The sequence below is a fragment of the Bubalus bubalis genome, chromosome 3, assembly GCF_019923935.1.
Source record: "Bubalus bubalis isolate 160015118507 breed Murrah chromosome 3, NDDB_SH_1, whole genome shotgun sequence".
NCBI classification, from domain to species: domain Eukaryota; kingdom Metazoa; phylum Chordata; class Mammalia; order Artiodactyla; family Bovidae; genus Bubalus; species Bubalus bubalis.
Genome location: NC_059159.1, coordinates 160,721,799 through 160,993,299, shown reverse-complemented (window position 1 = coordinate 160,993,299; position 271,501 = coordinate 160,721,799). Strand labels below are relative to the sequence as shown.

At 45.4% G+C, this 271,501-nt stretch overlaps 1 protein-coding gene, 3 long non-coding RNA genes and 2 pseudogenes across 19 annotated transcripts; 4 read left to right on the top strand and 2 right to left on the bottom strand.

Annotated features, from left to right (window-relative positions):
* Positions 1 to 7,448: 7,448 nt before the first annotated feature.
* LOC102410732 lies at positions 7,449 to 10,066 on the top strand (annotated as a pseudogene).
* A 44,800-nt stretch (positions 10,067 to 54,866) lies between these two features.
* LOC112583972 lies at positions 54,867 to 62,181 on the bottom strand. The gene is made up of 3 exons (XR_006550151.2): positions 62,041 to 62,181; positions 60,380 to 60,490; positions 54,867 to 56,061 (listed from the first exon to the last, which is right to left on the bottom strand). It is a non-coding gene; the product is annotated as an uncharacterized LOC112583972 (long non-coding RNA).
* A 23,948-nt stretch (positions 62,182 to 86,129) lies between these two features.
* Positions 86,130 to 104,271, bottom strand: LOC123332948. Of its 4 annotated transcripts, none has more exons than XR_006550146.2 (5): positions 103,931 to 104,271; positions 101,058 to 101,146; positions 90,995 to 91,152; positions 87,656 to 87,786; positions 86,130 to 86,303 (listed from the first exon to the last, which is right to left on the bottom strand). It is a non-coding gene; the product is annotated as an uncharacterized LOC123332948 (long non-coding RNA). The 4 variants fall into 4 exon arrangements; XR_006550147.2 differs by lacking the exon at positions 103,931 to 104,271 and adding an exon at positions 102,310 to 102,501; XR_006550148.2 differs by lacking the exon at positions 101,058 to 101,146 and having other exon boundaries at positions 103,931 to 104,251.
* Positions 101,443 to 102,756, top strand: LOC123332949. The gene is made up of 3 exons (XR_006550150.2): positions 101,443 to 101,606; positions 102,285 to 102,403; positions 102,496 to 102,756. It is a non-coding gene; the product is annotated as an uncharacterized LOC123332949 (long non-coding RNA).
* Positions 104,272 to 135,965: 31,694 nt separating the features above from the next.
* Positions 135,966 to 254,827, top strand: PTPN3 (protein tyrosine phosphatase non-receptor type 3). 13 transcript variants are annotated; one of them, XM_025282202.3, is made up of 29 exons: positions 135,969 to 136,126; positions 144,155 to 144,341; positions 174,672 to 174,777; positions 175,396 to 175,550; positions 181,158 to 181,265; positions 181,342 to 181,384; positions 184,048 to 184,126; positions 188,875 to 188,919; positions 192,347 to 192,399; positions 196,979 to 197,099; positions 198,242 to 198,329; positions 203,509 to 203,597; positions 204,725 to 204,788; positions 206,197 to 206,369; positions 209,922 to 210,056; positions 212,404 to 212,580; positions 218,603 to 218,698; positions 221,595 to 221,730; positions 221,952 to 222,026; positions 223,344 to 223,400; positions 224,418 to 224,574; positions 226,996 to 227,156; positions 239,656 to 239,746; positions 240,020 to 240,081; positions 242,025 to 242,171; positions 249,459 to 249,587; positions 250,526 to 250,671; positions 251,129 to 251,264; positions 253,410 to 254,827. In XM_025282202.3, the coding sequence occupies exons 1-29, from the start codon at positions 136,032 to 136,034 to the stop codon at positions 253,485 to 253,487; spliced, it is 3,189 nt and encodes a 1,062-aa protein (XP_025137987.3). In that variant the 5' UTR covers positions 135,969 to 136,031; the 3' UTR covers positions 253,488 to 254,827. The 13 variants fall into 13 exon arrangements, with proteins under 13 accessions (XP_044796347.2, XP_025137987.3, XP_025137986.3 ...); XM_025282201.3 differs by having other exon boundaries at positions 135,970 to 136,126; positions 221,595 to 221,781; XM_025282203.3 differs by lacking the exon at positions 218,603 to 218,698 and having other exon boundaries at positions 135,972 to 136,126; positions 221,595 to 221,781.
* On the top strand, positions 190,232 to 190,327 carry LOC112584012 (annotated as a pseudogene).
* Positions 254,828 to 271,501: the final 16,674 nt, after the last annotated feature.

Genomic DNA, 271,501 nt, shown 5'->3' with positions numbered 1-271,501 from the left:
CTGTCGTCCCCTTCTCCTCCTGCCCTCAATCTTTCCCAACATCAGGGTCTTTTCAAATGAGTCAGCTCTTTGCATCAGGTGGCCAAAGTACTGGAGTTTCAGCTTCAACATCAGTCCCTCCAATGAACACCCAGGACTGATCTCCTTTAGGATGGACTGGTTGGATCTCCTTGCAGTCCAAGGGACTCTCAAGAGTCTTCTCCAATACCACAGTTCAAAGGCATCAATTCTTTGGCACTCAGCTTTCTTTATAGTCCAACTCTCACATCCATACATGACTACTGGAAAAACCATAGCCTTGACTAGACGGACCTTTGTTGGCAAAATAATGTCTCTGGTAGATGCTTGCTCCTTGGAAGGAAAGTTATGACCAACCTAGATAGCATATTAAAAAGCTGAGATATTACTTTGCCAACAAAGGTCCGTCTAGTCAAGGCTATGGTTTTTCCACTAGTCATGTATGGATGTGAGAGTTGAACTATAAAGAAAGCTGAGCACTGAAGAATTGATGCTTTTGAACTACAGTGTCAGAGAAGACTCTTGAGAGTCCCTTGGACTGCAAGGAGATCCAACCAGTCCATCCTAAAGGAGATCAGTCCTGAATATTCATTAGAAGGGCTGATGTTGAAGCTTAAACACCAATACTTTGGCCACCTGATGCGAAGAGCTAACTTATTTGAAAAGACCCTGATGCTGGGAAAGATTGAAGGTGGGAGGAGAAGGGGAAGCTTAAAGACAAAGGATGAGATGGCTGGATGGCATCACCGACTCAATGTACATGAGTATGAGTAAACTCTGGGAGTTGGTGATGGACAGGGAGGCCTGGAGTGCTGCAGTCTATGGGGTTGCAAAGAATCAGACATGACTGAGCAACTGAACTGAACTCTTCTTAAAATTGTGGTAACACATGCATAAAATTTACCACATTAACCATTCTCAAGCATACAATTCTGTGGCCATTAGGTACATTCACACAGTTGTGCAACCATCCATCTCCAGAACTGTTTTATCCTCCCCAACTGAAACTCTGTACTCATCAAACATGAACTTCCCCATCTCCTCCCCCAGTACTCAGCAGCCAGCATCCTATTTTCTGTCTCTATGAATTTGACTCCTCTAGGTACCCCATAAAAGTGGAATCACATAATATTTGTCCTTTTGTGCTTTTGGTGATTTCTTAAATTATAAATTGAATTTTACTGATTTTCAATTATAATAGCTAAAATAACCAGCTGTTGACTGAGATCTACTAGCAGATGGAATCAATATGCAACGTTTTTGGTGTTGTTGTTTTTTTTTTTGGCCCTCTACTCACCTTTAAAATTTTATTTAGTGGATGAATGAATGGTTTCCCGACCTCTGACTCAAAACCTGGGCAAGCCCCAGGACTTTGCTGGTCACTCTTAAGGAATAAGCAGTTGGTTACTTTCAGTAACAAACAAAAATCTTAATTTCAAAATCAGGACACATTTGATGTCTTATCAGACACCCTGCTGTCTTCCTACTAATCTGGGGGGTACTTTGTGTGTATGGTGATCCCCACTTGGCCTCTTGGTCATAGTGAAACCCCATGTAGCGTACATATAATGAGAAAAGAAGAAAGTAGATGGTCTCTCAACTCAAATCATTAGCAAATCTAATCTAAAAAACACTGACAAAGACGTTTGATGGGAGACCAATTGGAGTCCATCTTACCTCCATATCTAGGTTCTTCCTTTAACTTTAAAATACCCAAGACTTGAGATCTGAGAGCTGGAATTTCCTTGCACTTATTACATACTACAATATTCTTTAAGTTTTATACCAAAAAAATGGTATGGTTCACTGTTATAGTGTTCTACTTGTAGTGTTCTATAATTACTTGATGTCATATTCTACTATAAAGGTATAAAAAATTAAGTTAATAATTTCCCACACTAATCTCATCTCCAATTCCCCAAAGGGAGTAAACATACCCAATATTAACAGGGTAGAGTCTGTCTTAACCTTTTTCTCTCATAAAAATATTACATCACAGTATTCAATAAAAATCATTAAAATTTTGCATCATAAAATATCACATATATATGCATATTAGATGGACATCATATTCATATCTTGTATCTTGCTCTTTTTTCCTTGGTAAATCATAGACTTCCCACTCTAGTCTTTGTAATTCCGAACTTCAGTTTGTTTTCCCCAAGAGAGAAAAGCGGTGGCTACTCACAGTGTGATTTAGAGGCATAAACATAGAGGAGACATTGTCTGGTTGTCCCAAGCTGGCTTTATTTGTCTAGCTGTGAAAGGCTGCTGACTTTCATTCATAAAGCCTAGGTGACTATGTTCCTGAATCACAGAAGAGAAAGGAAATGAATGAATGCTCCTTCGATGGAGCAGATGAATGAACGAATTAAGTAGCCAGTTGGTTTAATTACAGCTTTTAGTTTTCCCTCACCGAATACGCACTGCAACCATTCCACCTCTGGTCGAAAACAAGTAGCTGCTACTGTGTGATTATATATCTGAAATCAATGAAGGGAAAAACAAATAGTAAATTCACTCCCTGGATTTTTCCTCTTATGGTTTACATGTGGTCTACCTATTTCTCTAAAGTCTCACCATTTTTAAACAGTGGTTTTTAGACCATCAGCATCTAAAATGTGAGGAATGCTAAGTGCAAGTGCAGACTCCTGGGCTGTGTTTTGTCCTCCTTGGAGTAAAATATATGAAAATAGAATTCATATTAAAAAATTTTCCACAGGTGATTCTGACATACACTAAGTTGTTTGAAAATGACCCCTAGGCCTCACCACAGGTTCAGAGATTTGCTGATCTCATCTTCTGAAAGACTGTAGTCATATTCTCTAGACTTCAGAATCCTGGCATTCTCCCATCTCCTCCCCTTTTCTGTCAATCACCCTCAAGCAGGTAAAAGGAAGCTTGTATCCTCTTAGGTCTGACTCAAGGCAAAGTAGGCTCTGGATAGCACCTGGGTCTGCAGAAGAACATGAAAAAAGGAGCTGCTGATTTGGGCCTAAGAACTGTCCTTGACTCTCTGGGTTCAGACCTAGGAAATAGTAGTTCTGAGTCTTCTAGGACCCAAACAAGCATTAGAGATAAAACACTTTCTACAAAGTGAAGAGGAACTAAAAAGTCTCTTGATGAAAGTGAAAGAGGAGAGTGAAAAAGCTGGCTTAAAGCTCAACATTCAGAAAACTAAGATCATGGCATCTGGTCCCATCACTTCATGGCAAATAGATGGGGAAATAGTGGAAACAGTGTCAGACTTTATTTTTGGGGGCTCCAAAATCACTGCAGATGGTGACTGCAGCCATAAAATTAAAAGACGCTTACTCCTTGGAAGAAAAGCTATGACCAATCTATATAGCATATTAAAAAGCAGAGATATTACTTTGCCAACAAAGGTCCAACAAAGGCTATAGTTTTTCCAGTGGTCACGTATGGATGTGAGAGTTGGACTATAAAGAAAGCTAAGCGCTGAAGAATTGATGCTTTTGAACTGTGGTATTGGAGAAGACTCTTGAGCATCCCTTGGACTGCAGGGAGATCCAACCAGTCCATCCTAAAGAAGATCAGTCCTGGGTGTTCATTGGAAGGACTGATGTTGAAGCTGAAACTCCAATACTTTGGCCACCTGATGGGAAGAACTGATATTTGAAAAGACCCTGATGCTGGGAGGGATTTGGGGCAGGAGGAGAAGGGGATGACGGAGGATGAGACGGCTGGATGACATCACCGACTTGATGCACATGAGTTTGAGTGAACTCCAGGAGTTGGTGATGGACAGGGAGGCCTGGCGTGCTGCAATTCATGGGGTCGCAAAGAGTCGGACATGACTGAGCGACTGAACTGAACTGACTGACTTCTAGGAGAGGCTAAAGCAGCATGCAAACACATTTGTGGATGCAAAGAGAAGGAAATGGCAACCAACTCCAGTATTCTTGCCTGGGAAATTCCGTGGACAGAGAAGCCTGGTGGGCTAACAGTCCATGGGGTCACAAAGAGTCAGACACGACTGAGCAACTGAGCACATACTTTCTACCTCTACGAGAGGCTAAAGCAGCAGGCAAACACATTTGTGGATGCTAAGAAGAAAGCCAGGAAGGAGAAGAAGAGCAATGATTAATAAAGGCAGTGACTTTGCTGTCACTCTCAATCGCAACTGCCAATGACTGTTCTTGAATGAGTAAAGGTCAATGTGTGAATGAATGATTAGATAAATGTTTCATACTTTCTGGTGAATGAAAACAACAGCAGCAACAACAAACACTTTCCTAATCCCTAGGATTGTTGTCCACGGCGGGGGGCAGGGGTGGGGGGCACACATGGGTGCTTTATATTAGTCCTAGAACGTCATCTGTAAATTTTAGTAAGGAACACTGGGTTTCCCTGGTGGCTCAGTGGTAAAGAATCTGCCTGCCAATGCAGAAAACATAGGTTCAATCCCTCGTCGGGAAGATCCCCTGGAGAAGGAAATGACAACCCACTCCAGTCTTCTTGCCTGGGACATCCCATGGATAATGGAACCTGATGGGTTTCATGAGGTCATGAGGTCATGGGGTCTCAAAAGAGTCAGAAAGGACTTAGTGACTAAACAACCGCAAAGAGCCCTGGTAGAAACTAACTCAGTAGGTTTTAAAACTCTGGAGGTCAAGCGTGGAATTCTGTAGAAATGCTCTGTCATGAAGACACTGCTAGGAAACAACTCTGGAGCTGTATGGTGTTTGATTCAGGATCTCACAAATATAAAAGAGAAACAGTAAACTGAGAAAAGCCAAAAGTCAGAAAGCTGCCCCGAGCAAACACATTACTGCCCTCCCTGTTAAGTTCTAGGCTATTCACCCCAACCTCAAGGACTCTGAGCTCTTCCCAGCTTCTAACTTGACCAGACATTTTTTTGGTTATAATAAAAGGAGGAAGAAAATAGATTATTTGAAGAAGATGGAAAATAACATGAGAAAAATGAGAAAATCAGCTGGACTAAAGACATACTTGCCACCAAAGCATCATCCTTTCTTCAAGGATATAATCTGCCTGCTGAGCCTATCCACAAATATTTTTGAAACTCAGAAACATATAGCACACTCTTTATAAAAGGATATTACTGTTACTTCTTCAACCAAGGACCTAAGTACCTTGGGTTAGATAAGATAGCACCTAATGTTCTCCATCTCCTAGTATTCACACGCTGTGTAATCCCCTCCCCTTGAGAGTGGGAAGGCCAACAGAATACAGCATAAGTGATGGGATTCACCCGCATGATTACATTAAAAATCTCTGTCTTGCTAGATTTTCCATATTGCTTTCTCCACTTGCATACTTTGATGAAAAAAGTGGCCACGCTGGAGAGGTCCACAGAACAAAGAACTAGAGCAATCTCCAGCTAAGAGCTGGGAAGGATCTGTAACCTTTAGTCAAAAAGTCCTCTGAGAACTGAGTAACCTGAAGGAGCTTAGAAATGGATCTTTCACCACTGAGCTCTCAAATGAGACCACAGCCTCAGCTAGCAAGTTTATTTCAGTCTTGTAAGAAACCCTGAAACAAAGGAATCAGCTAAGCTATGCCCAGCTTTTGACTACAGAAACTGTGAGTATTAATAAATGTGCATCATTTTAAGCCATTCAATTTGGGGTAACTTGTTATACAGCAATAGATAACCAATGCAATACTGATCTAAGCTGAGACATCAAGGAAAGAATGTCTGTTTTTCACAGTTTTAAACAATTAATCTTGCTGACCGTGCTAGAGTCTGTAAAATAAGACACACTCTTCCAAGCTGCCTATATCCAGCACATATGTGGCAACCTCTTTAGCCACAGGGAGGCGGTGGGGAGTGGGGTGGGGGTGGAAGGGCTTTGAGAGGTGCCAAATGGGAAAGTCATTTAGTCCATGAAGAGATACTTACTGATTTGTTAAAACAGAAATTGGTATTGGCTTGTGTTCTAAAGAGCTTTTAAATCTCAGAGGATAATAAATCGAGTGCTACCTCCATATTTTCAGTCAGAGGCTTTAGTTATAAGTAATTCCACATGCTGTAACTATCAGCAGTATGCAAGGAGGCTGCCATAGGAAATGAACCTTCATGTGCCTGAAGCCAGGGTTTATATTATCTTTATGATGAGATTCACATCAACACACACACACACACACAAACTGTTTTTGTGAGAGGATGGATTAATTGAACTTACTTTTCAATTGCATCAGCTTCTTTTTTAATGTAATGACGAATGGATTCAATTAGACAGAAACCATATTTGTGGCTGACATATCAAGGGTGTTACTTCTTCCCACAGATTTCATTATGCACATCGACTACAGGCATTGTCTTTCTCTGCTGTCTCTCCAGGTTACACTTGTAGGCAGCTCTTTGACCAGAAGACAGTAGATTCTTCTTAATGAGACCCTGGCAAAAAGGAAAGGAGAAATCCTCTGAGACACTGGTCAAGAGACAACAAGGTACTTTCTCCTCTTTTTACTCCTCAGCTTCTTGGCATTGCCCTGGCTGCATGCCTCCTCTATCTTCTCATGCACATGCTGCCAGCAGAACACCCACGGCAAATAAAGAGCCAAGCTCTTGGGCCAGGCCATCTGCAGGGGCTGCGATGGAGCTGGACACAGCTGACCAATGGAGTTAAGACTTGAGTCACCCAGTGCTTCTCTTTGTTAAATTCGCACCATCTTTACCTCTGTCACCAATCTCAAGTTAGAGGGTCCCCACGATCACTCTATGGTTTGACAATTTGCTGGAAGGACTCACAAAACTCACTGAAAGTTGCTATACTCACAGTTATGGTTTAAGACAGAACAGGGACAGAGATTAAAAGCAGCTAAGGGAAAAGAGACATGCTGAAGTGTCCAGGAGAGTCCAAAGCATGGGACCTCTAGTTGTCTTCTCCCAGTGGAGTTATGGACACACTTGATTTCTCACAGCTGCAATGTGTGACGATATGCATGAGCCAGTGCCAACCAGACAAGCTCACCTGAGCCTTGGTGTCTACAGATTTTATTGGGGCTCAGTCACATAGCCATGGCTGACTAGTCATGCGGTCAACCTTAGTCTCCAGAGGTCAAATTCATACCACATGACCCAAGGACCTTTCCTATAAATCACACTGCTAGCATAGGCTATCTGGCTTGGCCAAAGGTCCCAGGTTAAACAAATCAAGGCAAGATATTCCTAGGTCTTAGAGGTTACCTCCCAGGAGCCAAGGGCAAAGGCCAAACCTCTCTGGGTGAAAGATTAATCCTTTATTGTCCATCCAGACCTTCTTGTTCCACTTGACAGAATTTCTCTGCAACATCCCTCCAAACTTACACCTCTCCTAATCTATTCCATCCTCAAGAACAACACCAACCATCATCCAAGTGATCAAGCCACTTGCACCCTAATTCAAGCCACCATCAGTTCTCATGTTGGGGGTTTCTGGCAAGTGCAGCTGAGTAGATAGATGAAGGTAGCGCAGACCGGGGGTTTGGGGGGCCCTGAGTGTGTTGCAGAGTGCTAGTACTGGCCCAGGATGCTGTACCCTGGCCCTCCTTCCCCCAGAAGGACCCCAAACCTCCAGCCAGGGCTTACTCGGTTAGCCAAGGAAGCCTAGCTTCAGAGCCTGGACAAGAAGATCTGCTCCCTGCCCAGTCCCGAGTCCCAGACGCACAACTCAGAAAGCAAAACTCAGAAACTGCTGGGCCCCCATAACAGAAGGGGAAGAAAGCACATTAGAAATCCCAGGAGCGGGTCCCTGTGGAGAAGCCTCAGGGCAGGAAGTCAGTGGCAGTGAAAGAGGAGGCGGAGGCCTTCAGCTCCACTGCGGGCCCTGCGGATGGCCTGGCCTCAGCGCCCGACTCTTCATTTGCTGTGGACGTCCTGTGACAGCGCCTGCATGAGAAGACAGGGGAGGCACGCAGCCAGGGCAACGCCAGGAAGCTGTTTCCCACCTCTATGGAGAAAAGATGCTGGAGGAAGCTGAGGCAGCAGGAGTGGGACCGGAAGTAGAGGATGCGGAGGGAGCTGGGGATGAAGGAGAAAGCCGCCAAGGTCTCCAAGGGGCCCCCTGAGCTGCCGGGCCAGCCGGGCTGCTCTTCACTGAGGTAGAGATGAGTCAATAAGAGGAGCAGGCCTGCAAGGCGCAGCGCAGGAAGGAGAAGAGGCAGAAGGTGAAGGGGCTGATGGGCTGGAGCAGCTGCTGGACGGGGACGCGGCCCAGGCCCAGGAGCTTCAGGCCAAGATGCAGGGACGAACCTGCTGTACAAGGCCAAGGGCGTGAAGATCCTCGACGGGCAACACCTGCAGCCGGAGGTCCTGAAGTGCCAGGAGAAGCGGCGGGCGCAGCGCGGGTGCACGTGTGAGAAGTGCAGGGCCCAGGTGGTGGGGAAGATGCTGCTGCAGGACCGATGGCGGCAGAACCTGCGCAAGAAGAAGGCGGTCAAGGCCGAGGGGCGCCTGGAGAAGGGCCGCATCCTGCACCCTGGTTCTGGAGACCGGCCTGGCCTGAGGGCCCGGATGGTCGACCCCAGGCAGGCCCTGGCTCTGGGTGGAGAGCAGACGCTGTCCCACTCCGCTCAGCGACTTGTCCAGGGCTCAGGCCGCGTGGGCACAAGAGCCTTCATATCTGGGGAAAGGTTGATCCACATCTAGACCCCAGCCTCCTCTCATGAGGCCGGAACGCTCCCTGAAAGTTGCAGGGCTGGGGACGAGGGAGCGGTAAGGAGGCGGTCGGCGCCAGGTAAGGAGGGACGGGCTTCACTGACCCCCTCTTTATCTCCCGAGTTCACAGGAGCAGAAGGGAATGGCCTTTGGGACTGCTGTGTCAGCCCCAAACTCATTTGAAAAGGACAAAAACCAGCGCCTGAAGCCAGACCAAAGGTGGAATTGATGGTCTCGGTAACTGGAAGAAGGCAGGGCCATCCTCAGGTTGCCTAGAATTGAATTATTCTACGTTTATTTGCAAGATGAGTAAAGATTAGAATTTAAGATAAGAATGCACATTTAAAATCCTAAAATAACCACAGAAGATATAAACAGTCTTACTAAACTAGAAGGAAGAAATATGGAGTGGAATGGACAGTGTCAATCTAGAAGGAGGTGGGAGAGAAAAACCTCCAGATGAATGGAGGATACACAGAGGCCGAGTTAAGTCCCAGCTCACAGCCAGCTGGGTGAATTTTATGGTATGTAAATTATTTTTTTAAACTGTTAATAAAATTCTTTTGGCTAATTTCTAGTTAAGAAACAGATGGTAACCAAAAGGAAGCTGGTGTTGGCTGTATTAGAAGATGAAGTCAATTTTAAGATAAAAGGCACTGCTAAAGAGAAGGAATATCACCACGTGATGAAAAGGGGTTCAAATAACCTGGAAGGTGGAAAACCTGTGCACCAGGAACATATCTCCAAGTCTGTCTAGCAGAAACTGACACAAGGAGAAATCAAGTCACAGATCAAAGTGGGAGATTTTTAACATCTCTGTTAGGAATTGATACATAAGCAGATAAAAATCGGATGGCTATGAAAGGTTTGGATGAAAGCAGTTATAAGCTTGATCTGATGGACACACAGAACGGTATTTGAAAACAGTATGTACTTCAAGCACACATGGAACAGTGGGGGAAACTCTCAAAGTTTGTAAAACAAGTCATATTTCAAAGTGTCAATGTCATAGAAAGTATATTACCTGGTCATAGCACAATTTAAAAACTTAAGCGGTAATTGCTAAAGTTTCCTGTTCAGAAGTTTAGAAACACGCTTCTAAATTACCTATGGGTCAAAGAATAATACCTAATGGATGTCAGAGTATTTGGGATCAAAAGATAATGAAGATGCTATGCATTAAAATGTGTTGGACACAGCAAAGACACTGCAAAAAAGCACTATATAGCCTTTAAAAAAAAAAACAAAAACTTCTCACCTGGACTATTGCCACCTCATATCACCCTGTCTCCAGCTTTGCCACCTCACAGGTCAGTATCCACATAGTAAAGAATTCAAGTCTTTCCTCCTCTATTTAAACCCAACCTTCCCATCCCCCAAAGGCATCCCTTCACATTTAGAATAAAAACTAATGCTCCTTTTCCTGGCTTGCCTCCTCTCGTTCATCTTATATTTCTCTATGCACATTTTGTCTGCCCACTCTGGTGTTTTTTTTCTCTTCCTCCAAGCTCATGCTACCCTAGGGCCTTTGCACTGCCTATTTTCTCTACTTTGAACCTCTGCCTTTAACCTTCTGCCAAGATTATCTTTCTTATTCAGATCTCAGCTTAAATGTCACTTTGTGGTGTCATCTTCCCTGGCTATTTGAGTCTCCCAGACACCCTCAAACTCACAACCTCTTCACCAAGACATCCAGCACACTTAGCAACAGCTATTATTTTTCTGGTTTCTTTGTTTATCCCTACCTCCCACCCATAAAATATAATCTCCATGCAAGCAGGGACCAGGCTGCCTTTTTCATACCTGTTTTACCTGCTCTTAGAAGAGTCTAACACATAGTAGGTACTCAATAAATATTTGCTTGATAAATGAATATATTCACTTTTCTTGAAAGTCAACTTTTAACCATTGGTTTATTCATTCATCTATTGAATCCAAGTATTTACTGAGCATCCTTTATACAAATGGGCAGACATAGGTGCATTTAGGCAAAGCCCACCCTCAAGAGCTTAAAAGAGCTCTAAGTAGAATCAGAAGGATAGAATAATCAGTAGAATGAAATAGACAGTGCTCATCTGTGTACCTTCCACAGCACTGAGCCCAGTCTTGGGAGCTCATTAAAGAGTGGAAGGACAAAAGAGGACTCTGCTAACCTGATACTGGAAAATCAGAGGGAGGAAAGAGTCCTGAAATGAAAGGATCCAAGAGGACTTCACACGGTATTTGTGATGATGGAAGCAGGAGGAAAAGCCCACTAAGTAATGGGATCGATACAACAAATTAGACATGGAGGTAGGAGAGGGTACCGCTGGCCAAGAGTTAAGTAGTTCTACTTGGGAGAAGCACAGGGCAGATAAGGGCTTCCCAGGTGGCTCAGTGGGTTAAGAATCCACCTGTAATGCAGGAGACACAGGTTCAATCCCTGGGTGGGGAAGATCCCCTGGAGGAGGGCATGGCAACCCACTCCAGTATTCTTGCCTGCAGAATCCCTGGACAGAGGAGCCTGGAGGACTATAGTCCATGGGGTCACAAAGAGTTGGACATGACTGGAGTGACTGAGCATGCATGCAAGCACACACACACAGGGCATATAAAGAGGAATTCTAGGAAAGAAAATGGGGAAAGCTGACTGGGATCAGAATTTATTGAAGTCCCTATAATCACAACTCTAGACAATGTGAAGCCACTGCAAGTTTTTGAAAAAGGGCTGATCGTGACTGATACTGTGCCTTTAAAGACTGAACTCAGGCAAGATTGGCTTCACAAGTGCACAAACTCTGCTGTCACCATGGACCCCCATCACAGAGGGGCCCTGTGCTTGTTGAGTCATTTTGAATAAGGGGCCCTGCATTTTTCTTTCTTTCTTTCTTTTTTTTTTTTTTTTTTTTTTGGTGTGGACCATTTTTTAAGACTTTTATCGGATTTGGTACAATATTACTTCTGTATTATGCTTCGGTTTTTTTGGCTGCAAGGTATGTGAGATCTTAGCTCCCTGACCAGGCATCAAACCCACACCCCATGTGTTAGAAGGTGAGGTCTTCACCACTGGACCTCCAGGGAAGTCTGTGGGGACCTGAATTTTCATCTTGCACTGCTGCTGCTGCGTCACTTCAGTTGTGCAACCCATAGACAGTAGCCCACCAGGCTCCCCCGTCCCTGGATTCTCCAGGCAAGAACACTGGAGTGGGTTGCCCTTTCCTTCTCCAATGCATGAAAGTGAAAAGTGAAAGTGAAGTTGCTCAGTCGTGTCCGACTCTTAGCAACCCCATGGACTGCCACCTACCAGGCTCCTCTGCCCATGGGATTTTCCAGGCAAGAGTACTGGAGTGAGGTGCCATTGCCTTCTCCACATCTTGCACTGGAACCTTCAAATTATGTGGCTGGTCCTGCGCTCAGGAGATGGTGATCATAAATGATTAAAATGAGGGAGAGTCAGGAGGCAAGGAGAACAGACAATAAACTATAATAATAGTCTGAGGAAAAGCTAATAAGAACATGAAGTGGTGAAGCCTTCCTAATCTTAGCAGATACTCTAAGTTTTTAGGGGTAATAAAAAAAAACCTGGGTCATATACCCAAGGATAGTCTTTGAATCCCTCAGCTCCAAGCTACACAGAATGATTCTTAATTAAATACTTGAGTCAGGAGGAAGCTGAAAATTTACAGGAAGGCTTTGGGAGTTTTTAAGCAGGGATATTACATAAGATTTATTTAGCAAATATCTATTGAACACCTGGTATGTACTAGGCTTAGTGGTACCATTATTAATAGAAACGTATTGCGTGCCAGAGATTAATGTTACCTAGTGAGAGCTCACTGCCCACAGTGCAGGGAAGCCAGTACTCTGGCACTGGCTTTTGAGAAAAGAAAGAACTTTATTGCAAGGTTGACCCTCAAGCCCACAGGAGTCAGGGCTCAAATCTGCCTCCCAGATCCAGGGTTCAGGGTGAAATTGAAGGGTGAAATGGAAGCTGATGTGTTAGTCTTGAATCAGTTGATAGATGATAAGTTACTTTTGCAGCTAGAAGCTGGATTTGCTTTATTGAAGGACCTCTCACTTCATAACGAGCTCTAGTGGCAACATTTCTACTCCTTGAGTTTGGTAGACTGAGATCCTTGGTTCCAGGCTCATCCTGGACCCACAGGTTTCCAAGTTGCACATGCGCAGTGATGTTGCTGTAAAATAACCAGGTTTCATTCATCAACAGCCTGTTTTTTAAAAGCAATATAAGTTGAAACTGGTCCATGTCTTACGTGTTGTTTCATTAGCAGTCCCTGCCATAAACACTGCCTTCAGTTCAGCTCAGTTCAGTTCAGTCGCTCAGCCGTGTCTGACTCTTTGCGACCCCATGGACCACAGCACGTCAGGCCTCCCTGTCCATCACCAACTCCCAGAGTCCACCCAAACTCATGTCCATCGAGTCAGTGATGCCATCCAACCATCTCATCCTCTGTCATCCCCTTCTCCTCCTGCCCTCAATCCTTCCCAGCATCAGGGTCTTTTCAAATGAGTCAACTCTTCGCATCAGGTGGCCAAAGTATTGGAGTTTCAGCTTCAGCATCGGTCCTTCCAATGAACACTCAGGACTGATCACCTTTAGGATGGACTGGTTGGATCTCCTTGCAGTCCAAGGGACTCTCAAGAATCTTCTCCAACACCACAGTTCAAAAGCATCAATTCTTTGGTGCTCAGCTTTCTTTATAGTCCAACTCTCACATCCATACATGACTACTGGAAAAACCATACCCTTGACTAGACAAACTTTGTTGGCCAAGTATTGTCTCTGCTTTTTAATATGCTATCTAGGTTGGTCATAACTTTCCTTCCAAGGAGTAAGCGTCTTTTAATTTCATGGCTGCAGTCACCATCTGCAGTGATTTTGGAGCCCCCTAAAAATAAAGTCAGCCACTGTTTCCACAGTTTCCCCATTTATTTTCCATGAAGTAATGGGACCAGATGCCATGATCTTTTTTTCTGACTGTTGAGCTTTAAGCCAGTTTTTTCACTCTCCTCTTTCACTTTTATCAAGAGGCTCTTTAGTTCTTCACTTTCTGCCATAAGAGTGGTATTATCTGCATATCTGAGGTTATTGATATTTCTCCCAGCAATCTTGATTCCAGCTTGTGCCTCTTCCAGCCCAGCATTTCTCATGATGTACTCTGCATATAAGTTAAATAAGCAGGGTGACAATATACAGCCTTGACATACTCCTTTTCCTATTTGGAACCAGTCTGTTGTTCCATGTCCAGTTCTAACTGTTGCTTCCTGACCTGCATACAGATTTCTCAAGAGGCAGGTCAGGTGGTCTGGTATTCCCATCTGTTTCAGAATTGTCCACAGTTTATTGTGATCCACACAGTCAAAGGCTTTGGCATAGTCGATAAAGCATAAAGAGACATTTTTCTGGAACTCTCTTGCTTTTTTGATGATCCAGCGAATGCTGGCAATTTGATCTCTGGTTCCTCTGCCTTTTCCAAAACCAGCTTGAACATCTGGAAGTTCAGGGTTCACGTATTGCTGAAGCCTGGCTTGGAGGATTTTGAGCATTACTTTACTAGTGTGTGAGATGAGTGCAATTGTATGGTAGTTTGAGCATTCTTTGGCATTGCCTTTCTTTGGGATTGGAATGAAAACTGACCTTTTCCAGTCCTGTGGACTGGTATACAAAAATGGTCACTACATAATTTGATCACTGTATAAAGTGGTAAGCTGAAAGAAAATGCAATGATTTTGGGGAGGGAGGATTGGGAGAGCATTTCTCTGTTCTTAGGAAGGCTTTGAGGACATTTCAGAAAGAACTTGGTGTGTTAGGTTCTCTCTTGGCTACCAAAGTGAACTTAAACCTCATGTCAAGCAATGTGGTGTTTCAAAAGGCAGCACTAGCTTCTGGGATTTTAAAATTAGATCCAAAAATTTCTAAGAACAAAGTAATCTTTATATTATGAATCAGTTGCTTTTTTTTTTTTTTTTTCATTTTCTATAGGCACAAACAACAGAAAATGACCAGCTGGAACCAGGCTGGAAATGCAGAGGAAGACTTCGGATCATCACAATCTATTAAGACTATTAGTTAGGACTAAAGTCATGCTAGAGGTTAGAACCCTTGCCCAGGTGATGGGGCTGTGGACTTTCTCTGCATTACAAAGACCAACTGTGATTTTTCTAAGACCAAATGCCTCACCAATACATTCTAACTGGCTTTTCCTTTGGTTTATTCTGCTTACCCCAAGTCAGCATTCAAGGTGGTTGGTTTATATAACCTGGAAAAAGTCTAACAGAAACCATTAAGTTGTTATCAAGAGAGAATTGGCCAAGAAACCCTTGAACCTGTTTCATCCTCTCAGGGATGGGCTTATTTTTCTTACCATGAAAATGGGAGACTGGGGAGAAGGCAGAGAACAATGCAAACACAAACATGCCTGCTCTCTGAGATTTTTCCTTTCCTCAGAAAGCCAAGTGAACACACAGGGTATTCCATTCTGCTCACCTGCTTTGCTCCTTCCCCTTATGGGAAGAAAGTTTAAAAAACAAAACAAAACATAACCGTGCATCAAAATTAAGACTTTCAGGGTAATGGGTATTAGCAAGAGAGAAGTGGATCTGTCTGGTAGGTGCATCATGCTGAGGAATACAAAGATCCACCGTTCATCTCCCCGAGATGCAGTGACCTCAGACCAAATGGGTATAGAGCATCCTGGGCTTGGCCAACCATGGTAGCAGCTGGTTGGAACAAGGACCCTGGAGGTGGAGTGGAAGGCTGGGTAGAAGGCAGAGGAGCAGAGAAGGAAGAAGTGGAGGAAACTTGGATGGGCTCTCTGGGCTCCAACCTGACAAGTGATGTACATATATTACACCTTTGGTTAACCCCCTGGGATGATAGGAACTGGTTCTGCAGGAGAACTGGGCCTCACTGGCACAGAGATGGTCTTACATACCCCTTTGGCTCTGCAGGGAATCATGACCCCCAGTGGAGTCTTTGAGGGACCTAGAAGTCATACATTCCATAGTGCTCTGTGAAATCTGAGATAAATGGAAACTGTCTTGCTGAACCTAAAGAGAGTATACATGGTTAATTCTCCTCTCCTCTCTAGGGAGCCCCAAGGAAGGAAGATCATTAGGAACTGCCATGAAAAATGGGAATGATGTCAAATGAGTTCAATCAGACTGCCCAGAAAAATCTTATCATCCATTCACAATCTACAGTATTAGAGTTCTGTGTGCTCTTTTCTAATGATCAGTCTTCTACCTGTCAACTTAGAAAGGCCAGCAAAATGCAGAGGCAATCCTTCTTGTTCTGATCGATGGTATTCCCACAAGAGTCTAAAGATAAAATGAGCCATGAGTCCAGACTTGTAGGTACATGAAAGTAACTATTGGGAAGTTGTGCCCTGTGCTACCTTGGCCAAGGGCTACCTTTTCTCCAGGCTCTTGTGTATTAATTGTGAAAGGTTCATGACATTTCAGTAGAACTGATATAATCATTGGCAGAGAAAGATGCCTGTCCTCAGAATGGGTGTATTTTATTTTTAATCTAAGTGATATGAGTTAGAATTATTAGTCTATCCAAAAGAGACAAGACAATAACATGGATTATCTTTATCTACAAAGCTTTTTCCCACATTTCAAAATAGTTTCATATATAATATCTCCTTGATATTCACCAATAATCCTATGGATGTGCCCCTCCCAGGGAGCTATTACTTAAACATTTAAGATAAAGGAATTGGACCCAGAGGCATACGGGACCCATCCATAAGTACAAGGCAGTATGTGGCAGATTTAGTCTCTAGATTCCAAACCCCTACTAAAAGTTTACCTGGTTTCTGCCTAAAATATAAATTTCCAGACAAGACTAATGTGTAGTACAGGGACCTAACTCACTGCACCAAATATTTCAAGTTCCCCACTGGTGGGTTTGCATTTCTCTGCTCCTTGCAATGAGGTGTGGCTAAGTGATTTGCTTTGGCAGGCTGAAGTTTTCAGCCCAGGGCAAGAGTAGAGACACTCTTTTCCTCTGCCATTTAGGTGGTGGCTGTTCCACCAGCCTGAGTCCCAGAATAAAGCCAATGAGGAACAGAGCCCCCAGCTGACCCACAGTGGACCCGGGCAGGGGACATATCTTTGTTTTATTGAGATGCATTGTTATCACAGTACACCCTGACATACCCTACCTGACACATTCCATGCACAGGCTCACATTCACTGAATGACCTGATTAAAATGATCAAAGAACCATAAAAGTAGGGGCCAGATGCATCTCTCTGGAAGCTAAGGAAGCGTGCTGTCCATAAACCATCATTCTGGAGGAATTTCAACAAGATTAAAAAAAAAAAAAAAAGTTTGGGACTTTCCTGATGGTCCAGTGGTTAAGAATCTGCCTTGCAATGCAGGGGCCACAGGTTCAGTCCCTGGTGGGGAAAATAAGATCCCCCATGCCATGGGGCAACTAAGCCCTCCCTCACACCACAACTGCTGAGCCTGTGTGTGCCAACTAGAGAGCCCATGTGCTGTAACAAAAGATCCAACACGAAGCAACAGAGACCCCACATGACGTAACGAAGACCCAACAGGCCAAATAAATAAATTTTGGGGGCTTCCCTGGTGGCTCAGATGGTAAAGAATCAGCCTACGATGTGGGAGACCTGGGTTCAATCCTTGGGTCGGGAAGATCCCCTGGAGGAGAAACTGGCAACCCACTCCAGTATTTTTGCCTGGAGAATCCCCATGGAGAGAGGAGCCTGGTGGGCTACAGTCCATAGGGTCACAAAGAGTCAGACACGACAGAGCATCTAACACACAAAAACATAAAATAAGTCTGAGGAAGGGTAATGAATACACCTTTTTTAAAATAAATTAATAACCTAGAAGTGTTTACTTTTTCATGCTAAATAAGGATATGGTAAGGAGTCTCCCCCCACCAAAACAATAGTAATAATAATAACATTCAGCTTTTGGTTCTGGAGAAGAAAGTACCTTAATAGTTGCTGGTAGGACATGCTGTAATAAGCCCTAGCTTTGTTCCAGAATGCACCATTCTGCTCTCCCTAAGATAATACACAATATATGCACACATGAAGAGCTAACTAGAGCCATCTCCCCAGGTGGAGGCAGAGACATGTGGTGACTCAAAAATGATGTACCAAGGGATTTCCCTGGTGGTCCAGTGGCTAAGACTCTGAGCTCTCAATGCAGGGGGCTGGGGTTTGATCCCTGGCCAGGGAACTAGACCCCACATGCCACAACTAAGAGCCTGCACAGGTAAATAAATAAACATTTTTTAAAAAAACTACTATATGCTGCATCTGATGAAGCACCAAATGACTGGCACATGGACCTACCTGTTTTCCAACCAGCATTCATGTGACCTCCGTACAGAAGATGCTATCTCCTCAAGCAAAACTTGGAAGCATGAAAGCAGAAACGTGTTTGGCATATCTCTGTCTGCTTTTAAACCACAGAGAATAAAAATAGCAGTGACACTATGTGAAATGTTATTCACATTCTGGGTAAAAATGACATCAGAGTGAAAGGGAATACACTCAGGCTGAGAAGGCATGCCTACCACGAGTGGAGAGGGAACAAGTGGGGGTAGTATCGGGTCATGGAAAGGGCAAATAAGGATTTGAAATCAGAAAACCAGGAAGCCATTCATACCTTTCTCATTTAGCAGCTAAGTTACCTTGGCCAAGATTCTTGTTAAAGCTCAGGCTCTTGATCAATGAAGATAATAGTTCCTACCATTGAGCTCTGCTATGAAGGTAAAACAAGGTCATATGTGGGCAGAAGCACTTTGTAAATTATGAAGTTCTGGTACAAGGGGTAATTGTTTATATCTGGGTGCGACTGAGTGTTATAAAATCCCTTTTTAAACAGAAGCTGCCTCCTCTGTCTCCCTAAGTCTCCTAGTTCAGTTCCTGATAGTCAGTTGACATATTAATATGTTAAATATTTGAGTGACAGGAAAGAAGGAAGGATGGAAGGAGGGAGGGGAGAGGGAGATAAGGAAAAATGGAGGGGAGAGGAAGATGGGAAAGGAAGGGAGGAGGGAGAGCAGGAAGATAAGAAGGATAAGGAAAGTAGAAAAAAAGAAAGAATCCTCATTTTGCCCATTGGGATCATGCAGAATTAGTTTAATTCTTCTCCCAAATAAATATTTATTTACTTAAAAATATGTTTCCTACTTTATTCCAAAAAGAATATAAGGGATCTTACAAGGAGAGCTAAAAATACAACAAAAGAGCACAAATTATAAATGCTGCAGAAAAAAAAAAAAAGACTATAAGGAAAGGGGTGGGAATGAGCTTAGTGGAAGGGGTCGTCAACCTGGCTATAGTGAACCAGCTACTGGCTGGAAGCTTTGCAGCCTCCAACACAGGAAAAGAAACATGATCTTACATCTAGTTCCCAACATCCACGAGGCAAAAAGCATTCAAGAAAAATACGGATCAAAGAAAAAAAATTCTCTTAAAGGAGAGGGAAGTACTGATCTTCTTAGTTGTTGCTGTTGATTAGTTGCTAAGTGGTGGCCAAATCTTTTGTGACCCCATGGACTGTAGCCCACCAGGCTCCTCTTTCCATGGGGTTTCCCAGGCAAGAATACTGGAGTGGGTTGCCATGCTCTTCTCCAGGGGATCTCCCTGACCCAGGGATCGAACCTGCATCTTCTGCAGCTCCTGCATTGCAGGTGGATTCTTTACCACTGAGCCAGTAGGGAAGCCGATCTTAGTAGTAAAGACAATCAGCATTTTCTCAAGAGGACAACATGGAAGGAAAGCATGACATCCTTAGCCTTGCTCTTCAACTGACAGAACAAGAAGCTTCTTAGGGATGGGTCCATGCAGACCCCTATAAATGCTGAAGTCCTCAAACCAAGAGCACCTAAGCAAAGCTAACTTTGCATGCAGTCAAAACAGTGCAGCCCACCCTCCAGGGTCTCTGTAGTCTGTTTTTTGTTTTTTTTTTTTAATTATCTTCTTTAAAATTATTTTATTATTCTTATTCTATTTACTTTTTGACCATGTTGCTCAGCATGTGGGATCTTAGTTCCTCAACCAGGACTGAACCCATACCCTGTGCATGGGAAGTGCAGAGTCAACCACTGGACCACAAGGGAAGTCCCCTCTGTGATCTAGTTTGACTCAAGGATATATAACCCATTAATCAGAAGAGGAGTAAACAGCATGTCCTTCGAGAAATGATCCCCAATATCATTCAAGTCCCTACAAATGCTTGGCTCTGACAATGGGTATGAAAAAAAAAACAGTGTTTAAATGATCATAAGCACAATCCTGAGGCTTCCCAGGTGGCGCTAGTGGTAAAGAATCCGCCTGCCAATGCAGGACACACAGGTTAGATCCCTGGGTTGGTAAGATCCCCTGGAAAAGGAAATGGCAACCCACTCCAGTATTCTTGCCTGGGAAATCCCATGGCATGGACAGAGGAGCCTGGAGGGCTACAGTCCATGGGGCCGCCAAGAGTCAGACATGACTGAGCAATTGAGTAGACACACACACACAAACACACACACACACAGACAATCCTATGTTACCAAGAACTTGTGCAACTTGGAGAGAAAAGATGGAATTGTAAAGACAAATCTCAACTTGCTTGTCAGAGATAAAATCAAAACCAAAGAATTGTTTCCTGTCACGTGAGTGGGAGCATTTGACCAGAGTCCCTCTGAGGCTGACAGAGTCAAGGTCACCCATTATGCCTTTATTTCTGCCACAGAATTTTAGCCTTAAGATGAAGACAAAGATTGAAAAGCCTGAAGTTAGAAGTATGCCAAGATGAATGCCCTGAAATGCAAATTATTCACAAGCATGTGATATACTATTTTCCCTGAGAAGCCACTGCATAGGTTCCTTACCTTTCTAGAAGAGAAGTCACACAGAACCCCTCTGCCCCCAGAGCTGACCAATGCACCCACTTTTTTCCCGACATAGTCGGTTCACCACATTGATGGCTGGCCCTTCCCTGTGCATGGTTCCCCAACGTATATCAAGGCAAGCTCGGTGAGCCAATGAAAGGAATTTTCATGATTTCCTGGTGGAAAGCAAAGCTGAAGCGTGTAAACGATCAGGTGGGCTGTGATTAAATGGGAATCATGGTGCGTGCATGCATGCTAAGTCACTTCAGTTGTGTCTGACTCTTTGTGACTCCATGGACTGTAGCCCGCCAGGTTCCTCTGTCCGTGGGATTCTCCAGGCAAGAATACTGGAGTGGGTGGCCATTCCCTTCTCTAGGGGATCTTACCCACCTAGGGATTGAACTTGCATCTCTTGCATCTCCTGCACTGGCAGGCGGGTTCTTTACCACTAGTGCCCCCTGGAAAGTCTAGGAATTATGGTAGAGATAGCCAAAATAAAAGAAGTCTCAAAACTCCCTGCTAGAGAGAGAAACTAGCAAGAGAACATCACCTCTCAGGGAAGACATCCTGGGGGAAAAAGAATGATAATAAAATCAACTACTCGGACTTCCCTGCTGATCAAGTGGCTAGACTCCAAGCTCCCAATGCAGGGGGCCCAGGTCCAATTGCCAGTCAGGGTACTAGATCCCACATGCTGCAAAACTAGATCCCACATGCTTGCAAAGAGTTTGCAAGGCTCAGTTTTAAAAAAAGAAAAAGAAAGAACCTGCTAATCATTGATTGATTTTCTGCGGTAGACACTGAGCAAACCCTTCCTTGTGTATGACCTCAATGAAAGCCAAAATTAACTCTAGGAAGTAGATGATGCAGTGGGGGGTGAGAGATGTTAAAGAACCCTTTCAGCAGGTGGGCGAGGGGATGTGAGAAGGCAGATGGACTGACAGTGCTGTGACTTTCCTCTGGGGACCACAGCATCTCTTAGCAGAGAACTATTGATACAGAAGTCACCAACAGAGGACTTGTCAGGAGATCTCCTCAGAGAGTTGACAACATTCATTTCTCCAAATAACCTGGATGTCAATTCTGGAGTGCTTTGAATACCATTTATTTTCTAGGCTATGAAAGTGAAAAGTGAAAGTAAAGCCATTCAGTCGTGTCCGACTCTTTGCAACCCCATGGACTGTAGCCTGCCAGGCTCCTCTGTCCATGGGATTTTCCAGGCAAGAATATTGGAGTGGGCTGCCAGTCCCTTCTCCAGGGGATCTTCCCAACCCAGGGATCAAACCCAGGTCTTCTGCATTGTAGGCAGATGCTTTTACCGTCTGAGCCACCAGGGAAGTGCTATTCTCAATAAGGATGATATCATCTTTAAGGGCACAAAAATTGGTTCTTGGGCTCTGAATGGATTGAATAGCATCTCCCCAAATCTATGTCCCCCTAGAACCTCAGAATATGTCCGTATCAGAAATAGGATATTTGAAGATATAATTAAGGTAAGGCATGAGAGGAGGTCATTCTGGATGAGGGCAAACTCTAATCCAAAGAGAGTGTTCTTGCAGAAAGCAGAAGAGATCAGAGACAGAGAGAAGAAAGCCCTGCAAAGCCTGCTGCAGAGACTGGAGTCATGCAGCCACAAGCCAAGGGATCCATAAAAGAATAAACCTGTGTTGTCACCAAATTTATGGTATTGGGTGGGCCAAGAAGTTCATTCAGATTTTTCCATACTGTCTTACAGAAAAACCCAAATGAACTCTTTGGCCAACCCAATACTTTGTTATGGCAGCAACAGGAAGTTAATATAGGTAAAAAAATTTTTACTCCTTTTATGTATAACACACACACATAGATAGGTATGCAGATAAAGATGTAAGTGTATAAACATACTTTAATGTTTACATAAACAAAATTATGCTTATGGTATTAAATATTCACGGGAGGAGAGGAGGAAAAATGTCTGAAAAAACTCCTTCTTGGGTTATAATGAATAAAAGGCTAAGAAACAGTGCTCTAGGCTGTGAAGATTTAGGCAAACAGGGAGAATGTTTCAGTCAGAGGCTACCTTTTACTTCTATTAAAATTGTTCTTCAAACTTATGGCTGCTGAGGAGAAGGATGCGGGAAAGGGATGATTAGGGAGTTTGGGATGGACATGTACCCACTGCTATATTTAAAACAGATAACCAACAAGGACCTACTGTATCTGTACCTACCAGAGCACATGGAACTCTGCTCAGTATTATGTGGCAGCCTGGATGGGAGGGGACTTTGGAAGATATATTTATACGTGTGGCTGGGTCCCCTTGCTGTTTACCTGAAATGATCACAATGTTTGTTAATCGGCTATACCCCAGTACAAAATAAAATGTTTAAAAATAAATTAAAAAATTTTAAATTGTTCTTGTTCTTGGCATGAAAACTAAATAGTCCCAATAGTTTCTTTCTTCCTTTCTGGCCCAGATGCAATTATTACAACTTCCAGAAATTTTTTTTCTGCTATTTGTAATAGGAATTGTCCCCAAATGAGGCAGAACAATCACCAGTAATTTTCAGTTCTGTGTCTCCTGCAACACAGACTCGTTGACACAGGAGTTATAAGGCAGTGTTGATATTTCTGTATTCACTCTAGAATTTCCATCTTTGTCTCACAACTTTGATGTCTACAGGAAGATTAAAGATAGCTAGTAATTTCTCCATTACATTTGCTTTTTTCCTGATGTTTCTAGTATAGCTGAAAGGAAACTGCAAACAGTTGCTCATTATACTGACCTTCAATGAAAGCCATAGAATTAGATCGTAGTCCAATAAAGACTATTCAGTGAACTGCCTGTTCCATCCTGATATGAGACTCAGAGAGAGAGAGAGAATCTGGAGAGGGTTGGTGTAGCTCCAACTTTGCCTGGAGTATGGACAGAAACCAGTTGGCAGTCAATGCAAAATGGAGGTCTCCAGGGATTTCCCCAAAGCTAAGTAATCCTGAATAGTTAATGCATTTGTAGTCTCCAAATTCTTCAGACTGAATCACAGTGAACGTGATGATGTTGGCCTGGTAGATTTTTCTAGCACGCATGATCTGCTTGCTTCTATTGCAGTAGAGATCTTAATTATCATGACTCCTCTGGAATATTTCATTTTAAACAGAAATGCCTCTGGGAGTGTGTAGTTAGAGCTTGCTGTTCTTGTTGTTTAGTTGCAAAGTCAAGTCTGACTCTTTTGTGACCCCATGGACTGTGACCCACCAGGCTCCTCTGTCCCGGGAATTTCCCAGGTGAGAATACTGGAATGTGTTGTCGTTTCCTTCTCCAGGTCTTCTTCCCAGAACAGGGATTGAACCCACATCTCCTGCACTGGCAGGCGGATTCTTTATCACTGAGACACCAGGGAAGCCGTAGTTAGAGCTACAAGATGTTAAATATGCCTTTCCCTCTCCTGGCTGCTGAGTACCATAGGACAAGACCAGCTGTGTAGGATGAGCTTAGACATAAGAGGCAGGCTGTGCAGTCCTCCACTCCCCACACTGGGACAGGCTTGAGGATTTGTCACAAAGATTGGGAGGTGAAGAGTTTTTTAAGAAAAAGACTTGGTGTGGCATTTCTCCTCCCTTCCCACTGGTAAAGGGGAAGGAAGTAGGAAGTTGAAGCCACAGAAATAAGGGTTTCAAGTCTTAGAGTTTGATAGATAGTCTCTGGTGATTGGAAGACAGAGTCTGGAGCTGACCTATACCTGAAATTGTCAAAATATGAGAGTCTGGCTGGCTGGAGAGGCCCTTGGTGTACAGTTAAGAGGGATGTGTTCCAACTGACTGGCACTTGACGAGGGTGGAGGGGGCAAAGATTCATTTATGCATCCCAAGTGTTAGATAGGGATCCCTCAGAAGGGAGGAAGGCTCAAATCCACTAGAGGGGCAAGGTGATCCCACCAGAAGGGGTGTGGAGGGAGCCACTGAGAGTCAGAGATTGTCCTGGAAAGTGCATAGTAAGGAAGCAACATAGGAGGGCCTCAGGAAAGCTACCTCTGGGAAATCTAAGAGAAAGCCCTTTGGAGATGCAGACATAAAGAACACACTTGTGGACACAGTGGGGGAATGAGAGGGTGGGACGAATTGAGAGAGTAGAATTGAGAGAGTATGCATTACCATATGTAAAATAGACAGCCAGTGGGAATTTGCTGTATGAGCTGGGAACTCAAATCCTATGCTCTGTGACAACTTCGAGGGGGTGGGATGGGGTGGGAGGCGGGAGGAAGGTTCAAGAGGGACTGGACATATGAGAAGCCCTACAGAGAAGGAATTGGCCTTTACCCACTGGCCTCGCCCAGAGAACACCCATGACCATTACAACAACATTGTAATCTACATTTTAAGACAAGCCAAGCATCTTCTGCCTCTTTCTCTCCCTCTGTTTCTAGCCCTAACCCTGGAGAAGCCAAAGCTGCAGAGTCAAGGAAAATGAGTAGAAGAGGGAGGAACAGTAAAGAATCCAACCATGTCCCCTTTCCCCCTGCTAGTATCTACCTGACAAGGGCCCGCACTGTGGAGAGGAGAGACTTTAAATTGGACAGAAGATTACAATTTGCTATTCAACTGCACTGGACTTACTAATGCTTGGAAAATTAGATAATGTATTAACCTGAGAACTATTGGAAAAGCTATGGGAACTGCCCAGATGTTCATCAAGGGGCAGGGAAAGACAAGTTGACAGAGAAGTTTAGAGTAAAAGTAAAGTCCTGCTTAACTTCCCTGATAGCTCAGTTGGTAAAGAATCTGCCTGCAGTGCAGGAGACCTGGTACAATTTCTGGGTCGGGAAGATCTGCTGGAGAAGGGAGAGGCAACCCACTCCAGTATTCTTGGGCTTCCTTTGTGGCTCAGCTGGTAAAGAATCCACCTGCAATGTGGGAGACCTGGGTTTGACCCCTGGGTTGGGAAGATCCCCTGGAGAATGGAAAGGCTACCCACTCCAGTATTCTGGCCTGGAGAATTCCATGGACTGTATAGTCCATGGGGTTGCAAAGAGTCAGACACAACTGAGCAACTTTCACTTTCAAAGTCCTACTTACTCAATAAGCTGGTCTCCTAATGTCTTTTGGAAGAGAACTGTATCTCAAAGGTTTATAGGGTTCAGTTCAGTACAATTCAGTCCCTCAGTCCTGTCTGACTCTTTGCGACCCCATGAATTGCAGCACGCCAGGCCTCCCTGTCCATCACCAACTCCTGGAGTTCACTCAGACTCACGTCCATCGAGTCAGTGATGCCATCCAGCCATCTCATCCTCTGTCATCCCCTTCTCCTCCTGCCCCCAATCCCTCCCAGCATCAGAGTCTTTTCCAATGAGTCAACTCTTCGCATGAGGTGGCCAAAGTACTGGAGTTTCAGCTTCAGCATCATTCCCTCCAAAGAAATCCCAGGGCTAACCTAGCCCATAAAATATACCATCAAATACTAAATGAATTAGCTTCATTTTGTTATATAGACTATAATATTATCCAGCTGCCTTAATAGTTTTAGAACAGTGGAATTTTAGTAAATAGATATATTATTTATATTTGACTTCCTGGTGGCTCAGACTGTAAAGAATCTGCCTGCAATGCAGGAGGCTGGGGTTCGATCCCTGGGTTGGCAAGATCCCCTGAAGAAGGGAATGGCTGTCCACTCCAGTATTCTTTCCTGGAGAATCTCATGAACAGAGGAGCCTGGTGAGCTACAGTCCATATGGTCGCAAAGAGTGACTGAACTGAACTGAAGCAAGTACAGTGTGCAAATACATTCAACACACCCACAACTACTGATGCCTTATTTCCTAATCTCAGGAGTCACTAAGGCCTTGAGTGATTTACATCTATGTGCTGGCTCCTGGAGATATCCAAGGGGGCTACCGTTTCCTCCTCCTCTGACCTGGGAGGCTCCTGCCCACCTTCTGGGGCTCTGATCTGTTCTTTCCCAGGAACATCCTGGTCTCAAGACCAGGTGAGTGCCAGAAACCCTATGAAGGCACAGGGCACAATAGACAGGGCTCAGGGCACAATGTTCCCCCAAAGCTGAAACTTTTTGCTTTGGGGGAACATTTCATTTTGCTGCACACTCTTTAGCTATTTTGTTTTCAACTGGCCAAAGAGCATTTTATCGTGATTCCATCCTCAAGTAGCTCTTTGTAATTCATATTCCAACACATGCCTTGGAATCTAAGTTCTCTATGTTGCAAATGGACTTATACTACTTTGGTCATCCAGGACTCTTAGGCTCTTGTCTTGGCCAGACTCAGAAGTAGCTCACGTCCACAACCTTGCTACCAAGTTGTTATGAAATCAGGTCTCAGATCAAATTCTGCCACATGTACAGATATCAACTAAACAAGCTTTAATAGTGAGTAAGCACAAACCAGGTTATATAAGCTCTTTTGGTTTTTAGATGCTCTGAGTCTATCTTACATGGAACATTAACCAGAGGCAGATGCCTCAACGTCCCAGAGGCAGGATTCTGCCACCCTAATTGTCCACAGACAGCAACCGGAATCATTCCACTCTGCAACCTGACATAGAACTACTTAAGGACCAAACCTCAGGGGCCATCCCCAAGAGAACAGGCTCTAAAACTGGCAAAGGTGGCAACTCTCTCTATAGTCTAGACAATTCACATACTGGGAGACCCTTTAATCTCCACTAAGAAGTGCCTGTTTCTAACATTTGTTACGTAGATTAACAAGACATACATTTCATCCGTGAAAACTCATTTCTGACATTCATTATGCTAATTAATTAAGGCTCTGGTGGTGATTGAGATACAGACAGCTTAAATGCTGTAGCAGCTGCCTTTAGGGTCTGGCCTTTCTGATTAAGTACTAGCTGATCACCCCTGGGGTGTAAATTGTTGATTAAGGCAACTGACAGCCCCTCGAGAGCTGCTTAGAGTAACACATACACACACACGCTTATTATACACACACACACATTCGCACATATATACACTCATATCTATGCTGAAGTAATTTAAAGCAAGTTATAGACATAATGCTGCTGCTGCTAAGTCACTTCAGTCGTGTCTGACTCTGTGCGACCCCACAGACGGCAGCCCACCAGGCTCCCCCATCCCTGGGATTCTCCAGGCAAGAACACTGGAGTGGGTTGCCATTTCCTTCTCCAACGCATGAAAGTGAAGAGTGAAAGTGAAGTCGCTCAGTCGTGTCCGACTCTAAGCAACCCCATGGACTGCAGCCTACCAGGCTCCTCCGATAACAACCTACAAATAGGAAAAAATATCAGCCCCAAAGTATCTCTTCTGGCATTGCTTTAATTGCCATTCATGACATTACGTAGAAAGCTGATTTAAATAATATAGAAATAATGAAATGTATTGCTTTTATTCTTACAAAAGTCCACTTTCCATTTTCTAATTTGGGAAGCGTGATACCTCAACCACAGCCACAGGCAAAACCAACCACAACCCTACACAGAACTTAAGTTAAAGGAAAATAATCATTTTTCTACATACACACAATAGATACACACTTTATTTTACAAAACTGGATAATCCTGAATGTTATACCATGAACATTTTCATTTGTCATTAAATATTTTTTCAAACACTCAAATTCAGATGGCTACATATTATTATGTCACACCACAAATTGATAAACTAATCCCCTACAATTTGTGATTATTTTAGGTTGTTGCTGATGTTTTAGTAACATAAAACACTTCGTACCTATCACTTAGCGGGACAGTTTATACCCTTACGTTGGGAAATTTAAGCCGAGCTTAATAAAACACTACTACAAAGTCAAGGGGAGGATTTAGGAAAAGCAACCAATGAAGGGCAAACTACCTGGTACCTTGAAATGCCAGGGAGCTGGTACCTGATGGAGAATTAGCACACGCCAGGAACTCAGGAGAACACAGGAAGAGGACTTCCAGACGGGAGATGCAGCCGGTAGAGGAAACAGCCCAGCCACAGTGACCTGGCAGGGAGGCAGCTGCTGGAATGAACCATCCCCTCACTCCAAGTCCTCTGTGCTCCCGCTGCTACAACACAACCAGAAGCCAGAGGGCAAGGAAGCCCATGGATGTAGTTAGACCACTGACATGGAGCAGAGTAAAGGATGGAAGTGAACCCAGAGCCACAAGTGTGCCATGACCATGAGAAATATTGATCATTTTCACACCAAAGTCCACAAAAGACGCATATGTGGAAAGAAAGGTAAGTATAGGATAAATAGTGTTAGCATTAAGAAACAGTATTGGTAAGCACAGAAAGGGAGAGGAAGTGAGTTCTCTCCAGGACAGGCTTCAAGGACCCAGCTGCCTGATCTTCTGATGAATCAAGCTACCATTGAATCATAATGTAGGACTGAGCAGGTTGAATCCCTGCGGGTCCAGCAGGGAGGAGGTGTTTATGTTTGGCAGGGATTCTCATTTGTCTGGGTGGGTCGATGAGGTGAAAGTCTGCTACAAGAATCTTCTCATAAAAACAGTTCCCATAGTTCTAACCCTTACTACCTGTTTAGAGCCTTGAACACTTTATCTCATTTAATACTCTTAGTAAGACCAGAATTGCTTTATGAAGAAATAGTGGAAATGTGGTGAATGAAGAGTGAACCATCCCAGGGAAAGTCTGTCAAGAATTAAAGGAAGAAGGAAAGATTTTGGGGAAGCAGCAGTACTAAGAGTACTGCCTGGGTTATACTATCATTTAAAATAATAACAAGCATCAGTCATTTTTAGAGATTGCTAGGATATCAATTCACTATTCTGAAAATTGACAAAAGGCAAGAATTGAGAATTTATCTTGATTTTCCTCTATGAACTATAGTTCAGGATAACCAAATGGTTGATGAGTAAGTGGTTCTGTATAGAAGAATTCCAGATAACATGTGTAGAAGTAATAATAAAATTTAAAAGACCACTTTGCAACCCGTAATTAAAGAGTGTATCTACACAACAATCATTGATGGATGTTAAATAATTGAGTTGATGGGAAATTTTTAAAATTTTGTTTTACTTTTAATTGGAGGATAATTTCAATATTATGATGGTTTCTGCCATACATCAACATGAATCAGCCATGGGTATACATATGTCCCCTCCCTCTTAAACCTCCCTGCCACCTCCCTCCCCATCCCATCCCTCTAGGTTGTCACAGAGCACCAGCTTTGGGTTCCCTGTGTCACACAGCAAATTGATGGGAAATTTTTTAATGAATGGATCAGACGGACAACTCTTAAGCCTGTTGATCATTTTAGCATCACACAAAAACTGGGGGAAATGGAGCATTTATGCATCAATGTGAAGCATAGGCAAAACTGAACCTGAATCTAACTGAGCGCCTAGACCTAGCTACAGGCCTAGAGAAATTACAGAATCTAGAAGGATAGACAAACAAGCTCAACTACACAAGAAGCAACTAGCCAAATCCAGAATGGAGGACAGTCTGCAGGAGAAACGACCATATGTCTTCCACAAGTGAATGGTTTGACAAAGTGGGAAGAGGGGATTCAAAGAGATTTAAGAAAGCAACTGCTACTAATTTTTTCAATTTACACACTTCTGTATCTGTTACCTTCCCTATGAAAATTCTCTTTCCAAGGTAACCTAGCCCACCCTGAAGCAGGACTCCACAGTTCATCTCAGCCTGCAACAACTACCTTCCGCAAGGCAGAGTGAGCAATATAAACTTTACCCAAGATTGTATTGACGTGTTGGAGAGAGGCTTTCACAACCCACTGATCCCCATCCTACACATGCTGCCTCCCCAAAATCTTTCCACTTGGCTGCCCTCTGTTCGGTCTCGAATCCCAGAATGCCCAGGATTATTATTCCAAGAAAGACTTGCTTTCAGCAAACAAAAGAATGTTTAAGCACAACTAATCAACAGGAAAGTTATAAATTATGAGTAATTTTTCCTATCACACAAGCTAATGCCACCCATTCCATAGACTGCTACACAAACAATGTATTTTTCCATTTTTCTCACTTTCCTAGACAAACACTTGAATTTCTTCCAGTTTAGGTGTATCTGTCTTCATGTGTGGAACCAGAACCAGATGTAAAATCATAGTCTGAGCTGAAAAAACATCGAAAGGGGTCCTAATCTCTGTCTTTCTAATATTACTGCTGTAGGACTTCCCTGGTGGTTCAGTGGTTAAGAATTTGCCAACCAATGCAGGGGATGTGGGTTTGATCCCTTGTCGGGGAAGATGCCACATGCCTTGGAGCAACCAAGCCCTCATACCACGACTACTGAGCCCACTTGCCCTAGATCCTCTGCTGCTGCTGCTGCTGCTGCTAAGTCACTTCAGTCGTGTCCGACTCTATGCAACCCCAGAGACGGCAGCCCATCAGGCTCCCCCGTCCCTGGGATTCTCCAGGCAAGAACACTGGAGTGGCTCCTAGAGCCCCTGCTCTGCAACAAAAACGAAGCCACAGTGAGAAGCCTGCACACCGCAGCTAGAGAGTGGCCCCCACTCACTGCAACCAGAGAAAAGCCTGCGCAGCAACAAAGACCCAACACAGCCAAAAGTTAATTAATTAACCAGTTTACTGATGCAGCCTAGGATCCCAAAATTCTGTATAGGCATCACTTTTCACCAGCTGTTTTTGTTGAGATTCCTGGCAACAGGAATTCTTTTCATGCATGTTTCTGCTAAACCATGTCTTTCCCTGATCTTACACCTGGGACTCTGCTTTCAGACTCAAGGGTTGAAATCTACAAGTTTTCCCTATTAAATATAATTTTAACAGACTAGTCTATCAAGTTACCTTTTCTCCATCAATCAACATTCTTAATGAGTGCTACTGATGTCTTTATTTTCTAAATGTTCCCAAGTAGGATAGTTGACTGTCCTTCAGTTTTTCCAAGGATCACATCACACTCTTATTCTATAATTTCCTATAACCTACCACTTTTCTCTCCTAAAATCAGAGACTGTGCAAGGATTACAGGCAATACATTACTTAAATGTGTCACTTATAAGGAGGGATGACATACACAGCAGATACTGTAGATTTGAGCATTGAATATTATAAAAATTGTTCTAGCAGAAGGCTGTAAAATGTCCTATTCTTTAAAAATGATATTATGATAATTTTCCAACAGGTGGAAGCAAAATATCTTGAGGAAGAGGTGTCTTGCTAAATCACACAAAGGCTCCCTATAGGCCAGCTATGGCTCTGCTGAAAACTGTGGTAACGTGCACTATAGACTGAATTTTCATGTCCCTCCAAAAAATTCTATGTTGAAACCTAACCTCCAACGTGAGCATATTTGGAGTCAAGGCCTTCGGGAGGTGATCAGGTCATGAGAGTAGACCCTCACGAATGGGATTCTTACCCTTAAAAAGAGACCCCCACAGTTCTTTGTCCCCTTCTGCCATGTGAGAACACAATAAAGACAGCCTTCTATGAGCTAGGAATAGGGTATTCTCTAGACACTGAATCTGCCGGCACCTTGACCTTGGATTCCCAGCCTCTAGAATGTGACAAATAATTTTTTTGCTGTTTATTAACTAACCAGTCTTTGGTATTTTGTTATAGAATCCCCAGTGGACTAAGACAATCTGCCTGACAACACTAATTTTCTACAATTTCTCATAAATTATTGACAACAGTTTCATATAGTCCTAACTCCTTAAATCTCTGGAATAGAGTTCATCTGGGCCTGGTTCTCCCTATTTCCTTACCAATACATGGTTGCGATTCCCTTTCACACACTCTTTGTCCTACCTTGCCGGTTTGAAAACCATGTCCTTGAGAGACAGGATGGAAGGACAGATTGGAATCAATTCTGCCTCCTTTGTCAATAGCCTCTGAGCCAAGCTTGTGACCCTATCATTCTCCTCCTTTATCTCCTCCTCCCCAGCTTCCTGTCCCCACTCTTCTCCCAAGTGTGGTCCAATATTGTCTGCCCGTTGCCCGGGGCTTTCTCTCTGATCCCATGTCACTGATTACTGCTATGGATGTAGCTTCTGTTTTCACACCTGCCTCGATGCTGCTTGTTCTCATCAACTTAATGTGATTCTCAAGGTCTCCCTTTTGTGAAACAAAGATCTCCTTACAGGGTCCACTTTCCTTTCCCTATAACCCCAAAGTATAAATCCTTTCTGAGTCAGTTTCCTGTTGTGAAAGACCCACTGTTCATTTTATCAGGACTGCACCCCAGTTGGCCTGTGACTTGCCCCTGGAAGCCCCTTCCTCATGAGGCTATAAAAGCTTCCGCTGAGACAAAGCCATGGCTACACCTGTACACAGCATGCTCTGACAAACCCGTGATTCCTCTCTTTTCACTCTAAAATTCTCATTGATTTTTCTCCACAGAGACAATAAAGCCTTTCTACCATAAGGTCAACAATGCCTTTCCTTTTATTTTTTAAGGTCACCTTCCACTTGTCACTTCCTTGAATAAATGTTTTCCTTCAAGCATTCTCTTTCTAGTTTTGCTTTTCACATTTCCCGAGTGTCCCTCTCTGTCAGGAAAGCCATTGTTTATTATTAACTTCGTTTGGAGCTGCTGGTCACTGCGACAGCACCTCCTCGAGTCAGCAGAGTTGTCAAATTATTGGGGATGGAAGGCCCCAATTGTAAGATTTTTGTCCTAGCAAACTGACACCCGTTCATTCATCCATGTGTGCATTTGCTCTAGAGTTATGGATTGAGGACCTACTATATGGCCAGCACTGAGATGGATAAACTCACAATCTCCATCATTAGAAACCTGAAATCATATTTCAAATGTAACTGGAGCCCTGCAAGACTGCATTTTGTGCATACAGTTGTAATAAAACAAACCATAGTTTGATAATCAAAAGTAATTTGAAACAATTCAAATTGCTATCCAGGGCAGGGAGAAGACCACATTCCTAGTCTCTGGCCAAACATCTTTTTTTTTTTAAGTTAGAGTATAATTACTTTACAATGTTTTTTAGTTTCTGCTCTACGACAACACGAATCAGCTATGTGTGGTGCGTGCTCAGTCGTGTCCGACTCTTTGAGACCCCGTGGACTGCAGCCCGCCAGGCTCCTCTGTCCATGGGAATTCTCTCTGAATCAGCTATAAGTATACATATATCCCCTCCCTCTTGAGCATCCCCTCCTCTTCCCCATTTCCCACCCACCTAGGTCACCACAGAGCCCCAAGCTGAGCTCCCTGTGTTATACAGCAGCTTTGCATGAGCCATCCATTCTACACCCAGCAGTGTACACACATCATTGCCACTCTCTCAGTTTATCCCCCCGCCACCCCACCAGCCAAACATCTTAACATTTCCTTTGCACAATTCTCTCCTGGGTACTTTGATCACTATAACAAACTCACTTGTCATGGAATGGCCTCCCCACCTCAGCTACATGCATGTATAAATCCAGGATAAAATATACAACCCCCTCCCCATAAGGAGCTTTATTACATACCTAGAGGAGTTGGAAAGCAAGAAAGAAAATCTAAAGACATGATGAAGGAGAGATATGCACAGCTCAACTCAGAGTCAAAAACTAAAGCCAAGCGGTTCATAGAAGGATGAGAGCTGTACTTGGCTTTGAGTGGTCAGGAGGCTTAGGGACAAATAGCAAAGCCTGATGTTCTTCCAAAAAGAGAAGACAACTGGAGCCCCACATGACATGTGGCAGCTGTGAAAGGCTGCTGAGGGCATCGGAGGGAGGCTGGAAACACCACACACTGACTCGGCAAAAGGGAAGGAGATGTCTGCACCGTGATACTGGTCTGTTTTGAATCCCATTCATCTTCTTCTGCCCCTTCGTCTGGACCCACAGACATACCTAAAGCATCAAAGGGCACCCCCAAGGGCTCCAGTCACATCCAGCTTCCTTTTCTGGGAAACCCCCACCCTCCACCCACCAGGGCCAGACTCCGGGCCATGAATATTGTCGCTGGTGTTTAAAAGGAAAAATGAAAGAGAGGGCGGTTTCTGTCTCCTAATGGGACCTTGACCACTACGCATTAGCAACGACGTTACAAACAATGGTTCACTTAATGATTTTTCAACCTTACGATGATACCAAGCAATTCACTTTCAATAGAAACTTGACTTGGGAAGCTTGGATTTTAAACTTCTCCTGGGCTAGTGTTACGTGGTACATCCTCTCTCTTGACACTAGGTGGCAGCAGTGAGCCTCAGTTCCCCAACCACCACTGATCACAAGGGTAAACACGTGATACACTTACAACCATTCAATATTCATACAACCATTCTGTTTTTCACTTTCAGTGCACTATCAAGAAATTGTGTGAGATATTCAGCACTTTATTATAAAATAGGCTTTGTGTTAGGTGATTTTGCCCAACTGTGGGCAAGTGCAAGTGTTCTGAGCATGTTTAAGGTAGGCTGGGCTCAGCTATGATGTTCTGTAGGTTAGGGGTTTTAAATGCATTTTTGACTTATGATACGTTCAACTTACGATGGGTTTGTTGGGATGTAACCCCATTGTAAGTCGAGGAAGATCCGCATGAGCCTTGAGCACCCCCTTTGAGTGAGCTCCTGTGGATGGTTTGAGGATGTGGCAAGGTGAATGAAAACCAAGTCTTACATTCCAGGCAGGCTGGATTTCTTCACAGACTGAAATCTACAGGTCTGGATGACCTCCACATTCTTGGGTAACCTTCACTTGTAACTGAGACATAAGGATTCGCTAAGTCAAGGATCAGAAATTATTTTTAACACAGGAGAAATCTCATTAAGAGTAGCTCTCCAACTTCCCCCAGAACACATGAGTTCCTGTCGGGTGGCTTCTTGAATTGTGATTTTAGCTTTCCAGTCTAACCTACTGCTTCTACTTGATTCACTTAGATAGGCTTGTCTATTCTGGAAGCTTCTTCTTATTTAACAGGAGAAATGCCATGGAAGTTTCTTCTCTGAGAATACCATTGACTAGACAAATTTTGCCTTGTGAGTTTCTGGATAAACATTTACAAGCAGACACAAAGCAACTGGCACCATTAAGTCTGCAGTGTCATAAGGGCTCAAGGAATTGTGGTTGCTGCCAGGGAAAGCAAACACCTTGTATATTATCTCTTTTGTAATGAGAAGAGCAGCTGTGTGACGGAGACAGGTCCACAACAGAGTCGGGGCTCTCTGTCATTTCAGCTCACCTTATCCCCGCGGTCACAAGACTCCACAGCCAACTCCTCCGGGTGTCCCCGGGTGTGTCTTGTGTGAGTTCTTTCATTGAGTCCTTTATTTACTTCTAACCTCCTGCCCATGGACTTCTCTCCTGCCTTCAGAGGAGCCTCCTGGCACCTTGCAACTTTATAAAGTGGTTCCTCACTCCTGCTGCAGCTGTGAATACCTGTAGCGATGTCCACAGGCTCCTCTGCCCATGGAATTTTCCAGGCAAGAACACTGGAGTGGGTTGCCATGTCCACCTCCAGGGGATCATCCCAACCCAGGAATTGAACACCTGTCTCCTATGTCTCCTGCATTGCAGGCGGATGCTTTACCCATTGAGTCACCTGGGAAGCCCTTATTTCAGTATATGTTACAGGAAAAGCCAAGATTTCATCCAAGTCCCAACCACCCCTGCCTGCCAGGAGAGCGTGCAGGAGCACGGGAAAGACAACCCTGCTTGGAAACCTTCGTAATTACCGTGGGAACCTACTGGATACCAAGAGGCTGGGAAGATGGCTTCATTAAGTGTGACCAATGACAGTTCTGATTGGGAAATTGAGGACCCAATAACCGGGTGCCATTCAGGCAACAGTCTGCTCCTTTTGTTCAGACACAGGGAGGGTATCTGCCTTTTACTAAAACAAACAGGAGAGCTGTAATTACACAATGTCAAACTGCAGCTGGGCATGCTATTTTGGATTTTATGTTTTCCCGGAGAAGTTTTGCAACCAAAAAGATGGCATGCCTCCCCTCTTGAATGGTGGCTGTATTTAAGGTACTTGAAGCCCTGTAACACTCTGCAGTCCCAACTCCACTTCTTGTGGTAAAGAGAGGGTTAGCCAGCCAAAATCCAATGGTTGACACTGCACGCAGCTGTAGAAGACTGGCATGTTCGTTTCCTAGGGCTGCCATAACAAATACCACTAGCTGAGTGGCTGACACTACAGAAATGTATTGTCTCAGAGTTCTGGAGGCTAGAAGTCCAAGATCTAGATGTTGGCTGGGTTGGTTCCTCTGAAGGCTATGAGAGATAACCTTTTCTGTTCCTCTCACCCAGGTCCTGGTGGTTTGCTGGAATGTCTGACCTTCCTTGGCCAATGGATGCATCAACCTAATCTCTGCCTTCTTCACATGCTGTCCCCGCTCTGTGTGTGCCCATCTCTGGGTTTAAATTTTCCCTTTGTATAAGGACACAGTCGTATCAGATTACAGCTCGCCCTAGCAACCACATGGACTTCCCTGTAGCTCAAATGGTAAAGAATCTGCCTGCAATGCAGGAGACCTGGGTTCCATCCCTGGGTCAGGAAGATCCCCTGGAGAAGGAAATGGCAACCCACTCCAGTACTCTTGCCTGGAGACTCCCATGGACAGAGGAGCCTGTCAGGCTACAGTCCATGGGGTCACAAAGAGTCAGACATGACTAAGTGACTAACACACACACTAGTGACCTCATCCCAACTTGACCATCTGCAAAGACACTATTTCCAAATAAGGTCACATTCACGGGGACTGGGTATTAGGACAGTATCTTTGGAGGGAGGGGATGCTATGTCAACCTATAACATCTTGGTTCCAATGAAATCTTACGTGGATGCTCCCTGTGGAAATAAAAGACAAAAGTAGACCAAAGTCAAGCATCTGTGATTGACATGAGGGTACAGAGTCTCCACCAGTCCTCTCAGTCCCCATTCTACGGGCTCTAAAAGGTCCCCACAGGATTTGTGCGTGCATGGAAACAGTATGGGTGCCTTGTGGTTCCCACAATAAAGATGCAACTATTTTCATATACAAAATAAGGTCCCCACAGACTACAGCTTAACTTTCTCTGGTTTTAGGGCAACTTGATTGAGAGAAAAGGAATCTGGATTTATTTTTCCTTTTTTTTAAAATGCACATGTGTCAAAGATTTATTTAACTCATTAATAAGAGAACCAGTAAGGTGTTACAACCAGATCAAAGGAGCATTCAAAGAGTATACCTATCAAGGCAAGCCGGAATGCTGAAAGGAATTTATAAATTAATGCAAAAACTAGTCAGTATCCACCATGCTATAGTCAACTGCATCCCGCTGGACAAAATTCATTTGCACTTCTATGGGCAAGAATAATTTGCATTACTATCAGTTTCCCACTGATGACAGAATCACAAAACAGTTCAAAGGCAATGAAAGGGGCAGATAACCAAAGAGGGTACGCTAGAAAAGGCACCCAGTAGTCTTTTGGGCCCTTTTCAAAATCTTTCACAATTTTTCCTCGTAGACTATATGCCTCCCAGGTGTTAGGACCACCTGCTCACATGTCACCTGTCATCTAAGGCATTTACATCCCAGGGATGGGGGAGGGGGACGAGGGTCTGCTGGGTGGGGAGGAGGTGCTCCCCTTCAGTCCTCAGAACTATTCCCTTCTCTCCACCTCACTCACTGCCACCCCCCACCACCCCTACTCCAGGCCTGACAGCAGGGAAACAGGAATTCAGTGTTTACAAGGCTTCCTTAGCTCTTCCTGGGAGTCCAAGCTTTTTGGAATCCAGCAGCAAGCTTTCTCCTCCCATCCTTTTTCCCTGTTACCAGGTCCCTCCCCTCCTCTGCCCCTGGCCCCATCAAATTTTCTGTCCACACACTTCAGGGGTCAACCCAGCCCTGGCCAGGCACCCCACTCGGGCCACTCCCTGCACTGGAAGTCCCCTAGTCTCAAGATCAGCCTGATCTGTCCTCTGTCATGACTTCCAGCCACTTTGAGCCTTCAAGCTAAAAGTCTGAAACCAGAGACCTACGTTTTTCTAATTCACTTAGTGACGATGTGACCTCAATGACATCTTTTCCCTAAACTTCAATTTCCATCACCTTAAACCTCAGTGCTATTGTGCCTATACACAAGTACAGCAATTGCTGTGGTCTTCCATCCACTTCCCCTCTGGGACCCAGGACTGGGACACTCATTCCCCCAGCTCATGACACAGCCCCTCCCTGGAAACTGCCCTCTGCTGAAGGGACCTGCTTCATCTGGGCTTACAGCCCCTCTCTGGGAGCAGCCAACATATGATGACTGGTCCAGGTCGGAGTACAAACTCTCAGTCCTCTTGCCTCCTCTTGGAACATCTCTGAAGGGCCACCTCCGTCTCACCACTCCTCTGGAGATCAACTGGGGCCTCTGCTGCAACAAAATCACAGTTCAAGTCCACCTGCCCAGTCCTGCCTCTGTCACGCCCTTACCCATGCACTCCCAAGGGCACCACCCAATAAATTTCTTGCAACAAAACCTTAGGATCTCAGAGTCTGTTCCCCTGGGAACACAGTCCTACAGCAATGAAGTGATGCTGAGCATCTAGTAGGAGCCCAAATATGCCACCAGCAAGTTATATATTGTTGTTGTCAGTCGCCCAATCGTGTCCAACTCTTTACAACCCCATGGACTGCAGCATGCCAGGCCTTCTTGTCCTTCACCATCTCCTGGAGTTGGCCCAAGTTCATATTTACTGCATTGGTGAAGTTATATGAATGACGTCAAATTTAAAAAGTTATAGGACCTTCATCAAGTCACTTTCTAACTGGCGTCAGTTAGAAAACCAAGAAATCCATGAACGGGAATATCAGCCCAAATAGTTGCTCTGTTTGAGCACCTACGTTCCAACAGTTAGTTCCTAAATTCATAGTAGTAGTGCGATGGATGAGTGCTTGGGAGACAGACAGAAGCCTGCCACTGCCTGGGCTTCTCCAATATGCACTTCTGTACTGATGCAGTTATGAGGGAAAGGGTCAGCCAGCTTGGGTAAGTCAGCTAAGAAATGGAGGGTAGGACTTCCCTGGTGGTCCAGTGGTAAAGGATCCACCTGCCAATGCAGGGAAAACAGGTTGCATTCGTCTTGGAAGATTCCACATGCCTCAGGGCAAATAAGACCGTGCTCCACAATATTGAGCTGCAGAGTCCATGCTCTGCAAAAAGAGACACCACCACATTGAGAAGCCAGGTCACCACAGCTAGAGAGTAGCCCCCACTCGCCACAACTAGAGAAAGCCCTTGAACAGTAAGGACAACCCCGTGCAGCTAAAAATATAAATAAATTAATTAATTAAATTTTTAAAAAGACATGGAGTGGTGGGCGAGAGTGGCTTGTTTTCTGCCTGCTTCAGTGGACGTTCCGTGTGATGGGGGAGAGAGGAGGGAGACCACCCTGCACAAGGTAAACTGGCCTGAGATTGTTTTTCCTCCACCTCCTGCCAGCCTCCTGAAACTGATATCCCTGGGAAAGCTGACATCGAACAGAGTTACATTCTCCCAAAGGTTGGAGTCATCGTTGTGGCCAGGCCCTCTGCAGCCCAGATAAGGGCTGGGATCTTGTCAGTCAGTCACCCAGCAGCAGCCGCGCTGGGGACAGAGGCTCAGTCCCTTTGGGGGTCACTAATCCTTGCTCGGCAGTACTTAGGAGCAGAAGCATTATGGTGGAGCCCTCAGTACCTGGACTAGGGAAGAGGATGGTCCTGAAAGTCACATTTTTCTTTCCTGTTTGAGATCAAGAGGGATCTTAGGAACCATACAGCCCAAAACACTGATAGAACTGTATCCCACAACAGACACACACACACACACTTGCCACTGCTGAGATTCTCACTACTTCATTCCCAAGGAAATAGACACACATAATTCAAGCGTGCATGGATCAGCTCATTAGGTGTGAGACTGTGGACCAAGAAAATGTGCCAAGGCTCAGTTCTTTTACCTGTAAAATGGGGGTGACTATCAGCGTGAGGACCACAGCTACTATAAGTAAACTCCAAAAATCTCATTGGCTTAACACAAGTTTATTTTTGCTCCCTTGAAGTCCAAAATGGGTGCTACTGAGCAGTGGCCGTCCTCTGAGATGTGATTCAAAAGCCAGATTCCGTCCAGTTTATAATCCCAGCATCACTGTACTTGTCTTCACAAGATACAGGAAAAGAAAAGAACACGGAGAGTCAGAGATGTGGGGGGAGAGTGCAGGCAGGCCTGGAAGTAACACACAATACTTTTCTAGCAAGGCTTTGACAAAAACTTAGTCCTATCGCCAGGCTTAACTGCCAAGGAGTTTGGGAAATAGAGTTTAGCTGTGTGTCCACACAATCAATCCCTGACACAGGAGGATAACCTCAGAGCATTGTTGTAGAATTAAATGAGTAGCACTCAGGCACACAGTGCATGTTCAACAGACAACAATTGAGGCAGATGTTAACAACACAAAGGCATCTCAAGAGGTCCCTGAGAAGCGGCTGGAAATGCTGCTTCGGACATGGGTCCTGGGAGGTTGACTTTGCCATGCTTGGGCCCAAATGGACAATCGTGGACAATCATGATGCGCTCACAGGGATGAACTCAAGCTCAGGCTTCTGCTGACTCCCCTTGTGGGAGGAAAGGGGATGGGCTTTAGTTCTGAGTTAGGAGGAGGCACGAAATTGTGGGGACTTCCATTTATATCTGCCATGCTGTGATCAGCTTCCCTGGTGGTTCAGATGGTTAAGAATCTGCCTGCAGTGCTGGAGACCTGGGTTCGATCCCTGGGTTGGGAAGATTCCCTGGAGGAGGGCCTGGCAACCCACTCCAGTATTCTTGCCTGGAGAATCCCCATGGACAGAGGAGCCTGGCAGGCTACAGTCCACGGGGTCACAAAGCGTCAGACACAACTGAGCAATGAAGCACACAGCACATGCTGTGATCAGTTTCTCCCTAAAATACCAGAAGTCTAACACAAACACACATGAGCAACATCAACAAGTCTTGGCTACATTTGTCATTTTGACTTGTGAATATAGGGGGAAAAGAGGGAAATGAGAGCAGAAAAGTAGGGGAAAAGGAAGATGAAGTATACCGTAATTGGGAGAGAAAGGTAAGTACAAATTCTTTGGGGCTGTAAGTTATATGTGTTGTGAACTGTTGCCCCATCCCTAAATAACTTTAGTTCTAGTAATCTAGATTTACGATAAACACCTTACAGCAAATAGTTTTTTTAGAGTTGAAAATGCAGGAAAAAAGAATAAAATGATTTTGTAACAAAATGAATTTGTCTTTCAGAAATACTGGATGTTGGCTTGTTTTATTATACAATATCAAACAATCCTGCTTGTTCCATAACTCCAAAAGATACACGCACCCTGATGTTCACTGCAGTACTATTTACAATAGCCAAGACATGGAAGCAGCCTAGATGTCCATTGACAGAGGAATGAATAAAGAAGATATGTTACATATACAAAGGAATATTACTCAGTCATAAAAAGGAATGAAATAATGCCATTTGCAGGAACATGGATGGACCTAGAGATTATCATACAAGTGAAGTAAGTCAGAAAGAGAAAGACAAATATCATTTATATGTAAAATATTAAAAAATGATACAAATGAACTTATTTGCAAAATAGAAACAGATTCACAGACATAGAAAACAAACTTATGGTTACCAAAAGGGATTGGTGGGCAGGGTGGGGGAGGGATAAATTAGGAGTTTGAGATTAACATATATACATTACTATATATAAAAAATAGATAATCAACAAAAACCTGTAGTATAGCATAGTAAAGTCTACTCAATATTCTATAATAACCTACATGGGAAAAGAATCTGAAAAAGAATAGATATGTATATGCATAACTGAATCACTTTTCTGTATACCTTAAATTAACACAACATTGAAAATCAACTATACCCCAATAGAGAATGAAAAAATAAGTTTAATCTTGTTTGTTGATATGACTATCAGTCTCATCAGCAAACATTTTAAGAGTTGAGAAGCTGTCAAGCTCATGGTGGCAGAAATAAGTTTTCCAAAATTCTAATTTTTGCTTGAAAACTTGTACTTTTATCCTGGGAAACAAATACTGTCAGTTGTTTTCCTTGAAGTGACAGGCTTGTTTTGTTCATTTTCGAGAAAATATCTGCCGAATATCCTAACCTGAAAAAACACAGTTTGCCTGTCAGTCATCCTTGCAGATAAAAATGGTGTTCCATGAGAAACAAGCAATTAATTGAGCTCTCAACTCAAACACACAAGTGCTTTTATTCAAGACAACCATCATATCAAATGCGGCAAAGGTATTTCATATATACTTCAGCACTTAGAATGTTTTTAAAAATGAACAGAGAGGCCAAGATTTAATAAAATCAATAATTTTTACCACTTCCTCGGGTCATTCTTAAGTGAAACCGGCAGGTTTATTTTTTCACTTCAAGTGAGTGGCAGCCCAGGGTATGATGATGACTCCTTGATTCCTACAAAGGACCTGTAGTTCTACACACCACTGGTTTTTCACCACTAGTCCAAACGCCAACACCATGAAACAGGCAAATAACAACTTCACACAACTATGAAAATGCTTTTGACTTCAAATAACTCCTGAAGGTGTCATGGGGACTTTTATGGATCCCTGGACCATCTCTGAACAGCTGTTATGGATCAAGCTGAAGTCCTCTTCATGATCCACTAATACCAATTTCTTTAGCACACCCATCATCTCCCAGCCACTGAAGTAATCACAACTGGTGGCTCAGTTCAGTCGCTCAGTCGTGTCTGACTCTTTGCGACCCCATGAACTGCAGCACGCCAGGCCTCCATGTCCATCACCAACTCCCAGAGTTCACCCAAACCCAAGTCCATTGAGTCAGTGATGCCATCCAACCATCTCATCCTCTGTCGTCCCCTTCTCCTGCCCTCAATCTTTCCATCATCAGGGTCTTTTCAAAGGACTCAGCTCTTCGCATCAGGTGGCCAAAGTATTGGAGTTTTAGCTTCAGCATCAGTCCTTCCAAAGAATATTCAGAACTGATTTCCTCTAGGATGGACTGGTTGGATCTCCTTGCAGTCCAAGGGACTCTCAAGAGTCTTCTCCAACACCACAGTTCAAAAGCATCAATTCTTCGGCACTCAGCTTTCTTTATAGTCCAACTCTCACATCTATACATGACCACTGGAAAAACTATAGCCTTGACTAGATGGACCTTTATTGACAAAGTAATGTCTCTGCTTTTCAATATGCTGTCTAGGTTGGTCATAACTTTCCTTCCAAGGAGTAAGCATCTTTTAATTTCATGGCTGCAATCACCATCTGCAGTGATTTCGGAGCCCAGAAAAATAAAGTCTGACACTGTTTCCACTGTTTCCCCATCTATCTGCCATGAAGTGATGGGATTGGATGCCATGATCTTCATTTTCTGAATGTTGAGCTTTAAACCAACTTTTTCACTCTCCCCTTTCACTTTCATCAAGAGGCTTTTTAGTTCTTCTTCACTTTCTGCCATAAGGGTGGTGTCATCTGCATATCTGAGGTTTTGATATTTCTCCCGGCAATCTTGATTCCAGCGTGTGCTTCCTCCAGCCCAGCATTTCTCATGATGTACTCTGCATATAAATTAAATAAGCAGGGTGACAGTATATAGCCTTGACATACTCCTTTTCCTATTTGGAACCAGTCTGTTTTTCCCTGTCCAGTTCTAACTGTTGCTTCCTGACCTGCATACAGGTTTCTCAAGAGGCAGGTCCGATGGTCTGGTATTCCCATCTGTTTCAGAATTTTCCACAGTTTATTGTGATCCACACAGTCAAAGGCTTTGGCATAGTCAATATAATGTCCTTAATATATAATTTTCTATAGATCTATGTCCATTGAAAATCTATTTTTTATTATTTTGTTGTTATTGTTCAATTGCTCACTCACATCCAAATCTTTGCAACCCCATCGACTGCAGCACACCAGGCTTCCCTGTCCTCCACCATCCTGGAGGTTGCTCAGACTCATGTTCATCGAGTTGGTGATGCCATCCAACCATCTCATCCTCTGTCACCCACGTCTCCTCCTGTCGTCAGTCTTTTCCCAGCATCGAGGTCCTTTCCAGTGAGTCAGCTCTTCGCATCAAGTGGCCAAAGTATTGGAGCTTCAGCTTTAGCATCAGTACTTTCAATGAATATTCAGGGTTGATTTTTTTAGGACTGAGTGGTTTGATCTCCTTGCAGTCCAGGGAACTCTAAAGAGTCTTTCCAACACCACAGTTTGAAAGCATCAATTCTTCAGTGCTCAGCCTTCTTTATGGTCCAACTCTCACATCTGTACATGGCTACTGGAAAAACCATAGCTTTGACTAGACAGACCTTTGTCAACAAAGTAATGCCTCTGCTTTTTATTATTTTTATATGTAGATAAGTATCACACCATGCATGTCATTTTGCAATGTTTTATTTTCACACAATCGTGTATTTTTGAGCTTCACCCAAGCTGATTCAAACGGGTCTCGTTCATTCTTTGAATTACCTAGTATTCCATGAAATGTCTTACCTCATTTGTTTATCCATTCCTCTCTTCAAAGATGTTTTTTCTTTTTCTTTTGAAAATGTTAGTCTTACTTTTGTTTACATTTTTAAGCAGTGCCTTTGGAATTATATCATGAAATGTTCCATGCATAAAAAGGACTCTAAAGAGCATGCATGTGCTATAAAGAATAACATATGAATGGAGCCCCAGCATAAAGGTTCACTCACACCCCTGAAAGAGCCTCAGAGTTGGCGGGAACTGGTGTGGACAGGCCAGGGTGAGCAGGTCTGGTTTCTCACTCATGAGGTTGGCAGGGCTTCAGGTATCCCATGAAGGCATGAAAAGACATCATTCTTGAAAGTTAAAGCGAAACTTGCTATTTTATTCACAGACAAGGCCCCTGTTTTCTGGGATTGAAAGATACACAAAGTTTCCTTGTTTCCGCTAAAGCAGGCTCAGGTAGGAAAGACCGGTCATTTTCCACTGTTACCTCTCAGCACAAGAAAGCACAGTGATTTTTTTCTTTTAATGCTTTTCACCGTTCTGAGGTCCCCGGTTGTACCGTGATGAACAAGTGACTGCCTCCTTCAGCAGTTCTGAGAACCTTCTGCATTTTTATTTTAAAAAGTAGTGACTGTGCAGTAGCAGGGTTTGAATTGCTTTTTCAGACAGTTAAAAAAAAAAGAGGAGAATATAGTTGATTTACAATGTTGTATTAGCTTCAGGTGTACAGCAAAGTGATTTAGTTATACACATACATATATATATATATATATATATATATATATATATATTCCCTTTCAGATTCTTTTCCCATATAGATTATTACAGGTATTGAGTAGAGTTCCTGGTGCTGTACAGTAGGTCCTTGTTGGTTATCTATTTTATATATACTGTGTATGTGTTGGGCTTCCCAGGTGGCTCAGTGGTAAAGAATGCCTGCAATGCAGGAGACGCGGGTTTGATCACCGGGTGGGGAAGATCCCCTGGAGGAGGAAATGGCAACCCACTCCAGAATTCCTATCTGGAGAATCCCATGAACAGAGGAGTCGCAAAGAGTTGGACAGGACTGAGCACACACACATATGTTAAGCCTACCCTTCTAATATATCCATTCCTCTATCAAATAAAAAGATAAATTAAATAAGCTACAAAAAATAAAGATTCAAAAGAAAATTTAAAAGAGAAGTTTTGAGGTGGAGTTGAGTTTCAGAGGAATGAATGTGGACTTTGGGGTGGATCAGAGATGAGGGTAACTGGTGATTCTAGGATGGTGTAGCTGTGTGTGTGTGTGTGTGTGTGTGACATAATGTGACACTGATTAGGTCAGGTGGATCCTCGGAACTTCAGTTTCTGCATTTGTCAAGGGATGCCTTCCTCATCCCCTCCCTGGGATTATCACACCAGACACTGTGGCAAGACTGCACTGTGTGATAATTAGCACACAATAAACAACAACTGCAGATGCTCACTTGTCAGCCATGAGAATTACACCAGAACTTTCTAAGGGATTCTTTCAATTATCACAGTTATGGATTTGACTCAAATCTATGAGTCTGAGAAATGTTATAAATACAACTTAACTCTTCTTTCCTCCTGAGCTGCCATTCAAACTAAACTTTGTGCAATCAACTTCTACCCCACCACTCCTTGGAAACTTTCTTCCAAAAGAAAATGTGTTGTTCATGGGGAACCCAATGGCACGTCTGTGCCCTTATTTTATCCAACTGCTCCAGACCACTGATGCCAAGGATAGCTCACTGCTTCCTAAGACGCTGCCCTCCTTGTCTGCTCTGACTCTTTACTTCTCCCAGCTTTCCCAAACTCCAGGACAACAGCAGCCCTCATGGATGCCTACCTGGCAGCATCCCTCAGGGCTTGGTCTTTAGCACTAAACTCATCTCACTTTTCACTTCTTTCCCTGAGTGATCTCATCTGCTCACACATACAGGAAAGACCCATATTTCTATCTCCAGATCCAGCCTCCCCCTGAACTTCAGATTCTGCTTTCTGATGCTAATGATTCCCTCCACATTGCAATCCCCCAAACATATTTAAAGTTGATGTGTTCAAAATTCACCATCCCATATGCCTTGTTCCCAAATCTGTGCTTCCTTCTGCTGGCCCCACCCTGGTGAATTCCCTGTCATCACTTGCTCGGTCCTCTTACATCAATGAAACATTAACACAAGCCTAGAAGCACCTTAGTCACCCGTGTATAAATGCTGCCTCCTTTAAAAAAAAAAAAAAATACACCTCTGTTCTGGAACTCTCCAGTCTGTCCTCAGCTGCCTGTCCAGGTCCCTCCTAAGTGACCTCTGTCTCTAGCTTAGTGTCCTTGAAATTTAGGCTCCAACATGCATTAAGTATGATCTTTCTAAAACCCCCCTCACACACACATAGAGCTGACATTCTGAGTGCCAACTTGACAGGACCATACAACTTATCAGTCAAATGGAGACACTTCTGATTGTGAAAAGGTGTGCTATGAACAGTTACACTAAAAACAGTAGAAAGCAAGGAACTAAAGAGCCTTTTGATGAGGGTGAAAGAGAAGAGTGAACAAAGCTGGCTTAAAATTCAACATTCAAAAAACTAAGATCATGGCATCTGGTCCCATCACTTCATGGCAAGTAGATGGAGCAAAAGTGGAAACAGTGACAGACTTTATTTTTTGGGACTCCAAAATCACTGCATCTGGTGACTGCAGCCACGAAATTAAAAGATGCTTACTCCTTGGAAGAAAACCTATGAGAAACCTAGACAGCATATTAAAAAGCAGAGACATCACTTTGCTGACAAAGATCTGTATAGTCAAAGCTATGGTATTTCAGTAGTCATGTACAGATGTGAGAGTTGGACCATAAAGATAGTTAAGCACTGAAGAATTGATACTTTCAAACTGTGATGCTGGAGAAGACTCTTGGGAGACCCTTGGACAGCAAGGAGATCAAACCAGTCAATCCTAAAGGAAATCAACACTGAATATTCATTGGAAGGACTGATGCTGAAGCTGAAGCCTCAATACTTTGGCCACCTAATGAGAAGAGCCAACTCATTTGAAAAGACCCTGATGCTGGGAAAGATTGAGGGCAGGAGGAGAAGGGGGCAACAGGGTGAAATGGTTGGATGGTATTACCAACTCAATGGACATGAGTTTGAGCAAGCTCCAGGAGATAATGAAAGACAGGAAATCCTGGTATGCTGCAGTCCATGGGGTTACAAAGAGTCAGACACTATTTAGTGACTGAAGGACAACAACTATTTCAGACACTGTGCTAAGTGATTTATACACCAATATACTTTTCAGGTAGTTTCCATTATTATTTTTACTTTTATCATCACTTATAGATGAGGACAGGCTTCCCTGGTAGCTCAGACAGTAAAGCATCTGCCTGCAATACAGGAGACCTGGGTTCCATCCCTGGGTCAGGAAGATCCCCTGGAGAAGGAAATGGCAACCCACTCCAGTACTCTTGCCTGGAAAATTCCATGGATGGAGGAGCCTGGTAGGCTACAGTCCATGGGGTCGCAGAGTCAGACACGACTGAGCAACTTCACTGGTTCACTGGATAGATGAGGACATGGGGCTTGTAGAGGTTAAATGGCCCGCCCATGAGCACACAGCTAGAATCCCACAGCGTGTGTTAAGTGGGATTCGAACTCGGTGTCATCTGACCCTGGAGTTCATACTCTTAAGTCATCATCCTTTCATTTTTAAAAATGTGTTAGGCCTGCCTTTTATTTCACAGCAAATCTTTCACCATCTGACTTAACCCTCGCTTCCTCTCTGACTTCCCCTCCATGGGAAGCCTTCCCTGCCCTGCTGCTGGCTGCTTCTTGCCTTAGCGCCCTTGCTCTGCGCTTCTCCCAGATATCTCCATCTGCTTCCTTATACTTTATCAAATAGTTCACATGTGATCTGTCCAGGTGAGCTGCACCTCTGCTGGGTTCACTCAGCATCCTGTGTGTGGCTAAGTCAGAACCCCACGACTAGAGTTCACTCAACTGTCTTCTTCAAATTATTGTAGTTGAATGTTTTGTTTATTTTCCTTTAAATGGTCCTGCTTCCTGATGGACTTGTTTAAAGCTGTAATTTTCCCCTCTAAATACTACTTGGTGCCTCATGAATTTTATATGATGATTCCTTTAACCCAGGGATGTGGGGGACTGTTTCTGTTTTTGATTTGTTTTTGTTGTTTGCTGTTTTCCAGAAAAAGGAAAGTTTTTAAACTCTTTTATTGTTATTGATTTCTAACTTTATGGCATTATCATTACAAAACATAGCCTGTCTAAGATTGACTCTTGGGAATAAACTGACATTTTCCTGTGGCCTACAACATAGCCAATTTTAATAAACACACAATGTATGATCAAGACATACATATTATCAAAAAGGCAAGATATAACAAATGTTAGGATACAGAGAAAAGGGAACCCTCATACACTGTTGGTGGGAATGTAAATTGGTGCAGTTGCTATGGAGAACAGTGAAAAGGTGCCTCAAAAAATTAAAACAACTACTATATTATCCAGCTACTTCACTTCTAGGTATTTATCTAAAGAATATGAAAACAGTAATTCAGAAAGATACATGAGCCCTTATGTTCATTGCGGCTTTATTTACAATAGTCAAAGTATGAAAACAATGTAAGTGCCCATCGATGTATAAAGAAGTGTGCCACACACACACAGACACACACACACACACACACAGAAACACACAGACACACACACACAGTGGAATACTACTCAGCCATAAAATAAAGATGAAATCTTGCCATTTGCAACAACATGGATGGATTTTATGGGTATTACACTAAGTGAAATAAGTCAGCCGGCAGAAGACAAATGCCATATGATTTCACTCATCTGTGGAATATAAAAAAGTTTTTAAATAAATCAACAAACAAAAACAAACACAGATCCAAAAAAAAAAACAAAAACAAACACAGATCCAGAACAAAGAGTAGCGGTTGCCAGAGGAAGTAAAATGGTGCCGGGGGAATATGTAAATGGGGTCAACTGTACAGTGCTGTGTATTACACTCTTGGTGGCGATTACACTCCTGGGTATACAGAAGGCAAAATCTAATATACACATGGAAAGAATGTACACATTCTATTTGTTGGCTGTAAGGGATATGTATCTATGTTTTCAGGCTTACGATGTAATTGTTTTGTATTTGTGCTGATTTTAAATCTGATCTGTCAGTGGATGTCCCAAGAAAGCTACACTAAATTTTCTAATCCTTGCCAGGGTGAAGGATGAGAGGGAGGGATAGTTAGGGAGTTTGTGGTGGATACGTGCACACTGCTGTATTTAAAATGAAAAGCCAACAAGGACCTCGTGTGTAGCAGAGGGAACTCTGCTCAGTGTTAGGTGGGAGCCTGGGTGGCAGGGAGAGGAGGCACATGTATGTGTGTGTGTGTGGCTGTATGTATATGTATGTCCTTTCACTGGTCACCTGAAACCTAAAACAGTGTTGCTTGGCTACACCCCAATACAAAATAAAAAGTCTAAAATAATTTTTTCCAACCTTTTTTAAAAAATTGTATTCCCAGCACTTAGTATAGATACTGGAGGCAACACAGTTTGTCACTAAATAATGAAGATGCCTCACGGCTTTGATGCCTAGGATTTACTTTGTTAGAAACAAACCCCTTAGAGCCCAGATGACTTACCTTTAGCTGTGACCCAACATGCCCTTGGCCACTCCAATGCCTGCCCTCTAGAGGAGGGGGGTTACAGAGCGGCCAGAGATCTTGAAAAAGTTCCCACAAAAGAGGGGTGCTGGTGCTTTAACTGCATTAACTTTGGCCACTCTTTCATTTGTGAAAGTATTTCCTCTTGCCTTAGCTATTTGGTTTTAACTTCGTGCCAGGACCACCAGCGAAGCCAGGCAGGTTTTATTATCCCAGAACTACAGTTGAGAGCCTGAAGGACTCGCTCATAATACGGGGTCACAGAGTTAATGACAGAAAACGATAGCTAATGATGAACACACCCAGTTCAATGTTCTTTTCATAGCAATAGGCAGAAACCCACTTTGATCACTTAAAAAAAATTAAAGCGCATCTCATTTTGAAACATTTGAGAATTGGATTATCTCCCCTTCAATTAACTCATGATCAGAAGAGTATGGTAAATCAACAAGGATTGACAAGTATATGTTGGTGGAAAGTATATGGAAAAAAATGAATGTGAAGTGGTGCAGCTACTGTGGAAAACAGTCTGAAAGTCCCTCAAAAAGCAAAACATAGATTTAACATATAATCCATCAGTTCCACTCCCAAGAAGAATAAAAACATATGTTTGCCAAAAAAACGTACACCTAAATGTTTGCAGCCGCATTTTTCAAAATTGATAAAAAGTAGAAACAACCCAAATGTTTATCCACTGGTAAATGAATAAATAAAATTTGGTGTATCCATACTGTGGAATATTGTTCAGACATAAAAAGGAAGGAAGGACTGATGTATGTTACAGCATGGATGAACTTTGAAAGCATTATACTCTGTGAAAAAGCCACAAAAAGGCCACATGTTGCATGATTTCTTTTATATGAAATGTGTGAAATAGACAAATTCATATGGACAAAGGAAAATTAGTGGTTTTCAGGGGCTGTGGGAGGGGAAAACGAAGAAAGATTGTTAAAGGGTATGCATTTCTCTTTGGGGGTGACAAAAATATTCTGCAATTAATAGTGACAATAATTTACCATCTTGCATTTATTATACTATAAACCAGTGAACTGTGTTCTTTAGAAGGATGAATTTTATGGCATATGAGTCATATTTTAATTTCTAAGAAGAATATGGCAAATTATGAATCATAAATCACTGTTCTAAACCCCGAAAGAAAAATCCCTCCTCCAAAAAAAAAGAAAAGAAAGAAAAATTGCTAAGATGCAGTATAGCACAGAAGGGTGAATTTTGGGAAAAGAGCACGTTCAAATTCTACCCTTCCAATTAGGACTTCCAGAACTTGGGTATTTTATTTAATTTCTGTAAGCATCAATTTTCTTACCTGTAAAAATGGGGGCGGTCCTACCTATTTTGTGGGATGGTTGTGAGAATTAAATGAAATCATTTCTGGGAGACAGCTAGTACAATACTACACATTTAATAGGTATCAATAAACGACAGATACTCTGTTACTTTTATTATTACTAGTATCATATTATTTTCACATCTTTCAGATCTTCCCTAAGAATTCTGTAGTGCTATTCTTATTTGACGCTTCTGATAACAGATATGTAGTGTTTCCAGTTTCCATGGGCATAATCTTGGCTAATTCCTCGAAAGACATGGCTTAAAGGAAAGCCCATTTTTAGTATACTGAGATATCCACTGTGCCTGTTCCATGAAATAAGTAATAATTAGCAAAACAGCTGTTGAAAAGCATGTCACTGAATTCATTCACTACGTTGTTAAAATAGAAATAGCCATAGAAATGTTTGCCCATTGCGCCCCCTTGTGAGAGTTCAGGAGAACTACCTTTACTCTAGAGGAGGTCCCTTTGAGGTTAGCCATTCGGAGTTGAAGGGAATGGCAATCAACTCCAATATTCTTGCTTGGAGAATCCCATGGACAGGGGAGCGTGGCAGGCCTCAGTCCATGGGGTTGTTAACAGTCGGACACAACTGAGAGTCTTTCACTTCACACACTGCTCAGAGTGGTCCTCAGATTAGCAGCTGGGACATCATGAAAAAGCTTGTCAGAAATGTAGATCTCAGATTCCACTTCCAGATAAGAATCTGCATTTTAACCCTCTCCCTGAGTGATTTGTACGCACATTGAATTTGAGAAATACCTGCATAAAGCATATAGTAAACACTGATTTTCTTTATTCAGTAAACATTCATTGTCTTATTATTGAACGTCATGGACTATACCAGGAACTGAAATATTAAGATATATATAATTCTTTCCATAAGGAAATTTGGGATTAAAGTCTTGAAATAATTGTGCACCTTAAAAAGGTGGTTATTATATGGTATGTGAATGCAACCTCCAAAAAGAGTAGAGTAAAGCAAGAATCATAGAAAGCTGCTCTAAAATCCAACAAAAAAAATCCCAGGGAAGCAGCACGGGACACAAAAGTGTGGACTTCGGAGCAAATGGACCGTGTTCAAATTCTGTTCTTTCAACGAACAAACACTATATATAGCACAGCCATGTACAGAGTCCAGTGGTACAGAGCAGAGGGTGAACTCTGGAAGAATGGAAGGAAGCTTCAAGGAGGAAATGGTATTTGAAATGGATCTTAATACCTATGAATCTACTGAGTGGAGACTGTTGGGCAGGGTATTCCTTTCTGAAGGAGCGCCAAGACCAAAAGCACACACGTTCAAAGGCATGTGGTAGATTAGAAGGATGTCAGGTCCTTTGGTATGTCTTAAGTGATCAGCATATTAGCAAAAAGGCAGTTACCTCGGGGAGATGGGTTATAAGAAATTCTCACTTTCTAAGGTATACATTTCTACACATTTAAAAAATTTAAAAATGAGACAAAAACAAAAAAAAATCTAAGGTTAATTGTCTAAACTGCCACCAAAATAAACAAAAATAAGGACAGAAATAAATGAAATAGAATATAGTCAAACAAAAAGATTTACACCAAAAGCTCATTCCCTGAAAAATAGCAACAAATTTGACAAGCCCTTAGCCAGACTGATCAAAAGAAAAAAAAACAAAAAACAAAAAAAAAAACCACAATTACCAATAGCAGAAATGAAGAAGGGGGCATCCCTACTAAGTTTAAAGTCATTAAAGGGACAGTAAGACTACAAAAGCAGAGACATTACTTTGCCAACAAAGGTCCGTCTAGTCAAGGCTATGGTTTTTCCTGTGGTCATGTATGGATGTGAGAGTTGGACTGTTCAGAAAGCTGAGCGCTGAAAAATTGATGCTTTTGAACTGTGGTGTTGGAGAAGACTCTTGAGAGTCCCTTGGACTGCAAGGAGATCCAACCAGTCCATTCTGAAGGAGATCAGCCCTGGGATTTCTTTGGAAGGAATGATGCTAAAACTGAAACTCCAGTACTTTGGCCACCTCATGCAAAGAGTTGACTCATTGGAAAAGGCTCTGACACTGGGATGGATTGGGGTCAGGAGGAGAAGGGGACGACAGAGGATGAGATGGCTGGATGGCGTCACTGACTCGATGGATGTGAGTCTGAGTGAACTCTGGGAGTTGGTAATGGACAGGGAGGCCTGGCGTACTGAGATTCATGGGGTCGCAAAGGGTCGGACACGACTGAGCGACTGAGCGACTGAACTGAACTGAACCGAAGACTACAAAAAGATTTTTCCCAATAAAATTAGCAACTTAGATGAAACAGTTGCAAGTCTCTTGAAAGATACAAATGAGCAAAAGTGATTTAAGAAGAAATCAGAAATCTGAGCAACCCAATCTCTGTTAAAGAAAATTAATTTGTAATTTAAAAACTTCTGACAAAGAAACCTTCAGACCCAGATATCTTTACTGATAAATTCTACCAAGCACTTAAGGAAGAAATAACACCAATTCTACACAAACTCTTCTGGAGAATAGAGGAAGCGAGAACATTCCCCAATTCATTTTATGAGACCAATATTACTATGATACCTAAACCAGGCAAAAACACTCCAAAGAAATAAAAAACTGAGACCAACAGCCTTCATAGTATGAATGTGAAAATCTGTAACAGAATTTTAACAAACCAAATCAGGCAATGTAAAAAAAAAAAAAAAAAAACAGTTAATATCTCTTAGACCAAGTGTTTGAATATTTAACATTTTAAATTCAATATTTTGCTGTACTAATGGGTCAAGGAAGAAACCCATATGATTTGCTCAATAGATGCAAAAAGAGTATTGGACAAAACTCAACACCAATTTCTTATAAAGTTAAGCTCATATGTACCACAGATTCAGCAGCTCCACTTCTGGTTGCTATCCAAGAGAAATTAAAACACATGTTTTTGCAAAGACCAGTATGTAGATATTATGGCAACTTTATTCATAGTAATAAAAAGTAGAAACCATGCAACTGTCCATTAATAGGAAAATAGATAAATTGAAGTATATCCATATAATTGAAAACTACTCAGCAACAATAAAAATGACCTGTAACAGCATGGATGGACTTGGACAGTATTATGCTAAGTGAAACATCAGAGAAAGACAAATAGTGTATCACTTATATGTGGAATCCAAAAGGTATAACAAACCAGTGAACATAACAAAAAAGAAACAGCCTCACAGATACAGAGAATAGTGGCTACCAGTGGGAAGGGGTAAGGGGGAGGGGCAAGACATAGGTAGGAGATTAAGAGGTATAAAATACTGTGTATAAAAGAAATACGCTACAAGGACATATTGTGCAACACAGGGAACATAGCCAATATTTTATAATAATTATAAACGGAGTATAACCTTTAAAATTAGGAATCACTATTGTACACTTGTAACTTACATGATATTATACATCAGCTATACCTCAAAAAGAATTGACCTGTGATACATGCAATTGCATGGATGTATCTCAACACTCTTATGCTGAGTGCAAGAGGCATGACATAAAAGATTTCATTTATATGAAACTATAAGAAAGACAGACCTATCAACAGGAAGCAGATCAGTCAGGGATGGAAGACTGAGAAAGGGAACAGGAACATTTTAGGATGATGTAAATGTTTTTTCTATTGATCGTGACACAGACTATACAGGTATATAAATATGTCACCAAATGTATAGATACAGAGATGTGCTTTAATAGGTAAATTAAACCTAAATAAAATTGATTTTTTAAAGCAAATGCACATCTATGGGGGTTTTACTGGGAAGAAGAAACTGTCCTGGAGGATCTTACAGTTGCTGGGCATGAGTTTGAGCTGGAACGTCCTGGCGTCGTGCGTGAGGTCAGAGAATCCTGCCTGCTGGGGCTCTGGTGGCAGTTTGAATCCCAACAGTCACACTGGCGCCGTTGGTGCAGCCAGGGCTGCTGCTGTTGCTGGTTCAAAATGTGAAAGTCTCAAAGGGTTGGGGGCTTTGATTTGCACTTTTGTACTTGAGTCATTCACAGTGGTTCCCAGAGAAGCAAGATCTGCCTGGTGACATGGAAAAAGGGATCAAATCCCCAGCCACTTTTCCAGGAAAGCTCCCCTCCACCGCCCCTGGTGCCGATGCTATGCCTGCAGGGAAGAGAGATGAAAGGGGAAGCATCCAGAGGTAAGGAGAACATAGCTTTGAGAGCTGAGAGTCCAGTCTGGTGGCCCAAGGCTAGCTAGACAGGACCACGCGTTTCCTAGGGAGGAAGAAAGAGTGAGAGCCCGGAGTTTGTGTCTAGGAGAAAGAGCAGAAAGGCGTGAGAAAGGATAGCATCTTTAATGTCCTTCCCAGGGGACCCAAATGCCCTGAAGAAGACAGACTCTATGTGTCTCAACCCCTACCCTCTCAGAGTTTCCCTCCCAGAGCTGCCTGTGCTCTCTGCCAGCCCCGGGCACACACACCTCTTGCCTGGATCACTCTGCTCAGACACAGAACTGCTGTTTCACCTAACTGGGTTCTTTCCTATACTTTCCCATTTCCAACGTTTGATGGCCACCTGTAGTCACTAGGGTTAGAACCAGTTTTTCCCCCTACCCCCCATTTTACTGAGAAGAAAAATGGAGCCCTGGGAGGTGACATCTAAGTGATGAAATGGAAAGCTTTAGATCTAGTCCGATTCAAGTTCAAGTTTCACTCTCCCACTTACTAGCTCTGTCCAAGTGGACACATCTCTTAAGGTCTTTGAGCCTTCTTTGCCTTAACTGTAAAAGAGGTACAATGACCCCTACACTCTGGGGTTGTCCCAAGGATTACACAAGACTGTGCAGACAGCACCTGCAGGGCATCTACCACATAGTCACCAAAAATGGTCTTTAGGATCATACAGGGCTGTATCTTGCTGGAAAGGTGGCTGCTCTGGACATCTCTCTGCCTTCTGTGGCCTTTGCTTCTGAATAAATGGACTTCAGCATTCATTCTGGTCTCTTAGGGCCCATTAGCATCTTTTCTCTTTCCTCCTGAGATCCAAGTAGAGGACTCTAGCACTCGATGGTAGTCTTCTGACCCAACCAGTAATGATACCTTTCTCGCCTAGGTAGGCAGGATCTGCCCCCTTTTAGAAGAAGCAAAGGGCAGGATCTACAGCAGGGCAGTGGATGACCACAATTATGGCCACCTAAACCCATTCACATGGAGAAGGCAATGGCACGCCACTCCAGTACTCTTGCCTGGAAAATCCCATGGACGGAGGAGTCCATGGGGTCACTAAGAGTCGGACACGACTGAGCGACTTCACTTTCACTTTTCACTTTCATGCATTGGAGAAGGAAATGGCAACCCACTCTAGTGTTCTTGCCTGGAGAATCCCAGGGACGGGGGAGCCTGGTGGGCTGCCATCTATGGGGTCGCACAGAGTCGGACACGACTGAAGCGACTTAGCAGCAGCAGCAGCAAACCCATTCACATAAATCACAGGGCAGTGACTGCCACCATATCCCAATGCTGAGCTTTCTTCCCACCCCAGCACAGCAAGCAGGACAAACTGGGGACCAGGATTTATTTTCACAGGTCTCACCATGCCTGGAAGAGAAACTGCAGGCAGGTACACTTGCAAGAAGCTTTCAAACTCCAGATTCAAGATGTCCCTGATCGAGGGCCCGTGTGTTTCACCCCTGGCAATCCCTTCCAACGCCTCCCCAACTCATTCCTCCAGGGGGCGCTCATGAGCCACAGCTACTCAACCCTGGTGATTATTTACCTCATTGGTGTAAGCATTTCCTCATCGCGAGGCTTCTCTGATAGCTCAGTTGGTAAAGAATACGTCCGCAATGCAGGATACCTAGGTTCGGTCTCTGGGTTGGGAAGAGCCCCTGGCGAAGGGAAAGGCTACCCACTCCAATACTCTGGCCTCGAGAAATCCATGGGCTATACAGTCTATGGAGTTGCAAAGGGTCGGACACGATGAGCGACTTTCCCTTTGCATCATCATGATGCCATTGGTGTCGAGGAAGCACTGCAAAACTCAGGCCACCAGAGAGACACTCAGATCATCTGTCATAGTCAAGATCCCCAAGGTCACCTTTCACTAGGGTCCTTGGCTCACTTTTCACTTCTGCAATCACAACAAAACCAAAACCTCACAACTTTCTACCCAAGTACTTATTACTAAAGCCTAAATAATAACTATAATCTGATATGTTACAGCTCTTCACATAATGTCAATAATGGCTAACACTTCTGAGCACTTCCATTGTCCCAGGAACCGTGCTAAGTGCTTGAAATGCATGATTTCATTGATCCCCTCAACGCTGTACGAGATAGTAACGACTATCATTCCCATTGCATAGATAAGGAATGTGAGGCTCTTAGACTTTTAGTCTAATAGCAGACAGATTGAACCCAAGTCTGCTGTTCTAATTATTATTCCCACCACTACCTTGCATCATTGATTATAAATCAGAGGGGAACATTTTCTCATAGCCCCTATGCTGTGGGCACAATATTTTGACATTTAAAACACACACTGTCCTTTAATGGGGCTTCCCTGGTGGTTCAGTGGTAAAAATCCACCTGCCAATGCAGAAGACGAGAGTTCAATCCCTGGAGAAGGAAATGGCAAACCACTCCAGTATTCTTGTCTGGGAAATCCCATAGACAGAGGAGCCTGCCAGGCTACATACAGTCCATGGGATTTTAGCAACTAAACTAGGTGACTAAAACAATACAACTTAGCGACACAACTTAGCAACTAAAACCAACACAACAACTGTCCTTTAATACACAGACAATGTGATCCTACCCTTCAGGCCAAGAGGGTCTCAAGAAGCAGCTTAATCTGGTAGTAAGTTGCTGCCAAAGAGAAGAGGAGACTAGTCATTCAGTTAGAACGTTTTGCCATTTTCCATCCATCTTTGGTGTCCTGCTGTGTGGCAGCGGTGATATTGGGTGCCAGGCGCTGTGATGGGTTGGGTTTTGGTCGGATGGCATCACCTGGACCCAGTGCCCTATGGGGTCCTGCCAAGGATCTAGCAAGGCAGACAGGGGCTCTCAGAGCCTCTAGCCTCCGCTCTCTGACTGTGCTCTGATGCCCCGGTCCCCCACTCCTTGCTCCCATGTAAACCTTGGGGACCTCTGGGGGTGCTGGTATGAGCATGTGGGGAAAAAAGTCTTCCAATTCTTTCCTGAGAAGAGGCCCATTGTGCAGGCTTCCAGCACCCTTCCATGAGGCTGGATTTGGCGGGAGCAGGAAGTACATAGTGGAGGAGCAGGATTTTATGAAAGCAAGACAAATGATGTGCTCCCTTATTCAGAACCAAATATCCTGCTGATTGGTGTAGGATTAAGATATAAGTGCTGAGAAAGTCCGAGGAAACAGAGCCCGGTGGGAGGAGCCAGAACAGTAGAAAATGTTTCGAGAACAGAGAGCCTTAAGCCAAGGGGCAGGATTTGGATAAGAAGGACATTCCTGGCAGAGAGCAGAGCAAAGACTGTACTGAAGGACCAGAGGGGAGAGGCTGGAGATATGAGATGTCGCTGAGGACCCCACGGGAGCCTGAGCAGGAGAGCAGAGTGGGCGTTGGAGGGGGCGGGCAGTCAGAAGGATGGTCAGGAACAGGGCTGCACCAGAAGCGAAGTGGCTTCCCAGGAAGACCAAACTCACAAGGTGTGCTGGACAGAGAGGCAGTGGAGAGGCTTGGGAGCGGGAGTCCAGGAAGGAGGTCCAAATCTGTCACTTATTTCCAACATGTGGGGTTTTCCCCTACATCAGGCAACTCTCTAGCAGCAGCTGGGTGTCGCTCACATCTGACACTATTGACCCAGAGACGGCATCACATCCCGCAGGTTAAGGGTTCAGTCCCACAAGACCAAACCTCCCCCCCAAACTTCCCCACTTGTGGACACTTAGCCCAAGTCACCTGTGCTCCTGATTGACCGGCTATAGATGAGAACTTCTCATAACCCCGCCTTGGGTTTGATCCATTTGCCAGAGTGGCTCACAGAATTCAGAGGAACACTTTACTTACTCGACACCTGGTTTATTAATAAAAGGCGATACCTCAAGAATAAGCAGGTGGAAGAGATGCCTAGCGCAAGGAGGGGGAAGGGCTCAGAGCTCCATGCCCTCTGAGTGCACCACCAGGAGAATCTCCAACCCAGAAGCCTTCTGAACCCCATCCTTTGGGGGGTTTCTGGAGGCTTCCTTACACAGGCATGGTTGATTCCATCATTAGCCATTGGCAAGGGAGGCTGGAGAGGGGGGTGAGGTGACTGAAAGTTCTAGCCCTCTAATCACTCAGGTTTGTCCACCAGTTCCCCACCCACAGAAGCTTTGCAAAAGTCACCTCATTAACATAACAAAAGACACCTTTATTGTTCTCATCAGGTAGGAGATTCCAAGGGTTTGGGGAGCTCTGTGGTCCTGACAGCTGGGATGAGGAAGAAGTCTAAGTATGTAATACTTACTATAGATCTCAACATTACAGGAGGCAAGTGACATCATCTTGTCGCACAGTCACCAGGTCCTAAACAGGATCCGACACAACTTCCTCTCCTTGGGAACACACTACAGGTCACCTGCAGGCCAGAGGGTGGAGTTAACTTGTGGAATTTAAGAAAATACTTAGCTATGAAATGCTATCCTCACCCTGAGACTTGCTTTGATAAGCCAGGCTGGAGGTTTGCTTCTAGGTTCACAGCAAGAGATGGAACCTGAGACTTGACCTTGCCATCCTCCCAGGCTTTAGGCTTCTGTGTACCTACCCTCTTCCTAGACTAGTACCATCACTGATGCCTTAGGGTGTCTTCGGGTGCATGTGTGCTAAGTCACATTAGTCGTGTCTGACTCTTTGTGACTCTATGGACTGTAGCCAGCCAGGTTCCTCTATCCATGAGATTCTCCAGGCAAGAATTCTGGAGTGTGTAGCCATTTCCTTCTTCAGGGGGTCTTCCTGACCCAGGGGTAGAACCCGCATCTCTAACATCTCCTGCATCGGGAGGCCAGGTTCTTTACCGCTAGCATAACCTAGGAAGCCCAAGGGTGCCTTCAGACCAAAGACAAATCGCCAGGACTGACTTTTCCTTCCAGTCCCATGGATGACACCATAAGCTTGGGAGGAAGCGACCTTCCCCCAGCCTCTGGTGTTATCTCTCCTTTCTCTCAACAAGATTCTCTGGACATAGATGCCAACCCCACTCCACTTCTGCTGCCCCTGGGGCCTCCTTAGAATCTGTCCAAGTCTTGAGCAGCTCAGGACTTGGCCCTGGAGACAACTCTCAGAAACAAAGCCCACCCAGAGGGGAGCATCCTGTTTGTCACCTCCCGGGAAAGCCCCTTGGGACACAGTTCACCACCCAGGAATCCTCAGGCATCAGAGATACAGAAGCCCATTAACTGAGCTCTTTCCAACCCCGTTTCTCAGAAAGCTGCACCTCCCTTCCAGCCTGCAGCACCAAGGACTTCCTACATTACCTGTAACTTCCCAGCAGCTCCACCTTGACTGACAGGTATGGATTCTCAGCACTGCGACAATTATTTGTAATGTGTTTGTTTAGTCTTTCCCTATGTGAATTGGCAACACCCCCAGCAAGGCTGAGAGCCCCAGCTTAGATCTTAGATAAAAGGAAGCAGAAGTACAGAGAGGTTAAGTTGATCCTCCAAGTTCACAGGGCTAGAAGGGACTCAAGAGCCCAAACTCCAGACTCTCATGCTCTGGTGCCGGACTGTCCAATAGGATAACCACTAGCCCCTATGGGAGCTACTTATGTTAAATAAATGAAAATCAAGTAAAATTAAAAATCCACAAAAAATACAGATGTAGAAAACAAACTTAGGGTTACCAGGGGGTAAGGGTGGGGTGGCATAAATTGGAAAATTGGAACTGACATATGCAAACTACTATATATAAAATAGGTAACTAATAAGGATGTTGCATGGCACAGAGAACTCTACTCAATACTCTGGAAGAACCTATATGGGAAAAGAATCTGAACCATATATAAGCTTGTATGTATAACTGATTCACTTTACTGTATACCTGAAACTAACACCGCATTATAAATCAACTAAACTCCAATAAAAATCCACTTTCTTGGTCGTAGAATTGTCACGCACTCCAAGTGCTCACCAGCCACGTGCCTGGTGGTTACATCAGAGAGTGTTAAGTTCTTCCATCCTCATGGCAAGTTCTGCCAGACAACCTGATGCTTCTCACGTATACATTTGGGCAAGAAGTCAGGCTTCTGTGGTGGCTTTGGCAGGTAAAGAATCTGCCTGTAATGCAGAAAACACAAGAGGCATGGGTTCGATCTCTGGGTCAGGAAGAAGGAAATGGCAACCCACTCCAGGATCCTTGCCTGGAAAATCCATGGACAGAGGAGCCTAGCGGGCTGCAGTCCATGTGGTGGCAAAGAGTCAGACAGGACTGAGTGAGTGAGCACATGCACACACAGAGGGCAAAGTCATACCAGCCCACCACCCTCACTACCCCACCCCTCCACTAAAATAGCCCCCAATGCCTCCTCAGGGCAGCACGACCCTGACTTGTCTTTCTCTTCTTGCTGCCAGCTTGGCCCAGTCTCCAGGAGGATGGCAGGAACCCTCAGTACCCAGACACAAGGAAAGAAGGTGATTTGAGGGCTGAGCCTGCGTGACCGGCCCTCCCGCACGCACAGTGGCAGTCCCACAGGAGAAGGGCCATGAGTGAGTCCCCCGCCATGGCCAGACCAAGGGGCAGACGCCCTCAGCCTCACTCTGGACGCAGCTGACCTTTCTCGGGAATCGGCATGTCCTCCCAGCCCCCAAGTTGCATTATGGCTGTCTCCAGCCTCTACTAGCTTCTGGAGGTTTTAAAGCCAAAGAAATCCCTTTTTTTTTTTTTTTTTCATAAAGCCCTGGATTTCTCTTGGCTTCTCTACACTCAGAGCTTGCATCTGGAGAAGAAAACCAGCATCCACATGGTTTCTTTTTAGAAAGAAACTTGACTGAAGGAACGTGCCCAGCAGGCTGCCCACTGGCCCCAAGCGGCACCTGGGCTGGATCTCCTCTACTGTTCGAACCCCTCTCCCCAGGGACACCCTGGTCCTTCTCCTCATCAATCTCCTACTCGCAGCATCCAGCATGGAGACGGGGGTCCAGCTTCCCCGGTCTCTGCCTCAGCAATTTCAGGTCCATTTCGCATCCTGTTCATTTCTGGTCCAAACACAGACTCCTAATACCAAATGCTCTTTCTAGCTATTGGGCCAGCTTAATTTGCTCTTTTGGGCACCTATCTCCACCCTCTGACTCCAGGGGAGTGAGGAGAGGAGAGAGGCTCTGCATCCTGATGGCATGCCAGTTGATAAAGTGGAAGTCAGGATGCCCAAGTTTTTCCTAAACCAGCGTGGAGCATGTATCCTGGGCCCCGGGGCTGCAGGGACCAGCTGGTGGAGGCAACCCCATCACCGTCTTCTCCCTTTCCAGTGGTAGCATCTCTAGAAGAGAAACTGTGTCTTTTTCTCGAGGCTTGCACCTCCTTATCAGACTCAGGCAGGAGGTTTTTCAAGGGACACATCCTCCTGAGGAAGAATCTCCCTGTGTGTATGACTGTAGCCCCTTTCTCACCAAGGAGGAGACTGGCACTTGCTTTGGCATTTGGACTTGCAAGTAGTAGGCATTAAGGACCCTCTTCCTGTTGGACAGCACACAGAAAGCAAGCAAATCTTGTAGGAAGAACAGCAGGATGAGGACAGGTTATCGTGCCGAAAGCTTGACTGGAAGAAAAAGTATTTGCAAAACGTTTGTTGAAGAGCCACCATTAGTCCATATTCATAGCTATGTTATTACTAGGAAAATAGCTCATAGAGACTGAGAAGACAATTTTCAAAGAAAACTTTGGAAAAATGGGCAGAACTTATGAAAAGGCAATTCTCACGCAGAGACACAGATGCACATGCAAGGGGACTGAAATGTCTTAAATGGAATATGTTCCATTTCAATTTCACTAGCCTTAGATGCCTTGCTCCTCTTAATCTAAGGGCTTTCTAAAGAGATCATTTAAATGTAGGCATTTAAATTAAAAAAAAAAAAAAAACAGAAGACTGTGAGAAGACAGTTTTCACCCATTAGACTGGCAAAAATGAAAAAGAATGATCATTCCCAGTGTGGGCAGGTTGCTCTGTCAAAACCTGTGAAGAGTCTGGAATGTTTTTCCACATGCCTGGTTTTTGTATTTCATATACATGGGTATTGCTGAAGTATGGGCCCTTGGGTCTGGGAAAAAAGTTCTTTATTGATGCAACCAATTCCATAGAGTAAAATGCACTGTCAGTCCCTGACGCCTAGACCCACGGGTAATGCTAGGAGGGCTGGTAAAAATTCTCTTATGAGTGGCAGACTTCATTCCATACACAAAGGATGGGAACAAAAAAGATTTCTTCCATTTGTATACAGGGGCAAGGCAGCCATCTCTCTCCTCTCCGGATTGGAAAGAAAAATCTTATGCCCCTTGGAGAAGGAATGGGAAGAATCCTGGATTCTCACGCTAACCTTCTGGAATATAAAAACATCTCTCCAAAGGCCAACTAAGCCCAGTAGCTGTCTCAGGCTTTTACAACCGAGAAATGGTTCCAAGGTTCCAGTTCTCATCCCTTCTGAAATTTAAACACTAGAGAGATAGTGGTCCAGTATTCCTGACATTTAGGAAGCTGAACCTAGGAATCTAATCCAGGTCATAATCATTTGTCCCACTTGGGGAGAGAAGAGAAATTTTGTTATCTTTTTGGATTAGAGGAATTAACAAATGGCTGCAGACCTGACGTGCTGCAGTCCATGGGGTCTCAGAGTCAGACACGACTGAGCAAAGATCTGACTCAGTGGAAAAGACCCTGATGCTGGGGAAGATTGAGGGCAGGAGGAGAAGGGGACGACAGAGGATAAGATGGTTGGATGGCATCACCGACTCGATGGACATGGGTCTGGGTGAACTCTAGGAGCTGGTGATGGACAGGGAGGCCTGGCATGCTGCGATTCATGGGATCACAGAGTCGGACACGACTGAGCGACTGATTTGAATTGAACTGAGTGACTGAACTGAACTGAACTGCAGACCTAATTCTCAGAGTGTATGGAAAATAAAATGTGCCAATGGAAAGTGAAGGCAAACATTCTCAGTCTTCACACCAGGTAAATTTCTCTGTCTCAGGAAAAATTCTAGGGCATTTTACAGGAGCACTGAGAAATACATAGAAGGTTTCTTTTCCCCCTGTAAGACTGCAGAGAGAAAAGGACATTCATTTGGCCTTTGCTGATAGACACATGTATTACTATAGCTCTTTGGGGATGAAATCTAGCCAATCTGTTCTGACCCTACATCTTAATACTCCAGGAATCCCACTTTATAAAATGTAACAGAAATGAAATGCAACCTCAAAAGAATATACATGTAAGAATGCAAATTGCAGGATTGCTAGAAATGGCAACACGCGGAAAACAATCAAAATGCCTGCCCAGAAGAAATGTATGAAAGCTGAAACAGTTGTACCATGAAGTATGTTGTGGGAATTTTTTCATGTTTATTCTATATCTTCACTTACATGAAGATGCCTACATGAAGTGTAAGTAGCTTAAGTAAATATTTACATAGGTGGGAAAGGCAGAACAGAAGAGATGTATAATACACCCATTTCGTAAAACAATGAAAAAGCTTCCATGTACATGTCATATAGGTACATAATTATATGGAGAAAAGATAGGGTAGGACGGACTTTTAATATTAGCTGCTTTGGGGAGAGCAAAGGTGGGAAAGAAAGGGGAAGGGAAGGCTTAAATGCAGCAAAAAAGAAAAATATGCCTAGCTCAATATCAGTAGAAAATTTAGGATATAAAATTCTCTCTGTGATATTACTCTAGGTTTATACAAATTTGAATCTACTCCTGGACAAGGACTAGACTGGGATGTTGACAAATGAAAATATTCTATCTGGGGGATTCAGGATTTATTTATTCACTCAACAAATAGATTGAATGTCTAATCTGTATGAGGCACTGTTCTCATCCTTGGAAGGATGGCACTAGATGGAATCCTTGAACTCACGGAGTTAACTCTCCCATCGGGGAGACAGCCACTTCAGTCAAGAATAAATGTGGTAATAAGTGCTATGACGAAAAATTAAACAGGAGAAGGAGCAGGGTGATGGGGTTGCCGTTCTAAACAGGGTGACCAGGAACGGCCTCTCTCTCTCTCTCACCTGAGCAGGGACCTAAAGAAAGTAGGAAAGCAGTCACGTGCGTTTTCCTCCCCAGGTCAAGCCTCCGCAGGCTCTTAGCTTTACCCTACATGGTCTATTTCTGAACCCTCTCTCCAGGGCCCTCCAGTAAAGCCCCAAACCAAACGCAGCCCTCTTCCACAAGGTTTGACTAGCAATAAGTGGAGGCGATGAGTGCGTACTTAGCTTTCTCCCCTGGGGACGTACGCCATGTTGTACGTAGAATAAAATTCTTCTGGAGGCAGTATGATGTCAGTGAAAAGTACATAATCTGGAGGCAAGTGTTCTAGATTCAATGCTTCCAGGGGGCATTGCATGACCTTGAGCAAGTTATTTTCTTTTTCTCTCTGGGATCTTGAGCAAGTTATTAGCTGCATGGCCTTAAGCAAGTTATTTATTCCTGGGACCTTCTCAATAAAATGAGGGTTGGGGGGTTAATAATCCTATCTACTCCCATAGAAACCATTAATTTTAAAGACTTACTGGATGCCTGATACATAAACAGAGCTAAAAAGACCTAACTCTTATTGTTACTACTGTTACTACTGCTACTGCGAATATTTTAAGGGTTGACTCTTGCAATGTGGACTCACACTGAACTCGTAGAGTTGTGAGGGCCTGATTGAAACTTACAAATGGTCAGCCCTTTTTTCTTAGAACTTACTTCCTATTGTTAAGGGAGGAAGGGAGAAAGAGAAGACAGGGATGGGGTGCTGCTGCTCTGAACCAGGCAGCCCCAGCAGGCCTCTCTGAGGAGGCAATAATCAAGCTGAACAAAGTAGGCAGGCAAGATATTTTCATTGTCAAGGAAAGGAGTGTGCATGAAGGAATATGTACCCAACTCAAAGATGCTCTGAACTCTAAACAACTGAACCAAACCAATACAACCTGAAACATTTTTTACACCTGGAATGCTTGTCATATCATGAAGAAAAAAGTAATTTGTATTAGTGTTCTTTTTTAATCTTTTATCAAAAATATCAAGTAGAAATCATTTTCGTATGTTGTTGAAATACGTAGCCTCATCATGCATCGGTTCATGATTCACAAATGGTTCGTATTTGTTTAATATGTCAGGTTTTTTAAACAGGACGTCTCTGAAATTTTGGCATAACCCTATCACAGGGAAAAAAAAAAAAAGGATTCCCAGTTTATTATTTGGGTCACTCATTATTTTAAAACAAGTAAAGTTATGAAAAAATATTTTTGAGATTTTTTTTTAGAGGAATAACATGATTTGAAGAATTCCAAAAAGCTTCTTCCCCTCCCCCTTTTTGCCCTGAAATCCCTAAAGTAAATACTTACCAGGAATTTGGAAACATCACTTTCTAATGGGAGGGGGAGGCCCACAAAAACATATGGGAAAAATTAATACATAAAACATTAGGTAATGTTAATTACCTACAAAAAGCAGGATAAGGGTCTAGAGCAGTGGTCCCCAACCTTTTTTTTTTTTTGGCACCAGGGACCAGTTTCATAGAAGACAATTTTTTCTTGGACGGGTGTAGGGGGAGGGGGGTGGTTTCAGGATGATTGAAGCACATTTAGTGTGCACTTTATTTATATTATTATTATTACATTGAGATATATAATGAAATAATTATACAGGTCACCACAATGCAGGGTCAGTGGGAGCCCTGAGCTTGTTTTCCTGAGCTCAAGCAGTAATGCGAAGCAATGGGGAGCAGCTATAAATGTAAGTGAAGTTTTGCTCACTCACCTCCTGGTGAATTGCACAGCAAGTAATAGGTTGGGAACCCCTGATCTAGAGGGAGATGAGGGCTGCTGTTTTAAATAGGGTGGTCAGTGATGAGGAAAACACAGATAAAGACAAAGCATGAGAAATCTGAGGAAGGCTTCCAGCAATCACAAAGGAGAGAATGGTGAGCCCAGAACCCTTGGGGGATGGGGGACAGTCCTTGTGAGTTTCAACTCATTGTTTGGGAAGTTTCACAAAAGGAGATGAGGAAAGTTCTTCCCAGGCACCTGGAACTCCTGTGTGGAGGGAGGGAAACGAAACCAGCCAGAACTGACAAGGAGCTGGGTGTGGCCCTAGTGCAGGAGCGTGGCAGATAGGAAGGGGAGGGGAGGTAGAACTGGGGCAGCTGAGGAATGCCTTGCATACCAGGCTTGGGAGTTTAGCTTACAGGAAACCAAGATGAGATCCTGGATCTGATCTGGTTAATTTCATGGAAGATTCCTCTGGCAACCTGACTGATGGAGTGAAGTCTTCCTCTCCAAAATCCCCACTAGGATTGTAGCCTGGACCACAGCAGCGCATGCTCTTAACTTTCCTGCCTTTGCCTTCACACTTTACAATCAGTTCTTCCTTCCTGGCACCCCTTGATGGAAATCCTGGTTGCCCATCTCAGGATCCATTTCCTGTTCTGTTACATAGTGATGGAGCCCTTGGCTTTAGAAGAGCACAGAGCTACTTGGAATAAAAGCCTTATTTCCCAGCCTTGCTCACAGCTAGAGCAAAGTTCCAACAATGAAATGTAAATGGAAATGTTGTGGGAGCTTTCTGGAAATCTTAAGAGACCCCTGGAACATACATTCACACTCTTGCTTCCTCTTTCCCCTCCCACTTTGTTAGAATGGCGGTGGAATGATAGGAACCTGGGACCAATAAGATGGGAGAGAAACAAGAGCAAACTGGGTCCCCAATAACTGCATGCAGCTGCCATTCCAGCCTTGACCCCTGACCTCTGCACTTGGTTTAAATGATTGTCTTTCTGGGACTTCCGTGGTGATCCAGTGGCTAAGACTCCATATCCCCAATACGGGGGTTGGTGGGGGGGGCGCCTGGATTCAATTCCTGCTCAGGGAATTAGATCCCACATGCTGCAACTAAGACCCAGCATAGCCAAATAAATTTTTTTTAATAAATTTTTTTTTAATGACTGTCTTTTATATTTAGGTCATTTTGAGCTTTCTGTTCTTGAAGCCAAAGTCCTGGGCAAGAAAAGGACACTGCTTTCTGGGGTTTTGTTTTTATTTTGTAAATATCTTCCTGTGTTGCTGCCTTTGGGGAGGAGCAGTTCATTCCTGTGGACTGAAAGTTTAGAGGAGGACAGAGCCCTCCCACCAGGCAGGGGTGCCAGGTGCGCCTGGCAATGCGTCCCAACCATAACCTCCCACATTCCCAGTGCAACTGGTTGTTTCTCTTTTACTGTATTTTATTGATTGCAAAACAGCTGCCTTATTTGCCCTTGGGAGAATTGCTTAGGCAGGATGGCTTGAGAATCACAGTTATTTTTTTTTGCATTCATTATTTCTGGAGTACCCATCATATGCCTGGCACTGGGATACTCATGTTCAGAACAAGGACCCCAAGGAGTCTGCTGTGTCCTGTGCAGATCAGATCAGTTGAGGAACAGTGCACTCCTCAAGATTTCACTGGGGGTAGAGGGAGGGTCACAGTGTGAATGGGATATTGACAAGCTCGAGCATACCCGGGGGAACCAAGGATGGTCAATATCTGGGCCACACTCAAATCATGAAGTTCAAAATCTTAAGGCATCAACGTAAGGGGAATTCAGGGTGTGGCAGATGTCCTATTTAGGTTTAACCAGAATCCTTTGCCGCCATATTCTGGTAACCATTTCCCTTGCTTCATAGAGGACCTGCTTTTCCCCTATTCTTTGTGTTTCTAGGAAGGGGTTTCACCTGCACTACTCTGACCTCTAGCCATGGGGACAGACATGTGACCTGAACCAGACCAATCAAAGCCAAACCCTAGGGTTTTTATCTTTTCCCCCTTGGAAAGAAGTTAAAGTGTGTGTTTGCAGAGATGGTGGTACTCAGATCCTCAGCCACCTGGAAGAAGTTGAAATGGTGGAGCAAAACACAAATAGAAGACAAGCTGAGAAATGGCGAGATGGAGTGCCTGGGTCTAGTCAACCATAGGGATAGCTCTATCCTTGCCATCCTGCAGTTGGTTTATAGGAGGCAATAACTGTTTTGTTTTTTTTACCTGGTTTGAGCTGGGTTTTCTGTCACAACAGAATCTTAAATAATGCAAGCCATGATCTCATATGTTGAAGTCTACCCTGTGAAAGAGGGATTAGCTATCTTGGATCAAAAAGCCAAAACTGGACCCAAGTGCAAAAGTTTCATGGAGGCAGGATTGTGTTCAGTATAAAGGGTTTTTTCCTACCTGGAATGTTATTACTATAAGAATAAAATGATTGGCAAGTTGACTGGTCTGAAGGGAGGGGACTGAAAGAGGTGACTTTGTATTTCCTCTACAGCTCAATGACTATGCTATTCTAAGGAGGAAAGAAGTTAGTCCTATAGTCTGTATTATACAGAAAATATTTAATTACTTTGCCACTGGAGAAAATAGAGAAGACCGGGATTTGAAGGGGCAACTTGCAGTTCACTACTCCATGCATGTATGCATCCATCCATCCAACCATCCAGCTGTCCATCCACCCTTCTAACTTTCCATTCAGTAAACATCCATTCAAACATCCACAATCTTTTACTCTGTGTTGGACTTGTGCTAAGTGCTGTATCTACAAACACAGGAGGACTTGGAACCTCATTTGTAACCCGAAGGAATATGGAGGTCTTCAGAGGCAGGCAGATAGATAATCTAAGCAACACCACAAACAGAGGTGTTGGAACAAAAGGGTATGACTCATTCCATGACACTATGAAGAAGGTGGTAGGGAGAGTGAGGATGGTGGGGAGGTCTAACAGGAGTCCAGAGTAGAGGTGATACCTGAGCTAGACAGGAAGGAGGTATTGGCCAGGCAAAAGGCAGATGTGCTAGAGGTGGGAAAATAGGTCAAAGAGCACCAAGGCATGGACCATCACTGCCCTTTAGAGCAAGGCAAGTGGTAGAGATTGCTAAAACACAGGGTGAGACTGAGGTCAGGGGTTCAAGAGAACCCCATGTAACTGGATGAGGGACCAGGGTCCACCGCAGGATTGTAATAGGAAAGAAATCTGACCTGAATTAAAGCTTTTTGTTAAATTATGCTAACAGTACAATAATATTGGTTTTTCATCGGCTATATCTCATGTTTTAATGTCATGCTGAATTTCAAAGAGTTCAAAGCTCTGAAGTCAAAGGATTTCATCTAAAGTCCAGGCTCTGTCACTCCCTGGCTATGAAATCTCAAGCAGTTCATTTAACTTCTCAGAGACTCGGTTTCCTTATCTGTAAAATGGGGATGATAATCCACTGTACAAGGTTGTTATGAGGATTTAATGAAATAAACTGTCTGCAAGCACCTTATGAATCTCACATAACCACACCAATGCACAGATTTGTTGTTGCTGCTTTATAAAGAACGTTTTTGTCATGGTATTATTATCAAATAAAATTTATGGCAATTTTTAATGTGTAGGAAGTATAATATGGAGCTTGAAGATAATGGGGGTTATTTTGAGGTGAGAAGATGGACTAGAGGGAGAAGGCTGGGTCTTGCAATTCAAGTAGACCCAGGTGACAGGAGATCATTGGTTTACTGGAAAGGATAAGGCAAAGAAGGCTAAACCAGAAGATCAGTAGAAGCAAGCAGGCAGAGGCAGGAAGTAAACACCACAGGCCAAAGTCCAAACGAAGTACAAGGTCCAGGGGCCCATCAAGGAAGCAGAAAGAGGTGATAAGCAGAGATCCAGGTGGAAAACACTTGGATCCGAGCCACTGGAGAAGGTGGTACAAGAAGACTTTGATAACAGGTGATCAAGAGGCCTTTCTATAAAAACTCAGTTTTGTTCATTCGACAAACATATATTTCGTCCCAGTTACATTTCAGGGGTTCAGAATACAAAGTTAAATAAGGTAAGGAGCTTACAACCCAGTGAGGGAGACAGACATACGTAAGGTATATAATACATCTGACAAGAGAAACAACAGAGGAAAACATGGAGTATTCCTGGAACAACAGGAGGAGCAGCTAATGCAGGCCGAGGTACATCAAGGACAATTCTGGAGGAGGTGATAACTGAGTGGAGCCATAAAGAATGAACTGGAATTAACCAGGGGAACCGCTCCCCCATTTGGAGGGGGAGGGCATCCTGGCAGCACCAACAGCATAGCCACAGAAGAGAAACACAAAGCAGGAAATCTAAGCAGTTTAAGTCGCTGCCACAAATGAAGGCCGAAAGTCAGGGAGGGGTGACAAGGTGATGAGAGGACATGTGGCAATAGTTGGTAAGAAAGCTCCCTGGGCCAGCCTAGGAAGGCTGGGGTTTCTTCCTGAAGGCCATGGAGGCCATGGAAACCTTAAGCCAGTGAGTGATAGAAGAGAGAGAGCATTACTGAGAACTGACACGCTTTGAATGAGGGACAAAGCAAGGGCACAGAGGGAGGTGGTGGACCAGAAAGACACAGAGAAACAAGGGAGCAAGATGCATTAGGAAAGGCTCTCCAGAGAAACACACTAAATATATATGTGTGTGTGTGTATACATATATAGTGTTAATATTATTCTCTCAGTCATGTCCAACTCTTTGCAACCCCATGGACTGTAGCACACCAGGCTCCTCTGTCTGTGGAATGCTCCAGGCAAGAATACTCTAGTGGGTTGCCGTTCCCTTCTCCAGGGAATATCCCCGACCTGGATTGAACTCAGATCTCCTGAATTGCAGATTCTTTACTGTCTGAGCCACTAGGGAAGATTCTGTGTGTGTGTGTGTGTAGTGTGTGTATATATATAGTGTATATAAATATATATGCAGTAAATAAAATATATTAAGTAAATATATATTTAAATATATACCGACTCAATGGACATGAGTTTGAATGAACTCCGGGAGTTGGTGATGGACAGGGAGGCCTGGCGTGCTGCGATTCATAGGGTGGCAAAGAGTTGGACACGACTGAGCGACTGAACCGAACTGAGCTGAACTGAAGTATATATAGTTAAAAGCACACATACATACATATATTAGGACAGTTACATAAGGAACCGGTTCATACAATTGTGGAGACTAAGAAGCCCCAAGATCTGTAGCTGACAAGTTCAGGACCCAGGAGAGCCAATGGTATGGTTCTAATCTAAGTCTGAAGGCCCAGGAACCAGGAAAACCGGTGGTGTGAGTTTCAGATTGAGTATGAGTCCAAAGGCAGGAGAAAACAGATGTCCCAGTTCAAAAAGTCAGGCAGAGAGAGCAGATTCCCCTTACTCCACATTTTTATTCCATTCAGGCCTTCAACAGATTAGATAATGCCCACCACTTTAGGAATGGCTATCTGTTTTATTAGTCTACTAATTCAAATGTTAATCTCATCCAAAAACATCTTCATAGACATACCCAGGATAACATTTAACCAAATAGGTTGGCACCCAGTGGTTCAGTCACGTGTGCTGTGCGCCCAGTTGTGCCCAGCTCTTTGCAGCCCTATGGACTGTGGCCCACCAGGCTCCTCTGTCCATGGAATTTTCCAGGTAAGAATACTGGAATGGGGTGCCATTTCCTACTCAAGGAGATCTCCCCGACCCAGGGATCAAACCTGCTCCTTTTGTGTCTCCTGCATTGGCAGGAGGATTCTTTACCACTAGCTCCACCTGGCATGTTGACACCTAAAATTAATCATCACAGAGACCTTACCAGAATCAAGGGCTCACAATAAAGTAGCTCCAGGCACCTGCTGGGCTTTGGTGCTGCACCCTTGAGCTGATACTTGCAGTGAGACCAAATGGGAAGAGGACCAGAGCCTGGAGGAGTGAGAGGGAGGTCAGAATGAGCAACGGTACTATTAGAAATTATGATTAAGATATAAATCTGTACTTACTGGCAGAGACAAATGTCCACTTAATATTGAAAAAGTGTTAAAACGCAGTATTTCACATGTGTGAAATGGTTTCATTTAAAAATGTATTGTGTGTATGAGCAAATGTACACACATCTAGAGGAAAGTCTCGAAATAGAAATACAAGTATGTTAATTGCAGATTTTTTCTGGGTGTTGTAATTCTAGGTGACTTTTACTTTCTTCCTTACACCTTTCTAAATTGTCTCTTTTTATTTTCATAATAGGCATGGATTACCTTTGTAATCAGAAAAAAAATCAATAAAACTAATTTAATCTTAAAGAAATAATGTTAAAACCAAATGAGGATCCAAGTCACCCGATGCTTCCACCCTTGAATGGTTCCTCATTGATCCAGTTCCATGGAGTCTTCTGTGACATGCGTTGCACTGGGGGAATATTGGTTACTGACCACTATTCTAACCAAATAACCTCCCCACCTCAAACTGTCCCCTCCAGCAACACTGAGAAGCAGCATATCCCTAGACATATACGGCTGTTTGTGAGTCTTTAGCTCCCTTTCTTTTCCTGCTAATTCTCCCCTCTTCATGACAAATGATTACTCTCCACAAAACTCAGTCCAGGCAGCTCTCCTCCCAGAAGCCATTTCTTGCTCTTGCCAGGCTGTGTTTAGTGCCGCTACTTCAGCTTTCCACTTATCCCAATATCACAGCACCTCCATACTGAATTGCGGTTGCCTGTGGGATACGTGTGTGCGTGTCTTTCTCCACTACTGGATGATGTGTCTCTTCCCTTTGACTCTTTCCAGGATTCTGGTCCAGAGCCAGACGCGAAAACTTCTGGTTGACTAAATGGATATGTTTTAGTGATGTGTAAGAACTAGGATCCAGACTGTATTTTATCATGGTGAGTAACAGTGGGCCAGTGAAAACCTAGAAAGGAAAGATGTTAATACTCTAACTCAGATAGTAGCCTCCTCCCCTCTCCTTCTTCTCCTGCTTTGTCCCTGTTTTTCTTTCCTCTTCCCTCTAAGATCCCTATACCCACCTTCTTCCATTTCTTTCTGGAGAAGTGTTTCTCAAATTTTGGTGCACAAAAGAATTGCCTGGGGAGCCTGCTACATGCACATTCCCAGGCCCTGCCCATAGTTCTAATTTCTTAGGTCAGGGGCCCAAGAATCTGTGTGTTAACAGGAACAGTGGACCAGATGATTATGATACCAACTTGAAAAACACTATCCTAGAAAATGTAGGATTCTTCTTTTTTCCTTCTCTACTAACATTAGCTGAGGGAGCTATGAATGTGTTACCTACAACATTCTCCATTTCCCAGTCATGTTTCCTGATCCTACAAGCTCAAATCATGTCATCCATTCAGACCTCACACGCATCCTAGGACAGAGAGTAGCTTTCTGTGTGGCTGACATATGTACTGTGACCAAGTAACATCCCTCTAAGCCTTCAATGCACCTGACTCACAAGCGTGATGACTGTGTCTTGTTATTTGTACAACAACAATAATTATCACCATCACCATAGTCCCAATAACTGCCATTTATTAAGTTCCTACTAAGTGTCAGGCCTCGTGCAAAATACCTTACTAGCTTTATCTCATTTAATAGTCACAGCAACTCCATAAAGCAAATATTGTTCACTATCTCTACTATACTGATAAGGAAGCTGAGATTAGGGAGGTTATGCCCAAGGTCACAAACTTGTAAGTAATGGAGTCATTTGAACGCAAACTGATGGAACTGCTAATCCCGTGGTCTTCCCACTATGGGATTTATTTTGACTTAGTTGGACTGTGAAGAAGGCTGAGCGCCGAAGAATTGATGCTTTTGAATTGTGGTGTTGGAGAAGACTCCTGAGAGTCCCTTGGACTGCAAGGAGTTCCAACCAGTTCATTCTGAAGGAGATCAGCCCTGGGATTTCTTTGGAAGGCATGATGCTAAAGCTGAAACTCCAGTACCTTGGCCACCTCATGCGAAGAGTTGACTCATTGGAAAAGACTCTGATGCTGGGAAGGATTGGGGGCAGGGGGAGAAGGGGACGACAGAGGATGAGATGGCTGGATGGCATCACAGACTCGATGGACGTGAGTCTGAGTGAACTCCAGGAGTTGGTGATGGACAGGGAGGCCTGGCGTGCTGCGATTCATGGGGTCACAAAGAGTCAGACATGACTGAGCAACTGATCTGATCTGATTCTCCTACCTGACCTATTCTCCTAACAAAGATTTCCTCGGATAATAACAACAACAACAGTAATAGTATACCACATAACTCTTTACACCAAAATTAATTCCAGAAGGAGCACAGATTTAAAAGTAAAAAGATGAAACTTTAAAAGGATTATAAGAACATCTGGTGTCAGACAAAAATAGATAAAGCCCACAAAAGCCTTGTAGTTGTTGTTTAGTCGCTCAGTCATACCTGACTCTTCATGACCCTGTGGACTGCAGCATGCCAGGATTCTCTGCCCTTCACTATCTCCTAGAGTTTGCTCAAACTCATGTCCACTGAGTTGATGATGCCATCCAACCATCCTCTGTTGTCCCCTTCTCCTCCTGACCTCAATCTTTCTCAGCATCAGGGTTTTTCCAATGAGTCAGCTCTTCACATCAGATGCCAAAATATTGAGCTTCAGCTTCAGCATTAATCCTTTCAATGAACATTCAGGATTGAGATTGACTGGTTTGATCTCCTTACTGCCCAAAGGACTCTCAAGATTCTTCTCCGGCACCACAGTTTAAAAGCGTGGAATCTAATCTCTATTTACAACTAAAAACTCTGTACTAGATTTAAAAAAGAAGCTATCTGAGGACTCTGAAATGTAAACTGAAGAGACAGAGAAGGGAAGTGAAAAACTGCATCAGCAACCTGTGCAGTGGTGAGCTCCCCAGGTTTGACCTGAAGACAAGCCCCAGTCATGGAACTGTGTGCGGCAGTGCACGAAGCTGAAACTCCGATAGGAACTCTGAGTCTCTGACCAGGATAATTTGGGAAAGAGGCCTCTGCAGTCCCCAAAGTATGTGAGGAGTCCTTGTTTTCTTCTTTTTTTCTCTTGCTTCTTTGCCCTGAGGATGGGTCCCAGTCATGGAGGGGTGCTATCGCCTATAAGGATGCAGACAGATAAAACCCTAAGTAAAACACCATCTTTGTAAGCAGAGGATCAGGAAAGACTCCTCTATGATCTGGATCACAAAGAAGAATGCTGGAGAGGAAAGACCCAGAAAAAGGAATTTTCTAATTCTGTGTATAAACCTACACAAGGCTTAGGCTTAACTCTGAGGTATGAATGCACTAGATAGATACAAAGCATCATGGGGAAGTCTTTGAGAACTGAATTATAATTTAAACCACCACTCAAGTCTCAAATTAACCCCAGAGTAGCACGAACATGGGACAGACCCCAAATGCCATAGCAACAGTTTGAAAACTAACATTGGAAAAGTCATCCGCAGAAGTGGGTACAGATCTTGCAATATGAACACAATGAGATCTGCTGCTGCTGCTGCTGCTAAGTCACTTCAGTCGTGTCCAACTCTGTGCGACCCCATAGACGGCAGCCCACTAGGCTCCCCCGTCCTGGGATTCTCCAGGCAAGAACACTGGAGTGGATTGCCATTTCCTCCAATGCAGGAAAGTGAAAAGAGAAAGTGAAGTCCCTCACTTGTGTCTGACTCTTAGCGACCTCATGGACTGCAGCCTACCAGGTTCCCCCATCCATGAGATTTAGCAGGCAAGAGTACTGGAGTGGATTGCCATTGCCTTCTCCCAATAAGTCTACTGAAATATAAATATCAACATTTGCCAGAGGATTTTAACAGCATACAGAGTCTCATGACATAATGTTTAGAATAAACCCCAAATTACCCAGCAAACACAAAAGAAGAAAATTTCAAGGGAAAAGACAAAAGATGCCAACTCCTAGATGACACAGATGTTGGAATGATCAGGCAAAGGTATTAAAAGCACTTTTCATAATGATGGTCCATAAGATGGAGGAGAATAGTCTTGAAATACATGAAAAGATAAACATTTTCAGTAGAAAAATAGAAACTATTTTAAAAAGGAAATTTTAAAACTGAAAAGTATATCAGATCAGATCAGATCAGTAGCTTAGTCGTGTTCAACCATTTTCGACCCCATGAATCGCAGCACGCCAGGCCTCCCTGTCCATCACCAGCTCCCGGAGATCACTTAGACTCACGTCCATTGAGTCAGTAATGCCATCCAGCCATCTGAACCTCTGTCGTCCCCTTCTTCTCTTGCCCCCAATCCCTCCCAGCATCACAGTCTTTTCCAAGGAGTCAACTCTTCGTATGAGGTGGCCAAAGTACTGGAGTTTCAGCTTTAGCTTCATGCCTTCCAAAGAAATCCCAGGGCTGATCTCCTTCAGAATGGACTGGTTGGATCTCCTTGCAGTCCAAGGGACTCTCAGGAGTCTTCTCTAACACCACAGTTCAAAAGCATCAATTCTTCGGCACTCAGCCTTCTACACAGTCCAACTCTCACATCCATACATGACCACTGGAAAAACCATAGCCTTGACTAGACGAACCTTTGTTGGCAAAGTAATGTCTCTGCTTTTGAACATGCTATCTAGGTTGGTCATAACTTTCCTTCCAAGGAGTAAGCGTCTTTTAATTTCATGGCTGCAGTCACCATCTGTAGTGATTTTGGAGCCCCAAAAAATAAAGTCTGACACTGTTTCCACTGTTTACCCATCTATTTCCCATGAAGTGGTGGGACAAGATGCCATGATCTTCGTTTTCTGAATGTTGAGCTTTAAGCCAACTTTTTCACTCTCCTCTTGCACTTTCATCAAGAGGCTTTTGAGTTCCTCTTCACTTTCTGCCATAAGGGTGGTGTCATCTGCATATCTGAGGTTACTGATATTTCTCCTGGCAATCTTGATTCCAGCTTGTGTTTCTTCCAGTCCAACGTTTCTCATGATGTACTCTGCATATAAGTTAAAAAAGCAGGGTGACAATATACAGCCTTGACGAACTCCTTTTCCTATTTGGAACCATTCTGTTGTTCCATGTCCAGTTCTAACTGTTGCTTCCTGACCTGCACACACATTTCTCAAGAGGCAGATCAGGTGGTCTGGTATTCCCATCTCTTTCAGAATTTTCCACAGTTTATTGTGATCCACACAGTCAAAGGCTTGGGCATAGTCAATAAAGCAGAAATAGATGTTTTTCTGGAACTCTCTTGCTTTTTCCATGATCCATCGGATGTTGGCAATTTGATCTCTGGTTCCTCTGCCTTTTCTAAAACCAGCTTGAACATCAGGAAGTTCACAGTTCACATATTGCTGAAGCCTGGCTTGGAGAATTTTGAGCATTACTTTACTGGCGTGTGAGATGAGTGCAATTGTGCGGTAGTTTGAGCATTCTTTGGCATTGCCTTTCTTTGGGATTGGAATGAAAACTGACCTTTTCCAGTCCTGTGGCCACTGCTGAGTTTTCCAAATTTGCTGGCATATTGAGTGCAGCACTTTCACAGCATCATCTTTCAGGATTTGCAATAGCTCAACTGGAATTCCATCACCTCCACTAGCTTTGTTCATAGTGATGCTTTCTAAGGCCCACTTGACTTCACATTCCAGGATGTCTGGCTCTAGGTCAGTGATCACACCATCGTGATTATCTGGGTTGTGAAGATCTTTTTTGTACAGTTCTGTGTATTCTTGCCATCTCTTCTTAATATCTTCTGCTTCTGTTAGGTCCATACCATTTCTGTCCTTTATTGAGCCCATCTTTGCATGAAATGTTCCTTTGGTATCTCTGATTTTCTTGAAGAGATCCCTAGTCTTTCCCATTCTGTTGTTTTCCTCTATTTCTTTGCATTGATCGCTGAAGAAAGCTTTCTTATCTCTTCTTGCTATTCTTTGGAATTCTGCCTTCAGATGTTTATATCTTTCTTTTTCTCCTTTGTTTTTCGCTTCTCTTCTTTTCACAGCTATTTGTAAGGCCTCCCCAGACAGCCATTTTGCTTTTTTGCATTTCTTTTCCATGGGAATGGTCTTGATCCCAGTCTCCTGTACGATGTCACGAAGCTCATTCCATAGTTCACCAGGCACTCTATCTATCAGATCTAGGCCCTTAAATCTATTTCTCACTTCCACTGTATAATCATAAGGGATTTGATTTAGGTCATACCTGAATGGTCTAGTGGTTTTCCCTACTTTCTTCAATTTCAGTCTGGTTTTGCCAATAAGGAGTTCATGGTCTGAGCCACAGTCAGCTCCTGGTCTTGTTTTTGCTGACTGTACAGAGCTTCTCCATCTTTGACTGCAGAGAATATAATCAATCTGATTTTGGTGTTGGCCATCTGGTGATGTCCATGTATAGAGTCTTCTCTTGTGTTGTTGGAAGAGGGTGTTTGTTATGCCAGTGCATTTTCTTGTCTGAAATAAAAGATTAACTAGATGAACTCAATAGCAGCATGGAGATGATAGAGATAAGAGTCAGTGAACTTGAAAACAGATGAATAGGAATTATCCAGTCTGAATAATAGAGGGACTAGAGACTGAAAAACAATAAGCATAGCCATAGAGATCTGTGGGACAATATCATGATGTTTAGGCATTCATGTCATTGGACTCCCAGAAGAGTAGATATTAGTACACTAAAACATTTGAAGAAACAATGGCCAAAATTTCCCAAATCTGGTGAAAAACATCAGTTTACAGATCTAAGAAATTCAGTAAATGGCAACCAAGATAAAGTCAAAGAAAACCATGCCCAGACACATCATAATAAAACTACTAAATACCAAGAAAAATATTTAAAAGCTTTGAAAGAGACTAAAGAAAAACAGCACCGTGTTTTTAGAGGAAAGATAATTCAAATGATTACTGATTTCTCATCATAAACTATGGAGTCTAGGAGACAGTTAAACATCTTTAAAGTGCTGAAAGCAGATGAGTGGCAACCCAGAAGTCTATATCCAGTGAAAATATTTTGCAGGAATGAAGGTAAAATAAAGGCAATTTCAAATAAAGGAAATCGAAGAGAATCTGCAATGCCAAAGAATGCTCAAACTACCGCACAATTGCACTCATCTCACATGCTAGTAAAGTAATGCTCAAAATTCTCCAAGCCAGGCTTCAGCAATACGTGAACCGTGAACTTCCTGATGTTCAAGCTGGTTTTAGAAAAGGCAGAGGAACCAGAGATCAAATTGCCAATATCCGATGGATCATGGAAAAAGCAAGAGAGTTCCAGAAAAACATCTATTTCTGCTTTATTGACTATGCCAAAGCCTTTGGCTGTGTGGATCACAATAAACTGTGGAAAATTCTGAAAGAGATGGGAATACCAGACCACCTGATCTGCCTCTTGAGAAATGTGTGTGCAGGTCAGGAAGCAACAGTTAGAACTGGACATGGATCAACAGACTGGTTCCAAATAGGAAAAGGAGTTCGTCAAGGCTGTATATTGTCACCCTGCTTTTTTAACTTATATGCAGAGTACATCATGAGAAACGTTGGACTGGAAGAAACACAAGCTGGAATCAAGATTGCCGGGAGAAATATCAGTAACCTCAGATATGCAGATGACACCACCCTTATGGCAGAAAGTGAAGAGGAACTCAAAAGCCTCTTGATGAAGGTGAAAGTGGAGAGTGAAAAAGTTGGCTTAAAGCTCAACATTCAGAAAACGAAGATCATGGCATCTTGTCCCATCACTTCATGGGAAACAGATGGGTAAACAGTGGAAACAGTGTCAGACTTTATTTTTTGGGGCTCCAAAATCACTACAGATGGTGACTGCAGCCATGAAATGGTGACTGCAGCCATGAAATTAAAAGACGCTTACTCCTTGGAAGGAAAGTTATGACCAACCTAGATAGCATATTCAAAAGCAGAGACATTACTTTGCCAACAAAGGTCCATCTAGTCAAGGCTATGGTTTTTCCTGTGGTCATGTATGGATGTGAGAGTTGGACTGTGAAGAAGGCTGAGCGCCGAAGAATTGAGGCTTTTGAACTGTGGTGTTGGAGAAGACTCTTGAGAGTCCCTTGGACTGCAAGGAGATCCAACCAGTCCATTCTGAAGGAGATCAGCCCTGGGATTTCTTTGGAAGGAATGATGCTAAAGCTGAAACTCCAGTACTTTGGCCACCTCATGTGAAGAGTTGACTCCTTGGAAAAGACTGTGATGCTGGGAGGGATTGGGGACAGGAGGAGAAGGGGGCGACAGAGGATGAGATGGTTGGATGGCATCACTGACTCGATGGATGTGAGTCTGAGTGAACTCCGGGAGCTGGTGATGGACAGGGAGGCCTGGCGTGCTGCGATTCATGAGGTTGCAGCAAGTCGGACATGACTGAGCGACTGAACTGAACTGAACTGAATGGAAATTTTTTAGTGCAAAGGAAACTGATATCAGGAGGAAATTTGGAAATTTAAGAATGAAAGAAAAACAAACAAAAATGGTAAAAATCTGGGTAAATGGATACTAATTTTCATCTCTTAAACTCCTTAAAATATTTAAAACTATTTAAAGCAGTAACTATAGAGTTGTATAGGGTTTTCAATGTATGTAGATTGCAGATACAATATACAGGATACTTAAAACATAAAGGGATCCAGGCAAAGGAAACTATAGGATTGCAGGGTTTCTGCAATTCATCTGAAGTAGTGAAATAGTAACACTAAGTGGACTATAAAAGATTAAGGATGTTTGCTATAATCCCTATCTATTTACTTAAATGCAAACAGATACAGCCAAAAATCAACTGATATGTTAAAATGGAATACTGAGTAAAATGAAGTCAGTCAATTGTGTCTGACTCTTTGGGACCCCATGAACTGTAGCCTACCAGGCCTCTCTGTCCATGGGATTTTCCAGGCAAGAGTACTGGAGTGGGTTGCCATGTTAAGTATAATTAAATAATCTGAAAGGATGCAGAAAGCAGGGATAAAGGAACAAAAAAATACTAGAAGGAACAACGAAAATCAATATTAAATGGTAGGCCTATATCAATAATTAAATTAAATATAAATGGTCTGAATACACCAATTAAAAAACAGAGGTTGTCAGACTGGATTTTTTTTAAAGACCTGACAATGTACTGCCTACACAAAATCCACTTTAAATATACAGACCAAGATAGTTTAAAAGTATAAGAGTGAGAAACGATATACCATGAAAACACCAATCAAAAGAAAGTTAATGAGGCTATATTAATATCAGACAGAACAGACATTACAAGGTGTGAAAAGGAATGTTACATAACACTGAAACAGTCACTTGACCACTTCCCAAAGAAGATATCATAATCTTAAAAGTGTGTGCACTTAAAACAGATCTTTAAATACATGAAGCAAAAAACTGTTAGGACAGAAGGGAGAAATATTAATAGATAAACCCACAGTCACACTTGGAGAGTTCAACATTTCCCACTCAGTAAGTGATGAAATGAGTACATAGAATACTTGTACAAATATAATAAACCTGAACAACACTCTCAGCCAACTTAATATAACTGACATTTATGGATCATGCTACCCCACAACAGCAGAATATACCTTCCTTTTCAGGTCCCATGAAACATTCACAAGATGGATGATATTCTGGGCCATACAATAAACCTTAACAAATTTTTAAATTTTGAATCATACATATTGTGAGTGGTACTCTGCTATTTTACCACGATACTAGTATTTGTATAGAAAAAATATGGCAATTTTTCTTATGACTTTCATGGCTGTGGGGTCTTACATGGGCTGTTTACTTTGTGCTACGTATTTACATTTTTTGCAAGGCCCATGTACTATACAATACAGTAATCAGGAAATAGTACCAGGTTTTTCTGTTCTCACTGCTTAACATGCTTTTCTTCTGCAGTAACCCAGATCCCTCAGGTTTCCCTGTGGCTGATACTTACAACATGAACTTTGGAACCCATGTGACTCCAGTCCTGGCAATTCACAAGGCCTTTTGTCAATTCACAAGCTCCCTCTATCACCACCTCTCCTGGCTCTTGCCTTACTTCCTGCAGTGTGGCCATTAGAATCTCCACATCTAGGAGCCAACAAATCATAGTTCTTGTGTTAGACCTGGCATCTTTTTTCCATTAACTGACTTCTCCATTACTACTTTTGAGGGGTAGAGAGAGACTCTTTGCTATTTGAATTTTCCTCTAATTTGAATTATAGAGAAACTGGGAATTTACTGCACTTGTGAGTAGGAAGAACACTTGATGTCAAAGATCCATATTTAAACCACACCTCTGTCACTTACAGCTATGAGACCTTGAGCAGCTTATTTTATTCTTCAGGCCTCAGTTTCTCCATCTGTAAAATTGTTTGACAGGGTTAAAAAAAATAGACTTGCAAATAATATTATACTTAGAACTGGACATAGAACAACAGACTGGTTCCAAATCAGGAAAGGAGTATGTCAAGGCTGTATATTATCACCCTGCTTATTTAATTTATATGCAGAGTACATCATGAGAAACGCTGGGCTGGATGAAGCACAAGCTGGAATCAAGATTGTCAGGAGAAATATCAATAAGTTCAGATATGCAGATGACACCACCCTTATGGCAGAAAGCGAAGAAGAACTAAAGAGCCTCTTGATGAAAGTCAAAGAGGAGAGTAAAAAAGTTGGCTTAAAGCTCAACATTCAGAAACTAAGATCATGGCATCTGGTCCCATCACTTCATCATGGGTAATAGATGGGGAAACAGTGGCTGACTTTATTTTTCTGGGCTCCAAAATCACTGCAGATAGTGATTGCAGCCATGAAATTAAAAGACACTTACTCCTTGGAAGGAAAGTTATGACCAACCTAGACAGCATATTCAAAAGCAGAGACATTACTTTGCCAACAAAGGTCCGTCTAGTCAAAGCTATGGTTTGTCCAGTAGTCATGTATAGATGTGAGAGTTGGACTATAAAGAAAGCTGAGCACCGAAGAATTGATGCCTTTGAACTGTGGTGTTGAAGAAGACTCTTGAGAGTCCCTTGGACTGCAAGAAGATCCAACCAGTCCATCCGAAAGGAAATCAGTCCTGAATATGCATTGGAAGGACTGATGCTGAAGCTGAAACTCCAATACTTTGGCCACCTGATGCGAAGAACTGACTTGTTTGCAAAGACCCTGATGCTGGAAAAGATTGAAGGCAGGAGGAGAAGGGGATGATAGAGGATGAGATGGTTGGATGGCATCACTGACTCAGTGGACATGAGTTTGAGTGAACTCCAGGATTTGGTGATGGACAGGGAAGCCTGGTGTGCTGCAGTCCATGGGGTCGCAAAGAGTCAGACACGACTGAGTGACTGAACTTTACCTTCTCCATCAACTAAGGAAAATTCTGTCTTTGCTTCTTTGGGCTCTGCCTCTTCCTTCAACCCACCACCTCTACCCTCAGCATATTAAGGATGGTTCTGTCTTCTCCAGATTTTTTTCCAGATCTATATTATGTAGATAAAGTAATATTTAGATTTGTACTTTAAAGGGCAGGTCGTTACTGGACTGGAAGAAAGAGGGGGGGGAGGGGAAAGGATAAAGAGAAAAAGAGGAAGCTAAAATAGAAAATGGTTGAAAAAGTCCCCCCTGCCCAAAAGACTATGTCAGCTCAGTTTGAGAGATTTGGGTGGAAGTTTGGACTAGGAAAGAGCAAAGTTGACTGTGAGACAGATGAATGAATGTTAGATGATGGATGGAGGGATGGATGGATAGATAGGACAAACAGGAAGGCAAGAGGAAGAAAAGAAAAGATGAAAGAGAAGGAGGGAATTTGCTTCATGTAATGAATAGACTCTCTTTCAGGGCTTTTTTGAGAAATAGAAGTAAAAGTTCAAATTATTTCATGATGCCAGATTAATATTTCTCAGTTCGTTTCTCATCTAGAAGATGCTATTACTTAGGAACCTTGGCTTTATATAGGCTGCATGGAAATAACCCTATAAGCTCTCACTGAGGTACAGAAAGTCCCATGGGATCATAAATACAAAATTATAATTTGTTTATTAAGTTTCCTTTTGCTTTCCACCTGCATCTTAATTCAGATCAGATACCCAAAGTGGTGAGCCCCAAATAGTTTGGATAAGAGGGAAACTGTAGAATTGTAGTCTTTGTTTGAGTCTTCAGGGAAAGGGTACAGTTCAGTCACTCAGTCGTGTCCAACTCTTTGTGATCCCATAGACTGCAGCATGGCAGGCTTCCCTGTCCATCACCAATTCCCGGAGCTTGCTCAAAGTCACGTCCATCGAGTCGGTGATGCCATCCAACCATCTCATCCTCTGTCGTCCCCTTCTTCTCCTGCCCTCAATCTTTCCCAGCATCAGGGTCTTTTCCTATGAGTCAATTCTTCACATCAGGTGGCCAAAGTATTGGGGAAAGGGTACAAGTGGCACCTTATACATTCTTCCATTCAGCCAGCACCACTAAAAAAAAAAAAAAAAGAAATGAAGTCGTTTAGTCGTGTCCGACTCTTTGCAACCCTGTGGATGGTAGCCTACCAGGCTCCTCCATCAATGGGATTTTCTAGGCAACAGTACTGGAGTGGATTGCCATTTCCTTCTCCAGGGAATCTTCACAGCCCAGGGATCGAACCCAGGTTCCCCGCATTGCAGGCAGACACTTTACCGCCTGAGCCACCAAGGAAGCCCCAGCACCACCCTACTGGTTTAAGTAGTACACACAGCCCTCAGCCTGCATCTTACTTTAGAGTCAACCCCCATGTCCCTGCCTTTCTCACTAGGCTGGGAACATCCTGAGCAAGGGATAGAGCCTGTTCATCATCTCTATATTCCCTGACAGAGAATCTGAAATATAATAGACAAAATTATTAAACTCAGGACAATATTATGAAACATTAGCAGATTACCCAACACACACACTCGGGCTTCCCAGGTGGCACTGGTAAAGAACCCACCTGCCAATGCAGTAGATATAAGAGAGGCGGGTTCGATCCCTGAGTCAGGAAGATCCCCTGGAGGAGAACATGGCAACCCACTCTGGTATTCCTGCCTGGAGAATCCCATGGACAGAGGAGCCTGGGGGGCTACAGTCCACAGGGTGGCAAAGAGAGGGACATGAATGAAGCGACTCAGCACACCCCCTCACACACATACACACACACATACACAGACAGACAAGATATTCCACCTTTACTGCTTCAAGAAAGAAAGAACAAACATAGTTATTAATAACTCATAGCTTTTGACCTTCAAACCTGAGCTCCTGGCAGAAATAATAGATTTGGATAAGTACTTGCTGGGTTAATTCTTCTTCCTCACCCCATCTCATCCCCCCGACCCAGAGGAGGTAAAATTTGCCTGCTCTAGAGGACAGTGTTGGAGAAGAGAGCAGACACTTAGATGAGGAGGAATGTCGCTGCTTATGTCCCTTACCCACCCTCTCTCCTTCCCTCGAGTGACAGGACACGCGTGTGGTCAGGGAAGTGGGACACACCCCAGGTTGCTTTGGTAGATGCAGGGCATAGAGGAGACTTGTGCCCCATACCAGGCGACACCTGAGGAGGTGAGGAATGGAGTAGGGAGGGAGAGAGAAGCTTCAGATAAAAATGACGTATGACAAAGCTAGACCAAGAGACCTGAGACAGTCCTATGAAACTCCCCCAAATCTTCAGGGTAGCTCAGGAGATCAGCCACGTGTCTTTCATACTTACAAGGAGGACACAGACGCTAGATGCAGGAAAGCAAGCCAGCAGTTCTACAGATACCTCAAAAGCTGGATTTTTAAAAAATCACGTAGCAATAATGCTAGCACTTACCAAATATTGGAAGGCCAGATGGACCACACACTCCAACAGCAGTCAGAATGAGAAGAGCCCAGAAGGCCATATGCTTCTACCATTTCCATCTCTCACACACACACCTTCTAATGGCCTGAATTTATATACAGCTACAGAAAGAAAAAAAAAAAAAAAGGTGGGGAGGAGGAGGAGATCACTGATCTGGCAGAAAAAAACTAAAATTGACAAGTTTCTGCCAGCAGGGGGAATGAGGACCCAAGAGAGAATTTAATAGAAGTTACATAAAAATAAATCTATCATTTTGTAGGTCTGAATTTTGAGGCCCCAAATTCATACTCACTACAACTGTTTGTTGATTGAATGAATAACTGAATTGTGTTGAGGGGTGGGAGGGCAGAAATTCCACTGTAGTAAGTTCTAGGTAGAGCAGTCTTGCCTACTTTAACTCCAAAGTGAAAGTCGCTCAGTTCAGTTCAGTTCAGTTGCTCAGTCGTTTCCGACACTTTGTGACCCCATGAATCGCAGCACGCCAGGCCTCCCTGTCCATCACCAACTCCCGGAGTTCACTGAGACTCACGTCCATCGAGTCAGTGATGCCATCCAGCCATCTCATCCTCTGTCGTCCCCTTCTCCTCCTGCCCCCAATCCCTCCCAGCATCAGAGTCTTTTCCAAGGAGTCAACTCTTCACATGAGGTGGCCAAAGTACTGGAGGTTCAGCTTTAGCATCAGTCCTTCCAAAGAACACCCAGGACTGATCTCCTTCAGAATGGACTGGATGGATCTCCTTGCAGTCCAAGGGACTCTCAAGACTCTTCTCCAACACCACAGTTCAAAAGCATCAATTCTTCAGCACTCAGCTTTCTTCACAGTCCAACTCTCACATCCATACACAACTACTGGAAAAACCATAGCCTTGACTAGATGGACCTTTGTTGGCAAAGTAATGTCTCTGCTTTTGAATATGTTATCTAGGTTGGTCATAACTTTTCTTCCAAGGAGTAAGCGTCTTTTAATTTCATGGCTGCAATCACCATCTGCAGTGATTTTGGAGCCCCAAAAAATAAAGTCTGACACTGTTTCTACTATTTCCCCATCTATTTCCCATGAAGTGATGGGACCAGATGCTATGATCTTCGTTTTCTGAATGTTGAGCTTTAAGCCAACTTTTTCACTCTCCTCTTTCACTTTCATCAAGAGGCTTTTTAGTTCTTCTTCACTTTCAGCCATAGGGTGGTGTCATCTGCATATCTGAGGTTATTGATATTTCTCCCGGCAATCTTGATTCAAGCTTGTGCTTCTTCCAGGCCAGCGTTTCTCATGATGTACTCTGCATATAAGTTAAATAAGCAGGGTGACAATATAAAGCCTTGACGTACTCCTTTTCCTATTTGGAACCAGTCTGTTGTTCCATGTCCAGTTCTAACTGTTGCTTCCTAACCTGCATATAGGTTTCTCAAGAGGTAGGTCAGGTGGTCTGGTATTCCCATCTCTTTCAGAATTTTCCACAGTTTATTGTGATCCACACAGTCAAAGGCTTGGGCATAGTCAATAAAGCAGAAATAGATGTTTTTCTGGAACTCTCTTGCTTTTTCTATGATCCAGCAGATGTTGGCCATTTGATCTCTGGTTCCTCTGCCTTTTCTAAAACCAGCTTGAACATCTGGAAGTTCACAGTTCACATATTGCTGAAGCCTGGCTTGGAGAATTTTGAGCATTACTTTACTAGCGTGTGAGAGGAGTGCAATTGTGCGGTAGTTTGAGCATTCTTTGGCATTGCCTTTCTTTGGGATTGGAATGAAAACTGACCTTTTCCAGTCCTGTGGCCACTGCTGAGTTTTCCAAATTTGCTGGCATATTGAGTGCAGCACTTTCACAGCATCATCTTTCAGGATTTGCAATAGCTCAACTGGAATTCCATCACCTCCACTAGCTTTGTTCGTAGTGATGCTTCGTAAGGCCCAGTTGACTTCACATTCCAGGATGTCATGTCCAACTCTTTGCCACCCCAAGGACTATACAATCCATGGAATTCGCCAGGCCAGAATACTAGAGTGGGTAGCCTTTCCCTTCTCCAGGGGATCTTCCCAACCCAGGGATCGAACCCAGGTCTCCCACAGTGCAGGTGGATTCTTTACCAGCTGAGCCACAAGGGAAGCCCACTTTAGACCAAGGAAGAGGGTAATTACTAAAAAGAGTAAGTGCTTTCTAGTCCTTACTTGGTGCTTATTATCAGCAATTCCTTGAGTAAGTTGCAAGACTATTTGGGACTCAGTTTTCTTATCTGTAAAATGGGCATAATAATACCTGCCTGCCCTCTTGGCAATGTTATCAAGATGACAAATAAGATAGCAAGTGTGAGATAACTTTACATGGGTTGTGCTAAGGGCATGTGGATCACCCCTGCCTTGTGACCCAAGAAGCAAGAGAAAAGTAAATGAACTCAAGGAACAGAGTTCTGTGGCAGCCCTGTTCCCCACCAGAATGTTTTTCCAAAACTGGCAAGGAACAGAGAGTAAGCTTTCCTTGGAATGGCATCCATGCTAATTGGAGACCATCAAGGGTTGCACTCTCAGTAGTCAGCAGAGCACACTTCATCAGGAAGAAACTCACAGGGCACGAAACAGATTTAATTTCATTGGGAAACAGTCTTGTCTGCCTCACAACAACAAATTAAGCTCTGGGTGACTATTCCCGTAAAACACGTTCTGTGCTTAGTAAGGCTATTATGGGGTGCAGAGACCTGGTGAAGAATCAATTAAACCTCTGACACATCCAATGGTGCTTAGAGACCTGTTACACAGGTTTCCCCAGAGGAAAATAATCAAGCTGCATTATACTTTGGAAGCTGATCGAGGCAAGATTGTGGAGACAAGTTTTGGGGTTTGCAAGACAGACTTTAGCTTTTCTACATCATTTTTGAAGTGCCAGTTAAAGGATTACGGCAGCCAGTCCTCCGTTTAGTCCCACAGCACCATGGTGGAGCAAGAGGGATTAACAGCATGTGGGCACCCTCCAGAAAACTGTAAGTTCTCTTTTTTAAAAGCATTTAAAGAAATGGTAACAAGATTGCAGTGTTTACCTTCCTGCCCATTTTGGAGTGAAAGCAACTGCTAAGCAAGTAGAATCAGAGGGATATTGAAACTGAATTTCTTCCTATTTTTATAATAGGACTCCATCAGCAAAAAAGCAGTCATTGTCTAGAAAATCTGTTTTAAAAGAAGTTGTAGAATTTCCAGAAGAGCTTTGGAAAAAAAAAAAAAAAAAGAAATGAACAACAGGGTTAATAGTGGAAGGTGAATAATGTTTGTGGTTACACTGCTTGAACTGTTTCTATGACAGCAAGTAGAGATACTTACAATAAGAATGATGTGGTTTGGGGGCTAATTCAGACACCCGGCTAAATCAACTTCAGTCTCAGTTCCTGAATGACTTCTGTGCCTGAGTTTGAATACACCAGAAGAGATTTTGAGGTTCAGGCAGTACGTTTTCGGAAGTGTTCCCTCCAAATGAGCTTCTGCGGAAATAAAAAATTGAACGAGAGCAAGGCAAGCCAAGCATTACCAACGATCCCTGTGGAGCGACAGGTTACGACTTGTCGGTGCCATAGGCGGGCCAGGAAGTGGTTTGGGGGGGGGGGGAGGGTCTCAGCTAACCTTCCCCATGTTGAAGTCTAGTTCAAAAGCAAAGAACTAGAGAGAAAAGATAACGTGAGGGTGGAGTGTAAATGTCCTGTTTTCACGACATTTTGCCAGGAGAGAGGGAGAAAGAGTGAAAGAAAGGAAACCCAGAAAGTAAGGACGAGACCAGGCCTGCCCAGGGACCCGCTCAGCTGTGGCACCAGGCAGGACATTTGCAGAGGAAATGCTCTCATGTTGCAGGAATCCGTTCAGTTAGGAGAGTACAAATGTTTGACAATTCCGTTCATGAAGTCAACCTGCAGCACCTTTTTTTTTTTTTAAATACAAGGAGGTGAGAAGGGAAGTATGAGGAAGGATACCCTTTTTAACCAGGGGATTACTCGATGCAATATTTCATCAAAATCTTTTATTCTTTTCTTGTTGAAGTTGCTATCTCATTCCTTAAGCTCCCCTCTATTGCTTGGGAAAAAATACTTCTTTTGTAGAAGAATATTCACTTGTGTGCATTAAGGCTTCCTTGGTCTTTCTAGAACAGAGGTCTCTCAGAGCTACTGAATGCACTGGGACCTTGTGTCTTGGGGTCCTCTCAGTCTCGGGGCTGCAGGGATCAGGGCTGCCCTGCCTCCTGGTCTGTGCCTTGCTCCGCACTCTGCCATCCCCTGACAAAGGTAGAGTGGGCTTCCAAGCAGTGATTTCCTATGAAAAAAAAACTAGTTCCCATTGCTTAAAACAAACCAAAAAATGGAATATCACTCAAATATCCCACCTTTTCATTTGACAAAGAGGAGAACTGAACATTCCAGAAAATTAAAATGAGTTAGTTAAAGGCAAACGCTAGTGGTAAAGAACCTATCTGCCAATGCAGGAGATGTGGGCTTGATCCCTGGGTCAAGAAGATCCCATGGAGAAGAAAATGGCAACCTGCTCCAGTATTCTTGCCTGGGAAATCCCATGGACAGAGAAGCCTGAAGAGCTACAGTCCACAGGGTTGCAGAGTCGGACACGATTAAATCGACTTATAGGAGGAGGAAACCAGCCATGGAAGCCAGGTCCTTGTGGATAACTAGTTCTGCCACACTAGTCTTCTTTTTCCTTTGTCCAAGGCCATGGTTTTTCCAGTAGTCATGTATGGCTGTGAGAGTTGGACTATAAAGAAAGCTGAGCGCCGAAGAATTGATGCTTTTGAACTGTGGTATTGGAGAAGACTCTTGAGCATCCCTTGGACTTCAGGGAGATCCAAGCAGTCCATCCTAAAGGAAATCAGTCCAGAGTATTCATTGGAAGGACTGATGTTGAAGCTGAAACTCCAATCCTTTGGCCACCTGATGCAAAGAGCTGACTCATTTGAAAAGACCCTGCTGCTCGGAAAGATTGAGGGCAGGAGGAGAAGGGGACGACAGAGGATGAGATGGTTGGATGGCATCACTGACTCAATGGACATGGGTTTGGGTAGACTCCGGGAGTTGGTGATGAACAGGGAGGCCTGGCGTGCTGCGGTTCATGGGGTCGCAAAGAGTCGGACATGACTGAGCAACTGAACTGAACTAAACTGAAAGGAATCGGCAGGGTCTTCTTTACCTCACCTACCCCCTATCTCCATTTAGCCCATCACTCATATTCTTTACCATCTAAGCCGCCAGGGAAGCCCCCCCCACCTTTTTAAACATTTTTTTCACCTTACCTACCCCCAATCTCCACTCAGCCCATCACTCATATTCACAGCTTACTACACACACCACATATTCCTCAAGGATAAAAACTGCATATAATCCCTCTACAGTCAATCCAATTTCTACACACATTCATTGAGCACCTACTCTGTGCAGCCCTGTATGGGACTCCCTGGATGGGGTCCGACTGCCAATCCAGGGGTCAGTGGGTTTGATCCCTGGTCCGGGAAGATTCCACATTGCTCAGGGCAACTAAGCCCGTGCGCCACAACTACTGAGCCCGGACTCCGGAGCCCATGAGCCATGGCTACTAAGCCTGCATGTTGAAGCTACTGGAGCCTGTGCTCCGCTAACAGGAGAAGCCACCACGATGAGAAGCCCTCGCACCACCACGAAGAGTAGCCCCTACTCGCCACAGCCGGGGAAAGCCCATGCGCAGCAGAGAAGACCCAGCACAGCCAAAAATAAAAATAAATAAACAAAATTTTTAAAAGGAGAGAGAAAAGGGAAGAAAATAATTTGAAAATTCTTCAAAACATTAAACAGAAATATAATATGACCCAGCAGTTCCACTCCTGGGTATGTACCCAAAAGAACTGAAAACAGGTTTTTATTCATTTATTCATGCAGATATATGTACACACATGCAGCAGTCACAACAGCCCAAAAGTGGAAACCATCCAAATGTCCGTCATCAGATGGATGCATAAATAAATTGTGCCATATCCATACAATAGAATATTATTCAGACACAGAAAGGCATGAATCTTCTTCTTTTGTTGTTATTTTTATTTATTTATATACTTATGGGCTTCCCTGATAGCTCAGTTGGTAAAGAATCCACCTGTAATGCAGGAGACCCTGGTTCCATTCCTGGGTCGGGAAGATCCCCTGGAGAAGGGAAAGGCTACCCACTCCAGTATTCTGGCCTGGAGAATTCCATGGACTGTATAGTCCATGGGGTCCCAAAGACTGAGCGACTTTCACAGCCACACTGGGTCTTTGCTGTCGCATTCAGGCTTTCTCTAGTTGCAGCGAGTCAGGGCTACTCTTTTTGGGGGTGTGTGGGCTTCTCATTGCGGTGGCTTCTCTTGTTGTGGAACGCAGGCTCAGTAGTCGTGGCACACAGGCTTAGTTGCTCCATGGCAGGTGGAATCTTCCTGGACCAGAGATTGAACCCATGCTCCCTGCGTTGGCAGGTGGATTCTTATCCACTGTACCAGCAGAAAAGCCTGGCATGAATTTCTAACACAGTACTGTGACCACACAAATGAACCTCAAAAATATTGTATTATATAAAAGAAACTAAGCTCAAAGGTCACATATTACATAATTCCGTACAATATTCTAGACAATGATTCTAGACATATGAAATAGCCAAAACAGATAAACCCAGGGACACAAAAAGTAGGCTGGTGGTTGCCAGGGGCTGCACGGAGGGGCCACAGGGAGAGACTGCTTAAGGCGTAAATGGTTTCATTTGGGGGTGATGAAAATATTCTGAAACTACATCATAGTGATGGGTGCATTTTTACACGTACTGAATGCCATGATTTGTTTAGTCTGAAACGGTGAGTTTTTTTGTTATATATGTAAGTGGAGAGTTCTAAAAAGGCTGTGAAAGATCCAGGGATCAAGCTTACAGGCTCAACAGAGGGTTGGCTCACACAGGCCTGGGATATCTTTGGACCATATCCTGGAAGAAGTGGGATAGCTAGTGAGGATTTTTAGGCAGGAGGAGGACTTGCTCAGATCTGTGTTTAAAATGGATGTTCTCAGTGGTAGGCTGATAACACTAGGGAGGGTCCGGACCCATGGAAACTAGAGTCTGCCCAGTGAGAGAGTGTCAAGAATGTGCCAGGATATAAAATACTTGCCTGATCATGTTTCTGTTAAGTACATGTAATCATCTTCCACTAAATCTGAGCTCAGAAATAGCCACTGGGGCGAACAATATTACCCACGATTCTTTTAAGATGCACTTTGGAAACAGTCCAAGCCTATATTTTTGCACAGCCTACCAGCTTCGGCACCCAACAGCCTTTTCAAAGTAAAATTAACCTGCTTCCTCTTTCTCTGATGATTACTCATAAAGACTTGTCTTTGAACAAATACTTCACCAAGGAAGAAAATCTGATGTTGATGACAGCAAATTGCACTCCAAAAATAGTTTACAAAAGGAACTATGATCCAAAATTAATACATGTATTTCCTTAGTCTCAGTGTTGGCCACTTTAGCACGTCAAGGAATACTTCATGCTGTAACTTTTTTTAAAGTTGCTAATGACATTATTTTGTACAGAGAATAAAAATTTGAATGGAATCAGAAAAAAAAATCTGATCTGCTCCATACTCACCTAAGCACCAAATTCAATGTAACTTAACAGAACTGTACAGAATCTATCAAATCAAACTTTGCTAAAATAGGGAATTCAAAAGATCTCTATCTTGTAGTCAGTGTGCCTGCCAGCCAGCTTCCCCTTGTCTTTCATTCTGAAGGAAACCCTAGTACTGAGAGGTTTCCCAGACGAGGGACTCAGCAATAAAACCATCCAGGCACCCGGCTTTCGTGTCCATTGAAACTTCTTCCAAAACTCCCTTTCGGTGCAGGATCAGTTTCATTTGGAAAGTAAACAAATGACAGCAGCCGTGAAGAGGAGAGAGGAAAGTTGGGCATCGTTGGCATCATATGTTGAAAGAAATACATTCCAAGAGCAAGAATGCTTTCCATATGAATCCTCAGACTCATTACTTCACACTTATGTGCCAAGTCAAGGATGTGGCTTTCAGGCTGGCTTCAAAGGGAATGTTTTTTCACCTTCCAAATCATTCAGTCAACAAATGCCTACAGAGATCCTACCATGGGCCAGGCTTGGGACCAAGTGTTAGGATCCAGAGATGAGGATGTGCTAACTTGATCCTGGAGGTGCTCATGGGCTAGAGGTCAAGGAGAGGAGTTATACTGGGTGACAACCAAGTCTAACACAGCATCATTATTAATTAGGACTCCCGGCTTCCAAGAGCCAGAGATGTCATTCTCTACCATTATCTGTCACTCTCACAACTACACCTCAAGCAGGTATAATTATCCCCATTTTAAAGATAAAATACAGGACTTGCCTGGTGATCCAGTGGTTAAGAATCTGCCTGCCAATGCAGGGGACACAGGTTCAATCCCTGGCCCAGGATGATCCCACATGCTACAAAGCCCATGTGCCACAGCTGCTGAGCCCATGTGCTGCAGCTTCTGAAGCCTGCATACCTAGAGCCCATGCTCTGCAACGAGAAGCCACGGCAATGAGAAGCTCTGTACCGCAATGAAGAGTCGCCCGCACTCACCACACTAGAGAGGGTCCACGTGCTACAGCGCAGACCCAGAGCAGCCAAAAACAGGAGCAAAGAACTTTAAAACAACAAAAAAGATAAAATAAAAACTGAAGCTCAAAGAGGCAAAACTTGCCCCCAACCACCCAGCTAGCAGTGGTAAACACAGGATTTGGGTGAGGTCCTTTTGATTCCAAAAACCCTGCCTAGTCTAGTCTTCCCAGGTCCTTTTCACTGTGATAGGGTTAAGATCAAGGTCATTCAGAACTTACTGCAGCTTGTCTTAGCCTTTCATCAAAAAGTGGTTGTATCTACATTGTGGATTGATAGCAAAATTGCCAGGTTTTAAACATTAATGCTAATGACAAGGGCAGGGTTGGGGAAAGTTAGATATTTATGTCTAACTAGAAGACAATAGAAACTGCTATGAGAGGCTAGATGAAGATGGCATAGAGAGAAGAAAACACTGGGCTTCAGGACACTGGATTTGGCACTGATTTTCTTGGCTAAAACAGCAAAAGCAAAGCAATGAAAGAAAAAAACAGACAAATTGGACTGCATCAAAATGAAAAACTTTTTGTGCATTAAAGGACACTAGCAATAGAGTGAAAATGCAACCAAAAGAATGGGAAAAAATATTTGCAAATTGCATATCCTATAAGGCATTAATATATAAAGTATATAAAAAAATTTGAAACTCAGGAACAAAAAAAAAAAACAACCAACCTGATTTAAAAATAGACAAAATACTAGAATAGATATTTCTCCAGGGAAGATATACAAATGGCCAATAAGCACATGAAAAGATGTTCAACATCACTGATCATTAGGGAAATGAAAATGAAAACTGCAATGGGATACCACTTCACATCCATTAGGATGGCTATCACTAAAAAAAGAAGAAAAGAAGAAGTGTTGGCGAGGATGTGGAGATATCAGAACTCTTGTGCACCGTTGGTAGGAATGTGAAATGGAGCAGATGTAGGGAAAACAGAATGGCAGTTCCTCCAAAAATTAAAGTTAGAATTACCATATGAGCCAGCAATTCTACTTCTGGGTACCTGCTTCAACGAAGGGAAAGCAGGGATACGAAAAGAAATCTGCACACCCATGTTCATAGCAAGATTATTACAACAGCCCAAAGTGGAAGCAACCCAAGTGTTCCTTGATGAGTGAATGGATAAACAGAACATGGTGAATGTACACAATAGAATATTATTCAGCCTTAAAAAGGAAGGAAATTCTAACACATGCTACAACGTGGTTGAAACTTGACATTATTCTAAGTGAAATAAGCCAGTCACAAAGGGACAAATACTATATAATTCCATTGATATGAAGTACTTAGTCAAATTTATAGAGACAGAAAATAGACAGTGGTTGCCAGGGGCTGGCAAGGGAGGAATGGGGAATTAATGTTTAACAGGCACAGAGTTTCAGTTTGGGAAGATGAAAAAGTTCTGGAGATCGATAGTGGTGATCTTGCACAACAATATGAATGAATTTAATACCACTGAACTGCATATCTAAAAATGGTTAAGAGGGACTTCCTTGGTGGTTCAGTGGTTAAGAGTCTGCTTCCACTGCAGGGGGAGCAGGTTCCATCCCTAGTGAGGGAACTAAGATCCCACATGCAACAGCCAAAAAAAAAAAATAGTTAAGCTAATAAATTTTATGTTATGTATATTTATGCCTTCCCTGGTGGCTCAGAGGTTAAAGCATCTGCCTGCAATGCGGGAGACCTGGGTTCAATCCCTGGGTTGGGAAGATCCCCTGGAGAAGGAAATGGCAACCCACTCCAGTATTCTTGCCTGGAAAATCCCATGGACAGAGAAGCCTGGTGGGCTACAGTCCATGGGCTAGCAAAGAGTCAGACATGACTGAGCAACTTCACTTTTCAAGGATATTTAACCACAATTGAAAAAAAAAAATGATGGCATACAGAGCATTTGCATTAACCTCAATACCACCCAAGATTCCTTTTAATGACAGAAAAAAATTTGCTTTTTAAAATTCCATTCTATGGGGAGTTGTTTAAGGATAAGAGTTTCTTTGCAAGCCGAAAGTTATTGAGATAGATAATGACGAGCATTGCACAACAACATGAATGCACTTAACACTACCAAACTACACACTTAGAAACAGTTAAGGTGGTAAATTTTAGGTTATTTGCACTGTGGTGGCATGTTTAGCCACTTAGTCATGCCCGACTCTGCGATCCCATGGACTATAGCCCACCAGGCTCCTGTGTCCATGGGATTTCCCAGGCAAGAATACTGGAGTGGATTTCCATTTCCTTCTCCAAGTGAGAGTCGCTCAGTTGTGTCTGACTCTTTGTGACCCCATGGACTATACAGTCCATGGCATTCTCCAGGCCAGAATACTGGAGTGGGTAGCCTTTCCCTTCTCCAGGGGATCTTCCCAACCCAGGAGTCAAACCCAGGTCTCCTGCACTGCAGACAGCCTGCTTGCAGGCAGATTCTTCACCGACTGAGCCACTACCACGATTAAAAATAAAGATCCATTAGAACACTAGAAAGCAAGAATAGCTGCTACCAATGATACCAACCCACCAGAAAATGTGGGGAATTTCTGAATGATAGAAAGCAGTTGAAATTGGACTGAGAGAAGAAACCTCAGCTTGAAATACTTGCAAGAATGCTTGCTGTGAATGGGGGTCAAGGAAAAGAGTGGTAGTCCAGGAAATTAACTGGGGTACTCTGCAAGACCACTTGAAGAGCAAGTTGAAGTATAGATTGAACCACACCCCAGAGTTTCTGATTCAGTTCATCTGGGACAGGGCCCGAAAAATTGCATTTCTGATAAGTTCCCAGGGGGTGTTGATGCTGCTGGTTTAAAGACCGTAACTGAGAACCACTTTGAGAAGTAGCTAGACCTGATAGCAGTGCCCGCGCCTTCACCTATAACAAGACACAGACGGCAGCATCTCTCCCAGGTGGAAACACTGAGTGTGATCCCGAGGCCCCAGCTGCCTAGAAAATATAAGGGGTAGAGGCGAAGGAACCCCCATACTGGAGGATTGCTGCTAAGTCTCTTCAGTCCTGTCCAACTCTGTGCGACCCCATAGACGGCAGCCCACCAGGATCCCCCATCCCTGGGATTCTCCAGGCAAGAACACTGGAGTTGGGTTGCTATTTCTACTGGAGGACTAGCACTCAGTATATTCCACCACCACCACCCACCCCCATATTGATGAGAGGGAGGGACTTGCGCCGTATTTACAATCACTGTAAGCTTACGACATTCCTAAAGTCGAAGGAGACTTGAGGCAATTCTTCTTGGCAGCCAAGAATTGCCAAATCTTTAAGGAACGTCAGACTAAAGAAGAACATTGGTACGTCAAGAAAGAGAAATTATTCACAAGTGAAATTAACCAAACAATATGGTGTTAATTTCTGTGAATAAATAGCGATATATTTCTTCCTTTTGAATATTCATACCTTTTTAAACAGTGGCTTAATGAAGTATAATTTACATCTAATAAAATTCACCAAATTTAAGTCTACAGTTCAATGCATTTTGGCAAATGCATACAGTTATCTAACCACCATGACAACCAAGAGACTGAATATTTCCATCACTCAAAGATTTTTCTTGGTGCCCATTTTCAAAAAGTACTGGTTGGGGGGAAGTCATATTGCTAGCTTTTTCCTGGGCACAGAGGGGAAAATCTGAGTTAATTAGCATGGGGTCACAGAAGATGGGGCAGCTAGATTCTCTGGAAAGAGAAATAGGAGGTGAAGCTTCTCTATGAAACTGTTTTTCAATCTTGCTGCTGCTGCTGCTAAGTTGCTTCAGTCATGTCCGACTCTGTGCGACCCCAGAGAAGGCAGCCCACCAGGCTCCCCCATCCCTGGGATTCTCCAGGCAAGAACACTGGAGTGGGTTGCCATTTCCTTCTCCGTTTTTCAATCTTAGTTGCACACAAAATCAATGGGAGAATGTTCTTAAAATACCACTGCCTGGACTCAACCCCCAGAGTTTCTGATTTGCATCATCTCTGGTGGAGCCTGGCGTCACTGGTGGCTCAGACGGCAAAAAATCTGCCTCCTGCAATGCAAGAGACCTGGGTTCAATCACTGGCTTGGGAAAATCCGCTGGAGAAGGGAATGGCAACCCATTCCAGTATTCCTACCTGGAGAATCCCATGGACAGAGAAGCCTGGCAGGCTACAGTCCATGGGGGTCACAAAGAGTTGGACACGAGTGAGTCACACATTCTCTCTCTCTCACTCACTCACTCACTCACACACACACACCAGCCCAGGCACTGGGTATCTTTTAAAAGTCCCTCCAGGTAATTCTTATGATCAATCAAGTCTGAGAGATGGTGGGTTAAAGGCAGTCATTTCTGAAGATGGAGAGTAGCTTTTTAAAAATCATAAAATCTATATAACAACTATCACTAAAACAAATGACTTAAAAGGAAAATTTATACCCAATCCTGTCACCCTTGCACGGCAACCATTCTTGACACTCTGTCTGCACAGAGCCATATTTTGGCACCACTCGAGGCACTGTGGTGATGCTGCAATTTTCCTTTTATTTTTTAAGCTCCCATTTATCATAAACATCTTGCTTATGTCCCTACCTAAAGAGGCAGTTTAGGGTAGCATTTCTGAGTGTGGGCTTTGAAGTCAAACCCGGGTTAAAACCTCAGATTTTTCACCTACAAACTGAATCTCCAGCAAACACCAACACATGCTTGAACTTCAGAGGCTCCAGCTGTATGATAGGAATAATAGTACCTACCTCTTGGGTACCTACCTCATGATTTTATTCTGAAGGCTGATGTTTGTAAAGATAGAGCAGCAAAACCCTGGGCAGGCACACTTCTGGCTTTCAGGTAATGGGAGCTGTTAATATCATCGAAACAAGTAGGATAATCCACTGAAAAGAATGCCATTCTAGGCCACTAAATGTAAACACACCTAGCGGTTCGGAGGAGGAGGAAGAGGCCCCGTTCAGTCACCCAGCAAGGACTCAGACAGGCTGGTGGAGAGGCTTACAGAAAGCAGCTGTGTATGTGCACATGTGAGTGCACCTGGGTGTGTCTACAGGCTGGTACAGGGTGGAGTTAACACAGTCAGGGAAAATTCTGAGGGAGGAAGAAGAATTCAAGACAGCCCCTGGATGGCCTGTTTCAATAGCAACACCGTGAGAGCAACAAGAGCCACAAAGAATGGAATGGACAGGCCAACTGAGCTAGTTCTCTTGTTTTCTCTCCATGAGGCTCAAAAACCAGGCTAATTCCAAGGAGAACTAAGGAAACATCCCTGGGGGTCTCAGACGATCACAGGAGTTCAGGCCTGGAAGGTGGGGGAAAAGCATTCCTGTGTCAGGTGGAGTGAGAGGATCAGGCCATTTTATTTGACCCTTAAAAATAATGTGCGTTAGTCACTCAGTCGTGTCCGACTCTTTGTGACCCTATGGACTGTAGCCGCCAGGCTCCTCTGTCCATAGAATTCTCTAGGCAAGAATACTGGAGTGGGTGGCCTTTCCCTTCTCCAGGGGATCTTCCTGACCCAGGGATTGAACCCAGGTCTCCTGCATTGCAGGCAGATTTTTTACTGCCTGAGCCCCCAGGGAAGCCCCTAAAAATAATAGTAATATGAATTTATAGAGAGGTGCTATTCTGGACCCTTTAATTAAATCATTCTCTCCTTACAGCAATCCTATGAATTAGGCATTGTTATTATCCTTGTTTTACAGATGCGGAAACTGAGACATAGGGCAGTTAAATAAACTTGCCCAAGATCACGCAGTAAAGGGTAGGGTCAGAATCAGAAACCCAGAGACCATGCTCTTCACTACCACTGTACCCCAAGCCGATGAAGTGAGACACAGCAGCTGTTTTATAATTAAATATAAATGGTCATGATACCATATCATAATTTACTCCATCATTCCCTTTTTATTCAGTATTTTTCTGCTGTCCACTGTAGCAAACAACTTCATACATAGCTTTTCACTTCTGTTGAATTATCTCCTTAGGCTTATTTCCCATGAATGGCGTTACCTGGGCCAGGGCGGTCAACAACGCCATAGTGGTTGCCACATATTGTTGCTGTGTGTACCCAACAGGCGCGCCAGTTGACACCGTCACTAGCAGGGTAGGAGTATACCACTTTCACCACCACCTCAAGCAGCGGGGGGAGAATTATCGTTTTGTAAATGTTTATTTATACAATTTTTTTTTTTTTAGATTTTATTGCTGTTAAAGTTGGAAATTTGCAGCATTAGGCTTGCTGGTCAGCTGGGCTCCTGGGATTTTCCTTTATTGCAAGGCTCCTTCCTTCACCTCACCTGAAGTTGAACCATTACCCCCACCCCCCCCACCCCCTCCCCACTGCAGGCCAGGTACTGGACTCCCAAACTATCCCATACGTCTGGCCTTTTGTCTACAGCACGCATAGAACGCCACCAACATTTTGGCTGGGTTTTCTCTCCCACTGTACCAGCTGGCTTTCCTGTATGAACTGGAATGGCCTTTAAGACAGGCTAGCTGTCCCCCTGGTTATAGAGATCAGTGTTTCTCAGACTTAATTGTATCCACAAAGCACATGAAGATGTTGTTAAAATGATTCTGATTCAGTAGGTCTAAGGCAGGGAGTGAGCCAACCAACTCCCAGGTGATGCTAATCTTGCAGGTGCTAAGAACCTAAATTAAATTATTTAAATTCCTTAGACTAGACAACAAATAAAGCCCAGGCAGTCCCATCAGAACCTTCTAATTCCAGCTCTGTCTCTGACAGCCTCTGGGGCCTTGGTCTAGTCAAGCTCTCTGAGCCTCAGTTTCCCCAACAGTACGATGAAAGGGTGAAACTAAACATTCTCTGAGTCCCTTCTGTGGTTTTTGTTTCCATCTTGGACCTCTTTAGCCCATTCATATTATTTTCCCATAGTGTTTATTTAACAATTTTTGAACTCGGAGAATGAACATAAGCACCTTTTTAAAGGAATAAAAATAATGAACAATTTAGACACAGTTCCTGCATTCGTGAGAGCTCAAGTCTAGTAGGAAAGACAAGCAAATTAGAGTGAGAAAACAGCTCATGTGTTTGGATAGAAAAAAGCTCAGGGTGCTAGGGGAGCAAGTAGAAATTGGATTTCACCCAGACCAACCAACAGGAATCAGAGGAGACTCCCTAAAGAAAACCATTCTTAAGGTGACCTCTGAAGGATGAGAGGTGGGATCCACATGCAGTTGGGCAAGGGAAGTGGACTCTGGTCCACGCAGTGGGGAAGGCCTGGCCAAGGCCTAGGGCAAGAAAGAACATGGGGCTCTCCTGAAGCTGAAGAGGTTCGTGTAGACAGAGGGTGGAGGAGAAGGGGCGAGGGAGGAGTGGGGGAGATGGCAGGGTCCAGAGGATCGAGGTTAGGGTTAAGGAGTCCACGGATGTGGACATTTTCTAGGTGATCCCAAGCCCTTAGGATACCTGAAGGAAGGGATGAAACTGACCTGGATTTTAGCAAGATCACTTTGCCGGCGTGGGGTGATTGGACTAAAGGGGATATGACCAAATGTGAGGAAAGCAGTAAAAAGGCTTGCAAGAGATAAAAAAAGGCTGGACTAGAGCACAGCAGTTGGAAATGGTAGAACTGGATGCATCTAGACAGAGGCAGGAGGCAGTACTTACAAGTCTTGGTTGAATGTGGGGAGGGAGGGGTTGGAAAAGTGCAGACATCTTACTGGCTTACAATAACAAACATTTATTTCTTGCACATGGGCCTGTGGGTCAGCTGGGCTCAACCTCAGTTGGGCTCAGCTCCAGGCTCTAGGTCAAGCTCAGGTTTGTCTCAGGTGTCTACTATTCAGGCACCCAGGGCCTCCTCATGACAGATGGCAGGAGCCCCAGGGGAAGCAGGAACACAGGTGGCTCCCAGCACAGTGCCGTAAGAGCCTCTGTTAGGAACGGCCATGAAGTCATTCGTTTGTTCAAAGCAAGACCCATGGACAAGCCCAAAGTCAATGAAGTGCACAAGTATACTCTGCTTCAACATGGAAAGGAAGGCAGAAGGAGGATTTGCTGAACAATAATACAGGCTACCATGAGGATTAAACCCAACCCCCAAATAGACGACGGAACCATTCACCGAAATAAGGAACACGTAAGGAGGACCATCTGAGCTATATGGCTTCCCTGGTAGCTCACATGGTTTTCCTTATGTGTTCCTTATTTCCATGAATGGCTCCACTGTCGTGGGGGCTTCCCTGGTGGCTCAGATGGTAAAGAATCTACCTGCAATGCAAGAGACCTCGGTTCAATCCCTGGGTCAGGAAGGTCTCCTGGAGGAGGAAATGGCAACCCACTCCAGTATTCTTAGACTTCCCCGCTGGCTCAGATGGTAAAGAATCTGCCTTCAACGTGGGAGACCTGAGTTCGATCCTTGGATTGGGAAGATCCCCTGGAGTACGGCATGGCAACCCACTCCAGTAGTCTCACCTGGAGAAGCCCCATGAACAGAGGAGCCTGGTGGGCTACAGTCCACGAGGTCTCAGAGTCAGACAGAACTGGGTGACTTTCACTTTCAAGGAGGACTATGGTTTTGGATAGAAGTGCAGAGAGAAATGGACTCCATCCACGTAGCGCAGAGTTCCTGGTGAGATGTTCTAGCAGAGATGTCAGAGAAGCAGTTGGGTAAGTTGCCCACAGCTCAGGAGAGGGAGATGGGCTGGAGATATGTATTTGTGAGTCATCAGCACAGGGTTGGCCAGGACAGGGATGAGATCATCCAGGGAGAATTTGCAGAGTTAAAAACAGGGCAGGCCTAGCACAGAACCCTTGGGAACATCAAGGAATGTTCTTGGAAGAGAGGCCAGCAAAGGAGAGGGAGCTGTAGCCAACATAGAGCAAAAAATTGGATTCCTGGAAGCCAAGGGACAGAAGTGTTTCAAGAAAGAGGGAGTGGGCCAGAGTGTCCAACACCGATAAAGTCCAGTGAGTCTGACCACAGGGCATTGGTTTCCCTAAAACAAGGTGCTCTGAAGCTAGATGTTCAGACAACATATGGATAGAGCTCTTTGAAAGAAATTCAGCGGCCTGCCTCTACATTTGGAACAAGGCACAAGCAGACACACCCACTCCTCCCTGAAATTATTTACAAAAGTTTTTTATCAAAGTGCAACATACATACTGAAAGATGCACAAACTTTGAGTGTGTGTAAGCGTACAGCTCAAAGCATTTTCCCAAGACAAGCACACCCTGTAGCCAGCACCCCAGCAGCACCTCAAAAGCCCTCCATTGGTCCCCTTCACGAAACCCCTTCCACACTTTTTCACAAGATTTTCACAAGATGCCAGTGCACTGAGAGATCAGCAGGGAACGTTGCTGAACCCAAGGCTCACTGATTCCTATCTCAGAACTTCCTGTGCTCCCTGTTGCTCCCACCCCAACCTCTTCCCAGAGGGTTCCCTCTCTCTCTTTCTCCCTGATTCATTCCTTCTCTCTGTTCATTATCCATGCAGTAAACTTAATTAGAGGGCCTGTGTGTTATATACTCTCCCAGGGGGCAGACAGAGAGACTATAAAGGTGAGTAACCGCAGGTCTCGTGCTTTAAAAGACAAACGTGTCGATAGGCAATGCGAAAACATCACGATGTGATGCTGTGGAAACAGAGCTGGTACCGTGTGTGGGTGTAGAGTGAACGTGCACCTGCTTGGGAAAAAGTGTATCAGAAATGGTTGAACTTGTGTGGGAAGGATGAACAGGACTTCTAAGCCTTAGATGGAGTGGAGCAGGACCAGCTTTTGCTTTATGCTGTGGACTTCTCCTGTGGCTGCCCTTCACAGCTCACCACTGGGTCAAGCACAGACTGATTTTTCTTCCAGTTGAACAACCCACACCACTGACAGTGCTGTAACTGGTATTGTTACTGGTATTGTGACTGTACCAGCTGTTACTGGTATTGTAAGTGGTATTGTTGTTCAGTCGCTCACTCGTGTCCAACTCTTTGTGACCCCATGGACTGCAGCATGCCAGGCTTCCCTGTCCTTCACCGTCTCCCAGAGTTTGCTCAAATTCATGTCCATTGAGTCGGTGATGCTATCTAACCATCTCATCCTCTGTCGTCCCCTTCCCCTCTTGCCCTCAGTCTTTCCCAGCATTAGAGCCTTTTGCAGTGAGTCAGTTCTTTGCATCAGGTAGTCAAAGTATTAGAGCTTCAGCTTCAGCATCAGTTCTTTCAATGAATATTCAGGGTTGATTTCCTTTAGGATTGACTGGTTTGATCTCCTTTCTGTCCAAGGGACTCTCGAGAGTCATCTCCAGAACCAAGTTAGAAAGCATCAGTTCTTCAGCACTCAGTCTTCTTTATGGTCCAACTCTCACATCACCTGTACTACTACTACATACAAAGATTTGATCATATAGACTTTGGTCAGCCAAGTGATGCCTCTGCTTTTTAATATGCTGGACAGTAGAGGGCGCTAAAAGACTGTGCTTGATACAAACTGCCATGGCCTGCAATCCAAGAGGAAACAGTAGCATGAACAGTGTGAAAAGGCCCTGGAAGATCTGGAAATAGACGAAGACCAGAGAGGGGAAGTGATGTGCCCAGGATCACACGGCTGTTCGGTAGCAGAACAAGCCCATTCCACCCGGCCCATGAAATTTACTCTGTGATCCAAAACTCAGAATTAGTATAATTTAAGGATGCTTCTTTCAGGATTTGAAAGAGCTCAACTGGAATTCCATCACCTCCACTAGCTTTGTTCGTAGTGATGCTTTCTAAGGCCCACTTGACTTCACATTCCAGGATGTCTGGCTCTAGGTCAGTGATCACACTATCGTGATTATCTGGGTCGTGAAGATCTTTTTTGTACAGTTCTTCTGTGTATTCTTGCCATCTCTTCTTGATATCTTCTGTTTCTGTTAGGTCCATACCATTTCTGTCCTTTATCGAGCCCATCTTTGCATGAAATGTTCCCTTGGTATCTCTAATTTTCTTGAAGAGATCTCTGGTCTTTCCCATTCTGTTCTTTTCCTCTATTTCTTTGCATTGATCGCTGAAGAAGGCCTTCTTATCTCTTCTTGCTATTCTTTGGAACTCTGCATTCAGATGCTTATATCTTTCCTTTTCTCCTTTGCTTTTAGCTTCTCTTCTTTTCATAGCTATTTGTAAGGCCTCCCCAGACAGCCATTTTGCTTTTTTGCATTTCTTTTCCATGGGGATGGTCTTGATCCCTGTCTCCTGTACAATGTCACAAAGCTCAGTCCATAGTTCATCAGGCACTCTATCTATCAGATCTAGGCCCAGAAATCTATTTCTCACTTCCACTGTATAATCATAAGGGATTTGATTTAGGTCATACCTGAATGGTCTAGTGGTTTTCCCTACTTTCTTCAATTTCAGTCTGAATTTGGCAATAAGGAGTTCATGATCTGAGCCACAGTCAGCTCCTGGTCTTGTTTTTGTTGACTGTATAGAGCTTCTCCATCTTTGGCTGCAAAGAATATAATCAATCTGATTTTGGTGTTGGCCATCTGGTGATGTCCATGTATAGAGTCTTCTCTTGTGTTGTTGGAAGAGGGTATTTGTTATGACCAATGCATTTTCCTGGCAAAACTCTATTAGTCTTTGCCCTGCTTCATTCCGTATTCCAAGGCCAAATTTGCCTGTTACTCCAGGTGTTTCTTGACTTCCTACTTTTGCATTCCAGTCCCCTATAATGAAAAGGACATCTCTTTTGGGTGTTAGTTCTAAAAGGTCTTGTAGGTCTTCATAGAACCGTTCAACTTTAGCTTCTTCAGTGTTACTGGTTGGGGCATAGACTTGGATTACTGTGATATTGAATGGTTTGCCAGGACTGGAAAAGGTCAGTTTTCATTCCAATCCCAAAGAAAGGCAATGCCAAAGAATGCTCAAACTACCACACAATTGCACTCATCTCATATGCTAGTAAAGTAATGCTCAAAATTCTCCAAGCCAGGCTTCAGCAATACGTGAACCGTGAACTTCCTGATGTTCAAGCTGGTTTTAGAAAAGGCAGAGGAACCAGAGATCAAATTGCCAACATCTGCTGGACCATGGAAAAAGCAAGAGAGTTCCAGAAAAACATCTATTTCTGCTTTAGTGACTATGCCCAAGCCTTTGACTGTGTGGATCACAATAAACTGTGGACAATTCTGAAAGACATGGGAATACCAGACCACCTGATCTGCCTCTTGAGAAATCTGTATGCAGGTCAGGAAGCAACAGTTAGAACTGGACATGGAACAACAGACTGGTTTCAAATAGGAAAAGGAGTACGTCAAGGCTGTATATTGTCACCCTGCTTATTTAACTTATATGCAGAGTACATCATGAGAAACGCTGGCCTGGAAGAAACACAAGCTGGAATCAAGATTGCCAGGAGAAATATCAATAACCTCAGATATGCAGATGACACCACCCTTATGGCAGAAAGTGAAGAGGAACTCAAAAGCCTCTTGATGAAAGTGAAAGTGGAGAGTGAAAAAGTTGGCTTAAAGCTCGACATTCAGAAAACGAAGATCATGGCATCCGGTCCCATCACTTCATGGGAAATAGATGGTGAAACAGTGGAAACAGTGTCAGACTTTATTTTTTTGGGCTCCAAAATCACTGCAGATGCTGACTGCAGCCATGAAATTAAAAGACGCTTACTCCTTGGAAGGAAAGTTATGACCAACCTAGATAGCATATTCAAAAGGAGAGACATTACTTTGCCAACAAAGGTCCATCTAGTCAAGGCTATGGTTTTTCCTGTGGTCATGTATGGATGTGAGAGTTGGACTGTGAAGAAGGCTGAGCGCCAAAGAATTGATGCTTTTGAACTGTGGTGTTGGAGAAGACTCTTGAGAGTCCCTTGGACTGCAAGGAGATCCAACCAGTCCATTCTGAAGGAGATCAGCCCTGGGTGTTCTTTGGAAAGAATGATGCTAAAGCTGAAACTCCAGTACTTTGGCCACCTCATGTGAAGAGTTGACTCATTGGAAAAGACTCTGATGCTGGGAGGGATTGGGGGCAAGAGGAGAAGGGGATGACAGAGGATGAGATGGCTGGATGGCATCACCGACTCGATGGACGTGAGTGTGAGTGAACTCCGGGAGTTGATGATGGACAGGGAGGCCTGGCATGCTGCAATTCATGGGGTCGCAAAGAGTCGGACAGGACTGAGCGACTGAACTGAACTGAACTGAAGGATGCTTCTAGAAGCATTATCAGGGCTCCCCAGGTGGCTCAATGGTAAAGAATCCGCCTGCCAATCCAGGAGACGCAAGAGATGCAGATTCGATCCCTGGGTTGGAAAGATCCCCTGGAGAAGGAAATGGCTATCCACTCCAGTATTCTTGCTTGGATAATCCCATGCACAGAGGAGCCTGGTGGGCTACAGTCCATGGGGCCACAAATGGTTGGACTGAGTGACTGAGCACTAGAAACATTATCCTTTTTCTTTTTTGCCATGATATAGAGGCATATTTCAGCTTACAAACCTATTACAAATGTATCTAGATGTTTTCTCTTTCTTCCTAAAGCTGAAGCTAGTGTCATGTTCCCTGGGAAATTACGATGGTTCAGAGCATACACAGGCTCTGGACTAAGTCTGGGTTTGACTGTAAGATCTGCCGCCTTCTTAGTATGACTCTGGATGCATTTCTTAACCACTTCCAGTCTCTGGATCCTAATCCACCAAAGCAGGCCATGATCACACACATACCGTATGAAGGTGTTGTCAGGGTTAAGTGAGTTGATGCAAACGAAGTTCCTGGCAAGGAATGATTGCTCCATCAATGCAAGGTCTTATTCTCAATCTCCTGACTGGGCAGCACTCGCCAACCACTCCTGCCATGTCCATGTGTGTGAGGAGCCCGGCCGTGTATTCTCAAGCCCTTGGAATCAACAGGCTTGTTTGGTTTTGAGTCCCTGTCCTGCCCAGTTTATAGGCTGTGTGATCATGAGCAAGTCCCTCCTCTGCCTTGAGCTGGTTTCCTCATTCCTTAAAGGGCTGATAATATCACTATTAATATTACTCCTCCTGGTGCAGCAAGGATTCCTTTTAGGTCAATTCAGAAAGCATTTTCTGATACCCTACTATGCCCTAGGCCCAGTCTGTGTGTGGAAGGGGAGCTCCTAGAAAGAAAGACAAATCAGTCTAAGTCATGTACTTGAGGATCTGGTAGTCAAGTGGGCTAGATAGGCTGGTGATCCTACAAATTACCAAAGACTATGATGAATACAAGAGAAGGAGAACTAGTTAGAGGGTTCCAGGAAGTCTTCCTGGAGGAGGTGAAATCTCAGTTGGCTTTTGAAGAATGAATAGGAGTTTGCCAGACTCATTTTCCTTTAAAGTCAATGGAGATAGTTTGTGGAATCAGGGAGGTCTGTTGTATATGTGTGCACATGTGTGTACATGTGTGTGTGTGTGTCAGTCACTCATTCGTGTCCAACTCTCTGTGACCCCATGGACTGTAGTCTACCAGGCTCCTCTGGAGTCCATAGAATTCTCCACACAAGAATACTGGAGTGGGTAGCCATTCTCTTCTCCAGGGGATCTTCCCGACCCAGGGATCGAACCCAGATCTCTTGCATTGCAGGCAGATTCTTTACTGTCTGAACCACCAGGGAAGCTCCTGAAGTACATACCAGCTAGAGGTTTTCTTTTGTCCTAACCTCATGGACCCCAGGCCCAATACTCTATCTCATCTCCCTCTTTTTTCCCAGATACCCCTCCGAAGGAGGCAGGTGAGCCTTGGTAGGCTGGTGAATGAAACCTGCTTTAAGGGGAAATAGGGCTTCCCCTAGGGGCTCAGAGGGTAAAGACTCTGCCTGTAGTATGGGAAACCCAGGTTCAGTCCCTGGGTTGGGAAGATCCCCTGGAGAAGGGAATGGCAATCCACTCCAGTATTCAGGCCTGGAGAATCCCATGGAGAGAGGAACCTGGCAGGCTACAGTCCATGGGGTTGCAAAGAGTCAGACATGATTGAGCAAGTAACACTAAGAGGAAACAAGTCCAGGCATATCTCCATGGTGCTCCACTGGTTAATGCTCCATGCTTCCAATGCAAGGGGTCATGAGTTTGATCCCTGGTTGGGGAACTAAGAACCACTTGCTGCATGGCAAGACCAAAATAAATAAATAATAGAGTCCAGCATAATATGATTTAAAAAATAAAAAAGGAAAGGAGCCCAAATCATGGCAGTTGGGAAGGGAGACTTCCCCACCCTCCCCCTCTCCCCAGCCCACACAGATCACCTGGAGGTGGAGGCATCCTGCCTGGCACCTGCCCTAGGGCAGCAGTCCACATCTCAAGACTGAGGCATTCCTCTGCCTTCCAGCGGAGTGGGCACAAAGACCCCACCTCCATTCCTCCTGCAGGCAGTGATCCCAGACATTGCCATTCACATCTTCACGACTCTGTCTCTGCCGGAATCACTCTTCCTCATCCTTTCCCTGCCCTCCCCAAGTCCTCATGTCACTGCCTCCGGAAGCTTCTGTCGCCTACCACTCCTGGCACAGTGGTCCCCCTGCACCTCTAGTGCTACCCCAAGTTGCATCATCATCACCCTTCATTCTGAGGCTCTGCCTCCCCTTAAGCAGGGAGCTCTCTGCAGGCAGGTACCGTGTCTGAGTGAGCTCTGTGTCCTCAGTCGCTGGCACAGAGCCCGATTCAGAAGACCTCGCTTGGTAAATGTTTGCTGAATTGAGCTGAACTGAGCTGAACTGGGCCCAGAATTCCCGCCTCTTTCCAGTCAATGTTTTTGTTTTCCTATCTTGGCAGGAAGCACAGGCACACTCAAAGAGGTGACTGAAGAGTATGCAATGAACAGATTATTTAGAGGTCCGTGTTAGGTGAAAAGAAATCAACATGGTGCAGCACCCAGAGACTGGGTGGTGGGGAAGTAACACCCGCTAGGCCAGAAGGGGTAAAGAAAGGGAGCTAGAGTAAAATTTGGCAGGAGCTGCAGCCAGCAGAGAGGGGCTGCCCAGCAGGAACTGAGGATGCAGCCACCGCCAAACCACAGCCTGGAGTGGAGGGGGAGTCAGGGCCCACCATGCTCCTCCCACCCACCTCCTGCTCTTGCTCCCCATTGGTTGAACCCAAATGGTAGTCAGACACCAAAGAAGCCCAGGTGGTACAGGCCCCAGATGGCAGCTTCCCTGGGCATAGAACAGAGCGAATGAAAGCAGAGAGCAGACCTGGATGGGGAAGTAGGGAAGACCCAGCACAAGTGGTTTTTCCCAAAATATCATCCACATTGCAACGACTTCAGGAGCTTGTTTCAAAAGCAGGTTCCTAGGCTCCAGACCCTGATGGTGGGCTTTTGTGGTGGCTCAGAGGGTAAAGAATCCACCTGCAAAAAAAAAAAAAAAAAAAGAATCCACCTGCAATGCGGGAGACCTGGATTCGATCCCTGGGTCGGGAAGATCCCCTGGGGGAGGCCATGGCAACCCACTCCAGTATTCTTGGCTGGAGAATCCCCAAGGACAGAGGAGCCTGGTGGGCTACAGTCCATGGTGTCACAAAGAGTCGGCACAGGCTCCAGCCCAGACCTTCTAAATCAAAATAGCTGTCTATAGGGCCTGAGAATCTGCATTCTCAGGAAGTTCCCCCAAGTGATTCTAGAAATCACCTGAGGACCACTGGAAAGTATGGGATTGTGGGAAATCTGAACTTGGTTAATTCAGAATTTTAACCCACAGATTTATCCCGGGGTGGGGCCTAATGATGTTGGTTCTCCATCTGTGACTTCCAAGGGTCAGGGGAACCTCATTCATCCATTCGTTTACCCAGCACTCCTGACATGTGCTAACCTCTGGGGCCTGGGGAGGCTTCTCCCCAGGTAGTACCTGGGGAGTACTACCTCTCAGGTAGGTAAGGTGTTCCCTACCTGAACATCCTAAGGAAAGTGAAGTTGCTCAGTCATGTCCGACTCTTTGTGACCCCATGGACTGTAGCTTATCAGGCTCCTCCATCCATGGGATTTTCCAGGCAAGAGTGCTGGAGTGAATTGCCATTTCCTTCTCCAGGGGATCTTCCCGACCCAGGAATCGAACCCAGGTCTCTCACATTGCGGGCAGACGCTTTACGGTCTGAGCCTAGGATAATGTCTTACATGCCACCTGGGGATCCTTCTGGGGCTTCAGAAACCTGCCTACCATGTGGGGAGACTCCTCAGTGCTTCTGCCAACACCAGCTTAAGGACCAGGCCAAATAGCAAGCAAACTCATAATTTCCACCACCTTCACACACAAGAAACCCAAACACATCTCTCTCCCAAGTTCGGGTGTATAACTGCCTGTGAAACATACACTTGGAGGTCCCACAGTCCCCCTGATCCACATAGCCGGTCCATCTTCTATCCCCAGCCCCCCACCCCAAGGCTCGCAGCAGAAATCTGGGAGTCACCTGTAACACCTCTCTCCCTGGACCCCTGCCCCCAGACACAAGCCTCCTAACCCTACGGCCCCTCCCCTTGTCTAGGTTTCTGCCTACCCTTCAGGGCACCTACATCTCCCTGCTTTATCACTGCAATGACCTAACAAGCTCCCTTGTCCCTTCCCAAGGCATTGTTGCCCGAGGGATCTTTTAAATATGCAAAATCCAAACATGTCACACCTCTGCTCAACATCTTCACTGCTCCCCTGTGCCCTGAGGACCTAGTCCAGACTCCTTAGGTAGAATACAAGGCTCTTGCATCTGGCCAGGCCTGACTTTCTATCTCATTCCCACCACTTCACACCCCCTCCTTACCCCACACACCCTCGCACTCTCATCATAGATTTTAAGCTCGTTCACTTTCATATCTTCTCCCCAGAATCTCCCCGCTTCTATACCTGTTAATTTCCCCCTTGCCTATCAAAGTCATCTCAAATGTTGTCTTATCCTTGAAGTCTTCTCTAACCCACGAGACTGTACTTCCTCAGAATCTTGCTCTCCTTTCTGAAAGATTTTTATCTCACCCCTGGGAATAGTCCATTTGTTTCTCCTATGAGTCTGTGATCTTTGTAAGGACAAGGATCAGTCATGCTTAATTTGCCTTTATTTCCCAGAGCTGACAGAATGCCTTCCAGCCCCCACCAGTGGGTGGATGGCAAGGTAGAGACTGAGAAACTGAATGGATCATAGTCTCTTGCACAGACAAGATTTTCCAAGAGAAGATCTAGGGAGGACTGCTTCATTAAATCCGCTAATTTTGACAGGCGCTTCACCTGATTCTACAACTAGTGGAATGTACCATGCACTACACCAGGCTCTGTGCAGCAACAGAGCCATCAAGAACAATCTCTCCTCTCAGGACCTCATGATAGTAGAGGAGACATTGTCTTAGGCATTTTCAGACTGCAAGGAAAGGACATACTCAGGCTTCTTAGATACTGATGAAAGGGCTAGATTAAGGGCTAGATGAACCCATCTAGCAGTAGCCCAGTCCCTCAGAGACAAGAATGTCAAGTAGATCTCATGGAGGTTAGAATTAAAGTTCCTTGGGTCAGCCAGCTTTCATCCCAGTAATGCTGTATAATAAACCATCTCCTCAAAACTCAGTGTCTTAAAACAACAGTTTATTTGCAATTTGGTTATAGTGTGTGTGTGTGTGTGTGCTAAGTCACTTCAGTCGTGTCCACCAGTCACAATGGGATTCTATCCAAGGGATTCTATCAGTGGGATTCTCTAGGCGAGAATACTGGAGTGGGTTGCCATGCCCTCCTCTAGGGGATCTGCCTGACCCAGCGATCAAATCCGGATCTCTTACTCTCCTGCATTGGCAGGCAGGTTCGTTACCACTAGCGCCACCTGGAAAGACCTTGGTTGTAGTACTTCACATTTTTCTTATTTTTCTGGGACCAGCAGTCTACTTGGGGCAGTCTTTTTACAGCAGGAGCAGAAGTTCAAGAGGGACCAGCTTGACCACATAAGCCTGCTGAAAGCCTCTGATTGCATCACATCTGCTAACGTCCCATTGGTCAAAGCAAGCCACACGGCTCAGCCCAAAGTTCAGTAGGGACAAGTCCAGCTACTTCTAGTGGAAGGAACTTCCTGGTCATGTGGCAAAAAGCTTGGATGTAGGGAAAAGGGAAGAATCGGGGGCCAAGGCAATCTATACAACTTATCAAACTCCTCATTTTTCAAGATAGAGGTCATCTTAAAAACAGATATTAATGACTTATTGACTATGCCAAGGCCTTTGACTGTGTGGATCACAATAAACTATGGAAAATTCTTCAAGAGATGGGAATACCAGACCACCTGATCTGCCTCTTGAGAAACCTATATGCAGGTCAGGAGGCAACAGTTAGAACTGGACATGGAACAACAGACTGGTTCCAAAGAGGAAAAGGAGAACGTCAAGGCTGTATACTGTCACCCTGCTTATTTAACTTATATGCAGAGTACATCATGAGAAACGCTGGCCTGGAAGAAGCACAAGCTGGAATCAAGATTGCTGGGAGAAATATCAATAACCTACAATATCAATGACACTACCCTTATGGCAGAAAGTGAAGAAGAACTAAAAAGCCTCTTGATGAAAGTGAAAGAGGAGAGTGAAAAAGTTGGCTTAAAGCTCGACATTCAGAAAACGAAGATCATGGTATCCGGTCCCATCACTTCATGGGAAATAGATGGGGAAACAATGGAAACAGTGTCAGACTTTATTTTGGGGGGCTCCAAAATCACTGCACATGGTGACTGCAGCCATGAAATTAAAAGACGTTTACTCCTGGAAGGAAAGTTATGACCAACCTAGATAGCATATTCAAAAGCAGAGACATTACTTTGCCAACAAAGGTCCATCTAGTCAAGGCTATGGTTTTTTCTTTGGTCATGTATGGATGTGAGAGTTGGACTGTGAAGGAAGCTGAGCGCCGAAGAATTGATGCTTTTGAACTGTGGTGTGGGGGAAGACTCTTGAGAGTCCCTTGGACTGGAAGGAGATACAACCAGTCCATTCTGAAGGAGATCAGCCCTGGGTGTTCTTTGGAAGGGCTGATGCTAAAGCTGAAACTCCAGTACTTTGGCCACCTCATGTGAAGAGTTGACTCATTGGAAAAGACTCTGATGATGGGAGGGATTGGGGGCAGGAGGAAAAGGGGATGACAGAGGATGAGATGGCTGGATGGCATCACCGACTCGATGGATGTGAGTCTGAGTGAACTCCGGGTGTTGGTGATGGACAGGGAGGCCTGGCGTGCTGCGATTCATGGGGTCACAAAGAGTCGGACATGACTGAGCAACTGAACTGAACTGAATGACTTTGTTGTCTTTTCAAATGTAAGCTCCATAAAATTAGGGACTTCACTCTCTCCCCAGAACCTAGAACAGACATGGCAAGTGGTTGGTGCTAATCTATATTTGTTGAATGAACAATGCCTCTTGCTGCCCCTACTCACACTGTCCCTTCCCAAGAGATGGCGTCTGATTAGACAGGTTTGTTACCATCCATGATGGTGCAGGTGCCAAATAAGGAGTTTGGACTTCATTCAGTGAATAGGCCACAGGAAACCACTGGAAGCCTACCAGCAGAGGAATGACTTGTTCAAACTTGCACTTTAGCAAAATTAGCCTGTTACCAGATTTCAAGAAAAAAAACTGAGAGAAAATTGGAGACCAATTAGATGGCTATTTAAAGGAGCTCTGGTGAGAGATAAGGAGGTCCTGGGGTGGAAGGTGGAGTCTGGAAAGGAAGTGAGAACTATTGTGGGGGTAGAATGGAGAGAGAGCATGTCATTTTCTGAGCTGACAAGACAGGGAGGTGTTGAGGCTGGGAGGTCAGGCAATGGGCAGGCAGTTAATAGATAAGAAGCAGATTTGTGGGATGGAGTTGATCTACTACTTTGGGAATTGTTGAGTTTGAAGTGCTTTAAATGGCAACCCACTCCAGTATTCTTGCCTGGAGAACCCCATGGACAGAGGAGCCTGGCAGGCTACAGTCCATAGAGTCACAAAAAGTTGGATACGAACGACTGAAGTGACTTAGCACAGCACATGGGGATATCCAGCTGGAGGTATTGAGTGGACACCAAAAATTCAGAACTGGTCTTCAGCAGAGATTTCCCATAAATACCTTAATCTATTCATGGGGCTTCCTTGGTGGCTCAGACAGTAAAGAATCTGCCTGTAATGCAGGAGATCTGGGTTCGATCCCTGGGTCAGGAAGATCCCCCTAGAGAAGGGAATGGCAATCCACTCCAGATTCTTGCCTGGAGAATCCCATGGACAGAGGAGCCTGGCAGGCTACAGTCCATGGGGTCAAGAAGAGTCGGAAATGACTGAGTGACTAATACTTTCACTTTCATATCGAGTATTATATGATACCCACAAACCCAGACTCTTCCAAACCTGCTGGATACCTTCACCAGTTAAAGATCAGGCCAAGCAGCTTGTGGTGAGTTGGCTGGTTTTCACAAGCCTCCACATGGAGGAAAAAAGGACAAAGGACAGAAGGAGATGAGAGTCAGGGAGAGACACGTGGCCAGTACAGGGCACAAACGCCTTTCTTTCTCTCGAGCTTTAAACCCCACCAAAGACAGCCCCTGACTTTCACACAATCAACAGATAGTTTTATTAATCCTGTCTCTGTGCCAGGGACTGTGCTCAGGGGATTCCCAGAGACAAGAGGATGAATATGGAAAAGTCACTTCCCTCGGGGTGGGGTAAAGGCAGAGACTTCCGGGCTTAGGTAAATCCTACCAAGTAATTCAGGAGTTTGGATAAATATACAGTGGGCATTAAAAACAGGGGCTGGTGGATTCTGTCTATCTAGAGGGTGGAAGATAGTAACAGATGCCAAAGGTTCAGCAAAGGTCCAGATGGATGGGGATCGATAATGATAAAGAACATTCCAAATAAGGAGCATAACTTGAGTTTGGGCTAGTGATGGAAGTGAACAGCAGACTGCATTCGTATTTTGGAAGGGCTGACACTTGAGGTCAGGAGGAAAGGAAGGGGCGGGGAAAGGAGAGTGCAAGGAGATGCTGCCTGGCTTTGACCCCTAGGTGAAGGAATTAGAAATGCAGCCAGGGTTTCCAGGCCCTAAAACATTTTACACAGGGGTTCCAAACTTCTGGCTTTCCTTTTTCCCTGGAACAAACTGCATGCGTGCTAAGTCGCTTCATTCATCTCTGACTCTTTCCGACCCCTGGCTCACCAGGCTCCTCTGTCCTTTGGATTCTCCAGGCAAGATACTAAAGTGGATTGCCACGCCCTCCTCCAGGGAATCTTCCTGACCCAGGGATTGAACCCAAGTCTCTTACATCTCATGCACTAGCAGGTGGGTTCCTTTCTACTAGCGCCATCTGGGAAGCCCTGCAGAATCATAATAAATTCTGATTGATTGATTATCTAAAAACAGGTAAAATATTTGAATCCCCTACAAGACATATTTACGGTCAAAAGCTTACTAATCACATACATGGTGTTTTCAAAAATGACATCAAGCTTCTTACCTCATCCATCCCTCTTGGTATTTAAGACGCAGGTGTTCCCAACATCTGATTGACATATGAGACCACTAGATTTAGCAGGAGTCCCAAATAAATACTTCTCACAGTGTTCATGAACAACTTTCTTCAAAAAGCCTTACAGACAAGCATGAGAATGTCTAACTAAGCAAGTGGGTCTTCTTTGCTCTGGGGAATGAGAAGTGTGTTCAGGCTGCCAAGTGACTTTCCCAGAACTGTGCTGGTTGTGCCAATTGTTTTCACTTCCTCTTCAGACTGCGGACCAAGTTGCATCGGATTCACCCACAAGTTTTCACTCCCCAGGTGATTCTGATTTAGAGTCAGCTAGAAGAGTGATCATTTGGCCTCTTTCAGTTGCAAGAATAACTTGAGGGCTTGATGGTCAAATGTGCTTCATAGGCCTCCAGCCTTGGCATCACTACTCAGGTACTTAATAACCATGCACTTTCCTGGATCCCAGATCCACCAAGTCAGAATCTCCAGAGGTGGGGCCCTGCAATTTATATTTTGAACATGCTCCCTAGATCTGCATGTTCATTTACTTGTGGCTATCGCTTACTATGGACTTCCCTGGTGGCCCAGTGGTAAAGCATCCACCTGCAACGTAGGAGATGAAGGTTTGATCCCTGGGTCAGGAAGATCCCCTGGGAAAGCAAATGGCAACACATTCCAGTATTTCTTGCCTGGGCAATCCTGTGGACAGAGAAGCCTGGCCGGCTACAGAGTATGGGATCGCAAAAGAGTCACACATGACTTAGCGACTGAACACAACACAACAAATCCCTTGCTTTGTGATGACGGCATTCCAGGATGGAGGTGTCACTGTTGGCAAGACCCACCTCAGCCCTCGCTTAAAGATACATTTTGACTCAGCTCTTTGAATGCTGGGGTTTGACAACGCCTGCCTTATAATGCACGGTTGCTGTATGACTACAGGGGCAGATAGGGAAGGTGGAAATCTCAGAGTATCCCAGAACAGACACCCAGCTGGGCCCAGGTGAGCCAGGGAGGGAAGCAGTTTGGGAAAGAAAGGACTCAAGGTGGGGGCCCCAGCAGCAGGAGGTCCCTCTCTGGCTGCCTCAGATAGCTCTCGCTGATAACAAATCACCCTCAAGATTTAGTGGCTGAAAATTACGATGTTTTTGTTTGTTTGTTTGCTTTGCTTTTTTTAACTTTCTCATGATTCAGTGTGTTGAGGGGTGGTTCTTCTACTGGTCTTCTCTGGGCTCAACTGAGACAAACCTGGCCTAACTGGATCTCTCTCAAATGAGCCCTTTATCCTGGGTTTCTTAATGGAATGGTCCAGGGTTCCATGAGGACCAACCCTAGTACCAAGTGCCTATTGAACATCTACTTGTGACCTGCTCCTGATGTCCCATTGGCCAAATCAAGTTACTATGGCTCAGCCTCAGTGTGAGAGGGGACTATAGGCACCCGGAAGTCACTGCTTTGGAGGTGATTAGTGTAACATTTGACCACAGCTCCCCTGGCTGTCTTTTGATCTGGGATCTCTTTGTGCGCCTTCTCATTTCTTTCCTCATGTTCTGCAGTTTAAACGTCTACATGAAGGAATTCAACTGATCTTTCTAAGCACTTCCGTGGCTCATGGGCTTCCCAACATATGGGAATTCAGGAAGCCAGCAGGGATGGGGTAAAGGAGATGAGAAGGAAATGATGGGTATCTCGGGTTTCACAGTTAAACCTCCCAAAGAGGACTCATGAAACTCCTGTGGTCAGCGCTGTAGTTGCCCTGATAAAAAAAATATCCTCCTATACAATCACCTGGGAGCAAAGTCAAAGCTTTGTGTTTCCTATTGGTTACCTAGATTTAAAAAAATATATATTTCCGTCATATTTCAATGTGCTATATGTATGTTACAGAAGCTTTGAAAAAGATGAAGAAGAAAATTAAAGTCACCATTGCTCTAGACTGAATGTATCCTCCCCACCCTAAAATGTGTATATTGAAACCTAATCCCCCAGTGTGAAGGTATTTGGAGGTGAGCACTGGGGAAGTGATTAGGTCATGAGGGTAAAGCCTCATGAGTGGAATTAATGCCCTTAATAAAAGAGACCCAGAGAGCTCCCTCACCCCATCCTCCATGTGAGGCTGTCTATAACCTGATAACACATCCTTACCTGACATCCAGTCTGCCAGCACCTTGACCTTAGACTTCCCAGCCTCCAGAACTACAAGAAATAAATGTTTGTTGTTTATAGACACCTGTTGCTATTTAGTCACTCAGTTGTGTCCAACTCTTTGTGACCCCATGGACTGCAGCCCAACAAGCTCCTCTGTCCTTGGGATTTCCCAGGCAAGAAGACGGGAATGGGTTGCCACCTCTTTCTTAAGGGGGATCTTCCCAACCCAGGGACTGAACCCGTGTCTCTGGAGTCCCCTCCACTGGCAGGTGGGTTCCTTACCCCTGTGCCACCTGGGAAGCGGGTATGAACAACTGAACCCGTTGTTGTTTAGTTGCCAAGTCGTGTCTGACACTTTTGTGACCCAGTGACTGTAATCATGCCAGGATTCTCTGCCCATGGGATTCTCCAGGCAAGAATACTGGAGTGGGTTGCCATTTCCTTCTCCAGGGGATCTTCCCGACCCAGGAATCAAACTCACATCTCCTGCATTGCAGGGGGATTCCTTACCACTGAGCCACCTGGGAAGCCCTTATAGCCACCTAGTCTATTTCTATTAAAAATTTTAAATCTATTTCTAGATAGTTTCTTTACTTTTTGGTGAACTTTCAGACTTTTAATATGCATAAATGTTTTTATTTATGATGTTATGGTATGAATAAACCTTATGCCTTCACCTAAACTGTATCACTCCCATTTTCTCATGTAAAATAATTTTGAGTTATATAATAATCAATAGGCCACAACTGTTATATATTCATTCAGTCCCTTATTTCATGTTTTTAGCAACAGTGCTAAAACAACTTATTTCTATTCATCAGTCTTTATCTGCATTTTGGATTTTTTTCTCTGAATAGATTAGGTCCATATTTTTTTTCCTTATAAAGGAACAGCTTTCAAGATTACTTCAGTGTTGCTTAATAAGTAGCTAAAGAGATGTTTTTCCTCCTGAATGGGAAGGATACTCTCCTTTGCTCCATACACCAAGGCTGGCTTTGCAGAATGGGTCCATTTCCTCCCTCTGGACGGTCCTTGTCTATCCCCATTTCCGTGTAGGCACTGGACAGCCAGGCTGGGTTGGGTTTTCAGTGACTCCGCCAAAGCTGGAGACAGAGCAGGACATGTTCCCACGGTCACCTCTTTATCCAAAGCGTGGAAAACTGATTTCATAACTGGCACAGGCTGTGTTTGGGTCAGGAACCCAATATTAAGTACAAAGACTGACCTCAACCCAGGGAACTCGAGAAGAAGCTAGATAACACTGTTGGGAAATTGTTCCCTCCTGTGAGCTGGCATTTGAAATATGTACTAGCATTAGGCACATTTTTTTATGCCACTGGACGAAATGTAATGGAAAATAATACACTGGCCTTAGGAAGTCAAGGGACCAGGGCTGACTTGAGTATATCGATAAGGCACTCCAATCTCCACTGGTTTTCTTTCACATCACACTCTTGGTAGGTTCCTGCTTCTCTCTAGGTTCCCGGAATAAGGAGAAACGATGTGAGTTCACAGCTAAGGTGGTAGATTTGCTCAATTATATATAATGTGTTCAGTGTGAATCTAGAGGAATCTCAGTGCAGAAAGGGGTCCCCTTGAGTCTGCCTATGTAGTTAGAGAAAGCCGGTTATCCAGACTGAACAAGACGGAGAGATGAAAGCTGCCCTCAACGCATCCATCCTACACTGGGAGGATGAAATATCATCACGAGTGCTGGCAAAATTGGCCAGCTTCCCATACTGGAGACTGCTTATGATTCTAGATCACAATGAAATTGAAACCAGGAGACACTAAGTGGGGTTTGCTGCTGCTGCTGCTAAGTCGCTTCAGTTGTGTCCGACTCTGTGTGACCCCATAGACGGCAGCCCACCAGGCTCCCCCGTCCCTGGGATTCTCCGGGCAAGAACACTGCAGTGGGTTGCCATTTCCTTTTCCAATGCATGAAAGTGAAAAGTGAAAGTGAAGTCGCTCAATCGTGTCTGACTGTTAGTGACCTCATGAACTGCAGCCTACCAGGCTCCTCCGTCCATGGGATTTTCCAGGCAATAGTACTGGAGTGGGGTGCCATTGCCTTCTCCGTAACTGCTTAGCAACCCAGGTAGACAACAAACGGGTGGGGCTTGACCTGCAGAGCTTCCGCTAGCCTGACCACGTGACTCGAAGGCATGAAGAGGCAGGACGACGTCTTCACTCTGTGGATTGCTCCACACAGACACTGACAGTCATAGTGATATCTAATTGGAGCTTAGTTATATACCTTACCTGGGACACCCCTGATCACATCGCTCCCTATCTACATCTATCTGTGTCTCTCTTTTATCTCTCTGTTAGTCAATTAATTATCAAATTCATAAACAAAATCCTAGGAAGGAATTCTGGAAAGACTTTAGATACAATATAACTTGTCTTGCTCACTGCAGAAAGGCAAGTGATTTTTCAGAAGGGACTCATAGTCCTTTGCATCTTGCTCAGAAATTAGAGTCACAGACACATCAGGAATGCCTCTGGCCCCATTCAGGGGATTTTCCAAGAGCCTTCCAAAGGGACATGCACATTTATAACTAAACCCAAGTCAAAATGAGCTGACTCCTGGGGTACAGGAGTTAGAGAGCTCATAACCAGTTGGGCTCATCCAGGAAGAGGTAGCTGGTGAGACGGACCATAGAGGATGAGTAGGATTTCAGAACAGGTAGAGGTGAGGGAATGAGTCATTTCAGGAGGTTGAAATGGGTGGCCTTCATTATTCAAGGGGAAACAAGAAAAAGGTTTGCACCTGGGCTTGAGCTAGCATGATCCAGGCTAGACAAGGTGGTGACATCAAAGACCAAACTGAGAGAAGCCCACAGAGGTAATAAAATGGAGAGAGAATGATGTTTTCTCATCCAGAAGCCGGAGAACTTCACCCTGGAACGGACATTTAGGATCAGAAAGAGCAGTATCTGTGTCGGCTCTGGTGGCTGCCACAGGAAGTCAATCCCCAAGTGCTATTCAGGCACCTTGGCAGGAAATCATATGACTCTCATCAACCCATACCTCGTATGTGAAGATGATATGCCTAAGGAGCTCTGAACCGAACACAGATCTCCTTAACTTCACCTGCGAGTCATGTTTACAGAGGCATCGCTGGACAGTCTATTTGGACTGTGATGCAGTGAGTGTGCGTACCATGGAAAAAATGAGAAAGACACCCCAGCAGGACGCCAGGGCGCAGTTGAGGAAATCCTGTGATGTGTCATCCAGGCAATGCTAGAAGGTCACCAGAGCACAGGGCAGGCTGAACAGCATCCTCCATTCTTGAAATGTCACCAGGGGGTGGGAGCACAGTTCCCTCCCAGGCCTAGATCAGGTTTCCAGCGTCTCAGGGATGAAATGGTCAGCCCAGTTAGGACAGGTTTCAGATGACTGTCTTCCCCTGAATGCAGTTCTCAGTCAAGGCCTGGGTCGTTGAAGTGCCCCATCTTCTTTCTCTAGCCATTTTGTTAACTGGTTATGTCAGGAAAGCATCACTCTTGATCTTAAAAAAGTTAATGAAATGACTCTGTCCTTCACGTTTCTCATCCAAAGCTCTTCTTTTCTGTTGCACGCCCCCAGCCACATGCATACCCAACAGGAAGGAGAGTTCTTGACCCATGGCTGTTTCTTTTGAGCAAGCTATATACTGTCATGCCCTGGTCATGGTTACAGCCTTGATTGTCAAGCAACCCAGGCTCTGTGCTTCATTAACAAAATTTAAAGGGAGTCAAATGTGTAAACCAAGTTTTTAAAAAGTATTGTGCACATATCACTATTTTTGTCCAGAAAGAACTGGTTTATTTTGAAATAGGTTATATGTCCCACAGCAGATAATTCAGAAGATACACAAATGTTTATACAAAAGAGTAAACACCCCTCCCCACCCTGCCCCACTTGTCCAATTCTCTTCAGGAGGTACTGACCTTCCTTGTTTCAGTTTTATGTGTACTCTGCATACTTCAATGTGTTTATTTTAAGGTCTATTGCTCCTAGCAAACAAGACCACCACCATGATTACCACCATTACCACCTCCTTTGGGATTGTTCCTGAGTCTTTCCCCTGCTGCTGCTAAGTTGCTTCAGTCGTGTCCAACTCTGTGCAAGCCCAGAGACGGCAGCCTACCATGCTCCCCCATCCCTGGGATTCTCCAGGCAAGAACACTGGAGTGGGTTGCCATTTCCTTCTCCAGTGCATGAAAGTGAAAAGTGAAAGTGAAGTCGCCCAGTCGTGTCTGACTCTTCGCGACTCCATGGACTGCAGCCCACCAGGCTCCTCCGTCCATGGGATTTTCCAGGCAAGAGTACTGGAGTGGGTTGCCATTGCCTTCTCCAGAGTCTTTCCCCTAGAATCTTCTGTTAAGGAAATCCTAAGTGTTTCCTTTATCATTGCTGTTTTTTTTAAGCCATGACCTCTTTGTGGACTCTTCTGCAGTGCCTCGTGTTTTTCTCTCTCTCCTTCTGTTCTTGGGCATATGAATCTTCAAGGTGTGGTTGGGAGACTTGACAAACCCATTCTCCCTGGGTTTTGTTAGATGACACCACTCCTTTCAAGGAAGGCCATTGCTTGAAAACCATCAGCCACAGTTCAGAATGCCAGCTCTCATTCTCTGCATTTCTCTTCACTTCAGAGTCAGATCTCAAAGTCCCTAGACTAACATTTCCATTTTACAAGTAGCAGCAAATCTATGTGGTGGCTCATGGGGCCATTATGGTCCTTTTGGTCTTCTGGCATATCTATAGCCCGTGCACCAGAAGAGTGTTTTTAAAACCCAGGTCTGTGTATCCCTGAGGGTTCACTTATACGTTCTTGAAGGTCTGAAAGCCCTCTGGGATAACTGGTAAATATTATCTTTCCATTTATACTAATGGAATGCTGATACTATTAAAAATGGATGCATGATCTGGGTCCTATGGCTGATTCCCTTACAATGGAGGGCTGTTACCTGAATTCAGTTTCCATATTCAAAGGGCCAGTTTAAAGGGACAGCATTTAACATTTGACGTGTGTTGGCAAGCACATCTGACTTCCATCTGGCTCAGGCTGAAAGGCTGAGAGCTTCCTGGGGATGACAAGGGGAGGGCCATCAGGTTCCGGCCCCTGGTACCTCTCTGACTTCATCTCCTGCAGCTTTCCCCTTGGCCCCACCGGCCTCCTTACTCTAGATATGTTCCCTTTAGGGCCTTTCTGCTGACTATTCCCTCTGCCCAGGTTTTTCCCCTAGATATCTGCATGAATAATCCCCTCATCTCCTTCAGGTCTTTGCTTAAGTGGATTAAATTTCTCAGTCTTGTTTCAAAGCACAACCTGCCACTCGCTTCCCCTCCATCCATCTCCCTATCACCCTTACCCCTGGTCTCTCCCCACACAGTAATACTTACTTACAGCGTGTGTTGTTCACTCTCTGGCTTGCCCCGTTAGCCTGCATGCCACAAGAACAGAAATTGTTGTCTGTTTTGTTCACTAATGTCTCCCAAGCACTTAGAGCAGTGCCCAACACACAGTAGGTATTGAATAAATATTTGATGAAGGAATGAATAAATCAACAGCTTCCTTATCTCTGCTCTTGTACTCATGCTCAAGTTGTTCATCAGCTTTTCAGACCAAACTCCTCTCTTGGCAGTGATGATTTGCAAATGGAAAGGTTTTTTGCAACAGCTGAAATTTTACACTTAAAAATTTTTGTTTCTCCCAGCTCTGGTCACTTGAAAGCCCCAAAGCATATCCTAACACTAAACGTGTACTAATTCTTTTCCCCTTTTCATTTCCCTGGTAGTTCAGTTGGTAAAGAATCTACCTGCAATGCAGGAGACCCCCAGTTTCATCCCTGGGTCGGGAAGATCGGCTGGAGAAGGGATATAGGCTACCCGCTCCAGTATTATTGGGGTTCCCTTGTGGTTCAGCTAATAAAGAATCTGCCTGCAATGCAGGAGACCTGGGTCAATCCCTGGGTTAGGGAGGTCCCCTAGAGAAGGGAAAGGCTACCCACTCCAGTGTTCTGGCCTGGAGACTTCCGTGGACTGTATAGTCCATGGGGTTGCAAAGAGTCAGATGCGACTAAGTGACTTTCACCTCCCTTCACTTTCTCCCCCTTTTTATTAGGCTTCTTTTTTATTATTATTAATACAAGTTGTTCTAAATTTGTTACTTTTTTTTTTTAGGCTGAGTATTCTCAATAGCTTTCTTCCCTCACACATTTATTTCAACCCCTTTAACTTGCAACTTTAAAAATGATTGTGTGTGCGTGTGTGTGTGTGTGTGTGTGTGTGTGTGTTAGTCGCTGAGTTGTGTCTGACTCTTTGGGACCCCACAGACTGTAGCCCACTAGGCTCCTTTGTCTATAGAATTCTCCAGGCAAGAATACAGGAGTGCGTTGCCATTCTTTTCTCCAGGGGATCTTCCCAACCCAACCAAAGATCAAACCCATGCCTCCCACATTGCAGGCAAGTTTTTTAATGTCTGATCTACTAGGGAAGCCCCTTAAAAATGATTAGGTACGATTAATATTGTTTTAAAATAGAATATGTGTATTTTTTGTATGATCAATTGCAGTTAAATATAGTTTTTTTGTTTTAAAATATAAACATAAACATTTGTGTTTCTCAAAGTGAGATCCACATGGTTCAAGAATTCCAAAAACACAAGCTGAGGGGGTTCAGTTCAGTTCAGTTGCTAAGTCGTGTCTGACTCTTTGTGACCCCATGAATCGCAGCATGCCAGGCCTCCCTGTCCATCACCAACTCCTGGAGTTCACTCAGACTCACGTCCATCGAGTCAGTGATGCCATCAAGCCATCTCATCCTCTGTCGTCCCCTTCTCCTCCTGCCCCCAATCCCTCCCAGCATCAGAGTCTTTTCCAAGGAGTCAACTCTTCACATGAGGTGGCCAAAGTACTGGAGTTTCAGCTTTAGCATCATTCCTTCCAAAGAAATCCCAGGGCTGATCTCCTTCAGAATGGACTGGTTGGATCTCCTTGCAGTCCAAGGGACTCTCAAGAGTCTTCTCCAACACCACAGTTCAAAAGCCTCAATTCTTCGGCGCTCAGCCTTCTTCACAGTCCAACTCTCACATCCATACATGACCACTGGAAAAACCATAGCCTTGACTAGATGGACCTTTGTTGGCAAAGTAATGTCTCTGCTTTTCAATATGCTATCTAGGTTAGTCATAACTTTTCCTTCTAAGGAGTAAATGTCTTTTAATTTCATGGCTGCAGTCACCATCTGCAGTGATTCTGGAGCCCCCAAAAATAAAGTCTGACACTGTTTCCATTGTTTCCCCATCTATTTCCCATGAAGTGATGGGACCGGATGCCATGATCTTCGTTTCTGAATGTTGAGCTTTAAGCCAACTTTTTCACTCTCCACTTTCACTTTCATCAAGAGGCTTTTGAGTTCCTCTTCACTTTCAGCCATAAGGGTGGTGTCATCTGCATATCTGAGGTTATTGATATTTCTCCCGGCAATCTGGATTCCAGCTTGTGTTTCTTCCAGTCCAGCACTTCTCATGATGTACTCTGCATATAAGTTAAATAAGCAGGGTGACAATATACAGCCTTGACGTACTCCTTTTCCTATTTGAAACCAGTCTGTTGTTCCATGTCCAGTTCTAACTGTTGCTTCCTGACCTGCACACACATTTCTCAAGAGGCAGATCAGGTGGTCTGGTATTCCCATCTCTTTCAGAATTTTCCACAGTTTATTGTGATCCACACAGTCAAAGGCTTGGGCATAGTCACTAAAGCAGAAATAGATGCTTTTCTGGAACTCTCTTGCTTTTTCCATGATCCAGCAGATGTTGGCAATTTGATCTCTGGTTCCTCTGCCTTTTCTAAAACCAGCTTGAACATCAGGAAGTTCACTGTTCACATATTGCTGAAGCCTGGCTTGGAGAATTTTGAGCATTACTTTACTAGCGTATGAGATGAGTGCAATTGTGCGGTAGTTTGAGCATTCTTTGGCATTGCCTTTCTTTGGGATTGGAATGAAAACTGACCTTTTCCAGTCCTGTGGCCACTGCTGAGTTTTCCAAATTTGCTGGCATATTGAGTGCAGCACTTTCACAGCATCATCTTTCAGGATTTGCAATAGCTCAACTGGAATTCCATCACCTCCACTAGCTTTGTTCGTAGTGATGCTTTCTAAGGCCCACTTGACTTCACATTCCAGGATGTCTGGCTCTAGGTCAGTGATCACACCATCGTGATTATCTGGGTCGTAAAGATCTTTTTTGTACAGTTCTTCTGTGTATTCTTGCCATCTCTTCTTGATATCTTCTGCTTCTGTTAGGTCCATACCATTTCTGTCCTTTATCAAGCCCATCTTTGCATGAAATGTTCCCTTGGTATCTCTAATTTTCTTGAAGAGATCTCTGGTCTTTCCCATTCTGTTGTTTTCCTCTATTTCTTTGCATTAATCACTGAGGAAGGCTTTCTTATCTCTTCTTGCTATTCTTTGGAACTCTGCATTCAGATGCTTATATCTTTCCTTTTCTCCTTTGCTTTTCGCTTCTCTTCTTTTCACAGCTATTTGTAAGGCCTCCCCAGACAGCCATTTTGCTTTTTTGCATTTCTTTTCCATGGGGATGGTCTTGATCCCTGTCTCCTGTACGATGTCACAAACCTCATTCCATAGTTCATCAGGCACTCTATCTATCAGATCTAGGCCCAGAAATCTATTCTCACTTCTACTGTATAATCATAAGGGATTTGATTTAGGTCATACCTGAATGGTCTAGTGGTTTTCCCTACTTTCTTCAATTTCAGTCTGAATTTGGCAATAAGGAGATCATGATCTGAGCCACAGTCAGCTCCTGGTCTTGTTTTTGCTGACTGTATAGAGCTTCTCCATCTTTGGCTGCAAAGAATATAATCAATCTGATTTCGGTGTTGGCCATCTGGTGATGTCCATGTATAGAGTCTTCTCTTGTGTTGTTGGAAGACGGTATTTGTTATGACCAGTGCATTTTCTTGGCAAAACTCTATTAGTCTTTGCCCTGCTTCATTCCGTATTCCAAGGCCAAATTTGCCTGTTACTCCAGGTGTTTCTTGACTTCCTACTTTTGCATTCCAGTCCCCTATAATGAAGAGGACATCTTTTTTGGGTGTTAGTTCTAAAAGGTCTTGTAGGTCTTCATAGAACCGTTCAACTTCAGCTTCTTCAGTGTTACTGGTTGGGGCATAGACTTGGATTACTGTGATATCGAATGGTTTGCCTTGGAAACGAACAGAGATCATTCTGTCATTTTTGAGATTGCATCCAAGTACTGCATTTTGGACTCTCTTGTTGACCATGATGGCTACTCCATTTCTTCTGAGGGATTCCTGCCCGCAGTGGTAGATATAATGGTCATCTGAGTTAAATTCACCCATTCCAGTCCATTTCAGTTCGCTGATTCCTAGAATGTCGACATTCACTCTTGCCATCTCTTGTTTGACCACTTCCAATTTGCCCTGATTCATGGACCTGACATTCCAGGTTCCTATGCAATATTGCTCTTTACAGCATCGGACCTTGCTTCTATCACCAGTCACATCCACAGCTGGGTATTGTTTTTGCTTTGGCTCCATCCGTTCATTCTTTCTGGAGTTATTTCTCCACTGATCTCCAGTAGCATATTAGGCACCTACTGACCTGGGGAGTTCCTCTTTCAGTATCCTATCATTTTGCCTTTTCATACTGTTCATGGGGTTCTCAAGGCAAGAAGAGTTGAGGGGGTGATGGCTCCCAAGTCAGACTAACACATCTCTACAGGCTCCTGACTTGACCATTGACCACTTCCTCTCCCTCCCTCCTGGGCCAAAGGCAGTCATCCTGTCACCATCTGCCACCACTGGACAAGCACAGACAGGCCTCCCTGAAAGGAACTGCTCACATTTCCACACAGTTGCATTTTCCCTCTCTTCGCCTCATTTTCTTTGGCTTGCCAGCTTCCAAGTTTGTTTCATTTTTCTTGATAATACCTGAAACACACTTACCGTAAAGCAAGATTTAGGGAACTCTAAACACATTAAAAGGAATTAGAGGCCCAAGACTTGAAATTTCCCCAATTTGTAAAAGATACCTTCTGTATCTTGTTTCTCTGCTTATAAGTCCAATACTCAGACACAGCCACAATTAATCTTTTGGTGCATTTGTCTGTATTAAGTCAAAATACAGAAGTTACCGCTGTTCAACCATTGTTGACCTACAAGATGGTGATTTTATATGGGATACCCTAGTCATTCATTCACACAGTTGAAGCCACACTATGCATATAACTTTACATCCTATCCTTTCCACATGTCATTACAACAGCACCACTTCCCCCTGTATTTGTGAGCTTACATTAACAGCACAAATAATTGATGAGCGTTAGCATCACAGCTGGGAGTCCTCCCTTGTAAATCACTGAAAATGGTCCACATGGTGCCCAGGCTTCCTGAATCTTGATATGAATGACAATCCTCAGTGTCTCTTCCCAGAAACCCTTTCTGTAAATACCCCCAGCCAATTGCCTGTGTGGAGTCCTTGGCATCAGATTTTCGGCCCAAATGGCAGCTTCTGGGAATGCTGCTAATAACTGTGTCCACTTGCTCATCTAGTTCCTCTTAACTTGTATGAATTTGGTCCTTACCTTGCGTTTGTGGTACATCTTCCTCTCCAGTGAAATGACTCTCTTTGGCTTTTTGTGTTTACTGTTGTTAGTCTAGTGATTTCTGGGCCAGGTACAGTCTACCAGCATGATTTAAAGAGAGAGCTGTCTTTTTTTTTTTTTTTAAGCTCATCGGCAGTAGGAAGGCTGTTTTTAGGGCCCTGGCTTTCTCTCTGCAAACATCAGCAGACTATCAGGTCTGTACTTTTTCAACACAGAAGAGTCCTGAGGAGTCCATGGACCATGTGGTTTCTTTATGCTGTGATTCTGCCTCCAAAATGGTTGCCTAGGGACAATAATTTATGTGGGCCCTTATTATGTGAGACTTGGTATAGCCCTATTCTTCACTGGGCCATATGTGCTCTAGATCTGGCTGGGTTCAACCACACAGACTAAGAAGACTATGTGTCCACCCCAAAGCCCTATTCGCATAAGGTTTGGGAATTTATAATATAAGATCAACTGCTATCACTCACACTAACATCATGTCACTCCAGGTGCAACAGCTTAAAGGATGGACTTTCACATTTTGGGCCCAAGAATAAAACAGTAAAGGGAGACCAGAACATTTAAAGGTAATCTACAGCCCATAACACATCAAAGGGGTATAGAAAATAGAGCAAGAAGGCACAAACGAAACATGCCATCTTATGGGCAATACCCACCACACAGAAAGGCAGGATTATAAAACCTTAAACCCTAGTTTTGAGGTCAGTCCAACTTGCATTCAAATTCTGACCCTGGGGACTTGATTGGTGGTCCAGTGGCTAAGACTCCACATTCCCAGTGCAGGGGGTCTGGGTTCGATCCCTGGTCAGGGAACTAGAGCCCGCATGCCACAACTAAGAGTTTACGTGGCTCAAGGAAGATAGAAGACCCAACACGGCCAAAACCACCAGATCCCAACCCTGTCTCTTCCTGGTTCTGAAAGTCTCCTGGATTGTTTCCTTTTCTGTAAAACTGACATAAAACACCCACCGTGCAGTGTCTGTACAGAGTTAAGACAGAACCCATGTAAACTGTTGGCCACATGTGAGCACGAAACAGGAGTTATTACTGTTGTGATTACTAGACACAAAACTTCAAGAATTTTTTGTTATTTTTAATGTTTATCATTGCAAACACAACATTGCTACAGTAACAAACTTAAAAAGAAGAACCAACCCCCCATCAACCCAAATCGAACTACCTACATTTTCCCATATTTTCATTATACAGGATATTTGTATATTCAGATTTTCTTCACTTAAGAAAGTGAAGAAAATTATTGTATTGTAAGTTTCTTCCTGTCATAACATGGTCTAGTTTAGTGTAAAATAGTTATTTCAACAAATATACCAAAATCTAATTAATCACTCCTCTATTTGTGAATATTTACTTGTTTGGGGAATATTCTTTCCTTTGTTTTTGCTATGGTTAATTTAAACGGACGATTTTAAAAATATTTATGTCTTTTTCCTTAGATGTACATATATTTTTTAGCTCGAGTTTGACAAAATTGTATAAGCTAACAGCTGCTGACTGTGGACAAAGAAAAGTAGCTTCAGACTGGTTTCTAGTGGAAGGCAAACTGGGAAAACCCCAAGAATTCTCATGTTTGTTAACCTCAGTTTCCTCATCTCCACACTTGACAAACTGGTATAAAGCTGACCAAAAATTGAGGTAGGCAGTCCAGAGACAGATCTTTAACGTGGACTAAACACACTCATGGGAAATAGATGGGGAAACAGTGGAAACGGTGTCAGACTTCATTTTTTTGGGCTCCAAAATCACTGCAGATGGTGACTGCAGCCATGAAATTAAAAGACGCTTACTCCTTGGAAGGAAAGTTATGACCAACCTAGATAGCATATTGAAAAGCAGAGACATTACTGTGACAACAAAGGTCCGTTTAGTCAAGGCTATGATTTTTCCAGTGGTCATGTTGGATGTGAGAGTTGGACTGTGAAGAAAGCTGAGCGCCGAAAAATTGATACTTTTGAACTGTGGTGTTGGAGAAGACTCCTGAGAGTCCCTTGGACTGCAAGGAGATCCAACCAGTCCATTCTAAAGGAAATCAGTCCTGGGTGTTCTTTGGAAGGAATGATGCTAAAGCTGAAACTCCAGTACTTTGGCCACCTCATACGAAGAGTTGACTCATTGGAAAAGACTCTGATGATGGGAGGGATTGAGGGCAGGAGGAGAAGGGGACGACAGAGGATGAGATGGCTGGATGGCATCACCCACTCGAAGGACATGAGTTTGAGTGAACTCTGGGAATTGGTGATGGACAGGGAGGCCTGGTGTGCTGCGATTCATGGGGTCGCAAAGAGTTGGACATGACTGAGCAACTGAACTGAACTGAACTAAACTGACCACGCTTTTGTTCTTGATTTCATTCATTCCCTACACATGGTTCAAATCGGAGCGATAGGTATTCATATTATTTAAGGCACAGAGAGGGTAAGGTGCTTACCCCAGGTCACACAGCAGCTGGGAAAGGACAGAATATTTTTTTCAGTTTCCCAAATTCCCAGCTCTCCCACTGAGTTTTGAAAAAACAAACAAAAGAATGCCCTCAGACCCCACCCTAATTGGGGATGGAAACTGAGTGGGCTGAAGGTCTGGCTGAACTCAGCAGGAGGCCTCGCCCACCACGCCAGGAGGCTCCTCCTCCCAGTCGCTTGGGCCCTGCCCGGCTCCGAGCATGCCCAGTGAGCTCCGGGCCGTCCCAATGGTGCCACAGCTCCAGGTTTTGCTGGAGACCCGGGCGCGGGGCGGGGCAAGGGAGGGGCGCGGGGCGGGTCCTGTTTTGGGACTCCCTACCTCTGCTGAAATTCCCCGGACGCGATGCTCCGGGGGCGCCCTCTGCAGGGGCGCTACAGGGTACTTGCGACTCGGGGATAAGGACCGAAGTGAAGCACCCAGGTTCTGCCAGCTGCCACGAAAGGCCCTAGGCCGGCAGGGCCCCTGGACCTTGGGCATTGGTAGGGACAGGATGATTCCAGCCTTCTCTCCCTTCGTTCACATATTCATTCAACAAATCGTTTTTGAGCATCTCCTGTGTGCCACGTGCTGTTGTAGGGGCTGGGACAATGTAGTGAAGACAGGCAGGACTACAGTCCCAGAGCTGAAATTCCAGAAGTGAATACACAATAGTGTTAGTCGTTCAGTCGTGTCCGACTCTTAGTGACCCCATAGACTGTAGCCCGCCAGGCTCCTCTGTCCATGGGATTCTCCAGGCGAGAATACTGGAGTGGGTTGCCATTTCCTTTTCCAGGGAAATACACAATAAGAAGTAAGCAAATCAGGGGAAAAGACAGTGACCGACCTCATCTGCTACTTTCCCCAGCTTGCTATTTCCTAAGCAGTCCTGTGTCTTAATGTCTGCACTGGCTGATCCCTCTGTCAGGAATGCTCTTCCCAATTTATCTGCGTGGCTGAAAGGTCTTACCACCTCATTGAAATTGCACTCCCTCCACCCCTTCTCTTAACCCTGTTTTTTTCCCCTCGTAAAAAGTTATTACCTGGACTTCCCTGGTGGTTCAGACAGTAAAGCGTCTGCCGACAATGCGGGAGACCCGGGTTCAATCCTTGGGACAGGAAGATCTCCTGGAGAAGGAAATGGCAATCCACTCCGGTATTCTTGCTTGGAATGGAAATCCCATGAACAGAGGAGCCTGGTAGGCTACAGTCCATGGGGTCGCCAAGAGTCGGACACGACTGAGCGACTTCACTTTCACATGAGTTCGTTTATGTGCATGTTTATTGCCTGCCGAACTCCCGCAGGGAACAGGAATTTTGTCTGTTCATCACATGTAAAGAATTAAAGTAAGTGATCAAAAATTATCTGTTGAATGAACTAATGGATAATAATAAATGTGAAGAAAATAGACTGACGACACGGAAAGTTCTATGATCAGGGGACTAATTTAATAAAGTGATCAGGGAAGGCCTTTTGGAGAAGGAGGACGTAAGTACAATGAGAAGGTTCCAGTCAAGGGTAAAGGTGGGCAAAGACGTCCCACATAGAGGCGAAAAGGCATATGCAAATGTCCTGAGGCTGGACAAGTTCTGAGTGTTTGATGGACAAAAAGGTGCTCCTGGAGGTGAAGGAATGCAGGAGCCAAGTCAGGTAAAGGGCCCATAAGTCTTGGGAACAAAGTTTAAGCTGGGAAGTTTTCAGTGGACTGGGATGGGCATTGCATGGGAGTCAGCAGGACCCTAGCTGGGCAAGATTTCTCATTTCAAATATTTGTTTAGCGCTGACTGCTTGACATTCCTAGGCATAAAATCACTGAGGGCTGGGCACACAGTAGGTGCCCAATAAATGGTTATGGCACGAACGCCTGCGTGCATGCGCTAGGGGACGCCGGGCTGCACGGACCTCGGCGGGAGAGCGCGGGTAGCCCTGGGAGGAGAGTCCGAGAGCACCGGCCCCGGGTAGGGGCGGGGGCGTCCCGCAGGGCGTTCCGGGCGCCCGCCCCCAGCCCGGCGCACGGGCCCGTCGCGGCCAGCCGGGCCGGCGGGAGCCGCCTGCGGGCGGCACTGGGCATGCTCAGACGGCGGCCAGGTCGCGCCGCGAGCGAGCTTCCGCGCCGCCCGTACGCGCGACCTACCTGGGCGCCCCGCGCCCCCGGATGCTGCAGGTACAGATCGGCGCGACCCCAGCGGGCTCGGGGCGGGGCGCGGAGCCGCCGGGGGCCGGGGTCGCGCTGGGCGCTGCCCCGCCCCCACCGTCCCCGGGCGCGCGGCGAACGCGCGGGCGGACTGGCGGACGCGGCGGCCCCGGCGTCCCGGCGTCTCTTCGGGCCGGGGAGGGGGCGCCCTGGCCGCGCTCACCTGGTGGGGCGCGGGCGGAAGAGAGCAGGCCGGACCGGGTGGGGCTGGGTCCCTGGCGGGACGCGGCGGCGGCCGCGGCGAGGCGTGGGCGTGCGCTCCGACCCGGGCATGGGCGGACGCGACCGGTAGAGCCGGAGCGGCTGGTGATCCGAGAGGCCCCAGCGCCGCCGCGACCCCCCGCCCCCGACGCCGAGGGGGCGCACAGCCCGCGCGGGGAGCCAGCCAAGCGCGGCGGCCAGACCTTCTCGGCTCCCAGGGCGAATCCGCCTCTCGGCTTTCAAAGATGGCATTTCCTGGGCCTGGCACGAACTCCAGCCCCAATAAATCCTCCCCGTTCCGCGGGTGATATGGAATGATTTATCAGGTACCTGCGGTGAGACAGCTGCAGTGGGGGACTGTATGTGAGAGCGCCCAGTGCCCCGGAAGTTCCCATTTTCAACAACCTGAACTTACTGAGAAGTTGCGGTTGCCTTAAAAAATTCATGGGAAGTTGAGACGACTTGACACCTGGGTTTTCCGAGGTGGTGGAGGTGGTGGAAAGAGCTTGTGACTGGGAAACTGGAGACCTCGGTTCAGGTTAGGCCCCCACCTTAAGCCAGCTGATGACCTTGGGCGAGTTGTCTAACCTCGCTGATCGTCAGTTTCCTCCCCTGCAAACAGCCGGTAATAATGCCCACCTCACTGGGTTGTTGGGTGGATTAAGTGGGATAAATAATGTGGAGGTGTTTGGCACGGTGCCCAGCACAAAGCAAGCGAGCAGTTGGCGTGATGTGAATTTAATTCGTTTAGAGACCCTCGTGGCTCCCATTTCACCAGGAAATTAGAATTACGAAGGCATCTTCAGGGCCTAGTGGCAGAGTGACAGACCCTGCCTTGTGCCCGGGAGAACGTCTCCTGAAATCTTTGGAAAAACAGTTTAGCTGAATTGTAATCGGAGAGCATCTTCTTTAAAAGCAGTTTTATACGTTTAGAAACTCCAAGAGTTGGCAGTTCAGCTTTACTTACAAAAGAGCTGTCTGGCAATCCATCTTGCAAGTGTTTAGGCAGCTCATGCTTGAAAGTAAAGCTTGGTTAGGAAGATTTCTGATCTAAAAAGCTCCCAAACTCAACTTTCAGTGATTATTTAGATTAGGGGTTTTTCACTCTGGCACTGTTAACATTTGGGGTTCAATAATTCTTTGTTGTGGCGCTTTTTCTCTGCATTGTGGAATGTTCAGCAGCGTCTTTCATCTCTGCCCAGTAGATCCCAGCAGCAGTCCCTCTCCCTCAGTTGTCTTCCCAACCTCCTTCCCTCTGGACGAGGGGCACATTTTCCCTTTCTTCCCTTTTAGAACCACTGATTTAGATCCACCCTGCTTTTTGTCATTAGCCTATCTTGTTTGAGAATTTCATCTTCTGTTTTCTGTAATAACCAACTTTTTATAGCCTTGTAGAACTGCACCAGAGTGCATCCACATGCATCAGCTCATTTAATTTTTACAGCTCCCACCGGTAAGGCTGGTATTATTCCCATTTTACAGATGAGGAAATTGAGGCTTTGAGCAGCCAATTACACAGTATGTGGTGTAGCCGGAATACAACTTGTGTCATCTGGTTCCACAGGCAAGTCTTTTTTCTTCTGCATCAGGCTGCCCTTTATTGTATTCTCAAATAGATGGCTTTCCTGATTAAATCAAGATGGAAAGTAGATTGTAAGCTGGAAACCTTTCTGGCTAGTTGAAAATTAACAACAGTAAGCTATTATCTGTCAGAGAGTAGGTCATTCTAGTTAAATGTTCTAGTTCATAGTGAGCTCCCGTAAATTCTATGTACAGTTAATGGAATACCAATTTGCAGAGAATTACAGTAGAATACAACGTGCCTAATACTCTGTATTGATCCTGCCTTGTCTCTGGTGATTTGCTGGCTCCTAAAAACAACTCCTCTATGCAAATTAGACATTAGCTGGAATGTAAAACGTCAGGTTCCTGAAGGCATCTCACAGTGGCTGGAGGGTCCTAGACATTCCATTCAGCATTTATTGAGCTGCTTCTGCATGGCAGGTACAGTGCTGGGTGGGGATGCAGAGTGGGCCAGACTCCAGTAAACCCAGGGTGCCTGGGGAACTCCTCAAGGAGAGGGCAGGTCCTGGCCAGGCCAGACACATGGGAGGCCAAGGTCAGGGACAGCTTGGGGCAGAGGAAAGAACCTAAGTTAGCATAGAGGCAAATTCAGGATCCCACACTGCTTCACCGTCCTTTCTCTGAGCCCTCCTTTCCACATTTTTTCATAGAGAAGGTATTCTCATAGCTTTTTAACATTCCCATTCAAGTGTCAAGAACCTACTCAGAGACAGTCTTATCCCTGAAAGAAGTTGGGGTTCCAGGCTGGTCATTGGTCTCAGAGGATTGGGACCAACTCCTTGATTGTTGAGTGTGAACTACAAAGTCCCACGTGCGGTATTTAATTTCAGTGTAGTCCCTCTCCCCTCTTACAGATGAGGTAACTCAGCAAAGGTGGTGTGGGACCAGGAGCTAGAGGGATGAATTGGGACTGTCTGACTCTCAGGTCCAGGCACATGAGGGATTCCGTTTTCTAGGATGGATATAACATACCAGAGGGGCTTAGGGAATGGTAGGAAACAGGAAGACATGGCCCCTTGCCTCCCCCACAATCCTCAGGGTTTGTGGCCCATTGGTGGAGGGCGATCCTGCGATTTGTGGTCCTTCCCTCTCTCAGAGAAGTGCCTATTAACCCTAATTCCCACGCTCACTTTCCTTCCACCAGACAATGGGCCTGGAAAGCGGGGCCACCCTCTTCATTTCTCAGCAGGGGCTGGAATGCTGAGGGCAATCCCCTGGCGTTGACAGGCTGGGTGGGCGGGGCAGCGTGGCTAGCGTAGCTTTCCAAGCCTGAGCTCTTCTTACCGACTCTTGAGACAAGACCAGGTCAGTGTGCCCACTCTGCCCAAGTCTGGGTCCTGGCCACTGCAGACCCTGCTCTCACAGGTGTGTCCTTTCATCTGCCTGAGGGAGAATTAAAAGGGAGTGCTAGGTAGGTCCCTGTCTGAAATCTGATCAGATCGTGCATTCCAAGACCCAGAGATCCTGCATCTCTGTAGCTTCTCCTGATGCATACACGTGTAAGGGACTTCCACCTTCAGAGGAAGCCCAGCTGTGAGCACAGACATGACAGCAAATTCAGACCTTTATTGAGCCACTTCTGTGTGTCACAGAGATGGAAGGTGAACCTGTCGTGGAAGGATTCATGGGGGAGTTAGGAAGGCAGTGACATCACGACATTTCTGTGTGTGTATGTGCGTACGCGCATGTGGGCATGTGTATCTTGTCTCTCATCTGTCTGATTACTGCTTTAAAAGAGGATAAAGCTAGATGCAAGAGATCACAGTGGAGACAGCCGTTTGTTCTGACGGGCATCAGGGACCACTCATTGGGAGTAGCTGGCATTCAAATTCAGCCTTGGAAGTTGAAAAAGATGGTATTCAGTGGGCAGACAGAACAGCAGATGGGACAACTTAGAGGCATGAAGAAACCTCTTGTATTTCAGGAGTGATGACTCTTCCCAGATCCAGCCTTCTGATCTTGGCTAATGCAGGACCCACCTTCTGTAGTTAGCGTAACCCCCCAAACCCCCGTCTCTGTATAGTGGCCTGGCCTCAATCAGTCCAGGGGTAAAGCCTTGTTTTCCCTGCATAGGAGCGATGCCTCTGGGCTGTGTCTAAGGCATGGGCACCTTCTGCCAGAGATACCTCTGTTTTTAGTTATTAAACACTGATATGGCACTTACTGGCTGCCAGGCACTGTCCTGAGTACTTTCCAAATATTAATCAGTCCTTTTAATCTTCGTAGCAACTCTCTGGCTGTGCTGCTTTCCTGAGTACAGGCCACTGGGTAGGTAGATGGAGGCAGAGCTCACATCCCTCGTCTGTGTCCCTCCGTGGGTGATGCTCTCTCTCATCACGGTACAGCTTCTCCTGGCCTCCAGTTCACATCCATGTGTCAGGAAGCAGCCGAGTCTGAGAGTCCTGATGGAGTGCTGACTGCCCCAGATTTCTCTCCCTGACCCCGTTTCCTTCTGGGGGCCAGCGGGACTCCACTGACTACATTTTCGGAACCAAAGATTGGGATCTGTAGTCTGAAAAAGAATGTTTGTACTGCGTCTTTGTGCAAGAGGAGGCCTGGGAGGTGTTGTTTGGATACTGAGAGAGTGGAATTTTTGAGACATTTCAATGGTTTATGTGGAAAGTTAGGACAGAGGATTTGAAATTGGGATAGTCCTGGAAAATTCAGGTCCCATGATTTACTGTCAGGATACACAAGCTCTTTGTAAATATTTAAGCAATGTGTAGTTTGAATTTTCTGTCCTCAGCCTCTTGGCGCCTCAAAAGGGAATAAATAGTACCTTCTAGCCCCAGAACGTTGCTAGTACTTAGCAGCCCCAGTTTACAGAATGGGATGAGAAACTGAGGCTCAGAGCAATGAAGTGACTGCTGGCAGGGCACGCTGCTCTGCAAGGACAGCCAGGATTGGAACTCAAGTCTGTCCCTAGACTCATCTTGACTGTAAAACGAGGATAATGGTAGAACCTGTTGCTGTTAAATCGACCATTTTAAAGGAGCCAGTGAACTGAAAACCCACTGGGGCAGAACTTGGCACAGAAAAGGGTCTCCTCCCTTTGTGGTCAGGCCCCTGACTCACAGACAAGCGTCCTGTTTAGCGTTTGATGCTGAGAGAGGCTGTGGTGAGTGATGGCTGGCTCCCAGGGCCGTGCTGAGGGCCCAATTCCCAGGGCTAGAGGATCGTTCCAAGGGGCAGGATCCAGGAACAGAAAGGGGCGGTGGCCAGCTGCACGCCGTGGTGATGAAAGGCACTGGTTTGACTTAAGAGAGGGGGATGTGAAGACCTGGTCCCTGCACCCCGCTTCCCTCAGGTGAGTCAGCCTCAGTGTAGACCCCAGGGTCTTGGTGGGAGAGGCAGCAACCAGCTTTGTCAACCACCCCTTGACCTGACCCACTGGTGGGCCTGGAAGGGGCGTGACAACAGCCTGAGCTCATGTCTTGCCCACTTTGCCTCCCTCTCTACCCTCAACACCCTCCCCCCTCCCAGCCCCTTTCCCTGGTCTGGTTACCAAATTCATACATGGTGGTTGTAGAAAATAAAGGCGTCAGGGAGCAGAGGAAAAATCATGCATGGTGTTCTTCCTGGAGGCGGCTCAACACCACCATCATGGTGGACTCCACATGCCTGCCACGCGCCAGCCCGTTCTCTGCCACCCACCAGAGGGTCTTTTAAAATCACTTCCTTTTGCTCCTAGAGTAAAAGACAAAACTAACGCTGGCATCTCTTGCAGGCCCCAGCGTACATGCTTTGGTCCCCATGCTTTCTCTGCTGATGGGGCCAGCGAGAGCCTGGAACCTTTGTCCCCCTCTCCTCGTTAACTCATGCTTTGGACCTTGGCTGCATGATTGCCGATGTCTCCCCTTGCCTTCCTGCTGTGGGTAAAACTGCCTGCTGTAAACACTGCCATTGCACCACCAGGTCTCTCTCCTTTTACAGCACTTTTCACAGTTGCAATTTTGTGCTCAATTAGTGCCATTATTTGTATTAGTACCTGTCTCCCCAGCTACACTGTGAGTTCTGTGAAATCGGAGTCTGTCCTCCTTTAAACACACACACACCCCACACACATACACACTGTCCCTGAGATTTAGTTTTTCCTTTTAACTTGTCATTTTGACCTAATTCAGACTTATAGAAAAGTTCTAAGAATAGAACAGAGAACTCCCATATCCCCTTCACCCAGATTCCTCAAATATTCCCATCTTATTCTTCTGTATATACATTTTGTTTTTTCCTGAACTATTTGAGGATCATTTGAGGACTCTTCCTATCCCTCCAGATACTTAAGTGTATTTCCTAAAACCAGTGACATCCTCCTATATAACTACGGTACACTTTTTAAAAGCAGGAAGTCAGTACTGATACTGTGCTGTTATCTCATCTACAGACCTGTGGGCTTTGCCAGTTGTCTCGAGAGTGGCCTTTGCAGCAAAGACAACCCCAGATCAGGTGTTGCCTGTGGTTGTCATGTCTCTTTAGTCTTCTTTAGATTAAAGCAGTTCCTCCGGCTTTCTTTGTCCCCTATGATCTTGACATTTTTGGAGAACACAGGCCAGTTCTTTGGTAGGATGCGCCTTAGTTTGAGTCTGTTTTAGCCCGCCCTTGTATCATCACTGCCACTGAAACATCACACGCACTCAGTTAACATTTGGTGAATGAGGATGGAGGGAGGTGGGAGGAAGGAAGTCAGCAGGTTGTCTAGTCTGCCCCACTCCCACGCCTTTCCTTGCTGAAGGATGTTATTTAGTTGCTGTCATGCTGTGTATAGGTTTGAATCTTGCTACTCTTATTTTCATGCATTTATTTTTTAATTGAAGTGTAGTTGACATACAACATTATGTCAGTTTCAGGTGAACAACATAGTGATTTAACATTGGCCTGCGTGATAAAATGATCCCCAGGAGAAGTCTAGAAACCATCTGTCCTCCTGCAGAGTCATTACAGGAGTACGGTCTTTATGCCTTAAACTGTATCTTACATTCCCCACGGCTTGCTTATTTTATAACTAGAAGTTTGTACTTAATCTCCTTCACCTACTTCGCACGACTCCCTCACTCTCTCCCCTCCTGCCACCACCTTTTCGTCCTCTCATCTGTGACTCTGTTTCTGTTTTGTTTCATTTGCTCTTTGGTGTTTTTTGATTTCACATGTAAATGAAGTCATACAGTATTTGTATCTCTGTCTGGTCTACCTCACTTAGCATAATACCCTCTAGATCCATCCATGTTGCCACACACAGCAAGATTTTATTTTTTCTGGCTGCGTAATATTCCATTGTGTATATATGCCATGTCATCTTTGTTCATTCATCCATCCTATTTTTGTTTCACTAACACAGCTTTCTCCCAAAACGAGAGAGGCCTCTGGTGTCTCTGCAGGAATACAAGCAGATGCCAGGTGATGGCTTGGTGGGGATGCTAGAGAGGGAAGGAGAATATTTGATGAGGGGCAGGACTCAGCCTGACTCTCCCTCCAGACACTTAAGTGCCTTTGCCAACTGCAGCTCTGACTTCCTGGGCCCAGGGGCCCAAGAATAAGACGACTAGAATTTTGATCCAAATCAGAACATTTTGAGAATAAATGGGGGGCTGTTAATTGCATCTAATCGAGTAGTCTCAACTAGGGCTGTCCTGCACAAATCAGGCTGTGTGGTCACTCTGCCCACATGCGACTTTGAATGGGAGATCAGCGCCAGGGGATCAGCCTAGGAAACTCTCTAGCACTAAGAATTTTCTGCCGGGACAAAGCAAAACTCATTGCCCTGGCATCACCTGCCGAGTTGCGTGTTCATGGCTTTGGTCGCCTCTGTGGTCTCACTTCCCTTGGCATGCCCCTCCCAGCCTTTCTCCTGCTACATGAACCTTGTGTGAGCCCTTCCCTCACCTGCTGCTTCCTGCCACGGGGACTGTAAGAGAGTGGGAGCATCACTTCCAAAACCAGGAGGAGGGGGATAGGGTCTGTGATGGGTACACAGGGGGAAAGACAAGCCAGCTGTGCTTCCTCCTGACCCAGTCCTAATGAATTTTAAGAGCCAAGATGTGTAAGTGACGTGGGGCTGGAGACCAGAGATCCCCTAGACCTTTTCTCCGCTCCCCCCAGCAGCCACAGTGCTCACACTTCCCCTGTCTTTCCTGCCCACGCCATCCCCGCCTCCCCCCACCCCAACCCAGTCCCAGCACCCACAAGGCTCACACTTTCCCTCTCTGTCCTGTGCAGGCACCCAGGTCTCTCTTCCAGCCCTAGTTCTGAGATTAGAACCGAGTTGCTGGTCTTTGGCAGAGGCACAGAAGCAGCTGGCATTGGGGACCCAGGCGCAAGAGGATGGGCATTGAATGACAAGAAGGTGCAGACAAGGACTTGGATGCAGAGAGACGAGGCAGGAAACCAACATCGAGGGATTCTGGTAACAAGGCCATTAGGGGGCCATTTATCAGGAAGCCTAGACCTGCAATATTGAGTGCCCAGACACTCATCATAGGGGGCAGGCTCTGGGGTCTGATGAGTCCAGTTCCTTAACTCATTTTCTGCCTGGCAACAAACGAAGCCCTGCCTGCCTGGATTATAAAGTGTAGGCATGCCTCATTGTACTGTGCTTTGCAGACATTGCTTTTTTTTGTTGTTTTTTTGATTACAGATTGAAGGTTTGTGGCGACCTTGCATCAGACAAGTCTTTTGGTCCCATTTTTCTAATAACATTTGCTTACTTGGGGTCTGTCTGTCACTTTTGGTAGCTCTTGCAATATTTCAGACACTCCACCAGCAAAAGATTGTGAGTGACCGAAGGCTCAAATGATGGTTAGCATATTTCAGTATTTTTAATCAAAGTACATATATTGTTTTTTTCAGATATAATGCTCTTATACATAATAGACTACAGTGTAGTGTAAATGTAACTTTTATATGCACTGGGAAACCAAAAAATGTGTGTGATTTGCTTTATTGCCATATTCGCTTTTTTTGTGGTGTTCTAGAATGGAACCCACAGTATCTCTGAGGTATACCTGTATTATAGGGTGAAAATGTGAAGGTATAGAGAGATTTCCTGGGGGATCCTGGTCTTGTGGATTTCAAGAACATGGTGCATACGCTATCATGTTTTTATAACTGAAGGTGTTGGTGGCTTTAATGGAAAAGCCAGTTAGTGAAAGAGTTTCTAGTTATTGGAATGCAAGATACTAGCAGTAGTATCTTGGAAAATTTTCTAGTTAACTGTGATATGTTTACTGGTTAAAAATGCCTCCTTCATCCCCTGTGAAACTGTGTAAAAGTGTTGAGTTTGAGGTCACCTTTTATAGGACAAAGGGTCATACCGTGTCTGAACTGGAAGGGACCTCAGAAGAACCTTTTTCAGCTCCCTCTCTTTACAGATGGGGAAACTGAGGCATGTCCAAAGCACACAAAGAAGCAGGGACCGGTACCCACATCATACAGGGTCCAGCCCCCAGACCCTGGGTGTGTTTTCTAGGTCTCATCTAAGGAAGTCTATGAAGTAGACTGTGTATTTCTATCGTTTTATTAACCTCCTGTGGCATTTCTCTAACTGTAGAAATAAGCTGTGTTGGCATCAAAGCAGTTACTCATTTCTTGCTCTTTTTATGTAGAAGTTGCTAGGCTGATCTTTTTTTTTTTCATTTTTATGTAAAGATGATATAAACCCTTCACTAAATTTCTGTATTCCACACTAGTGTTCCTCAGACTTGAGGACATCACAGTGTCATTTTTAAAACGCAGGCTGCTGGGCTCTACCTTCAGAGATTCTGAATCAGTGGGTCTGAATCAGACTCACGTGAGGCCTCAGAATTTGCATCTCCTAACAAGCTCCTCTGTGATGCTACTGGTGGGTCCAGAGACCAGGCGCTGTCCTTTGAGGACGGCTGCCCCAGGCTGAGTGATGGTTGCAGATGGTGTGCTCTGGGCTTTACAGCCAGCGGGACCCTTCCTGCTGCCCAGCCAGGCCTCTGTTTTCCCCTGTTGCTCCCATGGCAGCCGACCTGACCTTTCCACTCTCTCCAGCCCTCCCACCTGTTGCCCTACCCCTCCAGGGGACCCCACCACTTGTGGCCCTGGGATGGCCAAGGCCATCTGCAGGGAGCCTCCTCACATTCTCTGCTCCCTCTTTCTTTCTCTCTCTTTCTTAGAAAATGAGTGTCTCTGGCTCAGGCTCACCTCTCCACTTCCAGATGAAGACTGTCATCCTATCACCTGAGGGGGAAAAGCCTCCTCCCAGCCTTGCCTCACCGTTAGGTCACCGCCCCATCATGCCTTTCCTTTCACTGGGAAGCCTCCTGGAGGAATAGTCTACAGACACTGAAAAAGATTGACTCTCACCTCTCTTGACACAGACATACTATTCAGTTCCAAGAGTTCAGGTTTTCTATACCTCTGCTGCAAGAAAGACGTATTTTTCAGTGTATGTACAGTTCAGCGGCATCAAGCATGATTTTGTGCTACCATCCCCACCATAATAGCCACGGAACTCTTGTCATCTTGCACAACTGAAACTTCTGTACTCATTAAATACTAACTCCGCATTCTCCCCACCACCAGCCCTGGCAGCCAGCCTTCTTCTTTCTATGATTTTCTCTACTCTAGGTACCTCATATAATTAGAATCATGTTGTTATCATGTCAGTACTTGCTGTTTTGGTCCTGGCTTATTTTACTTAGCATAATGTTCTCCAGGTTTATCCATGTCACGTGTCAAAATTTCCTTCCTTTTTAAGGCTGACTAATACTTCACTGAATGTACATACCACATTTTGTTATTCATCTGTCAGTGGCCGCCTGGGTTGCTTCCATCGTTTTTGGCTATTGCAAGTAAAGCTGCTATGAACACAGGTGTACCAGAGGACACAGTCTTGAGGAAAGGGGGCTTGCAACCCCAGGTGAGATGTTTAGACATTTATCTAGCAGTCTCAGCTTTATCTACCGCCTGCAACTGCCAGCTCAGTGTCCCCAGGCCTCCCCATCTGACCCTTAAGTAACACTGCCCTTGCCGTGGTGGCCTGGGATCACTCACTTGTCAAGATCAGTGGCATTTGGTCATTCAGTCCACTTGGTCTCTGTGCTGATGCCCTCATGCTGGGGCTTCTGTGATGCAGCACCCCCTCCTGCCTCCCTGCCCATCCTGGCTAATCCTCAGCTATCTGTTTTCCCTCTGCTCTTAACCGCGCTGCATGCCTTCCTGGGTCGCATCATCAGGGCCTGCTCCAGCCCAGTCATCTCTGTGTGTATCACATCTGAGCATTCCCCCCACCCGCCCCGCGCCCTGAGTGTCCCCAGGGTCCTCCTGTGCACGTGCATGTCCAAAGCAGAGCTCTCCACCTTCCTCCTTAAAAATGTTCTGTCTCCGAGGGACATGTTTGCTAGCTTAGAAATCTCAACATCTCCCTCCCACTACAGCTGCACCGCACAAATCCCGCCCCTCAGCCCATTTCAGCTCCTCCAGCCTCCCACCCCCCAGCAAAACTGGGTGGGTCCACACGCTTCTCCCATTTGCCCTCCACTTTGCCTCTCTCCCCAGTGGGCCCCTCGCATCTATGCCTGCTTCACGTTGCTCCCAGTGTTCCCTGCAGAAACACCAAGATCACCTCTTCTCTGCGGGTCCCCTGTCACCTGGCTCCATGGGCCTTGCTTTTCCCTGGTCTCTCTCTCCCCTAAGCCCTGAAGACCATGTGCTCTCAGCCAGGGCATCCCAAGCTTTAGTGCTGACGTGCTGACTCTGATTCGAGGGGTCGGGTGGGCCTTGCCTGCTGCGTCTCTAACAGGCCCCCCAGGTGGTGCTGAGACTGTGGCCCGGAGACCACACGGGGAGCAGCTGGACTCCAGAGAAGATCTGTGTTTCACAATTTTCAGCCTATAAATAGTGGTGGCATTTAAAAACTCTTGTGTTGTAATTTTAAGGTTTTCTGTCTTATACAAAGTTAATCTTAAATTGCCTCGATCGTAAGGCAGATTCCTTGTTGCAGTGGTTACTGCTAAGTCACTTCAGTCGTGTCCGACTCTGTGTGATCCCACAGATGGCGGCCACCAGGCTCCCCCGTCCCTGGGATTCTCCAGGCAAGAACACTGGAGTGGGTTGCCATTTCCTTCTCCAGTGCATGAAAGTGAAAAGTGAAAGGGAAGTCGCTCAGTCGTGTCCGACTCTTAGCGACCCCATGGACTGCAGCCTACCAAGCTCCTCCATCCATGGGATTTTCCAGGCAAAGCACTGGAGTGGGGTGCCATTGCCTTCTCCGGTTGCAGTGGTTATCTGTTGCTAAAAGACATTTTCAAAGACTTAAGATTTGTCTCTTGAGAGTTCTCAGTGGATCCAGGTGCCTGAGTGTATGGGCAAATGAGACTGTTTCCCCGCTGAGGGATCTGCACACTCAGGGTCCGGCTACCCCTCGTCAACCTCCCCAGGGCAGAGAGGTCTCTTTTTTCAGTTCCTCCCCAGGGCCGAGCTGGTGTCTTCAGGCTGTGGGCCGCAGGGGAAGGAGGCAAGTCTCTGCCCGTCTTCTTGGAGATGATGGTGGAAACTGGTGACTCGATGTGGGAAGGCTGGAAGGGAGCCCTGTCCTAGGAGGGGAGGGAAAGGGTTCCTGGCAGCTGGGCCTTGTTGAGGGGCACGTAGGCCTCCTGGAGAGGGGAGGGCGGGGCGGGTGATGGAGCCGAGCAGACCCGGGGGAGTCGACTGCATTGGCCACTTCGGGAGGGTTGGAGAAGCCTGAAAGGGGAGGGATCAGCTTCGTGAAGGAGGGGACGGAGTGAATGTCCGGGAAGGTGCAGCAGTTTAGGTCCAGCCTGCTCCAGAAGTGTCACTGCTCCTGAGCCCCGAAAGCCGCAGCAGTTGAGTCCATCATTGAAGGGCTCCATGATCTGGCCCCCGCCTGCCTCTCGCACTTGTTCAGTGACTCTGCCCCTGGATTCTAGGTCCAGCCAAGTAACTGTTCCCAGTTAAAATGCAGGTGTCCCTCCTCCTCCCCAGTCTTCTGCGAGGCTATGTGCACAGTCTTATCTCTTGGTGCAGAACGTGAACTGGGGCTGTCTCCGGAACCCCGTCTCACTAACTCCAGGACCCCAGCAAGCCTCCCAAAGTCTCAATGTCCTGATTTCCTTGGTGGGAATGACAGGTGTCTCCGGGCACGTCAGGGTTGAGTGAAGATTCAATGATGACCGGGGCTCCTCCCAGTGGCACACGGTCATTTCTCAGGAGGCACTGCTGCTCAGTCACTGCCTGCCATCTGTCCCTCTCAGTGAGCTTGTCAGGAGGACCACAGGGTGACAGTTGACCCTGGGTGGGGCCGGGTGTTGGATGGAGGGTCGTGCTGCCTGGGGCAGGGTGGGGCTGGAGCGGTGCCGCTGTGGGGTGGACGCACTGCACGTGGGGTGTCAGCTGTCCGTGTGGATACTGAAGGCACCGACAGGTGGCAGCTGGCCACAGAGTGGAGAGGAGGAGGCTGGAGGCCTGGGGGTGTAGAACTGGGGCGGAGAGCAGGGCTTCTCAGGCTTTAATGTGCATATGATCTCAGCCTGCGGTTGGTTGTGAGATTGTGTCTTCCTAATGGCACGTGGTCGTGTATGGATGTGAGAGTTGGACTATAAAGAAAGCTGAGCACTGCAGAATTGATGCTTTTGAACTGTGGTGTTGGAGAAGACTCTTGAGAGTCCTTTGGACTGCAAGAAGATCCATCCAGTCAATCCTAAAGGAAATCAGTCCTGAATATGCATTGGAAGGACTGATGCTGAAGCTGAAACTCCAATACTTTGGCCACCTGATGCGAAGAACTGAGTCAGTTCTCCATCCTCCATGCCCTTGTCTAGGGCATGTGGTCATGCCCCGGACAAGGCTCCCGCACTCCCCACCCCCGCAGCCAGTGGTTCACAGCTGTCTTCAAAGACTCTGATGCTGGGAAAGATTGAGGGCAGGAGGAGAAGGGGACGACAGAGGATGAGATGGTTGGGTGGCATCACTGACTCGATGGACGTGAGTCTGAGTGAACTCCGGGAGTTGGTGATGGACAGGGAGGCCTGGTGTGCTGCCATTCATGGGCTCGCAGAGTCGGACACGACTGAGCGACTGAACTGAATGGCACATGGGTAACAGTGATGCCGCCAGTCCGGACACCACACCGTGAGCAGCCCTACTCAGGAGTGTGGTGCGAGGCGGCCAGGCGAGGACAAGAGGATGTGGAAGATGCTGAACAAGAACAGCTGTGTGGCTTTCTACCCAGCCTCGTGGAGCAGGTGCACCCAGGTGTCTGGGGTCTGGAGGGCGAGATGGGAATCAGCTTTTGAGTGATGGACAACAGGCAGCAGGGGTCCCTGCTGACTTTGAGGGAAGTGTTGGGTGACTTGATTGTGCTATTTGATACTCCATCCTTCAAGGTCTAGTTTTGCCATGAGAATCCCCCTAAAAGCTGTTTGCTTTGGTCCCAAGCTGAGCTGTGGTCATGCCCTGGACAAGGCTCCCCCTCTCCCCACCCCCGCAGCCAGTGGTTCACGGCTGTCTTCACAGACGTACTTCCCACCCTGGAAGGAGATTATTGGATTATTCATGCATCTCTCTGATTAGCCTCTCAGTTCCCCGAGAGCAGGGCCCTGAGACAGCCTCTTACTCGTCTCAGCCCCGGCACCTGCCGTGGAGCCAGGCTGCAGGCGGGCCTCATTAAACGCCTGCGAGGTCATCAGCAGCCGAGCGCAGAGTGTTCACGCAGGAGGAACAAAGCCCTCTGACCCAAAGAACCGGAGAACCAAGCCCCTGTGCGAGGGGCCCGGGAGATCAAGCGTTGGTGTCAGGGAGAAGGTGGGAGAACGTGGCGTCAGGAGCCGGCAGGACCTCAACTGAAAATGCGGGGACCGCTTTAGCAGCTAAGACAGGGACACGGGAAGGATGAGCGCCGGGGGCGTGGGTTTGGGCATCAGCTGTGAGAATTGGGCTCTTGAGTTTTCTGGAGCGCTGGAGGCTTCAACGGTGAGGATGGGAATTTCAGCCAAGAAACAGCTGTTTGGTCTGGGATCCCAGAAGCGGACCTGCTTTTCTGCTTCCTGCAGGGGAGGGCAAGATTTCTGCAGATCAAGAATTGAGAAATGTCTCTCCAGCCACCGGTGTGCCGTAAGCAGTGCTTCTCAAGGCTGAGTGAAGCCGGGAGGTGGGGATCTGTCCCGCAGTAGGGGCTAGAGGCACAGTGCAGTTAGCGTGTTGAACCTCTAGCCAGGGAAGAAAGGGCCCCCTGAGATTGGGGGGGTGTCTAATGCCTGAACCTCAGAAGCCCTGTGAGTTGGGGTTCACCTCATTTTCCTGCGGACGAATTGGAGTCTCACGGAGGTTCAGCAACTCGCCCACAGTCACACAGCTGGGAGGCTGAGTCAGGCTCCGACCTGGGCCCGGGGGCTGGGGGAGGAGAGGAGGGGGTGAAGCAGGGTCAGAGCTGTGGTGGGCTGGGGAGGGCTCCCAGTGCCAGGGGCTGGGGGCCGGCGGGAGCACCAGGGAGAAGCAGGGTCAGGTGACGGTAGAAAGGGGCGAGGAGGCGGCCGAGTGTCATGGGGTGGAGGTTTAAGCAGTTACATACCCTGCGCACCAATGAGGCCTCAGGTGATAGCGTTTTAAGTTCATTTCAGTTCAGTCGCTCAGTCGCGTCCACTCTTTGCAACCCCATGAACCGCAGCACACCAGGCCTCCCTGTCCATCACCAACTCCCGGAGTTCACCCAAACCCATGTCCATCGAGTCGGTGATGCCATCCAACCATCTCATCCTCTGTCGTCCCCTTCTCCTCTTGCCTTCAATCTTTCCCAGCATCAGGGTCTTTTCCAGTGAGTCAGCTCAATAGCGTTTTAAGTGCTATCAATTTAATTTTTGAACTCATTATTACTCATAGAAAACTTAGGCAATACAGAAAGGTTGAAAGAATGGACCAGTTAACCATTTTCACGTCCTGTGAGTTCCTGTATACTTTATACAATGACTGGTACAGTTGTGCTCACGCTGTAGGTACAGTTTTAAAACCAGCTTTTTGTTTTTAACTTATAATTTTTTCCATGTCATTATGAAGTAAGTCTTCATGGACATCCCGTGGCTGTTTTGATTTACTTAACAGGCCCTCTGAGCTTGGAAATCGGGGTTTTTTTTGTCATTTTCAATGTTATGTCTCTGCGAGGAAGATCTTTGCAAATAAAACTTCCATGTCTCAATATATCCTGACGGTAGGGTCCTAGAAACGGACCGACCGGGTCAAAGCACCTCTCAGCGTTGTTGGAATGATGTGCTGTTAGGCGTGCTGACGCGGGCCTGCTAGGAGTGCAGTGTCAGCCGTGTGCACATTAGCCATTCACGTGTGTGTGTGTGTGTTTCACAAGCATTTGTTTAGCACCTTTGGGAAGAGACTCCATTCTCTGTGGCCAGGTGAGCACAGCAGCCGCTGCTGGCGTCCTGGGCTTGGCTGGGGCAGGTGGGAAGTTGGATGGTACATGGTGTCCCCTCTCTGCCTGTGCCATCACAGGCCCAGGAGCCCGGCACGGCCCGAGGGCCTCTGGCCGCAGGGTCCAGGCAGTGCCCGCCTTCCCCACCGTAGCACTCAGGACCCGGAAGTAGCTCCGGGTGTGTGTGATGGGGAGTGTCATGCTCCCCATGTTGCCTTTTTGTCCGTGTCATCTGCAGGTGCATTTACAGGGCACCTCAGGCTTGCTAGGAATGGCTCCAGGTGCTAAGGGCACAGCCGGTAACAGTAAAGCCCCTGCCTTTAAGGAACTCCCATTCTAGTGGGAGGCATGGATGTGGGTATTGGGAGGAAGCAAGCTGTGAACACATTTAACATGTCTCGGGGTGAGCAAGGAAGAAGGGAGATTGGGAAGGCCTCACGGATCAGACACTTCGAGTGAGGGATGGAGCCAGGTGGAGGATGTTGGAGGGAGAAGAGTTCCCAGCAGGCGGAACAGCAACTGCAAACACCTGCGGTGGGAACAAGCTCGGAACAATGGGGTACAGGGGAGGGGGCAGTGCGGCTGGAGGAGGGAGCGGAGGACGTGGACAGGGAGGGCTCCCCCCACCCGCCCCAGTGCAGCAGAATGTGGCCCAGGACCGAGAGTTCACTCTTCCACTGGCTGGTTCTGGAGTCAGAGGGCCACTCCCACCACTGGAAGCAGTGGAGGCTAACCCGCTGCCTTGCCGTGTTCTCTAGCGGGTGATTGCTCAGGCCTGTGTTTGGTGGGGAAGCCCTGGGAGTGAAAGCCCAGACTTTGGGAAGTCACTGGCTCCATTGGCCCTTTGATTTCCTCCTCTGTGCAATGAAGGACTTGAGCTAGGAGACTGTTAAGGACATATTGAGCTTTCCAAGGCTGGGACCCTCTGCCCTGTCCTTAGTTAAATGTGCTGGTTAGATCTTGGATTGTTTTGGTTGAGCTAATATTGTTGTTGTTTAGTTGCTAAGTACTGTCCGACTCTTCAGCAACCCCATGGACTGCAGCCTGGCAGGCTTCTCTGTCCATGGGATTCTCTAGGCAAGAATAATGGAGTGGGTTGCCATTTCCTTCTCCAGGGGATCTTCCTGACCCAAGGATCAAACCTGCATCTTTTGCATTGCAGGCGGATTCTTTACCACTGAGCACCTAGGAAGCCAGTTGAAGTAATAGGAGTGTATAAAGTGCAGTTGATACATATTTAGTTCTTAATATGGTTAGCCTATCAGGTTACTTTGTTACAGACCAGAGGCTTTCAGCCAGCTGTGGGTGTCTGACAGTAGTGATGAGAAGCAGGTGGGGCATAGGGGACACACACCACCCCCTCCCCATGGTTTATCCACTCAACTGTCCATTTATCCTACAGTTAATTCTTGAGCACCTGCTGGGTACCAGGCCCTGGAGCATGGTTTTTAAAAGACCCTGCCTTCATTAAGTTTTCAGTCTAGGGTAGTAGTCTTCTGCCAGAGGATTGTGGTAGGGAAGGATCCTGGTTAGAAAGACCAGGCTGCCTCCTGCTGCTGCTGCTAAGTCGCTTCAGTCGTATCCGACTGTACTACCCCATAGACGGCAGCCTGCCAGGCTCCCCCATCCCTGGGATTCTCCAGGCAAGAACACTGGAATGGGTTGCCATTTCCTTCTCCAGTGCATGAAAGTGAAAAGTGAAAGTGAAATTGCTCAGTCATGTCCAACTCTTCGTGACCACATGGACTGCAGCCCAACAGGCTCCTCTGTCCATGGGATTTCCAGGCAAGAGTACTGGAGTGCCTCTCACCTCATGCGAAAATTGACTCAAAATGGATTAATGCCCTAAATATAAGAGCTAAAGACTTGGAACTCTTAGGGAAAAACAGGGATAAATCTTCATGACCTTGGAGTTAAACTTGGATACGACACCAAAAACACAAGCAACAGAAGAAAAGTAAATTGAACTTCATTGAAATTACTTTGGTGCCTAAAAGACATAATCAAAAAAGTGAAAAAGCCTGCAGAATGGGAGAAAATATTTGCAAATCATATCTGATAAAGGTTTAATGTAAGAATATATGAAGAACTCCTATAACTAATCCAAATTAAGATAACCCAATTTAAAAATAGGCAGAGGACTCGAACAGACATTTCTCTGAAGATCTGCAAATAGTAAGCACAATGAAAAGATGCTTACCATCATTAGTCATTAGGGAAATGTAAATTAAAACCACGGTGAAATATCACTTGACATCTACTAGGATGGCTGTTATCAAAAGTACTGGTAAGGATGTGAAGAAATTGGAACCCTCTTATATTGCCAGTAGGAATGTTAAATGGTGCGACCTCTGTAGAAAACAGTTTAGTGGCCCTTCAAAAGGCCAAGCATGACCCAGCAAGTCATGACCCGCTCCTAGGTGTACACCCCAAAGCAGATACTGATATAGAGATATCATTGCAGCACTGTTTACAATATGATAGCCACATGGTGGAACCAGGCCAAGTGTCAGCAAATGAATGGATAAACAAAATGTCTCTCTGTACCATGGAATATTATTCAGCCTTGAACAGGAATGGAGTTCTTATGCATGCCACAGCATGGATGAACTTTACACATTAGCTAAGTGAAATAAGCCAGTCACAAAGGGACACATATTGTATAATTCCACTTATGTGAAATATCTAGAATACACAAATTCATAGAAAGTAGCTGGTTGCCAGAGGTTGTGGGAAGGAGCAGGGGGTTATTGCTTCATGGGTACAGAGTTTCTGTTTGGAGGGATGGAAACGTTTGGGAGAGAAATCGTGGAGTTGGTTGTACAGTGTTGTGAATGTAATTAATGTCTCTGAATTGTGCATTTAAAAATGGTTGACATGCACATGTTCTGTTTAAGCACACACCAGAGCAGGCGGTGTGATGTCTGGGAGGAGTGTGGCTTCATCAGGAGCCACTGGGCCTGGGTTCTGCTCTGTGCCAGGTGACCTCAGGCATGGACCTCAGGCTGTCTTTAACCTGGGTCCCGCGTCTGATATGGGAGCTGGATGAGATGAGAGGTGTATTTTCTGGTGGGTCATGGGAGGTGGTCAGGAGATGCCTTTCCATCCCCTTTAAATTCCTTTCTATCCCCTTTAAATTCTGGTGAACAACAGAACATCTGGTGGTTTTGTTCCAGTTAGCATTAATTACCTGCTCATCTGTTTTTTGCCTCTTTTTTTTTTTTTTGGTCAGATGGTGGCCTAGCCTTTTCCCGTCATCTTGTGGCCATGCATCTTTGGTGGTTGGATTTTTTTTTCCCCCTGAAGCAGGGCTCACCTGGGCCCCGATTCTTGATGTTTGGTCACCTGCTCCTTCTTCCCTACCTGGTTTCCTGTGGTTTCCTTTGGAAGTCTGCTGTGTTGTGCTGTGCTTAGTCACTGTTGTGTCCAACTCTTTGCTACCCCATGCACTGTAGCCCGCCAGGCTCCTCTGTCCATGGGGATTCTTCTGGCAAGAATACTGGAGTGGGTTACCATGCCCTGCTCCAGGGGATCTTCCCAACCCAGGGATCCAAGCCAGGTCTCCCACATTTCAGGTGGATTCTTTACTGTCTGAGCCACCAGGGAAGCCCTTGGAAGTCAGCTGCTGCTACTGCTGCTGCTAAGTCGCTTCAGTCGTATCCGACTCTATGGGACCCCATAGACGGCAACCCACCAGGCTCCGCTGTCCCTGGGATTCTCCAGGCAAGAACACTGGAGTGGGTTTCCATTTCCTTCTCCAATGCATGAAAGTGAAAAGTGAAAGTGAAGTCACTCAGTCGTCTCCGACTCTTCGCGACCCCATGGACTGCAGCCTACCAGGCTCCTCCGCCCACAGGATTTTCCAAGCAAGAGTACTGGAGTGGGGTGCCAGTGCCTTCTCCGTTGGAAGTCTGAGCCTTCCTAATTAGAAGTCATCTGAGCACCTAGCCATGGTTATGGTTCCACTTGGTGGAATACTATAAAACCATAACAAAAATGCCAGTAAAGTGAAATACCTGGACAAACGTTTCATCATGCGATGAAGGGAAAGAGTGGGCTGTATGGTTATATAGACGTGAAAGTACAACTTAAAAAAAAAACAACCCTCCCCAAACGGACGGCACTGTTGGTATTATTTGACACGAGTGCGTTGGAGTGGCACTCTCCTTCCAGTGGTCAGAGTCAACTTGTTTTTTTTCACAGGCATGGAGGTAGGTAGGTTCTGTGCTGCCCAAGTACCTCCAGTAAGTAGCCAGATGAAAAAAACTTCAAGGTTTGGGTGCTGTGAGGCTGTCCTGAATCCTCCTGGAGACCCAGGCCCCTGCCACACTCAGGCTCCACTCTGCCACCACCATCCCCCCACACCCAATGGCTGTCCTTATGAGGTCCAGTGGCTTGGGGCCAGCATGTGGGCCCCAAAGGTGAGTTGGCAGGGGTCTGGTTGAGCTCAAGTTCACTGAGAAACCCAGTCTCCTGGGGGCTGCAGTGTATCAGGGCCTGAGTCTTCCCACTTCCGAGATCCTTGGAGTCAGGTGCCGTGGAAAGGGATTGGCCGGACACTCTCAGGATCTCCCTGGAAGGAGAGCTGTTAGTCACGGGGTAGGAGAGGCCCGGGCCAAACCCAGGGCCTGGCCTCAGGAAATGAGGTGGCCCACCCTGCTCTCCCGCTGTTAATAATTAGCTCAGTGTGGCTGCCTGTGGAGCTGGAAGGGCCTTTAGACGTTCTGGGCACTCGCTCCAGCCCACGCCTTTTATACAAGTGAGGCGAAGTCCCTTGCTACATCTCCACAATTCTGAAAGATTCCTGTTCCACACTTTTCGCTTCTTTAAAATCACGATCCTCGCAATCAGAGGGTACTTTGGATGTACTGTCCCTTTAAAAGAACTCTTCTGAAACACCTGTTGTCACTTTAGAACAGAGGGACGATGGTAATAAATACCCAGGCATTACTCAGGTTTCTGATGTTGCAGAATTAATTAGAGGGAAAAGGGGTTTTTCTGGATCATTTCCTCCCTAAGAGGAAGTTTACCAACATGTGAGCTGGGGGAGTGCCGATGAAGACGATCTCAAAGGGTAAGAACGTACCTGTAGTCGGTTGTGATGAGGTGGGGCCTTTTCCCTTCGGCAAAGCACCTGTAATTCACCTTCCTCTGAGCGCACAGGCCAGGGATCTCAGTGGGGAGGTATGTGGTGCCCTGCACCAGGCTGGGGCCCTCACGCCGTTTGGTGGCTGAAGTGCGACTTGGGCGGGGTTCTCCCAGTGTCTCCTCTACAGTCTGTAAAATGTGGAGAGCTGAGCCCCATCAGATAGAGGGGAGTCAGGAGGAACGGGCGTGCATATATTTGGAAAACCTCGAAGCCCTGTAGGGCCTTTGGTTGCTCCTCAGGGTAGGAAGCCTGGCAGTGGGAACGGCCCAGGGACTAAGAAGGAGGGGGGCAGAGAGGGCCGCTGTAAAGGCTCAGTCCTCAGGGTAGCTGGGGCTAACTGTCTGCACAGGGTTAGATGCGAGATCGCTGCTCCTCCGCATTACTTAGAGATGCGGAAACAGACTTTTGAGAGTGAATTCGTCCAAGGTTCCATCAGCCTGGGCGTGGCAGAACAGAGATTGGAACTCTAGTCTGGTGCATTCCTTCAAACCTCCAGTTGGCCCTGGCCACCAGGGGCGGGGTGGGGGTGCAGACAGCAGTGTCCTGGTAAGTGGCTTGAGGGCTCCTGGAAATCAAAGAATGGATCATGTCTGTATTCCCAGCTCCCAGCATGTGGAAGGTCTCAGTACAAATACATAAATGCAGCTACAGCAGCAACAAGATGTATTATTTTTATTTCATTATTCCTAAATACTATTCTGATGAGCATTTTGGCATGCTTTTATAAGTCTTTTTTTTTCTTTTTTAAGAGTTTGTTTTGTGGTTTCTTTTAATTAGTTTTCTGGCCCCCTCATCTCACCAAGTCAAAGCCCTGAAAATCAAAATAGGCTATATGGAGTTAGATTTTAATCTTGGTTTCTAGACCTGCTGGCAGCCAGCAGAGTTACTGTAGCTAATATGACCGGAGATGGCTCCTCCGATGAAAACCTTACAGGCAGAGGATTTTAAAGCTGAGAGGGGCCTTAGAAGGCTTGAAATTGGAAAACCGGGCTGAAAAGAAATGAAGCAGTAACTTTCCAGGTCACTTGGCTGATAAGTGACAAAGAGGATAGTGCTTTGGTTAAGAATCTGCTGGCAATGCAGGAGACCTGGGTTCAATCCCTGTGTCGGGAAGATCCCCTGGAGAAGGAAACGGCAACCCACTCCAGTGTTCTTGCCTGGAGAATTCCATGGACAGAGGAGCCTGGCAGGCTACCGTCCATGGGGTCACAAAGAGTCGGACACGACTGAGCAACTAACACTTTGGTGGCGGGAGGGGAGTTGGAGGGTATTTTTTTCTGTGTTTCCTTGAGATAAAATTATGGTGCAGGCTGCTGGTGGCAAGGACTGAGTTTCTCTGGGCAGGTTCCTGCTGGCCTCAGACTCCTTGGCAAGAACAGAGCTGGCGGGATGGTCCAGTCGTGAGATTCCAGCTTCTTGGCTGGGATGTGCCGCGATTAGCACATCTCAAACCTTTCAAAGTGACTTTAGCTGTTTTCTTTTCTGAAGGCTTCTGCTGCTTCTGGCTGTAAAGGGGTTGGGGCTGGAGCCTAAGATAGAAAAATCATGGACTGACACCCAAAAGGGCGTGTCTGTGCCCCAAGGGCAAATATTAGCACAGTATTTTTGTAAAGTTTATGCAACTTGATTCATGTCCCTGTAGAGTAAATTTATTCCATCCTGTTTTCCAGCCTCGTTGGGGCCCAGTGGAACTATTCAGAGGGAGAATGAAGAGAGATGGGTAGCTTAATTTTAGGTAGAAACTGCTCAGTATAAGATCGATTTCATCATCTATATTTTTAGCTTTACATACTGCTTTTTGTCTGTTCATACTATTTTGTCCTGTTTCATAGTTTGATGGGCCATTTTAGTTTTTTTCCACCCAAGATTGAGGTATCCGTTTTGAATTATTTCCCATGAGAAATCCAGCTTTGACCAGCGCTACTTTGAGCGCTAGTTTGGGTTTGGGCACTGTTGAAATGGAAGTCATAGAATATTGGTCCTGGAAGCTGGAGGAAGTTCACCTCTCCTACCCTTCCAGTGCCGGCCTGCCCTCTGCAGCTTGCCAAGGGCCTTATCCACCCTCTCTGCTTGATTACCTCTAGCGCTGGGGAGCTCACTGTCTTTCAAGGCTGTCCCTGCCATATTTGTGCAGCCCTGAGTGTTCAAAAGCTCTTCCATTTTTTTTGTTTGTTTTCATCTTCTAACGATTGAACCTTTGGGATCTGAAACAATCAGGCTCATGATGGTCATAGTAATAAGCTCCATTCATCAGGCCCTGCTAGTGGCAGTTAGAAGGTATATGCTTCCATATACCTTCAGTGCTTAAACCAACCTAGGAAAACAGAATTCCCCCCTTTCTGCAGATAAGGAATCTGAATCTGGGGCAGGGTGATCTCTTTATGTTCACATAGCTGGTAAGTGGTTAAATAGGGTTTCCAGTCCACATCTCTGCCTGATTCCACTGATGCTGACCTCACCACCTCTAATTGTGTCCTGATTCCTCTTCTGTGTGACACCCTGGATTTTTTAAGAACCTACTCTCCTCTTTCAGATTTCTGTAGGATTTCAGTTATTTCTCAGACACTCCTACTAATAAATCTGTTTTTGTGGGGTTCCTAAAATGTGCATGTGCCTCCCCTCCTGGCCTTTGCACACATGGTGTGCAATTTCCAGACTGCCACTGCTTCCGCCTGGCCAATTCCCCTTTATCCTGCAGACTTTCCCTTGGAGCCTCTGTGAGCCTGTCCTGCCCCCTACTCCAGCTTCCCTGGCTCTGATCAGGAGCCTCCCCGCTGTTCCTCTAGCACCCTGAGCTTTCATGCCTCTTAGAACGTGAAACTCCAGGCATCTCTGCCTTCACCCATCCCACTCCCTTGGCCTGGCACCAAGCAGTGCCCAGTTAGTGAATACTAAGTAAGTAAAAGGTCCAGAACTCCTGCCAAAGTGATAACAAAGGCTGGAAGCAATCATAAATGACATGGATTGGCCTGGGAAACTCCAATCCCGGTCCCAGGCAGGGGTTTGGCTTGGAGGCTGTGTTGACAGCTTGTCTGGTAGCAGGTCCCACGGGTCATCTCCCCCAGCGTGGTTTGCTTCAGTCCCTCCATGGCTGGCAAGTGTCTCTCTTTTTTTTTTTTTTCTTCTACCAGAAGGCGGGCTTTCTGGCCTCTGAAGTTTCTGGGTTCACTGGGGTGGCACCCACAAAGCCTCCACATGCACAGAGAATGGTTCTAGGATGTCTGGATCCCGCCAAATGTGTGGTTTAGTACCACACCATGATAACCTCTTCCTAAACATTGTTTTTAAACTTCAGAAACTCTCATTTAAAAAAATCTGTGAAAGTGATGTTAAAATTTGGGAGCGTGCTCCCTGGGGTGTGGTGGGGTCTGGGGGGTGCGTCATGTTTGGAAGGAGCAGGAGGAGACTGGCCCCAGCCTCCTCGACAGCGGAACATGTGCACTCGAGATTTGTGTTTTTTCCTCGGTGGTACTTCAAGAAAGAGGAGAAAAAGAAGGTGATGGGTTCACCGAACATCCTCACAGGTTGAACGTGGTTTTCTGGTCACCAGGGAGCGAGCTGTGTGTTTCAGGTGCTAGCTGGCTTCTCATCACAGCCCTGGACTCCCGGCTCGCAGGACGTCAGAGGTTGGTTTCTCTTTATAGCAACATTACCTCTGTCCCTGAAACTGCCTGCAGCTCCCACAGCATTCTTTGTCTTGCCCTTCAGGCAGCTTAAAACTACTTCTTGTTATCCTCCCGGTATCAAGTATAACTTTTATTTGGTTAGTTTTGTGAGTGTCATGGTGTCGGGCCTATAAATAAACCCAACTCCATAATAAGAAAACTATTTGACTTTTTGAAGTTGTAGGAGAGCAAGGGCGCTAATTACAGGTCTCCATTGAAATACCACTGATCCTACATCTGACCCCTACCCTGCTTCCCAGGGGCTCCTGGTTGGAGCTCCATTCCCTGAACAAGTTACAGATCCTGTGGAGTAAAGGAGTTGATCCCAAGATGGTACTTCTGGAGTATTGGGATTAATAATTGTGGAGATGGGGAGGGATAAATTAGGAGGTTGGGATTAACATATACATACTGCTGTATTAAAAAATAGAAAACCAACAGAGACCTACTGTATGGCACAAGGAACTATACTCAATATTTTGTAATAACCTATACAAGAAAATAACCTGAAAAAGAATATATATGTGTGTATAATTGAATCACTGGGCTGTACACCTGAAATGAACACAGCATTGTAATCAACTGCACTCCAATTAAAACATAAAAATAAAAAAATAAACTAAAAAAAGGACTAACAATTGCAAGATAATTTGGGTATTGAGCTGTGGTATTAAGGCAACTTGTGTGAGCATTTTCTTCCATATGGTGAATGATATGAAGTCAGAGTTAAAAACTCATAAATGCATTCATGGAAGCATTTTTCTAAGTAAAATTTATTAAGCACTTTTATATATGCATAGCCAAATTAAAAATAAGTCTTAGGCACCAATACTTCCATTGTCAGCTGTGATTATTGCATTCATTAGCAGGCTTAAAGCTTTAAAGATGTTATTTAAAATTTGTTTGGTATGTAGGCCCAGGACAAAATAGTTTATTGGCCTTATCATTGAATTAGCATCATGAAAAAGCCTCTCTTAGTAGATTTTTGTAATTTAGTATTCAGTAGTAATTATGTTTACATTCTAAGCTATTTTTTAAAATAAGTTCGTATATTTCTCTTTATTATTATGCAGCATTGTACTTTGGAAATTAAAGCCAAGTAAGTGGGGGGAAAATGGCAGAAGGTAGTGTTGATAAATTTATGAAAATTATAGTCATGAGAATATTAAACTGCATTGTACCAGTTGTATGGTAACATGGTTATCAGCTGCACATAATTTAAAATAAAGTAAAATAGTTATTTCCAAGATATGGGCATGTCACAAATGAACTAAAATCACTGGTTTTTAATTAGTTGGAGTGAGTTTATTAACATTTGTGAAGCCTAATGAATCATTACGAACAAAGCTAGTGGAGGTGATAGAATTCCAGTTGAGCTATTCCAAATCCTGAAAGATGATGCTGTGAAAGTGCTGCACTCAATATGCCAGCAAATTTGGAAAACTCAGCAGTGGCCACAGGACTGGAAAAGGTCAGTTTTCATTCCAATCCCAAAGAAAGGCAATGCCAAAGAATGCTCAAACTACCGCACAATTGCACTCCTCTCACATGCTAGTAAAGTAATGCTCAAAATTCTCCAAGCCAGGCTTCAGCAATACGTGAACCATGAACTTCCTGATGTTCAAGCTGGTTTTAGAAAAGGCAGAGGAACCAGAGATCAAATTGCCAACATCCGCTGGATCGTGGAAAAAGCAAGAGAGTTCCAGAAAAACATCTATTTCTGCTTTATTGACTATGCCCAAGCCTTTGACTGTGTGAATCACAATAAACTGTGGAAAATTCTGAAAGAGATGGGAATACCAGACCACCTGATCTGCCTCTTGAGAAATCTGTATGCAGGTCAGGAAGCAACAGTTAGAACTGGACATGGAACAACAGACTGGTTCCAAATAGGAAAAGGAGTACGTCAAGGCTGTATATTGTCACCCTGCTTATTTAACTTATATGCAGAGTACATCATGAGAAACGCTGGACTGGAAGAAACACAAGCTGGAATCAAGATTGCCGGGAGAAATATCAATAACCTCAGATATGCAGATGACACGACCCTTATGGCGGAAAGGGAAGAGGAACTCAAAAGCCTCTTGATGAAAGTGAAAGAGGAGAGTGAAAAAGTTGGCTTAAAGCTCAACATTCAGAAAACAAAGATCATGGCATCCGGTCCCATCACTTCATGGGAAATAGATGGGGAAACAGTGGAAACAGTGTCAGACTTTATTTTTCTGGGCTCCAAAATCACTGCAGATGGTGACTGCAGCCATGAAATTAAAAGACGCTTACTGCTTGGAAGGAAAGTTATGACCAACCTAGATAGCATATTCAAAAGCAGAGACATTACTTTGCCAACAAAGGTCCATCTAGTCAAGGCTATGGTTTTTCCTGTGGTCATGTATGGATGTGAGAGTTGGACTGTGAAGAAGGCTGAGCGCCGAAGAATTGATGCTTTTGAACTGTGGTGTTGGAGAAGACTCTTGAGAGTCCCTTGGACTGCAAGGAGATCCAACCAGTCCATGCTGAAGGAGATCAGCCCTGGGATTTCTTTGGAAGGAATGATGCTAAAGCTGAAACTCCAGTACTTTGGCCACCTCATGCGAAGAGTTGACTCCTTGGAAAAGACTCTGATGCTGGGAGGGATTGGGGGCAAGAGGAGAAGGGGACGACAGAGGATGAGATGGCTGGATGGCATCATGGACTCAATGGACGTGAGTCTGAGTGAACTCCGGGAGTTGGTGATGGACAGGGAGGCCTGGTGTGCTGTGATTCATGGGGTCACAAAGAGTCGGACACGACTGAGCGACTGAAGTGAACTGAACTGAATGAATCATACCATGACAGTCAACTATCATTGTCTTAAGAAAAGAGATACACGTAGGATCATTATTTGACAGCGAGAGTTGAGTGTCCCCCATTTCTGAGAGAGTGAATAACACAAGGCACTATGGTCTGTTGTATATATATAACTTGGATATTATGATTGCTAAGAATTGTTGTCTGTGAAAGATATGAACTAATTTGAATAAGTCAAGAGGACAGACGATCACATGATAGAGTCCTTTCTGAACTTTGTTGTCCGTTGCTCTCTTCCTCTCTTATGACCACAGCACTGAATCCAGGACCAACATGCAGACTGGAGAGTCGGTTACTTCAGCACCGCCTTAGGAAGTGCCTCCAGACTGAGTGAGGGCGCAGCTGAGCTGTAGAAACCCCTTCTGGTTCTAGGAAGCTACTGGCAATACAGACAGGAAAACGGACACGGAGGGAGTGCTGACCTAACCAAGCCCTGACTGTGGGCACAGTTGGTCAGAACTGAAAGGTGATACCTGGCTGAGAGTTCTGCATGGCCTTGGTGCTCAGGCCCCCTGCATCAGTGTGCCCTTGGGACACTTATTACAAATGCAACTTCTGCCTGACAGCTAAAGCAAGGCAAAGTCCTGGTTAGGAGCATCCCTGGATAAGGAGGAAAGAAAGGGGTATCACCAGAACAATTTGCCAAATTTTGGTATGGACTATAAATACTTTATTGATGTTAAATTTCCTTAGTATGATTATGGTGGTTATGAAGTACCCTTGTCCTTGGAAGATATTTACTGAACTATAGAGGTAAAGAGACATGATATCTATAGCTTCCAAGCGTTCATTATTAATAAGGAGAATGAGGGGTATGTGTATGTGCAGGGGAGAGTGTGAAAGAGTACATGGTAAAATGTTGCTTTTATAATTCAAGCAGGCGGGGTTTATTAAGCAGGCAGCAGATGATACACCTTGGAGATGTGAGAGCTGGCCATCCCCCATCAGTTCAGTTCAGTTGAGTCGCTCAGTCGTGTCCAACTCTTTGCGACCCCATGAATCGCAGCACACCAGGCCTCCCTGTCCATCACCAACTCCCGGAGTTCACTCAGACTCATGTCCATCGAGTCCGTGATGCCATCCAGCCATCTCATCCTCTGTCGTCCCCTTCTCCTCTTGCCCCCAATCCCTCCCAGCATCAGAGTCTTTTCCAAGGAGTCAACTCTTCACATGAGGTGGCCAAAGTACTGGAGTTTCAGCTTTAGCATCATTCCTTCCAAAGAAATCCCAGGGCTGATCTCCTTCACAATGGACTGGTTGGATCTCCTTGCAGTCCAAGGGACTCTCAAGAGTCTTCTCCAACACCACAGTTCAAAAGCATCAATTCTTCGGCGCTCAGCCTTCTTCACAGTCCAACTCTCACATCCATACATGACCACAGGAAAAACCATAGCCTTGACTAGATGGACCTTTGTTGGCAAAGTAATGTCTCTGCTTTTGAATATGCTATCTAGGTTGGTCATAACTTTCCTTCCAAGCAGTAAGCGTCTTTTAATTTCATGGCTGCAGTCAGCATCCGCAGTGATTTTGGAGCCCAAAAAAATAAAGTCTGACACTGTTTCCACTGTTTCCCCATCTATTTCCCATGAAGTGATGGGACCGGATGCCATGATCTTTGTTTTCTGAATGTTGAGTTTTAAGCCAACTTTTTCACTCTCCTCTTTCACCTTCATCAAGAGGCTCTTTAGTTCCTCTTCACTTTCTGCCATAAGGGTGGTGTCATCTGCGTATATGAGGTTATTGATATTTCTCCCGGCAATCTTGATTCCAGCTTGTGTTTCTTCCAGTCCAGCATTTCTCATGATGTCCTCTGCATATAAGTTAAATAAGCAGGGTGACAATATACAGCCTTGACGTACTCCTTTTCCTATTTGGAACCAGTCTGTGGCTTATACAATGGTTTTTTTTTTTTTTTTAATTGAGGGATATTTTCTTTACAGAATTTTGCTGCTTTCTGTCCAAGTAATGTTAAGTTTTTGAAAGATGCTCATTTGGCTGAGTCAGGGGCACTCAGCATCTTTGTTGCATCGTGCGGGATCTTTTGTTGCAGTGCACAAACTCTCTAGTTGTGCACGATCTTAGGTTGCTCTGTGGCATTGTGGCATTTTGGTTCCCCAGTCAGGAATTGAACCTCCAACCCTTGCATTGCAAGGCAAACTCAACCATTGGACCACCAGGGAAGTCCTGCAAAATGTTAAGTTGAATCCAGGCCAGTGGGGAATACAGGAGTTCTATTTTTCTTGCAACTTTTCTATTGTTGTTTAGTCACTAAGTCATCTGACTCTTTTGTGACCCCATGGACTCTAACCCACCAGGCTCCTCTGTCCATGGGATTTCCTGGGCAAGAATACTGGAGTGGATTGCCATTTCCTTCTCCAGGGGATATTTCCCACCCAGGGATTGAACCCAGGTCTCCTGCATTGGCAGGTGGATTCTTGACCACTGAGCCACCAGGGAAGGCCTAACTTTTCTGAAAGTTCAAAAAAAAAGTGCAAGTTTTAAAAAGCAGTTTCTGACGTCCTTGCAAAACCAGAATTTCTATGGATTGTACCCAGGGATCTGTGTTTTAGCAAGCTGCCCAGATGACTCTTAAGTACACTTGTTTTATTTAAGTCTCTGCTTAAAGAGTCTCCTTTTAATCACTGTTTTGTTTTTTTTTTTAAGCAACTGAAGTATACACTCTTGCTTGATCTGAATCTAGTGCTTGATAAGTGATAAATCCCCATACAGATTTTGTAAATTTTCTCTTTAGGATACCCCACTTACTGCAGAGGAGCCTAAGGAATGCTGAGGCGCAGGCTAAGAACAGATTGGAACTAGAAGCTCCATTACGGGGTGAACTGGTAATGCAGCCCAGCTTCTGTGTTTACTGTGAAAAGGAAGAAGCAGTATTGGTATTAGCACTGAAACAAAACATTTATCTTAAATACATCAAATACTGATATTTGAGAAGCACACAATTTGAGTCATCCGTCTAGCATGGCTGATTGTGTATGAATGTTTATTACCTTTCCGTCTAGAGAGGTCCCTCTTCTGCCTATCAGACATCTGTCGAGGCTTGTAAATAGTCTAAAAGGAAAAAAAAAGGGAAGGGAGCTCCCCTGAGTTCAGGAGGGAAAGGGAGAGACTTGGGTGACAGAGAAGACCTTGTATATTCCAGGAGACTTTTACAACGAACTGAGCCATGGATGGTAAACCAGAAAGGAGCCTAACTGTCCATGTTTCCCTTGAGGAAGTGGGAGGCGAGTCATGCTCAGAGGTGAAGTGTATTCCTCTGCTGGCCACTAGGGGGTGGCATTGGCCTAGGTCAAGCTTGGGGACATCCGGCCAATTATGTAGGGAGCCAGCCGTGGTTGTCTGTGTGGTTTACTCTCAAATTGCTGCTGCTAAATCGCTTCAGTCGTGTCCGACTCTGTGCGACCCCATAGCCGGAAGCTCACCAGGCTCCCATGTCCCTGGGATTCTCCAGGCAAGAGCACTGGAGTGGGTTACCATTTCCTTCTCCAATGCGTGAAAGTGAAAAGTGAAAGTGAAGTCGCTCAGTCGTGTCCGACTCTTAGCGACCCCATGGACTGCAGCCTACCAGGCTCCTCTGTCCATGGGATTTTCCAGGCAAGAGGACTGGAGTGGGGTGCCATTGCCTTACAAATCAGCACCGCTACCTTTTTTTCCTAACTGAAACTCTTTGAGTTAGGGATGTAGTTCTTATTCTTAAAAACAAGGGTGTGACATAACTTTAACACTCCTTTTAAAATGATCCAAATGGAGTTGGGTTGCTTTCTAACTTAGTGGAGAAGATTCCTCTTCCTTTGTCCTGTCCATGATTCCTTGGCTTGTGAAAAGAACAGACGTTCCCCAGATCAGCATGTAGACCCGCAGGAGACAAAGCACACGGCATCACTTCCGTCTCAGGCTCCAGGGCAGGTGAGAGAAGGCCTGTCCCCCGACTCTGACCACCAAGGCTCTGGTGTCCCACGTGCTCAGGGCAATGGACTCCTGCTTCCAGGCTCATTGAGTTGGTAGAGCAGCTGAAAGGTGTATCACATCTGCAACTACAGGGAACACTAGGGTATCTGTGTTTGAAATAGTGCATTTGTGTTTGTCCTGCGGAATCCAGACTCTGCAGTCAGCATCTGATGGCATTAGAAGCTTAACATTGCTTTTGTTTGTGTGGGCCCAGTTATGCTCAGAGACTGAGATTTAACCTGGGTTTGCTGTGGGAATTATGATTTATAATATTTTACAAGCCGATAGCATGCAGGATGTCAACTGGAGAAAAAAAAGCACAACCTAAAAGTTGAGAAATGCGTTTTATTTGGCAGACTTTCTGAGGACTTCATGCCTGAGAGGCAGCCTCTCGGATAGCTCTGAGGGTCTGAAGACCCTCTGAAGAGCTAAGGGAAGAGCCAGGATATGTAGGGTTTTGTTTTGTTTTGTTTTAGCAGTGACCAAGTAGTTGGGACATCAAAAGATTACTGTTCATTAGAGAAAACCGGATGTCTCAAATTAAGGAATTTCGCTCATTTCTATGTGTGAGAGGCTGCAAGAGTCTGGGCTCATTGAAATCATTCCTTTGATATGCACCTTAGCTCTCTAGGACGAGCATCCTGGGCTTTTCCGTCCCCAGCGATGAGGATGGCTGCAGGGGCCGAGGGCCTGGCAGCGGGCAGGCCATGTGTTTCCACCCTGAGTTCCCTCAGGGCTCACCTTCAGAGGAGGCTGTAGCGGCAACGTACTCTGTTTACTAATATGGCAGGCAGCATTGTTCATTCACTAGGATCGTGTCTCTTAATAAGCCAAGAAAGAAAGAACATATACCACACCAATGACAGATTGATTGCATTACTGTTCCAGGCAATAGGGAGTTGAAAGAAGTCCAAATTTAGTTGAGATGGACCTTTCTAGGAGGTGGTTCTCGTAGAGATCATCTTTTGAACCAAAAGCTGCCAGTTTGGGTTCCTCGCTGCTGGGGCACGTAGCTTATGGGCAGTTGGCACCAGCATTGCCGGGCTGGGTGAACTGCTCCAAAGGTTATTATTCCAGGAACCATTACTTGGCTGGCACTGCTGCCTGTGTACAAGGAGTAGCCTTGCCAAGGCAGGAACAGATGTCCCTTCTCTTCCTGAGGCTAGTGCGTGTTTTAACACCTCTGCAACCAAGAGTAGCCTGGGCGTGGCAGGAGCAAGTGTCTTAAGCGCTTTGTAGAGCTATTTAGATCAGCAAAGAGTAGCCTTGCTCAGGTCAAACACTCTTGAGTTGCTGGTCAACCTCCTGGTATTCGGGCCATCAGGTGATGGCCACCAAGCTGTTACTATGGTGTCAGTGACATGATGGTCCTTGCCACTTCAGGTTTTAAGAGTTGGATTTTAAAAGTCCTAATAACCAACTTCCAAGCCACTTCATCAAAACAGGCTCTTCAAACAAGTTCCAACCACAAACAACTTTTGTCTGAAACCAGCTTTCACAGCATAGATTTGAAATCATAAGTCAGAACAAAACAGATTGTTACTAAAATGCCTGCTATTGAGTGTCTGGTGTGTGTCGCATTGTGTAGGCACTTAATGTGTGGTGGTCCCACGGCTTGTGGTAGGTATGGAGCCCCCCCACCTCATTGTACTGAGATGTTGCCTCGTTGTATAATGTTTTGCAAGTATAATCTTTGTTAAAAACGATAGTCAACAGTAGACCCTGTAGTGTTACTGTGCACGACATTCTTTTGTTTTTTTTCTCTTAATGCAAAGAACCAGCTGGGCTTCCATGTTGTACAATTCATCAGCTGCAGACGTAATCATCTGTGGTTGGAGAGGCCAGTGTGCTCCTGGTTGGGTTGTCGCTTTGTTTAGAATTAAGCGGCTTATAAAGGAAGCCATAGAAACCCTGAGTTCCCCAATTGCCGCAGTACAGGAAACAGGGCTGTTAGTCAGCATCCATTGTCCTGACCGGATTGTTTAAGATATAATTTCAAGACAATCGGAAAACACCACATGGCTCAATTATGTGGTTATTCAACATCAGGCTCCTCGTATTAAGGTTTGCTTTGGGGATAATTACGGGGAGAACGTTTCTGCAACTTTCATGAAATTTCACCGAATTATGATGATGTTGGGCCCCAACCTGATTATGTAACAGAGGAGGAAAAAGTAGATCTCTTCTGGGCAGCTGGTCTGCTTGAGTTTGTCAGCAGCTGGCTGCGGGATCATGCCGGGAGCACCACTAACCCTGGTTAAGTTAGTTAAGTCCTCGGCGTACACACGCTGGCGCCGGACACAGAGCTGCGCAGGTGCAAGCGGTGTGACGATCAGACCTGCCGTTGCCGCCTCAGCCCGCGGCACTTTGATTTGGAGGCTCCTGTTTGAAATCACGTTTGGTTTTTTCCTGTCCAGGGTCGTGGTGTGCTTTGCTCTCAGTTTTAGCTGCTCTGAGCACCTCCCCGAGTGCCGCACATGTGGCCTCTGAACGGCTCAGATTTTGTGGAACCTGTACAGTTGTCCCTTTGGTATCCGCAGGGAATTGGTTTCAGACTGGGATGTGAAAACCTGAGGATGCTTAAGTCCCTTATATATAGTGGCATAGTATTTGCATACAGCCTGTGACATGATTTAGTGTGCTTTAAATCATCTCTCAATTACTTATAACAGCGGTCCCCAAGCCCCAGGCCATGGTCGGTATGGTCTCTGGCCTGTTAGAGACGGGGCTGCAGAGCACAAAGCGAGCTGTCAGCAAGCGAAGCTTCATCCATATTGACAGCCGCTCCTTACGGCTCTCATTACCCCTGAGCTCCGCCTCCTGTCAGGTCAGCGGTGGTGTTAGGTTCTCAGAGGAGCTTGAGCCCTACTGATCTGTGTGTGTGAGGGATCTAGACTGTGTGCCCCTTATGAGAATCTAATGTCTGATTATCTGAGTCTACATTATGGTGAGTTGTATAATTATTTCCTTATATATCACAATGTGATAATAATAGAAATAAAGTGTACAATAAGTACAATGCGCCTGAATCATCCCAAAGCCATCCCCTCTCCTTCCATGGGAAAGTTGTCTTCCACGAAACTGGTCACTGGTGCCCAAAAGGTCGGGGACCACTGACTTGTAATACCTAATGCAGTGTAAATGCGTTAATAGTTACAAATATGACATAAATGCTGTGTAACTAGGTGTGATCTCACGCATGACAAATTCAAGTTTTGCTTTTCCCAACTTTCTGGAATTTTTTGCTTTCCTGAAGATTTTTAATCGGTGTCTGGTTGGATCTGAGGCCAAGGAACCTCGGATCCGGAGGGTTGACTGTATTCTAAATCTGACCATCTAAAACACACTCTGAGGTTCCCCCCAATACTCGCTCTTCTAGCCCAGGCGGGCCTAACCCTCTGAGGGCTTCCCAAGATGAATGTCATTCTGCACCACACCCCGAGATGCTGAGTCACCATCTGTGGGTCAGGGACGGCATATTTTCTGAAAGCTCTCCAGGTAGCTCTGATGTGCACCTCCCACTAAGAGTCATACTGGAAATGGTTCTATTGTATCTTAAAAAAAAATTTTTTTTATAACCCACCTGAAATTCTTCGACAAGGACTAAATAATAAATTTGACATGTGAAATTCAAGGCAGTTAAGGCATTATGGAACACATTTGTTGTCTTTTGATAATTTTTGGTATTACTCAGAAAACGCACCCCTTCTGATGACATTTTCCTTGGAAAGGGCACAGTGGAGGTGGTGGGGTGGGTGGAATTTTGTAAGTGACAACAAGTTCCCATCTATTGCCAGTCCCAGGAATCTTTTTTGATGACTGTTTGAGATTTCCTCTCCCCATTTACAAAAGAATGGAGTTTTCCTTGGAGCTTCTGAAGTAGGATTAGCTTCTGAAATACCAAGGACACTCTCTGCCCTGCTGTATCTTCTGCACAGCTTTCGTCTCTCCTGTGTCGTTGCTGCCTGCAGCTAAGCTGTGCTGCTGTGGTTCCTGAGGTTCGACTCTCCTCAGGCCTCTCGTCAGCTTTGTCATCATTCCTTCCTTGCTTCCGACTGCCATATCTTCATCTCTGGCCCTGCCCTGACGTATGTGTGCGGTTTTCTGAGTGTGCGTGACTGCCCTTCAAAGTGTGGGCCCTGAACCTGCAGCTTTGGCATCACCCAGTCGTCTGAGAAATGCAGGTTCTCAGGCCCTGCCCAGACCTGCTTAAATCCTTGTCTGCATCTTAATAGTCCCTTGGACTGCAAGGAGCTCCAACCAGTCCATTCTGAAGGAGATCAGTCCTGGGTGTTCATTGGAAGGACTGATGTTGAAGCTGAAACTCCAGTACTTTGGCCACCTCATGTGAAGAGCTGACTCATTTGAAAAGACCCTGATGCTGGGAGGGATTGGGGACAGGAGGAGAAGGGGACAACAGAGGATGAGATGGCTGGATGGCATCGCTGACTTGATGGACATGAGTTTGAGTGAACTCCGGGAGTTGGTGATGGACAGGGAGGCCTGGCATGCTGCGATTCACGGGGTCGCAAAGAGTCAGACACGACTGAGTAACTGAACTGAACTGACACATCAATAAGGAAACTGAGGCCAAAGCAGTTAACTGACTTGTGTAAGATCAGGGCAATCTCTTTATATGTGATGGACCACAGGTTTTTTAAAATAGTGATAAAACATACAAAACATAAAATTTACCATTTTCACCATTTTAATAAAAAAAAGATCCCTATTCTGGGCTTTCTGGGTGGTGCTAAGTGGTAAAGAACCCACTTGCCAATGAAGGAGACCTAAGCATCTTAATCAGACCCCCGGGTGCTGTGTGTGTGCGTGTGGCAGTGTGAGGGCCCTGGCCAACAGCACCCCAGTTCAGAGTGGACCTGGGGTCCACTCTGCGTTCTAATCGAAGCCTCCTCTCTCACCCCATCCTTTTCTCCTGCCTCTTCCCACCATCCCGTGTTTGTCTATTAGGTTGTACTATTTTTTTTTTTCCAGGCTATAATCTTGGCTTCAGTTTTCATTTTGTTCATTGATTCATTCAGATATTTATCAACTGCTCCCAGAGCTAGGTGTTGGGAGATGCAGTAAGCAAGACCAGACCTGGTTCCTGCCCTCATGAAGCTCAGCTTCTGGTGGCGGAAGCAGATGTTAAGTTCATCATCATTTATAAAGGTGAAGTTATGATGAGCAGTGTAGAGAGCCTATAACAAATATATGAGTCATTAGGAACACCAGGGAAGGCTTCCCTGAGGAGGTGATCTTCATGCCAAGCACTGAGGCCCGAGTAGGAGTCAACAAGGCGAAGAGGAGCAGAAAGAGCTTCCCAGGCGGAAGCAATAGCACATGCAGAGGCCTGGCTCATCAGAGAAAGTCTGCAGAAAATAGATTTTTAAACGGACGTTAAATTGCTCTTTAAGTCCTTCATCTTTATCTGCTTTTCTACCCAGTCTTGTCAGATTTACACCTCTGGTCCTAAGCCGAGGAGCTGGCCTGGATGCGCATGCCTCCCGCCTGCTCAAAGTGGCTGTGTCCTAGGTTGCATATGGCTTTAGCCTTGTTAGTCTAACATTTCACGATTGCATTCACTGGTAAAGCCACTTTCCTTACTGTTCCCTGAGTATACCATGCTCAGATTGCAAACTGCTCTCTAATTCCCTCTTCATTCATGTTCTCAAAAAGTAAACTCTGTTGAAATATACATCAAAAAAAAAAAAGCACAAATCATAATGATGTTTGATGCATTTTTACAGAGTACATCAGTGTCATTAGCTCCCCAATCAAGAAGTAGACTATATACACCCCAGAAGACCCCCGTCCACCCCCTCGGTCACTGCACCCAGAGGTAACTGCTGTCCTGTCTTCTATCGATTAGTTTTGCCTGAAGCTGAACTTCGGGTAAATTGAATCATGCTAGGTCATCTATTGAGTCTGGCTGCTTTTGCTCAACACAACACTGGAAGAAATCCTGCTGTGTATCACAGTAGTTCATGTGTTTTCTTTGCTGTGTGGTCTGTGCATGGTGTGACTCTACTACAGTTTATCCATTCTAGTCGGTCTTTTCCAGTTTGGAGCTATTATGAAGTCTTATGCATGTCTTTTAGCAGATAAGTGTATACTTTTCTTTTGGAAATATGCCTAGGAGTGGAATTATTTCACAGAATATGCGTATGTTCAGCTCTAGTAGATACTGCCAGTTTTCCAGATTCAGTTCAGTTTAGTTCAGTTCAGTCACTCAGTCATGTCCGACTCTTTGCAACCCCATGAATCGCAGCACGCCAGGCCTCCCTGTCCATCACCAACTCCCGGAGTTCACTCAGACTCACGTCCATTGAGCTGGTGATGCCATCCAGCCATCTCATCCTCTGTCATCCCCTTCTCCTCCTGCCCCCAATCCCTCCCAGCATCAGAGTCTTTTCCAATGAGTCAGCTCTTCACATGAGGTGGCCAAAGTATTGGAGTTTCAGCTTTAGCATCATTCCTTCCAAAGAACACCCAGGGCTGATCTCCTTCAGAATGGACTGGTTGGATCTCCTTGCAGTCCAAGGGACTCTCAGGAGTCTTCTCCAACACCACAGTTTGAAAGCATCAATTCTTCGGCACTCAGCTTTCTTCACAGTCCAACTCTCACATCCATACGTGACCACTGGAAAAACCATAGCCTTGACTAGACGGACCTTTGTTGGCAAAGTAACGTCTCTGCTTTTCCAGATTAGCTGCACTAATTTCCCGTCCTCACTCGTGGTGCCCAAGTGTTCCAGCTGCTCCTCGCTGTGGCCAGCCCTTGGTTTTGTCCGATTCCCTGGCAGCCGTTCTGGTGGGTGTGGCACTGTTGCTTTGCGGTTTCACTTTGCATTTCTTTGACAACTGATGTTCCCATTTTTTACCCACTTGTTTTTTCTCTTTTTCATTTGTAGGAGCCCTTTGTATATTCTTTGTAGTTATTTATTACAGCTGTCTCTGGGTTGCCTCTTCTTTTAAATAGCCTCTTAATGAATAGATGTTCTTAATGTAGTCTAATTGATCAATAAATGTCTTCATATTTTAAATAATTTCTGTACCACATTTAGTTCTGTGGTTCAAAAAAAAAAATCTTAGGGGTAGAACACACAAATATATAAAGTAGTAAAACATCAACAATTACAGGCATGAAAAATATGAATTAGAAGATTTAGACTAGAGAGATAATAAGACACAAATAAGACATGTAATTCTCTGACTGTGTTATAGTTGAGCAATAAATATTGTCTAAAGCAGCTTAGAACTCAAAACTCAAAGGGAACATGGTTTGTTACCCAACTCACATTTATCTGAGGTCTTCAGACGGTTTTGTGAGGATCAAGCAGACAGGTGAGGGATGGATAGACTGAGAGATACATTCAAATGGAAATGGTAATTTGCATGTTAGAGCTAACAGGCGTGTCTTCTGTTACAGGTTATTCAGCGATAGTTATGACCTCCCGGTTACGTGCGTTGGGTGGAAGAATTAATAACATACGCACCTCAGAATTACCCAAAGAAAAAACTCGATCAGAAGTCATCTGTAGCGTCCGCTTTTTAGATGGCTTGGTACAGACCTTTAAAGTTAACGTAAGTTCTCCAGATTTAATTTTTTATGAATAAATGCCCCTAAGAAATATTTTTTCATCTCTTGGTTTATAAAATGAAGAGAATTATTTTAAAATAAAAGCTTGATGTCTCCGACCTTGCATGTTGAGCTTGAACTAGAAATACCCATAAAAACTTTGCCCACATTCTTGCCTCTACCTGACATGTCTTTCCCTCTCTTATTTGTAAACCGTGTGAGTCTTAGATGTTACTGCTTCTGTGACACCTTTGACTTCCTGAACTGACTCTCCAGTAATGGTGCCCTGTGTGTGCTTTATTAGAGGCCATGTCACATTCCATGGGTAGTAGTTACAACTACCAGGTTGCATGTCACTCTTCAAGCTTTTGAGCTCTGCAGAATAGTAATAGTGTCATTTTCACTGTGCCTGCCACACAGCAGGTGCTCATTAGATGTGCAGATGGTAAATAGCGGGTCCTCTCTGGAGGGTAGTGAGGTGGTTAGCTACCCAGATGGCAGGGCTTGGGGACGGCCTGGCTTCTCCCACCTCAAGCCTGTGGCAGAAGCAGGGCTAGAAATGAGGTCTCCAGTCCTACAACAGCAGTGTGATGCCTAACCAGAAGCCGCCCCCACCGCCTCACCCCACCCCACTCACCACCTGGGTTTTTGTGACCTTTGCCTGTCTCTCCCATCCTCTGGCCAGTCCTAAAGGGGTCATCTCCAGTCCCAGACTGGCTGCCAGCACCTGCCCCAGCCTGGAAAATTCAGTGTGCAAGGGAAGGCATCAGAAAGAGAAAAGAGGGTATGGGAGAACCATTGGGGGATGATAGGAGGCCACAAGAATTTAAAGGGTAACAAAAACTGGTCCCTTCTGGAATGCCTCCCATCCCATGAGTCTGCTTCCTGCTGACCCCAGGTCACTGTGGACCTGAGCAGGCAAGAGAAGAAGGTGGTGTGTATGAAGTCACCGCATGGTGGGAGCTCTCTAAAGGCCCCACAGGTCTCTTCCGGTTGCTATAAACTGACAGCTCAGCTTAGACCTGGCCCTTCTGTTAAAATTTACATTGTCCTGGAGCTATTCCTTAGCTGTATATCTTCTTCCTGACAAGAACGTGAGTGTTTATTCGGCACGGGTTTACTGAGCACCTACTCTGTGCCAGGCCCTCTTCTGGGTACAGAGAATACAGCAGTGAACAGAACAGAACAAAATCTGGGTCCTTTTAAAGCTTACCGCCCACAGGGAGGAAACGGGCTGTAAGCAGGTATGTGTTAGTCAGGGGATAGTATGTGCTTAGCAGAAAACTCTGGATAACAAGGGTGGAGAGTTCAGGGCAGGGCAAAGGGTGGAGTTGTCATTTGTCCTTTTACAGATTAGGGAAGACCTCACTTGCAAGATGACATTTCAGAGATGACCTAAAGGAAGTAAGGGAGGAACCGTGTGCTTCTCTGGAGGAAGCACATTCCAGGTAGAAGCAGCAGCAGAGCCAAGGCCCTGAGGCGGGGTTCCCTTAGTGCGGTTACGGAACAGGCTGGACGCCAGTGTGTCTGGAGCGTAATGAGCAAGGAGGAGGGGAGCCAGAGATGAGGCCAGAAATAACAGGTGATAGGTTGTTTGGTTTTTCTTCTAATGCACGCGTGCTCAGTCGTGTCTGACTTTGCAACCCCCTGCCAGGCTCCTCTGTCCATGGGATTCTCCAGGCAAAAATACTGGAGTTGGGCTGCCATGCCCTCCTCCAGGAGATCTTCCCAACCCAGGGATCGAACCCATATCTCCTGCATCTCCTGCATTGGTAGGCGATTCTTTACCACTGCGCCACTTTGGAAGCCCTAATAGCCATTTCAAAAGATTTTTTTTTTTTAATATCATAAAAAATGCTTTTATGAACAAATGAGCTGGCGAACACACATACACCAGCGTGCTTTTTGACAAAATGTCCCTTCCTCCCACATCAAGGTGGACACAAGATTGGAGGAATGAACACGGCAGATGGTACAGATAGAAGGAAAAAAAATCAGTAAGGAGGGAATATAACATTGTGCTTGATTATTTTCCTATGTTACAACAAAACATTTGGGTGCAAATAGTTAATTTTTCCTCTTTCCCACTTAAGTCTGGAGAAGAAAAAACCAACATTTTCTATAATAAAATAGGTAGGGTTTTGGTCTTTTTTGTTTTTTTTTACTTTTTTAACGTAACTTTTTTCCTCTTAAGGGGACGGGCGATTGTGAAGAGCCTGGTAGGTCATGCTGAGCACTGGCTGTGTTCTGAATGAAGCAAAGAGTGTTGAAGGGTTAGGGCAGAGACCTGATGTGATCTGACTCAGGTCTCACTCAGGATGCTGTATTGACTGGTGGGGATGGGACAAGGGCTGAGACTCGCATTCTGTGGCGGAGACCATGATCATTAGACGGGGTGGTCATTCGGCCAAAAGTAAACCAAGCCTGGAAGTAACTTAAAACATGGAACCAGTGGGATCTGGCATGTGAAAGAACCCTCGAGGTGATCCCCAAGGTTTTTGACCTGAGCAGTGGGCAAGATGGAGTTGCAATTTATAGAAATGGGAAAGGCTGAGAGAGAAACAGGATTGGGGGCAGAAATAACTGGTTCTGTTTTAGACGTGGTCAGTTTGAGATGCTTGTTACTTGTCTTTGAAGACATGGCAATATGTACACAAATGAGTTGAAGGAAGAGTCTAGGTTAGGATACACGTGTGGATGTAGAGATGTTATCTCAGGATCACTTAAGACGAGACAGGGAAGATGACTGAGGTTCAGTGTTTAAAGCCTGGGGAGATAAGGAGCAAGCAGGAGACTGTCGGCGGAGATGAGGGGAGGCTGAGAGGGAATGAGAAGCCCAGGTGAGAACATGTTTTAAGGAGGAAGAGTGGTGAGGATGGCATCCACCCAGAGGTTATGTGGAGCCTCGGAACAGAGCCTGGTGTTCAGTGGGCGCCCGTCATCATCAGTGACTGATGTCGCCGTGACTGTCACTCCTGCCTGCGCTGCTCCCCGGGCTTCCAGCAGCCTGGTCAAGGCTGACCCGTGAATACGAGGGCCCGGTTCCAGCTTAGAATCTCCATCACTTTGTATGTTTTTGCTCCCAAGGGTCACATTCAGCTTCCTTAGCCCAGGCCCTCTCATGACCAGGAGCAGGCATCCTCAGGCAAGCTGGCCTGGATGTCAGCTGTTCTCAACTCAGCCCAGAGAGCAAGGCTGTCTTGGGCAGTGACCTGATGTAGCCAAGGTGACCTCTGGTGGGGTGCTGGGCCCGGAGGCCTCTTCTCATCAAAAATGTGTCTTACTTCGGGTCCTTTTGAGAACCGAGTGAGTTGTGCAGCTACTGGAATGATGGATGATGCATTCCAGAGGGGAGAGAGGCAATGCAGAGGGCACGTGCAGGCTCTGGCATCAGACCCACCTGAGTCAGGCAGTCAAGACACCCGTCAGCTGGCGGCTCAAGGCATGGAGCCTTTGGGACCTCCGTTTGCTTCTCTGCACAGGAAATGTGGTGACGGCTATGTGATGTTGCAGTGCAGATTGGAGATCCTATATAAAATGTGCAGAGTACTGAGGCTGGCTCCTTGTAGATGCTCCGTAGATTACAGTGATTGATTTTGTTGTCGTTCAGTTGCTCAGCCATGGCCGACTCTTTGCCACCTCGTGAACTGCAGCACGCCAGGCTTCCCTGTCCTTCACAATCTCCCAGAGATTGCACAAACTCATGTCCATTGAGTCGATGATGTGATCCAACCATCTCATCCTCTGTTGCCCCCTTCTCCTGCCCTCAGTCTTTCCCATCATCAGGGTCTTTTCCAACAAGTCAGCTCTTCGCGTCAGGTGACCAATGTACTGGAGCTTCATCTTCAGCGTCAGTCCTTCCAATGAATATTCAGGACTGATTTCTTTTAGATTTGACTGGTTTGATCTCTTTGCTGTCCAAGGGACTCTCAAGAGTCTTCTCCAGCACCACAGTTCACGTTAAACATAATATAAAATCATACAACTAATAACCTCAGCAAGGGCAACGGATGGCTCTTGGCATTGTGAATATCTTGTAATTCGGGGAGAGACTATGTCATGATTTGGAGTATGTGGACTAGGTCATCTTTTCCAAACCATCCTGACTCCCCTGGGATGGGAGGTGACCTGGGAAGCGGAGGCAGCAGCAGGAGCCAGGGCCCTGGGGCAGGAAGGGGACGTGTTCAGGACATGGGTGTGTCTTACATTCCCACACTGTGTGCCAGATAATGTGAGACTGTCCTGGAGAAGCGGCTGCAGGAGGGGGTGCCAGTTATCTAATTCTCCCCATCCTGGTCATGGTGACCTGTTTTCAGGTACATCATCTGCTCTCAGGCGCTGAAAAAAGCTGCCTTTGCTGATTCTCTACGTGGTCTATTTCTGACTCACATTGCCCTTAAGTTAAAGGGTTGGGTTCAAAGGATTCTGGAGAAGTCTGACTGTTCAAGTAGAATTTGCAGTTCCCACCCCCGCGCCTTTGTGCTGGGCCATCCACTTGCTGCCTTTGCTGAATGCCTGCACCCAGAGAGAGGGCTTGGCGCTCAGCCCTGTCACCGTTGCAGACCATGGTCAGGGGCTGCCTTGCCCTGCCCCCCTGTGTTCACTGTGCCTGGAGTGTTCCATGGCACTTGACACACTGAGTCCCGGTCACTGCTTGCACAGCTGGCCTCCCCGGGAGGGCAGAAAAGGGACGCATGTTGTGGCTCTGTCCCCATTCCCCAGCCCCACGCCTGCTCCCTGAGCAGCAAGTGGAGAAGGTGGCTGAGCCCTGCCCTGGACGTGAAGTGGGCTGAATGTCTCCACTGGCTTCTCACTTCAGATAGCGCAGAGTAGGGAAGCAGATAATCCTCCAGTGTCCCCTGCCAGATCCCTTTGAGAGTATTTCCAATGGCATTTGAGTATTCTTAGCTGTCTTCCTTCATGCCGTTAGGGTTTTCCTCCCTGCATATGCTTGCCTGGCTTCTGAGGAGCCAACACGGACCGACGTGGATTAGCATTTTGCTGTGGATAATCCATGAGCAGGTCACGCAGAATTTACTGTCATCAGGATGTCTTAGTTTTCCGATTCAGACATTATCACTTGAGAATCTCAGCTAAGAGGAAAGAAGAAATCTTAGAAAATTAAATTAATCTCATTCTTCTAAGTCATATTTACCTTAGCCTTATTTTCCATATGTTCAGTTGTGCTTCTTGACTTGGAATTTATTAAAGCGTTTCTTATTGTAGGGCAGGGCTTCCCAGGTGGTGCGGTGGTAAAGAGTCTGCCTGCCAGTGCAGGAGATGAAAGAGACGTGGGTTTGATCCCTGGGTGGGGAAGATACCCTGGAGGAGGAAATGGCAACCCACTTCAGTATTCTTGCCGGGAGAATCCCATGGACAGAGGAGCCTGGTGGGCTGCAGTCCATAGGTCACAGAGAATTGGACATGACTGAGCACATGCGCGTACACACACACACACACACACACACACACACACACACACATATTGTAGGGTACATGTGTGCATGAAATCTCACCACATGTTTTAATACCTTCTTATCTGCAGTAAAGACTCTAGAGATCAGCTCTTAATTTGTTTTAAAATTTTGTCCACTGGACGTTTTCTTTCCTAGAAACAAGATACCGGTCAAGTTCTCCTGGACATGGCTTACAACCACTTGGGTGTGACTGAGAAGGAGTATTTCGGTTTACAGCATGGTGATGACTCGCTGGACTCTCCTGTGAGTACCCTCTCTTGAGGACATGCTGGGCTTCTGCAGGGGTTGGTTTTATATCTTATGTTTTCTTACCCAACAGAGATGGCTTGAAGCAAGCAAACCCATCAGGAAGCAGTTAAAAGGTGGGTGTGAGCTTCGCATTTCGCTTGAACACTAGGTGTTAGCGTATCACGGCCCGTTTCTCTCCTCCAGTTCTCAGCATACCTGAAACATCTGGAACCTGGATTCCAGGTGGCCCAGGAGACGTGAGTAAGCTGGCTTCCTCCTGCCTGACTTCTGAGTTAGCAGAGAAACTTCCAGATCAGCCCCCAAGGCTCCTCGGCAGCTGTGGGCAAGAGAGGGAAAGGTAAAAGAAGGTGGCTAAGAGCAGAGGAACCCACACTTCTTTTTATAGGAAAGAAAGGGGAAGGACGATGACCTTTTTCAGCCCAGTGTGAGAGCCAAGATGGGAAAGAGACACACGCACGCACGCACGCACACACCTGCCCGCCCCAGTCCATTTCAGCAGCCCAGTTTTTCAGCCCAGTGTGAGAGCCAGGATGGGAAAAAAATGATACACACACATACATCACACTCTTCCCCCTGCCCCCCACCACCACCAGTCCTTTTCAGCAGCACAGTTCCATTCCCTGGAAGCAGAGGCATGGATAGATAGTGTCACAGATACACACATAAGTATATCCTGTTGCTGTAGGTTACCTTCCAGTTAGGCGGGCTGTCCAGCTACACCTCACCCCACTCTCTGCCTGGCTTTCTAATCACGCTCTCTGTTCCCTACATGTACTTTTTGCCCCAAACCTAGCTGACACGCAGGACCACGTACCCACCTCTGCGCCTTCCCTGGGTCTGTTCCCTCTATTAGGAATGCTCTTCCCTCCCACTTCCCTATATCCCAGTCTTGCCATTTCTCTTCAATGCCACTCAGATTCCATTTCCTCTAATAGAAGCCCTGCCTCCCTCTCCCCTCGCTTACATTGATCACTGTCTGCTTTGTGCCTCAGAATACCCTCTCCTTCACTCTGAGTTATTGGCCTTTATCGTCCTTGCAAAACAGCCAGCTCTTTGCAGTTAGGGTACTTGTCACGCCCCGCATGGTGCTCTCCATATAGGAGGTGGCCAGTAGATGATCGAGGGGTGAAGGCAGGTGGATCTGTACACACGAATGTGCATACCCATGATGACACGTTCCCCACTGGCCTGGCGCCAGGGCGGGAAGGAGTAGCGATCAGGGGACCTGACTCAGATCCCATGGGTGCCCTCACCTGGAGTCAGGGCCTCAGCCCTCTTTCCTCCTGTGAGTTGTGTCCTTAGCATTCAGAAGTACCAGGGGGAGCTGCAGAGATGTTGTGCAGGCAACTCTGTGCCCCCATTTGAATTCACAGAGGAATGAGCTCACATGTGCATGGACGGGTGTTGTCATTCATTCTCGTATCAATTCTCTGAGCAGATAGGTTCCATGCTCAGACTTGGGCATGGCACTGGGCTACGCTCTGGGAATGACAGTTGGACCTTGCCCTCAAGGAGCTTACAGCCAACTGTAGGGATGGAGACAAGGGTAGAGGCAGCTCTGGGGTGGCCCTGAGCACGTGACAGGATGCTCTGGGTGCACAGAAGAGGATGAGAAAGGCAAGGAGGCAGGCTTGGGACACAGAAGTGAGAAGTTACACAGCGGGGAGGCAGGGAGGGGAGCCAGTAGGGCGTCCAGACCATTGGGAGGACTTATCCATCCCCTGATGTATAGGTCGTTAGCCTGCACCTAGAGCTACAGAATCACCCACTGGACCCAGGTACCTGCACAGAGGTACATTCACAGGTACAAACACACCATTAGAGACTTTCATACAAGCTGGAGATAAAGGCAGAAGTTCTACTGAGATGGGAGGGTGGAGCCCCGAAGGAGCTACAGTAGAGGAGCTCAGTGGAGGAGAGCAGGGTAGAAAACATTTGCGTTTCAGAGAGCAAGAGGTTCTGGAAAGGATCAGTGACTAGATACTGAGTAATGGACAGGCGAGAAATGGACATGAAGAAGAGCGTGGGATCTTTGAGACAGAATCTGATCGTCTGTTACCACATCCAGCAAAAGAAATGGACAATCTATTCTTACAAGCAAATGGACTCTTGGCCTTGTTGCATAAAATATCTGAGTATGTTAGCTGTGTAATATTTGCTGGTATATGAATCATTTTTTGAATTCACTTTGCATTAAAAGCATGAAATATTTTCCAGGATCAAAATTAATTTTAAAATGTGGCCATGCAGAGTCAAAAGACTCAGTGCAGTTAACCGTGGTGTTGTCCTCAGCTGTGTGACCTAAGGCAAAACTCTGAGGGGCTGGGTGGCCGGCGAGCCTGGTGGCTACGTTGTTGTATACTGCAGTCGACAGCACCCTAGCCTATTCATAGTCGTGGCGGTGTTTGCATTCAAGAATGTATCTGAAAATATTTGAAAAGTGTGGAGTCATTATATACGTGAGAGATTTTCTTTGTGAGTTCTGTTTAATCTGCTAAATTAAGGATTTTTAAAATTCTTAATACAGATGATGGAGTGCAGTGTTTGAACACCTCCCTAAGTTAAACATGTTTCAGAAAATAGATTATATCTCAATTTATGCTGATGTTGCAAAAATATTTTTATAGGCTTGGAGATTTCTGAACAGTTAACTAACTCATGCACTCATTTTGTGAAGCTAAGTCCTTTTATTGATGGAAAAAGCTGTGGTCTAGTAAAAAACATGCATTGCCTTTTTTAAAGGGAAAATTTAATTTGTTTTTGAAAAATGTTGTAGGAGGTTTCCCCTGTACCCTGCATTTTCGAGTAAGATTTTTTATACCTGATCCCAACACACTGCAGCAAGAACAAACCAGGTAATAACATTTTTTCTTAAGTTTCCTATTTAGTATATAAAAATTGAGTAACCACTAAAAATGTACTCTTCAATTTGTCACTGTGGTCAAATCTTTCATTTGGGTGTAACTGCAGCAAAAGTCACTTAGGATCCCAGTAAAAACTGGGGGACACATATTGAAATTTTAATCAGCAAATTCGTTTTCATCTTGAGTCTCTTTCTTCTGATTTGGTGCAGTCCCCAGCATGCTCCTACCACCACCTCCCCTTCCATCCAGGCTCCTCTTCGAGCTGAGTGCCCTTGGTCTTAGAACGCAGGTATTTTCTGCTCCTGCAGGAAAGGAAGTTTGTCAAAGTCCTCTACCGATCAAATAGCGCAGTGTCTCTGAAGGGCTAGGAGTGAGCTCTTTAGGAGAACCAGAGGTCTCTTAACTGAGAACTCTCTATCAGATCCCCAGTTGGAAGGAGAGGAGGCTGGCCAGCATCTTGCCTCCGCCTCCGCGAATCTGTGAACCAGATAAGGGAGAGAGGGCTGCAAGAGTTGTTTACCCCTCCAGGCTTGGCTCAGGTCCTGGCCCTCCTGTCGTGCTGGCACGTGGGTTTTCTGGGTGGGGACCTGTGTTTGGAACCAAAGGACGGGCACAGGAGAGTTGATGCTGTTTAAACACGGGCTCTGCAAACTCACCTGGCCTCTCCTTCCCCTCCCCCAAGGCATCAGCCGGCCCTTTGGTTATTGAAACATTTGTTTTTCTAAGGGAGGGAAGCTCTTCCATCCGAAAAAAAGCAGTCAATGTTCAGGATTGTTAAATCCTGTCTTGTGCCCATGGTGGCCATGAGACCATCACCAGGGCGGCAACATTAACTTGGACAGAAAGTGCTGTTTCACTTTTTTCCTTTTTTTAAATTAGTAAGTCCATGATCACATTTTAACTTGTAATGTGAGTAAAGGCCAAATATTATTCTATTACTAGTTTGTCTTCTTTGTACACCTCGTCCCTGTACAATAGAAGGCATTGAAAATTTGACTTGTGTTTACTATAAAGTTAAATTTTAAGCAGATATAAGATGTCCCACATGTCTCACTGGGTAACCACGGGACATACACGGGGTGCCTTGAGTTTTCCCCATAATAGCTCTTCACACAGGTGGACTAAGGCAAGGTGTAGGATGCTCAACCCCGCAGATTAGTTCATGCTGGTGGATACAAAGTGGTGACATGATCTGTGAGATTTCCCCAGGCTACCTACCACCAAATACCAAGTTTTTTTCAAGTTTTGTTTTAAAATGTCATGATGGATTATGTGTGTGTGTGTTTTTAACCACTGGAATTTTTTTTTTTATCACAACCCCACATATATATTTTGCTTTGTAATATATTACACAGATAACATGTAGATTACTGAAGCAGACATTTCTTGAAACAATAGTAAGTGCAAAGTACCCTTAAGTTTTCTCTTTCCTTCGCTTAAAATGCCAATTGTGGCTCATTAAGTTGATTTTACTACCCACTGAAGGGTTCCCACCCCCAGTGTGAACCTCGCTTCCTCCGCTAGCGGGTTGAGATGCTGGTGCCCCAGGGTTGTGGCTGCCAGGGTACCTGAGTGAAGGGATCACTCCCGCCAACTTAGCCCAGGCGCCCCTCTCCAGGGCCCCCCTCAGGGGGGCCCACATCCATACCCACCAGGAAAGCCTCTGCCTGCTGAGCCTCCTTGGCGTTTGAGGGACACCTGAGGAGATGTAGGGAGTTGAGGACTGAGAGAAGATTCAGAAATGAAGACTGCCTTCAGATCTGCAAAGGGCTGTCATAGGAAAGGGGGAATTAGATGTGCTTGGTGGTAGAATTATAGCCAGTGAGTGGAAGCTACAGAAAGGCAGATTTTGGCTCAAGACAAGTAATAGACTAAATTTTGTTCTTACCTAAGTCCCAGGTAAAATTCGATTTGTCCGTGTCCCTCCTAAGAGTCACCGGTTGCAGACAGACACCCAGCCCCACCACCCCACGTCCCATCTTAAGATGGGTGGTCGCCCCAGTGTGGAGAAGATTACAGCTGTCAGTTCCTGGGATGTGGGCACCACTTTGCTCCTAACACAGCAGGAGCCATGCTAGCAGCTGCCCCTGTGCCTCCTAAGAGCTGGGAAAACAGCCAGGACTGCCAGATCTTCTTTTTAGTCTGGGCCAGGTTTCCACCATTAATTTTTTTAAAAAAATGGTCTTTTGTCTTGTTTTTACTTAAAGGAAGAATTTTTCCTGTGTTCCTGACCCATAGTATCTCTCTTTTTTTAAATTGAGGTATAATTGATGTACATATTATATGCAGTATCTTTTTTAAGCCCCAGCTCTATAGCTTATCCAAAAGGAAGTTCCCCTTTAAAGAAATTTTGGTTTCAAGGGTCAAAGAAGGAAAACAGAGGTGGTGTGTGTTGTCTCCTGTTGTTTACCAAGGATCTAGGCAGGGAGGCCTTCATTGCTTTTTTCTGAAGTTGAGGTCATGGATGGGGCAGACTCCAGCAGTGAGCTTTTACATTTCTGAAGTCAGACACAAGGAGCATCTCTTCTAAATGACTTCCTTTATCCTAATCACTGTCTCTTTGATTGTGAGCCTCCACAACGGCTGTTCCTGATAAATTTAGACCATTCTATATAGAGTTTCATGTACTGGGAGTCTCAGAATCAGGCTCCTTTAAGATTCTTAGGGAGATCCAAGATTCCTAGGGACTTGGGCATCATTCCACTATTCCTGTCTCTTTGTGTGATATCCTGGGGTTGACTCAGAGACATTGCTGAATATACAACAAGGTAGCATGTGGTGAACGGGGGTCTGCAGGTTCCTGTTCTCCTTTACACCCCAAGGAAGACCTACTGCCTAGCAGGACTCAGCAGTGAAAGTCCAGATTTACCACTGGATTACCTGTGATTCTCTCCCTCCTCTTTTTTCTCTCAGTAGCATTATAGGAGGAGAGAACACTTAATTCCACTTGAATATCAGCTTGAATAAACATAGGAACAAAGTAGAAAGGACCCGTTGTGTTCCCCTAGGTGGCAGAGATAGAGATTCTGATACGGAGTAAGTGTGAATCAGCATGTGTATGTCACACCATCCCTCAGTGTTCTGGCGCTGAATGCATTAAGAGTAATTGACAAGTCTTATAATCAAAGTAATATCAGGAGATTGATCCTAAGGTTTTTAGTCATTAGACACATAAGAAATTTGTAATATAGTCAGATTTTTTTTTTCATAACACGAGTGTCCACGAGACATCACTGACCCCACATCACCCATCTGAACATCCGTGTCCTCATCAGTAAAAAATGGAGGTAGTGGTACCCACTTCAGAGTCCTTCAGTTCAGTTTAGTCGCTCAGTGGTGTCCGACTCTGCAACCCCATGGACTGCAGGATGCCAGGCCTCCCTGTCCATCACCAATTCCTGGAATTTACCCAAACTCATGTCAGTGATGCTATCCAACCATCTCATCCTCTGTCGTCCCCTTCTTCTCCTGCCTTTAATCTTTCCCAGCATCAGGGTCTTTTCCAATGAGTCAGCTCTTCACATCAGGTGGCCAAAGTATTGGAGTTTCAGCTTTAGCATCAGTCCTTCCAGTGAACTCTCAGGACTGATTGCCTTTAGGAAGGACTGGTTGGATCTCCTTGCAGTCCAAGGAGGTTTAAATGAATCAGTAAGTTGTGAAATAACACACACAGCCCAGAACTGTGCAAATACAAGGTTGTAACACCATGTGAAACATTCACATCTCAAAACATTGGCACCTTGACCTTTAAACATCGAAATTAGGACTATTGAGACTGATTTGTTTAAACTGCCAAAATTCTCTCTCTCTCTCCTGCCCCCTGAACACTTCTACTGCCTCTGTATTAGATTTCAAGAAGTTTCCTTTTTGTCACCTTGGCCAGACACTGGAATCTGTATCCCAAGTGAATCCAGGCTTTAAAAAAGAGTGGGAACAGCAGCCAAGTGTCACATGTGTGCTGTGTCCCTAAATATAATGCGCTCCAGGGCTCTTCCTGGCCTGCACGGCACTGTCGATGCCCTCCACTCCCTGGATGGAGGCGCCTGTAACTTACCAAGAGCTTACCAGGTTCTGTCCTCAGATCAAGTCCCAGGTTTCAAAGCAGCAGTGCTAGGAGCTCACAGACACGCGCAGAATTCAGCCTGGAGGCCTGGCAGCCTGGAGTCGGCTGATGTCTGTGCTTTTGCTCAGGCACCAACAGTTCCTGGGACATAGGAAAAAGCCCAGCTGGGTGTTCGCACCCCAGCCAAGGAGGTGTCTGCATAGACCCTCCTCCTCTCGGTAACTTCACACAGCGGAACGTGGGTGTGCAAATGCTGTGTGTAGAACGGCAGCCCTTTGGTGTGCGGGGCTGCCTGTGGGTCCTGGTGCTCTCAGATACCCCAGGTTTGACTGGAAAGGTCCAGGGTGGGGGCGCCCACTGGCAGTGGCACCAGCCAGTCATTGGTGAGCTCCTCTTACTCTGTCCATCCCTAAGACAGCATTTGCATGCGGGGCTGGCAAGAGGCTGGCTGGAAATCACCCCCCGGCCCATTGAGACTAAGGCAGCCACATGAACCACTGTGACGGAAGGCAGGCAGCTTTGCAATGTACGGGAACAGCATCTGATACTTGAAACAAAATATGGTTTTTTGTGTTTTGTTTTTCAAATGTGTAGGTCTTGTCCTTCACTCATCTTTTATTTTTTTTGCATGTTTTCCTTTGTGTATTATGAATTAATGAGATCAATTATTTCATAGGCATTTGTATTTCTTACAACTGAAGATGGATATTTGTGAAGGAAGGTAATGAGAATTTTGCATCTTCTTTTTCCATCAGTTGCCCTAGACTACTGAAATTCCTGGTTTTAATCTAATGAGCGTGCATTTCTGGTAACAATATTAAATGTAAACAGTAATCGGATGTTGAAAGCAGCATCCTGCTTGAGACATCTGTTTCTGGCTAGGTCTGGACTTAGGAAGCTGAGAACCAATAAACCTCATTTTGTTGTTTCAGTTTTATTACAGAAGGCAGTTATCTTTCTGGTAAAGACCTGAGAAACTGTAGAGAGAGGGAGGGAGAGACCCTGAACATGAAATGAGCTTCATCCAGGAAGGCACATCAGGCCCAATTAGGTCCCCTCCGAGCCCCTTAGTACCCAGAAGTGACTCTTTTTCTCTCTGGGAAGCTTTGCTGGAAGACTGTAGCTTCAGCCATGCTTCAGCAGTTCTCGTGTATGAGGACCGTCTCCATGGCTGCAGAGTATCTGAGCAGCTCAGGAATGGGAGGGGGACTCCAAGTCAGTGGCCCCTGAGCCGCCACCTCCAGCATTCAGTTTTTCTTGACTTACCAGAGACACTGCAGCAGGTGAACGGGTGGAAACAGCCGTGTTTTGCTCCTGTCCTTCCCACTTCCTCTTTCCTTCTACTGAGGAGGGTCTTCGGAAGCCCCCACTGGGCTACCATGTGGGTGCTTGCGGTCTCATCGGAGAAACGAGACAGGAACCCGTGAAGCAACTGGGACCAGTATGCGGAGTGGAGAGCACAGCTGCCATAGGTGTTAGGAAAAGACGACGCCGGTGTGAGCTTTGTGAAGTGTGGACCGCTGTGATGATCTGGGGGTTGGGGGCTGGTGGAGACGTGAGGAGTCAGATCTCCTTGGGCAGAGAGGACAGCACCCCACGCCCCACAGTCCTAGTTGGAGACCACATGCTGCGGGCTTAAGAGAGAAGAGAGAGGGAGAGCTCTTCCTGTCACACGTAGGTATGCGTCCTGGATCCAGCAGGCAGAGCAGCGCTGTCAAGGGTGTTTAAGCAGGAGGGATCTGGCAGGAGCAGCGTCTATAGGGAAGGCTGGAAGAGGCTGAGGAGCTTCTGTCTAGGTGGGAGGGAAGGTGAAGCTCTTGAGAGAGCTGTTAAAAGGCATCCAGGCCAGAGAATAGGGGGCAAGGAGTATGGGGCAGGAGGGATGGTTAGAAGCAAGAGACCCCTCAAAGAAAGGATCACCAGAACTTGATGGCCTAGTGGCCCTAGACCGGTTCTGTAATTTGGCTCATCCTCCCATTTGAGGGAGGAACAAGTCCCTTCTGTAGCACAATAAACAGGACACAAGGAGATAAATCACTTCTCGGCCTCTTGGCTAAGATCAAGCGTAGTGTCTGTTCTTACCAGTTTAATAAATCTCATTGGGCAGTGAAGATAACGCCCTACCCACACGGTCCCAGTTGGAGACCCCCTGCTTATGAGAGAACACAGGGAGAGAGAGAGGACCCCTCCTGTAACCCGGTGCCCACCCTTTCCTGTGGCAGCCTCGTGTTTCAGGGGACCTCTCAGCTGAAATGGTCACCCCTGCCCTGGGTCCAGGCAGCCCTCTGTGGCAGCAGACACGGTTGTCTCTCTTGTGTGCACACCGCCGTGTTTCCCCCACACGTTTTGTGAGCACCTGTTACAAGACGGGCGCTGACTGTGTGGTCAGATGGGGCTGGGCCCCCCACCCCTATGCTCAGGAGCTTCTAGTCTGGCTCTCCAAGTGTTGGAAGTTGGATATCTGCATTTTCAACAGGAGAAACCTATTGAGGGCCACGTCCTGGCTTAGACCCCTAGCACCTTGTGAGGCCTGCAGGCGGCCCCCATCTCGGGGGCAAGGGGTGTGGGGTCAGGGTGGCATCTGGCCCTTAGGAACCGTGGATCTCTTGACAGAGTCGGTGGAGCTGGTTAGCGTTTCTCCTGGGCTCGGAAGGGTTTGTTCATCCTCTCCTTCCTGCTGAGATAGGCGATCTTGTCTGACAGATGGAGACCCTGCAACTTACTGAGAAAGAGAGGAATCTGTCAAAGAACACGGTGTTCTTTAGTTTGTTATTTACGCCGTCCTTTGGAAATGTTCTTTCTGACTTACTCATAGGGTTGTTCCTTCCATCTAGACCGAACCCCCTTAGCCACTCTCCTCTAAGCTGTTCCCCAAATCCCATTCACAGGCTCTTCCTGTAGCAAGGACACCAGCTTTGACTTCACTGAAGCCCATCTTGGTGGGAGAGTGAATGCTGACCTTTGCTCTCCCCATGGGCTGAGTCTCCAGATGATTGAATAGATAGCAAGTATCCCTAGATGTATCTGCATTTAGAAGTTCTAGCAGGAACGCATGGTTACTTGAAAGATTGTGGCCCCCTCAGGGCTACCTCCATATTCATATTCTGCTTCAGGACCAGCACACAGCACAGCAGGCCAGGAGGGGAACCCTGGTGAGCCAGCCAGATTAGTCAGAGAGGTGGGGGTGACTCATATCTTGGGAACTTCACGGGCTGCCATGGAAACTGCACGTTTTCTCCACTTCCCACGGGGTTGCTGGGCGGAATGCTTTTAAACTCTGTGTCCCCCCCACCCACCCAACCCTGCAAGCCCTCACCCTTGCTGCCATTCATGTGTTGCTCTACCTGGCAGTGATCCCTGGCCCAGATCTGCTGAATGAGCTCCTAGGCAGACTGAAATCCGAGGTTGAATGGAGAGAAGGGAGCCACCAGATGGTTCAGAACATGACAGAGACAGAGACAGAGTTTTTGACCCAGACAGGGTGTTTGGGAGGGCACTGAGCTCAGGAGGAAGGAAGGAAGACACGTCCAACTTGGGTTCGTGGATTTCTGATGGACGTAGGAAGACTGAGGTGCTGCTGACCATTGCCTCCTGGTGGGGAGTTTCAGGAGGGTGAACAGATTTAGGAGTCTTAAATCATAGTAACTAATCAAATAATTGAAAACTCACAGGAGTTTTAAAATTCAGAATAAGTTTCTGTTTTTCCCTTCTGAAAGGATGTGACCCTTTCGGAAAGCAGGTAACCAGGAGTCAGAGTTAACAGAACTCAGGAGTTCAGTTAGTCCTAGGAGAGGTCTCATGTCTTTACCAGAAAGAGACAAAGGCTGCCTGCCCATTGACCTAAGAGTACTCTTTTCGTCTTAGTGATATGAGCCTGACCTTTTTTGACCAACCAAACCCTGGCCAACATCAGACTTTTGGCCTCATGGTATTTGTATTAATAATGCATGATTTTAAACATGGGAAAATTCTCTCTTAATTTCAAAAACTCTTCAGTGTGTTACATTTATCTTTACTGTTTGAGGATCCTGAAATTCTTATCATTCATGGTGTTTTTAAATGATTAATCCAAAAAATCCCATGATCAATTGCTGTTTCGGACTGTGGTGGGTTCTGGTAACTTTCCTAATGTGTTTTTCTCCTGACAGGTTAACCTGCCCTCTTAACTCAGCTGTGGTTCTAGCATCCTATGCAGTACAATGTAAGTCACAAATGAGTGTTTTGTGGATGGACAGCTTGCTCTGACCAGTATATTAAGAAACTCGCTGGCCTCTCCTCTTTGACCGAGTCGCTTCCCCCCTTCCCCAGGAATCCTGTTGGGCAGCATCTCTGGCTGTCCGGATGGTCCCAGTCTTCTTCCTCACTTATGCTCTCCTGTGATTCAGGGATGTTCGGTTAGGGAAAATGAGGTTTTCTCCCAGGGGGGCTGAGAAGACAGGAGAATCCAATCACACATTACATTTTCCAGTGGCTTCAGTCAGTTTCCAAAGGCTTCAGTCACAATCAGATCTGATGCTGTAACAAATCCCAGTGGGGCAAATGCTTCCACCAGTCACTTCGTATAGATGTGGAAACTAAGACCCAGATAGGTTCAGAAATTGCTGGAGGTCACTCCCAGCACTTGCTGGGTACTGCTCAGAAACACTGCTGGGATCTTAGGAATTTTATTTTTAGTTTCAGTAGAGTGATGGGTGATAAGCCTGGAGCAGCACAGTAGAATAGAAATATAATGGGAGCTGCACATGTAGTTTTAAGCTTTCTGGTAGCCATATTAAAGTAAAATGAAATGGATCATATTAATGTACTTAGCTCAGTAGATTCAGAATATTGTTTTAATACGTATTCCATGTAAAAACAGTAAAGGTATTTTCCTTTTTTTTTCCACAGTAGGTCTTTGAAACCAGTCCAGGTTTTACACTCCCAGCACATCTCAGTTTGCACCAGCCACATGTCAAGTGCTTGCTAGCCACATGCGGTTAGTGGCTGCCATGTGGGATGGAAAGTCCAGGTGGAATTTTCCATCAAGGCCTTGTTGAAGCTGAAGGAAGAATCCTCTTATTCAGTCATCTCCCCACATAGCCTGCGTCTCCTTCTCCCTAGTGGGAGACATGGAAGAGGTGGCACAGGGGTGAGCCTGGGTGGATGGAAGATCCCCTCTGCCTTCAGTACCGCTGAAACAGACCTGGCCTTGTCCCGTCCACGTGGGAAATGACACCAGCCAACCTGTGTTCTAGTGGTCACTAGACCCGGTGGGCTCCATCTCTGCCAGGCTGGTCTGCTGAGGAGAGGTTTTTTCCCATATCTCAGAGTGAATTTGGTACCCACAGCTAGAGCTTCAGGTTTGAAGGGCAGGAGCACTAGGAAGGACTTAGCTTTGTATGCAAACTCCATTTAACCCTGGCCCTCCATCTGCTTCTATTGTAGTGTTACCTTGCTGAGTCTCAATTTTCTCACCTGTAAGATGGAGGTGATGATGGTGATTAGGACAACTTGGAATAGGCCTATCAGTTCATGTATCACCTGGGAAAGTGAAAACTAGAAATTCTAGGGTTGGACCATCGCTGTTAACTGAGTCAGTGAAAGCACAGGCTGAAGCCACACTACCTGGGCCTCGGGTCTTCCACTTACACCTACCTGACTTTGAGCCTCTTTGGGTCTCAGCTTTATCTGTCGGATAGGGATGATAACAGTATCTAATCATAGGGTCATAGCAAAAATGAAATAGACGTTAAACTCTTAAAATAGTGCCTGACTGATGGCAAATATTACAATGTTTAACTTGTACTATATTTTCTTTTCTGCCCAGCAGAAAGCTGTCTAAGGAACAGCCTATTGCGGACTTCCCTGGTAGTCCTTTGGTTAAGACATTTGCCTTCCCATGGAGAAGGTGTGGGTTTGATCCCTGGTCGAGAAGCTAAGATCCCACATACCCCATGGCCAAAAACCCAGAACATAACAGAAGCAGTATTGTAACAGATTCGATAAGGACTTGAAAAAATAGCCCACATAAAAAAAAAATCTTAAAAGGGAACAGCCTATTGTAAACAAACTATTTGTTGCTGTCGTTTAGTTGCTGAGTCATGTCTGACTGCGACCTCGTGGACTGTAGCAGGCCAAGCTCCTCTGTCCTTCACTGTCTCCTAGAGTTTGCTCACGCTCATGTCCATTGAATTGGTGATGCTGTCCAACCACCTCATACTCTGTCACCCCCTTCTCTTTCTGCCTTTCATCTTTGCCAGCATCAGGGTCTTTTTCCAGTGGCCAAATTTAGAATCCCAAATAAAATTCCGAAGTTTCAGCAGTCAGGTTTTCCTCTACAAAGAACCAATAGAGTAGGGACTAAAGAAAGTTATGAGCACTTAAAAAGTCTAAACTAGCTGCAATGCAAATTTGAGCATGACTGTCATGCTAATAATATCATAAGTTGTCAGATGAGCAGTTTTAAGTAGAGGTTTCTTATTCCTCCACCCTCAAGTATATATACCTACATACATTTTCTTACACCTCTGAGCATATATTTCTGTAAGATTAATTCTTGGATATGAAATTGCTTAATCAAAGAGCAAGCCTAAATTTTATCTGATACACTTTGCCAGATTGTCCCAGAGAGACATTTGACATGAAGATAAGCCTACCAGTGGTCAGCGATGCCAACCAAAATCACATGTTCTGATAAAAAGTAAAGTGATCTGTGGATAAAGAATCTGAAAGGACTTGATGGTGAAAAATTGCTGGGGGCCTGCCAAGGATCTGTGAGGGTCAGAGAACGAAGTTTTTGAAAATCACATACCTGTTCTATAATGGTCTCTGAGCCTCTGCCATGTGTGGGTTCTGCACCATCCCCAAGTTGCACAGAGAGAGCATGACTGCTCTCTGCAAGGGGTCTGCAGCTGGTGGGAGACAGAGATGGACCAGCTGATGCTGGCAGTGAGGATGGACACGGGGGAGGCACTCGCTCTGTTCTCCTTGGTGGGGGGAATAGAAGGTACAGGGGGACGTAGTGTGGGAAAGCTTCCTTGTGATGGCCCCTAAGAAGAGCCTCCAAAATCAAGTCGGACTATGATGAATAGCAAGTCAAGGGCTTTCCCAACAGGAAAGCTGGACACGCCATACATTTGAGTACCTGAGACACCTTCTGTCCCGCAGAATACAAAATATCAGCCAGAAGAATGCATGGGACTTAACAGACAAGGTATTTCCCACATAAGCGCTTATTTGCTTTTCTTTTTGCTATAGTTAGCTTTCTCATGTGTTGCTTCACCACAAATAGAAAAGTGTGTTGCTCTGGAGTTGCGGGCATGTGGTACAGTAAGTAGATAAAGAGGATGGACTGTGGTCAGCGTCTAGGCTCCAAGTTACCAGCCTGGGCAGCAGTGGGCAGGTTCCTTCCTTGAGTCTCAGTTCCTTTGTCTGTTTAATGGGGATAAAAGCAATGCCTGTCACTAGGTTATCAAGAGCGTCTAGTGAGGTGATGTCATTGGTCATTAAATTCAATGTGGAAACTGCCCTGTGCTTTGCAGATGGTTTCCAAAGACTGGTTTAACTTTGTTTCCCCCTAGTGGTTAGCACAGGGCATTGCAGAGTAGCCAACTAAGATTTCAAGGGTCTGTGAGGGTCGAAGAATGAAGGTGTTGAAAATACATATTTTTATATAATGGTCTTTGACCCTAACAGAACCCCCTAGAGGAAGTTCTTTGGTTTTATATTAAGTACAGATATTTGTCAGTGACCTGACTAAAGAGAGAAACTTGCTTTGTGTTTGCAGAAAGGCAGAGGGGTTAGGACTATTCGTTAACATGATGGATGACCAAGTCAAGCTCTAAGATCTTCATGAGCTGATGTAACATGCAGCATTCAATTTAATAGGACTCTGCCTTGAGTTGTTTGACCTCAGGAAAGCCATTTGCAGTGTTTGGCTTCCCTCTGGGGACATGACCACTGTCATCTGCAAATGGCCAGCAGCAGCTCATAGGCCTGGCAGGCAGGCTGGTGGAATGATGGGAACTCTAGCCGGGTTCTGGCTTTGACTGCTGAAAAATGGCTCTGTGATAGGGGTAGGTCCTTTCTCGTCTCTGGACCTCAGATTTCTTTTCCTTCAAGACTCAGAGTTCGGATGAGCTGATTCTAAGGCTTCCTCAAGCTTTCTTCATTGGGGACCCTGCCTCAGGGCATCTAAATTACTTCCTGTAAATGCACTCTCATACACTTCACCATGAAAAGACGCACATAAGCCACACTTGTGCTTACATACTACAGCCCTGACACTCCTGTCCACAGCTTAGCCACATTTAGCTGGCCTTCCTGGCCTGTGGTCCACCCATGACCAAGTCTGCCCTTTTCCCCTTGCAAAGTTGAACTTCGCAGTAGCCTCTGTACAGGTCAGTTCCAAGCACCCAAGTACCTACTGTGTGCCATGCCTCGATGCAAGGCTCAAGAGATGAATGTGAGCTACTCCCAGCCCTCAAGGCACAGTGAAAGGAAAACACAGATCCCTTCATCACAGCCCGGGTCTCAAAGAGCAGTCCTTCTGTGTGATGGCAGTCGAGGGTGAGCCAGACCACGTAAACGTAAAGGAAATACCCTTGCATCTGACTTTGCAAATTGGGGATGAAATTCACTTAAGCAACCACCTCGCTCATCTCCTTTCCTTCTGGGATGGGAGACATTGATATTAATAGCAGAGAGTATTTCCGATGAATTTTTTTTCTTGTGATGTTGTAGGTGCTTATAAATACAGACCACACTGAAAAGGTGCTCTTCCCCTCATTCTGTCTTGATAGCTCATTTTGGAGACTACGATTCTTCCGTTCATCTTCCGGGCTATCTCTCTGATAGTCAGTTCATACCGGATCAGAACGAGGACTTCTTAGCAAAGGTGGAGTCGCTACATGAGCAGCACAGGTGAGGAGGGCGGGTGACCTACTTTGGGTACTCAGGTTGGTGCTGTCAGGCCTCGCATCCCCTTGGGTTTGATGTCGTCTTCTCTGGCTTTTGCTCGTGAACACAATTTCAAGAGGTGGGAGGTTTGTGAACCTTGAGCTCTTATGGTGACAGATATATTTGGCATAACTACCATTTCTGTAAAGTAGGAAATCCTATGCGAATTCTGGATGACTTGCTGTGTTCTCTTTCAGGATGTCATTGAAATCTATTAATTCCTGAAGGAGATGCCCATTGTAAATTTGGCTGCCCCACACGTTGACTCTACCAAACAAACTTTTGAATGGTTTCCTACATTTAATGAAATGGGCCATTCCCTTAAGTGGTGTTGAATAGATAGACAGGCAGGTGGACCCATGTGCCGTCAGGCTGGGTAAATCCCAGCCCTGGTTCAGTTGGTGAATCCGCCTTCCTTCCAGAGGGGAGCACCAGCCTTCTGTAGCTGCCTCGGGCCAAGCCTCCATTCCAGCAAAGTCACCCTACTCTGGCCTCCTCTTCCCTTTCCTCCTTTCTCTTCAAGCTGCGGTGGCTCCATTCAGTCCAGGTCAAATAAGGGCCACTCTGACCCAGAAGGCCAGGTTTCAAGGGACCTCACATTCTCAGGAAGGCCTTAAAAAACAAAGGCCTAAGCAACCAGTGTCCCTTCAAAGAGGCACTGCCAATCCTCTCCCAGAATCACTCCCCATGCAGGAGCCAGCATCCTAAAATAGTACAGTGACGTTTGGAAGTTTGAGGCTGCTGCTAAAAGGATAGATAAAGGCCGAAAGACCTAAAGAGCATGTGCTCATTTAGCAACTTGGAAAAAGTGGGGTGGGGATTGCAGAAGGTGACAGTCTTTGTCTCTGGATGTTGAGAACCCTCTAAATGAGAGGTGTTATTTAATATAGGAACATGAGGGCTAAATGAAGTCATATTCAGTGGACAAGAAAAAAAAAAAACTTGGTTTAGTAGCTTTGGGGGTTCAGTTGTCTAAGATTAACAGTGTAAGGCATTTAATCACCTTATAGTAATGATACCAATTTTTTTAGATTTTTATTAGCTTTAAAATTTGGGGTTAATGTTCGGTTTGTTGGATAAACACTGTATTCCCTCTGCCTCTGTAGTGGGCTAAAGCAATCAGAAGCAGAATCTTGCTTTATCAACATAGCTCGGACCCTCGACTTCTATGGAGTGGAGCTGCACAGTGGTAGGGTAGGTACCTTTGGCATGTTGTAATTCAAAACTTTTTTCAATTTTAATTTCTGAACATCTGAAAGCTGCTTTGAAACTTTTCCAGTTTCAAATAAAAAAGATCTTTTTTTTTAAGGTATCTGAAAAGTTTATAAAATAATATTAAGTTTTGCTGGTTATTTATCCACTATCCACTTGGTTTTTTCATCTTTTCCTTTGTACTTGAAGACTTTTTACTCTTGGAAGGTGATGTGGGCTAGAAACAAGTAATTTTTATAAGACCATCTCATGGTAAAGAGGTGAAAAATGTATAGATTTCCATTTTCCAAGTGGCTCTTTAATGAGCCAAAGTTTCTCCTGTTTAATCTTAGTACTGCTCAAGTTACAGCCTATTATGTACTCAAATATGATAATTTTTATTATGATGATCAGTTCAGTTCAGTCGTGTCGGACTCTTTGTGACCGCATGGAGTGCAGCACACCAGGCCTCCCTGTCCATCACCAACTCCTGGAGTTCACTCAAACCCATGTCCATTGAGTGAGTCATGCCATCCAACCATCTCATCCTCTGTCGTCCCCTTCTCCTCCTGCCCTCAATCTTTCCCAGCATCAGATCTTTTCAAATGAGTCAGTTCTTTGCATCAGGTGGCGAAAGTATTGGAGTTTCAGCTTCAGCATCAGTCCTTCCAATGAATGTTTAGGACTGATTTCCTTTAGGATGGACTGGTTGGATCTCCTTGCAGTCCAAGGGACTCTCAAGAGTCTTCTCCAACACCACAGTTCAAAAGCATCAATTCTTCGGCACTCAGCTTTCTTTATAGTCCAACTCTCACATCCATACATGACCACTGGAAAAACCATAGCCTTGACTAGACGGACCTTTGTTGGCAAAGTAATGTCTCTGCTTTTTAATATGCTGTCTAGGTTGGTCATAGTTTTTCTTCCAAGGAGCAAGTGTCTTTTAATTTCTTGGCTGCAGTCACCATCTGCAGTAATTTTGGAGCCCAGGAAAATAGTCTGTCACTGTTTCCACTGTTTCCTCATCTATTTGCCATGGAGTGATGGGACCAGATGCCATGATCTTAGTTTTCTGAATGTTGAATTTTAAGCCAGCTTTTTCACTCTCCTCTTTCACTTTCATCAAAACGCTCTTTAATTCTTCTTCAGTTTCTGCCATAAGTGTGGTGTCATCTGCATATCTGAGGTTATTGATATTTCTCAGCAGTCTTGATTCCAGTGTGTGCTTCATCCCACCTGGCATTTTGCATGATGTACTCTGCATATAATAAGTTAAATAAGCAGGGTGACAATATACAGCCTTGACATGCTCTTTTCCCAATTCGGAACCAGTCTGTTGTTCTATGTCCAGTTTTAACTGTTGGTTCTTGACCTGCATACAGATTTCTCAGGAGGCAGGTAAGGTAGTCTGGTATTCCCATCTCTTTCAGAATTTTCCATTTTGTCATGATCTACACAGTCAAAGGCTTTGGCATAATCAATAAAGCAGAAGTAGCTGTTTTTCTGGAGCTCTCTTGCTTTTTCTATGATCCAGCAGGTGTTGGCAATTTGATCTCTGATTCCTCTGCCTTTTCTAAATCCAGTTTGAACATCTGGAAGTTCGTGGTTCACATACTATTGAAGCCTGGCTTGGAGAATTTTGAGCATTACTTTGCTAGCGTGTGAGATGAGTGCAGTCATTCAGTAGTTTGAACATTCTTTGACATTGTCCTTCTTTGGGATTGGAATGAAAACTGACCTTTTCCAGTCCTACGGCTACTGCTGAGTTTTCCAAATTTGCTGGCATTATTGAGTACAGCATTTTAACAGCATCATCTTTTAGGATTTGAAATAGCTCAACTGGAATTCCATCACCCCCACTAACTTTGTTCATAGTGATGCTTCCTAAGACCTGCTTGACTTGGCGTTCTAGGATGTCTGGCTTTAGGTGAGTGATCACACCATCGTGGTTATCTGGGTCATGAAGATATTTTTTGTATTGTTCTTCTGTGTATTCTTGCCACCTCTTCTTAATATCTTCTGTTTCTGTTAGGTTCATACCATTTATGTCCTTAATTGTACCCATCTTTGCATGAAATGTTCCTTTGGTATCTCTAATTCTCTTGAAGAGATCTCTGGTCTTTCCCATTCTATTTTTTTCTCTGTTTCTTTGCATTGATCACTGAGGAAGATTTTCTTATCTCTCCTTGCTGTTCTTTGGAACTCTGCATGCAAATGGATATATCTTTCCTTTTCGCCTTTGCCTTTAGCTTCTCTTCTTTTCTCAGCTATTTGTAAGGCCTCCTCAGACAATGATTTTGCCTTTTTGCATTTCTTTTTTGGGGGGATGGTCTTTATCCCTGCCTCCTGTACAATGTCATGAACCTCCTCTACAGTTCTTCAGGCATTCTGACTATCAGATCTAATCCCTTGAATCTATTTCTCACTTTCACTGTATAATCATAAGGGATTTGATTTAGGTCATACCTGAATGGTCTAGTGGTTTTCCCTACTTTCTTCAATTTCAGTCTGAGTTTGGCAATAAGGAGTTCATGATCTGAGCCACAGTCAGCTCCTGGTCTTGTTTTTGCTAACTGTGTAGAGCTTCTCCATCTTCAACTGCAAAGAATATAATCAATCTGATTTCGATATTTATGATCTGGTGATGTCCATGTGTAGAGTCTTCTCTTGTGTTGTTGGAAGAGGGTGTTTGCTGTGACCAGTGCGTTCTCTTAGCAAAACTCTATTAGCCTTTGCCCTGCTTCATTCTGTACTCCAAGGCCAAATTTGCCTGTTACTCCAGGTATCTCTTGACTTCCTACTTTTGCATTCCAGTCCCCTGTAATGGAAAGGACATATTTTTGGGGTGTTAGTTCTAAAAGGTCTTGTAGGTCTTCATAGAACCGTTCAATTTCAGCTTCTTCAGCATTACTGGTTGGGGCATAGACTTGGATTACTGTGATAATGAATGGTTTGCTTTGGAAACAAACAGATATCATTCTGTCATTTTTGAGATTGCCCAAAAGTACTGCATTTCGACTCTTTTGATGACTATGAGGGCTACTCCATTTCTTCTAAGGGATTCTTGCCCACAGTAGTAGATATAATGGTCATCTGAGTTAAATTCACCCATTCCAGTCCATCTTAGTTCACCGATTCCTAGAATGTTGACATTCACTCTTGTCATCTCCTGTTTGACCACTTCCAATTTGCCTTGATTCATGGACCTGACATGTCAGGTTCCTTTGCAATATTGCTCTTTACTGCGTCGAACTTTATTTCCATCACCAGTCACATCCACAACTGGGCGTTGTTTTTGCTTTGGCTCCGCCTCTTCATTCTTTCTGGAGTTATTTCTCCCCTCTTTTCCAGTAGCATATTGGGCATCTACTGGCCTGGGGAGTTCATCTTTCAGTCTAATTGGCAACTGACCTTTACATTTTCTACCTGTAATTGGCCTACATCATATCCAAAGAAAACAAATAGTAACTTAATACCTAGTCCATAGTAGCCATTGTTCTAGATGCATCACTTCTGATCATAGCTCATTAGCCAGGACTAGTCACACAGTCCTGCTCCACGAGCTGGGAGGTGGAGATGGGCCTGAATTTAGCCAACAGTACCTGTCCTCACTGCTGTGGGTGTGGTGCAGATGGGAGCACCATCCAACCAGGAGATTTGAGACCCATGTCACTGGCGCATCCAAAGCATTCATTTATTGCTTTATTCTACACTCGACTTTTATTTTGTTTGCTAATTTTCTCTCCCACCTGCCTCATATTTCCATGTATTCCGATTCCAAGTATCATGTTTCGATGCCACGATGTTTTCAGCTTGCAGTGTGGTCTTGCCTTCTGCGTGTGATTTCAGCTGGGGGCCCAGTCGTGGTCACTCTCTGGATGCCCCATGTGTCAGCAGCATTTGCTTTGAGCAGTTTCTCCAGCTCCCCATATGCACATCACTGTTCATAACTGATTCAGCTCACTGTCTCTTGAGAGGTGAAGGAGATGAATGTTTATTATACCTACCGCATGCCAGGCCCTGTTCTTCGTTCTTATATTCTCTAAGTTCAACCTGATAAAACTCGTAGAGGTGGATTCGATAATCTTTATTGCACAAAAAGAAAAATTGAGGCTCAGTAGCCCAAACCAACATAGCTAGTAAGTGACAGATCTAAGGTTCACACTCACTGGTAACTCTGCTCCTTCTTAAAAATTAAGAAGGACTTCCCTGGTGGTCCAGTGGCCCAGTTATTCACCTTCCAGTGTAGGGGATACAGGCTCAATCCCTGGTCGGGAAGCTAAGATCTCACACTCCTTGGGGCCAAAGAACCAAACCTTAAAAACAGAAGCAATATTTTAGCACATTCAATAAAGCCTTTTAAAAAATGGTCCACATCAAAAATAAAATTATGAGTATCCAAGTGGGTAAAGAGAATATTGATGATTCAGGGGGAGGAACTGTTTTCCTTTGGTTTGTTTTGTTCTTTGGCGATGCTGCACAGCATGCACGATCTCAGTTCCCCAACCAGGGATCAGACCCAGGTTCCCAGCAGTGGAAGCTGAGTCTTAACCGCTGGACTGCCAGGAAATTCCCCGTGGTGGAACTGTTTTATTTTAAAATTTTCATTACTTGTTCTTAAACAGATTTAAAACAGCTTTTGTCACTGTATCTTTCTTTTGTCATCTTAATTATCTACAACAATGCCTAGCACATAGGCTCTTAAAAATGTTGAATGTATTGGATCTAAAAGCCATATTTTATTTCTTCATTGGGTTTAGAATCAGCAGTGCTACACTTCAGCTAAAGCCTTTGCAGTGATGGGAGTTGAGATTTGTTTAAACAGTGTGGGGGACGAGGCTTTTCTGTTTTTAATATGGTGTCTGATAGAAATTATTGAAAGTATAAAGGCAGATGTTCATTTCTCTGATTCTGTGGAATGAGTAAGCTTGCCTAATAACTTTGTAAACTGGCAGGACCCAGATGTTGCTGTCAGGCAATATATTTTGACTTTAGGAGAATTTGGTGCTAAGTACTTAGATCTTAAGTTTATCTGTTAAGAGGAGATTTTTGCCTGTTTTCTGTAATTTTCCTTTTGGAGCTTATACTTAGTGCTATTTATAAAAGCGTGGGTGCTTGAGTTACCAGAGGCCATAAGCATGACAGTAACACACTGTGAATCTGAGGTCTTCCTATTTTACAGGATCTGCACAATTTAGATCTAATGATTGGAATTGCTTCTGCGGGCATCGCTGTGTACCGAAAATATATTTGCACAAGTTTCTATCCTTGGTAAGTGCAAACCAGTTCTAATTATTCTCTGAATCATGCTTTAAAAATATGCTGAACAAAAGTAACAGTACCTCTAATTTTAAACTTTTATTTCTAAAGAAGGGACAGAGACTTTCTCCCAAGTTTTTACCTCTGACCTCTACAATTCATCCAGATTCTGTACTTGGGAAAATTCTTCTGGTTATTACTGGAGATCTCCTTCCCCCTTGGTCATCCTATGGTTTGGGATACTCTGTGAAACATGGATAAAAACAGCACAAGGCAGGTTTTGGTGTTAAGGAATCCTTCCTGGGCGGCACATGAGCCAGAATCCAGAGAACTTCCTCTGAGCAGGAGTTGTATTCTCTGTGCAGTTCCTGAGTTATTAATTGAAGCTTTGTGCCCGATTCTGGTCTAAAACCTGAGGAGACCCAAAAGACTCGAATCATCACAAATCTGAGAAAGACAGCTCTGTCCCCATTGTTCCAGAGGCTCTCTGCTGGAGGAATTAAGAGTACATACTCCCATCCTGGCTTCAAGCATCTCTGGATGAATGATCTTGAGCACTTACAGGATATCTCCCAGCCTTATTTTCCTCATCTGAAAATTGGTTATAACGATTTGGACTGTTGCAAGGCTTAGTAGAGGGGCTGCCATAAAGCTTGAAGTAGAGGACGTGGTGCATAAAAAAGGCTGAGTTCGTGGTGGCTCTAATTGTGTTACTCTGCAGACAAGAGGCTAGTTGACACATGGCTATTAAGTGGCTTTTAAGTTGCAAAGCAGCTGGGCCGTGGATCTAGGTCTGTCTGTGCTCCTCCCACTGCTCCACACTGCCCTCAGCTGTCTTGCCCAGGTACACACCAGCTCCCGTAAAGCTGCAGCGTCACAGAACAGCTGACAGCAAAGGCAGCGCCTTGCCCATGGTCCTTGTTATTTCAGAGCTACATCATAATCCAGTGGCCGTGATGTGACGCTCGGCTTCGGTCAGATACTTGGTGTTTGGCCGGGGCCATGGGGCCACCATCCTTTCTACGCTGGAGCAAAGTCTAGGAAACCGAGAGCCCCTGGCCATCACCACGAGGCGTCAGCTGCAACCCGGCTGCTCCCTGATGTGCTTTTTTTGTGTCATGTTTTATTTTTTTTGGCAGGGTGAACATTCTAAAAATTTCTTTCAAAAGGAAAAAATTCTTTATACATCAGCGACAAAAACAGGTGAGTTAAACCTCTGCTTGCTTTGGTTCTTTTGCAGTTAGCCACTTCAGCCCTTAGCCCTTTGGTAGGTGAAGGCGTTTGTCGTACGTGTAACGGGAAAGAGAGCTCAGCAAGCAGTGGAAAGAAAGTAGGCATTGGGATCCAGAGGGCCCCATGGTTCTCTGTGTAATTCACTCTGCTTATCTGGCTGGGGAAGTCGCTTGCTTTGGAGCCAGAGATGTGGGGTTCAGGCCCTAGCTCTTCTACTTGCCCAGCTGAGCAGGTTACTTAACCTCACCTAGTCAGAGTTACATTGTTTGCTGGAACACAGCAATGCCCACTTCTCAGGGAATCATCTGATTTAGGTAGACGTGCCTTTGGTCAAAGCCCCTGGCCAAGCCCACCACAGAGATAGCAGTGAAAGTCAGCAAGGTCAGTTTCTGCCCTTGATGTGTTTAAAATGCATGGTGGCCTTGGGTGTATGTCTCGTAGGAGGAATCCACAGCCCTCCACATAATTCAGCTTGCTTTTCCACTTGGAGAAGAGTGACTTAGAGGTGAGGGAATCCACAACTAGCAAGGTGAAGAGCTGGAATTTGAGCCAGTCTTTATGAATCTGAGCTGCCAGCTCTTACCGTGACGCCACCCTCTGTCTTGTTTGTTAGGCTGCATATTTCTCACCATCACTACGCTGCTTCCCAATTTTCCAAAGACAGTGTGTGCTTAAAATGGCTCCACACCACAGTGAACTCTTAGGAATGAGAACACTAAAGCTCAGAGCAAATAAGGACTAGAATCTGAGTCTACTAAGGACTAGAATCTGTGCAGTCCCAAGCTGCACATGCAAGATGCAGGGTACCAGAAAAATGCTCACGATGGTAATTTAACATGAGAACAGAAAGCCTGAATTCAAGTAGAAGGGAAATTGAGCAAATGATCAAAATGATGATTTTGAGTGAGCACTAGATTTAACTCGCTTTGTGGAAAGCGAATAGAGAGATCCAAAGCGTTATAAGAGTCCTGTCATTTGACAGGTGAAAGATTATTTCTTCAGGGGAGAGATTTTTTTTCCCAGAGCTAAATTTTAAAAAGGATTGTATCAGGCAGCCTTTATTCGATTGCTCCAAATATATCCGACCTAGAAAGGTAGACAGATGTGAAACGAAAGCATTCATGAAAGACCACAGAGGGTGATAGAGAGTTTGACGCTGGTCATCTTTTTTTTTTTTTTACCACGTTCATAAAGGTGGTTAACAACTCCTGCTGTTGAATATTCTTAGAACCCTGTTTTGTGGCCTAAGGAATTTTGAAGCTAGTTTTCCACTGTCTGTTGTTTCTTCCCGGATTACCACTCATGTGGGCATAAAGTGTTCGAGACCCTACTTCTCCAAGCTATGTAGTTGAAATCTCTATTGTGCTTTTTCTCCTAGACGGAATCCAGGGAGCATATAGTGGCCTTCAACATGTTAAATTACCGATCTTGCAAAAACTTGTGGAAGTCCTGTGTCGAGCACCATACATTCTTCCAGGCAAAGAAGCTGCTACCTCAGGAAAAGAATGTTCTGTCTCAATACTGGTCTCTGGGCTCCAGGAACCCCAAAAAGTGAGTATTCTCTGGAGGCAGTCTCCACACTAGCCTGAAATGTAAACCCGACCTAGTAACCCCCAGGGAGCAGACATCCTCCGGGAAAGAGATGTCTTTCCCCGGAGGCCCCCACGTCCTGGGGCCAGAGCTGCTGGTGGATAGTAGAACCTCAGATGAAAGTCTCTGCAGGGACGAGCAGCGATGTCTCCTTCCACACACACTCAGGTACTTCTATTCCTGTTGCTTGCTTCTGCCTCCTCAACTCTGTATTACTCAGAGCTCCCAAGCACCCACAGTTGAAACGACTCCGCCATGAAAGCACACGGCAGTGACTCATGGTCATCCTGGTGGCATTAAGAGAGCCTCTCCCACTGAACGTTAACTCCTTAAGATGCTCTGTGATAATGAATGAGTGAATGAGCACATGGAGAAGGCAACGGCACCCCACTCCAGTACTCTTGCCTGGAAAATCCCATGGACGGAGGAGCCTGGAAGGCTGCAGTCCATGGGGTCGCGAAGAGTCGGACACGACTGAGCGACTTCCCTTTCACTTTTCACTTTCATGCATTGGAGAAGGAAATGGCAACCCACTCCAGTGTTCTTGCTTGGAGAATCCCAGGGACGGGGGAGCCTGGTGGGCTGCCGTCTATGGGGTCGCACAGAGTCGGACACGACTGAAGCGACTTAGCAGCAGCAGCAGCAGAATGAGCACAAGTAAAGATTTCCAGAGTCAGCTGACTGACATACACGACAAACAACAGTCGCATGGTAGTAACAACAGTAATTGCATTTGACGATTACTGAGCGCTTACTTTGCTCCTCACACATATTTTAACTCTTTTTTAAATATGGCAATTCCATGTATGCTGTTAGTCATAGGAATGATATTCAAAATACCTAATGCTTAATACAGTAAAATAAATCTATAAATTGAAATTTCTTAGTTTATAGTATATTGTCTAAACTAACCATGCAGTGTATCTTTTCGTATATGTTTTTATCCTGCCTCCTAAATAAAAGATGTAGCAAAAATTGCCTGTCAAATTATTTAAATTGTTTGGTTGGAAAATTTATTTTTGTGATTTTTTTTTTGGATGCTGCTGCTAAGTCGCTTCAGTCATGTCCGACTCTGTGCGACCCCAGAGACGGCAGCCCACCAGGCTCCCCCGTCCCTGGGATTCTCCAGGCAAGAACACTGGAGTGGCTTGCCATTTCCTTCTCCAGTGCATGAAAGTGAAAAGTGAAAGTGAAGTCACTCAGGTGTCTACTTGAAAGTTACACAGTCGTGTCTGACTCCTAGCGACCCTGTGGACTATAGTCTACCAGGCTCCTCCGTCCATGGGATTTTGATGTAGCTGTTACTAAAAATGGTGCCCCTATCTGAGCCATTATCAGATATGTGGGACTGTATCAGACCATTTGACCATTTCAGTGACTTTCCTACTATATTGGCAATCAGTAGCATTCTAGATTGAATAAGTGGTAAATGTCTGTTGATATCATTGATAGTATTTATGGTGCTAAATGCTCTCTCTCTGTTTCTGATGAACCAAGAACAAATATATTTTTCAAGGTTTTGGCTTATAAAACCATTCAGTATTTTTATACCTGCTATTTCTATGAATATAATTTTCTGGAATGTAGCATTTACTTTGGTTGGACTTAATCCTCTCGGCGAGCTGAGGAGTGGCATTGAGAGCAACTGAAAGCTTGGACTCTGTTACTAAGAAACCTGGCTTCAAATCTGATCTACATCAGTTTTAATTTAATTTGCTTCTTCAATTTCTTCTATAAAGTGTGGCCAACACGGAGGATTTTTTTTTTTTTTTTTTTTGGTTATCCATTGTGACAGATAAAAGCACTCCTATTTTGGTGGCTTAGAGCAGTCATCATTCTGTTATATCTCAAGACCTTTTGGGTCATGTTTTCAGGAAGGGTGTGCGTGACTGGATGGTTCTTCCACTGCATGCAGTGTGTGGATTGGGGTTTCTTGGTGAGATAAGGCTGGTGGCTGGGCTGGGCTAGGCTGAGGGTCCAGGACCACCTCTCCACACCTGGTGCCTTGACAGAACGATCAAAAGGCTATACTCATCCGGACCCCCATCCTCTCTGTGTGTTCTCAGGGTCTCTCCTGGGGTAGTTGGCCTTCTTACACGGAGGCTCAGGACTGCAAGAGTCTAAGGCAGAAGCAGCTGGTCATCTTAAAGGCTAGGCCTAGATCTGGCACAGTTAATCTTGGTCAAAGCAGTCACAGGCCATTCTGGGTGGAAGAGTCAGAGAACTTGTCCCTCGCACCCCTCTTTAATCTGCAGCTGTGGGTCACTTGGGATATGGAGGGTGACTCGGTGGCCATAGGTCAGCAGTTCTTGACCACCAATCCCAGCTTCAGCATACTGGCAAATCTCATCCCTTATTATCTCTGTTTCATAGATGGAGAAACTGAGGCTTAAGTTACATGATTTGCCCAACCCCTAGAGATACAATTACACATTTGCATATTGGGCCTCTGAAAGCTTTCACATGAAAGAAACTTGTTTGGTATTTTCCAGGCTTACAGGACAATGGAACACTTCTTTTTCCAAAGAGTACCTATTAATAACCTGTGACGCATACTTTGGGGAACTGCTGCATTCAACCTTTGACTCATCGGGCTTGCTCCCACTATTGTGATGCTGTGCTCTCAATCAACGATAATTGGGTTTCTGGTGTAGATTCTCCTGGTGATGCTGCTGTGAGATTTTGATCAGGGTGACAGCCATATTTCTCATTGAAAATCAGGACATTGATATTCCAGAGGGTGTGCTTCACGTCACCTATGTTCTTTTGAGGTTTTTTGTCATGATTTTTGTTGGCTTGCTGGCTTTAGGCTGCAAGGAAATGTGTCAAATGTTTTAAGGTATTAAAATATCATTTAAAATTTAGAAGCTCCAGACTGAGTTTTCTGGAAACTAGTTTCCAACTCCATCCTCTCAAATAATTCATACTCTGAGGGGTCTAGAGAGCTGAGATTTAAATTACCTAGGTATAAATGAAATCCGAAAGTAACCTTTAGGGTGGCACAAAGAACACAGCCCAAAACTGTGCTGTCTAAGCATATTTTCTCAGGTCTGCTCTTAAAGAGTTCTGAGTGATTTACGGTGACAGTTGCTGCCAGCTAGAATGACAGAGAACACCGGGAAGGATGGTTAATGTTTGTACTCATGCCAGTGTGAGTAAAAGTGAGAATTCCTTGAAGTTCCTTGAACGGTGTTCCAACATTAATCCTGAAATTCCTTCTCATCTGGTAAGATGTGGTTATATTCTGAAAGCAGTTTTGTTGCTTGCAGTAGTAAGGACAAGAAAATATTTTTTCACCCAAAGAAAAGAAATAACGTCAGGGAAAGCCGGCCCAGAAAGGAATCTCTGGCCCAGGTGCCTCCACTCCCGGGAACCTTGGCCGGGGTCACCAAAGTGTTAACTGGCCCTGCGTCAGGGAGGGAGCGTGTGCAGACTGTTCGTTTCGTTTAGGCTATCACTTCTATCTCGTTGAACATGTCAGTGTAAAAAGTGAACCTGCATCTGGTTTTTCAGGTCTGTAAATAACCAGTATTGCAAAAAGGTGATTGGAGGGATGGTGTGGAACCCAGCCATGCAGAGATCTTTATCGGTGGAACATTTAGAAACCAAGAGTCTACCGTCCCGGTCTCCTCCTATTACTCCCAACTGGTATGTCTTTCTTTTTTTGGTGCTATCCACCAGTAAACACTTTATTTCTTTTAAAAACTAAGTAAAAATAAAAACCTAACTATACATGGTCTATGATGAGAGTTTATATTTGCATATTTGACTATTGCAGAAGTAACTATTTTTATGAGATGCACAAGTATAGCTAGACATTTTTTTTAGTGTATGATGTTTGGATGTTATTTTTTTTTAATATATATATATATATTTTAAGTCTTTCAAACTTGTTACAATGTTGCTACTGTTTTATGTTATGGGTTTTTTTGGCCATAAGGCATGTGGGATCTTAGTTCCCCAGCCAGGAATCAAACCTGCACCCCACCACCGGACCACTCGGGAAGTCCCTGGGATGTTCTTTTTTAAAAAGTTATTTGGTCTAAATAAATCTGAGCACTGCAGCCTACTGAAGTGCCCCTCTTGAAATTGTAGTATGCATTAGCATATTCAGGTTTTGAGAAGTTCTGTGATAAAGAAGCATGTTTAACTTTTATTTAATCTCATGTGTCCCATTAATAGCAAACAAAATAAACTTTGAGAAAACATGGTAAAGGTATGTAATACAACTGACAGAGGATGTGTGACCCTCAGCAACAGTAGCAAATGCTCGTTGGAAAGTAGCCTGCCAACTTCTAAGTTGATGGACTTGGCTTAAAAGGAAGGAATTGGCAGTTTGGTGAAGTGGGTAAGGGCACTGGGCTTGTAGCTGGAACACCTGGACTCAGATTTTGGCTCTTCTGTTCATTAACAAATTTGTTTATCTCTCTGGTCTCAGTCTTTCCATCTGTAAAGGGGTTGAATGAACTAACAATGTACAAGTGCTTTGTAAGCTATACAAAAAGGATCACGTAGAATTGTTGTTATTGTTAGTTATTTTTATTATTTTATTATTATTATTGCTATTGTTAGTATAATGTTCCTTAGAGACATCAGGCCATTTTTTAAATGCCTCCAAAACAGCCAGATGTTATGGGGAGAGGGGGGAACCAAGCTGGAAACCTTGGCTCAACTCTGCCCTAAAATAGGATTATGGCTTTCTGTTCATTTCCTGATAGGGTGCACCTATAAATTCTTAAGGAGTGATCTACCAAGACTAAGAAACATTCTACCAGGCAGGCAGAAAGGGAGTGGCTGTGCAGGACTGCTGGGAAAGGAGACTCCGCTGGGGCCAGATCCTCTGGGCAGGAATGGTGATGGTGTTTAGTGTTGGAAAGTTATAACATGACCGAGTAGATTGATTCTTGGTTTCTGAAATGTAGGCACTCATCCTATAGTGGTCCATGTGTGCTATAAAGTAGCAGCTTAATTTGTCTGCAAGTCTCTTAGCAGCAGAGGCCAGGACAACATTCAGGAGAACAGCGGGCTTTGGCTCTCACTGCTATTTATAGGTCCTCTCCGGAGGAGTCACGAGCCTTTCTGCTCAGCTTTGGGCACCGTGTATTGATCCTCCAGGCCCAAAGGGATTGCAGAAGTGGAGGCCCTGACAGCCCCAAGGAGAAGTGGTTAAAAAGGAAGGGCAAGATGAAAAAGCAAGGACAATGAAATTTAAGAAAGTTCAGCGGCCTAGAGCTGCCCATCACAGGAGCCGCTAGTGCCTCGGTGCTGCCCCAGGTGTCAGCCCAGGCATCCTGAGAACGTTGCCTCACTTGCTTCATCGTCAGGAGCCAGATGGGTACAGCTGAGGCTCAGAGAGGTAGAGTGACTTGCCTCACGGCACACAGCTGCTGCTGCTATTGGAAGGACAGAGCGGTGCTAATACAGCCCATGGGGTTGCAAAGAGGTGGACACGACTGAGCAACTAGCACTTTCACTTTCAATACCACGTAGATCTATTTTGAAAAGCAAACATTTCATCTTGGATCAAGTGAAATTGACATTAGGGGATATAGTTGAAAGAAGGTTCAAATTTTGCCAAAAAAAAACACACCTTACTTTAGCTTCTGAACCTTCTATTTATACTGCACAAATGAATCAGAAAAATTGTCTGATGAGCAGCCAATTTGGCCTCTTTATGCATTGAGACCTTAAGTGCTCTTGGAAGAATAACTCCCTCTAAACCAACACTCAACAGCTTCCCAAAGGGCACAAACCAGTCTCATCTGCCAGTTTATAAAGTTGAGGGGCTGTACCACTGGGCTCAGAGTCTCTGGGACCACGCAGCCCGTGGTTGGATTCTGGTATAGTAAGGCGGTTAACCGGCTCTTAAATTCCAGCAGGATCAGCAAAGCCACCCTTGGGATGGTCAGGGCACAGAGGTTAGATCACTGATGTCTGATAGAATCCTTAAGTAGAATCTGCTTTCAGTGCTTCGCTCTGCACCTTTCCCCACCAGGCGAAGTCCTCGGCTCCGGCACGAGATCCGAAAGCCACGGCACTCTTCTGCAGACAACCTTGCCAACGAGATGACATACATCACTGAGACGGAAGATGTGTTCTATACCTACAAGGGCTCCCTGTCCCCTAAAGACAGTGATTCCGAGGTCTCTCAGAACCGAAGCCCGCACCGAGAGTAAGAAACTTGTGCTCCTCTCTTTCCTGTGTCTCCTTGTTGGGGCTGTTGAGGAATTTGCACAGGCCCCCTGGCCATTTAAGAGGAGGCAGAAGCTAGAGCCAGCAGCCAGCTCCCTGGGGTGCTCTCTGCCAGGCTGAGAACATCAGTCCACTCCCTTCCCCCACGAGCTGTGTGCCTGGGGTCATTAGCTCGCCCTGCTTTTTGTCAGTGACAGCAACCTACCGTCCACACACCCGTTAGCTCTCCTGAATGGTGTTCTCGCCAGTCGATGAGCAAAACTCAGTTTAAACCATTCCATACACCAGAGGTTGAGGGCATGTTGACTAGAGCAGTATGTCTCTAGATTGTCAGCCTTCGTCCGCTGCAAGATTCCCCACCCCTGAAAGTGTGCTCATTTCTCTCTGCCCACAGAAAACCTTCTCAGATCCATAGTCTGTCCTCAGGGCATTTGTTCGCTTTGGTTTTTAATGAATATTTAGAATAAAGGAAAAAAAAACACGCGCAGAGAACATCTCAGCATCTCGGATTTTCTTTGTTAAATTTTTGTCAAGGACAGTTTGCATCAAATTCTTTTATGTCCCCATAGTCCTTTTTTTTTTCTTTTGTGACAAACTCCCTTCACATTTCAAGATCAGGAAAAAATATGTCTCTCCTAAAATACTGCCCTGAGTCCTTTTCTTATTCAGTAAGATAATATCTGATTTACTCGTTCCCTGTTCGCTTGACTAGCAAGGAACTCAGAGCTGCATGTCAGACTCCGTTGCATTAGCTTCGCAGAGCCCAGATTTCTGACATAGTCCTTAGGCTTTCTTCTCTGTCTTATTAATGAGTCTTATTTTTTCTCTAATCTTAATGAATTCACTGTTCTACCATTTAGAGTAAGCTATCTCAAATCATTTTTTGAAGGGGACAAGACACAGATCATAAATGACAAAGTGTGATGGGAATGGATCTTTTTTTTTTTAGGAAGTCAACCATGGTCATTGGGTATCCATTCTGTTTAGTCCCATGCTGTGCCCAAAATGTAGAAACATACGATGCCTCCCCTGACAGCAGAGGATTAATAAGAACGCACTTTGGTTAATCTGTAAATTTTTACCACTCTAGCTCCTAGGATTAAAGCCTTAAATGCATCCTGACCATTCTCTCCGCATCGCAGGTGAATCACGGATCTCACTTCACACTTAAGTGTGAGATTGCTCTCTCTCTGTTGTCGCTGACCGCAGCAAACATGGTTTCCAGCTTATCTGTGTTCTTAACACCTCTGGCTGAATAATCCTCTGGTCATTATTTCCTTGTGACCTGAGCTTGGATGATGCTTCTGTTGAAATGATTGCTATCTCTTGCTCCAATTTACAGCGCCGTTGAGGCTACAGTGGAAGGGTGTGAGTTCCTCTGTGGGGCACAGTGGTTGTGCATGTCCTACAAGGCAGGAGCCCAGGCGAGCATGACTTGAGCCAGTATGAGCCTGTCAGGGGCTATGTCGCTTTGGTGAAGGGAGGAGGAGGTTTAGGAGCTGACTGAGGGCTCTGAGATGCCCAGTCACACCTTCCTCCGTATCAGACCCCCCTGTTGTGGTTTGCAGTCCCATCATGGAATTGCACTGTCCAGTACAGTAGCCTCTAGTCACGTGTGGTTATTCAGATTGAAATTATTGAATGTAAAATAAAATGTAAGTTCAGTTCCTCAGTCACACAAACGTCATCTCGAGTGCTCTGGACCACGTGTAGATAGAGGCTACCAAACGGGACAACACAGATACAGCGCACTTCCAGGGTGGCAGGTGGACAAGAGATGGATTCTGTCCATGAGTACGTGGATGTCTTCTGCTCATTGTGGGTACGTGGACGTCTTAAAGGGCTCTACTCGTTGCTGAGTCCTGCAGTGCACTTTCTATACCCTTGGCTGCTCCTTGAGGGAACGGGAAGGTGAAGTAGACAAGTCTTTGCTTTCAGGGACCTCAGGCCACCTGGGCAAATAGCACATTATCAACCTTCATCAGCACACTGTGGGGCTCGGTCCGTTTGATGAAAGCAGAAGAGAGTTTAGGAAAACAGCGGTTTCTGAGAAGCCTGATTACAGGTCCTACCTCAGATCTTCCTAAGTGCGGTCTGTGACCCCACCATGGAATTACAGAGCATCCAGACCTTCACAGGCCAGGACAGCCACACACACACGTGGCTGTTTGAATTTAAGTTTATTAAAACTCCATTGAAAATTGACTTCCTCAAGCCCTGTTTGGTTTAAGTAATTCCTGGCCCTACTCACCCATCAATTCTTCCTGAAACTCCTTCGTGAGACCTAGGAAGGTGTATCATCCTGGGACACTATTTTGCAGCAAACCATTAAAAGTAGCAAATAATGGTGATTCAGAGGCAGCCTACCTTGCCATGGCTTTGCCAGGTGAGCCACAGTAGACAGCTCAGCGAGTCCAGTTAGCAGCTATACTTTGCAAGTGGGATGAACAGTTGAAACAAGTTCAGCCCTTAGCACCTCACATAGGTAGGGGACCCCGTCCCACTGGCAGGAAGCCACCTTCTGCTGAGCTTTCAGAGGCAGCAGGCCTCCATTGGTCCTCCATTGCCCAAAGCAAGAAGGGAAGGTTGGTCTGTACTTGGTGAAAAAACTGCGGTGGTCTTTTCAGTGAGTACAGTCATCCCAAAGTACCTCAGGGGGATTGATTCTAGGACCCTCAAAGGTACAATATCCATGGACACTCAAATCTCGTAAAATGGTGAAGTATGGTTGGTCCTTCATGTGTGTTAGTGTTAGTCGCTCAGTCATGTTCTACGCTTTGTGACCCCGTGGACTGTAGCCCGCCAGGCTCCTCTGTCCATGGAATTCTACAGGCAAGAATACTGGAGTCAGTAGGCATTCCCCCTTCCAGGGGATCTTCCCAACCTTGGGATCGAATCCAGGTTTCCTGCATTGCAAGCAAATTCTCTCAGGATTCCCTGAGCCACCAGGGAAGCCCTGATCCTTCATAACTCTGGATTTAATTTGATCCACGATTAGCTGAATCCACGGACTCCCAGGGTCAGCTGCAGTATTTGCAAAATGTTTAAGAAGCATTGAACATGTTTTATATAGCAAATTGGCGTGTTAAGAGGCAAGAAGAAATATCCTGTCAGAGATATCAGATGAATACAGACAGCAAGGAGAGTTCCTTTTAGAAAGAAGGATGACGTGCAGTGTTCTGTACCCATGTAAACAAGAGGAAGAAGGAGAGAAAGGAAGAAAAGAGTGATTCAACTTTGGCTCTCAACCCAGAGGCATAGCTCCGACTCTGAGCATTGTCCTCGCGGATGAGTCACTGTGGTTTTTGGCATATTTATAGCAGCGCGGCAAAGTTTATGATTATAGTTACGAGTCCTTGGCACTTTGCTTTGTGCCCGAGCAGGCGGTCCTCTTGTTACCCCTCAGCCATTCTGTGTTCCTTGCCTTGCTTCAGAGCCAAGGCCAGAATCTGCAGAGAAGGAAGTTTCCAAAAACAAAAACAACCTGCCACCCAGGGAAGAAATTAAAAAAAAAAAAAAACAGGAGGGGGAGTGCCCCAGAGGAGAAAACGACTTTGCAGAGCAGGAGGCTGGAGGAAAACAACTTTGAGGGCAGATGAGGGTTGTGTTTGAAGAACTTTTCGGCCTCCATGATGTCTTGGCTGTTTGCTCATTTCCTTCTCCAGAGCCTGCCTTGTTCTGGGGACACGGGGCAGCTGTCGGCTTTTATTTCCAAACTTCTGTATATACAGCCATGTGAATACACTTCATGCTACTGATCTGTAGCTTGAAGTGTATTGAAAATGGTTAAGATGGTAAACTTCATGTGTATTTCACCACTGTTTTTTAAAATAGCGTCTGTGCATTGGAAGGAACTCTAGGTATCCCCTATCTTCAGCTGCATCACCAGGGGTAGGAATTCCCTCTGCCTTGTCACCTGGTCACCCAGCCAGTGATGGGCAGCTCTCCTGCCATGGGGCAGCCTGCTGTCTTGGACAGCCTGGTTTCCAAACTGTGTCTCCCCATAGGAGACCAGCCAGCGACAAGGTTTCACAGGAGTTTTGTTTTCATTTTCCCTGCACCTTGCCTGCCCTTCTCTTGGTCTCAGGCCGCTTGCATATGGACGTCTGATGACTACTTTAAACCCAGCCTGGCCCGACCTCAACTCGTCATCTTCTGTCCAGCCTGCGGCTGCTCCTGTGTCTTGGTGAGGCCATGTTCAAGAACCACCCTCTTGGCACCTGTTGGAACTTCAAGCATCCTCGACAACTTCTCTTGCACCTGCATCATCCAGTTCCTCACCCGTTGTTTCTCTCCCGCAAACATCTCTTGACATGGACCCATCCACCATCCTCCCCATCACCTTGCCCGTGTATAACTGCCTTCATCTCTCAAAGGGATGCTTGCAGCAGTGTTCTAAGTATCCTCCTGTCTTTGGTCTCTCCTCCTCCTTCCAGACCATCCTTAACAAGGGCTCAGTTCAGTTTAGTTGCTCAGTCGTGTCCGACTCTTTGCAACCCCTTGGACTGCAGCACGTCAGGCCTCCCTGTCTGTCACCAACTTCTGGAGTTGACCCAAACTCATGTCCATCGAGTTGGTGATGCCATCCAACCATCTCATCCTCTGTCGTCCCCTTCTCCTCCTGCCCTCAATCTTTCCCAGCATCAGGGTCTTTTCAAATGAGTCAGCTCTTCGTATCAGATGGCCAAAGTATTGGAGTTTCAACAAGGGTAACAGGCTTATCTTCCTGAAATTGAATCCCGAGCACGTCACTCCCCTACTTTTCTGTGCTTTTTCAAAGTTTCATGCCTCTGCAAATGCTGCAGGTTTGCTTTTTTTTTTTAATTAGAGTTTTATCTAAAATACTTTCTTCTTCCCTCCTGACTACCTGTTTAAACTGCTACCAGTTTATCTTTGCCCCCTCTTCTGTGGAGACTCTCCTGGCCTCCCACTGTACCCCAGACATCTGAGCATCTCCCTTAGAACGTGATGATAATATTTGATTTATTTCTGTACCTTAAAATAGACAGTGAGCTCTTGGAGAGCAGAAATAGTGCCCTGTTCACCTCTCCTTCCCCAAAACCTGGCATAATGTCTGGCACTTAGATATACAATGACTATGTGGATAGATGGACAGACAGACACATGGTCACATGAAACCGGATGCAGCCCTTGGGTAATGCCCAGACAAGCTCTCAAGTTTTCATAATGGGTATCTCCTCTGCCACTTCCATGGCAGGTCCCCACATCACATGAGCACACAGCATCTGATCTGCACACCAAGGACTCAAACAGATTTACTGTGACAGGTTTTAGTTAACTGTCCTCCGTTAGCAGTTCTCTGTGGTAGGTGCTGCTGCAGGGTATATATGGGTGAGAAATTCTCAGAAAATTCAAGCACAAACTGACCAAAATATACCCGGTGCTTTCTTGTTATTGAGGTATCACAACGTCCAAGGGGGCAGCCTGGGGACGATGCATGACCTGTGACTCCATTAGTGATGAGACAGCTCAGAAAGCAGCATTTCTGACCCGTATTCCCTCCGCTACCTCTGCTACTTCTTGCGTGAAGTTTTGATCTTGGGCCCTTGGCGTGTATTGCAGAAATAAAACAGTGTCTCCACATCACAAACACCTGAACTACGGAGACACTTTCTGTTACTCAGTGTGCCATACATCAGGATCCATGTAGATGAGCTGGCTACGTGTTAAGTGCCCTTGGGGAGGAACAGACAGAGGACTAGAGTCTCTCCCAAGCTTGAGAAGCTCATAGACGTGAGAGAGAAATGCCATCCGGAACAGCTCCCACTCTGTCACCCGCCAGAGCCAGCGCCTCCTCTCAGGCGCCCCCAGTGAGATCTGTGAAACCCTTGGTGGGAGCACAGCTTGGCTTGGCTGACAAGTTTGGGGGCGGTGGGGGGTGGTCTTTGGAATTTTCTCGAGTGTAGGAAAGAGTGGTATAGAAAATATCACGTGGTAAATCTTGCCATTTTAACTTTTTCTTTAACCTTGCTTCTCTTCAGAGAAATGAACTCTGTCCTGGCTTTTGTTTCCGATGCCTACTGCGTTTACGGTTCTGAAGCATCGGCTTCTGAGGGCGAGCACCCGTTTGTCTGCCGGTCAGTCCGTCTGTCTGTCTCTGCCCCTTTCTCCTCCGGGAGCTGGGGGTGGCCCGTCCCTCCCTGACTGCTCTGGCTGCCCCTTCTCCTGCCTCTGGGACAAACCGCTTGCTGCCGGTCTCTCTCCCTGCCTTTCTCGGCCCCTTTCACAGTTGCCCCCTAAGCCTCAGCGGCCCCCCTTGTCTCTCGCTCAGTCACACCTCACGTCCTGCCCCAGGAGGACAGGACGGCTGCTCGGCCTGGCGTCCTCACTCGCGGCATCCCTGTGCTGCATCCAGCTGCCACCTTCTCATTGCGTCTCATCATTTGATGTCCTCCTCGCCATCTGTCTGTCCATCTTCCCCACTGAGCCGAACGTTACTGCAGCCTGCAGGGAACGTCTGTACGTGGTGGCTCAGCCGAAAAGAATATTGTCATGTTTAATAAATTACCATCTAAAAGTAACCTCTCCGCCCCTACTTAGAAAATAGGATTGGGGACATAATGACTTTGAATATGTTATTTTTAGTACTGTGGGTTGTTTTGGATAGACCATTATGTTTGATACTGAAAAAGAAAAATACTTTAAAACCTTAGAAAATGTCATCTAAATTCTATATGACATATTGCAAATTCAGAATTTAGAAGTTAGATATAATGGATACAGAAATATATCACACTTTACTGAGAAGCCTGACCTCTTCTGCTGTGTCGCCTTGCTCTTCTGTTTACATGTTGTCACCCTTTCCATCACTCTCATCTCCAGATTCTTCCAAATACTTGAAGTATGAATGCTGTTGGCAGCTTCATGTTAGAGGTTCAGTTCCACGCCTAGCTGGAAATAGCGTTTCCTGAATCCTTTGGGCTTTATCTTGTTTAGCAGCTTCAAGTCTCCCTTTCTGCCACTAGGAGGTGCTCTTAGAAACATGAAAACAGAAAAGTTGCCCTACTTGAGAACTTATTTTTTTAGTTCCCTGTTAACTAAAGTCATTTATTTTCAGCCTGAAAACATCCCACTAGTACACAGCTTTAAGTCCAAAATCTCCTCGCTCTGAAATGCTTTCCCATCCATAATACCCCTTAACCGGCAATTTGAGCACCTTAAGTTCAAGCTCTTCTCTTGCAAATAGCTCTATTTCTACACTACTCGGAGAAGGCAATGGCACCCCACTCCAGTACTCTTGCCTGGAGAATCCCATGGACGGAGGAGCCTGGTGGGCTGCAGTCCATGGGGTCGCTAAGAGTCAGACACAACTGAGCGACTTCACTTTCACTTTCCACTTTCATGCATTGGAGAAGGAAATGGCAACCCACTCCAGTGTTCTTGCCTGGAGAATCCCAGGGACGGGGGAGCCTGGTGGGCTGCCGTTTATGGGGTCACACAGAGTCGGACACGACTGAAGTGACTTAGCAGCAGCAGCAGCTATACTACTCTGTCACCGAAATTTTGTATTCAAATGAATTGGGATTGTGAATCACTTTGTATGAGTAAAACAATACAGATTTTATATTTAAAGTAAGCTAACTCCAGGAGTTGGTGATGGACAGGGAGGCCTGGCGTGCTGCGATTCATGGGGTCGCAAAGAGTCGGACACGACTGAGCAACTGATCTGATCTGATCTGAATTTCAACTTTCTGGGAAACAGAGAGGTACTCCATTAATGAAAAAAAAAAAAACCCTGGAAAAGGACCTGAAATACAGGTTTAGTAAGAGGCAGCAGTGACTGTCGTCTGTCTCTCTGTCTCCCTGTCTTTGCTCACCTTTCCCATCACTAACCTGGAGTGAGGTCAGAATGTGCAGGAGTCTGTGCGACGTGAGGACAGCCCTGTATTCTGTAGGCGTTTGAAGGCATCTTTTGCTCAGCCTGCGGCCCTGGAAGGAGTCTCGTGTGGGTGTGCATGATGCAGAGGAGTTGCGTGCGCTACACAGCGATCATCCTTGCAGCCCTGAGAGGTTGGGGAGGATGGTCTTAGGAGCAGATCCGGTGGCTGGGAGAGGGGATAGGTGCTCAGGGACTCATGTTCATCAGACTCCTGGCGGGCAAGGAGAAAGCTGTGTGACCTGGGGCAAGTTACTCAGTGCCTCTTAACCGGTTTCTTCATCTGTGACATGGGAACGGAACAGATGACCCTAGAGGTCTTTGACACTTCTCAAAGACAGCATCATCCAGTAGAACTTCCTGCAGTGGTGGAAGTCTTCTGTGACTGGTCTTGTCCAGTGCAGGAGCTTCTAGCCATATGTGGCTGTTGGGCATTTTTGAAATGTGACTGGTACAGCTGAGGAATTTTCTAATCTTCACTTCTTTAAATAGCCACTTGTGACTGGAGGCTGCCATATTGGACTGTGCAGCTCCAAGGTACAGAAGGACCTATATTAGAGAAAAATAAAACCTATGATCTCAGCGGAGGTGATGAGTGGATGTCACAGGTGAATAATGTAAACTAGGATTGATATAAAAAATTGTCCTGAATGTGCAGAGTCAGTCCCATTTCCTCTGGGTAGCAAACTGTCCTGTGAAGCAGAGTTATGAGCAGGAATGAGATGGAAGGAAAAACGTTCAGCAGTGGAGACCCACACATCTGAGTGAGCTTAAATAATTAAGCACCAGAGTAGCTGGGCACAGCTCCCTTGTTACCCTTCTAAAGCTGCTGAATTGTCAGCAGTTCTTGGTACTGCCCTACCCTCCTTCCCGTTTTCCCCAAAACTAAAAGCTGATGCTATTGAGGCCAGCTGGGGTTGTGGGCAGCCAGTGGACTCTGGGTGTGCACGAGCCCTGGGCTTGACCTTCAGAGCCCCTCTAAAAGTTCTAAGGATCGGTGACAGCCGTGAGATGCCAGGCTCCAACAGTCAGTATTGTGTGCTCTGATAAAATATTAATCCAGTTATTAAAATATCTCCTCCTCCCCCACGATGAAGGAGTATATCCGAGAACAGCCCAGCACAAAGCTGCCTGACCCAGAAGTCATCCAGTTCTGTGTCTCCATCTTCAAATGCTCCAGGCTCCTGCTCCCCAGATGGCGTCGACCAGCAGTTCCTAGAGGACTTCCACAGGGTGACCAAAGGGGGCTCTGCCGAGGACTCCAGCCAGTACTACTGTGACAAGGTGGGGGGGCGGGGCTCAGGTGCTGTGGCCAAAGCGGGGCCAAGCCAGCCGGGCTTCCCGTGTGGGGCTGCCTCTCGGGCAGTTAAGTGGTTAGGACTCAAAGGAATTAGGTTATCACCAATCACTGGAGAAAGAAGTAACGTAATTGACGATTTTCTGACATTTTCCAGAACGATGGTGATGGCTACTTAGTCTTGATCCGCATCACACCGGATGAAGATGGGAAATTTGGATTTAATCTAAAGGTACGTTGTGTGTAATTTATAAGGACGTGTAATGCTCTGAAGCACTCTTTAGATGACTTTTAAACTTCCATTACAAATGTGCCATAGACCTAAGGCTGTGTAGGAAAATTGGCTTGGCCTTCAGAATTGGGAGTTTTTCAATGGGGCCATAGGAGTTGCCTCATACCAAGTGCCTACTCTATGTGCTTGTTTATATCCCCTTATTGAGGATATAAAGGGGATTATTCATATCCCTTATTGAGTCCTTTTATTAAGTGGTGAAGTTGGTATTTTGAAACATTTTATAGATGCACACTAAGGGGCTTCCCAGGTGGTGCTAGTGGCAAAGAATCCGCCTGCCAATGCAGGAGACACAAGAGATGCAGGTTCAATTCCTGGATCAGGAAGATCCCCTGGAGGAGGAAATGGCAACCCACTCCAGTACTCCTGCCTGGAGAATCCCATGGATAGAGGAGCCTGGCGAGCATCAGTCCATGGAGTCGCAAAGAGTTGGACACGACTGACTGAACACAAGGCTCGGAGAGATGGGAACCCCTCAGCACTGCTAAGAGAGAACAGGGATTCAGGTGCAGGGCCATAACCTCCTCTGTTTCCCTCTAGGCCGGCTCTGCAAACTATGACCTACGGGCCCAATCCCATCTGTTCTTACAAATAAAGTTTTATTGGAACACAGACACCCCATTCATTTACAAATGGTTTATGTCTCCTTTGGCATTTCGATGGCAGAGGTGCTAGAGTGCCCTCTGTCCCACAAAGCCACAAAAAGTAATATCTGGCCCTTCCCAGAAAAGGTTTATCAGCCTTAGAGCAGAGTGAGGGCAGGTGAACTTTGCTGTGCACCCCGCAACTGCCATCAAACACTCCTTTCTGATAGCCCAGCAGCCCCGCTGACAGCCAGTTCTCAGAGGTCAAAAGCCCTCACAGTCTGGGACCTTTCCACAGCTCCTAAGCCCTCACAGTCTGGGACCTTTCCACAGCTCCTCCCCTCCAGCATAAGCTCCTCTCCCAGCAGTGCTTATGGCCTGGGCTTTTAGAGTCTTTTTCCTGAGGATGTTTGCATTTTTTGAAAGGAGCCTGCTTCTTCCAAGTGCATCTTTAGTCCATGGATGGTGGGGATGGCAGTGGGAGGCTTCTGAGTGGCCTTCTGCTTGACCCACTAGACCCATAGCCTCTGGAACCTTATCATTCTAAAAGGTACCAGCCCTTGGGAGTAGAATATATTTAAGTGAAAGTTGAGCCCTCCCTTTGTGTCAGAGATACCTGCATGTCTTTGGTGCTGTGAACAACTCAAGTGGTTTTTAATGTATATGTTTACAGGGAGGAGTAGATCAAAAGATGCCTCTCGTGGTGTCAAGGATAAACCCAGAGTCACCCGTAAGTAGATGTATTCTGTAATTTCCCAAATCCTTTTTCCCGTAAATGTAACAGATTTCTATTCCTGTGTCCTGTTTCTTTTTTACTGGCAGCATAGAGTGTGTGTCAATGCATGCATAGAGATAGGAAGAAAGAATTTTCCAGAAGCTTGCTGCTCAGTGTGGCCCCCGAGGCTGCAGCACCAGCATCCCTTGGGAAACTTACTGGAAATGCAGATTCTCGTACCCCCACCCCAGACCATCTGGACCAGAATCTGCATTTTTAACCAGATCCCCAGGTGACTGGCAGGCACATTAAAGTGTAGAAGTCGTGCTCACAAGAAGGCGACTGGGGCATAACGCTTGCTGTTCTACAGGCTCTAAGTGGGCTCGTGGGTCTTGGGCTTCTAGGCATCTCGGAGATGATTTGTGTTTTTTTAAGCATTGAGCACCAGCGAGTCCCTGTACCTCCTAAGAAAGGGACCCATTTGGGGGTTTTACTCTTAAGTTGTCTTTAAGCTTATGCTTTACTTTTTCTTACTGCTTATGGCCTCTATGAATTAAGAAGCCTATCAATCAGTTGCACGGCTTCTTGTCCATAACAGTTTGTGCCTTGGGGGTTATGCTTGCAAAGGCTTTCTCCATCACAAGATAGCTATATACTTGCTTTTAGCTGACCAATTATTTTCTAACAAAACACCTAGAAAAACAGAAGATAGAGGTATTAGAGTCATGCTGACATTACAGTAATAAGTGAAGCTTGGCTGCCATAGAGAAATGGCCTCAGTACTCTTTTTCACTTTATTCTGAAATGTTTTCATTCGTAATGTAGGTTCTGAGCAGCACTTCTTTAAAATCCCACCACTAGCTACCATGTCAACATAGCAGTGGCTGTAATAAAAATAAAGGCGGTAATGCCAGGGGGAGAAAAGCAGAACTTGGTCGCGGTCTCCAGTGTCCAGGCTCAGAAAGCACCAGGTTCTCCCCTTGAGGATTATGTTATGGTAACGAAAGAAACTCGCTCTTCCCCTGCGTGCAGGCAGACACCTGCATTCCTAAGCTGAACGAAGGGGATCAAATCGTGCTAATCAACGGCCGGGACATCTCAGAACACACCCATGACCAAGTGGTGATGTTCATCAAAGCCAGCCGGGAGTCGCACACGCGGGAGCTGGCCCTGGTGATCAGGAGGAAAGGTAACAGCCCCCGAGGGAGAGGAGCCTTAGCGAAGAGGGCCTTCTCGGGCCCGTTCCTTGGTTTCGAGATGTTGTGCTCATAGCCAGCATCAGAAAATCAAGAACTTTCCCCCGATGGGAAACAACCTGCTGGCTGACTTCTCACTTGAAAATGTCTCATGACCAGTCCTCTGCAGGTAGGCAGCACCCCTCCACCCCCACTTTCAATACAAGACATGACACTCCTGTCCCCTGTTCCTCGCAGGTCCATCTCAGCCCCCTCCATGCACCGTCTTAGCTGCCTGCTTCTGCCTTCATTTGCATTTTCAACCCTTTCTCAAAGGATCGGGTTATATTTCATTCATGTGCATTTAGTTTCGTTGGAGAGGCTTTAGCAGAATGGGGCCGGAGCCTGGCTGCCTCAAGGCTGTTCTAACTCTGCCTCCTCCTGGGTTCCGGGACCTTGAGCAGATTTCTTACCCAGTCTGTGTTTCAGTTTCCTCTAATGTAAAATGAGGATGACATAGTCGCTACCTCCCGGGATCCCTGTGAAGATACAATGAGGCTCATACTGGAAAGCATTGGAGATGCTGCCCAGTTCTTGGTGGGTGTCGGAAGGGCATCCTCTGTTGAATACGGCTACTCTTAGTGTTGTTGTTGTTATAAAGCAGGAAGCCCAGTCCTCGAATCCTCCTTCCCAGCTTTCAGACACTGAAGGTAAATGAAGCATGTGACTCGGGCCCTGGCCCTGCATCTCCGTCTGGACTCAGTCATCGGCACAGCTCACACCCCCCACATACCTGCCGTCTTTGTTCCCACTAAAACTCCCAGTGCCAGCGCTCGTCCCTTCTCCTCCGTGAGGTCCTCCCGAATCTCTCCAGCCCCCTAACCCAGCTCCTCCCACCACCCATCTCCACCAAACCCAGCTCCACCCTGGGCACACAGTAGGTGTCAGTAGTGACAGTGGCCGACGTCTGTGCAGCTCCAGTGACGTGCCCTCATGGTGTTAGCTGCTTTGCATAATTATCCTCTTCCATTCTTATAATGATCTTATAAGGTTGGTATTCTTATCCCCGAACAAGGATAACAGTCACAGAGAGGTTAAGTAAGTTGCTGTGAGTCCCTTAAAGCCACGTGATGGTAGAGAAGGAAGGAACCCAGCAACTGGAAGCAAGCCTGTCCATCATGCGAAGTGCCAGCTGGCCGATAAGGGGCGGGGCCTGGGGGAGGGGGAGGGGAAGTGGCATCCGAGCGCTCTGGCCAGGCCCTGGGTGGGCATCCTCCACTGACCCATGGCAAGGGGCTGGCACCTGTTTGAGGTGAAGAACAGAGATGTTTGGAGTTGCAGGAGCAGTGCCGCTGATTTTCTATAACTGTCATGATAAGTTCATTTTTAAAATAAACATTAAAAAAAAAAAGAATTGATTAAAAGAAAAATAGTAGTAATAGAGTTACAGAACCCATGAAAATCAGTAAAGAATCTGAGCTTCTGTGATCAATGAAATGAATGTGCCCTTTAGGGTCAGACGTGTGGACTGAATCCCCACCCTGACAGGCTGGGTCACCTTGGACAACTCTTTTGCCTGTGAACCTGTCAAGTGGGAATAAATAACTAACTAAGGTGGGAATACTGGTCAGCACTGTGAAGATTCAGTTCAACTGTGTGACAAAATAAAAAATTGTTTCTTCTCTTTTACCTTGAAGACAGTAGAGAGTCACTGAAGGCTCTGGAGTAAGGGAGTGACTTCTCTTTCTGGGTCGAAAGGGAGCATTCAGAGATGATCCCAAAGTTTGAAGTGATGGTGGACAGAAAGAGGCACGTGAGGCTGGGGAAGTGGTGTGCATGGTGGGGAGCAGGAGGTGCTCTGTTGGTTTTCACCCGTATTGAGTCTGACGTGAAGGGAGAATTCCGAAGAAGAAGCTAAGAGATGTCTACTCCAGAGCCTCCCACCTAACAAGAGCCTTGAGTTAGAGATGAGCTGACCAAGCTCTGTGCAGCAGGGATGTGGGCAGCGCCAGACCCCATACCAACTTCCTGGGAAAATGCTTGTTTGAAGGGCACTAATGAAGGGAAGCTCAGAAGGAAAGAATAGCATAGGTAAGGGAATAATCAGGTCGGAGAAAGCAAAGGGAGAAGATGTGTTCTCTTCAATGACATGTGTTCCCTTCCTCTTACCTCTGACAAAAGCGTCTTGAGTCCTAAACACCATCATTTAAGGCTAACCAGAAAGATTAGCATGTCATTTTGTATAATTAGCACATATTGAATCAGTTCAACGGGAAGTAGTATCTTTGGTGAAAATGATTACCATGTGCTTAATCATTTAATAAGATGTTTTAAACCGTCTGCATTCAGGTGTCAGAAGTGTAATTTGGGGGGAGGAAACCAATCCCCTGTGCCTGGCTGGGCAACCCTGAAGCACCCTTTCTTGTCCACTGCAGCCGTCCATTCGTTTGCCGATATCAAATCTGAAGATGAACTGAACCAGCTCTTCCCAGAGGCCATCTTCCCCGTGTGTCCGGAGGGGGGGGACACGCTGGAGGGGTCCATGGAGCAGCTAAAGAAGGGCCTCGAAAGCGGGACGGTGCTGATCCAGTTTGAGGTAAGAGACCCCTGGGGTCTTGGTGGGCTGCCCGACGGCTGCAGGGTCTCCCAAGTCATCACCGGGCGGCCAGACTCATCGAGGGACACTGAGGGGCTCAGGGCCTCTGGGAGAAAGCCGGGGCGGGGTGGCTGGGGGCCATGGCCCATTCCTGAACTCTGACTCCCCTTCCTGTTCTAGTAACGATCAGTAGTCATGGAGAAATGTGTCAGAAACCGAGGAGGTGGGACTCTGAGCATGTTTAGCTGCCAACACAAAAGCTCAGAACATTCGCAGTCGAAGGTGGTGGAGAGGTAGCGTGGGCGAGCGCAGAGGGCTGACGGAGGAGCCAGGCCCTGACCCCAGCAGGCACACTGTAATTTGGAGCACTTGAAACCATCCCATGAGGGCACAGGGTCTGGGCTTCTCAAGTCCCCCAGAACCTCGGGGACACGAGTGGGGATCAAAGTCAGACCCCGTCTTCCCTCCCCAGGAGAGACCTCTGCTCATGGGATTGAGGTTGTTGACAAAGACACACGCAGAGACTGCAAAATAAAGTAGGACTCAAGGAGACTCGGTTTTCAAGTCAGTTTTACTGACCACTAACAATATAAATAGAATGTATTTATCTTCCACATTTTTTTAAAGTGGTAGAAGACAGAGTAGTTCATGCAGTGAAAGATAATAGAAGCGAACAGATAAAGCATAAAACAGGCCGATGGAAGACAGTTGATCATGATTAATGACAACATACACAGTCTGGATTCATGAATTAGCAAAGTCTCAGGTCAGATTCAAAAGCCACAGTCTGCACTGCATTGTTTATTAGAAAGCCATATAAAGGGAAGAGTCACAGAAGCAAAACTAGGGAATTTGTCAAATGTTTATGATTGCATATTGGTTTAGGAAAGCATAAGTAATGTGAATATCAAACAAGAAAGATGCAAAGCAGAGAGTCTTGAGTGAGAGAGAGGCTTATTTTATAATGGGGGAAAATAATGTAAATAAAATACATTATTAGAGCAATGTGTATTGAACAACAGTAGAAAGTAAAACCCCCAAGTGAAAGGAGAATTGACCCCACCCAAAAAATCAATAGGGAATGTTGAACTTAACAGCCTTGACAGATAATATAGACAAAAAAATAAGTTGAAATTAGGATAAAAGGGTAGAAATAGTAAGATTCAGTTCAGTTCGGTTGCTCAGTTGTGTCCAACTCTTTGCGACCCCATGAATCACAGCACGCCAGGCCTCCCTGTCCATCACCAACTCCCAGAGTTCACTCAGACTCACATCCATCAAGTCAGTGATGCCATCCAGCCATCTCATCCTCTGTCGTCCCCTTCTCCTCCTGCCCCCAATCCCTCCCAGCATCAGAGTCTTTTCCAAGGAGTCAACTCTTCGCATGAGGTGGCCAAAGTATTGGAGTTTCAGCTTTAGCATCATTCCTTCCAAAGAAGTCCCAGGGCTGATCTCCTTCAGAATGGACTGGCTGGATTTCCTTGCAGTCCAAGGGACTCTCAAGAGTCTTCTCCAACACCACAGCTCAAAAGCATCAATTCTTCGGCACTCAGCCTTCTTCACAGTCCAACTCTCACATCCATACATGACCACAGGAAAAACCATAGCCTTGACTAGACGAACCTTTGTTGGCAAAGTAATGTCTCTGCTTTTGAATATGCTATCTAGGTTGGTCATAACTTTCCTTCCAAGGAGCAAGCGTCTTTTAATTTCATGGCTGCAGTCACCATCTGCAGTGATTTTGGAGCCCCAAAAAATAAAGTCCGACACTGTTTCCACTGTTTCCCCATCTATTTGCCATGAAGTGATGGGACTAGATGCCATGATCTTCATTTTCTGAATGCTGAGCTTTAAGCCAACTTTTTCACTCTCCTCTTTCACTTTCATCAAGAGGTTCTTTAGTTCTTTTTGCTTTCTGCCATAAGGGTGGTGTCATCTGCATATCTGAGGTTATTGATATTTCTCCCAGCAATCTTGATTCCAGCTTGTGCTTCTTCCAGTTCAGCGTTTCAAGATAGAATTGATGAATATATACTAAGTATCTATTAATACAAAGATAAAAACTTTTTTCCAGTTGCCTGCAGGAGGCTAGGTAGGCTTATGACTTTTAAGAGAAAAAAAAATTGTAGATTCTTTGCATTTCAAAAACCTCAAAACTGAGACATACATTTTAAACACTAAAACTCAGGTTTTTGGGCAGGGGGGTGATGTGTCTGATTTTTTTTTAACTTTTTATATTATATTGAAGTTTAGCCAATTAATATTTGTAATAGTTTCATGTGCACACCAAAGCGACTCAGCTTTAAACATGTATTAAAACACTTAAAACAAGGAGCACTTAAAAACCAGAACCTATCAGTTTTATTCTATTGGCAGGGAATTGGAAGGAAGCGTCAAAGGGGAATGGCACTTTGGAGTCGTCCGTTCATTCATCCAGTGAGTGTGTATTAGATATTTATCATGTGCCAAATGCTAGATCAGGAACACATTCAGGGAAGGAGAAGGGGGATTTCTGGCCCCAAGAAGCTTACAGTCTTAATTTTGGTATATTGGTGGGCATGTATCATGAGTCCCAGAAGCAGCTGAAGACCAAGGGTTCATTCCACAGAATGTTATGTTCTGTAGGAACTGGAGGTGAGAGGTTTCCAGGAGGCCCTCTAGGGTAAGATGTAGTATTAATAGAGGGTGGATGGGATTAAGTGTGGAGGGGAGGGTATCCCAGGATCGTCGCAGACTAAGCTCATAGACTCAGGTAGGCAAACAATCCTCCCTGGGGCGACCGGCTCTCAAGAGTCCTGGGAGATGTCTCCAGGTGATGGGAGCTCTTCACCCAGGCTGAACCAGTTCTCTTTGATCAGACTGTCCACCAGGAGGCGCTGTGGGCTCTCGGTGAGGAAAAAGATGGCACCTGGTCTTCAACGGTGCTCCAGAAAATCGCCTCCCCTTTCACGTTTTCCGTGTGAGACTCCCCTAAGAGGTTTTCCTTGAGCAGTAATGTTCATTGAAATTCATTAGGAAGATAAAAAATGCTTTAGCAATTAGTATCCACCTGTCTCCCTGTGGTTTTGAGCAGTATTTCTCACAGGGTAACACGCTGACCACCTGTGTGGATATCACCTGTGAAGTGAAGTCGCTCAGTCGTGTCCGACTCTTTGCAACCCCATGGACTGTAGCCTACCAGGCTCCTCTGTCCATGTGATTTTCCAGGCAAGAGTACTGGAGTGGGTTGCCATTTCCTTCTCCAGGAGATCTTCCCGGCCCAGGGATCGAACCCAGGTCTCCCGCATTGTAGGCAGACGCTTTACCATCTGAGCCACTGGATATCACCTGAGGAGATTGTTAAACAGCCTCAGCCCGCAGCTACTCAAATCAGCCGCACTAGGAGGGCACCTGGGTAACTGGTTCTTAATAAGGTCACCAGGAGGCTTTGATGCACAAGCTGATCCTGAGGATGGGAGAGTAAAGATCATACCAGAACCACTGTCCCACCTAAGTCCTGCCTTTAGAGCCTATAATTGGACTACAGAAGAAATAAGAAATGGAGAACATAGAATTTTTAGGGTTAAATTCTTGTATGTACACATTGCATTCATTTAATCAAAACATTTCCTAGAAATTAAGTAGGGAAACCCTCTTTTTAAATACATTAATTTTTTCCACACTCCAAAATGTGGAACAAATAACAGCAGAGCTGCCCTTTGATGGAGCTAGTGGGATCCATGGAGCCCTGACTTTAAGTCTCTCCACATGGCCCACTAAGGAATCCTAGACTGTGAAACTCAACAACCACTGCTCTAGGTGGGGGAAGATGTCTTACACAACTGCTGAAGGAGGGGAATACCAGAGGAAGGCAAAAGGTGCCTTGAATGTGCCTTTACCGTGTGCCAAGGGCGTTAGCGACATCCTCTCCCGGTAGCCCGTGTAGGTGCCTTGAATGTGCCTTTACCGTGTGCCAAGGGCGTTAGCGACATCCTCTCCCGGTAGCCCGTGTAGGTGCCTTGAATGTGCCTTTACCGTGTGCCAAGGGCGTTAGCGACATCCTCTCCCGGTAGCCCGTGTAGGCGCTGTCGTTATCACTATTATATACAAATTTGTATAAATGAAGGATCAGAGTCTTGGAGAGGTTCTCTCACAGTAAATGGCACAGCCTGATTGGAACCCAGGCAGGCTCAACTCATAGAACTTGTTCTCTTAACAACTATAGAACCTTCATGTAGTTATATGCGCGTGTGCTCAATTGCTCAGTCGTGTCTGACTCTGCGACCCCATGGACTGTAACCCGCCAGGCTCTTCTGTCCATGGGATATCCCAGGCAGGAATACTAGAGTGGGTTGCCATTTCCTTTTCCAGAGAATCTTCCTGACCCAGGGACCAAACCAGTGTTCCTGCGTGGGCAGGCAGATTCAGTACCACTGAGCCCCCTGGGAATCCCTTATATAATTGCTGTTTCCACATGAGAGTTGTTAGAATAGCATGACATCAGGGCTAAGAAATATCTGAAATGCTGTCCAGCCGCATGGAGTTGAGAAGACTTTAAATCCTGACTCTACCACTTGCTTCCTGTGTGACCTCAGGCACGTCCCTTAACCTCTGTGGCCTCTACTTCCCCATCTGTAAACTGGGTATTTCATGACTGGTTGTTTTTTTTGAGGAATAGCCGATTAACAATGTTGTGATAGTTTCAGGTGAACAGTGAAGGGACTCTGCCGTTTGGAATGGACAGGTACACACTGCCATGTCTAAAAGGGATAACCAACAAGGACCTACTGAATAGCACATGGAACTCTGCTCAATGTTATGCGGCAGCCTGGATGGGAGGGGAGTTTGGGGGAGAATGGAAACATGTATATGTATGCCTGAGTCCCTTCAATGTTCACCTGAAACTGTCATGGGCTAGTTGTAAGGGTTAAGAGGAGATAAATACTTAATGTGTTGTCTGGCACATGGTCAGAGTGCAATAAAAAGTAACAACTATTATCATTTATAAATAAAGTCTAAAGAACCCGCCCCATCCATACAAGAAGTGGAAGCCAGCGCTGTCTGACTCCAGAGTCTTGGCTATTCTGTTTCCCCACCTGCTGCTCTTCCAGTGCCTTCGGCAGGTGGCAGCTTGACTGTTGGAGGCTGTGTCTGAGAGCAAGAGGCAGGGCCTGGTTCCTAGCAGGGGCCCAAGCCACCCTCTCCCCGGCACAGAGGACCTGCCCTGGGGGATCTCGGCTGTGGATGGAATCCCTTTTGCGATGATAACAGGCTGGTTTTCAGAACAGCTTGCTTGGAAGCATTTTTCATTATGGAATTCCCCTGTCCCTCCCGTGGCTTTCAGTAAACAATTACAAATGTGTTCCAGAAAGCGTTTGGTTCCAGCTGTAGTAAAATCACACTTAATAATTAGCATTTCTATAGCACTTTGGAATCCACCAAGTGCATCTCACATATGTCGTCCCAGTTGACTCTCTCAGCAGTTCCGTGAGACACATAGGGGCAGAATTATTTGAATCACTCCTTTTGTAAGTGGCGAGAACAAGGCTCAGTGGCTGCAGGACTCTCCCAGTGCCACCCTGCCGGTCAGAGATAGAGCTGGGATTAGCATCTGTGTTGAAAGCCCATTGTCAGAACTCACCAGGTGTGACCCAGTTCTCCACCCAGCCTCCAGTGGGAGCTCTTGTCTTCAGGAGCCACACAGTGTGAGCCATTCCTTGTGACCCATTTGCCAGCGTTGATCACCAGTCTCAAACTGCCTCAATAGTGTGTTCAGCCGAGGTATGGCATTCCTCTGTCTCTCACGTAAAGGAACCCAGACTTGGGGTTCACAAGGCCCAAATCCATTACCACCTCCAGGACGTTCTCCTCTAAGGAACTCATTGGCCCAGCCCCAGGGTCATTCCTGCCTGAGTAACCTGTGGTTCATTTCATGCTTTTTCCCCTGAGTTGAGCTTCCTGTGTAGGCAAGGGAGGGGGAATGCATTCAGTACAGTCAACCCTGGATAACAGCTAAGTGATGATGCGAACTGTCCTTTGAGAACCAACTTCCCAGCACATGAAGGTCCCTCGTGCCCATCCTCACCCAGTGGCCCTACAGCCTCTTTGGGTATTTGTGGGATGCAATTAATAGAAAATGAGCAACATCTGTCCTCTCGCCTCCCAGGACTGATGAGTTGGAGGAGTGTCTACAAAGCTCCATCAAAGGTCATGCCAGACTTGAAGACCCCTGCCCCTCCCACCTCAGCATCTTCCCTCTTTACCAAAACCAGATGCCATCTTTTTATCTCTTCTGACCACTGTTTTCCCTGAACCTGCTCCTACTTCATCCATTAGAAGAAACATCCATTACTGTCAAAGCACGTGACTTACTACTTACTGGTTGCTATGATCATTGTAAAGTTGATTTGGAAGGACAAAAACAGCTGAAGACTTAACACATGTAGGTGTACCTTCAAGACTGACGCTCACACCAAAAAGCTTTTTTTTGATTTTTCAGATTTTTGTTTTAAGGAAGGCAAACATTATCAAGTAGAACATCTGTGGAATACAAGGAGCAGACTGTGGGCTTTGGAATGAACACATGTGTAGCCTTTACCTTTCAAATGCCAGGGACCCATTTAAAGGAGTTGCCACCCCAGCTCATTGCCAAGGATTTCCCTGTGAAAGAATAAGAATCTTGTAAGAATGCTTGAGTCTGCCAGCACTGGGACCTGCATTTGGGACTGGGATCTGAAGTAGCCCTCTCGAAAGTCCCCAGATTGCCAGCAATGGTGTCAGTTCATTTCAGCAAACCTTTACAGGAAGGTAGGGAGAGATTCTTGAGTCCCCCCAAGGCAGTGTCCTGGCCCTCTGACTAGGTCAGGTACAGGAAAGATGAAAGTCCCCAATGTGGGTGAGCTGTTGATGAGCGGGGAATTGTTCTTATGTCTGCAAAGTGGAGAATAACCTCTCAAGGCCTTCATGAAAAGGGGCTACTCTTAGCCTAGTTACCTGCCTCTAAGCCACCTCGCATCCTGCTCTTTTGTTCAGACCAGCAGATCCCATCATTCTGCCACACTACACATTTTTATTGAGCACGCTGGCCTAGGGCTTTAATGGAACAAGCAAGTTGCCTGCTTTCATGGAGATGGCAGTTTAGCGCTTGGTACAGAAAGCACAGTATATGACTGTCTTGAAAGGCTTTGCCCTGCATTGGACCGTGGGTCATTGCCAAGGGCATGAAAGGGAGTCTCTTCCCACCGTTTGCTCTCCTTGCCCATTGTCCCTTCAACTCCCTTCACTTTTTGGTCTTTTCTTTTTTTCTTCCTCCTCCTTGGGTTGTCAGCCTTCAAGAATTCCAATGGGAATTCCCTCTTGGTCTGCTGGTACAGATGATGGGGTGCTTGCTTCCACTGTGCCCGGCCTTGCCAGCATGTGCTGGTTGGAGCCAAGTGGGCATCCAAGGCCTTTATCTGAGGGGTGTGAGCAGGTTTCATATCTTTGGTTGGACCAGAAGTCCGAGGAGATCAGTGTCGTCTCCTGATGTCCTCTCTCTCTGCTTTGAGATGATCTTTTCAAAGGAGAAATGTTTAAACTGGAAAACTGATATCTTATCCAGCCCATGCAAACCATGCTGGTCTGCTCCAGCTCTCAGTGTTCAGTTTTCTGTCTTTGAAGGCCAGACCCAGTGATACTGTATTTAAAGCTGTACTTGAAATACAGCTGTCCCATAGCAAACCCTCTCAGCTGATCTTCTTATAATTCACCCTTGGTTTCACAGCTACTCAGAACTAGACCCTGGTGGCTCACATGGTAAAGAATCTGCCTGCAGTGCAGGATCCTCAGGTTTGATCCCTGGGTCAGGAAGAGCCCTGGAGAAGGGAATGGCAATCCACCACAGTACTCTTGCCTGGAGAATTCCATGGACAGAGGAGCCTGGCGGGCTACAGTCCATAGGATTGCAAAGAGTCAGACATGACTGAGCAGCTAACACATAGAATTACACTCTGATAGCGATTTCACTTTCACTTTTCACTTTCATGCACTGGAGAAGGAAATGGCAACCCACTCCAGTGTTCTTGCCTGGAGAATCCCAGGGACGGGGGAGCCTGGTGGGCTGCCGTCTCTGGGGTCGCACAGAGTCGGACACGACTGAAGTGACTTAGCAGTAGCAGTAGCAGTGATGAGAACAAAGCACTTGAGGACATAAAAATTAAGATTTTAATAAAACTAAGTGGTCTTACAACCCTCCCTGCCTATGACCTTCCTCAGCCTCCTGATTGCTCTCAATCTAGGGCAGAATTGAAGGGATCTTAATGACTGGCAGTTCTTGCCTGCTTCACATACCTTTAGCCCAAGAATGAACAAAACAAACTGTGTCTTTCCAATGAGTAGTTCTTGAAAGAGCCGTGTCTCGAGTTCTGCCTAATAGTCTTCAGCTCATTTTCTCCCATCCCTGATTCTTCCAGAAAGACATACCTGTGTTTCTAACACATCACTGTCCAGTCTGGACCACTCTTCTTTTGGGCGGTGTGTTCACACCCAGCCTGCCACACAACTTACAAAGTCTGGAGAAGAGTCAGTAAATTAAAAGAACTTGAAAACCAACTGCTAACTCCTTCAGAAACTGTGTGAATAGGACTGAAGCAATCCAGTGGGAAGAACATTCAGTATTAACCTTGGCAAGGCAGGCATAAAAATGAGTGTGTTGTCAATCCTTCTAAAGGCCCCCCCCCCCAAAAAAAAACTTGGCTTTACTCACCCAATTTTTTGTAAAAAATTTTTTAGTTTTATATATAAATTTTTTTTTGTTGTAGCTCTTTTTATTATTTCATTTGAATTTTTAAAAATTCACATTGTAATAATTCAGGCAATTCAGAAATCTCCTTTAGCCTCTTTCTGTTATAATTTACAAATAATAATTTGATGTGTATCCTTGCGTACTTGTTCTATTGCTCATGGAAATATATTTTATACACACGTGTATGTAAGTGCACATACATACATACATTGTACACACATTGTACGTATGCTGCTGTGTATAGAAAGAGGATCATCACTATGTTGTTCTGCCACTTGCATTTTTCACTTAAATAGATAAGTGGATATCCTTTTGAATCTGTACTTTTAGTCCATCTTAAAAATCACTGCAGATGGTGACTGCAGCCATGAAATTAAAAGACGCTTACTCCTTGGAAGGAAAGTTATGACCAACCTAGATAGCATATTCAAAAGCAGAGACATTACTTTGCCAACAAAGGTCCGTCTAGTCAAGGCTATGGTTTTTCCTGTGGTCATGTATGGATGTGAGAGTTGGACTGTGAAGAAGGCTGAGCGCCGAAGAATTGAGGCTTTTGAACTGTGGTGTTGGAGAAGACTCTTAAGAGTCCCTTGGACTGCGAGGAGATCCAACCAGTCCATCCTAAAGGAGATCAGCCCTGGGTGTTCTTTGGAAGGACTGATGCTAAAGCTGAAACTCCAGTACTTTGGCCACCTCATGCGAAGAGTTGACTCCTTGGAAAAGACCCTGATGCTGGGAGGAATTGGGGGCAGGAGGAGAAGGGGACGACAGAGGATGAGATGGCTGGATGGCATCACCGACTCGATGGACGTGACTTTGAGTGAACTCTGGGAGTTGGTGATGGACAGGGAGGCCTGGCGTGCTGTGATTCATGGGGTCGCAAAGAGTCGGACACGACTGAGTGACTGAACTGAAACTGATTATATTACTTGCACATAATTTGTGGTATGACTGTATCATAATTTAAGTCAACAGTTCTCCCTATTAGGAAATATTTGGGCTGTTTCCAGTTTTCTACTAATAAGAAAATATTTTGATGCAGATAAATTTCTTTGATATGTGTCTTTATGCACTTCTGTCAAGTAAAGCCCAGGGTGTGCACATTTGAAGTTTTACAGATAGTTCTATAGTACTTTATTTTTTATTTTGCTTTAATATTCTATAATCTTATCAGCACTTACTTACTGCTGAGATACTTCATAAACTTGTTGCAGTTAAAGCCCTTTGCTAGATCTATGCTTTTACACTAAACCATCTCAAGTTGATTACATTTACATATTTGTTATTTGAAAAAGAAAAACTTCCTGCCTCCAGGTTAGCATTACTGATTATATTCACTTAATTAGATTTCACTTCTATGAAGTTAGTTAGAACCAAAATGACATTTAGGGGAATTGACTGACTCAGATATTCTCCTTCTCCCGGAATCAACCCAAAACTTCTAATAAATCACGAATGTATTTCTAGAAGGAGCCTGGAGAGCCCATTAAAGCTCATAGACATCTAAGAAGTTGCTCAGTGGCTACTTGATTGTTAGGAGCTGAAATTGTAAAGATGATTAATACTTGAACTTAGGGAAATACCGGAAATTCTGAACATTTGGTAAATGTATCAGACATAATTATCATTACCAAAAATCTCTCTGCTAATTGTCTCCTGTGCAGTTTGTTTGTTTAGTAAAAGAACTAATCGGAGAAACAAAAGAAACAGACCAACAAAAGCTGGTTTATAAAATAAAAAATACAAAATATGCAAAAATATACAGGGAAAGACATTGTTCTGCCTCTCTATTCACATTGCAAGCACATTTTAATTGATGATGCTGGCTGCAATTTGGCAAACTAACCATTCTCATGTTCCCCTATAGGACAACTCCACTATATACATACATATCTCCTCAAAAATACACTTTAATTCAGTAATTCTGTTCCTGGGAATATTTAATAGTAAAAAATTGAAAACTGTTTAATCAAGAAGTAGAATAAAAGTTAAACTTTGAAAACTTATAGATGTTGAGCTAGCTGAAATCATGTATATAGAGAATATTTCAAGTATTTAAATGACACAGGAAACTAGACATTATATAATAAGTAGAAGAAACAGCCTTCAAAATTATGGTGATAGTTCCCAGAACACTTCTTGTGAGACATGAGATCCTCCATGGCCAAGTTAGCTTGAGAAATGCTCTAATCAGAATTAAATAAGCTTATACACTGCAGGTCTTGCCATGCTAGAGATTCATAGAATATAAGATGACTTACAGTATTACCTAAATTTCCTTGACCTTGAAACTTATTCTAAGCACCACCTAGTACAGTTTTTTCCAGAATACTTGGATTCCATAGAACATAATATAGGAAGTGCTAATATATGTTGTCTCATTTTTTGTTTTTAAAAAAGTAATGTATCTGTGTATTATGTGTAGTCACACATATGATTACATACATTTGTATACATGTGTGCATAAAAAACAGATAAAATAGATGAAAAGGGATATCTCAGGGTTATGAAGTTACTGATCATTTTTTTTTGTTTATATTAGTCTGAATTTTTCAAATTTTCTGCAAAAAATCACTTCCAACACTGAAGAAAAAACAAACTTTTAGAATTCCCACAAAGTTAACAAAACCACTGGTGAATATTGTTTCACACTCTAGTTCGAAGTGGCAAATACAGTTGTATAGAAAAGAGAACTCAAAAGGGCAGGAGGAAACTTTGGGAAGGAATAGATGTGTCTTGGGGCTTCCCTGGTGGCCCAGCTAGTAAAGAGCCCATCTGCTAATACAGGAGACAAGACTTGGGTTCCATCCCTGGATCAGGAAGATCCCCTGGAGAAGGAAATGGCAACCCACTCCAGTATTCTTTCCTGGAAAATTCCATGGACAGAGGAGCCTGCAGGCTACAGTCCATAGGGTTGCAAGAGTCAGACACGACTTAGCGCTATCTTTCTTTCTTTTTCAAAGAGAAAAGCTCAAGCATTAGAGTCAGATCTGAGTTCAGCCTCTTGTTTGTAATCTTGAGCCAAGCTTTTCATCTGTGCTTCTTGCTTGCAAAATAAGAATACTATTAAATACCTTTCCTAGAGCTGCTGTTGACATGACATCAGGTACAGTACAAATGTGTCTAATATGTGTTTCTAGATATGCAGTGAGGGTTTTAACAATTTTTGCTAGTGATTGCATGCATAGGGCAATACCTCTTTAAAGGAATATTTAATTGAAGTTTACTATGTATTAAAATAAATGTTTTTACTGTGGAGGTATACTTCTGAAATGATGAATGAAAATGCTCTTGTTCTTGGCAAAGAACGTGGTTCACTCCATTAAATTGGAGGTAAATGTTTTTAGACTAATGTAAATGATTTCTATTTAATTTTTAGTCAGAGCTCTTTTTTTTTTCCTCTGCTTGCTTTTAGCTCTTGTCAAATAATTGTCATGAAGATGAAGTTTTACTTACTGTGATCCATTATCTGTGACTCACACTCCTTCCTATGACTTTTTTCCCCCAAGAGTCTCATGTTTAAAAAAAATCCATATATATTGAAGAATTTAGTCAGTTTCTCATGGGATTATAGAATTTCTTACTGGGAAGATTTTTCTCAATATATAAAACCACTATTAAATGTTAAGATTTGGCTGCTGTGAATGATAAACTTTACTGTTAGAGTATGTTTTCACACTCTTCATAGCTGTTTTTTCCAATTTTTTTTTTTTTTCCACTTCCCTGTTTGTCATACAGCAACTCTATAGAAAGAAGCCCGGTTTGGCCATCACGTTTGCAAAGCTGCCTCAAAATCTAGACAAAAACCGATATAAAGATGTACTGCCTTGTGAGTATCTGGCATGAATGCCTCCTCCCCCCACACACACTGAGATAATGTTTCCCTTTTTAAAACAGATTGTCTGGTATTCTGGAACGACTCTCAGTGTGTCTGTAAACACCACCGTCTTTATTGCAGCCATTTCAAACTCGGAACAGTTGGGGAATAGTGTTTATGCTAATGAGGCGAGGGCTGCAGATGGGCTGGGAACTGAACCCTTGTGTACTTGGGGTGGTAAAAATAACACTCCGAATAATCAGTAAATTTCTTTCTCCTCCACAGATGACACCACCCGGGTATTGTTGCAGGGAAACGAAGATTACATTAATGCGAGTTACGTGAACGTAAGTTAGAATTCCGGAGCATGAGAAAAAGCACATTAATCGTTGTAACAAGCGTGACAGTGACATGCGCGGTGCTTTGCAGTCGGCGAACTGCTTTGCTCTTCACTGTCGTGTCTCAGCAGCACAGCAGCCATTGAGGGAAGGCAGGACGGTCTCATTATACAGAGAATGACACCAAGGTTCAGAGATTAAATCATCTGGAAAGTCGGAAAGCTAACAGAAGAGGAGACCAAAACTCAGCCTTCTGTCCTCAACTGCTGGCCTTTAGGTGTTTTGTTTGGCCATTGGTGCATTTGTAACTTTCTGTATTTTTCCCCCCCATCTGATTACTATACATCCTGCCTAAGAATAAAAATAAAACCACCATAGCCCAAAAACAAAACGTCAACAATTTCAACTTGTCGTGGGGCAAGTATTCATTTCACTCTGAAAATGCATCTTGGGCAACTTAGCCTCTCTGAACCTCAGCCTCTTCATCCAAACCAGGGCTCAGCACACTATTTCTGTAGAGGGCTACCCCGTAAATATTTTGGTCTCTGCAAGCCAAGAGACAAAATTGAGGATATTAATTAGGTACTTATATATACCATTTCAAATGCAACCATGCAAAAATATCAAAAAAATACTGTTAGCTCGCAGTGCAGCATTTAAATTTGGCCCTCAGCTCACTGTTTATCTGATCTAAATAAACAGAGGACTTCTCAAGTTCTCAGATTATAGCATGATGTCAACAACTGCCAGCAAGAATGGGTCTGATCGGTGATAATACTCATTCCAAAGCATCTGTGAGATTCATTGACCCTCACTTTCAGCATTTCTGGTGTCCTGTGATTAGAGCACTGAAATGGTCGGGGCGGTAAGACCATGCACTTGGGTGGAGAGTGGCTAAGACCAGGGCTGAGAACGCCATTAACCAAGCACCAACCAAGCCATGAATTAGGCACCTCCATTTACTATCCCCACCTAAGAATGAGTGAATCACTGTGCTGTTCCAAAGCTCAGGCAGTTCTGAGTGTTCTTTTACAGAAAACACTTAGTTTAGGGACTTTGCTGGTGGTTTAGTGGTTGAGAGTCTGGCTTCCAATACAGGGGATGCGGGTTCAACCCCTGGTCAGGAAAGCAGGATCCCACATGCCAACTAATAAGCCCGGAGACTCTAGATCCTGCATGCCATCACTAAGACTGGACCCAACCAAAGAAATACTTAAAAATTTAAAAAAACCAAAAGACGTAGTTTAGAAGTAAAAGCAGAGCAGGGTAGGAGGGGATGACAGTTGACTTGTTTTAACATTTTAACATTTATCAGTTTGGACAGTACCTATTGTGAGGTGGTGGTGTGTGCAGGAACTTGACTCTGATAATCATTTCACAGTGTATATGTATATCAAACCATCATGTTGTATACCTTAAATATATACCTTTTTTATTTGTCATTTATACCTCAGTGAAGCTGGGGAGAAAAATTGATCAACTGAGTGGCACAGACATTGGCAGCCATGCAGAAAGCAAAGCGTAACAGTAGTTGGTGGCATAAGCCTGTGTGGTTTATGCTTCAAAGAAAATATTTTGATAGAAAACCCTGCATAGGAAAAGTGGCAGACATAAGGATTCGCATGCGTTGCTGAAAATGCAGATTCCCAATATTGATTATATTTAGGATACAGCAGAGAAGGTCATTTAAACTCTTTTCATCTTGTAGGTCCATTTCTGATTATCACCTATTGAATTTCACATAGTTTTATCCTGAGTAGCTAGCATTATTGTCAAACACCTTTGAAGCATTTTCTAAAGTAGCTTTTTCTTTGATTATTCTTATTGGCCAAAACTTGGTAGAACTGTTCTTCTGGTGTGCTGACAGTCACCAGCTCAGAGTGTGTGAGCTGCAGTTCCCTGTCCGCCTTGTGGCAGTAACAGATTCTAATGCCTGAACCATCTCCTGCCAGATGGAAATTCCTGCTGCTCACCTTGTGAACAAGTACATTGCCGCTCAGGGACCCCTGCCACATACCTGTGCGCAGTTCTGGCAAGTGGTCTGGGACCAGAAGTTATCACTCATCGTCATGTTGACGACTCTCACCGAGCGAGGCCGGGTAAGTGGCTTGACTTCCAGACAGGCGTGCGTCACTCTGTGCTCTGCTGGAACTTGAACTTCAGAGCTGGAAAAGGCCTTACTGAAATGTCACCCAGTCCAGCCCCCTTTGTGACCCATGAATCTGTACACAGCTCCTGATGGACAGCTCCAGGGATGAGAAACTCAGCCCTTCTCCTTCCCACTTGCTGGCCTTTCCGAGCTAAGCAGTGATCAGACAGCCCCTTCCGTTCCTGCCTTGAATCTGTTACAGCAAGCTGGAAGGTGCTTCCCCTTGCCTCACCTGCCCCAGGACTCCTGTGTTAGCTGTGATCTCACCCACCCAGAACACGTGCTGATCCTCAGAAGAGCAGTGTAAGGCCAGGTTCACAATGGAATACAAAGTAGGAGAAATTACCTCTGTCAGACTCTGCTTGTGTTACAGCAAAACCTGATGCAAAAAAAAAAAGCTAAGAAGGCCTTAATTAGGAGAGCAATGGCAGCATGCAGTGTTCAGCCTGACATGTGTGTTTCACAGGAACAGATCGCTGATCATGTAACTGAAGTCAGTGTGCAAGGAGTGCTGTGTAGCATGAGTTCTCTAACTTCTGTCTGCATTTAGATATCTTCATGATGAAATGTTCATCCAGTTCAGTTCAGTTCAGTCACTCAGTCGTGTCCGACTCTTTGCGACCCCATGAATCGCAGCACACCAGGCCTCCCTGTCCATCACCAACTCCCGGAGTTCACTCAGACTCACGTCCATCGAGTCAGTGATGTTCATCTGGAAACATTCAAAAATCAAATATAAATTAATATTTAAGGGATCTATGTGCCACTTCCTCCCAGACCTGTCCTCAGTATATAGTTCAGAATGCCAGATGGATCTGTGCCAGAAGTTAGAGTATAGAATTGGAGTGGATCGTACGTTTAAGGAGATCAGTCTACACTCTCACCCCAAAGAGCAAAATCAGGATTCCTGCTAATTCTGGAGAGCCTTATGGGTTCACCTAGGCTGTGCCAGGCAGATGGCTCCCCACCTTGGCTAAAACACTTCCAGGGTCCATCCGTGGGTTATTCAGCTCTGATTTTCAAAAAAAAAAAAAAAAAAAATCCCTCTTCATAACGAACTGAAATCCACAGCGCTTTGAACCCCACTCCACCAGCTTTTCTTGCCTGGAAGACACAGTAATAAGTGGCCCTTCTCTTCCATGCAATGCCCTTTCAGATATCTGAAGATAACCTTGGACTGCCATTAAGTGGGTAGTCAGCAGAAATTGGTCTTTGTCTCAGTGTTGCTGTGGAGTCAGTCTCCCCATTTTGTACTCATGCACTTGACTCCCGATACCTACACTGTGGCATATCGGTGGGGCTCCGGGGCCAGACTCTGTGGGTTCAGAACAGGTTCTTCTGGAGCAAGTTATAAATACTTAACCTGTCTGACCCTCAGCTTCCCTGTACGTAAGCTGCAGATAGTAGTGCCGTCTCAGAGGGTTTGTGGAGACGGAGACAATATATACAGAAAGCTTAGAGAGCTGTCTGTCACAGGTGCCTGGCAAACATTAGCTCTGTGTGTGTGTCCGTCGTTATCATCCCTGGGAGGATTGCCATCAGATCTGGCCTTTTGTGTGCCTTCACGCTCCTTGGGCTTCCCATCTATCATTGTTCACCTTGGCCCTCACTCTTGGCTTCTTGTCACTCATAGTGTTGATCAGAATCTCTCCACATAAATCACTGTTTAAAAATATAAAGGCCCTCAAGAGACAATCAGAAGCTCCTTCTAGAACGCTGTGAGTCAGGGGCGTTGCAGACAGTCTTTGGGGAGCAGTTGCTGACTCTCCCAGCTCTGCTTCCAGCCCTGGCCGTCTCTGCATCTGGTTTACCTAGTTACTGTGAGAACTCTCAGAGGCTTTGCTGAAATCACAAGGCGGCAGGTCTGTGGCATCCCTTTGTCTGGGAGTCTTGTTTTTTGCCTTTTTTTAATTTTTGTTGATATTCTGTATCTGTGTGCCTGTGTGTGATTTTCTGATCTTGTTTTGGAAAGGCAGCAAAGTTACTGGGACCTTTTTTGAACTCCAGGAATGCCAGCTGGCTCACAGTCCTATCTGCGCTCTCTGTGTTTCTGGATCACCTGCACCTGTCTTGTTCTCTGGTGTCCTGAGTAAGAGGGCAGACGCCAGGGCCACGCTTCCTGAGTTCATATTCCTGCTCTGTCACTCCCTACCTGTGCGGTTTCGGAAACTGGCAGAACTTCTGCACGAAATGGAATGCTAATGACACCTGTTGTGTATTTGGGAGGCTTCCCAGGTGGCGCTAGTGGTAAAGAACCCGCCTGCCAGTGCAGGAGGCATGAGACGCAGGTTCGATCCCTGAGTCGGGAAGATCCCCTGGAGGAGGGCATAGCAACCCACTCCAGTATTCTTGCCTGGAGAAGCCCATGGACAGAAGAGTCTGGCGAGCTACAGTCCGTGGGGTTGCAAAGAATCATACAGGACTGAAGCAACTGAGCACACATGTCCACATTGTGCATTTGTGAGGCAATCGAATGAGTTAATGCAGTCAGCCTTCTTGGAAGAGTACTTGGCACACAATAAATATCATACAGATGTTGGCTAACAGTAACAGTAGTTTGGGTACCACCCTAATTGTTGCTGGGACTACATATATTTTCAGTTCAGTTCAGTTCAGTTGCTCAGTCGTGTCTGACTCTTTGCGACCCCATGAATCGCAGCACGCCAGGCTTCCCTGTCCATCACCAACTCCCGGAGTTCACTCAGACTCACGTCCATTGAGTCGGTGATACCATCCAGCCATCTTATCCTCTGTGGTCCCCTTCTCCTCCTGCCCCCAATCCCTCCCAGCATCAGAGTCTTTTCCAATGAGTCAACTCTTCGCATGAGGTGGCCAAAGTACTGGAGTTTCAGCTTTTACTGCAGTATTATTTATTATTTTTCTTCAAATTGGCTCACCTTTCCTTGCTTTAAAAAATTTGCTTTGAAAGATATGTCTTAAATGGAAGCCCAATATCATATGCCATAAAAGGGGGGTATGTGTAAAAATGCAAAAGCCACAAGACAATATATATATATATATATATATATATTTTTTTTTTTTTTTTGTTCTACCAGTTTATTGCTACCAACCCATGACCCTCCACCCTCATGCACACATGCTCAGTCATGTAACCCCATGGACTGCAGCCAGCCAGGCTCCTCTGTCCATGGACTTTTCCAGGCAAGAATACTGGAGTGGGTTACCATTTCCTTCTCCACAAGACAATATTATTAAAGTCTAAATAAATATTCTTACCTTCCAGGCTCTTAACCCGAGGCCTGCTTGCCCACACCCTTGCTTGCTCTTTCCTAAAAAGAGAATTAAAGTACTAAGGAGATAACGTTAAAGCTCTCCTAGGTCCAAATTGAGACACTCTTCATGGCACACGTGATAAAAAACAGGTTCCCACCATGTGGGTCTATGCAGTTTAATACTCCTAGTGAAGTGAAGTCACTCAGTCATGTCCAGCTCTTTGTGACCCCACGGCCTGTAGCCCACCAGGTTCCTCCATCCATGGGATTTTCCAGGAGAGAGTACTGGAGTGGGTTGCCATTGCCTTCTCCAGGGGATCTTCCCTACCCAGGGATCGAACCTGGGTCTCCCGGATTGTAGGCAGATGCTTTACCGTCTGAGCCACCAGGGAAATTTGTTTAATACTCCTAACCTCCTACCAAATCCCACACTCTGCAGGCCTTGATCTGGGCCATTCTGGCATTTTATAGATACAAGACATCATGTTTATGGCCTTGCTGTCGCCAGAATCTCCCCATATGAAACTGTGCTGTGTGTGCATGTCTGTTCTGTGACTCTGGCAGTGGGGGGAGGGGAGCTGAACACTCCAGGTTTTCTCAGAAACTGCCCGTGGAGGTGCCACTGCCCGAGCTCAGGAGGTCTTCATCGATGCTGCACAGAGCCGACACCTGGACCCACAGGGCAGCCGGGCGCTTTCTCCTCACCTGTGTCGGGCCGCTCTTTCCCCTTCTCAGTTGTCTCGGCCCTTCCCAGCTGCAAGGCCATTGTTCTCCATGGAGTCAAGGGAGCTCCAGCAGGCGTGGCTGGTGACAGATCCTCTGCCCTGATGGCAGCCCCTTCTTCCCTTCCTTCTGCCCACGCCAGCATGGGAGAAAAGGCCCTTTCTTTCATCCAGGAGGCCTCACTTCCTCCAGCTGCTCTCAAGAGTCCTGCCCCTCCTGCTCTGTCCTGATTGGAGTCCGCTCTGAACCTGAGCTCCTCTGAGGTCTCCTTGTGACCCGGGGCTGGGGGGGCAGGGGGTGGGGTGGGGTGTTTGTTTTCCAGCCCTTTCTTCCTAATCGAACCCCTTCCGGCTGATTCCTTCAGGTTCCCGAGTTAGAGATCTGAATCTCCCGTGAGTCAGAGCATTCCATTCGCCATCTCTGGCCCCAGGAACTGACTTCTGTTGTTTATGGGTGGCTGGAAGCCTGTTCTTCTCAAATCCAGCCTACTACATGTTTCCTGCCTCTCCTGTTACAGACTCTCAGCTGACCTGAGCCTTTTGTCCCGAGGTCCCTTATCTGGTCACCACCACTGTCCCTGAATTCCTCCCGATTAGGAGTCAGTCCTCCCGGGCCAGCAGCTCTGTCCCCTGCTTTCCTGAGAGATGAGGTTCTCAGCGTGTCCCGTTTGCTTTTGCCCCTGTTCTGCGTTTAGCTGAGCGGCCTCCCAGTGGGCATGTGGATCTTCCTCTCCGCTCTATACTGCTCTCACATCAACTGCACGGAGCCTCCCGCAGAGGCTGAGGGTCTGGGAGGCACTCCCACCACAGGCTCGCTTTCATTGCCCTCTCTTTTTATTCCCACCCAAAACGTTTTCCATTGTGTTCTCTCTTCAGGTCCATTGTTTCCTCCAAGAGGAAACAGAGCTGTAGAGAATGGTCTTTCCATTGAAACACACATCTACATGTGCCCCACTTCCTATCTGTAGGACAGGACACAAGCAGATTCTGTCTCTGAGCCTCAGTTTACTCTTATGCAAAACAGAGGCAGTGACATTATCTACCTCATATGGTTGTTTTGAGGCCCAGATAAAATAATGTCCATAAAAAGGACCATTTAGTGCTTAGCATATACCAATCAAAAGAAAATAGGTATTAGAGACTTCCCTGGCCATCCAGTGGTTAGGAATCCATGCTTCCCACTTCAGAAGGCATGCGTTCAATCCCTGGTCAAGGAACTAATATCCCACAAGCCTCAAGGCACAGCCAGAAAAAAAAAAAAAAAAAAAAAATAGTCATTAGCATCATCCCTTCCCATAGCAGCAGCATTCATGGGGAAACTGGAGGTCAAAATCTTGGCCAGGATGGCACAGTCAGTCAGTGGAACTTAATAACCAGGAGGGAAATTCAGAATGTCCACAAACTTCTTGCTCTTTCTGCTACACCCCCAAATGCTTTGAGATCCAAATCAACCTAAAATCTAGATTTGATTGAGAGGTAAAGAGAGTCCTGTTCTAGTCAGATTCACTGGGAGTCTCTAGAAATAGAGATATTTGTGGTTCAGCCCTGAATGGGCTCATCACTTCAGACAGAAGCTTCCCATCAGCTGTCCTGTGGGCAGGACCCCAGGAAGCCTGCAGCAGAGAGCCATACCCCTTGTGCAAAGGAGGAGGTGGGCACAGGCCTGGTGGGCCTCCACTCTGCCTCGGGTTCTACAGACAGCCTTTGTGTCTGAGAGGAGTCGGGAAGTGGTCACGAACCAAAATCCCCAGGTTTAACATTTACAAGTAAATTCTTAGCTCCACCTTCCCAGCAGCATGCTTTAATTCCAAACATTCACTGTGATGTTTGAAAATAAAAATAGGAAAGCTCTTTTAAATTTTTGTGCGTCTGGGGGTTTATACCCCCTCTTCACTTTAAGCAAGCATAATTTTTACCCAAGTCGATGCAGCTGTAGGCTTGGAGAGAAAAAAAATTTTTTTGAATGAGTCAGAATTTGACTGATGGATCAATGATGGGACAGGCAGCTTGACCTTGAACTTTGCTTTGAGGCCAGAGGCAGGAGCGAGACTGCTAGGAAGAGGATGCAGAATTTAGAAAGTGAAAGTGAAGTGAAAGGGAAAAGTCAGTTGTGCCTGACTCTTTGCGACCCCATGGACTGTAGCCCACCAGGCTGTGCTGTCCATGGAATTCTCCAGGCCAGAATACTGGAGTCCATAGCTGTTCCCCTCTCCAGGGGATCTTCCCAACCTAGGGATCGAACCCAGGTCTACCACATTGCAGGCAAATTCTTTACTGTTTTAGCCACCAGGGAAGTCTCTAATACCTCTCCACCAGATCTTCCTGACCCAGGAATCGAACCCGAGATTCCTGCATTGCAGGCAGATTGTTTACCAGCCAAGCTGCCAGGGAAGCCCTAGGATTTGGTAGGGGGAAGAGGAGACTGGGGAGAGGGGTGGGGGCAGGGGGCAGTCTACCTGTGGAAAGGCACAGCGTCCCCGGACCGGGGGCAGCTCACGGAGTCCCACTGAGCCCGGGTTCCTCCTCTGCCGTCTGCCGAGCATTGGCTCCGTGTGAGTCATCTGTGAAAGCGCTCACGGGACTGTAGCCACCACAGTGATGGCGGCGGCCGCTGACTGAGCCGGGCACTGCACACCATCACCTCCAGCCTCTGTCAGCATCTGGGAAACAGGTGCCGTCCTGTCTTTCAGGTGGAGAATGCGGAAGTCAGAGAGGTTAAGTAGTAGCAGGTTTGAGGTCACAGGGCTCACAGAGGAGAGAATAATCCTAATGGAGTTCTGTCTGGCTCTCAAATGTGCACTCTTAGCGGCCATGCCTCGAGGCCTTCCTCCTCAAGGGGGTAAGGAGTGGACGGTGGAGGAGGGATGAGGTAAAAGGGGGAGTTGAGAGCAGGGAAGGGGCAGAGGCCTTGCAGTGGGGGAGGGTGGGGAGCAGAGGTCGCTCCTAAGTCAAGGCCTCTCATGTCTGTCTGAGACTCTCCTGCCCTTCCAGCAGTTGGACCCGGTGATGAGGAAAGAGAGTCAGTGCGTTCCTCCTGGAGCTCCAGCCAGGGTGAGAGCTGTGGCCTGGCCCCTGGCAGGCTGACTGCGCCCCTCTCCTGAACAGTACAGCACAGACGCAGGGCAGAGCGGCCTCGCCCGCGTTTCTTTCCCCGCCAGCAGCTCTCAGAGCATCTAGTGCGAGTGAGAGAGTTGTAGCCCAGTGTCCCACCTGTCTGTCCGTTAACTACTCATGAGCACCCCCACAGCCCAGCCTAACTCCTGCCCGGCGATTCCCTTGCAGACCAAATGTCACCAGTACTGGCCCGATCCCCCCGACGTCATGGAACACGGCAGCTTTCACATCCGCTGTCAGTCAGAGGACTGCACCATCGCGTACGTGTTCCGGGAAATGCTGGTCACCAACACCGAGGTGAGCGGGGCCCGTGTTGCAGGGGCTGTGGGGGGACCCGGGAAGGCGCGAGTTAAAGGCTAGTGCTAAATCAGCGTCCACCGTAGGCCCGGGGAGGCCTCTACTTCTGGGTCAGCCTGGGTTTTCAGCTGGTGAGCATTTCAGTAGATGTGCAAGGTTGCCTGGAAAAGAGCCAGCATCCGTGTTCACAGCAGTGTATTCACAACAGCCCACGGGGGAAACAGCCCAGGTGTCCACCGACAGATAAACAGAACGTGGTATATTCATACCGTGGAATCCTAGTCCCCCCACAAAGAAGGAGATTCTAACCTATGCTGCAGCATGGCTGAACCTGGAAGACGTTGTAATGAGCGGAAGAAGCCAGACACAAAAGGACAAATACCATGTGACTTCTGGAGTAGTCAGTTCAGAGACAGAAGTAGGATGGTGGTTGCCAGGGCTGCAAGGCTGTGGGACGAAGAGTTAGTGTTTAATGGGCATGCTGTTTCAGTTTGGGAAGCTGAAAAGCTTCTAGGAAGAGTGGTGAGGGTTGCACAACTTTGCCAATGTACTTAATGCCACTGAACTATACACTTAATAATGTTTAAAATGGTAGACTTCTTGTTATGTATATTTTGCCCATTAAAAAAAAAAAGCCAATGTGGGTGGCCTTGACAGCAAGTACCATGGGAGCAACCAGGAAGAGATGGCTGTGGGCAGAAGTGGTGGAGAGCCATCGGGCAGGAGGTAGCCTCCGAAGAGTCCTAGAGACAGGGCGGGCCCAGGAGCATCAGGGAGGTGGGTGGGTGGGAGTGGGCAGGGCTCATGGCTGGGAGATCCCCAGTGGGCAGAAGAGCGTCCAGAGACAGGAGCTTGCTGGCTGGAGGCTGGGAAGGGGCCGGGGTCCTCCTGCTCACCAGTCCAGATAGACTCAGTGAGGCTCCCCTGCCCCTTCGCAGACCAGGGAGGAACACACAGTGACCCATCTCCAGTACGTGGCCTGGCCAGACCACGGCGTCCCTGATGACTCCTCAGACTTTCTGGAATTTGTGAACTACGTGCGGTCCCTGAGAGTGGACGGTGAGCCTGTCCTGGTTCACTGCAGGTACTGTGGCTTGTTGACCTGGTTTTACCAATATTCATACTCCTTGGGCGAGGCCTGGAGACAGTTGGCAGGCATCAAACCCACCTACATCCCTCAAGACTCAATATGCACTTACAAGGCTCTGGTTGCTTTCTGTCTTCACTCTGTCCAAAGATTTGGACAAATTCTGACTGCACCCTAGAACTGGACAACAGAGTCCCTACCTCGTCTTTCCCTCTGTTCCTGTGATAGATGTGCAGGAGATGGGAGTGGAGTTTGCACAGAAAGATGGGTTTCTTCCCATTGGTTTTTTAAGCCTCTGGCCTGTTTGGGAGCACGCCCTGAGCATTTGTTCCATGTCCTTTGAAGGTCAGGGAGGAGAACTCCGTCTGAGTAACACGGGAACTGGTGAGGAGCTGAGCTGGGCTGTGCAGAAATGCTGTCTGAGCAAATTCCGCCTCTGCTTCTCTTTCCCCAGTGCTGGGATAGGTCGAACAGGTGTGTTGGTCACCATGGAAACAGCCATGTGCATGATCGAGAGGAACCTGCCCGTTTACCCACTGGATATTGTTCGGAAAATGCGAGACCAGCGCGCCATGATGGTGCAGACATCAGTGAGTAGAAATCTAATAATAAAAATACTAACAATGGCTAGGCCTGTACAAAGGGCTTTGCAAGTCAAGAGACCAAGGCCCCAGGGGACTGAGTCACTCGCCCATGGTCACAGAGCTCGTCAGGGGCTGAGCAGTTCCAAGGCCCATCCCATCTGGCCTCTGCGGCTTGCTGCCCTCCACTTCTCCTGCCGCACAGTTTGTTTCCTGACAGCCACTTGCTCCCTGCTGACGAGGGAGCAGCCCTGACTGCACTCTGCATTGTCAAGACGCTGACCCATCATCACCTTTCTGTCAGAAGTAAGCAGGGTCACCTGAGGGTTTCACCCCACCCACCTAGACGTTTCACAGGGCCCCACTCTCTCCCACTCTGGGCTGTCTTCCCCTTGGTACCCAGAGCTGCCGGTATCCTCAAGAGGAAATAATCTGGGGACTTCTTTGGTGATCAGTGGTTACAATTCTGCCTTCCAATGCAGGGGACATGAGTTCAATCCCTGGCTAGGAAATTAAGATCTAGGTGCCTCATGGTGCAGGCCAAAAAAAAGAGGAAATATTCTGGTTTCCCCTAGATCTACAAGAGGGGCAGGGGGCTCTGGGGAAGTGCACAATTCACTCTTCCCCATGTACAGGGCCACCTTTGAATAGTCCCTTAACCTCTCTAAGCCTCAGTGTCCCTATCTGCAAAATAAAGACCGCCCCCTATTCATTCATTCATCCCTTCAACAGATAGTGCACCAACAGGAGAGGCCTGAGCTTTTATCCAGCAGGACTGGCTCAGTTGACTGTGAATATCAGCAGCAGTGGGAGAAGTCCAAGAGGAGCCTGAGAATTCAGGAAGAGTTTCTGAAGCTGACTTGGAAAGGCAGGGCTTTCTAGAGGAAAGGCCTCCAGAACACCCCACACACCCCCACACCTACCCACCCCACCCCTGATGGATGAGGAGGAGTTAGCAGAGAAGAGAGCGGGACTTGCACACAGCTCTGTATCCTCACAGGCTCATGGCCTATGTTCGTAAGATTTCTCTAATGATTATGAGTTCTTGTTTTTATTTTTTTTTTACATTTCTTTACAATGTTGTGTGAGTTTCTGCTAGACAGTAACGTGAATCGGCTATAAGTATGCACATATCCCCTCCCTCCCACTTACCCATCCATCCTGACCCCACTAGGTCATCATAGGAGCTCTTGTTTTAAATTCATGTGCACTCCTGGGTGGCCTTAGCGGTAAAGAACCCACCTGCCAATGCAGGAGATGTAAGAGACGCAGTTCAGTCCCTGGGTCGGGAAGATCCCCTGGAGAAGGGCATGGCAACCCACTCCAGTATTCTTGCCTGGAGAATCCCTTCTATGAGAAGCCTTTCGGGCTACAGTCCATGGGGTTGCAAGGAGTCGGATACGACTGAAGCGACTTAGTGTGCACGCACCCAAGAAATCTGGTTAAGAAAAGAAAAAAGTTGTTAAGACTATTCTCTGCCCGGTTTTGTGGTATGGAGGACCTCATTGTTAGTTTAAAAAAAAACTGTTTCAAGTGTATCTTCTGGACACATTTTCCTAGCTGGGGCCCCTCAGTCTGAGGCTTTCCTTCACCCTGAACACATCCCTCAAATAAGTCTCAGGTGTTTGTTAATGAAAAGAACCGTATCCTGCAGAGCGACTTCCAGTGGCTGTCCTTTCAAAAAGACAAAGTCCAGACCCCTGACCCCAGTGCGGGGGTCCCCCACAGTGAGGTCCCAGCCCACCTGTGCAGCCTCCCTCCAGTACCCCCACACCCAGGTGTTCCAGGCCGGGACCATGATCCCTGACCCTGCTCCTCTGAGCGAGCATCTTTGTCAGAGCGGCACGCTGGTGCATCTGCTGGAAGGGCCACCCCGCAGTGACCTTTGTCCCTTCCGGACTTCCCCAGACTGCTGGTCCCCCTCGGCCGAGTTGCCCAGCCCTCCCTGGGAGCTACCCCAGCCCTTGTCACACAGAACAGTGAGCTCACAGGTGTGTCCGGTCCACTCTGTGCCCCTGGATGTAACCCAGGGCCGGGCCCAACTTGAGCTGGAGCTCAGGGTGTTTATGAATGAGGTGAAAGAATAACTGTGTCTGGGGTGAGAGGCTGTGTTTGTGGAGCTGCTGGCCTGACGGGCTTTCGTTTCCTCCCCAGAGCCAGTACAAGTTTGTGTGTGAAGCAATTCTTCGCGTTTATGAAGAAGGCTTAGTCCAGATGCTGGACCCCAGTTAAGACTGCTGTGAAGACGTTCATTCCTCTTTCCCCGGGGCATCCTCCTTCTCTCTGGAGGCGGCAAGAGGAACCTGTAGGCTGTGGGAAAGGACTGAGCACATTTGACCCAGGCACTTTAAATTTCTATTAAAAAAAAAGGTATCGTGTACATAAGAACTGTGTAGATAACGCATGCGGTTATAGCATCATGCAGGCCCGCGCCTGCTCTGGAGAGAACTAAGCGGAAGGGGAGCTCAGTCTGGGGCCTGTCCTAATGCCTTCCTCTCTCTCCATCTCCATATTCCTGTAAACCATCCTTGGGCAGTTGGGAGAGGACACCAGCCATGCTGTGGGCCTCCCAGAAGCGAGATGGTGTGGCTGTTCAGAGTTACTTGGATGCGTTGTGTGTCTAGGACTAAGAGCTGAGCTTTCCGTGGGTCTGGGCGGAGCTGAAACAGTGTTCACCAGCCCCAGTGATGCTCGGGGGACCCCATGAAAGTACTGAGTGGCAGGGGATGGGGTGCCAGGCAGAGGACGAGCAGTGCCTTTGTACCCTTGTGCCCTCCCTTCCTTTGTCCAGTCTCCCTGCCACGTCTGCCATTGGCGTTTCTGAGAATCGTGTCCACGTGCCCTGCCTCCTCCCTGCATTAGTGACCCTCCTCAGGTTCCCACCAGTGCCTGAACCGGACGAGCAGTGCAGGTTTCAGGTGAGTCTTCAGCTGAGAGCCTGAGAGTGAGGACTCCCGGTGTCGCCCCGCGTGTTAGCTTTCGGAGCAGGCGCCTCTTGTGCCCGCCTCCCTCCTGCTGCACACCCAGCGCCCAGGACTGGAATCATCCACTACTGAATCTAATACATGGATTGCTGCTACTTCGAGCTATTACACTTGAACCATTACGATTTTCCTGAGGGGAGATGGGATGTCATCTAAGTATTCAGAATCTTTGGCCCTTCTGAGGAAAGATCTAGACGTTGAACCATGGGAAACCCAGCTTCGAGAGGGTTGCCTATGGATGTGTATGTGTGTGTTGTGTTGTGTGTGTGTGCCCACAGGTGAGTGTCTCTCAGGATTCCTAACTTGATTCAAATTACAGTTGAGTTTATATAAATGAGTCTCTGTATAGAAGAACAAACGTGTGCATTCACTCTTAGTCACAATGGTCTCCGTTTCATTTCAAAGGAGAGGATCAGACTATCTGAATATAAACACAATTTGATGTTAATTTATTCTAAGTACACCAAGATTTTGATTGTCCTAAGGAATTCTGCCTTTGTTAATACTGTGTTAATTTTTTTTTTTTAATTTGTGCCAGGATTGTAGCAAATTATTATTTAAGGAAAATAAATTACGTGAAAATTCGAACGTGGTATTTTGAAATAGTGGTTTTATGTATCCAGAAAAAACAGCTAACTAAGTATCCAATTTCTTGACGGGATTTATAGAAAAAGGATGGTTCCATGTTACAGCGCACTGAAATGAGGCCGTTTTGATGTTTAGCAAACTCCAGACCAACTGAGCAAAAACGTTTCCTGGTCACAAGATGGATAAAGACCTTTACGTAGGGGCCAGGTTTCTAAAGTTCTTTGTCTCCAGACCTAGCATATTTACTGCATTCTTTCCATCTTTTCCCCACTGACATTTTACTGTTAAATGACAGGGGTTGGGGGAGCTGTGTACAGTGTCGTACCCCACGCTGGGCAGCAGGAGATGACGAAGCCCCAACCTTGTCAGCATGGTGCCAGGCTAGCTGAGTGTAGCAGCAAGGCTTGGAGCTAAGGGCTGGGAGATCTAGTTTCTGATTCCACTCAACAGCTAGCCCTGGGCCTAGTCATCTGAAAGCTTTACCTCCATTTTCTCATCTGTAAAGTAGGCGAACTAGATAATACTGAGGACTCTAGGTCAAATACGAGGATTGAATGAGATCACGCTGTTAAAGTTTTCATCAGCTGGAATCTGACTCTGCTCTGGATGCATTACTTGGAAAAATTAATTTATTAGTGACTAGCCCCCAAATCCATGAAACAGAAGTAGAATCACTGGGGTTTTTGTAAGAGGAAATCGCTTTTATTCTCAAGAGAACCAAGGGCACAAAGGAGTATCGTACAAGTACTTCTATTCAATCTGGACTCAGAAAATTCCATCAGCCAGGCACCAGAAAAGAGAGAAGCCTGAAGTAAATTAAAATGCCATCAGGATATTGAGCAAATCATTGCCATTTGATAAAAAAAAGAAAAAGGGCATCACCACCCTGTGTATAAAAAGCTTGCAAAGTTTAAATGAGTTTGGAGATTTGTGTTTGTGTATTTTTTTTTTAAAGAAACGCATTGTTTAATATGGTTGCAGAAATGCTGCCATTATTTTACATCAATTTCCTAAAAGTTTACCAAAGATTGCCACCAACCTTTTTCCGCCACTGTGCAGGCCAGTAGTTCAGACTCAGCAGATGTTACCAGGAACAAAATCCATGCAATCCTGGGGAAGAACAAGACAAGACAAGAGAATTATCAAAAGGAGTAAAATGTGCAAGTACATATTATAGATGCTACTGATCAAATTGGGGAGTTCAAGATTTCAGCTTCACCACCTTATACACTTTCTCAATTGGACCTAAGAAGCCCTTATTAGCTGTAAGTGAAGAACTTCATCAGAATCAGGATAAATAGTTTGCCCAGGAAATTGGAGTATGCATGGAGAAGACATTTACATCCTGCATTCTGGCGCTCTCCGAAGATCTAATTAGACATCAGTGTGCAGACATAAGACGGGAGGTCTCTCCTGGTGTCACTCCTTAGAACCCGCGCTTGACGCTGTTTGACTTCCCAGAAGAAGAGACTCAACTCAGTTCAGTTGGGGCAGGAGGGTTAGAGAACAAACTTGGGCTGGTCTTCAGTTCCTACCACAGTAATTTCATTTTTCACTTTGCTTTGAGATGAGCATAGAGGCTGTTGCTGCAGTTGCTGGTTGATGTTTTTTTGTTCCTCACAGAAGTTATCATAGAACCAGAGGCATCGAAGAGGCAGTGTCAATGGGGAGAGGCAGTTAGAGGCAGGATGTGGATCCAGACTAGACTTAGACAAGACACGTCACCCTTGGCCTTCACTTTCCTCATCAGTAAAAGGGAGGTTGGGCTAGACTAGATGAGCCCTCAACGTCTACCATTCTGGGAGTCTGTCTTCCAGAGAATTGAGATTAATCCTAAGCCCAAGCCTCCAGTAAGCTACGAGAGAGAGATGTATCACATTTCTAGAACTTGTCTCCAAGAGCTGGTCCCTCATCTCTTGGCAAAGAGTCTGACTTTAGTCCGAGGAGCCAAGCAGGGGCATGGGGCTGTCCAGCATCTCTGATAACTCACGTTCCATCTGGAACAACCAAGGGATTTGTGTTAAGTCGTGTCATTTCGAAAAGTATCTTAATTGATCAGCAATATTTTGTCTGTAAATTTGGAATGTTTTTCATTCTGGCCTGTTTTTACAGTGACTCTGCTGAAATACAATTTGATCAATATAAAAACATTCAAGCTATGCAACACTGTTATTGTGTGTTGATACTTTTATTCTGATGTCTTGATTTTCTGGACATGTTTTCTCATTTTGTTTGCCTTTTTTTTTTTTTTTAAAGTAAATGTTAACCCTCTTGGAGGAGATTGCTCTGTGCCTGTCTCTACCTTCCTTCTGGTCAGAAGCGTGACCACAGACAGCCTTGACCTGTGTGACAGGTTCTAGATCAGAATCAAGTTCAGCTGTCATGACAACAGTAGTTTACACAAAGGGGAAATCTCTTTGCCCACTATCGTGCAGGACTGCCAGGTGGGTCCATGATCCCTAGGGTCCCAGGTTCTTTCTGACTTGTTGCCCTCCCCAGTCTGCAGCCATCTACACTGAGGTCCGCGATGGCAGCTCCAGCCACGTTTACATTCCAGCGGACAGAATGGAGGAGGGGGAGGAGAAAAGCAAGATGTGTTCCTTAGGGTGTTTCATGTGGATGTTGTACATTTCACTGATCTGAACGTACAGGGAAATACCTATAGCACAGAAGTCTGGGAAAGGTAGTTTTTATTCCCAGATGCTATGTGCCTAATTGAAATGCAGGAGTTCTATTTCTGAGGAACAAGGAAAGGATGGGCTAGAGGGACAATTAGTGGTCTCTGCCATAGCTCAGTCCTTTGGTGTCACCTTCCTTAGCTCATGTGGAGCCCATGCCTCCTCTCCCCTAAGGTGAATAACCTAAGCCCCTTCCAGATATGGCATGGATCTAAAATGAAAGTCTTGTTTGAATGATCTGTGGTCTTCTCCATCAGCTCTGGGTGACTTCTTGTGGTCTAATGACCTATAAACTCAAGTTATCTTCTCCCAATGCATCCCATGAACAGGAGTGAAGTAGAAACAGGCAAACAGCCATTGAAAACTCAATGAACAGGACACACTACTGCGGGCGGTTATCCACTCCCACTGCAGGAATAGTGAAGATGCTTCTGGCAGGCCAGCAAGTCCTTTGGATAGCCACCTGCCATCGCAGTCCCACTCTCCAGGAGGGCCTCCTTGCCCATTGACCTTCATGGCCATATCCAAGGTGGGACTGTAGAGCTTTCGTAGCCCTGCTTACTCTTGGGGCAGTTTGGGGAGGACCAAGGGTTATAGTTTCTCTGCCAATAGAATTCCACCAAGTACCCACAGCCAAAGATCTGCTCTAGCCCAGTGTTCTCTGTTCTTCCTGTGCCTCATCTCAACTTAAAGATCATGATCTTAGGGCCTCCTGACCAAGACGTTTGAGGGAGGAGGGCAACACCTTCAGTCTGATCTTTGGAGCTACTGGTTTGTGTTTTCTGGAAAAGAAGTCTTGACGGTGGCTTGCTGCCACCAGTCTTGTCTCCTGCTCAGGCTGCCACGTCAAGGCCACTGTTTTTAATAGCTGCAGTTTGGCAAAAGGCAATTGGCATTGTCTGCTTCAAGACCTCAATCAGTTTTGAGCACAGGCTCCAGCCAGTGCCTCCCTTAGTAAAGCAGGATTGTCTTCCATCTCTGCTGCAGTCTGGCTGGCTCTAGCCCTTGTTCGTCCCAGTTTTATATGACTTTGTGAAAAGCAACAAGGAACGGCGTTCACCCTTTGGCACTCTCCTACCATTTCCTCTATGGCCATATCCTCAGTCAGTATGTGGTCCATCCAATTTCATCAAATGTTTAACCATTATATAAAAGATAGTATCTATTCTTGCCATCCACCGCCTCCTAATTCCACTAAGCTAGTGTTATGTTTTAAATGTTATTTGCAGCATCCTATCCAAAGTAGCAAAGAGGAAGAAAAGTTGGAGCAAAGTGGAAGTTTATTTCTCACATAAAGATAGGAGTCCAGAGCTGGTACAGTGGCTCCACGGTCACGGGGACCTATGCTCCTCCAATCCTCAACATACACTTTCACCTCATAATCCAAAACAGCTGATATAGCTCCAGCCATCACATCCATATTCCAGCCAGAAAAAAAGAGGAAAATAGAGAGGGGGGAAAGAATGCCCTTTCCCTTTAAAGATAATTCCTTAACATTCCATAGGCTACTCAGAATAACACACAGTTGGCCAGAACTTCATCATGTGGGTACACTTAGCCGCAAAGGGGTTAAGACATGTAGTCTTTACTGTGGATGGCACTCAGTCTGGCTAAAATTCAGGAGTTTTATTATTGAAGGAGGGGAAATGATTATTAGGGAAAAAATACCAGCCTCTCCTGCAGATTCCTTGACTTCACATCTAGTGTAGGGCTGGCGTATGAGGAGCTAATAGTCCTAAGACCCAGCATACAGGAACAGGCAATTATGTCATTTAAGCAAAACTGACCCACCATCTTGAAGAACAACACTGACAGCCCCTAACATGATCAGCCCCCATACGTTACATACATGAATCATTTGGCTAAGAATAGACTGATCACAAACTTAACCTCTTTTCTAAAACCCCAGATCGCCACCCATTCCCAAACCCCAAATTATACAGGTCATTCTTCTCCTATGGCCACCCTGTATCCTTTGCTGGTTAGTCCCAAAGCCTCTGGATTCCTCTCGTGGTTGAGGAAGGCTCCAGAATTTCTCCTTAGGCTGCCCCAGGGCTTCCAACATCATTGTCCAAAACAGGAAGAGCCAGAGAAGAAGACCTGTTGGGATGCGGTGGCAGAGATCCGGGGAGGAGGGATGGTGGCAGTGAAGGCAGCAGGTGGTCATAGTTTAGACATATTTAAGAGGAAGGAGTATGGCTTAATAACAGGTGTGCCAAGGGAGGAGCCAAGGAGGGGGGCAGTTTCAAAGCTGGGCAACTGGGTGGGTATGGATGCTGCAAACAAGAACTAGGTGTGGAGAAGATAACAGATTGTTCTTTGGGTCTGAGATCTAACATTAGGGACACGTGTAACCAATCTGAGTCTCACACAGCTATGTCTGAACGTGGAAGTTTATTCTTAAAATTGATGTAGACATTTCTGGGTCTTGAGCACTCTATAAACAGCCACAGTAAATGTCTTATGTGCCATTCTTATTTGAATTTTAATCCATTCAAATGATTTCTGTAATAAAATCCAGTTATTAAAGTAGCCTGTTTTGGGGTGAATGTGCAGTTGTCTTTGCCTCCTTGAACTGAGATAACAAAATACCACTGACCAGGAGGCTTAAACAGCAGACATTTATTTCTCATGGCTCTGGATCCTGAGAAGTCCAAGATCAAGGTGCCAGCAGATTTATTAATTGGTAAGAGTTCTCTTCCTGGCTTGCAGACAGTCACCTTCCTGCGGTGTCCTCATGTGATGGAGGGGGAGCCCTGGTGCCCCTTCTTTTTATAAGGACACTATTCCCATCACAGGGGCCCCTCATGACCTCATCTCAACCTAAATATCTTCTGAAGGCCCCATCTGCAAATACCATCACCTGGGGGGTTAAGCTTCAACATAGGAATTTGGAGGAGGATGTCAGTCAGTCCATGGCAGCAAATTCTTAGTTGATCATGTAATCAGAGGTTCCAGTTCTCTCTGAATTTCTTTCCTCACCCCTCCTCTTCCTGCCTGAACACTCAGAGACCTCACTCCCCTCTAGAGCGCTACAGACAAGACAGGTCGAGGGCACAGCACACTGGGCCTAAGAGAAGTCCCCAACCTCGGTCTGGATGTCAGCCTCTGCAGGCCGGTGTTCTCGACACAGGTGTTATGCATGGTTTTCTTTAGTGGTGGTCACCGTTACCCTGACTCCCTCCAGCCCAAGGGAACAGCCCTCTTTCTCCTTCCTGGAAGGGTGGGGTAATGGAGTGGGGCAGGAGGTGGGGATACCCTCCTTCAGCTCCCATCAGTGATACCCACCCCAGCATACTTCCAGAGTCATATATTCCATCCGTCAGCCAGGTGGCTCCTGGGTAACTGCACGTTTTTGGCATTTCTGTTCCTCCATCAGTGACGATACAAATCACATCCCCAGAGTTGTACCCAGTGACAGTTCCCATCATGCTTTCTCACATTGACCAGGGGAACCATTGGGTCATCTGTCCTGCCCTGGAGCCCCACAGAAAACCCTTCAGTGCTTGATGGATTCCTGGCCTAGGCTGAAACACCCTGCCCCACCCAGAACTCCATCCACTTCTCACTTGTATTCTGGGAAATGAGTCTACCATTTTTGTTGTCTTTCAGAACTGCTCATTGGCCACCTGGTGCCAAGCCTGAGATTCTGATTGAACATTTTCTGAAAATAAGCCTCATGCCTCAGAGGCTTTAACTTGCAACTCATTATTTAATGCCAAAGTGAAAGTGAGTGAAGTCGCTCAGTCATGTCCAACTCGTTGTGATCCCATGGACTGTAGCCTACCAGGTTCCTCCATCCAAGGGATATTCCAGGCAAGAATACTGAAGTGGGTTGCCATTTCCTTCTCCAGGAGATCTTCCCAACCCAGGGATTGAATCCGGGTGTCCTGAATTGTAGGCAGACGCCTTACCGTCTGAGCCACCAGGGAAGCTTAATGCCAAACAGACACTTATGAATACAGGGAGGAAATATCTCTCCCCTGGCCTCTTCCTGCTACACACACACACACACACACACACAAGCAGGAAGGCTGGTGAGTGGTACTCTAAAGTGGTGTGGCCAGTGTCAATGTGAAGATCAGATCTCCAAATTGGTCCCTGTGGCTGCCACTGCCACTGTCCCTAAGTACGGAACATGGCAGGAACTACTGACACCACTGAAGCCCATCCCACTTTGGATACTGGATGGAGCTGACCCTGCAGCTGCCCCCCTCACAAAATGAACCTTCACAGTCCCTGCAGCCTGTCCTCTCTGAGTCCTGGGGCAGGTGCTTCTCATTGGCAGAGTCTAGCTCATGAGCCCAGGCCTAGCTGCAAAGGAGGCTGGAAAGCAAACGTGTGGCATTTTCAGGGTGTGTAATGGGAGATATGGGAGGTGATATCTGCCTCCTATTGTAGAAGGGTTTCCAAATTTAGAAGCTGGGTAACCAAAGCCAGATGCCCACTATAATCCACTCCTTTTGCCACCTAATACCCAAACTCCTCAAACATAAGAGTGCACCTGCCTGACATGAAATAACCATCCCTTATATAACTGAAATCTGCTCACTCCTCCCACAAAGATGTCAAGCAGAACAGACATCAATTACAGCAACAGTGATTCCTTTTCTCCTAGGTCATGGTCTATCTCAATTTCCTATACTCTGTGGTCTAAATTGTATATGACAGCTATCAGCATATCCTATAGAAGAATTAGATTAAATATTTTAAAATATACACAACACATCTAGGGGAGTGGGGGAATACAACAGAACTACCTGGTGACTCACTGGAAAAGATCCTGATGCTGGGAATGATTGGGGGCAGGAGGAAAAGGGGGGCAACAGAGGATGAGACGGTTGGATGGCATCACCAACTCAATGGACACGAGTTTGAGCAAGCTCCGGGAGAGGGTGAAAGACAGGAAATCCTGCCATGCTGCAGTCCATGGGGGTTGCAAAGAGTGAGACATGACTCTGTAACTGAACAACAACAACATCTTGGCGTGACGATAGCTGCCTGGGCTCTATCCAGAGTATGAGGTCAGAGTGACCTTCAAGGCTCCGGCCAGGAACTTAGCTCTTAGATTTCACTGGCATCAGGTACACAGTTTTGGTTGCAGTGAGAGACCTACCTGGCAGAGGCAGAGGTGTGCAACTGAGAACAGGCTTGATAGTAATCAAGACCAGTAAGTTAAGTTTCTGAACAAAAGTTATGCATGCTGTTTATAAACCAACCATAAAAACTCAGAAACCCGAAACAAAAACAACTGTGAAAACCTAGAAAAATATGTTCTAAAAGCATTTGTAAAAGTTACGGTCCTTCAGCAGTCCTTCGTTTCTTGTATTACATCCAGATTGTCCTCAACAACAAAAAGCTTGTATGAATTCTATTTTTGCCTTGTGTAGGCATTGTCCAAAAGCTCAGGAAGAGGTGATCTCTTCCCCCCAGACACCACCACGTCCAAACTCCTGTATGCCTATATTTCACTACTTAAGTAAATTGGTGAGCCTTCCCCCACAAATCCTTTTATCATCTTCTTTCTGCCTATAAAAAAAACCCTCCTCTCTCTCTCTCCTTCATAACATTAAGAACTAAAAAAAGTTCATAACAGTTCATAACCTTCATAAAGGGTGAAAAGTGGAAACCACCCAAATGTCCATCAGCTGTTGGATGGATAGACAATTTGTGGTCTAGCCATACAATGCAATATTATTTGGCCATAAAAAAGAAAGAAGCTCTGATACATGCTACAACATGGATGAACTTTGAAAACATGCTAAGTGAATGAAGCCAGACATAAAGGGTCACATTCTGGGGACTTCCCTGGTGGTCTAGCAGTTAAGACCCTGTGCTCCCAATATAGGGGGCCAGTGTTCAGTAGCTACTCAGGAATGCGCATGCCATAGTGAAGATCTCGTGCTTGATAACAAAGATCCCATGTGCTGCAACTAAGACTCAGCGCAGCCAAATAAATAATTCGTTTTTTTTAAAGTCACATACTGTGTGATTGTATTTATGTATGTTATTCAGAAAAAGCAAATACGTGGAGACAGAAAGTAAATCAGAAGTTGCCAGGGGCTGGGAGGAAGTGGAAGGGGCGGTGACTGCTAATGAGTATAGAGTTTCTTTGGGGAGATGGTGAACTGTACTGAAATTAGAGAGTGGTGATGGGGCTTCCTAGGTAGTGCTAGTGGTAAAGGAAGCTGCCTGCCAGTGCAAGGAGATGCAGGAGACACGGGTTTGATCCCTAAGTAAGGAAGATCCCCTGGAGGAGGACATGGCAACCCACTCCAGTATTCTTGCCTGGAGAATCCCCATGGACTGAGGAGCCCGGCCGGCTACAGTCCACGAGGTCGCAAAGAGTCTGACACGATAGAAGCACAATGGCTGTACAGTGTTGTGAATAAATGAAAAAATATGGAATTGTACACTTTGAAATGGTGAATGTTATCTTATGTGAATTTAGTCCCATTTCTTTAACTGTTAAAAAAGAAACCAACTAAACTAAAAAACAGCGTCACAGCTCCCAGGCAGGAGAGCCTAAGCTGTTCTGAGGAGTAGGTGGCTGCAGATGTCAAAACCACAAAACCATCTGCAGACCCACCAACCCAGTAACTTCACTTCTGGGACTCTGACCTAAGGGAATAATTTAAGGGTCTTGTCTTATGTTATCAAGACATTTTTAAAATATGTTCTTGCATCGAGATATTTTTATAATAGTGAAAATTTAGAAGCAATCTCAATGCCCATCAGTCTGAGTCTGTTTCAATAGAGTTTGGTGCATTTTTGTTACAGGATACTGAGCATCTCTGAAAGTCACAGTAGATAGCATACACATAAAGAATCCGGGATATTTTGATAATGACACAGGATACAGAAGAGTATTACTGTGTGATTTTAACTTTAGATACAGTCAGTATAGTGTGGTAGCCAAGAATATAGATTTGAGAGCAAAACCACCTAGATTCAAACCCCAACTCCTCACCATTTGCCAGTTTTAAGTCCTTGGGTTAGATAGCTAACCGCTCTGAGCCTGTGTTCTCTAACCTTTCCGTGCTTTTCTAAGCTTCAGTTTTCTCACCTGTTATACTGGAAGTAATAATACCTATGTCAAAGGGTTGTGGTGAAGAGTGAGTTATTATGCAGAAAATTAAACCATTTGTGACACATAATGAATAGATAGATGATAGGTAGATGACAGATCAAAGAGATAGATCAAAGAGAAAAAGCGATCAAAGATAAATAGATACACAGATGATAGTCAAAAGTGAGGGAGCAGGGAATCCCAATGTGCTAAGAGCGACTGTCTCGAGGAATAGGGTAGTAGGTGAATCTCCTTTTCTTTTTGCTTATTGGTATAGCCTAAATCTCTGTAATGAACATGAAAGTGAAGGTCGCTCAGTCGTGTTCATCTCTTTGCCATCAAATAGACTATATAGTCCATGGAATTTTCCAGGCCAGAATACTGGTGTGGGTAGCTGTTCCCTTCTCCAGGGGATCTTCCCAACCTAGGGATCGAACCCAGGTCTCCTACACTGCAGGTGGATTCTTTACCAGCTGAGCCACCAGGAAAGCCCTGTAATGAACATGCATTACTCTAAAAATTACTGTAGAATTTTTTTTAAAGGCTGGAATATTGCTACTGGTGCACATATACTGAAGAAGTGAAAGACGTTAAACTTGGCAGTGAAATTAGATGTAAGAATCAGACTTTATTCCTCTTTGTGTCAGACAGGATTCTTCTGGTTGCAAGTGGCAGGAACCCAATTCAAATTAGCTTAAACCAAAAAGGAGTACTCTTAGGCAGGACACTAGGGCAGTATCAGTACAGAAGGAGGACTTCAGGAAGCAGGACAGCTAGTGGAAGGATTGGATTTTCTTGAATCCTTTTGCCTTGGCTTCTCTTGGCCTTCATTATCTTGATGCCTTCAAATGGCTTGGAGGATGCTGATCCTCAGAGCTCCAAAGCCAGAAAGGAAAGACAGGGTTCTCTCTCTGCCCATTCAGCACTGCTCAGGGGGCCCCTCTTATTGGTTCAGGTCAGGTTAAGAGTTCACCCCTTGGACCAAGCTCTGCGACCCTGAGGTTGGTCAGGAAGTTACAGCCCCTCCCCTATAGAACTCAGCTGGATTCAGGAGTGGGAGATTGAAGCAGCTCTTCAGAAAAGGAAGGAGTTATTCTGAGTAAGCATGAATAACTAACAATTTGGCCACGCCCTGGCCAATTTGAACCCATCACTGGCCAAAGCACTTGACGTGCTGGCCTCATTGCATAAACACCTGGAGAGTGCTCAGAGGCCTCCTCTGAAGTCACAAAAGTCACAAACTCCTACCTCATCTTATCCCAGTTAAAGCTGTATTATCTCAGAGACTTCCCTGGCGGTCCAGTGTTTGGGACCCACGCTTTCACTGCCCAGGGCCACGGTCCCGTCCCTGGTTGGGGCAACTAGATCCCACAAGATGGCCAAAATAATAATAATAATTTAAAAATGAAAATAAAACTGTATTACCTCAAGGACCTATCTTCAAGAAAGATCTTTCAATGTGTTTCCGCTTTGACTGACGTCACCATCAAACGATATTCTACTGGTTAATGTTGCAAGTATGATGTGGGTTAAATGGACAAGTCAATTTGGAATTTCAAACCTTCATAAGAAGATGGTCTGTTCTAATACAACTCTTTCTTTGTGAGTGGGAGACAGCCTGTATTTGCCCATTACTCTAAGGACAAGGGTTTGGTTTGGTTTGGTTTGGTTTTTGCCTCATACCCCTAACAGTGTCTTTTTGCTCCCTTCCTGGCAGGAAAGTGACACCTTCTACCCTTAGCAATTCCTGCAGCTCCATCTCCTCCTGTCCTCTTACCCATATGCTGCATGCTTTCCCAATCATCCAGGTCTAGCTCAAATACCCTCTCCCCCAGGAAGCCTTCCTTGCCTGCCCCTTCCTGAACTGGAGCCATGTTTCCTCCTCTAGAATGGTTGGAATACATTGCCGGTCTTGAGTCACGGCTCATGCTCATCTTACCTCCCTACGGGAGAGAGAATCATGCATGATTCATCTCTGTGCCCTTAAGGGGCACATGTAGTGATAAGTGGGTACAAATAACGCCTGTTGAATGGATGCAGGCCAGTGCCCTTTACATGGCTGATTGCAGCTAGGACACTGTGCTCCCTACAACTCTTTCTCTTCTATGTTACTTTACGCCCTATCACTCTTAACCCTTTGGCAAAATGTTTTTGAAAGGGCTAGGGGAGGTGAAGGTCTTCCCCTGGGGCTCCACAGTAAAGAATTTGCCTGCGATGCAGAAGACACAGGAGATGCAGGTTCAGTCCCTGAGTCCGGAAGATCCCCTGGAGGAGGGCATGACAACCCTCCAGTAGTCTTGCCTGGAGAGTCCCCATGGACAGAGGAGCTGCAGTCCATAGGGTTGCAAAGAGTTGGACACAACTGAAGTGACTGAGCACATACTCACAGGGGAGATGAAAGAAAGATTTCTAGATCTGATCACAAAAATTCAGAATGTAATAAACACAATAAAAAAGCCATCAAGAAACTGAGAAAAATATTTGCCACAAATATGACAAATTCAAATAAGAAATCCCATTTTTAGCTTCAAATTGGCAAAAATAAAGGTGGTGATTTTGAAGCATATTTAATGACAATTTCATCGAAAATATTTGAGCAGAGAAAAGCCTAGAAAGTCAACACCATTTTAACAGTGATTAGCCCAAAATTTTGTGATTATGGATTGTTTTAAGTTTTGTTCTTTTCCTCTTGTTTATAATAATAAATAAGCATTACATATATAATCATAAGAACAAAGCAACAGATGTCATTTTTTGCTGAATTCCCTATATTATAGGATAAAACTCCATGTGTTTCAAAAAGTGATGAGATGAAGACGTTGGAGCATCAATCGGCACAACTAAAAGAGGACAGGGTATATTAAGTGTATATTAACAGTATGTATTGATGCTTTTGAGCTGTGGTGCTGGAGAAGACTCTTGAGAGTCCCTTGGACTGCAAGGAGATCCAACCAGTCTATCCTAAAGGAGATCAGTCCGGGGTGTTCTTTGGAAGGAATGATGGTGAAGCTGAAACTCCAGTACTTTGGCCACCTCATGAGAAGAGTTGACTCATTGGAAAAGACTCTGATGCTGGGAGGGATTGGGGGCAGGAGGAGAAGGGGCCAACAGAGGATGAGATGGCTGGATGGCATCACCGACTCAATGGATGTGAGTCTGAGTGAACTCCGGGAGTTGGTGATGGACAGGGAGGCCTGGCGTGCTGCAATTCATGGGGTTGCAAAGAGTCGGACACGACTGAGCAACTGAACTGGACTGAACTGAACAGTATGTATTCGGGCTTCGTAGGTGGCGCTAGTTGTAAAGAACCTGCCTGCCAATGCAGGAGATGTAAGAGACGTGGTTTGATCCCTGGGTGGGGAAGATTCCCCTGGAGGAGGGCATGGCAACCCACTCCAGCATTCTTGCCTGGAGAATCCCATGGACAGAGGAGCCTGCTGGGCTATAGTCCGTGGGGTCACAAAGATTTAAAAAACTTCTGCTTTTAGTTTTTAATTCTGGTGATTAGAATAGAAAGTGATTAGGAAATCAGACAAAGATGGAAATAATAATTTACATACAGAAATTATTCATTGCAGAGCTTTCTAAAATATGAAAAAAAATTGGCAATAACTAAGTGTCCAATACCAAGGATATATGTTAAGTAAATTATGGAATAGTAGGCAATCTTGAAAATGTCATTTATAAAGAATATTTAAATAAGATAATAAATGGTTAGGATATGGAAGTTCAGTGTAAAAAATTCAAATAAAATCCAAGTAAATAGTGTAATTGCCAATGTATGTACATACACCTGGAAAAGGGCTCAGAAGATTATACCAATGTTAACAGTGAATATCTCTGGGTTTATGATTTATGGGTGATTCTAGGGTTTTTTTCCTAATTACTATGTATTTTTCATCATCAAACAGTCAGTTTTTAAAAGGTCCCCATGATTTGTAACTAGTCACAGATTGCTTTATAGTACGATCTAACTTCACAAATTTACATAACTCTGACCCAGCAGTATAGCCTTTAGAAACAGATTTCTTATGTGTATCCAGTTATTCAGAAGGTTGGAAGCAACTTGAATATCCAACATAGAGGTATAGTTAATTATAATACAGACCTGTATTATAGAGTCTCCTGCCATCATAAACAAGAATGGGGAAGCCCTTTGTTATTTTGTCATTATATTCTAATATTAATCATAGTATATATCCTATGATATTATTGTATTATCATTATTCTATACTAATACAGAATGTACTCCAAGACAGGGTGTTAAATGAAAACAGCAAGATAAGAACAGGGTATAGATGAAACTTCCAACTGTGTAGAATGAGTACGCATTTATGTAGATAGACTTGTATGTAGCGATATCTATAAACACTTGCTTCTATGGTCACAAAATAACTCTTGAAGTTACACAAGAAACTAGGAATACTGGGGGACAGAAGTGGGACAGAGACGCTTTAGAGATGTTCTAGACCTTTTGGTACATTTTGAGTCAGGAACTGTATTGCCTATTCAAAATTAAATAATGCAAAAAAATTAGAATCAAAACGAACAGCCAGTGTCTCTGTTAGAAGCTTGGACAGTGGATTCAATTTGCCTCAGTTTGAATCCCAGCTGTATTGCTTGGTGACTGTGTAAACATCAGGGAAATGTCTTAGACGGCTGTAAGCTCGGTGTCCTTGGCCACATAATGGAGGTAATAATAACTCCTGCCTGGAGGGATTGTTGTGAGGATTAATGAGATTGTTAAATGAGAGCTAAATGAGATAATCCATGTAAAGTGATTTATTTTATATGTAACATTTCATTTTTATTCTCTGACTGCCCTGGGGATGGCCCGTCCATGGGCCCATCAGCATACTCTCTGCCTCCTCAGAGCGCGACCAATTTCACGAGCTTGTGCACATCTAATGAGTTACTATATTGTCGTTGAAACCCCTGAAACAGTGCCTAGTTCACAGGGGAAGTTTAACAACTGTTTTTCACAGAAACATCCTTTCAAAGGAGATTTTCATTTCCCCCTCACATCTCTGAATTCATGGACTCCCTTTATTTCAATAATTTTATTATATCTTTCCTAGAATGTCTATGTAGACAATTTTAAGCCCGTGTATTCTTTTCTCATGCTATTCTGTTCTGGCTTTAAGGTTTAAAGTGGCTGTTCCTTTCCTTTCCTTCTTTCCTTTCTTTCTTTTTTTAATATTGTCTTGGCTGCAATGCATGACATGTGGGATCTTAGTTCCCCCATCAGGGATCAAACCCACATCCCTTGCTTTGAAAGCACAGAATCTTAACCACTGGATGGCCAGGGAAGTCTCTCCTTTTGTCTCTTCAAAAATTTTAATCCTGCTTGTTTCAAAGTTTCTACTATCTTTAGTTCTTGGTGTGTAAAATCCTGTGCTATTTCAGCTGCTGACTGCTTGTGGCTTATTTCCTCACGTGCATCATAAAAGCCCATCCTCATGGGGTTTCTGTGAGCAAACTGAACCCCTAATTATGGAAGTGTCCCTATTCCAGGACTTCATGGAACCTGAGGTCCCCAGAGTTTTAGCAGTTCAGGACAAGTTTTCACTTGTCCACTTGGGATCCACTTGGAATCCTCATACTATACAAATAATGGGAACCCACACCCCATCCCTACATTGGCTCATGAGGCAGCCTTGATGGTGTCTCGCTTTTTTAAAGCAGGCAACTCATCTTCACCTCCCTGGGAGTGAAGAGCCAGTGGCTGTGCTCTCCTCACAGGCAGATATGAAATCTCCAGCCCCAGCCACCAGCTTTAATATCCTATTAGCCTTGAAAAGTGAAAGTGAAAGTGTTAGCTGCTCAGCCGGGTCTGACTCTTTGCACCCCCGCGGGACTGAAGCTCACCAGACTCCTCTGTCCTGAGGATTCTCCAGGCAAGAGTCCTGAAGTGGGTTGCCATGCCCTTCTCCAGGGGATCTTCTTGACCCAGGGATTGAACCCAGGTCTCCCACATAGTGGGCAGACTCTGCCATCTGAGCCACCAGAGAAGCCATCCTATTAGCCTTGGGCTGTATCTTATCTCATCTACTTCTGCTTTACTGACTATGCCAAAGTCTTTGATTGTGTGGATCACAGCAAACTGTGGAAAATTATTAAAGAGATGGGAATACCAGACCACCTGACCTCCTTCCTGAGAAATCTGTTTGCAGGTCAAGAAACAATAGTTAGAACTGGACATAGAACAACAGACTTGTTCGAAATAGGGAAAAGAGTATGTCAAGGTTGTATATTGTCATCCTGCTTATTTAACTTACATGCAGAATATATCATGCGAAATGCTGGGCTGGATGAAACACAAGCTGGAATCAAGATTGCCAGGAGAAATATCAATAACCTCAGATACGCAGATGATACCACCCTTATGGCAGAAAGTGAAGAAGAACTAAAGAGCCTCTTGATGAAAGTGAAAGAGGAGAGTGAAAAAACTGGCTTAAAACTCAACATTCAGAAGACAAAGATCATGGCATCCTGTCCCATCACTTCATGGCAAATAGATGGGGAAACAATGGAAACAGTGACAGACTTTACTTTCTTGGGCTCAAAAGTCACTGCAGATGGTGACTGCAGCCATGAAATTAAAAGATGCTTGCTCCTTGGAAGAATAGCTATGACAAACTTATATAGCATATTAAAAAGCAGAGACATTACTTTGCCAACAAAGGTCCATCTAGTCAAAGCTATGGTTTTTCCAGTAGTCATATATGGATATGAAAGTTGTATTATAAAGAAAGCTGAGTGCCAGAGAATTGATGCTTTTGAACTGTGGTGTTGGAGAAGACTCTTGAGAGTCCCTTGGACTGCAAGGAGATCCAGTCAATCCTAAAGGAAATCTGTCCTGAATATTCATTGGGAGGACTGATGCTGAAGCTGAAACTCCAATACTTTGGCCATCTGATGTGAAGC

Coding starts and splice junctions, on each gene's coding strand:
- PTPN3 (XM_025282201.3), top strand. CDS start 136,032: ATGCTCAGACGGCGGCCAGGTCGCGCCGCGAGCGAGCTTCCGCGCCGC. Junction 221,782..221,951: donor GCCAGTACTACTGTGACAAG/GTGGGGGGGCGG, acceptor GACATTTTCCAG/AACGATGGTGATGGCTACTT. Junction 223,401..224,417: donor GGATAAACCCAGAGTCACCC/GTAAGTAGATGT, acceptor CCCTGCGTGCAG/GCAGACACCTGCATTCCTAA.